This window comes from Apteryx rowi, unplaced genomic scaffold, assembly GCF_003343035.1.
Source record: "Apteryx rowi isolate R43461 unplaced genomic scaffold, aptRow1 scaffold_164, whole genome shotgun sequence".
NCBI lineage: Eukaryota > Metazoa > Chordata > Aves > Apterygiformes > Apterygidae > Apteryx > Apteryx rowi.
The window spans coordinates 689,079-933,564 of NW_020447908.1; the positions used below are offsets into that span (position 1 = coordinate 689,079).

At 39.6% G+C, this 244,486-nt stretch overlaps 2 protein-coding genes and 1 long non-coding RNA gene across 13 annotated transcripts in view; 1 reads left to right on the top strand and 2 right to left on the bottom strand.

The window, feature by feature from the left end:
* ARHGAP12 (Rho GTPase activating protein 12) overlaps positions 1 to 36,670 on the top strand; it is an 80,232-nt gene extending 43,562 nt beyond the window's left edge. For 4 of the 10 annotated variants that reach the window (XM_026060057.1, XM_026060060.1, XM_026060062.1 and 1 more), the window contains 13 exons: positions 7,028 to 7,153; positions 10,860 to 10,934; positions 13,727 to 13,788; positions 15,511 to 15,592; positions 24,396 to 24,500; positions 24,849 to 24,947; positions 26,881 to 26,983; positions 28,059 to 28,178; positions 29,877 to 29,975; positions 32,033 to 32,110; positions 33,206 to 33,340; positions 33,624 to 33,726; positions 34,158 to 36,670. In XM_026060057.1, the coding sequence (XP_025915842.1) occupies positions 7,028 to 7,153; positions 10,860 to 10,934; positions 13,727 to 13,788; positions 15,511 to 15,592; positions 24,396 to 24,500; positions 24,849 to 24,947; positions 26,881 to 26,983; positions 28,059 to 28,178; positions 29,877 to 29,975; positions 32,033 to 32,110; positions 33,206 to 33,340; positions 33,624 to 33,726; positions 34,158 to 34,332 (1,362 nt within the window). In that variant the 3' untranslated portion in view covers positions 34,333 to 36,670. The remainder of the gene's footprint in view (positions 1 to 7,027; positions 7,154 to 10,859; positions 10,935 to 13,726; positions 13,789 to 15,510; positions 15,593 to 24,395; positions 24,501 to 24,848; positions 24,948 to 26,880; positions 26,984 to 28,058; positions 28,179 to 29,876; positions 29,976 to 32,032; positions 32,111 to 33,205; positions 33,341 to 33,623; positions 33,727 to 34,157) is intronic. The other 6 variants (XM_026060059.1, XM_026060063.1, XM_026060058.1 and 3 more) reach the window with 5 other exon arrangements.
* An 8,128-nt stretch (positions 36,671 to 44,798) lies between these two features.
* On the bottom strand, positions 44,799 to 49,257 carry LOC112963215. Of its 2 annotated transcripts, none has more exons than XR_003252538.1 (2): positions 49,169 to 49,257; positions 44,799 to 47,690 (listed from the first exon to the last, which is right to left on the bottom strand). It is a non-coding gene; the product is annotated as an uncharacterized LOC112963215 (long non-coding RNA). The 2 variants fall into 2 exon arrangements; XR_003252537.1 differs by having other exon boundaries at positions 44,799 to 48,522.
* A 64,128-nt stretch (positions 49,258 to 113,385) lies between these two features.
* On the bottom strand, positions 113,386 to 243,497 carry ZEB1 (zinc finger E-box binding homeobox 1). The gene is made up of 9 exons (XM_026060038.1): positions 243,470 to 243,497; positions 140,964 to 141,164; positions 134,884 to 134,946; positions 132,967 to 133,128; positions 129,177 to 129,379; positions 123,340 to 123,445; positions 120,067 to 121,874; positions 118,410 to 118,590; positions 113,386 to 115,848 (listed from the first exon to the last, which is right to left on the bottom strand). The coding sequence occupies exons 1-9, from the start codon at positions 243,483 to 243,485 to the stop codon at positions 115,310 to 115,312; spliced, it is 3,279 nt and encodes a 1,092-aa protein (XP_025915823.1). The 5' UTR covers positions 243,486 to 243,497; the 3' UTR covers positions 113,386 to 115,309.
* Between the last annotated feature and the right edge of the window lie 989 nt (positions 243,498 to 244,486).

The window sequence follows — 244,486 nt, forward strand, 5'->3', positions numbered from 1 at the left end:
AGCTTGTCTTCCTTTTAAAAGAAAAGAAAAATGGTGAACTGTGAACTTTCCTGTCACTTTCCTTGTACTTCCTTTTCATTCTAACCTAAGTAAATTTAATTTGCATGCGATCTCTTGACTGTGTGTGCAGGCAGTGATGTCTCAAGGCCACATGCAGTGACTACCATGCTACCATTGCATTCAGTGTTTCAGCTGTGGTCTTTGCTTTGGAGTCTAAAGCACCAACATAGTAAAAGTAAAGATGATGCAAGGCAAATTAGTTGTCAGATTTTAATCAAGCCCACATAAGACTGATCAAGCTTACTGTCATGGCAAAAAATGTATTAGAGTCAGGAAGTAATTGCAGGTTTGAAAGAAAAGCAGATTTTAGCATTGATCAGAAATATTCTGTTATTTTATGTAATCATGTTTTCTCTTTTCTCAAAAGCCACTTGAAAAGGAAGTTTCAGATTGTGGACTAATTTTAAAAAAATCTGCTTGTACAGTGTGGTTCAGGGAAGTCAGAATCAAAATCGACTAGAAGATTAGTGGAAAGGTCTCAGTATTGAGTGACTGGTAAAATGGTGCATAGAATTCAGTACCTTCAAATACAGAGTAATGCACTGAATTGTACGTGTGCAATGACAGGCTCTAAAGCAGTTATTACTTTTTTTTTTTTGAAACATAGTGAGTATTTTTCTGAAAATACCGATTTAATCCAAGTAATGATCATTAGGAAATACTATGGGGGAAAAAAATAGAATAAAAAAATTCCAGGAAGAAGTATGCCATTTCTAAAGTGTATGGTGCACCCATATCTTCAATATTGCATGCGGTTCTAGTCTCTGCATTTCAATAAGTGTGTAGTTGTACTAGAAAAAAGTACAAAACAAGATATTAAGGATTATTTGAAGTGTATAACAGTTTCCATATGAGGAGAGATTAAATGGAGATGTACAGCCTGGAAAAAGAGGCAAGCTTAAGACTGTGTTGTTCACTCAGTGGTTAGTAAATCTGGAGTACTCAATATCGCAAGGTGTTGTAAATGTCCCTATGAATTGGTTCCAAAACTAATTCCCTAAATGAACGGAGGGCGCACCAAGCAGTGCCTGCTGAACAGCTCCTGGTCTGCTGACTGCTGGGAGCTATATGGAAAAAGGAGCTCTGTAGTCTTCCTCCTTTACTTAGGCAGCTGGCATGAGACTGTCTTCATTTGGAGGCATTTCAATACTGGGGTGATGCATGGAGTGGCTAGAGCAAGCCCTTGGGCCATTTCCCAGCTCCCAACAGCCTTTTTACCATAAGCCTTCTTGCTGAGGGCCTGTCAGATATTAAACTGGTAAGAAACAGTGTCGCTCTTGATCTTAGAGGCTCTCTTCCTTTTCATGGAGGTGCTGTAATACCAGGTGATAACAGGGTGCAGAAGTTCCTGGACCATCTCCCAGCTGCAAAAATTCATGTAATATCAAACCACCAACTTGAGGATGTATTTGACTTCAAAATAATAGGCATAGGTACTACACTTGATTGTAGATGTTTGTGGAGGTTGGATACTGCACTGTATGGCTCTTTGGTCTGATCCAGTGTAGTAGATCCTATGACGAGGCAAATGCTTCCATTTGAGATGAGAAGCAAGAACTCTTCTTGAGAATTCAGCGTCTATTGGCCATTTTTCATTTGCTGAGGGGGGAAAAGAGCTGTATTTACTTTATCAGCTGTTAGTTTATATTAGACAATCCAGTTTCATGTGGAAATTAATGACGTTAACTGTCGCTTGTAATTACAAAAATACTGCAGTTCTTCTAAGCATTAAGGTTAGTTGTCATTTAAATGGCAGGATTTTTTTTTTTTTAAATTGTAGAATGATCCCAGATGTTATATGGTCTGTCTACAGTGGCACTGCATGAAAGGTTTAGGATGCTTCACTGCTCGAATGAATAGCTTATGCATCTGAAATAGGCATGAAAGGTTTTAGGCTACTACTGAGTAAGTAGCAGACTGGTAATATTCAAAAAAAAATTCAAAGTAATTCAAATATTGTTCCTGAAGACTGCTTCATAGATGGTAAATCTATTGTTTTTGAAAATATCATAGCACAATATTAGCTGTTATGATTACTCCTTCCACAGGTAGGATGCAAAGCACTGAACCTGTCCTTGATTGCAGGATTTTAATGTGTGCTGCTTTACAACAGATATGAAAGGTAACCAGTACACCTAAATTTCTTCCGGTGTATATAAGAGTAATTGTTACTGCTACCCATATGTAAACTGGTCCTGTTCCGAGCAGTGCTACTTGATTTGAGATAACACACCATGTGTGTTGGCGTTAGTATCTACTGCAAGTCAATACACCAAACCTCGTCTTTAACAGTAGTGAGTAATCTTCACATTCTTGTTGTAAAAGTTGGATTGTTCAGAGAAGGTTGAGGCTGTCTCAGTCGATCGGAGGATTGAGAGTTTTTTAAGGACAAAACTGTAGTAACTGCAGCTGTGTATTATGACAAACCTGAGATAAGATTAAGAAGGTAGTGTCATCCCTCCCATATGTATTTTTCTATCCAAGAGACCTGGGCTGGTTTTCCTCATTGCTCCTGCTCCTCCCTCTCTCCCTGCCCCCCCATAAGATGAAGGGGAGAAAAGTACCCCCAATTCTTGCTTAGGTAGAAATTGAGCTAGCAAAGGAGCAATGCCTGTGGCAATCAGTACTGACTTGGAGCTGTTCTTGAGTCTTCAAAGATCAGCAATCTGAGGCAATTCTGAGGGTAGAAGGTCAAGCAGTGAACATCCAAGACTGTAGAGCAGTTGAAGTGGGTTATCCAAAAGTGTCTTTCAGTCACTTCTACGTTAGAGGTTTAGTTGCTTTTTCTGGTAGCTGTCTTCCCACTATGGACAGATTCTATTGCTTTAGTGCAGCTGATGCCTCAAACTCTGCTGCCGTACAGATATATTATAGCAAAAAATGGGGAGTCTTTCTTCTGTGAAGAAACAAGTTTTAGTTATTGATTTAGTCAATAAGAAAAGGAAAGCCTGTAACATAGGTGTTACGTCAATCACACCAATGAGAAAGTTAATTCAAAGCCAAAGATAAAATGTTCTTGTTCTGAAGCAACACTTAAAAAAAACTAAAACAAAAAAAAACCCAACCACACATACACACAATTTTTTCTTTTTTTAATCTTCAGTTTCAGGCAGTCTGGGAGAACTGCAGGTAATATGGTAGACTATCCAGAGTGGTGAAGGGTTCTAGGATATCAGAATACTTTTAAATGCTGCTGTTCTAATCTTTGACTGCAGGAAAGTAGAGTAAAATGTTTAACTTCTGGCCTTTACCAAGCTTCTTTCTCAGTCGCTTCCCACTCTTTTCTCCTTTCACCCACCCAGTTCCTTTCAATTGGCTATGGATGATGCTAATGCAAACAAAGAAAAATCTTCGTTCTTCTGTTTCTTAAAGCTGACAGATCTGTGTTATCGCCATAAGAATGGGGGGTGACTGCTACAAATAACTCAGAGGTGCTATATTTATTTCACTCACAATTAGGCTAGGACAGAGCCTTGAGCCATGCCACATTATCAGGTTAAAATTAAATGTAAATCACTTGGCCAGTTGAGAGGGTTAAAAAATTTTAAACTGAGGCAAAGAAAGCTTTTAAGTAGTTGGTGAAGGTGTTGAATTAATTCAACAATGGGAATAACCTAGCGTGACCTAAACTTACAACACCTTACCCTACACCAATACCTGTTATAAAAAGAAGTCTGTGTCGCTTGGTGTATGTGGACAGATTATGAGCACTTTAATGATGTCCTTGCTTACTGATGGAAGAAACTGGCAATGAAATGGGGAGCAAATTGAGGTTATGTGCTAGAGGGATTAATGTAAGGGTACCGAAACTGAGTTTGGAGAAGAGTTTTCAAGAAATGGTAATGTGCATATTTGGAACGCTGTGCCAGCTTATCAAAAGCTGTAGAAGTAAGAGAATAGTAGCACTTTCTGATGGTGCGAGATTAAGGCACATGGTGTCATAGTGACCATGCTACTAGGCAGTGCGTAATCTGGAACATGTCAATTTTATTAAAATGAATGACCCGTGCCAAATCTGTCTTGAAGATTATGCCAAAGTGTAGGCACAGAAAGTCTACTTAGTTATGTAAGAATACCATTCCCTACGAGGGAAGGGGAACCCTACTTGGTCACTTAGTGTTGCTAATAAAATGTGGGAAATATCACAGTAAGTGCCCCTAACAAAGAACAGCTTCTGCAGGTAGTAGTGCTATAGAGTATTAATAAATGAATCTGACCTGAAACTGTTTTGCAAGGCATTTTGAACTGGGAATACTAAAGAAAAAATGAGATCAAAGAGTAGAGGGGGTATTCATCAAAGTGTAGGCATCTGACCTGATCACCCTGATCTCTTTAGCCAGAGGGATCTAGAGCATGGCTAGTTCAGTTGGACAATGCAGAGTCTGAAATAATACCTGTATCCCATACAAATTCTTTTAAATCAGAACCTATTTATTTTAAAGATTGAGTCTTGTCTTGAGTCCAGAAATACATAAGCTTTTTCTGATTTATTTCCCCCTAATAGTACATTCTACTGTTTGTAATGAGAAAGGAAAGAAAGCATAAACACTTGAGTGAAAAATGTATACTTGACACCTATACACCTATGTTGTGAGAAAATGGAGGAAAAAATGGCAAATGTTCCCCTGAAAACTTGTCAGGTTATTAACACAGTTTATATCACCAGTGCAAAGTATTTAAGCTGCTAAGATGCAGGGCTCCGTGTTTCTGAGTTGTTAGCAGTGCTTTGTTGATGAGTTCCTTTGCTTTCTTGCTAAATAAGTTTGTAAAACTGGAATTTCATATTGCTTTGCAAGTCCTTTCTCCTTCAAGATGGGGTTGTCTGTTAGCTAAGTAAACTCCTGATGGCTTGTGATGGTATCAAAGGCACCTTTTAAATATAGATCCCCTGTAATTAGGCTCTGCCCATATTACAACCCTTAACATAGATTTAAATTCAAGATAAATTGCTTTATAATCAGTCATTGACTGTTTGAATTCAAATTTTTTAAGTTAATGAAATGCAAAGTGTATGAAGAATTTCCATAAGTAATATTCACCAGTGTCACTGAAATGCATAAACAGTTCTGAAATAAATAGATAGTTCTGTTTCACAGCAAGAAATATTTGACCTGTTCACTTAAATGATTTAGAACTGCTGCAGAGAACACTGTTTGCAGCGGTTTAAACGTAGCTTCACTGAAAATTATTTAGCTTTTAGTTGTAATATGGGCAATTTTGCTGCATAATGCTTAGCTTGCTGATACGGTTTGAGTTATCTGCAGGGTGGATTCCATAACAAGAAAGTATGCTGGTATTAGATACCCTGAGGCATGAATGATGGTTCAGCTTTTATTAAAAAGGGAAATAAACTGAGAGTTGCATACATTTCACCATTGTAATGTAGCAGCTGTTTTCTGAATGTAGATGTGCTGAACCCAAAGCAAATAAACATGTCAGTGCAATCTCAGATATGAATCTCTACAGTGATGACCAATACTGTGCAGTGTTTGTACAGGAACTACCAAATTTTATTCTTAGTACTGCAATATCCATTCAATTACTGTTACACATATTGAAATAATTTAAATGAACTGCTAAAATTATCATTTACCATTTAAGTATCTATTGACTTATTGGAGCTCTATTCATAGTAAAATACGAAGCTGCTAACACAAGCAGAATGTCTGCCATGGCAGGCAGTAGTAATGTTGACTCTTTATTTGGGTACTAAATATAACTGTGGTATGTTATTTAGCTTTAATCTTACCGTACTTTGTAAGTGTGCATTATTCTGTCTTTGAAGACCTGAGGCTCTGAGGTTACTGCAGTAAATTATTAGCAATACTGTAGAATTTAGTGTGCTTTTAAAGATCAATGTTTTGGCCTTTTTTAATAAAACCCTTGGCTTTCCTCTGTTATGTCTTACCCCGTGGATTCTAGTCCTGTATATGACTCCACAAATACTGCCTCCTGTTTCTTTCAATGTGCAGATTTTACTCTTCGAACACTGAATAGAAAGAATGAGATTTTTACCAACTTGTTGGGGTGTGTGTGTGTGGGAACTTATCAATGCTGTCTTTTCTTGTTTATTTTCATATTAAACTTTGTTTTAAATATCTTCATAATTCTTTATAATACTACATGTATGTTGGTGGTGATCATTTAAAATGGCTATGCAACTGATGATGTGTTTGCTGCAATCCTGAGGTCTAATTAAATGTGGGGTACTTCTTGTGGACTTCGCATTTTCTCAACTTGTGCATCTTTGGATGCTGTGGAGTTATTAGAAAGCTCTGTTCTGATACATCCATTATCTCTTCTGCTTTTATAGCTCCCCCGAATCTTAAAATTATTTCCTGCTAAATATTTATGTTCTGTGCTTAAGTACATTCCACACCGACAAATCCTTTTTAGTAGTTTGATGTAGTTCATTCTGAAAAAGTAAGTCCCCACTGCCTAATGTCTCTGTTCCTAGGCCTGCCAAACCTTTGGGTCAAAGAGAATTGCATCCACCACAGCCGGTCATAAGTCTCTATCTAAAGGATTTACTGTAAAATTACAGAATTTTTCTTTTCTTATACAAGAGCTCAACAGGTGATATAGTACTGTTTGTGCACTACAAAGAGTGAATGTTTAAACCCTGTAGTAATTCTGATTGTATAGTGACTGGAAAGATTGTAGTTTCTTGGTGGTTCTCAGTGTGCTGGTTGGTTGGAAAACTGGCAGTAGGCTGTTACGCCAGAAATCAAATATCTCTTTGGCAAAACAAAGCACTGTCCTAACAGGCCAGTTTTAATTACTGCCTCAGAGAAGACTACTGTAGACAAGTTAGATCTGAATGTTAAATGCAAAATAAAAGGAAGGCTTTTTTTCCTCCTCTAGGGTGAAATCAGGAATCTGAAAGTTTGCACTGTTAAGACGTATGAATGGTCCAGTTTTTGTATGAATTAGATTCTACTTATAGTTTGATTTTTCTCTTCTTTAGTATAATGCTTCACCACAGCAGCAAAGAGATATAATAAAGAGTAGGAGTCTGGACAGGAGGCTACAAGAACCAATAGTTTTAACAAAATGGAGGCACAGTACAATTGTGTTGGACACCAACGATAAGGTAGGAGTGAGTTAAACAGCATGCTGCAATACTGACTGTCTCTGCCTTTTCTATAAGAAATCAGTATGCACTAACTTCTGAAATCTCATTTTTCTTCTGTATCTTTGTGTATAAATATTCAGTAAAATCAAGGTCTATCTGATAACTTTGCTATTGTTACTTTGTAATAATAGTCTTTTTCTTGTTATCCTTGAAATATTTTAGCTAGTGTTAGTTCAGCGTTTGTGTGAAGCCATTTTATTTATAATTGGGAATTTCCTGTAATTCAGTTTATGCTATGGAGCATAATCAGGATTTGAATTTAAAAATTATGGTTGTGATCATGGTTCTCATATAAAGTATATTGATATTTACTATCTGAATACTTTAATTTTTGGAAGCATCAAGTATAAATACACTTTTCAGACTGCAAATAAATAATTGAAATAAAATGTTTTATTGGGAAAGTCAGTGCAGTGTTTAGCAAGTGGTACTGGCTAAACTAAAAATTGCATTTCAAAGATGGAAGTAGTAGTAGTATTACATAGTGGGCTTATTCCTTTAACTGATCTCCACTGTAATGCTTCTAGTAAGGAGAAGAAGTTGTGCTTGGTTACAGCAGGGGTGTGATACTGTTATTGAAGGACGGAGGACAGTACTGATGGCACTAAAACGCTCACATTTAATCCCGGTCCAGAGTTGAGTTGGGATTTTAGTCTGAAAAGAACTGAGGTCCAGAAATACAAAAGCAGTTTTCAGTGCATTCTTAGGGCGTGTTCTTGATGGTCTCTTCTGGACTATCCTGTGACAGATGTGCTGAAGCAAAGGGGGGACAGAACGTCTCCGTTGCTGCCCTGCTGCCTCTCTCCCGTTTGCTTTGTTGCAGTCCTTTCTGCTCGGGCTGCAGCACTGTGTCGCTGCATGAAGAGTGCGGATGTCGGTAGGGAGGAACTGAAACCAGCAGCGGAGGGTGATGGCTTGATGGTTTCTGTAACTTCGCAGCGGTCAATCCTGGGATTCATGGAAACTGCAAAATATTTTGCAGTACTGAAATCTTAGCACAGAATTCGATACCAGTGAACTGGACTGGAAGCTCCCTTTTTGTAAAGTTATAGGGAAAAATGAAGTGAAATGAGTGTAGGCTTGGGGGAATGGAGAAAGACCTGTAAATGGGCCTCTGTAATTACAGATGCCAAAGAGGAACTTAAATTGACAAAACCAAAGCAGCTGTAATGAAAATGGATCTGCTGCCCAGAATATTAGGTGCTCGGCCTGTTGTTTTCTTTATTTTTCAATAGCTTTTCTTATTGAAATGGAGTATTTTTTTAATGGAAAAGGAGGGTTGTGGGTGTCCAGATTTGACTTAGCTGCTCAGAAGAGGTTTTATTGGATTCTATCTTAAGCTTTTGAGCTGTCAGTTTAGAATATGTCGTACGTGGTGCCAGTACGAGGAGCCAGTGGACCAGACTTGGCTGGAGAAGGCACAGTTTGCACCTGTATGCATTAGTTTAGCTTGAGCAATTCTGAGGTCCATTTACTGCTCCTTCATCCTCTGTACTCCTCCTCAACAACATCTTTCTGTACCAAATGTGATTTGTCGCTGCATAAAAGAGGCTGGATGGAGTCCTCAAAATCACAGCTGACAGTTGTAGCCAGGTTTATACTTCACACGTATGAACGATTCTCTTGGAGCTAAACTTAATATTTTGGCCTCAGTTTTAATGAAAGACTTTATTTTACTTTTTTTGTTTTCTGGTATAAGATTTAGTTTGGTTTTTGGAATAGCCTCTAGGTGCCTCTGCTCTGAATGAGGAAGCTATGGTAAAACACTGAATAAATGGAATGGTTTATTATGCGATTCTTTTTTTATGACTCTTTTCTTCAAGACCCAGTGCTAGAGTTCCAAGACCTAGAACCCAATGAAGCGAACAAGTGTCTAGGGTGGTAACCAAATTGTAATATATATCATTTGCAGTGTTTGCAGAGCCAATAGCTTAAAGTTTCTCTAATTTTAACAGCTGCAGAGCATGCAGGCAGCATGCACTGGCTAACGGTAAGGAGACTGTATGTTTCATGTACAGCACGTGTTAATGCTTTGGGAAAATTAAAAGTATGAAGTGGAGGAATGAAATAGTATTTCATGGAGGGCATGTAGACTGTAGATTTGTTTAGTGCACTAATGTACGTGCTTTATCACCACTGGCAGACACGCTATTATGTATACTGGTTTAAACTGGGGCATGATAAAGGAAATTGCTCATGACCACATCTACTAGGTTTCTTGTTCCAAAGCTGCTTATCGTATGAAAGCTGTGTAAAGTTCAGAGTGAATTAGAAGAAAAGACAACTGGTATTTGGCTAAATACGAACATCAACCCCCCGTTATCTTTGTAGCTGACTCCTAGGAAAGTTGTTTTCATTTTATTTTTCTTGTTCCGTTTTTCCTGGAAAAACAACATAACTCAATTTTCTGAAAATGGGCCTGTCAAAAGAGTGCTTGAAACATGTTCGAGTAATGTATGGATTGCCATAGCTGACTAGAATTCGATGATATCAAATATACTTGGTAACTGTTTATGGGCGGTTGTATGCATTTGTGCATAGCCAGCAGGATTTACCCAGCTAAATAGTTTGGTAAGCAAAGAAAAAAATTGTACCTTTCTGGAAGGGACAAAATCAATACCCTTAATGTGAAAACTTTTTCTATGGAATTCTGAAAGCCTGGAACAGTTGGTCTGTTTTTAAGAATGCTAATGTTCTTTATTAGCACACCGGGAAAAGAGTTAGTGTGCAGGTAAATTTACAACTGGATTTTAAAGTGCAAATGTGCAAACTGTTATGTAATACTGGAAAAACAAACATTTTGCTCAAGTTGTAGCACAGAATTTGGGAGACGTATCAAGGGTATTAAAAAACGGGGGGGCTGGAGGAGGGGGATGTGTTAACAATAACAAAGAACAAGTGACGTTTTTCTTTTATTTGAAATTCTCTACCAGATTTTCAGCAGTTTAGTTGTGCAAAGCAATCATTATTTGAGAGGAAACACACATGCCTTTTTGATTCCAGCTGGGCAATTTCTCAAGTTTTCAGAGACTTAGTGCTTTTTTCTTTTGATCCATAATTAATGTCTAGTTTAAGACAAAAAACAATATCTAGAAAATTTCAGTTCTCAATTACAAGGGAATTACCTTTTCTGACTTACAAATATTAATAGAGCTTGTATGTACTCTCCTACATGGAAGAATATTTATTGGACTAATCTTATATTTGCTAACCACACAGATGTAATCTTTTCTTTAAAATCATGGTATTTTATCACATAGTATCCCTTAACAAGTTAGCATTATGAACATGTTTTACAATTTGATGGCAATGTCATACAAAAATTCTGTTCCTTAATAAGGATGAAAGCTTTGCTTTAGTAGATATTGTAATTATTATTAACACTTTTTTTCAAGTGGACGTGTGCTTATTAACCCAGTTTGATTGCAGTCTTTAAATCTTTTAAGAACTCTATTTAGCAACCAGTTTTATAATACAAATATTTCAGAATATCATGTATGCTTCAAGAAAAAACTTCTTTTTTTTTTTTTTTTAAACTAAAACTTGTAACCAGGAATGTAAATATATTTCTCTGTCTGCTTGTACATATTTATGCATCTCTGTTGAGGAAAAAAAAAACACTGTAAGAAAGAGAATAACTTGTATTGCCTATTGAATTTTATAGGAATCATCAACTGCTTCTAAGGCGAGTTTTCCTGAAAATGAGTCCTCTCATTCTTCACCAAAGCATCAAGCCACAGTCAGTATGCATATTGTCTTAATATATAAGTAGATGTTGTAGAAACTGGACTGTATATAATTAGATACTTTGAGGACAAACCTGCTTGTGTTGAGAAAAATAATGGGATAAAATTATGCTAAGGTTTTACATTTTAAAAGAATGTATTGCATCTAAACTGTGTTTAAAGAAAAAAAAAAGAAATAAAGGAAAAGGAGGTAGGCTTGATTTAAATACAGCTTGGCGTTGAGGGAGATTGAGTTAGAAATTAATAGCAGAATAAAGTTATATCAAGTTATGTTGGACTCAGATTTATCTCCTCTTGACAGTTATGTCTCCTTGCCTAGCAACTTGGATGGTAAAAGCAAAACCAAAATACCCCTCCCTTCAAAACCTCTTACTGTCAGTAGGCAGTAATGGTTTTTTGTATGCAATGTCTTTATTTGTATTTCAATCTCCTTGAAAAGACCTGGGAATCATGAGAACTCAGCATAAGTAACCCCTGTCTTGTCTTCTTTAGTAGATTAGCTACAGGAAGGAAAACATGAGCTTGATTAGTTCTGTGGTACTGGTGGAAGCTTAAGCTCACTCAGCTCTGTTACAAATGTTTAACAGCATTTTCAATTCAGTTTGAATTTTAAATGTGATCATTGCTTTTAAATGGTGGGAAATAATTCAGAATGTGAAGCACTTCTCTTCTGAATTTAAGAACTACAGTAGCATTGAAATGTGTCCCTTGTTCGATTTTAGCAGTTCTTTAGGAGGTAGTTCAGGGCATTAAAGGCACAATTTCTCCTGTTTCATCCTCACTGTGTGCACAGAGGAATGGTTCTCTGCCTTATATGTGCTGATCTAGTCTTATGACTTTTCATATTGTTTTCCACAATAAAATCAACATATTTTATTTACTAAGCAAAAGTTTTTGATAGCCTTACACACAAGCAATCATTGCTGCATATATTCTGATTTAAATATAGCACAGACCTTCAGTTATTAAAATTGTATTTTGTACAAGAAGTCACTGCTGGTTTTAGAGCATAGAAAAACTCCGTGTTTTCTTCGTCTTTCTCTCCTGGGATTTAAATATTGCAAATAAAGCTTCTGAACCTTTTGCATATTTTGATCCTTAATTTGCTTTCCTTCTCCTATTTTCCAATTAAATATTATTTTAATTTTCCCATTAGTACCCCCTAGTGTTGCTGCTAAGTAGGGCATTATGATATTTACTGCTTTTTTTCCCCTGAATAATTCTTCCCCTTTGGGACGTTCCCAGGGTTGCTCAGTCACTGTGAGGGTAGGAATAGACTGTTCAACTTATTAAAGGCAAAGGTTTGTTAGGAGGGTGCAACACGTAGGATCGTTAGTGGTGGTCTGTATGGATCATGAGTAAAGTAATCTAAAGAAGGTGTTAGTTTTAGAGTTTAATTTTGACTCATTTCTTCTAGGCAAATTGTGAGTTTTAGAAAATTAAGTACATCTGTCACTGGCTTGGAAAGAGTTTGCTTATAGAGATACCAGATTGAGTAGGAGTAGCAGTTAGTGTTGTACCAAAGCAGTGTCTGAAGCATTGGCTAAACATTAGTCTCCTTGAAAGCATGTCATCTTCTACTGTGCATAAAACGTGTAGATAAAATCTATAGGGTTCATGAAATACAGACCTATGTCTTTGGTAAGAGTGTTGTCAGAGTATTTCAGCAAAAATTTCTCTTCAGTATCCTCTTCTGCAGTTATAGTCCATTTAACTTTGAGATTTAGAAGAGAATGGTAGAGAGAATGTGTGTGGGGGGTGTTTCTTTTTTTTTCTTTTTTCCATTGGATCTAAAATTGAGGACATTTTGTTAGGATAAAGCTAATTTGGATTCTTTCCCCAGTTGATTGTTTCAGCTAATAGCTTAGTTCTTAAATTAGGAACTGCTAAGAACAGTTCTGCAGTTACTGAAAAGGAATTGATTTAAAAAAATAATAATTGAATGTTCCTTTAGCACCATTCACTGGTAGGACAAAGAGGGGTTGATATGAGAAAATTATAGAATTTATTAGCTTATTTTGAGAGTCACAAATGGTACAAATATATTTTCATTTTTAATATAGAATATTCTTTTCAAACGGTCTTTATATATTCTTATAAACTAGATGTCTTTACCTCTTGACACTTGCAAAGTACCCTACTTGTTCAGCGATGTTTTTTTTTTCCACCATTCATGAACTGATCTCCAAATTTATACAGAGGCAGACCAATTTAGATGATTTTCATCAACAAGACAGAACTAAGTAGTTTAAAATTCTAATCTTTTGCTTGGGGGTAGGAAAAAATAGGACATCAAAGAGATGTTTCACTCATCTGTTTTAAAAAAGAATATATTAATATTTTTATGCAGTTCAAGCATGTTTTATTTAAAATATGCAATTATGTTAGAATAACTTTGACAGAAGAATTCAGAATTAAGGCTGATTGTCAGTAATCTTATTTTTCAAGTACCAATGTACTGGCACACAAATCATTGCACCTTTATGTTTAAAATTTCCACTGGATTGTACCACAAAGAGTTTAAGTTTGGCTGGCCCAAGGAACCTAGGCCTTGCAGAAGGAAAGCTTTTTAACCTTGCGGATGGGAATGAATACTTTCCCAGAGAAACTTTGTTTTCAGTGATCTCCGCATATTTAAATACACTTATTGCAGTTTCTTGAAGTTGTAATGTAGACAAATGTGGCTCATTGCCAGGAAGTGGTTATTTGGGGGGATTCAATTCAGTGCCTTGATGACAATAGAAACACGTTTTCTTCTGTATTTATGTCTAACTTCATCTTACAGGGTCAAGAGAAGTATGGGTTATTAAACGTGACAAAAATTACAGATAATGGGAAGAAAGTTCGGTAAGTCTACCCGGAGACTTCTAGAAGTACGTGTGCATAAGAGTTTGTGTAAGATTTTTGACTTTAATACTAGTATTTACAGCATATCAATTTTTGCAATTAGTTTTTTTTGTTTTTTTTTGTCTGAATTTGCCCTAGTTATTTATGTAGGACACAACATTTCCCTGTTCCGAGTAAAGCATGTGATAGTGCCAGTGAATTAAAGATCCTGGCCTTCAGAGAGCCAGAGGCTTGTGTGTGCCGGGTCTCTGGAGAACCCATAGCTCTGGTCGGAAGCGCTCAGCTGCTGTCCGTACGGGGCCGTGGTTTCATGACGGCATACCGCTGACAGAGAGCTTTTAAAATCGGGAGCAATTGTTAGACAAAGAATCTATCGAAGCAGGTTATATACAGCCTGTCTCTTTACTTTGAAAGAATCAATGTAAAAGGGGTCTTCAGGCTTTCATTTCATGTCCCTTGATTTCCAAGGAGTGTACGTTATGCGTACGTAACTCATTCTTACAGGCCACCCGTGAAGGGATTCCAATACCACATATCACCAAACATTGGTGTGTCCCCCTCCCCCCGTGGGTAATGACTTCTTTTCCGTTACCTCCCCCCATAGTTAATGACTTCATTTCTCATTTTCTTTATCTGTCTCACAGGGAGGCGCTTACAGCATAAATCATAACAGATAAAGCTGTGTAACTTAAATTCTACTGTTTTGCAAATAGTCAGTATCAGATACTGAACAAGTATGTTTTTTTCCTTTGTCTAGCTTAGGTATGCTCCCCAGCCCCTTTTTTTGTTTACATTTAATTTTTTTGAATTTAATTTTTTAGGTCTAGTATTGTGTGTATCTAGATCTGTGTTAGCTGGCCTCCTTCTCCTGCGGGTTAAATTGTTAGCATAGCTGATAACTAAATGGTTAACGTAGCTGATCTTCCTGAGTACCTCTGACCTGGTGCAGCACCACTGGGCAGCAGCGCTCCCCTGTCTTGGTTCCCCAGAGCTGCTCTTTGCAACCAGAGCTGAAAGCCCCTGAGGACAGAGTGGACAGTGGCTCGTGCAAGCTGCCACTGGTACAGTATATAGTCACCACTTTTATGGCACCCTCCTTGGGAATCACTGACCTGGGTTACTGCGCTGCTGTACAGAAAGAGGCAACACGGCCATCCTGTCACGTAGAGCTGTTCGATAATAACTTAGGTCTGGGCAGTGGAAATAGCCTGGCAGGGCTTGACAAGCTTTTTATTTTTTTAACCTCAGCAGGACAGGTGCTCGGGCATAAAAACAATTTGTCAGACAGCTGGAACAACTCTATATTTTATAGATACGTAACATTTTATTGCCAATGTAAATTAGTCTATTATATCAAAGTGGGTCATTTGCATCCCAGTTAAGGGTGAGCAGTGACCAATCAGTTTAAGAACTGTGCAGTACTTTGATATAATCTATTTGGTTCAGTGTCCCTCTTTAAAATTATACATGTATGGTGTTTCTCCTGCTGAACTGCTTTTGCTACTAATTAGCTTTCTTTGATTTAGGCTTTGGTCAGGCTGGAACTATTAATATATGGTCCCTTCCACAAATATAATAGCAATTAACACTTACTGATGGCACTAATGACTGGATATATGGTTAAGTATATTAACACACAGGTCAGCTGGCCAACAATATTGACAGTGTAAATATCTACTCTCTAAGTCAGTCTATCTGATACTTGTTTGCAAATATTTGCAGAAAGAATTGGATGTCTTCATGGGCAGTATTACAAGGTTCATCACTGCTGTTCACTAAAACCCAAGGAAGCGGAACTGGCTGGGTAAGCTCAAGAACAACCCCTTCCCCCCTCCCACCTCATTTTAACATTAATCGCGTTAAGCACAATAAAGTTCATGTATTATTTGTAGGACTTAAATACTAAGATGCATGTATAATTTAGAGGCGGGATGTGTGTGTGTGTGTGTGCACATGCATGTAAAGAAGTTGGCAGGAAAATAGCTTAATGTAACAATTGTGATGTAGAGTGAGAAGAAAACCAGATGTGCTATCTTGTATTTCAGAAACATTTTTACATTTGCTTAAAAAACTGATAAAGGGCTATTCAGATGTCCTGTAGCTTATTTTAACTGAATGAAAAGTATATAGACTGAAATTTTTACTCCACACCAAGTATTTTTGTGTTCCTTAGGAATGTGTTTGTCTAAAGGGTTCTTTTTGTCTTACTGTTCTTGGATATATTTCACAAAATCAAGGTAATTTTGAATGTGATATATATAATAAAGAAAACAATCTGCTGCATGGCTTGTTGCATTGGAATATCTGAATAATAATGTAAGCGGAAAGGGCTCTAATAGAGGATGCGTAGGCAGGAGTGCTTTGAAGCTCAAGGGAGAAGGTGTGCTTGTAGTGTTGTTGTCTTGTGTATCACTTACTCTTTGCTGTTGTGTATTCCATATTTTGTTTTATATCTATATAATGCATTACAAACATTTGTATCTATTTTGATACTCCCCAAGTAAGAACCAGTTGTTTAATATTACGCTCAAGATGATAAATTATTCAATTTTAATATTATCTCTGGTTTAATAGCATTTATAATTGACTATTTATCCAGCTGCATTCTTGCATTAATGGGTGTAGAAATTGTTCTTTATCTGTGGGTTACTTACCCACTTTGGGAATCCTGATTTTAAACTACATGTGGATGTCCTATAATAACTAATGGAAGGTCAGATACACTATTGATCATTCCAGCAAATTGTCATGCTAATTCCAGCAAAACTACATGTGAATAATATATGCTCTTCTGCCACACTTTACTGCTTTACTGAACTTTCTACTTGGCTTACTTTCTTTTTTCCCCTTTTTCTTTTATTTATTTTTATTTTTATTTTTATTTTTTTTTTGTTTTAGGGTGGTAGTGAGTTGGTATTGACCATTCTTTTATAAAGCAGTAAGTTCATTTCAGAATTGTAGATGACGTTTTCTGCCCTCTGTTTCTGTAGAAGGGGTGGTTGCAGAAAATGGGTGAGGACAGATGAATAACAACGCTGGGATAGGAGAAAATGGAAGGAATAAGGTTGAGCAAGATGGTCAAGCAGAAGGGAGAGGAGAAGGGAAGGAAAAAGTGAAAGTGGTACAGGATAACGTGGATTACAACACAGGAGTAGGAAGTAGGAAGTGGATGTTGTGACTGAAAGAGATCTGCTCACACCTTAACTGGGGAGGGCAAAGAGAAGGAGGTGTGCAGAAAAGAGGAAGCACAGCAAAATGAATGGAAATGTGTATACATCTGAAAGTAACTGACTTTCCCACCTGGAAACGTTAGGACACTAGGTAAAAGTAAGTAGTATATTCATGAGTGAGAAAAATATGCCAATAAATAAATGTACAGAACTTGTGAATTACCTTTTTATATAAATTTCATAATAAAATATGTTGAAGAATTATTGGCAAACCTTAAGTTGAGCTTTGAAGCAAGGAATACTGGGATTAGGAAAGTGATTTAAATTCATTCCTCTGCCTCCCTTTGTGTCCTTCAACCATTGTCCATAGTTTAGTCAAGTTCAGTTTCATCAACCTACTTGATAAAACAGAAAATCCCAGGCTTGATATTTAGTCTCTGTGCATAAAGATTATTGCCACTTTTTGCAGCACACTAACATTAATGATGTAAATTGATAGCTTTGCAATTTATTCTTGTAGCTAAAGACCCAAAATGTATTTTAATTTTATATGTATATATTTTATCTGGAAAATAATTTATTTCACCTGCATAATCAGTCAAGTTCCAGAGATTTGATTACAGCTATCAATATTCTCATTCCAAATTTAACCATAGATCAAAAAGCATGATGATTTGTATCATTAAAACACACACTAAGCTAAGAGTCTATTTATGAATGTTTGATATTGTTAGGAATGTATGTGTGGTGCACTGAATTATCTGTAAAGGACACTCATGCAACTCTGCTTATTACTTAGGGAGACTAATGTAAATTGTGTTGTACCTTCCAAATAAATACAGTCATTCAGTGGAAAAAAAAGTATCAATTAGATAATATAAGTGCAGCAAAAGTATCATGGTCACTGTATAATAAGAATATTTCTGTGTGAGACTATCAGGTCTCTCTACTGTCAGATATCTAAGTACTGTCAGCAAAATAAACATTAACAATATGGATATAATAAACTGAAGTTGAAAATGTTAAGGGAGAACTTCTTTCAAGGATTTTGTGTTGCATATCTGTTTGCCTACTCACAATTGGCTTGGTAGATAAGTAAATATTCAGTGCACATGCTTTTTGCTTTGTGCTTGGGAAATATTTTTGGGGAATATTTAAAACAGATCTGCGTCAATATTTTAATATGGTGAAATCAAATCTAACAGTCTTTCATATGGTGAGAATTACATTTTATCTTCATCTTAAAAGAATAATTGTTTAGCACTTGAGTGGTTATTGATATAACCATATCTTTTTTATGTGCATTGTTTTGTGACTTCATCACTCTTCCTCCTTTTTCTTGTCAAGTCATTTTACCAACGGGGCTCAATTCCTGAGCTCTCGCTCTTGCTGCTTTCTTCTTGGAAAAATGCTCTCAGTCGTCGGCCTGCTGTCACCAATGTATACTATGACCAAGTTTCAGCTATCACTGTATGTTTTCTTGTTGCATGACTCTTGTCACTGTAAGGCTATTTGCCACTAATCTTGAAAGTAAATTTGAACTTCTCCAATGTTTGTTTTGTCATTTCATTTAACACCTCATGTGTCCTGTTTGCTATTTTGTGAAGGCTGTCTAAGAAACAAATTAACACAAGTGATTGTAATGACCTTGTAATTATTCTAATGGAACAAACTGCAAAGATTATCTGGTTCATCAGTGCCAGAACTGTAATCCCAAATTTGCCTACTGTTTGAATCATTAATGTCTTGACTAATAAAGAGCATGATACAGTCAGTTTTTAACAGATATTTTATGTCTAATTTTTTCTAACACAACTAATTTAGTATGTTTGTAAGATATGTATGATGCCTTTGTTATAATGGTGTACATGATATTGGTTCATTATAGCTATAATTAAAATACCTGAAAATATAAGTCTTATTCTGAAGAAGATGAAAGAAAAAGAGCTCAGAGATGTTCTGTTTATATATCAAATGTAGAAAGCTGATGTAAATTGTAGGATGCTTTACTTGTAATTTAAGCATCTGTAGATAGTTATATGGCATAGATACCAAGTGCAGAAATGCTGCTTATCAGAAACTGATATGGTAGTTTGTTGCTGAAGGTGGATAAGTAGGCATTTAGATAATAATGTTAGCATTGAAGGAATGAAACAGGCTGGCTGGCTGTGCAATTGGTTTTTAATCTCCCTTTTTCAGTGCTTTAATATAATCAGAATCAAACTAAAGCTTACGTGGAAAAAATCATGAAGAAAACATTAAAAACAATGTCTCAGTTTGGCTTCTTGAGGACTGAAGTTTTGGTGGCTTATAAAACCATTTTAGCATCTTGGCTGTATCCCCCTGAAAAGTAGGAAGAGAGCTATAAATTTGGAGTTTAGTTGGGATTCCTGAGACTTTTAGAATGACCACTGTGGTGATCACTGCCTTGGTTTTCTGGGGGGCCAGTAACTGCAGGCTTATTTTAATTAACCTTGTGCTAAAAATGATGCAGCTGCCTTTCCTTTCATCTTCAGATGCATTGCTGTGCGTGTGGGAGCTCAGGCCAGATAATTTGTACAAATTTTGTATTCTTTAAAATGCTGTTACCTATAAGGAAATTTGCGGACTTCTTTTTTATATATGTTCTTTCAGAGAAATTTAAATTTTCAACTATTGAAAGAAAGCCTCTCTCAAGTTCTGGTGTGAGAGAGTTGTAACATCCATTGCAGCTTCATAAAAGACAGCAAGTAGTAACTGCTTTGAAAGGTTCATCTGCCAAACTTCTGTAATAGCTGCATCTCTTCAATATCAAGTATGGTGGCAGTGGTAAATCAGAAAGTGGGTCAACTTTTCAATTAAACATTAAGGAGATAAATGCTCTTCAAGTTTGAACTGTGCAAATTCATTTTACTCTGTTATACTGCTGTGTTTATATGCAAAGATGCTATATGTACATTACTACAATTCATCATTATTGCACAGTTGAGCATACGGGAGCTCAGATGATTGTTGTGAAAAGTTTGAATTGCAAATACTTCCACCAGAGTCAAGCTGCAAAACTTTCTTCCGTCATTTTGCTGTGACAATAAAGTATATAGTATGATTCTTCAATGGCATATTTGAAAATACTAGTCACTCTGGATCCTCTTCTGTACTGATAAATGCATCAAATATCCTGGAAATATATGGAAATTACTCTAAATTGTTAGTCCAAATTACCATAGGTGACTACTGGAGATCATATTTTTGCGTGTGCTTTTCAGTTACATCAGTGAAAGAAGAGTGGAACGACAGCCTGGATTTAAAATAAGAATTAAAGTGAATTCCAGTTGCTCAGAAAAGGTGGAAATAAAGGAAGTGGTGTTCATACCCAGAAAGTATTTTAATAAGTTTCAAACCCGTTTAGTAGCTGTTCAGTGATCTTGGAGAAACTTTGTGTGTTATTTTTGGTCACCTGCCACAGCTGATCATGATATAAAAAGCACAATGCAGCTACTGGAAACTCTGTATTGGTAACACACAAACCGATGAAACAGAAATGTCTCTATGAATACTGAAGTTCCTTTTTTGCCAAAGCTGCAACTTTGGAAGCTCTGTTACCAGGCACAAGGCACGTGTCCCCTCAGTACTATTTCTGCCTTCCATCCGTAGGTGAGGAAGACTTGGAATTAAATGTTCTACCCAACTCTAATCAAGAGCAAAATTACAAGAATGGCAGGTATCGTATGTACGTGCCAAAGTCTTCCCATAAGTAATACCCAATTCTGTTTCTGAAGAATGCTGGTTAAAATGTATCACAGTACTGACTGCATGGCTTGCCCTGTGGGGGCTTCCAAGACTTATCACAAACTCCGGCAAGACTGAAGAGGCCTTTTATCTATTGGTATCAGCGCAGATTTTTCAGCATGGCCCTTAAACTGCTCATATCTACTGTGTCTGGAAGGGGGAAGAAAAAAAAAAAATCCCTTCTCTCTAAAAAGTAGAGGTTACCTCTGGCATGGAAATAGTGTAAGCAGATCTCATCGTTGCACCCTCCTACCCCCCAGCCCCCCAAAAACCCTCAGAAGTGAGCGTAGGATGGCTTCATATATAGGTCAGCTAGCAGCGCCAAGAATAGACCTCTCCCCTCTTTCTGTCTCAAAGTGCTTTCTTTTCCAAACTGTTCAGGCAGCTGAAAAGAGGAATCAGTGAGAACTGAATTTATTCTGGCTAGTGCTGACTTTGGCAGTGCACTCTGTTTTGGGAAAGCAGAATTTATGACTGAGTGGTAGCAGATGCTAAAGAAAAAGTTTTCTCCCTACTACTGCTCCCAACAAAACCTGCTTGCTTCAGGAGCATCCAGTTGCCTTTAGTTAACCCTTATACACAGAGCATCTGAGCAGCCGTATGGTGGATTCGCCCCTGGAAGGTTTCCAGGAGTGAAGTGGCTGCTGGCTTCTCATTTTCACAAAAAAAACCTCAGGACAGGATAAGACTCCTCTGGTGCATCAGGTATACTTGCTTGCCATAGACTCTACTGAATCCTCATGCAGGAGTAATTAAATGACTGTGCTGACTCTATCTTAATATAATGGGTTGAAATTGATCCTGAAATGCATGGAATTTGGGCTATTAAATAATAGTAGCCTTTTTTTATAGCCTTTTTTTATAATGGAACACTCATCAGTAGGGGATTATAGCATACAAAAAGGAGCTCTTAGTCAATCAGAAGATACCAGTTTTGTGCAGATATGAAAGAGGGAAATTCAGTTGACTTCATATTGCATTTGGCACGGTATTTTTAGAGAAAGAAGGAAGAGTTATGCAAGGCACTCATCAGACTTCATTGTGGTATTGCGTGCAGTTCTAGTTGCCAGGGAAAGTGACTTTAATTTAGTGAAAATGCAAAGGACACTTGGGATGATTAGAGAAATACAAGATTTATTTTTTAAATTGAACCTGGGTTATTTAATGAAACCAAATGAAGTTCAGAAGGAGTACAGCCACTCCTTGTGCATCTGGGTGAGATCCTAGTTAATGTTGGGGAGGAGCAGGTCAAAACTCAAGAAGAAAGGGAACCTTTTATTTTAAAGGATAGTGGTAAGTTATGAAGCAAGTACATGTGGTCATAAGTAAACTTACAACAAAAGTTTGAAGGATTTCTTTAGCTCTCAACATGAAGTTCCTGAGTGGTCTTCCCAATGTACAGGGTAGAAGAGAACTAAAAAGGGAAGCTCACAGGACAGGCTGAATGCTAAACTTTGAATTTTTTGAACAAAGAAATTAAGTTGGAGTATATGATATACTGGTGTTATCAAGGAGCTTTGTAGGGAGGCTGGATTGTTTGCACTGTGGGTTTTTCCCATTCACACGCTCCTTGAAGCCCACTGCTGAGGGTTTAGCACTGGCTGTGTGAAGGACCTGGGGAAGAAGTCCTTTCCCCCTCTGAGAAATGTGGCTTTTGATTTTTGGGGAGTTTTGTGCTTCTCTGAGATGCTGAAGGTAGTCGGGCCAAAAACATGGGCAGAGTGCATTGGTATTTCAAGGTGCGTTCTGATCTTGCTGTCCTGCTCATCATTCAAAAAAATAACATACTGGAAGTCAGGAGGGAAATTTTCCCTCTGGTCAAAAGAGTAGTGACCGTTACAGTTTCTGTTGTTGTTCTCTGACTTCCTGCACAGCAGATCATCTTCTGTGCTGCTTAGTATCCTCGGGGGGGGCTCTTTAACAACCCCCCCTGATCCTGCAGAGGTCTCTGGCACTAGTCTCCTCTCCCCAGTCACAAACACTATAAATAGGTTTTGATCTTTTGCAGCATGTTTCAAGACTGTTCTAGGCTGTCCAGCAGTGTTTTGTGGCTGGTGTACTTTGGTCATGTGTAAAGTAGCTGTGTGAATCTATCTTAAATAGAGAGCTGTTGCGTGGTTGCCCACAACTGTGAGAACATAAGGGTGCAGAAGACTCCTCCCAGTTCATGTATCCATGAATGCCATGTCTGAGCGGGGCCTCTGTCAAGAGCTGTGGTGTGGTTATTCAGAAACGCTCTTGGATGAGGAATCTGAGAATTATGTTAGAAAGCTGAAATTTTTTTTTCAGATGCTAATTTTTTTTTTTTTTTTTGCATTGGGCAAACTTGAAATATTCCACTAGCCTGATATTTTAAAGGTAAAATAAGGAAGTTAGGATGCTACTTCCCATTCAGCATCTAATTGCTGTTAGGAACCAAGGGAGGAGATTTTCGGGGGTAAACAGCCTGTCTAAAGCATAATTAGCATTAATTAACATCCTTGCTGGGAATTTAATCAGAGGCATATTAGTTCTGTTGTCTAAGGCAGTTTTTCTCACCTTAGATAAGTTCCTCTTGACTAGAATGGAAACCTTCTGCTTGCAGCCAGGAGCTTGTCCTGAAGCTTACGTCACTTAGAGCCGTCACACAAAGAGCATTCACACAGCATATACATTTTTTAAGACATAGAGGACAAGCTTTTTGATGAATCTGAAGCTACAAGCTCCCCCTAGGATTGGTACAACATGCAATTTCTGTACCAAAACCAACTGGCTTATAACTTTGCCTTTTTAGTTATTTATTTTATTCAGAGCTATATTTTGTTTGTTTGGATCACTATTTCCTTGATAAATGGCACCTTAAAGCTACTGTGTGGGGTGAAATTCTAGTAAGTATTTTAAAAATTTACTGAGGATACATGTAGAATTAGGAGGAAAAGGTAGCTCACTGATGTTCTCCTCAAATTGTTTGAAGGGTTGCTTCTGAGCTAAATGCTTTATTATTATTATTATTATTATTATTATTACTTGGTTGTTTGATGTTTGTGTAATATCTAGACAGTGAAATTGATTTTTGTTTACTTTCAAGGATGTGCTGCAGTACTGCATTGGAAGCACTGAAGGAAAATATGAAATAAATTTAATATAAAAAGCATTGTTGGATTTATTAAAATAAATCTTCTGAAAATGTAAAAACTGAAAGCTTTCTTTCAGTGCAAGAGGAATGTATTGTGTTTAAGAGCGTAGTGATTCCTATCTAGCAAAGCTACTACTTCTGATTGGATTTTTTGCTTTTGCATACAAATGTTGTTTAACTGACAGTATGATTTTTGTTAAACTGTTTGTTAGCCAGGATTTTTTTTTTCTTTTTTATGCTTTGGACTATCTTGACTAAAGTCTGTTATAGGAACAAAAAATTGCTGGAATTTGGTTGGCATTTAAAGTTATTTAATTTTAAAGACTTTAAGCTGAGTAGCTTTAATTAGGCATACTTAAAGGATTCATGGTGTTTGTTTTGTTTTGTTTCTTTCCTGCTATCGCCTCTGTTGGTTTGTGGCAAAGTACTGTTTTGGGGTTAAATTGTGTAGACTGCAAATAAAGTGTGTTACACTTACAGAATTTCAAGACTTGGTACACCTTAGGAGTTCCTTTTAAAAAATAAATTCATCATCATTGTTCCTTTTATTTCAGAAGTTTGGTGTCAATCAGTCTAAGCCAGAATTTACTGTGGATCTCAAAGGGGCATTGATTGATTGGGCTTCAAAGGACAAATCCAGCAAAAAGAATGTTATTGAGGTGAGTTATTTTATTTAAATGCAGAATTACTTAAATATACTTTCTCTAAATTTAAACTGAAAACCTTCAGTTAGCTCAGTTCTAAAATTCTGTATGTCCTCTTGTCTCTCAAATACATATGTAAGTTTACATTAATACTTGCAAGGGTTGTGCATTCTTAGTGTACCTCTATGGGATTTACTTTTGAGTTATAAATAGACTGTTACTGTTTTTATTGGTAAGTGCTCTTGAGCTGGTATTTATTATCTAAAAGTTATGCCAGGTAGAAGTTTACACTGTCTTAGATAATTTCACTCTCAAATTCTTGCGTGTTTACCAAGTCTGATGTCTCTTTTTGTTTCTTTAAAGCTAAAAACCCGCCAAGGAACTGAGCTCTTAATTCAATCTGATAATGACAGCTTTATTAATGAATGGTATAAAGTTCTTAATTATACCATCAACAATCAGGTATGTGTTTGAATCGTGAAGGCTCTGTTTTCAGGGTGCTATTATTTAGCAAAATAATTTGTGCACTATCTACATGAGTGCTTCATCTACATCTTCGTTTCCTGATTTTCTTCAGTGTGGGCAGGAGGTTGAGGATATGGCAGTTCCTGCCGATGACTAGGGAAATAGAATTAATAGTGATGAAGGAAGAAAGATGGTCCACTGGACTGAGAATCAGGAGATGTGAACTACGTCTCCAGCTCAGAAGTGAGCTTCCTTCTGCGGCCAAATGCTTGTTCTGTCCCAGTGACCTGAAAGGTGCTGATGGAGGGGCACTGGAGGGGAAGGATGACCAGGGGAGTGATTTGAAAAGTACATCTGTCAAAATTTGTTATTATTCTTCACTTAAGACTTCACTAGCGTGTAAATTGAAATCCCTGACAAAATGTATTATCTCTTCTCACCAGACTGCATAATGCCCACTTCTTATAAACAGAAAAGTGGTCAAGCGTTTGCTCTTGATGCTGACAAACAAGATTTAACATCTTTGAATTCAGAAGATGGAGAAAATATTACCCTAATTTCAAGATGATTTCATGTGTATTCTTAATTTTTGTGCTTACAAGCCTGGTGGCTGCCCATAAGCTGCATTTATGTTGACTATTTAGTCTCCAGGCTATGGATGATAATTAACATTGATGCTTTTGTCAGTCAGCAGCCTTCATTTCTCGTAGCCCTGATAGCATTTTCCACATCTGAGAACCCAAACACAGCAGGCTAATATGAATAGTTTAGGTTTTTTTGAGCACTCACAGTTTGGGACCCTAATCTTCTGCTTTGAATATTCTGTCCTGGTATGAAAATGTCATGAGCATTAATGAACAAGCAAGGCAGTCACTCAACAGTACCTTTCTCCTGTCTGATCCATGTAACACAACTGAGGCTGTTTCCTCCCTGCTTTAGTGTATATGAAGATGAAAAGGCTGAGACATAATTTGGACAGGATTCAGGTATTACATGTTAGATTGAGGAGGTAAATGGTAGAATAGGGAGAGTTTTCAGAACTCTTGATGAAGTGTGAAGTATTACTGGCAGGTGGTGGTAGCTGAAAGACGAAAGATTACAAGGAGAAAGATAAAAGGTACCTTATTAGACTACCTGATAATTTGGAGTACTGAAGCTTTCAGGCACGCAAATCCTTCAGATCTGAAGCAAATTTCCAATTGATGGTAGTGGCCATAAATACCTTTCCCAGAATGGCTAGTTCCAGTGTGGTGAAATCTTCCTCAAAAGAAGGTTATTATTTAGGTTCTAGTCTCTTTGCTCCTTCAGGATGCTATTATGGCAATACAAGCGGAATATTTGTAAACCAGTCTGTGAATATTGTAGCTGTTCTTTTACATACAGAAGCTTCCAAGTTATTAGATTATACTTGTTCCGTAATATGAATATATGGTGATTTTTCTGAAGCAAATTTAATAATCCTGAAATGCTTTGAGGCCTCCTGAAGAGAATCCTGTCCAAATGATCTCAGTGATGAAAGAATCCTTAGCTGGGACGTTAACTGGGAGGCTGATTATATTGACCTTTTGGCATGTAAAAGGGCTATCCAAAGCTTTTGAAAAGCAACTAAGAAAGAGGGCTGATTAAGCTAACATTGCCCTTCAAGTTAAAGTGCAACTTAGTTGATATGTTTATGCTTTTACTTATTCAGTGGTCTGGAGTATGCAACACTGCGGTATTTTTAAAAACATTATTATTATTAATTATTCACTTTGCCAGTGAGAATGGTATCACCTTTGAAGATATTTTTAGCATCTAGAGTTCAGGAAGGAACCAACTGACTATCATTAAAGGGAAAAAAGTATTCTGTAGAACTCTACAAGAAATGCTGTTGTTCATGCTATATTCTATGTGCTGACAAACTGACTGCTGAATCTTTTTAAATCAATAGGTAGTAGAGTCTGATGAAGCATTAGAAGATGAAGTACCAGATTCTCCCGGAGTGGAAAAACAAGACAAAGAGAAAGAGAATAAAGACTCTAAGAAACTTCGTTGTGAGTTTAAAAATTTCTAGTGATGGATTTCAGTTATGTCTAACAAATTAAGATTAGAAGTGGATGTAAATTAAAAAAAAAAAAAATCCCCAAAGAACTATTAGTACACAGAAAGAGAAGAAAAATCATCATGATATTTTTTCCTGACTTCAGTGTCATTACTAGAAAAGAAGAATTCCAAAGGCCTTTGAGAATGAAACTACTCAAGTTTGGAAAGAGGCTTTGATATAGTTCACTCTGTATAGTGGTGCCAGTTAGCAACTGTTCACTCGCGTTTACTTAATAACACTTAAAAACAAATGAACAAAAATGCCGAACATCTTTAGCACTTACTATATGGAGCACAAACAATAGGAGAAGCTGGCAGTAGTAAAATGGATTATTTTCAATGTGTTGTCAAATGCACGGAAATAGACATTTTTTCTCTAACTTTTAAAAATGGAATGGGATAAGACTTTTTAGCCATTCAGATATTCAAATCTGTTTGATTTGGATTATATTCCTTAGTTTTTGTCTCTAATGCAGCATCTGTAAATATTGTCACTATTACCTTTTTAACTTAAGCTGCAGTTTCACTGAGTTGCTAATTCATGTTATAACAGCTCATTTAGAGAAACTAATAAATTTTAATTATTACTTCAGAATTGAGAAATTAATTTCTTTGTTCCCTAGCCACAGAAATATATTAATCGAGCAGACTATTTTCCATCTTTTGCTTCCTGGCCTTATACTTAATTTGCAAGAAGAGGCAGGACTGGATTTGCAATACAGTTGTATTTTTAAAATGCTATGCTCAATTTATACACGTCAGTTACCATTTAATCAGTGTTACAAACAACACAAGTTTTATAAGATTTTTGGGAAGGTGGTGTCTCTTGACAGTTTGAAAAATGGATAGTATATACAATGAGTTCCAGAAAGTTAAGGAAAAAAATGTGGATGTAATGCAAATTTGAATGGTTTTGTCTTGATGTGTTTGAGCTTTAAATTAAAAAAAAAATTTTTTTATTGCATTTTTGGCAGATAGACGCAATGTTAATTTTGTGAGTATTCACACTAAATGCATTTTTTTCAGCAGTGAAAACACCTAGCAGTATAGATTCCACAGAACAGAAAAAGACCAAAACGAAGCTGAAGAAATTTCTTACACGGCGCCCTACGTTACAAGCCGTCCGTGAAAAAGGCTACATTAAGGGTAAATGAACATTTTAAATAAAGGAAATAGTTTGAAAAGCTGAATTTCATGATTTGGGTGTGAAATGGGGTTTAAATGGTCTAGTTTTAGAGTAAAACATGTACATAGCTGGCTGAACAAAAGTCTTGGTTGTATAGTGGAGTTGGTGATTGCCATTCCTCTGAGCAATGCTACTAGCTGCTAAACTTCATGGAGGGTATCCTTTTCTTCAGCTCGTTACTGGCAAAACTGAACTGAAAAATGAGGGCCCAGGCGCCTGTCTGGACTTGGAAAGCTTCTGAACTAGAGAGTCCATTTGGCCTGCTGTGCTGAGCAGGAAGCTTTGGCTAGCCAATAGTCATTTGTCCATACAAGGGAAGGAAAAGTTGTTTTTTCAGGATGGGGCTGAACACATGTGCATGTCTTCATCTGTTTCACAGGGGTTTTTGTCAGTCTGAATGGAACCAGACAATCATGTGCCATCTCTTAAGAAATTACATATTCAGGCAAACAGGGTGAGGCTAAAGGAATCTTCACTCGATCTCCCTCCCTCCTCTCCCTGCCTCCCAGCCACCCAAACCATTTTTTGAATGTGAAGTTTTTCACACATATGCAAGTTTTGATGTTGTATATTTGGTTTGGTGTGCTGTGTGGATTTCCAGAGCAGTTCTCAGATGCAAACGTTGTTCATTTGCTTAAACTACTAAACATGAAAAATGGGCTAGATGCTATTCATGATACAAATGCAAGAGCAATTTCTCTCCTGAGCGAGCTTTGAAATAAGGCCTACTGGATATTGCAAAGAAGTTCACTTACATACTTTATTTAAAAAACAAAACAAACTTTCTTCCCTTTATATTTGTAAACTATGAAATATTTCTCTTGAAATAGAGAGGTAGTCTCATGGATCTGAACTGAGGAGTTAGTCTGTCATTCAAGCATTTTTAAAGAAAGTGTGGAGATAGGACTGGGAAAGATTTCAGTGCTAACATAAAATCTGAACAAGAGGAATTCACAACATTACAAGAATCTGTTCTCTGCCCAACCTTATTTCACTTTTGCTTCAGTATATAGATCAGTTTATAGAAAATTCACCCCTTGGATTGTCCAGACAAATGTCAAAATAATCAGTGTGCAGAAGTGTCTATGTTTAGATTCCAACCCCACAACAGGGTTGCCTATGCATAGCTCTGAATGGATGTAAAGGTCCATTTAGAAGTTAGACTACATTAAAGCCTTCCTCTGTAAATGAATATCTAATGGTAAATTAGACAGTAGTTGCAGTGAAAGATTATCTTTTACAGTTTTTTTCCAAGTGATGCCAAGAATTTCTAAGTTTAGTAAAGTTTCTTATCTTTCTGTTCAGATTGTTAATAAAGATTACAGTAAATGTATTTTATACTCAGAACAAGAATTCAACACAGTAGAACATGTGAATCCTTTTCCTTTTCTCATTACAGTAACGACTATATAACTCTTTCAAGATGGGTTAAAATGATTTTTGTAGCTAAAGTTCCTTACTCAAGCACTCACACTTGGATAACTGCTGATACCTTTTCTTACTGGGAGCTGTTGAGAACTCATTTAAACTGTTTTCACTTTAATACTATGATGATTGTATGCAGTAGTCTTTGCCCTTTGTAGAAGACTGTTTTAACCTGAACTAGTTCTGTCACTTGAACCCTGTTCCACTGTAAATGTCTTTTTACTTGGTTCCAGATCAAGTGTTTGGTTCCAATCTCACCAGCTTGTGTCAAAGAGAAAACAGCACGGTGCCAAAGTTCGTGAAGCTGTGCATTGAGCATGTTGAGGAACATGGTAGGGTGAAATTTTTTTGTTTCCAAATCTCTTGTGCATCACACTATCTGATTTTGGATGTTTTAATCCTTAAAATTCTATAGATTCCTTTGGAAAAATAATCTGAAACCCGTATCTGTAGTTAACAATGAGTTACCAAGTGTGGGGAGGTAGGTTGGATCCCATCCTGGGAGTGGGAGGAATCTTAAAACTGAGAAATTGGTCTACTTCAGTGTCTTCCAAGGTGAGGAAAAGGCAGGACAGTCTCCTGGCAGCAAGGGTCTAAAGAAAGAGGTGTTAAAAGAAGCAATAGAAGAACTCATCTTGTCAATTTTTTTCAGATGAAAGAGAAACTGTCAAAGCACAGCCATTAATTTTTGGAAGGCTTAAGCATGCTAACAAAATCATTTACATTAAAACTTACCTGAAAGAAACTTTTATGAAAAAGTTGTGTTCTAGCTCTGCATATACTTTGACTGCCTGAAGACAAGTCTATCCAGTTACACTGATTGCTAGGTGACGCTTTATCCAAGTTTGGAGATTATCGCTGTCCACATATTGACCCAATTTTTATTTGCTTTCATGGGAAATATTTTTCTCCTACATAACTGAGAAAGTGCTATGTTTGAAAGCTGTGTGTGACATTCTGGATTGTCTGCTGTAAAGGACATCTGTGCTTTTTTGTTAAAACTCTGTTGGTTGTCACTGCTGGATTTGGCTCTGGTCTGGACTGGTTTTCTTGATGGTTTCTTGCTGTTGATGTCATTGCCGTATCTCTTTGAAAAGATGACTCAGAGTGGGTTATGGGATATCCATAATCATCATGCAGATGCATACCAGTCTGTTCATTTGACAGCATTCTCTTGAAAATCAGTGCAAGTGTTAAAGGGGAATACTACAAGTGAATTTTAAGGCATCTTCCATGGGAACTTCATTTAGGATTTTTTTGGAACCTGTAGCCTTCTTTCTAAATGTTGTTATTTTATTGTTTAGTGTGGGAAAGGAAAGAATAACTGCTTTCATTGCCTCACTCCAGTTTCACAAACTGGCAGCCCGTTTGTAACAGTGAGCCGCTTTTCTCTTTTGTGATTTGCAGTTTGAGAAAGGGTTTTTTTGCTTTGTTTTTTTGTTGTTTTTTTTTTAAAGACAGGACTGCAGTGAAGATAGTGGTGAAGTTTTCCTTTTTTAAATACCTGAGGGGAAGCTGACAGAAATGAACAGCTTTTTCCCCACTTCTCCAACTCTTCTTTCTTCTGCCAACACACTTCAAATCAGTCCTTTCTATAAAGGAATGACTAGTGGATTGTGGGGAAAAGGGATATTTCAGATGGTGCTGGTAACTGTGCTGTATTGCATCAGACAACTCCTTGAGGAGCTGCAGGGACTGAAGGTATTCTGGCAACACTCACCCTCTCAGTGGCACTGACTCACATGTTGCCTTCAAGTAGCATTTCAATTAAATTCTTTACCTCCTAATCACTTTTCATGATCTGCAGTAGCAACCACAGGGACACAGTTTTTCTTCTTTGCCTGGTTAAGTGTACAACACTGTAAACGCAAGGGCTATCCCTTGCATAGTGATGAGTGTGCATGCACATCATTCCTTCTCCATGCAAAACCAGTCACTTGTCAACTTTGAGGTGCTCTCTGTGCATGAATTAATTTGATTTTCTTAACTGTACATTAAAAAATGGAACATACACAAAATACGTGGTCCTTGCATGTTGGACTCCCCATGCCTACCTGCCAAGAGCATCTTAAGTGAGACCCCTAATCTTGTCGGGAAAACCTGGAGCTGTTGCCTCATTACCTCTGTTCTAACACATAAGAAGTTTCAGACATTACTCTGAGCTTGATGCTACCAAACTTGTGTCAGCAAACTAAACCTTCTCTGCTGATGTGCCCTGCCCACTGAAAAAACTAGTTTAGCTACAGTTTTCAGGTATTCTTTGTTATCTTCTACGTGGATTGCTTTTGTTTTTATTTTTGCTAAGCAAACCTGTAAATAAGCAGCCTAATGCAGATTTTAGAATTCGTAAGTATGTAAGGTATTAAAATGGATTTTAACTTTGTTCTAGGATTAGATGTTGATGGCTTATATCGAGTTAGTGGCAATCTTGCAGTGATACAGAAGCTAAGATTTGCAGTCAATCATGGTAAGTTTTCTTCAGCTGTACTATTCTTGTATCTATCTTCAGCTTGTTTGTTGAAGTTCATAGAAAACTCAGTAAAAATTTTTGTTAAAGTATAACTTTGGTCTTTCATGAGAAATGCTTGGCATCTTTCAAAGTAAAATCATTTCTAAATTGCGGAATTTAGTGTATAATAGGTAGACATCAGTTAAATATCTAGCATCCTGGAGTTTGGTCATAACTGAAGCACTGAGAAACTGCTAGAACATAATCCTAAAGAAAGGTAATAATGCAATTTGAGGAAGAAAATAATTTCAAATTACCTTCATATGGGGAACCCTCCCCCCAGCATATTAAGCTTCTGTTAGCTTTAAACTTGTAAATTAATGCTTTTGGCAAGATTTGCTACTGCCTCTTAGTATGGGGATCCTCAGCTCCTCTTGACCCTGCTCTCTGTATAAAAACCTCTTAATGGAGCTGTAACTTAAGTGTTTTGTTTGCTGGGAATTGGTAGGTAACTTGCAGCTAGGAAGAGGACAAGAGCTCATCTGTGATATGACAGCTCATTTCCTGATTGACAGGGACTGGCTGTGTGCCATGTCAGCAGTTCCTATTCCCCTCTGGAAAGCCCCCATGGTAGGGAAGCTGTATGTGGTGCTAGAGGCAGTTGGGCCACATCTGGGTCCATCGTGGCCCAGAAGAGACCCTGTCTGCAAGCGGAGGTGGAATTTCTATTGCGACTTCTCTCATCTGTCCCTTTCCTGAGCAGTCTGAGGCCCATTTGTCTAAATTATAGCAGTTCTTACAAGAACTGACCTGTAGACAATGTTTTATTTTAGTCCTTCTAAGAGAGCACAGATGGCTGTCATTATAATTCAGCCTCATGAGTATTTCTCACAGTGCTAATTCTGAGAAGGAGTCTCCCAGCCAGATACAGAGCCTTTGCATCACCTTTACACTGCTACATTCCTGTATCTCAGCAGAAAAGGGGCTGAAGTGGAGTAAGTTTTCACTGCTTTAAAAACAAAAAATATAGGAAAGAAGAGTAGTTAATTTAAAAAAAGGAAAAAGGCTTTTTAAACTAAATTTCTAACATTGATTATTAATTTTCTCTTGTAGATGAGAAACTAGACCTGAATGACAGTAAATGGGAAGATATACATGTCATTACAGGAGCTTTAAAGATGTTTTTCAGAGAATTGCCAGAGCCACTCTTCACCTATAATCACTTCAATGACTTCGTCAATGCAATTAGTAAGTCTGGAAAACATGCATGTGACTTTTATATAAATCCTGCTCAATATGCAGAATTCACTTAATTATTTTAGACAGTAAAATGAATGTTTTGATTATGAGTATCTGTAAGGCTTACCTAAAATTGCTTGTCAGTAATATACAATCTGGCCAGGAGGTGGCAGTATACTATCTAATATTAGTGCTGCAAAATAGTAGATTTTATTTCCAATTTGTTAAGTTTTATGCTAAAGTTTTAAACGAAAATGATGACATATTGCTTCTACACTTTTTTCTCTTGCAGAACAAGAACCAAGACAGCGTGTCCATGCTGTTAAAGATTTAATCAAACAGTTGCCAAAACCAAATCAGGACACTATGCAGGTACTCTTTAGACACCTGAAAAGGTAAGTATCAGATGGAAGGAAAAGCTTTGTATTGCTGATAATCTAAATAATCAAATTAAAACTACTAGCTGATAGTTCCCATTATGTTATTCTTGTGTATATTGGACTTGATGGAAGTAATATATCAGTCTGTATTTATACAAGCTTGCAGAGAACCAAACCAACTTTAGACAATATGTGTCATAGTTATGATGTTTGCTGCCAAGTCCTTATGTTAGAGGGATTGTGAGAGTATCAAGAATAGTATTTCAAAACAAAACTTTTCCTTAGAGAAGAGAATCACAGCAGCTGTATGTCCTAATAGCAAGAGTAGTCATTAAATAAATATTGTGAATACTTATTTGCTTTGGTCTGTTTCTTTTTCTTGCCATCCCATTACTCTAACACTGATAAGTCTTTTTTTTTTTTTTTTCCTCACTCCTCACTTCTAGAGTTGTAGAAAATGGAGAAAAGAACCGAATGACCTATCAAAGCGTAGCAATCGTTTTTGGTCCGACCTTATTAAAACCGGAGAAAGAGACTGGTAACATAGCAGTTCACACAGTATACCAGAATCAGATTGTAGAATTAATTCTACTGGAATTGAATTCTGTCTTTGGACGCTGACATTTTTCTAAGAGTGGAAACTGGAAGTGATGGGCTGGCAGCCATCCATCAGAAGTCAAATCTCTCACTGTACATGATGTACTACGTTTGTGGACCAAGCAGCAACTTGATTTTGCACTTTTGGGGAGGGGAAAGTGGGAGAAACGTTTGAACAGTTGAATGCAAATTAAAGAGAACACTTTGGATTTCTTTGAAAAATTCAATGTAAAAAGTGAGTTGAAAAGTTTATAGTTTGCCTTTTTTTTTTTTTTTAAAGTAACATCTGAAAATTGCAATATAGGTTCATACACTGGATTTCTTGGGAGAGGAAAGGTATTAATCTCAAACTGGATAGTCTGGAATTTTATTTAAAAAATTTTCTACTTGATAGGTAGAAGTCCTGTCAACTGGTTACGAAAAAAATTCCATGAAGTTGCATCCTAAGCTTATGTATTACAACCTACACAGATCCGTATGACACCTTTCCATGGGGCTTCTGCATGCAATGAATATCTTAAAGTTGTGCTAACAGTTTGGTTTAGTTATTCAGATCTCATCCCTCACTTGATACCTGCTCTCTTTTTTCCTTTTTCCCCATTTTTTCTTTTTCTTTTTCCTTTTCTTTTTTTTTCTTTTTAACTTTATTTTTCTTTTTCCTTTCTTTTCTTTTACTTTTTTCCCCACAGTCTTTCTGGAACTTCCAAGTTGCTTTATAGAGCAGCACACTATTTCAAACACTGAACTGGTAAGAATATCCAGCAGCGGATATTTCTTTTGTTGCATAATAGAAGAAATATTTAATACACATGATCCTTTTTTTTTTCCTCAGGATATTTCCTGAGTTTTGTGTTATACTGATTTACAGCTAAAATCCTAAGTAAATGCTGACTGTAACACTGTACCGAGTTCTTGGTATAATCCTGTGGTAGTGGAAGTTTCTTGATGTAAATACAGGCTGTCTTTTTGGATTTTGTATATAATTCAGTTGTTGTATAGTTTAAGAACATTCTAGTCACACATTTCTAATCATGGGTAGATTAGCTACAATAGCATAATGTTTCCCATGGATGTCTGGGTTTCAGCAGCGAAGCAGGTTATGGGGAGGGAGGGGGGACCTTACTGTGTGCACTTTTAGATGTTAATTACATTTGCGGGCAAATAACTGTAATGCAAATGGTACTGGAAAAATGCTGAGTGTGCTTGCTAAATTATTAATGCACTACAAGAGGAGCCTTTTAGGTTATTTAATATGTACAGGTTACATTAGAAAAATGTATTATGAATTCTAACATCTACAAATAGTGAAACTCATGTTTTGATAGATAATGTTTGATGGAATCCATGATACTAAATTTAAGAATTTCTTTTTACATTAATGTAGAATTTGTAAAAATTAGTTTTGAAAGATTTTGTTACAGGGAGCATGGTCTGCTGAAGATTTTTTTAAATGTATTTTTCTAGACTAACTGCTGTATCTGACATATTTGTTATGTCTAACCTGAATAAAGAAAACCATTAGTTATTTTGCAGTTTGCCATTCCCAGTTCAGGTGACATGGACCCCATTCAAACAGTGAGACTGCTGTATCTTATTGCTTAGCATGGATGCTGCTTACAGCAGAGAGTTGTCCTGCCGTATTAGAAGGCAAACACTTACTTTATAACCTGACAAATTTAGGAATCTCCCAGTCCCTTTCTTTTAACAACCTTAACTCTGTCATAAGATTCAGAGAGGGCAGAAGTAATTTATGGATATAAATTTGCAGTCTTTAAAACATATGCTGACTTATTTCATATATCCCAACTTATTTCACCTTTGATCTGTTGTATGCTTTTCACAACAAAGTTCCACAGCAAAGGGGATATGTGGTGAAATACTGAAGTGTGATCAGATGAACAATATGAGAATTTCATGACCCTAAGACTTGCATGAAGTTCTACGTAGATAAAAGAAAAGACAAGTTACCTTGTGGCTTTCTCACTGTCTTATTGTGGTAATGGTGAAGTCTTGTGGTTTGTTGCAAAGCAACCTGGGTGAGAATTGTGATAGCTACATCTCAGTGTTGTGTTTTCAGTCTCCTGTCAGGCTTTCCAACAGGAACAGTGCTGAGTTGCAGGTGTGCCCCAGTCTACTAGAAAATATAAACGCAGCTGAAATCTGTTGTTGTAGGGTATTCAAATCCCAACTTCAGTTTTAAAATAAAAAACAGAATTCCCACTGCTAAATGAGATTGCTTCATTACAGATCACTTTTTCTGTATGAGTGTTTCTGTATTCAAAAGAAGAATGCCTTTTTTAAAAACAATTTGATAATGAGGATGAACATAACATTTTTTCCTTGTATTCCCATAAAATAAAGCTTTTTGTTATTACTATATATAGTATGTTTTTGTGTAGTAAAACTTAAGTCTTACTGTTCTCATTTTAAGTTTGGCCAGGTGAAAGTGTTTTTTTTTTTTATTACTATTATTTTATTTTATTGAAAGAGGAGTAGCTAAACACTCCAGGAAGAGGAGACTGTCCAAGCTGATGGTATGCTTGTCTTGACTAACTTGAAATTTTTTATGTCAGCACATTGAGTTTCTTTACTAGGTGAAATATGTTGTCTTGCTGATCCTACAGTTAGTTTTCTTTTAAAATCAAAACCAGATTTTTGCATGAACACAAGGGAAAGCCATTTGTATTAGATGAAATATAATTAAATTTAAAGCTCAAACTGAGGAATATATAAACCAGATTTGGCTCCAGTTTAAAACCTGTTTTAAGACTGAATATAAACAATTTCAGACATAACCACTCAAGATGTACTGGAGGCCTAGTGTTACGTACTGATGCCAATTCAAATTTTGTTCCAGTAATAGAGCTGCTCAGCTTCATAGCATTACTACAGAGCAACTCTTAGACTTGCTTGATCTATACCAGTGGTGAGTTTCTTCATTTTAAAGCTTGAGAGAGAAGGAGGCACAAAGATGTGCCAAATGCATATAGCCTTTTCGTGTTGGACTAAAAGTGCTTTTAAATCAGAGGTGCGTGTAAATGGAGCCTCCTGAGTGCAAGTTTGTAGGTCGTGCTTACTAGCCGGGCCTGAACTTTCCTCACCATCTTCCCTGAAAGCCATGATAAATGCCCTGTTTATTGCATCCATTGTATTCTGGCAAGTAAATCCTTGGCTTTTACAGTCTGAGAGAGAAGGAAGTTTGTAGGTACTGTTGGAGCATCAGATAATTCATATATGAAGCACTGACTTTTTCCCCCTTAAAGGAAAGAGCTTTATTTAGAGACAAAGTAATGATATTTTCAGAATCAGTTGGTTAATTCACAAGCCATAACTTAAACTAAGCACAGTGGAGCATTCTGCTGGGGCAAAGGGGGAGGCACAGACTGTCTAATGAGGCGTTTGGCAGCCGGCAGGGAGAGGAGAGTTCCTCCGAAGAATCTTAATTAGCCTTCACAATTGCAAAGTTTTGTGGGCAAGCAGCTGGTGGGACTGGATCAGACCTTTACAAAAGTGGCCCTATGTGATTGTGGAACTTAAATGAACTTTTTTTTTTTTTTTTCATAGTATTCTTGTAAACAGAGCACTTGTAAAACAAGATCACACTGTGTAACAAAAAACCATGAAAGACGTTCAGAGGGAACTTGGCCTCTTCCCCTCCCCCCTCCTTGCGAATGAAATGGCAATTCTAATATTAGTTTCCTACAACTTCCCAAAATGGAGTTGTCACATACAAGAGAGTTTAAGGTACTTGGCTACTACTTTCTTTTGAAAGAGTAAATCTATGTTGCATTCAGCAAGCCCAGAACTACAAATAGAATCAAGTTTATTTATTTAATTATTTTTTTAATAGAAGTAAGTCTTGCAGCTTATTGCACTAAAATGTAGTTCACCAGGGAAGGGGAGAGCAGATCCTTGGTGTGGGCAAAAAGTAATACTAAATGCAGAACGCTGAAGGCCACCAGACAAAGCAGATGTGATGGACAATCGTGATAGCAAAGAAACAGTCACTTAGAAAATCTGCAGAAGGAATAGGAGCCAGAGACATGAGAAAGAGTCAGTCTGCATGGATTTTGGTGTGTGTGTGTGTACATGTGTGTGAAGGGGGTTCCCCCCCTCCCTTCAGTTCATGCAATGCTGAGGAGGGCCTGGCTATGTTTTGCATGGTACGTTTCTCTGTAAACAGATGGAGTTCAAGTGGCATTGCAAAATGGCATTGCCCACCTTTCTCCAGACTTTCCCAGAGCAGCCTCTGTGTGTGTCGGCTCTTCAGGTATTAGCTTTTGTCTAGATTCACTTGACACAAACACCTGAATGCTAATGAGAGTCAGGAGTTACATTCCTCCCATGTAATCGTGAAGGCACTCCAAAGGGTCCTTCCCAAAAGTGCACTGGTCTTGAGTGTGGCTTAAAAAAAATTTTGCTAAACTTCTGGTATTGCAACTAGGACGGACAAACTGAGCCTGGAAGAGGCTCAGGCCTAGGGTCATTTTAAGTGTTGTTTTGTCAAGCAGTTTGATGCTATTGCTCCTGAGGACTTCCTGCATGATCTTCTACACAGCACATTTAACCTTTCCTCTGATGAGGGGTCTTGTGATTCAGTTAATTTGCAAATATGGCAATTTTCTGTGTACAGTGTTAACCCCCAAAATAGAAAACTAGCCACCTCAGTTTTAGCTGAGGTGAATTTAATTCACAGTAGTCACATCAGTGTTCACTTCAGATCTACAGACCTTCGACAACCATCCCACAGGATATATTGGTTTCTAATGTAAGAGTCATTCTTTTGCTATTCCTTCCATCCTCTTATTACAGTAGCAACCAGTGCACAACTGGTATTTGTGTGGTATAAAAATAAAACTTTTAGATTTTCATGTATAGTGCAAATCTGCTTAGTCAGAATGGACTGGTAATCTGTAGTGTCCAAGACAGAGCTGTCCTCTTTAAAAAATCTATATATATACCCACAGGACAATTAAAAACTTTCATTTTTTAGATCAGACAATGGAAGAGAAATGCTAAACATTGATTCATCTAATTTGATGAGTTCATCACGTAGTGCAGCCAAATAGATGATATCAAACTGTTAAAGGTGAATTACCTGTCAGACCAATTTATCTGTACTCTGCGTTTTCTGTGCCAAGAACACGATGCTGCACTGGCCGGGGGGCAGGTCTGCGTCTTACGTGTGGGGTTCTTGAATGCTTTGCCAGGTAAAAGGAAGTATCCCACCTAGAAACAGAACTGAAAAATTCAAGGCCTTGTGTTTCCAGGTGCCCCTCTCGCACCAGCCGGGGCTGGGCGGCGCCTGGCTCTCAGGCTCTTGCGGGGCCGGGCTCAGCGAGGCCCCGCCACGGTGCTGAGGGACCCCGCTCGCCTTCGCAGCGCTCCTCTGTGAAGCAAAAGGGAGAGACGTCTGTGCAGGAGGTAGAGGGTCTCCTCCGGCCTCCCTTAAAGCCCTCTGTGTGCCTGAGGCTGTGGCCACCTTTCCCCTTGCCAGATACCTGTTTCACAGCTGAAGTGCTCTTCTCACTGATACACCAGTCCTGCGCAGCGTTTGCTCTTTGAAGCTTTACAGTTAAGGCTTCTTTTCCTATTAATCTCTCCTTTTCCTGTATCCACCCACCTGCTCTTTCAGCTGTACCGAAAGTCAGTGCGACGAGGCCCGTTTGCTTCCTTATTTGTGCACTGCCGCTGAGCCCGGGGCTGGAACGCGCCCGCGCGGCGGCAGCGCCTCTCTGCCTGTGGAGCCTCAGCTGCCTGCGAGCCAGCCCTGAGACACTTTGTCAAAAAGAAGCCATCAGTGCTAATGCTAAATGGTAATGTAGATTAAAAACAAACAAACAAAAAAGCAGGGACCAGGAGGATAGGAGAGTGGTCCCTCCCACGTAACAGAGCAGGCTGCCAGCTGCTCCCCTCTTTCCCAGAGCGCCTGTTCTTCTCCTGAATTGCAGAAATGTATATAAACTAAGCAATTAGGCATTATATTTGGCGTGATACTGAGGCAAAGCGATGTAATTCCATGTTACCGTTTAATCACTGTCTGTATCATTTGTGCGTAGGCTGATCTGTGAGCCAGCTGTCAGTGGCCTGCGCGGTCTTCAGGCTTGCATTAAAACGCTGCGGCTATAGATGGGATCCTACTTTCCCCCTTTTTCTGCCTCCTCATTCAAATGCACAAGGCTAAATAACTTTCTGTCCGCCTGTCCTATTAATTTCATGGAGTACAACAGCTCTCTGCAGTTGGCCAAGTGCTCCATGTGTCCACGGGTACAGCTTCTTTCCCTGTGTATACACAATTTTGTTAAGAGGGAATAAAAATAGTTTATAATAAACAATGAGCAGTGGGCGGTATCATTAGCTCTTAAAAATCATAACTAACTCCCCAGGCGGTTGTCCTAATGGATTCTGGGCTTTCTTTGCATCCCTAGGGTAAAAAGAGAGCTCGAGCGTGCGAGGCAAGGATGCAGCGCACACTGCAGGCTCCCTTTTGCCAGCACCAGTCTTTTGCCGTAGGAGAGGGATTATTGGTGCGCGGGCGCGAGGTGGGGACCGCCGCGTTTCCTTCCTTCCTACTTCCCTTGCAGTTTGCTAGGTGATGAGCTAAGGCTTGTGGTATGCTGCAGGCCAGACAGGATGATTGTAATGGTCCTCGCTGGTCTTAAAATCTGTGAATGAAGCTGGCATTTAGCCTTCCGTTTAGACATTGACTTCCTTGTTCCCACTTAGTCATTCATGCCCTATACCGAATGAAAGTAGTTCTCCTGGCCAAAGTTTAATTCCCATTTCCCTCTTAAAGTAATGGTGTTCAGTGGAGTAAATCCCTCCTAAAGTAGCGGTGCTTAATGGAGTAAACCTGCGTCTTCGCCGCGGCCGCGCTCGCAGCCCTGCTCCGGGGTCCCTGGGAAGGGGATGGATGCGGCGGCACCGTGTAACGTAATTTGCTCTGTGAAGCAAAGGGGAGAGACGTCTGTGCAGGAGGTAGAGGGTCTCCTCCGGCCTCCCTTAAAGCCCTCTGTGTGCCTGAGGCTGTGGCCACCTTTCCCCTTGCCAGATACCTGTTTCACAGCTGAAGTGCTCTTCTCACTGATACACCAGTCCTGCGCAGCGTTTGCTCTTTGAAGCTTTACAGTTAAGGCTTCTTTTCCTATTAATCTCTCCTTTTCCTGTATCCAGCACAGGGCGAGCGCTGTGCACATTGCCACAGCCGGCGCTGCGCGAGTTGTGCGTTCATAGCCGCGCAGGCTGCCCTCTCCGAAATGCTTCGCGCTGGCTAGCGAGGCATCCCAGCACCAGGAGCGGCTGCCGGGGCTCTGTCGCTCCGCGCCCAGTGCAGACCTGGCTCGGCACCGGCTCGCGGCGGGACGGCTCCGCGCGGCGCTGATGCCCCCGCTCCGTGCCGCCACGCGGGGAAGGACGTCTGCGGGGAAGAACCGCACAGCGGGGGCCCGGGCAGCTTGCCGGCGCCCTGGCATGCCGGCTGCTCTCCAGCCGCGTCCAAGGCAGCGTTGGGCTCGCGGACACCCGGCCTGGGAACGGCAGAGCCATGTGGCTCCCAGGCCCAGCAGCAGTTTGTCTAGTCTGCTCTTAAAAACCTCCGCTGGCAGAGACATAGGCTCTCCCAGACAGTCCAACCGAGCACGTAACTCTCTTCTGCTTAGGAAGTGTTTCTTTTTGCCCACCTAAGAAGCCCTTGCTGCAATTTACTGCAGTCCTTTTCCCCACTTTGTCCTTATCCTAGTCCCCAATGTATACGCAGAGCTATTTTTTCCTTTCCCCTTTATGCACGCAATAGCAGCCTACAAAACTGTGAAAGGTTGCCACGTCTCGGTTTTTCCCTGCTCTAGACTAAGCAAACTCAATCTCTGTAATCTTCCCTTGGATGTCATGCAGCCTGCTGATGAGGGCACGGGGCCGGGAAGCAGGAGTTCACGTTCCCCTCGAGGAGACGCCTTTGGCGCCGACCCATTAAATAAAGGCAAGTCGCGGGATATTCTTCCCTTGCCCTTCGCCCTGTGATGCCGCCGTCCACCTTGGCGCTGTCCTCTGCTCCGTGGGGTGCCCCAGCCCCGCCGGCAGGAGGAGCAGAAGTTGTGGTCTGTGAATCCTGGCAGGATTTCGATACTGATTTGCAGTCGCTCCTGGGACTACAGCCCGCAGCACCCCCGGAGCCGGGCAGCAATCAGCGCCGGTTTCGAGGCACTGAATCGCGCTTCCCAGGGCCATTAGGCAGTGCTTAGGCACCTCCGTCCTTGTCGATGCAGCAGCGTGCGGCGAGGCCAAGTGCCGCAGCTACAGCACCTACGTGCTCCCCACAGGCAGTGGGCTCAGCGCTCGCCCTGGCAGGGGTTTGGGCGAGAAGGGGGTGCAGATCGAGTGGCCTCTGCTCGCTGCCTGAGGGCACCCTCTGGGTGGAAGATCCCCCTGAAAGCAAAAGCCCTGGGTTAAGAGCCGATGTATCAAAGTGCTCCAAAATTTACATGGGGAAGGGACCGCTGGTGCGAGGTGCTGCTCCAGGGACCGGGCCTTGGGCACGGGCATCCCTGGCTGCTGCAGCGCTGGCGAGCGCCTCTCCGCTGTGCCCGTGGCACTGCAAAGGCATGGCTTGCAAAATTCCTGGAATTTCAGAACTTCTGGAAAAGCAAAGAATTGCTTTCAAATCTGCCACTGCAAACAGAAGCCCCAGCACAACCTGCTGCTTCCCCCCATAGCACACGCAAAGCCCTGCAAACATCCAGGCAGGACCAGTGCCCCAAACTGGGCAGGCTGGCCAGCAGGTCCCCTGAGCCTGCGGTGCCCCTTGCTCCTCGCTGCCTGCACAGCGTCCCTCTGCGGCAGCTGCTCCCCGGCCCCCGCCGGTTCGTCCTGCCCCAACCTGTACCTCCATGAATCCCACCGTACACTAGGAGCAGCATCGCCAGCTGCGCTCCAGCATGACAAAGGAAAGCTGGAATAACTTTTCTACTTATGGCATGAATGTCAACACTTGAGGGACGGTGCCACCAGCTAAGCTGTGGCAGCTGGGAGAGGTTTTTGGAGACAGGAAACACTGTTTGAACGCATTTAGGCATAGCTTCGTTATCATTTTCAAGATAAAGCTTGTTGTGACAATGAATTATTTAGCTTGGATAGGTTCTCAGCAGCTTAAATTTATGTACAAAAAAAATCAAGGCACTGAATATTAGGAACTGAGATTAAAGAAAAACTAAGGTATTAACTAGTCTAGCAGATTTGTTTGACAAATTAAAACAAAGTACCTGCCAGGCTCTGTACCAATGTATTATTCTACCCCGAACTGGTGGTCGGCACCACATCTGGGTACCCCTGGTATCACCAGGGAGAATGTAGCTAACCACGAATTTCCTTTCATTTCCAAGCACCCAAGAAAATGCTGCACACTACCTAAAAGCTACCACTTAAACCCTGAAAGGAAAATATTTTAAAACCAAGCAATGGTCAATTGTGACTGATTTCCACTCAGTACACTGTTGTATGGAAGATTTTTCCCAGGCACCTTCCTGATAAACAGCTCAATGCCTGCAAAGCAGCGCCTTTGGAGTCCCTTTTTGCTCAGCCAAGGTGTTCCCTAGTTGAGCCACAAAACCCTGGGAGGAGTCGCAAGAGCTGGAGATCGCAGCCACGGCACAGCAGATGGTGGAGTGGTGGAGACTGAGCTGTTGGTCCTCTGGCAGCACCATACGTCCCCCTCCCAACCGCCCTGCAAAAAGACCCCAGCAAAGTTTTTAGCTCTCCCACAAAGACTTGTTTCACCCCAGGTAGGTAGATGGCCTCTTGCACTAATGCACAGTGTCACATTTTATATCTAAAGCACTGAAAAGAGAGGGAACAGGTGATTAGGAGGACTCTGGTCCTCTTTTTGCAACCTTTCCTCTGCCCCAGCCCAACCTGGCAGAACAGTGCTGTAACCTTGCCCCAGGATAACGAACCTGGCTCTGTCACACGCTTTCCAAGGGAGGTGAAGTATCTAGTCAGTTCTGGTCCGTGTTACCCGTTAAGCACAAATTGCTTCAGAATTGCCTTGACCCTGATCGCATCACTTGTCCTTGATGCTGGCCATCATCTGCATTGCCTTGCCTCGGCAGAGCAGAGCCACGGATGCTAGCGGGCTGCAACCCCCCCCCCCCCCCCCCCCCCCCCCCCCCCCCGCTCCTTTCTTTGCAAAAGGGATGCCGTGCAGCATGGAAAGCAGCACCCCGGCTCCTCGCCGAGGAAGCCGCACGGGCTGCGACGAGGCTCCCTGGCAGCCCTGCGGGAGAGTTAGAGCCCCTTGGACCGGCGAGCGCCTGCCTGGGCAAAGGCCCCGCGGGGGGCCAGAGGAGAGGCCCGGCCGCATCCCGGCTCCGGGTGGAAAACCACGGCGCGCCGCGCCAGGCACCACAGGCCGTCCCCGGCTGAGCCCGCGCGCCCCTTCCTCTGCCTGGCTGTCCCGCAGGGCTCGGCTCCCAGCAGGATTTACACCACGACTCAGTGTATCAAAAATAAGCATCCAGTTTTCTGTTGGGCCATGTTTATCCTCCTGCCGTAAGTTTATTYTCCAGGCTGCGAGGACCCCTGGAAGCGAGCAGGCTGAGCACGTGGAGAAGGCAGCAGCTCACRGTCTCTTAGTTTCCCCAGCTTTCTCCCCAAAAGCGCTGCGAGAGGGCTCCGCTCTCCTTTTTACAGGGTTTTTGTAGCCTTTCCCTTTGAGAGCGCTGTGCGGTCTCAGGCACGAAGCAATCTGTTCACAGCATAATTATTCTCCTTTAAGGCCTCAGAAACTGAGAGGTTCCCGGCATTTTTCATTGTCTGGACAGGTGTAATTTTTCATTGCTTTCTTGAGGACTCTTGCACTCCACAACAGTAATGGAGCAGCTCAGCTCAGTCTGCAGTTTATTTTTATCTCTTGATGGACATCAGCTGAAGGTGTTCCAGCTCAGATAGGGAAAATGGGAATGGGTAAGCAAAGCTAACAGGCAAATTGTTGCAGACGCCAATAGCAAATCTAACATATAGTCTTATGGATGGATATACTGGCTATAACAGGATTTATGGTGGCTATAACGTGATTTTGAAAGTCTACAATATTGAAAAAATTGTAAAGAATTGTACAAAAAAGTGCAAATAATTGTACATAAATTTACAAAAAAAAAGTACATAAAATGTACATAAACGTACAAAAAATTGTAAATAATTGTACAATAGAAATATAGACTTTATCAAATACTAAGATATAAATAAAAGTAACAGGAGAGAAGGGATCACAAGTTACACTAAAATGCATAAACCCTCAAATCAGTAATCTCATGTATGCCTCTAACTTTATTTGCCTCCAGCTACAGATCTCGAAGCCAGATCTCCCCATAGATGGTCCGCAATGGTGTCAGCTGACCTGCTGATGGAGGAAAGGAAGAACTTCATCTCTGGGCTGCACGCTAAGAAAACAGAGCCCAGAAATGGTTGGCAGGATCTGCACATATCCAGCCGGTTACTGCTTTTTTTCATGTAGTCAGTTTAAAAGAAAAGTAATTGTAACACAAAACACTCTTGTGAGCATCTGGTAAACAAAAAGAACTGCAAAGGGCTGAAATTTTATTTCAAATTGGAAATGCATGCAAGTTAACTGAAAAAGAAATGTTTTCAAATACTTCTGAGATCTAGCATCCAATTTAAGTTATCAGAACAAATGACCAACAGTCTATAAGCCTGGAAAAATAAAAACATCTGAGTTTTGCCAACCCTCTCTGGTGATTTGACAAAGAATCAGTATTCTAGTTGCAAGCTCTTAAAGGAAAGGGAATTAGCTATGAGAATAAAAGATCCTATGTTGGAAGACAAAAATTAAATTCTCCTTTTATTTATTTTTCTGGTAGCCTTCCCAGTGGAGTTTGGGAAAGGAAGGCGGGACGCCGGCCTTCCCCCCCTTCCTGCTCACCCTTTCCCCTCCACAGCGAGAAACCGAGGGGACACACACTGGTTGCAACGGTGCAGCCATGCGGGGGAAACGGTGCTGTGCAGGGGAGCGCAAATCCCCACTCCAGAGTCACCCAAGTGCCTTCCTACTTGCAATTACTGCTCCCTTGTATTAGACAAACTGCACCTAGGTTGCAGAGTAAAAGTCAATTGATTTTCTTCAGCACAGTCTAGGGCAAAAAAATTAGTACGGTGCTGCTTTGCTCCAGACAGAGTTTTTTGTTTTTTTTTTTTAACCCAACCCTAAAATTCAAATTAGCCTCCAACTCAAAGCCTTTACCACCAGGGCATGAATGCTAAACAGCCTGCTCCCAGTCCAATCTGTTCACTGCCTGGCTAATGATTATTCTCCATAGAAACCCTACCRGAGTCAGTTATTATTCTCTCCTCATGCACTTGTATCTCTCTTGTATTTATATAAGATTAAGTAGCCCTGTTAGGTTTTCACCTCTCTGATTGGAGCTTATTTTAACCTCAATTAAGCCATCAGCCCAGCTTTCTGAAGGCAGAGCAATAGCAAAGCCATTATAATTCTCTCCACCTTTTGTATGAAAATGATGTTGAGGATTGGTTGCTTTGGGGATTGCTCGGTGGCAGGTAACCAGTGCGCGGAGTCAGGGAGGATAAATGGTGCCAGACTCCCAGAGGTGCCGTGGCACTGTGTAATTATTGTTCCAGACAGCTGAAAGCAGCAGGGTTTCTGGTTCCCCTGCTTAGTTTCAGTCTGCCATGATTGCTGGCACAGAAAGATGCTGATTATAAGTAAACATTAATTATGCCCTGCTACCCCACTGCTAGCATCGCTGTGCCTGCAACCAGCAGAACTACAGGGCTGCGCTTGGCGCGCGCTGCCGAAAAATCATCTCCACAGATTTCAAGGGCCGCATTTTCATCTCGCCTGGACAGAGGACACCACTTCTGCGTATTAGCCTCGTGCATAGCTAGAGTTATGCACTTTTTGTTCCACTGGTTATGGACAGTACTTCAATGCAGTTGCTGCAATAATGTATAAAGTACTTACTGTTCTTTGATGAGGGTAAGCTCAGGTGATGCAGCAAGCAATTCACTTACCCGTTCCTGAATAGAGGAAACATTTTAGTGTCTTTAAAGGAAAAAAAAAACATGAACAAAAAAGCAGATAGGACTTATCAACCATCCTATATATCAGGGCAGTTTTTTTAGGTGATGTGTTTTTTTTTAAAAGACAGCCTATTCCATAGTCTTTTTTTATTTGGCTTTGGGTTTTGTTTTTTTGATTCTTTGTTAAAAGACATTTAAAAATGCAGAGCCCACAGCGTCGCAGACAGTAACGGCAGCTTCTCAAGTTCTGTGGACAGTTACAAAGTGATTTCCGTGGCGCTCGCAATGCAGCCTCCGACGCTGATGGAATTTCACTACGCTGTGATTGCGCCGCACTGCAGTGAAATAGGTTCAGTTTGATTATCCGGCTATTCCATTTCGCCTATATTTACAACCTGCCTGACCTCTGGGGAAAGGGGAGGACAGCCAGCCAATCATGCTGGAGACATTTCAAAAGGTCAAAGCAATACAGCATTTACTACTATAATTCACAGACTCTACAATTCTGAGACCGTGTTCTCATGACAAAAATTGGCAGAAGAACATAGATAACATGAAATATTTGCCCATTCCTAGGGCAAACATGAAGAATAGAGAATGTTTTAAAAATTAGCCCCCTTCTCCTTTTGGTGCACGAGATGCATGTTATGAGCAAGTGCATAAAACGAGTGTGTGGACAACACCACACTTTTTTAGAAGTTGCCCTTAGCAGGTGCTGAGGGGTTTATATTGGACTGACTGCCTGGGACCTGCCCTCCCCTCCTGCACAGCCCTAGCTCTGACACAAACACGTTCATAGCCCCACAGTGATGCTTTTGCGCATGCTGCCACGGCCACGGCAAGGCGGTTTTGCCCTCCGTGTCTCATTTCACCATCCTCCGGCAGCAGAGAGGTCGCCCAGGCCCTCCCGCATGGGGCGACCTCGGGCCAAAAGCCCCCAGTGCCCCCACCACTGCAGGAAAATGTGTGCAAATCTGTGAGTGCATGTGCCTGTGTGTTTGCATGTGTGTGCACGCATGGTCCTTGGGATGGGCGCAAACAAGGCCATGCCCATGTGCTGAGGCTTCATGCCGTCTGCTGAGCGCCCGTCCAGGAGGTGCCGGAAGGGAATTTGTTGCTGAATGTTGCTGATTAGGTTGCTCTCTACCCTGAAGACACAATCTGCCCCTTTCAAAACACAAGGAAAATAAACTCCAATAAATTCTTTCCAGCACCTTTCTGAAAAGTTTTAATTAAGCTTCATATGCAGTCCTCCTGTTCTTAAGAATGAGTTCATTAATGTCGTAAGCAACCACCACACTTTTCAAGCAGTTAGCTTATAAAATCCAGTATGGTGACTCCAAAGCACTATTTTAAAAGTCTTGCACAGATTCAAGACCCCCAAAATCTGGAAGGAAATAGAGTATCTTCAGGTTCATTGCACTCAGTACAGCTACGCAATCTGTATTTTGCAGTCCCTCCAAGCTTGGATGCTGGGTCTGGAAGGCCACACAATCCAATTTTGCACCTCTTGTCCATTTGTATTTAGACACTGTTTAGTCTTAAATCTCTGCTGAAGTTAAGCTGCCAGAACTCCTGAAGCCAGAGACAGTATGAGTTATGACAGTTTCATTTTTAAAACTGGACTGGTTTTTGTTTGTTTTAAAGTGAACACTTTGTATGACATCTCATGAGAATTCCCATCTATCATCCTACACATTATTGGCTTAATACAGGAGAGAGTGGAGTTGAAAGGCAGCCATAAGATCTACTTCTCATAATCTTTTACCTTTGCAGGAAAGATCTATTTGAAAGGCAGACTAATAAAACATACCTGGTTGAAATAAGGAATTGCATCAGATCCATGAGCAAGCACCGATCAGACATACTAAGTGGTTCTTTTTCAGAATCATCTGATTTAGATGCTGCATCGAGCTCAAAAAGGATCACTTGAGGTTGAGGTTGCCTCTTCCGAGGTCATCCCAAGCTGCAGATGGTCGTGGTGGCTGGCGGAGGTGTCTCATCTCTGCTGTGCCCGTCCTATGAGCCCACCCGGGGCAGGCGAGGTCTCGGGCCAGGATAGAGGCGAGCGCTGCACTGGCTGGTGCTGGCTAGACTGTTTTGGGCAGAATATAGCTTCCTCCCCTCCAAATGTCAGAAACCCACCCCACCACTACCTTCTACCCAGTCTTTGCAGAGATATTTGCTGATACACCAAAATTATACCAGCTTGCAGGAAGGGGAAGAAGAGGAAGTAAGACCAGTGTGCCTTTGAAGATAACAAGCCAAAATAACAAAGATGAAAAAAGGAGCAGGCCAAGAGACATGACCATGCCCATCCAAGCATGTCCAAGCCTGACACACACACACGCGTATGTAAAACCACATGCAAAACACACAGCATCTTCTCTGCAGCCCAGCTCACCCTCTCAGAAGAAAATACCCAGCTCAGGCCAAGGAGCAGGTATGTGGTTAGGAGCTGCTTGAACATAACCAAGCAGCTTCTGCTCACACACAGCTTCAAATAAGCTTTGCATTAGAGGAGGTAAATACTGATTTAATAGCGCAGCACCTGGCACCAGCTGTATGGGCTGCAAGACCAGGGAGCGGGACGCTGCTAGGCAAGGGGCTGAGGGGCATTTCACACAACCTTAACGCTTGGCACAGGTTTGGCTTTTTCCTAAGCAGAAATGACTACAATTCGCTTTCACTTTTAGTTCTTTTTAATGGTTCCATTTTTGCTCCATCTCCTTCCATTTCTTTTTCCTCGCTCTTCATTTTGTGTTTCTGATCCTTCAGCAAGAAACACTCACCTCCCCCCACCCCTTTCCCGAATCATCTCTATATTTATAACTATCTACAGTTCAAGCCGTCCAAAATTCCTTAATACAAGACTCTTTTCCAGTGGATTATAAAACCATATAAAGCTGAAAAGCTTGGCAAGTTTTTCTATGCGGGATTTCTGCTCTGGTTCGTAATCTTTGAGAGGAGCCATTGCAAAATCTGCCTAGACAAGCCTCCGAAGGAGGTCAGGGGAAGGCAACTTATAGACACTTCATTAGAAAGCGTTAGCACATCTGTTGTTTGAGGCAGAAATTTAGAAACCTGCAGTGAGATCAGCTCATGTTAGTGATGGGCCTTTGCCATCTCCACAAGCCCTGACCAAATTTGGCCAATTTGAGCCTCTGAAACATCTCGGATTGTGCACAGGCACTAAACGCCAGCTAAGTTTGCTCTTGCACTGACCGTGCTGGAGCCAAGGGCCGGGGAGGCACGAGCCGAGCTGCCCACCGTTTCCTCCGCAACACCCCGGCAGCGAGAGGGGATGTCGGGAGGGCAGCCCCCCCCCACCTCCCCAGGGAGGCGTGACATGACACGGGGACACGTGGGAAGGGGCTGCAGGCTTGGAGCGCTCAGCTCTGCAGCCTTACTTAAAAGCCGTACATATATACAAGATAAAGATTTCCACCATAACTGGGCCATTGGAGAAGTCCAATATTAACTATATTTACAGTTGGAGTATGCAAAAATTATGGCTGCTATAAGAAACATGGTTCACATCAGSAAAAATGTCAGAAGTGTGTCATTCTCGTTCAAAATAATCGCTTAATTTGTAACACAGTGTTGCATTGCCAAGGTTTGCACACCTGTTCAAATAACAGAGCTGCCTGGAAGAGTGAGAAGACATCTTTATAGAGAAAGCTTGTGCGACTGGCATAACCTCATCTTGGCTGGTCTTTATCATAGATTGTCTATAATATTAAATTACCAGGATACGGAGTAAATAGGAGATTAAGCCCAGCAGGCTAATGCTGGGGGTGGGGATGTGAAGAAGGGCAAGTCAAAACATCTGCAGAGAGGGGCGAGCAGAGCAGTCTGCGTACAGGGCTCAGCAAAACCCTTTCTAAAAAGGAAGCAAAAGATAAAAATAGCAAGGCAAAAAATGAAAACAAAACAAAAATACCCACACAAGGAAACAAATGCATCTCCAAGGCAGGATGAGAGAGTAATTCAGGAAATGCTTCTGAAGATAAGACAGCTCAGTAAAAAAAACAAAAAAAACCAAACTCATGCATTGATCACGGGAGGATTTCATTTACCATGATGTCAGCTGCAGCTAACCAAGGTGAGGGAAGGGCACCATGTTGCTTTTACAGCTTACAAAGGCAGCGGCTCTTGCAGAAATCAGCCTGCAAAAAGGGGGAGATTGTGACCAGGACAAACAAAACTCCGTGAAAGCGGTTGCCTGCAATGCTGGGCACATGCACCCAGAGCCATGCTGGCGAACTTGGCCTGGGGGGCATCCAGGGGAGCGGGGGGCTGGCCGGCCACAGCCCCTCACGCTGCTCTCCTCCCCAAACCAGTGATGTCCAGAAGCAACATGAAGAAACTTTATACGGTTAACACAAGGTTATTTATAGAAAGCCTACAAAGGAAAATATCCCCTTGTGCTTCTTGCTAGCAGGGAGCCTTTCCCAATTCATTTCTATCTAATTCAAAAGGTGAGCAAAGGGAAAAGCTTAAAAAAGGAAGAGAACAAACACATCCAAACCTCTAGGCCATTTACTGCCCTCTGAGTAACTACAGCTATACAGCCTTGACATTCCTGATCTTCTACAACAAGCTGGGCATTAAAACAAGATTTTCCATGTTTGCTTTCTTCATTTTACAAAAATTAGAAAGGAACAAAAAATCGTAGATGGTACCAAAACACGCAGACATACGCACAGAGCATCATTCCTGAAGATGCGTCCCGTGTCTAACCCAGGGCTGGCACTTGCAGCCCGAGCTGGTCGCAAAACGCCCGCCACGCTGGCAGCACCACGCGGCTCCCCAGCCACAGCCCCAGTTCGGGCAGCCGGGCAGGCGAAGAGCCGTGGGAGCATTCAGGCAGCCCTGCAGTCCTGTCCTGCGAACGGTGCCACAAGTGCTTGGAGGCACCCGCGTCCGCAGCGTTAGGGCTCCCGGGGCCTTGCCCAGTCAGAAACATCTCCCGCTGGACTCTGCCGAGCCCTGAGCCCTGCACGGTCAGACCCGAAGCCCAGCATTTGGCTGCCTCCCTCCAGCCCCTGCTCCTCAGGAGAGCTCACAGGAGGCTTGCTCTGTGCGCCCTTCAGACTCTGTAGAAAACACACCAGTATTCAAGAGTCCCCTTTCCCACCAAATACATGCTTTGTGGCAGCATCGATGCCGCTGAGCAGTGTCACCTTCCTCAGCTTTGCAGCAGTCAGAGGACATACCTGGCATGGATGAGACCTTGGAACATCCTAGTCTATAGGAAGCACATGCACATTATAGGGAAAGCATATTTAAACAAGGCTGGGGTTTCCATTTTGGATGGCTGAAGACTGGGCGTTGCAGTGACTGGCGTTGCAGCATCCAAATCTTTTTGGGCACCTTAGGGTCCTGCAAAGAAGCAGCAGCACAGGGGACTAAAAACCAAACTACAAGGGCTTTCTCAGTGGCTGGCGAGGGCTGAATCTCCAGCCTCACCCCTTCCCATCACAATTTTATCAGCTACTGGAATTGTGGCTGTACCCCCTGCCAAAACAAAATGCACATTCATGCTCAAATTATTAACAGAYGTAGGGAACATCTCAGAAAATACATAAAGCCCTAAACTGGTCTTTCACTGAGAGATTAATATTACAATGTCATCCCAGCACAGTGCTGCTCACAGTAATCTGCTGAGCCAAAGAAAGTAATTAACAAAGTTAAGACTGTGCTGTAAGTCCAAACAAGGGAACAGGAAAATGGAAGTTTATCTTGAGCTATCCTTAGCTCACCTTATTTTGTCTAGACATGGCAGGTTGTCAGACAACCCTCTAAGTGCCTTGGGGGCAGGCATGCAGCAGACCAATGCCTTCAGCTCCCAGCTGAGCAAAATGCGACTGATGATTGCAGAATTTAGCTCAATATTAGCCTCAACAAAACATATATTTTAAGCCTGCATTCTTCAGTCTCTTGATGCATTAAGCCACAGGCCGAATTTGAAAACAAAACGAGCAGAACTGCAGACAGGCAGCGATCTGCTGCTGCTCTCTCACTGTCTGGCCTGGGCATTGCAGAAGGGTCTGACGAACAACCCGCTCAGGGACTGCCTCACTGCCTAGTAGCTGCTTTCTTAACGGGAAGTGTCCACTTACAGGCATTACAAAGCCCTTGAAATTTTGCCTTTACTATGATTTAGCACCACAAAAGCCTTATGCATACAAAGAAGCCAACCTCAGGAAGGAAGAGGGGAAGATGAATAATAGAGCTATGGACTCAACAGTTTCCATAGGAAAAGTGAACACAGAAGGAAAAGGGCTGCTAACACTGAACTAGCCAATGTACTACTTACCTAAGAAAGATTTTTGTCTTCTCCCATGTGCTGGTGCTCTTTGAAAGTATGTTGTTGCAGCAGAACTTGCTCAAGAAACTGGGTGCTGAAGAAAGGATTTGACATATTTTTACTTAGAAATTAGTATCTGAATTGCAGCAATAGAAGGACATCAAAGTGGGCAAGAGATGGTTACAAAGAAGAAAAAAGGCAGAAGCCAGATGGAGCTGTAAAGGGTCAATAAGTATGAGTGGAGTTTGAAGCAGACAATAGCAATTACATTGTCATTTTGCTCTTATACCAGTACTGTATTTTGAAAATACAGTGTTTTTCCTGTTCTCTGCTGCATAGTCCACAAAATATTCAGCTTGCTGTGCCAAAAGCCTTCAAGTTAACAAGCCATATACTTATATCATTAAAGAAATAAGAGGCCACTTCATTCATGGTATTTAAGCCTATATATTTTAAGGTCTAAACAGGTTTTGAGCGACAAGGCTTAGTAAGGTTATTCCATAATTACCTACTATGAAATTCCTCCAAAGCTTCTGACTGACTGCTGCTACAGACACATGCTGGCATAGCCAAACCATTCAGTACAGCAAATTGATCCTTCTGCAAGTCTCTGTATTTGCACACATCCTCACACTCACACCATCCCTATCTCAGAYCAAAGGCAACTCTGGGTCCTGGTTCACAGCACTGCACGAGCTGAAACTAGAAGTGACATGTTTAGAGAGTGGTCATTTAGAGCTAGTACAGGTTTCATGAATTTCCACTCTCCTTGATATTAAACAGGTGTTAAACAGTAGGCAATTTTCTAAGTTTCCTTTAACTGGAAACTGTCTTGAAAGCAACAAAAACCTCACAGAAGAGGTTTTGCAAAATGTCAGAAGGAAACATCTGTTATTCCAAACTTAATAGGAAGGAAAGCACTCTAGTTAAAAATTTCTTTTTTGCACATTTTTTCACYGTGCTGGGAAGTGCTCCTCTGGGACTCTATTCTCACTCTCTACTGCTTGCAGCTTTGCTAGCCAAAGGCTTGCTTTGCAAGAGCATTAGGATCTAGAGCAGCTAAATACTCAGTCAGGACTGGAGCCTCCCAGGGAGCAGCCTGGCTGACACAGCCCAGCGTTACAGAGCGCTCGCCCAGGCTTGGCAGGTCATGCAACAGCTTAGCACCCTTTTTGCCTCCTTAATTTGCCACACTTCCAGCAAAACCTGACTTTTAAAAACCACCAGTGCGTGTCAAATCGTGTTGCTTAGGAAAAAATATCTCAGGGTCTGTCCCTTAACTGAAGTTTGCTGAGGCTATCAAGAAGGTTTCTAAAATATAGGGAACTGGGGGTAGGAATGAACAATGAGCATGTCCAGTAAAGATGGGTTCACCATGTTCCTTCTCAGCACCTACTACTGGCCACCAGCCATAGGCAATCGGCAAGTCAGACAATTGGTTTAACCCAGACTGGGGCTTTCCCAAGGGATGAAATTGAGACAACTCCTGAAAAGCCATCATTTCAGGTGCAGGAGCAGCCCTAGCTGCACAAGGGCACAAGGACAGTGAGTTTTTTACATCGGAGTATAGTGATAACCTAGTAAACCACCCCGGAGCTCTCTCAGGCTGCCAGTAATGTGATAGAAGAAAGAAGGGTTCAGTACTGTCCAGAGGTAAAGTGGTACTTAGCAGAGATTCATGGCACTGGTGTTTCAACTTCCTCTAATGCCCTTTCATTTGCTCCAGCTACCCCAGACTCACATGCTCAGAAACTCTTGCAAGAGCATTTCTGTGGTGAGGCATGGTCCTAGRAAGATGCAAAGGGGTTGCTTTTCTATCTAGACACAGGGCTTGGGGTATGAGTCTGATGTATGCCTTGGTATTATTCATATGCAAAAACAGATCTGAAGTAGATCATCATGTGCAGGCAGACTCAGATCTTGTTTCTACAGTCATTTCTTTATTGTTCAACTTGACCTGAGAGCAGCAGGGGCTGGTAGGCTCTCACATAAGGGGGAAAAGGTTAGTAAGAGAAAATAAAAAGCTTTTCCTTTACATTCCATGAACAGGTCATGGCCAAAGCAGAAAACAAACTCAGTCCTGGGGGATTTTCTTGAACATCCTTTGGCTTAGGGCAAGCTCTCAGAGCCAGAGATGCTGGTTGTTCGCTGTTATGCTGTCAGCTTTAAGCCATTCAGTGTGACTATTCTGGGTAGAGTAGATGATAGCTTTTGTTTCACTTCTCTGCTGTCTTTGGCACCTGCATGTGCTAGTTTATTGGTTTAAAACATACAGATTAAGGGAATAAGCTAATCAACAGACATCAGACTCTGCGAGGCTGGACCAGATGGCTGTACAGTACTTACTGCCAGCTCAGCCACGACACCTGAGAACATATCCGTTCTCACAGACCATGGCAGCGTTGATGTAATGGCAAATTTGCCTAAGCCATCTCTGGAGCACCACACTCGCAGGCAAGCACCACTGCCCAGGCCGGGATGAGAAGTCAAAACCACGCTCCTATTCGGTTGGACCCACCTAGTTCTAGGTTCGCGCGGTTCYGTCTGGCCTCTCTCTGCACCTGCGTTGCGATGTCCTGACATACTTTTAGGCCTCAACCAAGTAGGCTTGCAATGTCTGTCCTGGCAGGAGCCTCAGGTGAATTCAGCCCAGTGTCTGTGACACAAACACCTATAAATAGGACATGCAGGCATTTGTTTTTCACACGTTTTCATGGGGCCCTATTTAGCCAACAACAGACAATTGGCAYGGGACAGAGTTTAGGTATGAAATGAACCCTTAACGGGCATCGCTGCACTGGTTTACAGGGGCATGAAGACCATTTGCTACTGTGCAGGCTGCTGACAGAGTCAGGGGCACTGGCTGATACTTACTTTTACAACCCCCCTCCCCCCCCAACCTTTAAACAAAACAAAAAATCTTGTTTGTTCACTAGTTGCTTATTGATCTGGGGTTTGTGGGTGGAGTGGCCATGGTGCCCCTCTCCCTGTTAATGGGAGCAGGTTAATATACACTATAAAAGGCTCCCCGCTGCCCCTCAGTGAGAGGCAACATTCCCGCGCAGCCGCAGCTGCAGCTGCCAAGAGCCCGGACACGGGGCGTCTTGGCTGCTCGAGCAGCGCAGCGGCACTGCCGGCTTTGGCTGCGCTGTAGGAGCTGCCCAAGGCAGAGACTGCCGTGCATCGCTAATAGCTATTGAGCCCCGTCACTTCACTTCCTCAGGCCCACGCGCGTGAGGCGCGGAGGGCCCCTTCCACGTCGGTGGCTGGCCAGGGCCCGCAGCCCCTTGCCGGGTCAGGCCCCTGGGACACGCTGGGTCGGAGCTGGTTCGCAAAGCGAGGTGGGGGCAGCCTCACCTGCAGCCGGCCCTCGGCCCCGGGCAGACGGCGGCCAGGCTCTGGACGACGGCAGGAAGGAGCATGTGTGGGAGGGAAGGGAAAGAGTGACACATACATGCATTTTCTTTTCCAGGCGTGGGCTCAAGCAGATAAGGTCTTTTTCTTTTTTTTTTTCTGAGTAATCTCTGGAGACAGCACGCTCGAATTGTTCCAGTTCTTCACCCAGACTGTTGCCGTGCAAGATCCCAACGGTATTTGCTATGAGCTAGACTCCTGAAAGGCTTTGCGTGAAGTCCCTTTTCCCTTTTAAGAAAGTTATTCGACATTCATCTGATAGTCTGTTCCAGGAAGGCTTTGCTGGATAGACTGAAAGTTATTATGTAAATAAATGTAGTTTTACATTACAGAACTAACTCAGCTCTGCCTGAGGACCCACAGCTGAGCCTGCAGGGGAAACCCAGAAAGTGCCTCTGAAATGCAGCAAGTGCCTCTGTAACCCTCTTACAAGAGCTCTTCCCTCCCATGCAGAACTGAGACCACTATTTTGGAAGACCCTGTTTCTGAGACTGTCAAACCCTGCACCTCATGCTTCACGGTTGATGCCATGCCACAGCCACTTCCTTGCTGTGAGGTTCATGGCCATGTTTCAATGTAGCAATCGCATTCGATCTCTCCTTTCCTCTGCCTGCTCCAYTGCAGCGCTGGTCTCCGCTTCCTCTCTTGAGCTGCTGTGGTTAGTGATGCTGTGCACTTCCATCCTTAAGCTGGCTGCGTTCCAATTGTAAAAGGAGTTTGCAGCCTCAGGCATCACGGATTAACTTCACAAGTTACAAAATAAGAATAACTATACCATTTTCATTCTTTTTCTAAAAATTCAGAGTGGAGCAGGAAACCTGTCCTCAGTAATTGCCTTCTCCTCTAGGGCAGAAATTATATATAAAAAAAGGAGCCAGATTCTCACCCACAGCCAAGCTTTCAGCTTCCTATGAACACAAAAAGATGTTGCAAAAAGCCCATCTGCAAAATTTAGGTTGAGCACAAATACTACAGGCTGACCTGCCTGGGCATAAGCTCTAGAAACAGATGACATGTAACCTGAAATACTATTTCAGCATGTATTCCTATTAGAAATATGGCCAAAAGAGAAATACTAGCTGGAGCAATGGACAACTGCTTCATCTCAGAGGGAGGTCAAGCTTGTGCTTTCCATTGCCACCTGCCACTGTTCCACAAGCTTAAAAGCAACAACTCGTTCCTACCTGTGTTTCGCAAACCAGTTTCTCCTGCCTTCCCCCCCCCTCCCCTAGGCTGTCTCATTTTGACTGCTTTGATTTTCTGGACCCTTTTGCAAGCGTGGCTGGCAGTAAATACTACTGAAACATGCAGTCGCTTACCTCAGGAGCATACTCCCTTACAAAACCCCAAGTCCTGAGCAGAGTCACTAGCTTTGCTGTGGATGGTCTGAAGTTCGAAGAAGTCGTCAAGCGTTAACCTTCACTAAYTGGGAGCCCTCTTTTAAAGGATATATTTTTTAGGCTATACTGACATCTGCAGGTGTACCCTAATGGATTTTGGAAATTAGACATGCTATGGTTGAAAAATCCGACTCCAGGTTTGCAAAGAAATGATTATTGTAGTGCTCTGTCCGAAGGAAGGACATGAGCAGTGCAAGTTTCCACGAGAGGGTGCTATGTATTTCAGTGGCTAAGCTTCGCTGCCAAACCTTTGCTAATACTGTAATAGCAGACTTAATTACTTCTTGCTGATGGAATTGTTCTCAGGCCAGAAAATCAGATTGAGCCAACAAAGTAAAGCATCTGCAAGCTGCAGCTCTTCAGGGTTATCAGAGTTATGTTTAGGTATATTTTTGCTAGTATGCAAACCTGTGTTGACCAATGTTTGCCTTAATTTATAGTTAAACTACAGCCAGAAAAATCTGCATTTGGAAAAATGCAAGGATTGTAGGTGAGAATGAGAATCAAATAAACTTAGATCATTAKCATTTGAACTTAGAAACACCCATCAGAAATTGTATTTAACCAGAATGTAATGTTCTTGACAAATGTTTCCAAGTTTCCACAGTTCTGTTCTTACAATAAAGGAGTGTTACGTTTCTCTTTGCTTGCAAAACTGCAGCAAGATATCATACCTTCTTCAAAACCAAAAGGGATTCACAGTCTCTTTTCTTTAATGAAGTTGCATGTAAATAACTTAAAACAGTTGAAACATGCATAGAAAGCCAAGTGCCAAGACTGACCAGGGTTTCTGAACAGACCTGATTCGTGCCTAAAAGTTCCAGAACTAAAAGAAATTGGCTGAAGCCTCACTACCCATGACAGCAGTATAGCATAATATTTTTGCAGAGGTGAATTATTCTTAGAAAATTTCTTCATAAGGTAAACACACAGCAGTATCCTCATTTTCCTCCCAGAGATTTTTCTGGCTCATAAAAGTATCCTACTACCAATATAGGACTTTCTACTTCATCTTATCCTCGAAGTACTTCAAGGTATGGGGACTAGAGAGCCATTGTGTTACTTCTAGATATTCTTAAAGTATTAAAAAATACATCCATGAGAACAAAACACACTCATAGTTTAAACACAGAAACTTACAGCATCTAAGCTGCAATTCATTCATCTCATGTCAGAGTAAAATCCAGGCTCTTTGTCCATTGCCTAAAGGGCCTCAGGAGGCACGCGAGAACACAGGAGCCCTGGGAGTCCCTGAACCCCCTGATGGGTCTGCAGTGGATTGCTCTGCACCTTCTCCTGTGCTCACTGCCCTCTTTGTGTTCTCTACCCAGGACCTGCTGTCACTAAACCCAAGCAACACCTTGCAACTCATGTCAGTGGCGACAGGAAGAGATCTTAGAAGAGGTTACTTTTTAAGATGAGATTGGCATGGTTTAGTTTTAATGCCCTGATATAAAAGGAATTACATGTCATACAAAATAACCCTGTCTGCCAACACACAGAACAGCAGGAGAAAGCAGGGAATTAAGACATCCCCCTATTACATCAAAGGCCAGATTCTGCCCACTTTGCCTTTACAGATACTCCCACTGAAGTCAATGAATCTATTGGGGCAAGTAAAAAGAAGGGCACTGGACTGCAGGTGTGCTAATGTTAGAAGCTCACCCCCCCCCCCCCAATCAGGCTGTTACATCTGAGCGTCGTCCCAGAGACAGTATTGATGCAGAGCTGCCTTTGACTGTACTGTCTCAGAGAGCTGATCAATCTGCAAGTGTCCACAGGGCACCAGAAGAGGAGGCATCTCCGTCATGAGCAGAAAGGGGAGGACTCCAGCAGCCTTCTCCTGTGCTAAGGACTAGGTGCCCCAAACATAGGTGTACAGGAGGAGGTGAGCCAGCTAATACAGATGTTGCCTGCACAGTCCTCAAAAGGAGCACATCTGAGTGACTGATGCCTTGGAACAGCTCTCAAATAATTGCAGCGGAGCTTAAAAATGATCCCAGAGCCCATTAGTACAGAGTTCTGGTTGCAACTGATCAGTAGTGTGTAAGCACGAAGAATGAACTCCTAGCAACACCATGTACTCAACAGCACATCTCTCAGGGCTAGATTCAAAAAAAGAAAAAAAAAGCATTTACGACCTCAGCTGCCACCTAGTACCCAATACCCTGAGTTAAGGCCCTAAGCTCTCTGCATAGTGTATGAATGCAGGGAGGGTCAAGCATCTACAAATAAGGAGCCATGAAAGCCAACCTGCAGGGTGGGGAGTTACCATGCACAGCAATTAGGAAACACTCAGGACAGGTCTGTCTTGTGCACCTCCCTGTATCCCAGAATAAGGTATGTATGTCCTGCAGTAAGAGCAGTGACTTATCTCCAGCTGAGATTCACAGACTTGGAGCTAAAAAGCCTATATACAGCCCAGCTCCTAGGTACAGGTCTCCCCCCTCACCCGATGGATTTGGACATGCCCCTCCCAGCCTTGGAGGGTTTTGCATTGAAGGTTCAAGGTTTGGGGCAGTGAGGCTCTTTTAGCCCCTCTAGCAAGAGCTGCCTTTTGCAGCTCAAGAACAGGACAAGGCTGGAGAGCTGGAGCCAAAGTGATCCAAAGGGACAGAACAGCTGACCCAGCAAATCAGGCACCACAGCTCTGCAGCTGGTTTTACAGAGTGCAAGCAGAGCTTCTGTCCTCAATTCATGCAACCACTATGATGAACAGCCTCAGCTGGAGAAACACTGGTCCTTCTCACTTGGTTGAGCTGAGGAGAGAGGCTTTCAAACAGGATGGAGGCTAAAACCCTTGACTATCAATAAACCTTCATGTCTTCTCTCAGTTCATCTTGGTTATCCTGACAGGCAGAGCTATTGTTTTAAGTGTGAGCTGTGGAGCAGCTCAGCAGCCTCTGGGACACGCCCCAGAAGTCCTCAGCAGCACGAGGGTTCATCACTTGGCTGTAGCTCCGCAGTGTGGATRCTCATGTCCTTGTGCTCAAGTTCAGCAATACAACAAGCATACCCTCAAAACAAGCAGAGTCCACATTTCCATCACAGCTTTATACATCTAGAGAGGAAACAAATCTTCCGATCTCTTTATTTCCAGAGAAATGAAATGATTTCTCTTTCTTCCAAGAGAAGCCCTGCGGCAGGTAAGCCCTAGAGTATGCCTGCCATACATTGCATGCAGCACAGTCAACAACCATGAATATGAGGCAGCCAGGAAGCAGATGAGGAGGAGCAGATGGGTCCAGTTCTTATGCTAAAACTCCTTCAGACCATCCCAGCAATGTTAAAGACCTTGGAAAGGGACTGTGTTGAGAGGGTTGTAGTACAAACCACCTAAGAGAGGAAGCAGGACTCCTAAGGCCATAAAAGTCAGGGAGAGCCTTCATTTTCTTCTATTATGAAGACCGGGCATTTAATGAAATGAGAAAAATTCACTACATGCAAGGTCCTCCCAAGCCACTGCAACATGAGAACAAGTAAAATCCTAATCCAAGCCCTATTTACTGAAACTGATGGGGAGAGGAGAAAGGAAAATGAATCTGAAAAACTTATGTTTTGGATTGTGTTTTCATGATGGTCTAAACCTGAAGTCTGATCTGAGGGCTTCTGAAATTCAGGGAATTCAAAACTGTGTCCAGACTTTGTATTTGGATCCATTCCAATTTAAATCATAAAGGAATAAGTCTTCTGCTGTCTGAAGATTAGACACCTTTATTTGCCAAACTGTCTGTCTGTTACCAAGTATATGTTTAGAACTATTAAAAAAAAAAAAAAGAGAGAGAGAGGACAGTGGAATGCATTTATCTGTTTTTTTAAGCAACAATTAAACACTCCAGGACTGCAAATGCTAAAATGAGGAAATAAGATACCAGGCCGGCTTTGAAACTGGGAGTTTTCCAAACTATTAAAAAAACACCTAGCACATTGTCAAAACAAGCTATAGGTAAACAGCCATACAACAGGTGAAAAATGTGACTGCAAGGGGTGTGATGACAGTCCTACTTCCAAAATACATTAATTTCAATGTACTTGAGTATCTGTTATATATTTAGCTTTTTTCTGCTAAAGACAGTAAAGCAGGTGAGCATCACTTACACCTAAAAGACCATATGTTTGCAAGGGGCTGGGAGGTGCATTCAGCAGAGAGGGAAAGCCTCTCATTTCAGGGGAGGGCAAAGCAGACTGAATTTCTTCTTTGCACAAACTACTCTTTATAACCATAAAGTTATTAATGCAAGTGATTTTAAAATCCTTTATGCAGAACACACCACCTGGGCTCACTGCCTCCTCTGTCATCTTGCTCCAAAGAAGTCAGACAAGATTCTTGCTTTGACTTTCATGGACAAACAAGGTAAAGAAAGGAAAATTAAAGCTGCAGCTTTCTTCCACCCTTTGTACTGCATCCTCTCCTAAACTGTCAGGTGGKGAAACTGGAAATCCAAAGATGGCTCCCAGGCAGGTTTCTACTACTAACAAGATGATCCCAGGTGCTCAGCTGGAAGGCTAAAGTCTCAGCTGGAAACAGGCAAAGTAGAGATAACCTCCTTTTTGAAATTCCTGTTTGTGGTGTCTCCATGCCCAGAAGCACAATGATGGCTGCTTTTACTCCCACTGTCTGAGGTACATTCTCATGCTTTGAGGAAACGACAGACTGAGAAAGATGATTACTCCCCTCTGTTCAGCACATGTGAGATCACACTGGCAGTGCTGTGTCCAGTTTTGGACTCAGACATTGACATACTGGAGTAAGTAAGTCCAGTGGAGACCACCAAGATGGTTGGAGGCTGAAACACGGGATGTACCAAGAGAGGCCAAAGAGCTGGATTTGTACAGCCTGCTGTCAGGGTTCCTCTTGCTGTCTACAGCTAMCTAGCGGGAAGGAACAGGGAAGATGGAGTCACACTTCTTGGTGCACAGCAATAGGGCAAGAGGCAACAGACACAAGCTGGCAAATGGAAAATTCCAATTAGATAGCAACCCTGCTTTGAGCAGGGTTTGGATGAGATTACCWCCAGAAGTCCCTGCCAGCCTAAATTATGATTCTAAAATTGGATACACTCACAATGAGGAACAACCCACCTGCTTCACGCACCAGGTTTTGATGGGAAAGGCAAAGAAAGTGAGAGAAAAAAGAGAAGATGCATTTTTATTTGACTACTCTGTTTCCAGGATAATTCAGCCAGAAAGGCCCAGAGCTGAGCTAGAACTCACCCACTTCTAACTGCAGCCATATGAAGTTTACCCCATTCAGAAAACAAAACAGCTGAGCGCATCCTCTCTTTGTTTATCACTGTACTGCTGAGCCAACCAGGCCTCAGCCTGGAGAGAGGTTATAAACGGAAGAGTTAAGTTCAGCTCTTGTGCATTAATCGGCCAAATGATTTGGTATTAGCATAGGTGTAAAAGCAATACTTCAAACTTGATTTTCACTACAGCTGAAGAGACTGGTTAAGTAGTAACAGAAAAATATTGCTGGTTGAGAAGGTTCCCAGACTGCTTGTTGAAAGGGTTTTGAAGTGTTTAGAAAATAAATGAGATGATGCTTTTCTTTTCCAAGTCTAAGGAATTCAGGTGCTACACTACAAATCATGGTCGTGCTGCAGACAGAAAAATTATCTCTGAAAAGCATTCAGAGGGGACTGTGTTTATATGTATGTACTGAAGCACAGAAGTGTACATTGTAACCTTGCATTGCAAATATGTGTAATGGTAACAAAGGAGAAAATCTGTAACAGAAAAGCCAATGGATTTACTGCTTGAATGGGTTTTGTTTAGAAGTAAAGCACTGCTATTCCAAATAGCACTTAAAGTGTTTTTGTGTGTATTAAATGTTTGTTTATTAAGGAACCATACACTATTCTGTCTTTGATGTTAACTGGGAACTATTGACACTTTCAATCAATACCTAATATCTGCGTAATGCTTTCTGGAAGGACAGCATTCAGGCCTGTGTCTCAGGAGGGAACTAAACGCGGATTCCCGGTGCGGGGCAGTGGGATGGCAGCCAGCAGCCAGCACCGAAGCAGCGTTACAGCAGCGGCCGAATGGAGGTGGCCATTAGCACAACTTAGCACTACCTCACTGCCTCAGTTTCCCCATTTCCAAATCAGGACTATGTGACTCAAGTTACGGATGCGCCTTTGCGGGCAGACAGGCATGGGGGTGCTGGGGGTGGGGGGCTTCTGCCCGCAGCATTGCCCACGGTGGAAGCACCCTGGTGAAGGTGCCGTGCGGACAGGACAGAAACGCCGGTCAYGGTAAATCAGCTAACGCCCGAGGAGACCCCTCTCCCTGCCCTCCCCGTCCCTTGCACTAGTCTCATGAGAGGGGCTCGCCCGAGCAGGTCTGCGGGATGAATCCTCCTGTTCCCGCACAGCGAGGGAAGCGCCCGGGTGGCGCCGTTCAGGTCTCTCCGCATCTCTCCCAGCTGCAACCGCAGGGTCCCGCCAGCAGGGAGGGCAGAGGAAACGACCACCGGGGCCCGTGGAGCGGGAGGCCTCGCCGCTAAGCCAACCTGTCCTCGGTGCCCAGGGCGATTTGGGGGTGCCCGTTAGCACCACAGCCCTGCCYCACACCGTCCGGGGTACACCACGAGACGCGGCAGGCCTGGGGGCCATCTCCCCTGGCCAAGGGCTCCTGGCGGCCGCAGCGCCTCTGGAGAGGCGACCCATGGCAGCAGGGGGCCGCCGGGGCCACCAGCTGCCGGAGGGTCACGTCTCGACGGCCTCGTCCCCGGGGCGCCCGGCACTGCCCAGGGCCCCTGTGGCCACACTGGCCAGGCCGCGGTGGGACCCGTGGCCGCAGGGGAGGTCCCTCACCTCCTGGGCCGCCATCTCCAGGGGGCCGGGCGCTGCGGGGCCTGCTCTCTGGAGCGGCGTGTCCCTGGGGGCTGAGCCGAGCTGCCCGCCTCCGGCCCGGCCATGGGGGACTCAGGGGCCCCCTGAGTAATTTGGGCTCCTCGTTCATGTCTCCGAGAGAGCGCTGGCAGCAGCCTGTGGTGGATCCTGTCCCGGCGCCTGCCCCACGGGTTTGCCCCCGCAGCTGCCGGCTGTGCCACCTGCCTCCCCGCACTCCCTTTGCCCCTCGGTTGCGCCCTGCCTCCATCCTTGCTCCCCTCGCTCACCTGGACGCTGTGCGGGGAGGTCACACCCTCTGCAGCCACCACGGGCAGGAGGCTCCCGGCCGGGGCCCCCTCGGTGGCTCCCCGGGCCGCGCGTGCTGCCGCCGGGGTGCGAGGCACRGCTTTCCCTGCTGCCAGCCGGTCAGGGCCTGCCGCCGGGTCCACCTCCCACTGGTTACTCATTTCTCCCGCAAGGAAGAGCCTGGAGTGCTCTGCTTTTAAGCCTTTCCTGCGCCCTCAAGGGAGGAGGTAATGGAAGAGCTGGCAGGAGACGGGCCGGGCTCGTTGGCTGGGGTCCCCCTGCACCGCCGCCGCAGGGCCGGCTCGGCCCCCAGTGCGGGACCACACCAGCACCAATAAATATTTATCAGTGCTGCCACCACTAATCCATACGCTTCCTAAATAMAGAACGTTAACATAAATAAAGCCAGGGAAAGCATACATATATATAAAAATAGCAGGAAACACTGGACACTTGCAGTAGCATCTCTCCTATACTGGGAGCTTTCCTTATGCTTAAACACAACAAYAAATAATAAGCGTTTCAACTAGCAGCTATAAATAGTGTCTCGTGCACTCTCTCACATGATTTACATGCTTGCCCCGGAATGAGTGGGCTGGGATGAGTTGCAGCCTGTTCCTCTTCCAACATGGCAGGAGTTCGCCCATTACCTAAGCGTCCTTGTTTTCATACTTTTTAGTCCAGGGCTTCACGCATGGCTTGTTTGCTCCTCAGTTCCTTCCTGTGTCCAGTCTGCCTCCTTGCCAGCATTTCCAGCGACAGAGATGACACCTGATGGTGAGCTGATCAATTACTGGTTTCCTTCCTCTGAACTCACCCCAACCCACACACACCACAGTGCATCAGCTTTGCAGATGTTCCTGCTTGTTTTGTTTTCATAGGATATTTGAAAACATTTCAAATCCGCAACTGCTGGATGAAAATAATTCAGGCCTCAAGCAACGGTGATTATTTTAATCATTATTTTCCCTTGAAGGGATCAAGGCCTAATGCTCCTTAGCGTGCACCCAGAGTATGCTCACTGAAGGCAAGCGGTACATGTTCATATATAACTGCTAGCGTCATATGCTCTGAATAGCACCTTTAACACTGTCAGATTCTGTTAAAGCCAAACACCACTTTTTGTCCGGTTCAGATGCCTCCTGTCAAAGAGGACACACACACACATACTGTATGCACTCTTTTGTCACACACATGCATTTCTAGGTGTTTTTCTCATGCAAATATCACGTTTCTTCYATTGGTTACTCTTGGTATAAAGCAAAACCTATTGAGACAGAGAGTATCACATAGCACCAACAAGAAATCAGTATTATTTAGATTGTTACAGCAAAGGCACTATTAGAAATTTCACCTGAGTTTTCCCCTTACATGCATGAACTTATATAAATGGGTCTTTGTTGTATGGGTGGCTAAATGAGAGGATTTAGTATAACTTTCCTTGCTGTCCTGAATTCATTGCTGTGGAGTAGCATTTGCCTTCTTTAAAGCTTTCCTGCTACCTCAACTAAATGGGAGGCCAGAAAAAGGGAACTACCTTAAGCAAATATTCCGTTATCCCAGAAAAGGGTTCACAGACTTTTTAATTTCATATGCCAACTCCCAGCCTTTTGAACTACATCTCCACAGATGAATGCCGTCTCTTCTGCAGCCCCTGTGTTGCTGGAGTTGGTTCAAAGACATATGGGGAGTGAGGGCCTGTTAGAAGGAGAGGACAGCACTGCTTCTGCTGAAGGCAGGAAACAAGCCAAATGAGCGCTTGTGATTTACAGATGGAGTCGAGACTGTGCCTGCTTAGCTCACTGCTCTGTCAGCCTTGGCAATTCCCACAGACAACTGTGGAGTCACAAACATTGGCTGAGAAATGTTGGCCTAGGAGAAGCCATCAGCTGCTTCGAGGTTTCATGTAGGGAAATATAGAAGCAGATCCCCAGTTTATCACAGCCACCCTTTGGAGCATTGAAGATTCAAGTTTCTCAAGCAGCAGTAACAATTGTAAAGAGGATATGTCTGTGCTGAGGCCTCCACACAGCTGCAGGGTGCTGCAGAGGGGCTGGAGGCACTCCCACTCACGATGATTGTTCACTTGCAGCTGGATAATGCACATGGTTGCTTCCAATGTCCACAAAAGGTTGAAGAATACAGAGAAAACATCTCAGACAACTGTTTATTTGTGTTAAAAAAGGGAAAAAAGAGGATCTCAGTGGAGTGCATCAATTCATGGCCAATCACGTGTCTTTGGGACTGGAATAAGTGGTGCCTCCACCAAAGGAGGTGAAAACGGATATCTCCTTCCAGGCTGGGTCGTGACACCACCTCATGCTGCTGTCTCATGACAAATGACAGGACAGCCTCTCCTTGTACTGAGTTTAGCAGAATTAGGGTCTCAACCTCTTTGTGCATCTGTCAGTAGAGGGCAATGTAGTTACAAATAATTGACCTGCTCCTGGTCCCCACCCAGCAGAAGGCACAGACCTTACCTAGTACTTTATATTGCCATGTGTGACCTAACAGCATATCCTGCTGTTATGTGCCGTGTTTGACATACCAGTAACACTATGTCATACAGCTGATGCTAGAATGAAGGTCTAGGATATTTGTTTATGAAAGCAGGTTCCTTTGCAATCATTACTATTTGTGGCAGGGGGAAAGGAGGGGACATTGCATTGGAATGGGTTTCCAGTGGGCGTTTGTTTACTGTACTTTCGATGCACTGGTTTGTCAGCCCAGGGAATAAGTTATAGCTTCCCAGCCTGCCTGTCTGGTTACAAATTCCAGTCTGTTCCTCCAAGCTGAATATAGAGAGCAGCTGGCTGAAGCTAAATGAATAATACTGCCTCACAAAACAATAGTGCTGGGCTCAACGTGTTGCACAGACATCTATTTTGAGTTTGGATATTTAAAGACTAAGGAGACATGACAGGCACATTTATGGGGCAGCAATTACCAGCAGCCTGCAGACTGTGCCTTGGATGTGAACAGATTAACACCTTCATCCCTCCATGTGTCAAATGCTCTAATAAAAGAGTTCACCTCTACAAAGAAAGTGGCTCTGAAGAGTTGACAAGTCCTTCCACTTCTTGTATCTCCAGCATTTGCTAGCATGTAGGATAACTTAAAGTAGAAAGTCTCTGTGCCACAGTCAACTCTGTCTAGAATACAGAGATGAAATGTAATGCYGTTATTTTACTCCATCCTGTACCTTTTAGCAGTGGAAAAAAGGCAAAAAGATCTAACAGGCCTTTATGGCTTATAATTTTCTAATTTCAGGGCAAACTCTTATCTCTGGAAGAATGAAAGCACTGCTAAGGACATCCATAGCACACAAGGTACTTCAAGAGCAATTATTGCTTTTCCAAAGCTAATGGACAAGGGAGGTTATTTTCTGTTCCTCAGGGCAATCAGAACTAGGATATGAACAGATACGCGGGTTACTTCTGGAGATACTTTATCTCTTTCTCTTTTGCCATCTGACTGCAGCTACGAATTCCTGCAAATACAAAATGGGTGGTTACAGAAGGAGATTGGATTCGTATTTCGGGGCAAAATCTGCTAGCCTCTATTGATTTCAGATGGAGCTAAACATGTGCGGTTTGTATAACTGTGCTCTGAGACTGCAAGTATGTACTGAAAAGCATGGCTGTCAGGACACTGTCATGGCAGATAAAATGCACTCATGCAAGACAGTGATAGGATGAGGCCTTAAAATGTATTTGCTGTACAACACAGTGCCATAAAACTGGATATTAGCAGTCATGGGAATATGATCTCCCAGAGTTTTTATAAGCTTATAGTAATTTGGGTACCTGAAAGCTCCAAACCCTGATTTCCTTCTTCAGCGGGAGGAAAAACCACTCTCATATAAATGGTTTTAAAAGGAAAAGTTCAAGCTTTCTTAACAGGCCCACTGACCAGTGATCCTCGGCTCAGGGAAAGGTCCTGATCATAGTCCCAAATGACACCATAGCTCAGGTTTAGGATTTGAGATATAAATGAATGTAGGGTAAGAAGGCTTCTGGTCTAGACTTCAGCTAATTAGCAATGTAGCCTCGCCCTCAGATAGCCTGTGCACTGATGCATCAGTAGTTGCATGAAAAGTAATGCAAAATATCTAGTAAAAGAAAGTGAGATAGGTTAAAAAAAGAGAGCCAAGAAATCCAAAACAATTATGCATTCCTGCATTTGCAGTCTTTTCTGAAGTTTTGAAACCAGCACATTTCTAACAACTCATCATGTAGTTGTGCATGCAGCAAACACAACTAAAACAGTGAAAACAAGCAGTGGACAGAAAAATCCCAGTGAAAAATATATTATCACACACTTCTGCCTCTTGTTTCAAGATGGCACATAATACAAATGCTTTGATTGCACCAATAATGTCCACATTAATGAAGCTGATCATTGATTAAATGCTTTCCAATATGAGCAGGACTGTTTTCAATATTTGGCTTAGGCTTTTCGAAAGCTGAAAAGTAAGTATATAATAATTTTGTGAGAAACAAAAAGATTCAGTAGAGTGTGATTTCAAGAAAAAGCAGAATTAGCATTCAGCAGAATTAAACATTCACAGCTTTATTTGCGTTGTAAGGCTTAAAGCATTTCATTCAGATAATTAAGGAGCAATCCAACAACGCACACCTAATTTAGCAGGATAACCTCCCTAAGTTCCCCATAAAGAGAGAAAGGCTTCTTTAGTGAGCAAATCAAAGAACCTAGCCTTGAACTGTGCTCCAGAGCACTCTGTTCTCTGTCTTGACAGGTAAGAGACTTGAGGAGATTAGCTGGCCAGTTTAGCCAGGATATCCAGGGAATAATTTAGGCCGGAAGGGACCTCTGGAAGTCATCTTGTCCAACCTCCACTCAAAGCAGGGTCAACTAGACCAAGCTGCTCAGGCTCTTGACCAGTTGGGTTTTGTATATCTCCAAGGATACAGACTCCACAACCTATCTGGGCAACCTGTTCCAGTGTCAGATCCGCCCTCATGATGAAAAAAGTTTTCCTACTATCTGATTGGAATTTCCCATGTTCCACCTCATGGCTTCTCCAGGCTGAAMAAACCTTGCTCTCTCAGCCTCTCCTCGTACATCATCTGCTCCAGCCCCTAACCATCTCGGTGGCCTCCACTGGACTCACTCCAGCATGTTGATGTACTGTGGAGTCCAAAAGAGGACACAGTGCTCCAGACGTGGTCTCACACATGCTGTTTAGAGGGGAGGAATCATTTCCCTCAACCTTCTAGCTACTCTCATGCTAATACAGCCCAATATGCAGCTGGCTGCCTTTACCGCAATGGCACACTGCTGATTCATGTTCGATATGTTGTCCACCAGGACTTCCAGCTCCTTTTCTGCCAAGCTGCTGTCTGTCCATTCAATCCCTGCATGGGGTTATTCCATCCCAGGTGCAGGACTCTGCATTTGTCTTTGTTGAACTTCATGAAGTTTTTCTCAGTTCATTTCTTCAGCTTAAGGTACCTCTGAACAGCAGCTCTGCCCTCCAGCATATCGATCACTCCCCCCAGTTTGGCATCATCTGCAAACTTGCCAAGGATAGCTATAGGAACTAATTAGTGAGACAAAGCGCACYCAACCCCCTCAAACAAGCCATGCTCTGGGGCTTCTCTGCACAGTGCACTGTAGGTGGGGGTCACACACAGCTCTCATGGAAATCAGCCGGTAGTTCAGACATTCAGCACTTCGTAGTGCTGGCTCTGCTGGTGCAACCTGTCCTGCAGTTTGCAGATAGTCCTTCTAGGTGCCTGTCATTTTTCAGAAATGTAGGACAGGATTGCTGTGAGTCAGTGTCTAGGGTATGTGTTCTGCTCCATCCAGAGAATTTATTGTTGCAATAATGATAACACTAGGATGGTAAGCAGGAGACAAAATGTCATCATGTCTGTTATCAATCCTTTTACCATCAGCCTGCACTGCTAAATTTTTAACAACCAAGGGCATCAGAAGTAACTGAGAATCTCTAATTGAGCTGACAGTTTTCCCTGATTTCAGTAGCTTCCTATCCTGCTTTTTATCCTGATTTTAGGGCTCTTTTGCTGTGACTAGCTGTCTTCCACTGATTGCACTGACAAGATTTCAGCTAGTCCAAATCCTACAGGCTAAAATCTCTGTCTGTTTCTGTCTCTGATAATGTTTTACTACTCTGGTAACTTTGCCAGAGCCATGTCTCCAATTTGAATTTGATCTAATAAAAGTCACAGTGTCTAGACAGTGAAGCAAACTCTGCACTGGGAAAGCAAGAGTTCTGAACTCTATACTGTGACACAGCGCGATGCAGCACAGCTCCTCGCCATGGCCTCCTACATGAGCATTTGGAARCAGCTCTTTGTGTCCAGTGGAAGATACCAAAATCTCTTCTGTACAAGGGAGAGCCATCAAGCAAGAACAAACCACTTCGCCTTACCTCATGCTAATGTTATTCAGCACAAAGGGTTATGCTGTTTCCCAGGGATGTGATTACAAAGCCAAGGAGACGCACTCACACTGCCTATTAATAAACGTTCAGTTAGTCAGACAACTTAAATCTCCTCTTTATAGGCTGATTTTTGGCWGTGCTCAACACACAGGGCTCCAAGCTTTGCCCTGCAGGGCACAGACGAAACGTGGCATTGTGCACAGCAATCACTGACTCCACACTAAATCGGCTCCCACCTGCTGCAAGACCCAAGGATTCATTTGGTGTTGCTTACTTATAAATAGCCTACACCTAATCCAAGTGCTAAATTAAATTAGACTTAAAATATTCGCACAGTCTACACCTGGTTCCCTGCTAATGGCAGCTAAGAGCTACGACATTAGTAAATGCTCTTTTTCTCCAGCAAATCTCTATCCCTTCCTAGGCAGCTCTACCCTGAGCGAGATATTCGGGGAGCTCTCATCCAGCGTGGTTTAAGAGAGGGATGCACTCTGCCTCTGCCTCTCGCTGATGCTAATTCTGCCATCCAAGGGGGCCACCCCTGAATTCTCTTGTCACTGTTTTCCCTCCAGAGATTTAAGTTTGCTATTTTTTATCACACACACAAAATGTACTGGGTACTTTAGATATTAAAAAAAGACATATCTTACATTTTCAGAGATGCTGAGAGCAATCCCCAGTAAGAGAGTGGTTACAGGGCACCTCTGAAAATGCAGGCCTGTTCTTATTCAAGGTGTATGGTAGGTCTTCCTCTTTTTGTTTTTCAGTAACGCACTGAATAAGGGCTTGATAATGTGGCCTTACAGTTTAAGCATTGCTGCATAATTGTCTCCATATAATAATATGATAAAAGGTGCTATATTTTTAGCATCTAACTTTGGCCTAAAAGGCAACTTGCCCTGCTAGCAAGAAAACTGCTGCAAGAGTAAACAGCTACTGCTGCATAAACTGTCCAAAAAGCAGCAGCTGTATCTGAGCAAGTTAAATACACCCCCAGTTCTAACTACTGTGACTGGTCTTACTGGTCTGGGAGTTCCAGAAATTCACAGAGCATCTGCTAGCAGAGTTGAACAGTGAATAGTTTTGGCCAAAATCAAATAAAAACCATTTCCCCAAACAGAAGGAAGATGTTGCAACTTCTAGAGAATTGATTTTTATATTTAAAAGAAGAAACAATTCCCATTCTTATTTTAACATTCATTTATGCTTATTGTAATGGTAAGGCCAGGTAATTCGGCAACAAAGCCTTGCACTCTGGCCTGAGCAAAATATTTGGGTTTTATTCTTTCATTACAGTTTTGGCTGCCAGACTGAAAAATAATCCATTATTCATACAGCTGTATTCAGGATCTCTCAGTCTACATGTCCCATATGGCAGGGTTTTCATGTTTAGGCTTTGAGAAGTAACGAGAATCAAATATTTTATGCAATTTTGGCATGGGGAGAGGAGAGAAAGCAAATGTTTATCATTCAGGTGCTGGTGAAACCCATGTTAAAAAAAGCCCTTGAAAGCCACTGTAGAGGTAGTGTTTAATGTGTTTAACTCAGGACTATATCTTCTAGCAAGGTGGAACTGAGTGAGAGGTGTTAAAAACAGCCTTTACAGACTCTGTAAAGTCCTGCATACAGTTTCTTTCTGCTGTTACTTATGAGCCTTGTTCTTTACAGTGTGGAAGCTGTGCCAAAAACTGTATCCCTGTAAACAGGACTTACGACTTGATCACTTTGGAAATGATAAAATACCAATAACACTTAGGGCACCCAAGTAAATGACAAGCAGAGTTATGAACAGCAAGTATAAAATATTAATGATTTTCAAGTTGCCTGTTATTTGCTGAGTATTGTACAAAAATAGAGACACTGCCTGTTCTGGCAAGCTTATAGACCTTGCTTTTTAACTAGTAGCGTGTAGCCAGACTGCTGCAGCTGAAAAGAGAATCATTGCTTTCACCTGCACTCTTCACCAGCAAACCTATGGATTAAAGATCTGCTGCCTAAACAGCAGAGCCATCCAGTAGGAAGGATGAAAGGGAAACCAGATTTCGAAGAATGTTTTTCTATTCCCTGCTTTACCTCAGAGAACATGGGCAAGCCAAAGTCTCATGTTCCCCGTTTCTAAAAGGCTTGTGACAGCATTTTGCTAACTTGCAAGGATGCTGAGGATAAATACATTAAAGATTGTGAGACTATCAGACACTAAAAAGGGAGAAATATCCTAGATAGACACAGAGTAGACAGGCTGCCCTGAAAAGCCCCGAGTGAGGAATATGTCTCACTACTTACAAATTATAGTTGACACTTTTGTTAGGAGTAAATATTTTCTAGCAATAACATTCTCAAAGGAGCAGACCCACAGTCTGTTGCAAATCATGCACTGGAGCAGGTGTCATATTTCCGATGCTTTGGTCCATCACATACATTTTTGGAACTCTTAAAACTCCCAGATTCGCCAAATCTAGATTGAACACTCTATCTATATTGCGACATAYATATATATATTTTATATATATATGTATGTATATATATATATACACACATAGCTGAAACCCTGGTTATGTCTGTCAATACTAATTAGAAAATACTAATGTGCTTAAATTTAAGCCCACTTAATTTGTAGAAAACTATTCAGGTGCTGTCACGCAAGCTGGGAATTTGAAGAATATTTAACTTGTTGATTAAGTACTTAACATTACAGATTAATGGCAAATTGTCTGTCCTACATTTCTTGCAGTCACATGATGACCCATATAAATTTTTGAGTGCTGCCTCATACCTTCCACTGTGATCAGAATCATGTTATACCAAATTAGCTAGGACTAGAAGAGGTGCAAATGTGTATTCCCATGCCAGGTTACCCACTAGCAGCTTGCTTGTGCTGCTCACTTCCTCACACCGGTGAGATGAAAATGTTCACTAGTCATGCACACRAGATCCAAATCCAGTGGGAGGAAGAAATAGGAGCTCCACAGAACTGTTCCTCTCTCCTGGTCTTCAGTGAGGTCTCTGTGTGTGGTAAGAGAGCAGGAAGGCCAGGAACGACCTACATAGGAAAAGACAGGCTCTTCCAAGAGCCTGTGTCTTGTTAGAGCTCCCAGGTACTACGAGTCAAGGTGAAATTATCAACACTAGCTCCCTCTGTGCCCAAAATGTCTTCCAGCTCAGAAAATCCTTGCCCCAGCCTCATTTTGCACATAAAAGCAGAAAGGCGAAACCCTGTCCCCTTGAGGGCCTGAGGATTTGTGTGCAGGACAGCAGGGCAGTATCACAGAGCAGAACAGAGCATTTGCACTGCCAGCACCTGAGCTTTCATGGTGAGTTTTTGATTTTTTTTTCCCTACAAGTCTTAGGATCTGGAGTCAAGTGTTTACAGATTTTCAGCATAAAACAAACAAAAATACACACAAGAACTCCCCACTGACTTTCTAACCCTTCTGAAAGAGAACTGCCAGAAAGATGATCCAAATGCAATGAAAAAAGCTTAAAATGCAGAAGCTCTCCCACCTTTGCCATGGGCTATTGTAAAATCTTAAGATTTCTAGGCCAGTGGAGATGCTGAATGTTGATGCTGTCAGTCTTGCTTTGTAGAGCACCACACAGGCCAGGGAAGGGAAGACAGGCCACCTCTCTTTCCTCAACAACTGCCTGCAATGAGGGCAGCAGGAACACCCCGAGGCTCTGCCTGTCCTTGCATGTCCCCAACTCTGTAGCAGAGCAGTTCTGTACTTCTCTAACCTAGACTTAACGGTGGAATTGGTCCAGTCTAGAAAGCAGAAGTAAAATAAGCCCCTTATGATGAATAACCCATGGAGTCTGGTACGCCATGAGGCGTATTTCTGTCCCCTAAGCCACTGTATTAACAGCACTGAGCTACAAAGCTCCTATCCAGCTGTGTTTTTTCTTGCAAACCTCGTTTAGGGAGGAGGAAACTGAAGACCTTAGATGCCCTCTGGCCTTACAGGTCTCACTTGATGTGTCTTAGGCCAGGAACAGTTCGTATTTAACCCCTGCATTGTTTCAAAAGCTGGAAAAATCCAGTGTGGTGGTTGAAACTCATTAAGTGGTTGGAGCACATCTTAACGGCAGAGATCACCCACTGGAAATGTCCTCCACCTCCATGTACGGTCACAGAACCCATCTTGTCTCCTTCAGCTGCTGACATGCCATCCCCATAGCTGCTGCAATTACTTTGCTGTGTGACACCAGGGAAGAATATCATCGATTTTTGTTTGTTTTAATGGAATTTAGCAGCTAGAAAGAAGGTAGAACAAATACTGCATCATCAGCCAGTTCTCACAGAACAGCACTAAGTAGTCCTCAGACCATAACTGGGAAAATATCTGACACAGATGACATGTTCTGACATACGTAAGGACTCAGTGTGATGGAGGACCTCGTGGTTCTATTTAAGGATTAGGATTTTGGAGGTTAGCTACACCCACCTATGCATTTACTCAGTCAGCTTGTCTGCAATTAAGGAAATCAGATTACCGCCTGCTTATTTGACTGCTGGATTTTAAAAATGCAGTGCATCATTAAAATAATGTGTTATTACAACATGATACACAGGTTTACAAATGACTAGAAATCTAAGTCTTGTGACAGTGACACATGGAGTATGTATGTGCTGTTGGATTGGTTTAGTCCTAAACACACGTGTGAACCGAGCCAGTATATTGTTTGCTGCAGTGTTAAAGAAAAATGCTCATCAGTTATTTCTAAGTGCTGATTCTAGTATGTGTTCACTTCACTGGGGGTTGTTTTTTTAACCGTATTCCCAGGGTATTCAGGATGTTGGTAAATATTCATTGGCAAAAACATCCCCACATGACTGGAATTCACTCCCAGCAGGCATTAAATTGGAACAGAGGAACAAAGGATATGCCAGACTTGATCAGACCATTGGTCTGTCAAGCCTGGTACCCTGCCTCTGGCAGTGGCCCATTCTTTAYGCTTCAGACAAAAGAAAAAAGAAAAAAAGAAAAGAAAAAAAAAAAAGCACCTGTCTGCAAATGCATCCCAAATACTTAACTCAGACTTGTTACCTCATCTTAAAGTAGTTGGGGCTGGAGTTAATGAGAACCAAATAACTATGCACAGTATTTCAGGGAATGATTGTTTTCACCTAATTTTTACTGCACTTTATTGATCATCTGATTAGGAGAGACCTTACTTTAATATCTATGCAGCTTCTGAGTTTCCCTGAAACCCTTGAAAATGACCTGTGGCTTCTCAGGGGTAATTCTGGTGGGTGAGCTTCTAAGAAATCAGTCAGATTTAACTCTGGCAGTTTGATACACAAAAGCAACCTTTCACTTACAGCTCGACAGTGTAAATCGCTGAGATAGGAGAGTGGGCAGTGCCCTGGGGTCAGTACATTGGATGGCTTTTGCAGAAATGGATTGGTAGGCTTAGTTTAATTCCAACAACTAGGCTCTGCTTTTATTATCATAGTTTATTCCAGATTAAGGCTTCTCTATGTCACCCCACTCAGGACCAACTGTGCTGGCCCATGTGGAAGCCTGCTTTGCATATGACAGTCTAGAAGAGAAACTGTGGCAAGTGACTGAAACTGGGAAGCAAGCAGGTAAGATGGAAGGTGGGCTAGTATATTCATCAGGACAAAATTAACAGGTTTCTCTCACACTGCAGCAATGAGATATATCTGCCTATTGAGTATATGGTTTTATTGGCAGTATCAGCAGAAAAGCTGAGACCTCAGTGACGTGGAAACAGAGTGATGTTCTCAGACCAGACGTACTGCCCTCTGGAGCAGGTCTGGGACATGCTGATGAGAAAGGCACTCAGCACCCAGGCTTGGTCTGTACATAAGGGCTCTAGAGAGCTCAGAGGCCTCCAAGGCTTTGTTCTTCATAGGCAATACATGAATAACACAAGTATGCAGCATCTTTGTGTGCACATGTGGAGGTCAAGCCTCTTTCATCTGTGAACAAGCAAAACACCTTTGTTTTCAGGTGAGGAAAAGGGGGCTTTAGACCTACTTACTTTCTTCAAAGTTTGAATCCCTCCTGCCTCAGGGCAGTCTCAAGCACTTCAGCTGGAAAACCTTTGATCCTAACTGCACTATATTACACAAGAAATAAGTGTGATGAAATCCTTGCTTCTGACCCTAATAAATTGTAAATGTGTATGGTGTGTGTCAGTGCTGTATGAAACTATTGAGTATGAAAAGTGATGCTCACAGAAGAGAAGAGTGCAGGGAATGTTACCGGCACTAAATGCCTGACTGCAAAGGGAGTAGGGCACTGTAAAAGGGACCAGTGCTTTGACCTTAAAAGCTGTTCTGAGCACATCCAGTTTGCATGGAAAACTCAGTCAAGAATGGACATCTGTGTTTTCGATCTGTTAACTTGTATTTGACAGATTGGATTTTGGCAGCTTTAAAAGATTTTAAAAAAAGCAGCCCAATCAGGGCAACTCCTTGATCTAAAGTAGATAGCTGTGAGAGGATTAGAGATGAAAGTGAGACTGAAACGCCAAGCAAAGTGCTGGAGGTGGATCCAAAGCTCTGCATACAGCATCAGTGCTCACTTTTCCTCAGCTGGTAGCTATTTCTTTGAAGACTTGGGCCACCTGGTGAAAATACAGTCAGCTCCATGAAGGTTGCTGTAGCCAGAATGACAGTTTGGTCTCAGAAGAGAGCGAAGGTCTAACTTCCACCATCTCTGGGTTTCCCTCTCCTCTCCAGCAGCTTAGCAATATTCAGTCTCAGCAGTATTTTCCCAGCCTCCATTTTGATCAAATGTGTGTAGCGGGGTGCCTTGCCTTCTCGCTGAGCGCTGGGAGAGACTGTCTGGCCTCTGTGAGGTTGTTTGCAACATGCTTCTGTGGAAAATATTTCCATCTGTGCTTCAGTTGCTGGATTGTGCTGTGTTCAGCTGCTTGAATGCAGGAACGTGACCTGGGAGAGATGGGGAAGTCCAGCAGCACGCTGTACCTCACCGCTCCCTGGGGCATGCCCAGGGCTGAATAGGTTCACTGGTGATTTCAAGCTCTTCCCTTTTGGCAGAGAGAGGCAGTTCTCACTTGTGCATAGCCTCCATTGACTTTAGGGAATGTTTACTTGCTGAAGGTAAGGAAAAAGAGGAGCACATATATCTGAGAATGATGTGGTGTAAAACTAGCTGAGAAGTCTGAGGAAAAAAGTGCTGCGCCTCCAACAGGTAACATAAACGTCCTAGACTGTACCTATTTCCCAGTGAAATTGGTTTGCTTCATTCTCTTAAGAAAGGACTCAAGATTTCTGCCTGACTGAGCCCGTAACAGGACAGCAGATTTAGAGAAAGGCACTTAACAACTTTTTGTTGTTAGGATGCTGAATGCCAAGAGAGAGATGTGTGCAGTACTCATGCCAAGACATTTATGAACATGGGCTACTGTTACCACCGAGCCAGGCAGAAATACTTATCATCATACTGGAACTTCTAATGGCGATATGCTGATGATAACAATATGCTAATGACAAATGCTTTTGCAGACATTCTCCCTTCCTCCCGGCAGAAGCTGAGACCTCTGTGTCGGTTGTGAAAATACAAACATCCTGGTAAGCATGTACGCCTGTGCTCTGAAATGGGAGGTCAGAGTACTGCTGAATGTGATCCTGAAATATGTCAGTTTGGTGGAAGGGGCAACTGCTGTAACACCCAGTGGTATTGTCTTCCACCCGTGCAATGAAGGCCGGAGCCAGATGGGAGGCAAGGATTTGCAGGCTGCACTGTTCCAGCAAATCGCCCTGCAGCTGAGTGGCAGCAATGCTTGGGCCTTCCAGCCCTCTGACAGTCTGTGGCCATTCCAGTTCAGGGTAATTAAGCAATAATGACCGACAGAGAGGGCATTTCTTACAGGCTAGCATGTGATGGCAGATGTTTTGAGGCTGAAAAATAATCCAGTCAGTAAATAGCAATAGGAAATGCCAACTTGGTTGGTCATTGTAAGTAAACCATTTGTTTAAAATTGTGGCTGGTAAAAGGGCAGGATTACATTCCCAACATCTGTGATGCTTATAATGAAGTAAGGAGAAAGAAAAGCACCATACCAGTCCCGTTCTAGTCTTCAGCAAGGACAGAAATGCTGAACCTTTGGAATTATTTTTGATTACTTCTCTAGAACAGCATGCAATGCACAGCCCTAATGGAGTTTCCAAGCTGCCATGTGGCTTGTTCAGGTGAGCAGTGAATGTCTGAGCAGACATATGGTGAGGTGAAGAACCAGCCTGAGCAGGTTGAAGCAGACACTGCCAATTCACTTTCTGCCACTGCTGGGCAATTAGGCACATCAGGACTTCAGTGATTTTTTTTTTTTTYCCCCCTCTCCATGTCTGTGAGTGAAAAGACATGAAATATCTGCAGGGCCCATGATAACTTGCCCTGCCATTGTCTTCATCTGCTCCCCCCCTTGCGCCCCAAACAGTCATTAAAAAATAAAACAAAAAAAATACTGTTTGAGCTGAATGTATCTCTGTACCAAGGGATCATGTAATGCCCTCTACAGTATTCAGGTCTTGCCTTGGGATTGCATATGGCTCATGGGTGAAGCAGCTACACAAAGAAGGCTGTTGTATTGACAAGTTCCTTTGGCACAATAAAAGTCTCTGCCATAGGAATAAAGCTCCTTTGTGCAGGCAACAGAGGGTTTTCAGGGGCCAGCACGACGTGGTGGAAGGAACATCCCTCGAGACTGGGCAGCATCAGGCATTCACCATCTTCCTCTCCCAGTGTAAGGCATCTTTCTCAGATGTTGCTTCCTCTAACTGAAATACATAGCTGCGTTGAGCTCAAAGAAACGAGCTACCGAAAGAGGCCTTCCTGTGCACGCCCCCCCCAGGCACGAGGTGGGACTTCGTCAAGGCCACACATGTAGCTCATGCTGCTGCGGGAGGGAATTCAGAGGGTGCAGTGACACCCCCATGTGAGAGCGAATAGCCTGCAACAGCAAAGCTGAGTACCCACGTGGCTCGGTGCGTTTCAAGGCCGTGGTCGGGCATGCTCCTGCTCCCTGCCCACTGCACAGCACTGTAGCCTGGAAGCAGTCATGCTGCCAGCCAAGGCATGGCCAGGGTGCCTGCTGTGATATCCCATGGGAGGAGAACCCTGGTGAGCCTCTCCCCAGTCGTGTGACCTGTCCTCTCCACACATGGTGGCATGTGACAGGATGCATATGGAGGCCTTGCTGTGACAGGGTTATCTCTGGAAAAAAAGGGCGAGGGGAGGCTGGGAACTGATGCCAGCTGTTGTCCTGGGACCTTCTGGCAGGGATAAAGGCAGACCAGGACACCAGGAGTTTGTAATCCCAGCCACATGAACCCAGGGCCAGGGCTGCAATTCACATGATGGCTGGAGATCCTGAAAGCCCCAAGCAAGCGCTTACAGCCTTTGCAGAGATGCCTGTGCCTAAATGCTCTTCTGATGCTGCTCCAGATCCAGCTTATGAGCTGAGGGCGCCCCTGCTGCTTCTCCTTCCCCAATGAAAAGCACTCTGTAAAGACAGGAGCACTTGTGAGGCCTGTGCTCTAAACCACATCTAAAAACAGACCATGCCAGCAGAATATCAAACCAGGCATCGGCTACCTCTAAAACCACATATAAGACCTGAGTTTAAGCTGAATCTGCCAAATGTGCATGGCCAAATGGCTCATGTGACCACATTTCCTGTTGTTCCCTGGACCCAAGCGCTGCTGTGCCCTGAAGCAGAGCATTCATCGCTGAGAGCTCTGCCGTGAGGATAGCGCAGCCTCAGCTGCCTCTGTACAGTCCTGCCATCGCTGCACGTTTCCAGCAATGTGGCTGCTCCTTGGCAGCAGAGGAGGCACGGCACGGCTTATCCAAGCACCTGCGCAGTGAATGGAGAAGCGTGGCAAGGCCTGATGCCTGGCTGCTGTTGAGAACACAGGGCATTTTGCTGGCCCGTAAGGTAAAGGACAGAGAGGAATGGTCCAAAATGAGTGTGCTCAGCAGACGAGCTGAAGCATTTTAGCAAGAACTGCCCACCCTGGCTAATGGGAGCAGGCTCTGAGGGCATCTTGGCATCTTGATGAGCAGCACAGCAAACGGTTTTGTCTGGGTCAAATTACAGCAAGGCCCATGGTAGATGGGAGAACCCTTGAGAGGGGTTTCGGGGATGTTAGGGATGCAAGCAGAAGGAACAGGGTTGGATTTCAGGCTTCTCCTTCACATCATGGAGGTTCAGGGAAGGGAAGCTGAAGCTGGGGAAGCCAAGCTGAAAAAGGTCTCTTGGCCCACTGTGGTTGCTCGTGTCAACTTAGCATGACCTACTGCCTAATCGCCTCTCCTGGCTTCAGGAAAAGACTGCCATTTCCCAGATACCTCTGGGTGGCAACTGCCAGGGTTTTGTCTTTAAATGGTGGCATCTGTGCACCTCTGGAATGCCGGGGATTTTGTGCCTTAATAAAGACAGTGGCTCAAAAGCGATCAAGTGCGCGGGGGAGAGGGACCAATTAGAGGGACCCGTGGCAAGCGAGAGAAGCTGCAACGCTATTCACTCACTGACACCTCGAAAAGGGCTTCTTTTTTGTATGTTTAATATGCAAATATTTAATGGGGTGTATTRGAGCATAACAGCCATAACTTGAGACCTTTCAGTTGAGATTAAACAGGTGCGGAGGCTTTCTTTTTGGGGCCTGGAACAGCTGTGAGCCTTGCCTCCCTGGTACATGATTACAGTATATTGCTGAGGCCTTTTCCATGAYCCTCCCTCATTATGTCGCACACTCCCTCAAAGATCCCTTTTTGTCTTTCTACAAGGTACCGTCCTAGCAATTCAAAAGGAGCAGGAAAAAAAAAAAAAGACTTGTGATTTATTAGCTCTGGCATAGAGGGCAAGGTTTCGACCTCAGGTGTGAATCTGAGAAAAATATTATTTTTCTGACAGCCAGCCCTCTCARAGTGAATTAAAACTGCTATTGTGAGGAAATGTATTAAAGCCATTTCAGCTTTTATGACAACATCAACGCAGTTACTTTATAGAGCGTCTAGGATGTAGACTCGCCCCAAGGTGCTTTATAATCATTGGTTTAAAGGGAGAGAATTTGCCTGSAGAGATGAATCAATGGGTGTATTTTATGAAACATTAATGACTGCTTTTGTAGATGTAAATTTGGGGGTATGTTCCTGCATCTCTCAGTGCTGTCCTGCAGCTGCAACTTAAGCTCTTCTGCTGTTAGTGAGGATCATAATCCAGCAGCACAGTTTTGCTGGAGGAGCTTTACATCATCTTCTAATGTAAACAATATTGTAAGAGAGTCCGACAGCCCCACAGGATTTTCATTGAGCAATGATTGATGTGAAAAGGGATGGAACTGCAGTGATTCTGCATCAGTCACAGCTCTCGCTTGGCTCTAAAACTGACCCTGTTAGCACAGTCTGACTTGGATCATTTGTCTCAGAAGTACCAAGGGATTTTAAAACAGCTGTGGATTCAACCATTTCAAATGGGAACATATTTTTGGTTTGTGGTAAGAACAACATAAACCGTATGTGTTTCAGAGCCCAGGCCTCAGCATTCCTGGCTTGTTTTGTCAGTGCATCTTTGCTTTCCTCTTCAGCTTTCACACAAGCGGCTCCATGGCTGCTTCTTTTTTTTTTGGTTTTGTTTTTCCACTTCAGGTCTTCCTCCCTTCTTCTCTCCCTCCCCCGCCTGAAAAGAAAGAAAGAAAAACAGAGAGAAAGTAAATAATCTCTACTTTTTATAGCTAGGCGAGGGTTTAAGCTCCAGCGATGCTTAAGCAAAGGAAGTATTTGCTTTTCAGTCTTTGATGCATCTCTCATCTGATGCRTTTTCTCCTAAATGTTGTTGATCATACAAGTGCCCACTGGTAAAAGCAAGTACAAGACGTCATGGCAGAATCATGTGCAGTAACTGTGCTCTGCCAGCCACCTCCGTGTGTCCAGATGGGTATCCCATTTCACTAATGCAAAATTACTCTGATTTTCTTTTCCTTTCTCCAGTCCTTTCCACCACTCCTCCCCTTTTCCTTCTGCAGGTTCTTTCCCTAGTGACATCTGTTCCAAGGAATGATAGACTGAGATCTGGAGCAATTACTGCAGTTTGCATTGCCTGAACCAGCTTGCAGTGTGTATTAAAAACACAAGCACTAAAAGTCAACAGGGTGTAAAAGGTAACACAGCCCCCCACCTCAAAGCTAATGACGTTTTGCTGTATGAACAAGAGCTGTGGATCTTAATTTGCTGGGTCCTTTCTCATTTGTACAAATTTCAGCTGTTGCTTAATGAAGCCAGCCTGGTTCCCATAATGCGGTATTATATTATCACAGTGCTCGTGTTAAAGATCTTATATTTCACCCCAAGCACCTGTGGCTGCTCAGCAAGGAGGAAAGCTCTAATGTGCCAACTTGGATTCAGATTTTGTAGCAGGAAAACCCTGATTTTGGAAATGCTCCTCTACCTTCCTTGAGGCCAATTGCAGCATGGACTGGGGAGCCAGTGGCCTGCTCAGGGTACCTGCTGTCTGAGGCAGGAATGACAGTCTCTGGGCTACAGACAGCAGCTGTGGATTAATATCAGAGAGAGAGTGAGAGCCGAGTTATTTCCGCAATCCGTTCACATAATGGATGTGAATGTCAAGATGCCGCCATCTGAAGTATGAGCACCTTGGAACAAAACAAAAAATTACTGGCGGTGTCAGCTTTCAGGAATGTACGAGCAGAGGTGGTGGAAAGCTGCACACACAGCACTGCCTTTCCTCAGCAGCTTCCTTTCTGGATAAAGCATGACCTTAGGCCCTCTCCTCTTCCTTCACAGACAATCTCACAGTGATCGGTTATAAACTAAAGCCTTGCACACACTTTCTGCAATGTAAACGGTTTTTTGGCAGGTGCTTCTCAGACAGGCACTCTGCTCAAGGTGGGTTTGTGACTCAAATGAGTGAGGATTTGGCCGGAGACCTGTGAATAAATCACAGCATCTGCAAATCCTGTTTCAGGTTTTCTGCCTCTCTTTGCTGCAGACTACTTCAGCGCTCATGTCAGACATGGCACATGGACTAATTCGGCAGTATCCCCTGTACAAACACCACCTTTGGATCTGGAGCTTCAGGACCAAACTGAAGCTGGAGCATGGTTTAGAGCTAACCCTGAGATGACTCTAATCATGCTGGTACTGAACTGAACTCCTCTGTGTCCACTGGCTTCCTGGCTGGAGGTTTAAGTACTGTTTACATCATCACCACCATCAAAGTTGGTCTGAATAACTTTCTCTGACCGTGAACTTGGATTATATTGGAGAGCCATCTGCCCTCTACCTGTTAATATACTTCTCTCTCAACCTGGGAGCACAGGTAGAGAAAGCTGCACTGCTTGCATAGCTCTTGGACGTGGCTAAACAGCAAGCATTGGTCCCCAGGGCTGTAACACTGGCTTGTGACATTAGTATGAAATTTCTATTTGTATTTCCCTAGGAAAGTGTTCCTGATTTTGCATTGGGTCGGTGTGTTGAAGAGTACTGCTCTCCATTTGGAAGGAGCCAGGCCCAGACGCTGTAAGAGTTTTGTTACAGGGCGATAGGACAGAAGCAGAGAGTTTTCCCAAGAGTTCCTATATTTGGTGCCTAGGACTGAACAGCAACTGATGTCTCAGAAACAAACCAGTCTGGCTGCAATGTCAAAAGAGCTGTGAAAATAACTGCTTCCTCCTTAGTAAGTGTTTTGTCAGTGGAGAACCCTCCAAGTTTGGATAAGTATATATCACTGCTTCCTCCCTCCCAAGTCAGCTATGAGGGATCACTGATAATGTAAACATTAGATGCAAAATAAGTATCATATCCTTGGATCAGACCCGAGGAGCTCATCCATGGCCTGTCAGGATACTTCAGGAGCTGAACACTATTTCCAGTTTCCAGCCCTGTCACCAACATTCCCATCATGTAATGAAGTTTCACTTCCAGGAGAACAGGAACTCCCTGGCATTCAGATCTGATTTGAATTTAGGTTCAAGGTAGTAACAAGGTCTGGGATCAGGATTTGCTGGAATAATTTAGTAAACCATGTGAGGTCACTATTGCTTCTTATAAATACATCTTAAAGAAAACTTACCTGGCAGTAACTTRACCTGGAAGAGGGAGGTCTATCTTCTTGGCATGCTGTGTCTGGGTAGCTCGACCGTCTCTACAAAAATTTGAGATCTTTCATTCTCCAGCTGGTWGTTATTACTTATAATCTCTTAATGCAAAAAGTATTCCTTCCAGAGGCCCCTTTCCTTGCCTTTCTTATCTTTAAAAAAAAAAAAAAAAAAAGATTTATTGCATGTTGTTTTGTCTTAGGAGCTCAGGCCCACACCCTTGCAACCATCATAATTTGGTCAGTTCACCAAAAGCCTTGTTATGTTTTAGGTGCCTCTTCACTTCTAAATGTTGTGTTATATTATACCATCAGAACTTCAAACACTTGGGAAACRTTGATTAAAGGATCAATGTTGAAAGCTTTTCCTCATGACCATGTCCTGTAGTATTGCTTTGAGTCACTTTTGCAGGGAGTTTACAAGTAGAACAGAGGAAGAAATGGGGAAAAATTGCTACGAGGATTCCTGAGCAGGGCTGGTCCCAGCCTCTCTCAGTGGTTGTTGTGTGGCTCTTTACTTTTCTGAAACCAGCCGTGGGTTGGTCTCTGCCCCCACTATAACTTTRCTGCTTTTCTCAGTGCCATACATACATTCTCCATATCCCTTGTTGCCTTCCTTAGTATCAGAAGAGACTTAATGGCTCCTCTCATCATCACCTCAAACTCTTGCCAGCTGCTTCTCTCCGACATCTGAGGTGATGTCCCTTCTCCCACACCTACTTCTTGTGTTATCTGAAGCACCAGGGGATTTCTGCTGCTCTTTGAGCTTCTCTGGCTGCTGGGGCATGAAACACCGCCTCAGCATTTCCATGTGCTAGAAAGGATGGTTTCACTTCTCTTTTAGGTTTCTGGGTATTTTAACCTCTGGAGACTAGCTGACTGTAGGCTCCACTTCCTGCTCCTTTACCATAAAGAGCAAGCTCTGAAAAGATGCCCTGTCCTTGTGACCAAGCGCTGTGGGAAACACTGTACTGCCTTTACTGTGGTTAGGGGAGCGAGGGGAAGAAGCAGCCCAGCYAGAAGAAAGCAGTACCTCTGGTGTCCAGTGTCTGACCGTTATGGGCAAGACTGTGCTTACCTGTGATGTGCCCACTGCTTTGGTCGCCTGATGGTCCAGCGCAGAGGTCCAGCATCTGCTGAGCCCACAGCAGCCACCCCCATCTGTATGCCTGGGCTTCCCTCTGGAGGGGTTCTGGAGGCATGGAGGGGAGGGAGACGTCCCAGCCCCATGCCAGGGTGCATGCAGGATGAGTCCCAAGGGACCAGGATCCTGGGAGCACTGCACCATCACCTTCCCCTGCAGCACACCCTGTCCGCAGAAACTGGAAGACAGCAGATCTTTGGTGTTCAGGCTCAGCTTTACTGCCAGAAGGGAGGGTTGTTACCATGATGTTTCCATCACCAACACTGGATTTAAAGAACAGGCACCAAACACAAGTCACCCTAGAAAGCAAGGGAAGACTCTATGGGAACAGTACCGTTCATTTATCAGAATATATGGGCCTTCGATGAAGCATTTAGTGATGTAAACCTACTTTACAGTTCAATGCAGGGATTATGGTTGTCTGGATCTATGTGGTTTCTCTGAACAGTATTTTATCTTTTCTATTACGATAATCTGGACCCCAGTCGTTATCAGTGTCTCCTTTCCATTATCATTGTGCCTCTTTTTAGCAGCATGACAAACAGCCTCAGAAATGTCAATTTTAAAGAGTGATTAAACCTTCACCCACACTTTTAAATTGGGACAGCTGAGAAAGAGCTTTTACATAAGTTGAGGTAAAGCATTACAGACATCCTATCTTTTTTTTTTTCTCCTCTCTCTCCTCAAGAAGTTGCAGTATTAGCTTCTATTTGATTTTTTTTCCAGCTCATGACTCCACTTCTGACTGGAAGCGGCAGTCTTCAAGCGTGGCTCTGCTGATGTCTGTAACATTAGCACAACGCTGTCAGGGAGCAGACGGCATGTGATCGGAGAGGCTAAACTGGGATGCTGTGATTCAGTTAACTGGCTTCCCTATTTCTGGCTCTGCTTTGAGGTCCAGGCTCTGGAGTTCTTGTTCTTGGAGGCCATGATACAATGCTGGAGCAGCCCACCCTGGCCGGGGGGGAGGGGGGGGCATCTGAAGGACTGTTCAGAAGCAAACACCTGAAGCAGGGTGGCCAGTACAGAAGGGGAATCGGGGAGGGAACACACTGAAAACACCCCAGGGAACAAACTGGATTGTTTTACTAATTCCTTTGCAGAGTTGAAGAATTTCCTGCTTCTCTCAAAGTGAGGAGCACTCTGCCCCAGGAGCTGCTCCGTACCCGCCCCCCAGCTCTTCTCCCACTGTTCTTCCTTATTCTGTGCTTTTTGCAGTAACTTTCCCAACACACTGTCATCTCTAACTCTTCCTCCCACTGCTTCGTCAAATACTTGTAAGTGGTGGGAGGTGTGGGGGTGTCCTTAGTGCTCCTGGAGACTTTATTTAGCAACCTTTGAACTGTGAATATTGTAGAACTTCAGCAAAATTTTAATCTCCCCTTGGAAATTGCAGTTTATTTTCTACAGAAAGAGAGTTTTAACTGAAAATTCAGGGCTATGTCTCCTGTTGGGCTATTACTTATGATGAGTGCAATCACTTAAGTGAATTTTACTTTTAAATTATGGGACAATATCATAAGAAAGAAGCAAAATCTCACTTCTGTAAGAGAGTTGCCCACGTATGCCTGTGAACAAGTCTTCCTGTGCAGCCTGCCAGAGGCCTGAGTCTGAAGTGCACAAGAGACAGAAAGCAGAAACAAAACTGTTGCTCCCCAACCTGCATTGTGCAAAGTGCCAAGAAAAAAAGGCCACACTGTCCAAAACATGTATTTAAGTCTATTCTGCCATTGCAAATATTACTGCTGAAGACAAAAAGGAGTGGGGTTAAAGTCACTCTTGTTTGCTGTTCAGTGGGTGGCTCAGAGCACCACCATAACCCTGAGATGGGCTTAGCAGGGAACRGGCAACTTTGCTTCAGTAGGAGGAATATGGGTGAGAAAGGAYAGAGGGACCAAGGACCAAGGAAAGAGGCATATAGAGCTGCTTAAACTGGAAAGAGTCTCTCCTACCTTCCTTTCCCACCCCATCCTTGCAGCTGGGCACCACAAGGGGATGTGGTACACACATTGCTACCTACCTGTTATGGACCACAGGGGTTGTTTCTCCATCTCACCATGAGTAGTTCAGGTAACAGCATTGCCGGAAAAAGTAGTTGCTGGGAGCACATTCCTGCAGGTACGTGGTAAAACTTTAACAGGGAAACAAAAAATGACAGCCTTGAGCCGTGATATTGGTTGCAAGCAGCCTGTCCCTGAAACACACAGCGCGTGCCCACAGAGACGGGAGGGAGGGTGGCCTGTGGTGCCAGCAGGCCGTTGCTGTGTGACATCTGCCCAAACTTCACCGCATCCTCTGCCGTAAAGCCTGTGCTGAACCACCTCCCCAGCCGCCTTTCGTGTCTCAGGCCCCTCTCCCCTCTGGTCTCTCAGTCTGCAACTGCTCTTGCCACAGGGACAGTTCCTGGGCTTTTTCCCCCCTCTCCTTAGCAATGTGTGTATTTTCTTTTCTCTGTCCTGTGGATCTCTGTGTGTCTCTCACTTGCAGTCTGTACCCTGTGAGAGGGCCCATGGCCCTCTTCCCCCATCCCCATCCCAAATGCTGTGTCCCAGGAAATGGCACTGGCTGCTGCAGAGCCTTGACCTCCCAGACTGAAGTCCAGTCCCATCATTCAGGCCTGTCTCCCTAAATCTACTTTTCCTTCAGTGAAGCCTCCTGCTTTCTGGAGGACAGCATTAGATTCATGAGAAAATGTTATGATTTGGGTATTCCTCTTCCGCTATCTGCAGACTGGAAGAAACTCCTTAACTTGACCTGCTAGGACCCCTCCATTGTCTTAAGCCATGGACAACTGCCCTGGTTGCTCCCCTTGTACACATGGCTTTCTCTCCTGAATGCTTCGTCCTCCTGCTCTCCTTCCACCTTGCTCTTTGCCCATGGTTTGTCATATTCTTCTCTATGGGCCACCGTATGGTCTGACATTAACAGCATCAACTGAATTTCAGTCATAGTCATCATCGTTGCCTTCCGGTCATGGTCATGCTGTGTCCATGAGCATCCTCTGCACCTGCCCAGAACCACTCCATATCTGACACTCACATTTGCCTCCTCCTGTCACTCTTTCATTCACACCTGCTACAATGTCCCTAATAAGCAAGGCTGAAAGATGCCCAGATCTCTCCTTCCCACAACTGCCAGCACTCCCAGCAGAAACCCAAGGCTTTCTGCTGTTTCATGACTGTCTRTGCTTCTCCCTGGGGCAGTGAGCAGGGAGGTCTGGTGAGCAGCACCACCACTCTCCCCTGGGGAACATTCACCCTCAGCACAACCTGGGGCAAGATGGACAGGAACAGCGGCAATCAAACCTGGGCAGGGCATGCGACTGAAAGGAGAGTGGGTGGTTTTATAAAGGAAGGGGCACAGGGAAGAAAACCCAGTGCAGGGGGATTGGACTAATCAAGCTTTTGGCTAAGCAGTGGGAAACCAGGTCCCCTGGGCTCCATTTCCAGGAGTGTGACTGGTTCCTGTGTAGCCCTGGGGAAGTTTCAGCATCCTGCATGTCCGGTTATTCAGCTGAAAGAAGCAGGTCATGGTGGGGATTTCTTAGGAGGATACTCTAAGCTTGACAGCTCTCTCGCTTGGATGGACAACACAGGTTTCCTGATCAAGGTGGTGGGACACTGCCAGGAAAATAGAAGGAAGTAGATTATCCTTAATCCCTTCCCGGCCTTCTGTTTACCAGGTTCTCCATTTGTTTTTCCCACCTTCCCTCCTTCCATCAAAAATTGTGTGTGTTAACATGACCCATTTTGCTTTTTCAATCAAAAAAAATCTGTTTTTCAATCACATTTTTTCAATGTGAGACACCTGGCAGGAGTTCGGTCCTCTTCTTGATCTGGACTGATTTTGTTTTCTTGGCAGCTTTCYCACCTTTTTAGAAACCTTTTCACCTCTCCCCAGCTAGTGCTTTTCAGTCCATCTCAGAGCTTGCGTTTTGAAGGACTCCCCCCGTATTCCTTTTCTCCCTGTCGCTATCCTGAGCTCACAGGCATCTTCAGATTAGAGGAAGCAGGGAGGTCTGTGTTGTTTAAATTTCAGCAATGCTCTGATCTCGGCAGATTTCAGTGAAAGCCGAAGCACTTCACCTGCACTCTGGGCCCTTCCCTCAGCTGTGACGTGCGCTCAGACTCGGTCATGCTTGGACGTAACTACTCTTTCCATATGACTGTCTGGGCTTATTGTCTACTTCATGCAAGATCCRCTCTTATCTTTTTATTCTGATACTGACCACATCTCTACCATCATGCCCTCTCCCTTGCCCCCATGTCAGCAGATCATTCCAGTTCCTTTCCTAGCAGAAGCTGGTACTTCTCCAGAAGTCTCTGCCATCGTGCTTCTCTTTTCAGTCAAAAGAAAACAGAGGTGAAATGGAACTGTGAATTACTTTGGGTGTTTTCTTTTACATATTAGTGTTCTCATCCTGAAGAGCATTTCAAAAAAGTTACAGAAAAGTTTGTAATGACAAATATAAAGCAATCATGCAATTATCACTGTGCTCATTTAATAATCTAATCTTAGGAAAGAAATTGCCATTATAATCAAGAAAATGTATCAAGATAACAAAAGTACTAAGCACCCCAACATCAAGATATCAATTAATCTTGTTTTATTTTCAGTCATTTGCTRTATAACCTAGGATATATGCAGCAAGTTCATGTGTGAGCTCTTTTTTTCTTCAAAAATAATAGCTTGCCACACTCATGCAGAATAATCCAGTCCAGGAGTGTTTCTCCAGGGGCAGCTAATGCTGGAAGTTTCAGAGGAAGTTCTAAACTTCACTTGCATGAAATAAGGCAAATTTTTCCTGCCTCTGCTGGGCAATGGAGTTGTATGCTTAAGGAAAAAGATTGTCTCTTATGTAATTTTACAGTCCCTCGTCCCTGACATTTCTGGTGCTGTGAGGCTTTCATCTAATTCCCTTTTTTTCCAGTGCAGTGTGGGCTGGGGCCTGCCCCTGCTGGGGGAGCGAGCTGGAAGCTTGCAGCAGTGCCTGGAGCAGTCAGGCAGGGAATATGGAAAAAGCATTTTTAATTCATCTTTCAACAGCTTGGTGGTGAGGAATCAATTGAAGCTGTATCAGGAATCAAAGTGATTTTTATATGCCATGACTCCAGAGGAGAAACACATGCTGCAGCAAGTAAAGGGTCTAAAATAATAGACACTAGGGGGAAATAAAAGCATGTCAGTGGGTAGACTGTTAAGCCCATACAGCCAAATCCTGAGAGGTCCTAAGCCCTTGCAAGCCACTCCTATCAACTTCAAGAGGACTTCAGGCACTCCTCTCCCCTCTGTATTTGGCCACAAGACTTTTAGTTAATGAAAAGGTCTCTGCTGACTGAGGGGAGATTAAAAGGTTTTTGAGCACAACGAAATGATTTTCTTGGATTTGTGCAGCAGGCAGCATGGATCGGGATTCATAACAGTAGTAACTGTTCCCCTGGAAATGGAGGTCATGATTCTTGGTATTGGGAATACGTTGCTGATTTTGGACTTGCTAGAGTGAAATGGTGTGCGATGTGAAGAATTAAAAGAGCCCACTGTCAGAAATGCTAGTAGGTAGCAGATGCCTGCATGGCTCTCTGGAGGGAGGCAAATCTCTTCATTCAGATGGCTTTGGACTTCTGCTTCTTGAACAAACTGCACATTGTACAAAACAAAACTTCCGTTTAAACTTGAGAGGTTTTTTTTTTTATTTCCATGTGGTGTGGAGGAGTTCCCATATGATTCTTCTCAGGGATGCAAAGTGGTCACTAATAAAAAAGCATTTCAGCGCTCGTGAATCCCGCAGAGGGCAAATCTTTACCACAAGACTGTCTTAATATTATTATTACTTAAAGACACTGAACAGAAGTGCACTAACTCAGGGTATTATTTTCAGTAGTTCCACCAATGTCTGCAGCACACCTGCTTGCTGTGGTCATTTCAAGCCAGCTCCTGCTCTGTTGTTATTGGCTACGTACCAAGAGCCAGCAAAGCAAAAATTTTTTCACTTAAGCCCAAACTTACTGTTCTCCTGTCAGCTTCCCTGTAATGTATTACTTCACCATGTCCTATAACCCCTTGCATTTCTTTGTAGAGAAGTATAATTAATTGTGAGCCATAGCTTAGCTCCAGGGGTTCAAAATAGTTTAACGTGTTTACTGAAAACATTAACTTTTTTTTCCTCTTTAACTTCCAGGCAGAAAGGATGATAAGGGTTAAGCAAAGCACCTCTGCTTCCAAAAGCCCCGAACCCTACCGGGGCTGGAAGGAGCTGGGAGGAGGGACAGACAGGCAGGTTGCCCTGCTCAGCACCGAGGCTTTGTCTGGGAGCTCAGGAGGCAGCTGAGAAAGAGGGACATCTCTCATGCACAAATAGCCTCAGCCTTAGAGCAATAAAAAAGAAAAGAAGATGACTTTCCAGAAAAAAAGAAAAGAAAAGAAAACATGAAAACATGGCCCTCTAGAATACAACTGCCTAGGCTCTTGCAGGGCTATGGATACAAGGCTGTGGCCCTGCACCAAGCTCTCTCCACATGGGATGGATGGTGCAGTCTGAATTCCTACTGGTGAGGGCCCTGGGAGGCTGCGGCACACAGAGCGGAGCTCACCGTTTGGGTGCACAGCAGCAGCAAACCTGTCATCGGCGGCTCAGGGCACAGTATTTGCACCCTGGCTCCAGAGGTCTGTGAGCAAGAGACCCRAGACCAAGCCTGCAATCCAATATCATTATATTCATACTGCACAGTTAGGCTGAAGGCATCATCCCCAATTTCTGTGCTGGCCTGGCGAGCTGAAGACTGGGGGGGTGGGAGGAGACTGAGGGACCCGAACCGCTGATTTTCCTACTCTGTGTGATGGGGGTGTATGTGACAGTAGATCTCTGCAGATCTCTGTGTTTTGGCAGTATATTAAGTTTGATGTTGCCTTTTGTTCCATCAACATCTTCGGGTGCCCTTCTTGCACGGGCTCCCTCATGGTGAGGGCTTGCTTGTGTAGTGACATGTCTCAGGGGACCAGGCAAACAGAAGCATCTCACTGAGAGATCAGGACACAGAGGAGAAGTTAAAGTGACCTGCCACTTTTCTTCTTCACACATTAATTCATGAGGATTTGTCAATTAAATGAGGACAAATCTCATTGCTGGAGGAAGGTATTACTTACTCTTCACACCAGTAGGGCTTCTGCAGGTAATTCTACCAGTGCTGCAAAATCCCCCTTCATTTGTGTATTATTTTCAGAAGATCCAAGGTGCCTCCAGAAGGCATCAGCCCTGAAGGATGCAGTTAAGTCACCTTTTCCATCCCCCTTCTGCTGCAGAATCACTTCTTACATTGCAGAACTTGCTCCCAGCCCATGTGAGGGCAGCTGCCACCCATCTGGCAGGCGGCTGCTGTTAATCCACAGGAATTCTCTTAGGAGATAGGGGAGGAGAAGGAAATTGCATATAGATGCAGAAATAAATAAAAACTCTTCAAAGCACCAGCATATTGCTACTTTTCAGGCACCCAGAGCCTTTCAGCCTTGTAAGCAACCAGTAACTGCAGAATTATGGATATATATATATACATAGAGAGAGAAACAGACAGACAGGCAGACAGACAGACACACTTAGGGTTACACTTTCAAAGGCATGTGAGGTTTTCTGTCCTTGTGAGCTTAACAGTAGTCCTATAGCTGACGTGCCACGGGAAGCCCTGCTAACCTTATACAAGTCCAGTCAGCACCTCTGAAGTCAAAGACAGCTTTGCCCCAGCAATAGCTCTGAAGAGCCACGTTGGCTCTTACGTTGCTGGAAGACAGTCCATTTCATACCGTTCAGGTTCTTTGAACTAACACCAGTCCCCAGACTTAGAGCGCCTGAAATATCTGCCATCAAGCTTCTTTATTTCTTTCTTACTTTTCCCAAGTGAACTCTTCTATAACTTCATTTTTAAATTGTTTTTAATGGAAAAATCTGGTTCCGTAATAAACTTGAAGTCTAACTTTGCTGGAATGTTATACAACCAGTCCTGCTGGGATTGAAGTAACAACAAATCGATAGAGAYTAATGGTTGCATTTCCTCATACTTAAATTCCTCTTCTGGTGCAGGCCAGAAAACATTCTCACATGCATACTAGGAGGAAAAAGGTCTAGATTAAATAGCAAGAAAGGTGCACAGCTAGTTGGAAAAAAGATTGGGGATTTTTTAAATCCATATGACATTTCATTGTCGCAGGAGGAGGATCAAGTAATGTACCTAAGAGTTTTGTCACAAATCTGGTGCAGAGCAGGCAAAGGCAGAGCCTGCAAAGACAGGCAGACCAAACGGTATTAGAAAAGGCAAAGCTGGAGTATAACAGGTTGCGTCAGCTAAGAAAACACAAAACCTCACAGCTCAGCTGTGATCTAATGACAATACAGTTGACAGCTGGATGTGAGACAGTTGGTTGCAGCTTAGGTAGCAGCATGAGGGAGTATGGAAATGGAGGAAAAAACGCCCTGCCTGGCACAGCAGCTGCGCAGGAGGGGGCCGTGGGGCCCCAGATCTTGTGCTTGATGTTTTCTATGCACACATAACGAGAACCAGTGTGCACAGCCCCGAGATTCCAGCTGCTGGATCCGACTGCACCGTTTTTTTAGCAGGACTGGAGTTTTGCTCACCGCCTATGATATTGCCCCAATAACTTGAATGCAAACCTGATGTACTGAAACGAGCTTTGTGGCCAAGCYGAGTCTGATCCTTAGCAGGGGTGAAAGGAGGAGCAGCATGAAAGGCAGTAAATGTCCCCTACAGTTTTCTTAACTGGGAATTGCCTGCTAAACATCCAAATCATTATGCCATCTAACAGGGAGGGGATAGTAAGCAATTTATCTAAAAGACCATGTTGTTTCACCTAAACTAATTCATCCTGCCTCTCAAACACAACACCCTGTAGCCAGTGTAGACTGGCAACCCTTTAGTACACAAACTAAGATAAACGATCCTCTTGTCCATTAGTCATCTACGCTGTTCCCCTTAGGAGGACAAATTTTGGAATCGAAGTGATCCTGAACAACCTAAGGAATGGTCAAAAATCAAATAGATGATAGGACAAAGCGCTTAAGAGGGAAATGTCAAGTCCCCAACAAATGAGCACAACCTGCAGCTCTCACAAACAGTGACCTGCCAGGCAGCAGCGTGCAGAGACAGACCCATGGCCTTGAGAGGACCAGCAGCTGTGGGAGTCCTTAATATTGTGTGTCCACAAAACAAGAAAAAGCAAGTGCCATCCTGGGACATACCTGCAAGTGTTTTATGTAAGACAGAAGAAATTATTGTGCTCTGCTTGGCACTGGCACAGTCTCAGCTGGAGATCGGTATCCAGTTGTGGTACCATGCTTTAAGGACAATGGAAGTGGGAGAAGGTCCAAAGGAGCTCTCCAGAATGACAAAAGTTTTAGAGGGTGCAGCCTGTGACAAAAGGCTGATGGAATAGGGATCTTAGGTGTGGATTAGGGAGGATGGGAAAAACCTGACAACAGTCTTAAATGCATCACATTTGTCATCTAGAGGACAGAGAGCTTTCTTCTTTTCCCTTCCATTAACTTTGGACATGAAGAATGAAAACCACCTAACCTAATTTCCAGGAAAAAAGAAGGAAGAATGATCTAAGATTAACACTGGAACAGGGTCCCTGGGGAGGCTGTGAAATCTGCCACTGAGGGACATAGRAGCAACTTGGAACACATGTTGGGGTGGGATACTTGGGTCTGTCTAGCCCATCCTCTGCCATGGGAGTCTATCTTGTGAAAAGCCTCCTGGCCCCGTGGTTCTATAATCTGTCATTTTCAGTAAGTCATACTAAATCCTGCTGTTCACGTGAGTTCTTTCACACATCTCCCAGACCAAAATCTCCCACAACAACACAGATTTCTTTCCGCCCATTATAAACTGGGGATGGGAGGTGTAATGTCTTCCGCTCTCTGCCTTTATTTGATGGAGTGGGTACAGCAGGACTGCTTTTTGTAGTGCTAACTTAGACCACCTGTTAGAGCATTTTCAGAGCTTTAATTTCTCCTTGGACCAGAGGACCAGATCTTCCTCATGTCAAAGTCCCTCAAGCTCCCCCTCAGGATCAGGTTTTGGGACCAAGATTCAAAACCAACTGCTTTTAAAAACAGCCAGTTATCTGGGAGATTGTACAGTTTATTCATGCAATGGTGTGATTTGGCTGAGACGAACTCTAAGACACTATGGCTCTTGCTCTGCAGCACCAGTATGGCTTATGAATACTTACTCTAGGAAATGCAAACTAGACATGCAGAGCTTGATTCACTTGCAATGTGGGCATCTCATATGGCACACCTAAGGCACCTGCCTAGGGCTGGCAGATACTATACAGGACCTACAGAAGATACACATGTTTCTGGACCGGCAGTTGGAGGTCAGGTGGGACTTTGTAGGGCAAAACAGCAACTCATCTGTGCTCAGGCAGCTAAACTGAGCCTATAGTCTAATCAGAGAGAAGTATTGGAACAGCAATGCATTTATGGGATCATTTATAGTGGGGTTCTTGGTGCATGGAAAAAAAATAACACAGTGCCATAGCAGTGACACTGCCGAGCAGAGAAGGGGGTTCCTGTCCATCCTGCAATGCAGGGGCTCCCAAACCGAAGGCTGCAGCATGCAGGCGCTACTTGTACCGAGACCAACTGCAATGCAGTGCCTGGTGGGACTCGCAGCAGGGTGCACGTGTCAAAGCTGAGGAAGGCAGCAGGCCAAGGGGATGGCTGGGATGGAGGCTAGTTCCCCAGCAYGTTACTGCATCCAGATATCCTCCTGGGCACTGCCTCCCCTTTCCTTGCTAAATCCATTGCTCCCAGACCCTCTGTTTTCCCTGGGTATGGAGCTGGCACAGCTCTGCATGGCCCCCAGATCCTGCTTCTGTACCACAATGATCGAGAGCACAATCAGGCACACTTCCTTCCACATTTATGCTAAAAGCACCCACCCCACACATATTTCCACTGTATTTGAGGCCTTGYGTAGTCTTGGCAGAAGTGGATGGATTTTGCCCAGAATACACAATTTAGTGCTAATTATCTCTTCCTGCTGGGCTTTAGAGCATAGAGCTTTCAGCTGAAGAACAACAGCTACAAGAGCTAATGGATTGCCCTGTTACCAGGAAGCAAACCCCTTACATAGCATGGAGAATCCTGCCCAAGGCAGGGAGAAAACCCAGTTCAGCAACAATAGAAGGACGGAACTCGTTAATTCTTCAGGGAAGAAGAGAGCATAATTAGACCTATAATAACCTTCCGTTAGTACTGCTCTGGGGATACCCCAACATAAAAGATCATCTCACCCCTCCCAAGGCATAACAAATTATTTTGTGAAAGTAAGAAAATAAAACTCACCTCTCAGAGTCAGTAAGGGGCTGCAGTGCAGAAAAGGAAGAAATAACTGTGGCTGAGATTCATTCCCATCCATTTCACATAGAGAAAAATTCCATACTTTCTGTTCTCATTTGAGGTGAGTATATAGTACATGAATTAAACCTTTGTTTTCTAAATGCCACTTCTCACATACATTTATCCCACATCTCAAATGGCCTCTAGGCCTCTGCAAAGGATCCATGGACAAACCACCTCTTTTTTCTGGAGATGTTCCCTGAGATGAGAAAGAGCTTTGCACCACTCTGCTGGCAATTCAGTCACAGGTAATGAATTAACAGCATATGGGAGTCACGCTTGGAGCCAATAATAATTTAATTCACCTGCACTGGTGCTCAACCATCTTGCAATAACTGTTGCAGAGCTGCTCTCTACCCAGCTGAATTAGGAAGCTTTATAGACCTACATGTGGTGATCATTTGATTCTAACACTGACATGTTACCTGAAGGAGAGTTCATAGTACCTCCTAGAATAGCAAGTATTTTGGCTGGTGGTGACCACATCTTAGCTTCTCTTTCAAATGCAGTTTTTTAGGTAAGGATGCTCACCTACTTGAAAATYCTTACAAGTGTAAGAAATAAAATACTGAAATATATAGCAGATGCTTCAGTACCTTGGATTAGGTCCATTATTGACACAGAACCAACTTTATAACCTTCTCAAAGACACTTTCTCACTTGCTCATATGGTGCACAGATGTAGGCTGCTGGCAGCAATCTGTGAGGCAGGGCGGGCAACTTCCAGATTTTCAGCTACCCTTTGTCTCCATTTCTAGTGTGAAATTTCTGGAAAGTTTATTCTCGTTTGTGGCTCTGTAGTTATCACACTAAAATAGGCTCATTATTGCTGTATTTTGGCTCCCCTTTGAAAACAGAAGAAGGCAAATGCAGCTTGATGAATGGAACAACACCGGGAGTTGGAGGCAAGGGGAGGTGTCTGGCCCCGGGAGCGTTGCTGCAGGCCAGTGAGATAATCCTGTGGCCTGATTGCCAAAGTGCAGAGGTTTTAGTGGAAGCTCTTTCAGCGAGCATGTTACTGCCAGTGGCAAAGGTCTTTACGGCTTGGAATTTCAACTACCGGCACTGAAAAGTAAAAGACTACAAGGAGTGAGATTTTTTTCTTCATGAATCACTTAAGGAAACAGCTGTACAAAGAGCTTGACACTCCTTTGCTGTGACCATCGCAAGCATGCTCCATCACTTTCAAAAGCAGTTTCCTGCCTATAGAACAAGTTGTCCAGTGGTGACTCACTGGGAAACGCTATCAGAATAAGAGAAATACCAGTTTGATTCCAGGGCAGATTTTCTTTTGTGTAACAATGGTAAATAATTCTGCTGCTTTATGACTAGTGATATTACTATGATGTATTGTGCAACAGGCTCAAATTATTCCAAAGTATAACTGCCTCCAGTTTTATCTGGCTGTAATATTTATCCTTAACTCGTTGTTTCTCGGAGAATGTTGGTTATCAGGAACAAAAAGCACTTTCAGGGCTGCAGTCTGCTTGCTTATAAACCCTTCTCACCCAAACACAGTAATAAGCATGTAAAATATATATTGAAGTCATTCTTCATAATGTTTTGTCCCATAACATCTGGAATTGAAGTCAACTTTGACATTGAAGTCAACTTTTTACTTTTACAAGCAATGCTTACTGAGCTAGTTGTATTAATAACCATACATTTGGTTTAATAAAATGGCAGAACGTACTCTTCCCATGTCACATGTGGACAGCCCCAGTTTCCAGGTGGGAGGTGGCTCCGCGGGCGATGCATGGGCAGGCACCGGGGAGCACCAGTGACCGGACACCCCGTCCCCAAGCCCCTGTTTGCCCCAGCCTTGGGGCTGCAGTGCCGGCATCACTGTCCCTCTGGCCTGGTTGGTCTACCCCTACTTCTTGCACATTTTCCACAGGATTCGCGATGCCTCTTTTTGGTGCAGTCTCTACCTTAGCACTGTCCCAAGAGCCAGGAGAGACCCAACCCGACTGCTGCCCCCTTTGCTTGGTACAGGAGGAAGGAGCCTGGCAGCAGCCACCTGTGAGAGATGAGCACCACATCTGCCTCTTGTCAGGTAATACTGAGGATGCTCCTCAAACTCCTACCCTACCCATCTCCTCCAGGGACACCACACTTTTTTCCCCTCCCTTACTCTTTTTCTGGTAAAAAAAAGTCAATTGAAAAAGTAATCCAGAGGCAACGCCCACATAGAAAATATAGCTTTTGCAAAAATGATAAGCGACTCAAAACAGATCTGGCTGGTGAAGAATCAGGCAAGGTTGCTGGGCTGTAAAGGCTGWCCAGGCCCAGAAACACAAGTATGGTTTTGTGCAGGATCATCAAGTCCAAAGCACTGGGCTTGCTGCAGGCACAGGGAGAGTTGCATAGCGCATGTGTGATTTAACTTGTTGCAGCAAACATGCAGCAAAGTCATGCCCTGTATGCTTTTCAGATGAGGTTTGGGATTTGAGCATTAAGTACAGATAGTCCATATAGCACAGGGCATCTGGCAATTCAACGGCAGATGACCTCCGTGCCGGACACGATGCTCCAGTCTCATCTGCACTGCAAGAGCTTTGCTCTTCCAGGGCTCCTACGCTTTACCGTGTAGGCATTACTGAAATTAAATCTCACAGCATGCCTTCAGGTAATGATTTGTATTTATCTTTCCTCTATAGATGGGGAAACTGGAGCAGAGAAAGAGATTTTTTTTTCTTCTGTAGAGAAATTTCAATTTTTTTTGTACTTAAATGTGATGTTCGTGGTCCAGGATTTCTGCCTCCCATTCCAATTATTCCAGCACTTGGTTAGAATACAGATAGAAAGCTATCCCCATTCTGCCACCTGGCTTTGAAAAAAAAAAGAGAAAAGGTAAGAAGGAAGACCCACTTGAAGTCCCAGTTCACAAAAATAAATGAACAGAAAAACAAAGCCCCCTGCGTGAAAACCGAAGTATATTCTCCAGTAGGGCAGCACACTGCAGAGCCAGGAAATATATAAAGATACCAAATAAAAATTGCACAGAGCAAAACACTGCAAGAGATTGAATGCTTAGGTTAAACCGTTAGAAATCTGCAATTATAGGGAGCTGAGAGGCCTATTCGCTAAGAGAACTGTGCATTTAAAAAGCAGAAATGACTGTATTTTCTGTTGGAACTTACTAAGGCTGAGACAGGCTGAGAGCTCTTTAAAGAGGGTCCCTCCTCCCTTCTTTCAGAGTTTGTCTGCAATTCAGATGAAATGGAGATACAGTGGTTTTCTTTGTGCCATAAATTAAATTTTATTTTGTTTTTCYGAATAACAAGGAAGACTCCAAGAAAATTTTTTAAGGGCAGTTTGATTACAGGATCAGATTTTACCACTTGGGTTTGCTGCGGAGCACCTACAAAGCCAGCCACTGCAAAGCTGGGACAACAAATACTGGCCGCATGTAAGGCAGGCCAGTTTCTTTGGTCCGTGGAAGAGTCGACACACCCAAGCCTCTTCCAGGCAGAACATTTTTCCTGAATGTCTAAAACTTCATCAAAGTATTGAAGAGGAGAGGGCAGCAGGGCCACCCCCACACCAGCCACATTGTTTCTCTCCTGCTGTTTCAGAAACACCTGATCCGTGCCCGACAGGACCGAGAAAGCACAGACAGCTGGCCCTAGCCTCTTGGCCCTTGAAGGGGCAGACCAGCTGCTCACTGGCAACCAGGCAGCCTGGCCATATACGAGTTTGTAAGGCCTCAGCACAGACTGCTCAACTCATGCTAAGGCAGAGACAGTGAGGCTGGGCTTTGACCTGGGATTGTTAGAAGGTGTGGTGGCAGTCAGCTGATAGCTATAAAAAACATTAACGTGGATTCAGGTCTGAAAACACTGCAGGGCCATCCTCTTTACAGAAGATATTTCATGTAGAGATTGGGTGAAGACCAGTGAGGACAATGACTATGGATACCTTTCTCTTTTGTTGTCATGGCTGATGGAAACAGTGAGTTCATGTATTCACTGGTATGATTTAGATAACAAAGGCCAGATCTAATGTAACAGTAAGTGCCTGTAATAGGTCTCAGCTGGATCTCAGATATGTAAGTCCAAAACTGAGACCTAACAGTATTCTTTAAGATTACCTTGGGTTTACCTGTGCTGAGCCCTATCTGTTGAGCTCTTATAACCCTCAGGCACTTAAGGACCCTGCTGCCATGGGGGCCAGGACCACTCCATTGCAAGTGGTCCAACGCTTCTTTCCTGCTCAAGCCAACGAGGTGAAGGACACCTGCTTTCTTGATCCCAAAACCTCCAGAGAGGCCTGACCTGCTGACGTACGCTGATGATTTCCACCTCCTTGTGGAACACAGCCACAACCACTGTTTTCCTTTAAAATTTGGGTGAAGAAGGTATCTGTCCCTCATTCAACAGGTTGTAGCTAGCATGCTCCCCAAGGAGGCTGTCTCCTATGCCCAGGGTTTCTGAAGTTGCACAGACTGGTCCTTCGGACACTGGGCAGTGCACAGGCATCTTCACTACCAAGGACTGCTCTTCCTGTAGAATTGGAGACATGTTCTCTCTAGTGCTTGAGCTTGTTCATCTTGCTCTTTTCTCCCTTCCTCATGCTCCCCTTTCGCCCAAATCCTGAATTACTTTCTACAGAGAAAAATGCCCTCAATAAAAGGAAAGAGAGTGCCCAAGCCCTGCCCTGAAAGAGCCTGGGTCAGCTGGGGTACAGTTTTAGTCACTAAGGTGATGGACAGATTTAATAGGGTGTTGGCTTCCTCCTAATGACAGGAATAGTCTTACCTTTTGGATATGGGCAGCAGTAGGCGCTGTCGTTGGAAAAAAAAAGCTGTGAGCCCTGTGGGAAAAGCAGAGTTTCTCAGGGAGAAACCTGGATTTTGGACCATGAGCGGGMAGAGGAATCCAAGTGCACCCTGACCCCAGAAAGCACTAGCTGTTTTGGGTCATGTGCCAGTGCACCTGATTTTCCCTTTGCACCGTGTAGCTTCCCAGCAGAGATCTTCAGACTTTATTCCAGGGTCAGACCCTGCAGTCTTTATTGTGTCTGGCCTTTTGGCTCAGTGTGATGACATCCTGCTGCCAACAGCTCATTTGTAAGCAGGCGAAAACCAACCTATTCTAATTCTGATTATGCTAAATGACTAATAGCACTAATTGTGGCCTCTGCTCTTGTAAGAGCTTGAAAGTGAAAGAAAGATGTTGACGCAATAGGGCAAAGGACACTTTCTAGCTCTGACAATAACTCAACAGTCTGGACCAAACCAGCCCTGTGTGCTTGTGGAGACTACTGACAGAAAGTGCAGCTCTGCCTGCAGACCACTTTGTCTATGGTCTTGCTGGCCTTTGTCATTTACTTTAGTTTTTGGCTATCAATATAATCTTAAGCATCATCCTGCATGGCTTGACTGAGCTTGTACCTCATCAGAGCGTACAGAAACCCTGTGGTGGATGAAACAAAACCAGAAAGGTTTAATGTCATTAATCGAGCCCTCCTATTTATTATTTTGACCCAAAGAAGCATCGTACAGAGTACAGACATAGGGCTGAGGAGCAGGGAAGCCCTGTTTCAAGTCAGCCAGCACAGGAGGTGATTCTCAACTCTGCTCAAAACCAGAATGACCTGTGTGCACCATAAAAGAAATAAAGAAGTTCTGAGCAAGAGCTGGAAACCTATGCAGCCACATGTACAGGAAACAAAGAAAAGTTTGTTTACTGGTTACACTGCACCTCAGAGAATCAAATGTCGACACAGAACTAAAAGCAGAGCAAACCCAACAGTTTAGGTTTTAACTGTGCACTGTTACTACTACGGTCTGCAATGAAAGAGTCTCTCTCCCTAGTTTTCCCAATGCGATTGCTGGGCTACATGCCTTGGCCAAATAAAGCCTGTACGGGTTGTCACTTCTGGCCAAGCCTGCTTTAAATTAAAGTAGCAGAACATTTCGTAGAGACAAAATCAAAGGCCAATGAATGTTATCAGTAAATATAAAACAGCTTTAAAAAGTGTTTCAGCTAGATCTACTAAATTGCTCTGTTTGAACTAATTCTTACTTTCAGCAGCTGTATAAAAAAATTGCAATCCCAAGACCACCATGCAGGCACTGCCTTCCCTGGAGGCACAGAAACCCTCAGCAGCTTGGGCTGTAGCTCAACACATGCTTGGCAGCYCTGCCGGTTTATGCCAGCTGCAAAGGAGCAGTCTCACTCCCTAAGCTCCCTTTCTCTTGCCCCAGCAAAAGCTTTAGTGTTACAAAGCGAACTGATCCAGTTGAAAAATAACCCAGGAAAGATGGCTGGTCTCTCGTTGGCTGGCTCAATCCTGACCCAGCTGTACCAGCCTGAGATATGCACAGTGTGCAGAGGGGCAGCCCAACAGCTGGGAAGGCAGGAGACCCTCCTCCAGCAGCAGCACTTGCTAAGGCTGACTACACGTGGTTGTTGTTACAGTGTGTGGTAATACAGGCCTCCGGATGTTTAAACATCTGCTTCTAGGCGTTCCCAGAAGTCCTCCAGCATCTATGTGCCAACTAATCCATCTGAGTGCACAAACCAGGTGTTTCGCCTGCATCACTTGGAGAGCACGGTGAGACTAAACCCACTCAAACCATTTGCACCAAGCTGCACGCTAGTGGGGGAATAACAGGATGATCCAGGAGTATATCCGTGTTACAGCACTCCTGAGGGATATTTGAAACTTGCACTCAGTCTTTCCATCTACATGAGAAGGTTTAAACCCTTCTGGAGGACACAAAGACTCTGTTGTTGGGTTAGTTCTACTTTGCATGAGAGAATTTCATATTTGTTGGGCTAGAGAGTGAACAAATAAACATAATTCTTAGCTTGTGATGGAGACCAAGGTGTCAGTTCTGCTGGCAAGGTCCCCTGTGTATAATGGCCCGACATTAGAACAAGGACCATATTTCAAGTTTCCCTTTTAAGGAGAGTGCACTAACCCACTACTAATTAGATATTCGTATTTGCTCTTGTGCAGTTTTTCTTTTCACTTTTTTCCTCTCAAATTAGCAAGAGAGCAACAGAACTGACAAAATCCTCAATCATCTTCCCTGCCTTTCTTGGCTGGACAAGCAGTGGCACATGTTGTGGGTGGTTCAGAACTGCACTTAGGATACTAAGGGATTGAATAATACCTGTCTTTGCCTAGCAGGGTCATTGATTTGGTCCTCTGCCCTAAGCAACCAACTTCCAAGTCATACAAGGACATGCAAAGACATGCAAGAACTTTGTCTTTGACACATTTCCTCCTCTGTCAAATTTGGTCAGGAATAGTCAGCAGGTTCAAAACGTATTGTAAAGTGAGCAAAGGGAACACATAGCACAGGCTCACAACTTGAATTTGCTTAGGAGACCAAGGCCAGAAACAAGGTAGGTTACAAGCCAGTGATAGCAAGGGAATGCTATTTTGCAAGGATATTTAATTTATTACTGCCSTTTTTTGACTGAGGAATATGCCATTACCTCAAATTCAGAGCAGCCCACAGACCATACAGAAGAATTATTTCACCCCTTGCAACAGCTTGTAATTCAGCAGAGCATCTCTGTGCACAGCTCTACCCTGCCAGCATTGTGTGCCTGCCAGGGGAGCGAAGGTCCTGCTTTCTGCAAAGAGACCTGGAGTACTGCAGGCAGGCAGAAAACTCCATGACAGGTAACAAACATCAYATGGGTAATGGAGAAAGACCTAATGAGAACTGAGGGCAAAGCACAGTTCAGAAGCTACGGAAGACAGCTAATTTAGTAGAATTCCAAGAAAAATTAGCATGTAAAATACGAAGTTATTAAGTATGAGAAATCTCATATAAGTTTAAAATTTGTATTTGGAAGGATTCTATGAATAGGCTATGGTGAATTAGATGCAATGGTTTGGTTGACTGCATAGGACAGTTCCGCTGTGACAATTAAGCTAGGCTATCTCCTGTTTTGAGGTTTAAAGTGCTTTCTTCTCAAGCAGTAGCAGTATTTATTAGAGCATAGCAGATTCACATATAGACTTTTATTTACGTAGAGCAGTGGCAAAGGGCGCACACTTGTTTGGGCGCACTGCGCCCACACCCAAAACTGAGAGGCAACTGGATAGAAACTAGGTAGGAGCAGAGGATGGACTTAAACAGTGCTTTTAAACACACAGCTTAAAATTAAGAAATGTAAATGACATTTGACCTATATGTGGTTCTGTTTTTGGCATCAGATTCTCCAGCTATTTTCAATTATTTTTAGATACAGTGAGCTGAACAGGTTCAGATTTAAATGAACCCAATACATTTTCATTATTACAGAGTAAGTAATGTAGTGCTGTCAGTCTTAAATAGAGATGGTGGGGCCACAGAAAGGAACTAGATGAAATGCTTCCATAAATTACAGTAAAGCAGCGATTAAATATTTGTTTCCCCTAATGTTAAATAGCATCAGATTATTCTTACTGCAAAGGAGAACAGGCAGATCCTACAAGGATTTTACTTACATGAGTAAGCAATTACTTACATGAATTGAGCTGTTTCTGTAAAGAAGGATTATTCATACATGGAACATACAGGATTATTCATATGTGGAACAATTTGTTGCACTGAGATTTGTTTTTTCCTTCACTCCTCCTCCCTTCCCCCCCCCCCCCGAGGATACAGCTCGAACCCTTAATGGGGAGTCACTAGGACCCAGAAAATGTCTCCCTGACTTGTGGCCTGCATGAAGAACTATGAGGAACAAGACAATGATTTGGGCAATAGGACCACGTAGAGAATCAACAAAGCTTTTATTCTTTCACCTCTGTAAGAGCCATTGGTAGAACCCAAACTCACCTTCAGCCTGGCAGGACATTTGCTATCATGCTTATGGCAGCAATCCCTGCATCAGACCATGCAGGGAGCAATAAAGCACAAAGATTACTGGTTTCTGAAAATAGTTCTGGAAGTAAATTGCTAGTGGTCACTGATGATCTGGCCAAATGTCCCACCATCTCTCTTGGCATCTGATGGACCTGAATCAAGCACTTACTTGTTTACAAAGTCTGAGTCTCTGCTGCTTGAGCTGAAGAACCAACCTCTTGACTGCAGTGTAACAGGATAAGCTTGTCAAGTGTATAGCTGCTAAGCGGTGAGCTCTGCTGTGCCAGTGAAAACTGCAGGAAGGCTCAGCTTGTCATATGCTTTCAGAACAAACTGCATGCTAAAGTAGAAGGCAGCTCACCTGGTCATGTTAGAGACCTGGGTCTGTTCCCAGCTGAACCTGCAACAACCTTGTGCAAGCTATATTATCATTCATCAATTAAATTATTACCCATTTTCACCTAAGCCAGGAAAACTGGCCTCATAATCAGGGTTGGGAAAGGTACAGAAATTTAACAGTCATTACAAATGCTAGAATTCCTTGTTGCTTGGTTTACAAAGTGCCTCTCGCTAAGCTTCAGGACATACCAAGAGCACTTTACACAATATATCATCTTGGAGACCAAAATGCCAATATGAAAATCCCTGTTAAAAAAAAAAAAAGACAATGCTATGTTCTGGGGAACTCGAGTCACTATATCAGGAAATTACAATTGGCAAAGTGGGAATTCACAGATTGAGGGGTCACTGTTCTCCTACACCAGGTGGTGCAAGCTAGGAGCTCCTACAAAACATGACTGCTGGCTCCTACCAAAGGAATCTTTGGAGCTAAGTGGGAAAGAAAGCTGACTTGAGGTCAGCTTAGTCAGCTTGTCTTGATTGAGATCCCCGTTATCTCTGCAACCTCAGCTGAGATTGCTTGACCTGGTCAGGCTGTAACCATGACCACTTCAAACAACCTACAGCCATTAGCAGCAGCAGCAGCAGCGGGCTGAGAGGTGCTGCAGGCGGCACTGCCAGTTCAAACAATCTCAAAGGTTAAACCTTCCTCCCCCTCACTCCAACACTTACTGCTCACAGGGACTCCAAATAAAGCATGGGGAAGTGAGATAGCTGTTCTGCTCCTGGTTTGGAGGAGACCAGGGACAGAATTACATTTAGCCTGAGTGAAAGGAACTGAGGGCAGCTGTCCTTAATTGGGCTAATTTGATTGAGGGGAAAAAAAGAAAACCAAACAATTCCAAGTACCCTTTTTGTGTATAGAGACATGACCTTCCAGAGCTGTTTAACTGGCAGCCATTGTTATTTTCAGAATTTTGCATGATTTTCCAGTGAACTATTTCTTGAACAATCTGGTCCAACACACAGATTTTATTCTTACACACTGAAAGAGCAAAATGCTTACTGTATACCTCTGTCATTACTTACATGTCATTAAACACAAGGGAAGTGCTTCACCAGCCACATGTAAAAAGTTTCATTGAATTCAAGTGTTTGACTGATATTCATCAACAGGCATGCAGGATTTGGCCTAAAGAAAGAGCTCCTAAAGAATAAGAGAATGAAACAGAACCCCTGTCATTTAAACTGCTGTCAAATGTGCTCTGTAGCAGCTCACGCACACATCTGTCTTGTCTTTGGGCCCAGGGCTGCTAAAAGAGAGCAGACTTCTGGGTGTAAGAGGAACAGAAACTCATGAGGAATCAAGCAAAGTTAGTGTATATGTATTTCTTTTTTTCTTTTTTTTTTTTTAAGGTTTAACTCATTTACCTCCTTAATTCCTGAATCAATATGCAATACAAAGCTCATGATCACTACACACATTCTAGTTTACACAAAGCTGAACAAAAAACAAGGACAAGCCCCATTACAGAAAGGTTAAAATCCAAAAGCAGAATCAGAGAATTCGAGACTCACTGAGAAAATCGAAAGGAAAGACCAACATGGCATTCTCATATATTTATTATATGAAGATTGCTTCCTATTGTTGTCATCATTTGTAGAGATCTTTTGGGGGATTTGCAAGGGTAGAAGTGGTGTCTTGGAGAATTTTACATAGCTGTGGGTTAATACTACAGGATGTTCAGATTCAGCATAGTATAGGACCAAATCTTGCCATGAAATGGACTCCTGAAATCAGCATATTCTGTGTTTAATCCCAACAATCAGACTACTCTCTAATTACAGTTTAAAAGAAAAATGGATTTTTTTGTGAAATAATGGAATATATCATAATATATGGTTTCCAGTAGAGATAAAATATATACAATATGTGTAAGAAGCATAGCAACACAGTTCAGAAGATTGTGTGACAGATTAGTGACCACAGATTGATAAAGAGCAGAGGTATAAAAGCAGAGATTTGTAAATATTTGCTGAAATTTGAGAGTTCCTTTGGTCATCACCCTTTTGTATTCATTTTTGTGAAAATCAAACTGTGTGAATAGTATTAGAACAAATGCCCACGAAAAATATGAAGAATAAATGATCAAATAAAGACTCAAAAGGTTCTAATTTTGAATTTCCACATGAAATTTAGAGATTATTATAGTGATAATGAAACAAGCTATTCTCCCAAGGAAAGAGGAAAAAAAGTAATTTGTATATTTAAATACCAGAATGTGAATTGCAAAACATACTCAGAAAAAAACTCTTTCTGAACAAAGAATTGTATGCAGACATATAAATTGCTAGCAAATAAATTAAGAATACCACACTTTCAGGAAGTGCTCAGGTCTGCACGTATTAAGTTCTTTTACCTTTTCTACTCTGTGCTCAGAAATCATCCTCTATCTTCACTACTGTCTCCATGAGCAAAATGGACTTTTCTCATCTTCAAATTATCTTAAACTCGAATGGTCTTCTGGACCCTAGAAAGTATTTTCATTATGGCCATTTCTGCACTATAGACTTCTATGCTGGTTTGGAGTGTGAAGCCCTGATCTTCATAGCTTTGATGATAAAAGCCCCTAATGGAGCATTTTGCAGTGGCAAAAACCGTGCTTTTAGTAGTGTCATATTTTCTCTTGTGTAAATGGCTTTGCTTTCAAATTGCAGGTATGTGTTGTAGCCACTACCATCCTAGGCACCCTTTGCTACTACGAGTATCAGCAAAGCGCGCCTTGTAGAGCTGACGACTGGGTGTCATTGTCCGCAGCCCCTGCAGGAACTGCATTAGCATAACTATACTTGAGAGTGTGCACATAACACTTTGGTTGTCAGTTTAAGCAATTTTTACTCAATCTCTCAGAAGAATACTGCTCTTTAGAATAATTATGTTGCATTCTGGACAGATATACCATGGTGCATTCTTCTTGTACTAAAATTTAAAATAGCTATTGAAACATACTGGAACTCTGAAATTAGCCAAACTAACAAAACTTCTTGATTCCCTTTTTTGGTATCCACTAATTCATCTGATTACTTGTAATCCAATACCATTTTCAAAATGCTTTCAAGCTCATGCATAAGATACTGCTGAGCATCTCTATGTCGCCAATTACACATATGACTGCTCCAGATGACTGGCAATCAGGCAGAGACATCCCTATGGAGAATTAGAGAAAAAGCCACCAGAATTACCACTGGGATGACATACAGATACTACTAGAAGAGGACAAACCAGTCCCTCTCTCCAGAGTATTTTCTACTCTTCTCTGTAGCCTTAAGATCCTTTTTCAACTCCTGTTTTCTCAGGATCTCAGAACTGTGTTCTCTATCCTAGGCCGCGAAAGTTAATACTTAGTTCTTCTGTAACATTTTTCCTATAGTTATTCTATAATATTTTTCCTATTCTCAAACTATGTGATAAAAGGGGACAAATAACCATGTCACAATTTTGCAACTGTAATTCTGAAGCATAGCAATTAATTATAACCCGGAGCCATAAAATGGGTCAGCAGCTGAACCCAAAGCAGAGCACGAGTCTCAGGTTCCTGCTCTATTCCACATCGTATCCAAAGGCCACTTCTCTTTTAGTCAGTACGGGCTGGAGACTGTCCTTTGCCTGGTGTCTGCTTAGCTGAGACAAGCCGTGAGTGGTGGGTACGAGGAAGGCAAAGGCACAGACCATAGCCTAGGCACACAGGGTGGCTGATGAGCTTTTCAATTTCTGACCACAGAAGAGGTCACAGGACAAGGGAGCTTTATTAAAAATATTGTCACTTCTCTTTTCTAACTTTTATTTATTTATTTTTTAGGACAGAATACAAAGGCCTCTCACTTTTACTTCCACATTTTCTCATGTGTGAGACCTTTTCTCCTTGGAACTGCTGTGTCATTAATTTATAGGGAAGCTCTGCGTTGCTGCCGCTAGATTGCTTCCAGTACCGCAGTGGTTGCCCCTACAGCCATCTTGGATCTCTCTGCACTACACTGTAGGCATCTCACTGATGGAGCTGGGAATAACATCTTGGGTCTCTTAGCACATCTTTGTTCCAGATGAATTTACTTGCCTAAATAAAGATGGATCAGTTTTTGTGTTTTTCAAGAGGATAATATATGATGTTTTAAGGTCACAAACATCAGAGGCATCTCTGAGTTTAACAGATGCAAAATTCAATACACCAATCCATTTTGAAGATACAAATGTTCATAATGGTTTCATAGTCTAAGTAATGAATATAAACTTTCTCCACAAAAACAATGACACTTCCTGAATCAAAACCGCTCGGACTTTGTTCTCTATCAAAGCATAGTTTTCTGTTGCTTCATTTAAGGTTTTGGCAATCGAAGGTACTGACCTCTCACATGCAGCTTGCATTTATGCGAGTGACCTTACATTTGCTCAAATCCTTTGCTCTGTTTCTAAACAGAGCACAGATTTTCCTTCCATCACATTTTCAACAAATGTTTCAGTAGGTTTATTACTATAGACAAGTAAGATGCGCCTTGGTTATGAAAAATATCTCCATCTGAAAATAGGTTTAAAAAGGGCATTTAATTACATAGAACAGAGACAGTTTTACCTGCGACAAATCCTGAACCACCTGATCAATTTGTTATAATAATAAGCAAAGGGCAGACTTACTGATGTAATCTAAATAGTTATTTTTTTCAAAACAGCTGTCTTACTTTTACCTCAGTGGTATACTACTGAGTTAGGAGCTTACTCCATTTAACTGGTACTGTACTGCAAAATACAGATAAAGTGAAATATTTAATATATCAGATAAATCTTTTATATGTATCAATGTTGAAGAGAGAATAAGATTGAGAAGTATTCAAAACTTAAGATATTTGAATATAAAACAACTTATAAGATGTTCATGAAAAAACAAAAGTTAACTGTTAACCCCTTTTAGGGATCATTAAAAGAGCAGAACTTTGTTTAAAGAACATTTTCTAAACTTTGCGTAAACTGCAAAACATTTAAAAAGCTATTTCTAATACAACCTTAAGACCTTTGTATTTACATTACTGAAATTACATATATCAGTAATATTGGTGCCATATCTTTAGAAAGTTCAACAGCAATATATACATCAACTTTTTCATTAGCTTATTGCTAAATCAAAAAAAACACTTATAGAATTAATTCCTTTAAAAGCAGTCTGACTGAAATAGAACATTATAATATATATTAGGCAGATGCAAGAGAAAAAAAAGTAATCACAAAAACACATGGTTTGTTTTGAAAGCTTAGCTGTTCTTCTAATGTTTGTAGAAGCAACAACCCAAGGTAGCAGGGATCTTCACCTGCACACAGTCAAACCTTTCTTTCACTTACATGCTCCTTACATACAACTGAAAGTGAGTATCTCTACTGAAGCAAGAACCAGGCCTGAAAACATCTCATAGAAATAATTTAAAATACATTTTTAAAATTACTAGAATAATGACAGTAAGTCAGACTTGTTGACGCATTTTATTGTGAGATGGGGAGTCTGGTAAAAAACTAGAAAATGACCATGATGTAACAAGGAACTTAAAAATGAAGTTTCAGATTTGTAACATACATACATGAATACAGGAACAAATTGGCACAAAAATGTTAAACATTGTTCCCAACACTGTTTATAAGATTATTCTAATTTGGCTTACTAAGGAAATGAGAGTTTTATGGTTAGGCTAATCTCTTAATAAAACTGCAGAGCATCATGCTATTAGTCACACAGTGAATTTTAAAATTTAAGAGCTTTATATTAAAAACTGGGTAAAGGTAAAATGAATTGATTGCAATTGTAAAATTAATACATTCCCATTTTAATTCTTCTGTTCTACAGTCCAAGGCAAGTATAAATGTTAACATAACACTGTTAAATCAAATCTCAATGCAAGAGAACCAATTGCATCTCTACTTTAAATCTTATCAACTTTCCAAATTTTCATACTAAAATATATTATTGTATTAATACAAACTACAGTATTATACACTACACTGTGTAATAAATAAAGAAATATAAAAATAAGACACATAAATATAAAAGTTTTCTAAAACTAAAAAGGTACATATGTCAGTAAGAAGGGTATTAATACTGCCAGGTTTGAAGACATACAGTACAAAATGTTGCACAGATCTATAAACTAAAAGAAATAAAATAATACTGATAGGTAAAAATCAGCTAACATTGTTAATAAATGGGGTCCATAATAACTAACATTTGAAAGTACTTATGAGCCAGATAACATTTCATGTATGTGTCTGAAATTAAAGTAAACCAATAAAGCAATAAAGCAGATTAGAAAATTTCCCTTGTAATTATTGTAGAGAAATTCTGCAAGTCAGGTATTAACCAAAAATACCACCAAATAATTAAATAATGAAATATACCAGTGTTCTTACTTCTCTGATGGCTGAGTGTTTTTTCCCCATGATTAGTTTAGAAGTTTGATACAAATCAACAAATGCTAGTTATCGTAGGCCACACATTGGATAAAGGCTGGTTAGAGCCTTTATAATACTGATAAATGGCACTTACAGCACACAGGTCTTGCATAAGGCCAAAGGAGATACAAAGCTTCATATCATATCCTTCATATTGTTACTACATACTCAAAACACAATTACAAACACTGATTTTGACAACTTTGCTGTCCTTTCCAGTATTAACACTGTTAGTCCCTGCAATCAGAACTCAACAACAATCTTTTCAACTACATTTTTAACCACATGAGTAAGAAACTTCAGTTCTTCTATCAYCTCTGCTTTCTTAAGGCTAACAATACACTTTAAATGATAATATGCTCTACTACAACATCTAATGTTATAAACCGCTACCTTCTAGGTTGAATTTACAAAGGTAGCCAAGCACTGTTTGCAACTGCATTATGGGTTTCTGCAAAAGGGAATTCTGTAGTGCAGAAGTTCTCACATTTTAAAAACATAATAAAATACTGAAGCGGATTTAAGAAATGTTTTACCATAAAAAAAAAAATCATATAAACCTCTCCCAATTGTACAGCTTAAAAATTAATCAACTTAAGAATGAAAATTAATACTGATAAAACAAACAATGCCAGATGCTTGTCTAATAAATCAGGCTTCCTACAACTTGGTAAATCTTTGCTTCCAGAGTCACTGTATTTTTCTAATCTGCTTCATGTTACAAACTTGTTCCTAACTTTGAAAGCTGTGTGAAAAATTACTAAGTTTGAGGTTCAGGCACACCTGGATTTCTTTTTTTTTTTTTTCTTTTTTATATATATATTTTTTTACACAGTAGTGAACAGAAATCACAGTATGCAGGCTACTGCGTTTCCATGAATAGCATGTATAATATAGAATGAACTTCATTACCAATTTTTTTTTCCTTATAGAAAAAACTATCATTTAAGCTTTATTTGTTTTTTCTTCTGATACCTGCCCATTATTCTGTATAACTTCTGGTTCTGCATTGCTTCCTTGATTTACAGCTTCATCATTCTTGTTACCTTCAGTTTTCCCTTCTTCTTCTTCATCCTCTACTTCTTGTAGTTTTCTACATTCTTTTTCTTCCTGAAGTCCTTCCAACTCTTTTTCTTCCTCCTCCTCTTCCTCTTTTTCACTGTCTTCCTCTTCTTCCCTGGTTAGACTCTCTCTCTCATCTGAGTCGATCTGCGATGGAGATGCCCTGGCGCCAACGTGCTCGTTATTGAGGACCTCTTGTCCCGTCTCTTCCTGTTCTGTGCTATCGCGCTCTTCTGCCTCTCGTTTGCAATAGGAGTAGCGATGATTCATGTGCTGAGAGTAAGACCCCGAGTGTGAAAAACGCTTTCCACATTTGTCACATTGGTAGGGCTTTTCCCCAGAATGCAGTCGCATGTGTTCAATCAAATGGTGTTTATGTTTAAACGCTTTTTTACAGATTCCACACTCATGAGGTCTTTTACCTAAAAAATAAACCATAGACATTTGGAGCTTTTGTATCTTAAGTTTTAAAATTTATACTGTTGTTTTCCATATAAAATGCTACTGGTAAATGTATTGCCAGTAATTAATAATTTTATTTAACCAGATGGTCTACTCCTACCATTATCAGGCTGGGATTCTCACATGAGACCAAAGGAGAACAAGGGTAACTTGTGAGCTTTTTAGGAAAGCTGTACATCAAAGGATAAGCAGATTCTCAGATGCAACTTTTAGCACAAAAAATGTGTGAATATGTATGAATTAGAAAGGGAGACATTTTTTCTTGCAGTAAAAGTCATTCAAATTCAAAATCATTTTAACTCTTTTTTTTCTACATTGACGAAAATTTTAAATCAAGTAAACTTTTATATTATTTTTTGTGCACAAAGCCCTTGCACTGTGTTAGAGGTAAAAGGAAAATCATCCTAAAATCTAGGCTGGCACAGATGAGTGCCTCATGTACAAAACCTACTGAGTACACGTATATTAAACAGAAAAATCTCTGAATTTGTTTAATTCTTTTTSTGCTTTGTTTCTCAGCTTTCTTCCTTTTGCCTTTCTGTTGCTGTTTTTAGAGTCTCTTGTAAACACAGCAGGAACCCAGTTATGTTATTTTGCTTTCAACACTCAAAATTGTTAGGCAAAACAATTTTGCATAGTCTCAGCCCAGACATAAAAGATACAGACAATGAGACAGCAGCTTTCTGGTTGCTCTATACAGAAGAGCAATACTTCCATGTCTAACTTTATCAAACAAACATTACATCTGAACATGATACTTAATCTAAAAGTAGAACGGAAAGAACAATTGTGTTATGAAAATAAGGAGTTAAGAGAGTTTCAGAACAGGAAAGATATGAAAATAGATACTCTTAACAAAAACAATGTGAGAAATTTGATCAAATGGTAAAGAAAAGGGGATTCTGTATCTTTTGAATTCTGTATTTAAATGAGATGAAACAGAACAACATTAATATGCAGAAATATTATGTAGACAACAAACCAAGAAAAAGAGAAAATTCTTTGAAGATATCTCAGAAAAGATTTTTTTAAAAAATACATAAGGCAGCAATGGCTATTCAAGAAAGACTGAAGATACCAGTCTGGAGCCAAAAGGAAAAATTAGGTGAAATTAAAAATAAATATCAAAGCTGAAATGGTGTTCTTCTGGGGCTAGATTCTAAGTCTAATGAATGTCCCTTAATTTCAGATGATTGCCAATTTGGCTCAAATTGAAAATCCTTCATGCTAGATACACTATCTTTCATGTAAAGTGTCATACGTGTAGATGTTCCTTTTCTCTTAATTATTGTTTATAGTTCAACAAAGTAAGTTACAGAATCACAGAATGGTTGAGGTTGGAAGGGACCTCTGGAGATCATCTAGTCCAACCCCCACTGCTCAAGCAGGGTCACCTAGAGCACATTGTACAGGATCGCATCCAGGTGGGTTTTGAAYATYTCCAGAGAAGGAGACTCCACAACCTCTGTTGGGCAACCTGTGCCAGTGCACAGTCACCCTCACTTCAGTAAAGAAGCTTTTCCTCATGTTCAGATGTAACTGCCTGTGTTTCAGTTTGTGCCCGTTGTCTCTCATCCTATCGCTGGGCACCACCGAGAAGAATCTGGCCCCATCCACTCTACACCCTCCCTTCAGATACTTATACACATTGATAAGATCTCCTCTCAGCCTTCTCTTCTCCAGGCTGAACAGGCCCAGCTCTCTCAGCCTTTCCTCATATGAGATGCTCCAGTCCCTTAAACATCTGAGTAGCCCTTTGCTGGACTCGCTCCTGTAGCTCCATGTCTCTCTTGTACTGGGGAGCCCAGAACTGGACACAGTACTCCAGATGTGGCCTCACCAGGGCTGAGTAGAGGGGGAGGATCACTTCCCTCGACCTGCTGGCAACGCTATTCCTAATGCACCCCAGGATACCATTGGCCTTCTTGGTCACAAGGGCACGTTGCTGGCTCATGGTGGACTTCTTGTCCACCAGGATGCCCAGGTCCTTCTCTGCAGAGCTGCCTTCCATGAGGGCAGCCCCCAGTCTGTACTGGTGCATGGGGTTATTCCTCCTTAGGTGCAGGACTCTGCGCTTCCCTTTGTTGAACTTCATGAGGTTCCTCTCTGCCCACCTCTCCAGCCTGTCCAGGTCCCTCTGAATGGCAGCACAGTCCTCTGGGTTGTGAGTAAAGTAAAGGGTACTCCCTTTACTTTAGAAAGTAAATTAGAAATAAGAAATCCCTGTTTACAGGTCATGGCTCACAGCTGACTGTCCATGAGCCAGATGGAAGAAAAATACCATATTCCAATTCAGGATTTAGTTCTTAAAAATGGAAAGAAGAAACATGGAATAGCATTGTTTGTCAAATAAATATACAAAACACACCCTTCTGAAGAACTTTGAGTCCAAATGATAATAAGGACTATTACATTTCGTTCTGCTCTCCCAACACATTCTGAGAATTGGATTCCAGTTGAGGTTATCAGTTACCCACTACCACTACACTAATGATTTGAAACTCCATTTCCTACTACCTACCTGTGTGTTCATACTTATGTCTCAATAAAGAACTGCTCTTCTGGAATATTTTGTCGCATAAGTCACACGCATACATCCCATTTTCTGTCTTTCTCATCTTTTTCTTTGGGGGTGTTGAATCAGAATCATTCTGATCTTCTACGTTCGATACTCCTTCTGAGCTAGTGTCTTGCCTTTCATCCTTAAAAAAAATTACAGAAAAGGTTGAGCTCAAAAAAAAAAAAAAAAGCACTGTTACAGTAGAAAAGTTTATAAGATGTGACCTGGAGCTGTATTGTTATTTTCAAACAATTCAGTAAATGGACAAACAAATTTTTTAGACTTACATAGCCAAGAAAAGTCTCCTGCCTGTTCTGGTCCCTGCCACCATGTGCACACAGAACTCTCAGTGGGACTGACTTTAATCATACTCAAATTTGACTGTTGGCCAGATCTAAACTATACTGATACATCATGTTTTCAGGTCCAGAAAATAAGTGTGATGTTCAGGAGGGAAGGAAGATTATAGAGTTATAAAGTACTTCAAGCAGTGTTAGGAACTTCAAAGATCARATTAAATATTTAGCTGTATTTTTAAACTAATGTTTATCACCCACATCTTGCTATTTCACATGAGTTAAGGCTTTTTTGAGGATGTTTTCACATAAAACTATTTAAATCATCAATCAGATTTGCAAAATCAACCACCTTCTTCCTCATAAATTTACCACRGATCCTACTTAAATGAAAAATCTAGAGATTTCAAATGTTTCATGACTGAAAACAGTTTTTTCAAAAATTATAACTGTAATCTGTTTCTAACCATTTCAAGGGCTGAGATTCACCTACAGGAAGCATAAAATTATTTTCTACTGATATCAGCAATATCAAAACACACAGAATTAATTCTATCACATATCAAATTTGAATATAACAAGGCTTCTCAGTCTCTAGCTATAAAGAAGTCTGTGTAACATGCTGAACAGCCCATTTCTAAGTTTCAGTTAAAAACACTACACCTTTGCATGAGTCACTTTTATATTCTGCTCTGTCCCTACCTTGATATGCATAGGGAATTCTCAGCAGAATGAACTCTGATCAGATCACATCTGAAAGTACCCAGGAAGGAACAGAACAAGACACAGGAATGGAGAAGATAAATACCTGTTCTATTTCCAATTGAAAATGCATCTGAATTTTGTTTACAGTGTCATTATTGTATGGGATGAGTTCAGTTACTCTTCAAACCCAGAAAGCAATATGAGAAAGTATCACAGCAGGGAGAACAGCAAGAAGTTCCAAATTTTCTGGATGTGGGGAAAAGGAGGAGATATGGAGCCAGCAAGAAGTGAAAGCAATGGCTTTACTTTGCTTTTGATTAGGATTGAACTGGCTTTAAAATACTGAGCAGTAATGTTCCAGAAGACACTTTGGAATGACTGAATACAGTGAAGAACTGACCTGTGTAGGCACAAAACTATAGTTTGTGTCAGTCTGAACTCAAGCTGACTAGCTTTGCAGAGGAGTTAGCAGTAACATCCATTACTCAACAACCAAGCCAAATAAACATGCTAGTTTATTGTATTTAATTAATCTTGACATTCTTCCATTAGCTTAGTAAGGATACTGAATGAACATGCCAAATACAACATCCAGGAATACACAGAAACTTAAGTACCTGATTTCCATTGGCTTGAGTCTGTTTTGGTGGTGTTTCTTGAACTGCAGGACTAACTGTAGTAGAGTATGTATAAGCCACCTGTGGAATCAAAATGGTTTGCTTATTGGCAGCGAGAGCTCTTAAGCATGGAACACTGTTCTGGTCAGTAATGGCAACAATTGTAGGTAACTGGGCAGTGACTGTAGGTATAGCAATATTTATGGGATTGGCACTTGGTGGGATTACATTTACAATAGGATCAGAGTCTGTAATACTGTTGTCCTTTTGTGGTTCTTTTTTTGCACAAGTTAAGTTCAAAGGTTCTTCTTGGACAGAATAAACACTGTTCTGGTAAACACTAGTTATGGTAGATCTTTCCAATAATTCTCCATGTTGCTTTGGTAGCGAAAGGTCAAGAGGTTCTATTTGTGGCTCTTCTTGTACACCTTCTGCCGTGTACGTATAACCCTGTGAATTTCTTGATGAAGAAAGGTTTAGTGGCGATGGGGATGGTGTGCAACTGCGTGAACCATTTTGAGTTGATCCCTCTGATAAAGTCTGAGATTTTATACTGACAGGATTTTGTGAATTACTTGTGCTGTCCTGGGGTTCGCTCACATTTGTAGGTCCTGCTTGATCATCGTTATCTGCGGGACTGCTTAATTTAACTTGTTCAGGAGAAGATGGTCCAGAAGACTGCACAGAAATTTGTCCAGCTTGCATTTTTTCAAACCACTTTTTTACCACGTCTAGTGGTAGGTTTACTGAATCAGCTATTTTTGAAAGCTCTTCTGCGCTTGGTTGTGCATTTAATGCATAATATGCTTTTAGGAGCGATAAAAGGTTCTTTAAAGGTGGCTGACCAGGAGATAAGTTGCTCTCCCCAGTGTCTGATGGGATAGGGGATTCGGACTTCTCAGCTTCTGTTCCACTGGACTGAGGAAGCTGAGGAGGATTTTTCGGTTCATAGTGCTTTAATTCTTGAAGTGCATTAAGATCTCCTGGACAGTCATCACAAAGAAGACAAGTGCTATCATTGGTCTCTCCTTCAAAGTTCTTATCTTTCTCAGACTTCACTGTAAGATCTTCTGGTAATTTTTCATTTTTGCAACTGTTTGTAGGAACGGGGTTTTCCTTTTTTAGATTTTGTGGAACAACCTGAAGTTGACTTGGCTGCTCCAAGCTGTAGTTGATGATAATTTTGGTTGTCCCATCCTGGTCAACCAAAGGAAGACTGATAGCTGAAATGAGGGAATGGCCAGCTTGTTGTATAGATGCATTGCTGATTGTTTCTTGTTCTTTGGATGCAAGATTAGCATGATTGTTTTCCAATACTTGCCTTATTACATTACCATCCACTGCCACTTTAAGTACATTTTGAATGTCACTTAAGTTGATGCTTATGGGAGACACCAGACCTACTGTTGGTAGAACAACAGCTTGCACCACACCCTGAGGAGAACTGGTTGCCTGCAATGGGCTACCACTACTAAAAACCCCATTCTGCAATGGGGTTGAACAATTAATTCCTGAAGCAACCACTATGGGCTTGAATTCATAATCCACAGGCTCAGTTTTAATTTGGTTAACAGGAAGTTGCTCTTGCAAGGGTTTATTTTCTATCTTTTGTCGTATCTGTGGTCTTGCTGGGCTACCTGGTGATGCGGAAAGGGAAGGGGAGGAGCACTGAGACGTCTTGAGCCCTGACCGAGCTCGACCATTCACGGGCATCAAACCAATACACTTCTTACTGCTTATATGTGAACTGTATGAACCAGAATGAGAAAAACGTTTCTTGCAGTTTGGGCACTCATATGGCTTCTCTCCTAAAAACAAAAAAGAGAAAAAAGAAAGAAATGGATATGCAAATAGTTTACCAGGTTACAGTGTAATTTTATCAAGTGATAGTAACTAGAAGAGAATACATCAAATTGACCCCTCAAAGAGCTCTAGAGAAAAAAAATCCTTTACAATGAATTGAACAGATCGAGTAATTATGTCCTCTATAGCTCTGATCTTAGGATTCTTTCATAAGTTTCATCATGATCCAATAGTAAATATAGGATGGGACCCAACAATCATGATAAATTCTTCTATTTCCCAGTACTGTCTACACTATCATATAAATGAGCTCTGTATTATACTTGTGGATTTCATTAAACTCCATTCAAGTAGTAACACTACAACTCCAGAAGTAGCATAAACTACTGCATTATAAGCTACTGCAGAAAGGAAAGAAATTAGGCTATGATTAACCAAAGTAAAAATATAAATGGCATAAATGCAAATGATAAAAGTATGAGAAGCTATGCATATTTTATTGCAGTAAACTCAAATACAGTATATCCAGTATAATATCTTCCTATAGTAACCACCAGCTGAATAAAAACAAGCAAAGTTTAAAGGGAAGCCAGACATGCAGAAGACAGATGTATGTTTGCCTTCAGAGATAAATCTTGGGTTAAACTATCAGGAAGCTGCATACAACTATGCAATTGTTACACCTATAGGCAGTGCTGGCTTTTCAGAGCATCTGTGTTATGGAGGAAAAGGAAAAAGGCAGAACAACTGGCTTTCTTCAGACTGAAAAGTATGTTGACTGTGGCTTCTCCACTCACAGACACAGATGCCACTGCCCTATGGAAATGAAGATGATGTTTGCTGAAGTAGAACATCCAAACGAAGTATACTTAATTGCTACTACCATGGCTGAGCAACAGATAAGAAAGGAAAAGATGGCCTAAAACCTTGTTTTTGGACTTACTGTTAATGGGTAAATTCAGGTTGAGAAAAACTGAGAACCTCTTTTAAGTGACTAAACTTAACTGTTAGATTTTCTTATAAATTGAAACATATACTGTTGTGACATCCTTAATGCGATTTAGTCTTGAATGATGAAAATCACAGCCACAGTTGGAAGTACAGTTGCTGCATACTTACTATTATCAACTAAAATTTTCTGACAAGAGTCATAACATGCTGAGTGCTCTGCAAACAATTGGGAAAGAACAGACGAGCGAAAAAGGACTGGAAAGATGCCTCCATTCCTTCTGCTACAAGGGAAGCTTTCTGTAAGTATCAGATCTTAAGCCACAGCTGTAAATCCTCTTGAGTTATCCTATGTATTTCCTGCAGTCAGCTGAAGGCTTTGTCACTAGTTACAGAGTCTCAGAGGAAGAAAAAGGAAAGCACTAGTATTTTAAACTTAGACTTACAAGTGATATCAAACCAAAGTTATAAAGAGTACAAATCACAGTATTAGCTACATAATCCAATGCTTGGTTTATTTACCACTGTGGATTCGTAGGTGCTCCTTTAGATGATGTTTATATTTAAAAGCTTTTCCACATTCAGTGCACTTGAATTTTCGATTACCACTGGACTGCGTCACATGTCTCTGTAAGAAAGAATTCATAATTATTGCGCAGAACAGCATAGCATATTAGAACAAAACCTTCTATTTTCACATTGCAACAAAGATGATACAACACAAAATTGAATATATTAATCACAATTTTATGGGTGTGAAGATGGTATGTGTTATGCATAAAAGAGCAACAAAACTGAGCCAGGTGTATCTTCTGAATAAATCTGGTACTGTAAAAAGACCCTTATCCTAACTTCAGATGAGGGTTGCACTAACATGTTATGCGAGTAAGAAGTTCCCAAATACATACTAATTCTACCTGTGAAAACAAAAAAACAAAAAAGCCCCCTAAACCACCAAATATGCCAAAGCATATGGCACTCAGGACAAAGAAACATTAAAGCATAAAATAGCCTGTTTAAAGTTTAATCAGTTCACTTCATTTTTCCATTTGCATGCTTCCAGCTCTTACTGTTGGCCTTAGATCCCATTAGGTAATGGTGGCACATGATTGCTCAAAAGATGGCTCAGTAACAACAAAGGCATTCTCAGTCACAATTAATTCTCAAAATAAATGCAAAAAACTAAATTAAAATAAATAACAATATTGAGAGATTTCTCAAGTACATAACATCAAACTATTTCACTATTTGTATTGAAGCTCTGAAATTATTTTTGCTATATTTTGCCTTGTGAGAGCTTTTATTGCTAAGTTCCAACTTATTTTTAATTTAGCTTTAGAATTATACTAGCTTTAAAAAATAGCAAAAGCTAAGAAAGACACATTTAAATTTATGCTGCTGTATTTTATTACAAATTGCATAAATCTATGAATATGTACTTTTAAAGTCAAAAATAACATACTTTTTAAAAGATGGAGCTGCTTAATTTCCAGTATGAAATGGAGGTTCAAACTCCGTTTTAAGTAGAGCTAACTTTGCAAAAGGATACACTACCATCATTTGGATGCAGCTGCAGATTTTTGGTAATTGTGGCAAATATTTTCATAAACTCATTAATAGAGCTATTCATGTACTCTGGGGAAACGGTTTGCATATAGGCAGTTACCACATATCAGCTGATGTATGTGAACTTCCTTGTATGTGGAACTGTGGCCTGGAGCTCCCACACCTACTGCTGTGGTGGGCAGCACTGAGCAGAAACCTAGTGCTGAGACTATTCTCTGAGTGAAGGCATGGCAACTTGGGACCGAGATCTGTGTTGGAGAAGTGGGGCTGAGTAAAAAGGCAGGATGATGCTCATATTCTGATTTATGACTTTTGATCTTAAGAATATTTTGCTGTACAGTTTGCTGGATCAGGAAGCTTGAGCACTCTGGTATGAGATACGCTATCCAAATCATCAACCCCCCTGCTCTATACTCTGTCCTCCTTTATACGTTACAGATGCTAGCAGATGACATAAATTGAAACAAGATGATCTAAACTGTTTCTAACTACTCTAAATATAATAGTCATTACAATGACACAGGCTGGTAGGGTTAGTAAACAGCATCATCCAAATCCCAAGTCAGTTCAACAATAGCTCACTCGGTCACCTTTAGCAAATGTCCACTTCCCACTGATCTTAAATACGGGGCAGCAAAGCACACTGCAGGAGAGAAAGTAACYTGGCAAAAGGTCCCACTGTTTTTCTGCAGCATCTTTTCTATTCCTGTTTCTGCTTCTGCCTATGTCTAACAATATTCATTTAGCAAATGGAATTTTACAAAGGACTATTAAATAGGTGATTGATCTTTGCATCTTCAAAGTTTTGCATAATTATTCAGTATTTAGCAGATATTTTTATTATTTTCATAAAAGATTTCATGATATTTCCTGCACAGACCATATTTGAAGATGTAACAAATGGCCTTTTTTGCCATTACTGGTCTGAATCTTTTTCAGCAAAGGTCAATGTACGGTGCTTTTCCATAGAAAATCCAATGCAGAACTGTTTATTTTTAAAATGGTCYATTTCTCGTTGATCTTAACTGTGGGGAACCATACGGCTTGTCTGCATTTGTTTCTTCTGTGTAACAAAGGGGCCCAGAGGATAGCTTATTTTCCACTGGGGGCTATAAGGAATAGCAGACATTTTGAAAGAAGATGCTAAGTAGCAGCAACAGTGGTATCGGTGCTCCTAAGGACAGTAATATATCTGATTCTTTGTAGAATCAAAGCCATTATACTGATCTAAATATTGACCTTAATATTGATGTTACCCCAATGAAAATGTAGTTATGGCTCCCCAAAACATTAATAACTCCCTGAGAGAAAAACAGAAGAAAAAATAAATTCTTAAAAGTAATTTTAAAACTGATGAACTGGAAATTGTATTTTAGTCAGTGTTTCTAATTAGAAACTGTATTGCAGATCATAATGACAGGACAAAGATAAGACTGTATGTCACTTAAACTACAATTTACCATGATCTGGATTACTTTTAAGTTCAATCTTAACTTTGACTTGAATTTTTTTATTCTTCTTTCTGAAATATGTACATTTCTATAACATTTTCACACATTAGTTACTGAGATGCATTGAACCGTAATTCTAATTTAACATTTTTTCACTATATAACAAATAAGGCAGGGAGATATTCTGCTACTTCATACTAGCTATTTTTCTAAGCAGAAAATTCCTTGTGTGGAGTGCAGTAGTGTCTCAAAGAACATCCCTAGCCCAGCACACTCTTCCTTGTTTCTAACACAACACCTTGTCTTCACTCCCAAATACTGCCAATACAAATACAGTAGTATTTCCTTTTCCTCTAGTCAAATGCACTAAGCCCCTAAACAGAACAGGCACATTTGCAAAACTCCTCGGTGGGTGAAAGAAATCTACATCCCTTGGGACGAGCATTTGTTCAAGTTGGTAATTTCACCTCCCAGCAGCTCCTGTCCCTGTCCGTACAGTCTTCTCCCTATCTTCCTTCAAATCTCTGCAGTGAGCTCTCCACTCTCACTTTTCCTGATTAGCGCTTGACTCTTACTGCCTGGTTTATCAGCTGTCTTTTGTTAGTCTGCATATCTTCTGAGCTTTGTTTAACTAAGTACCTTGAAGATGACGTTCTAGAAGATTGTGCCTGAGTGCATTTTCCTTTTATGAGCTAACTTCACTGAGTCTAGACCACCATGTCAGGATTTACTTAAGCCTGCAGAGAATCAGCTACTACTGTTTGACTTGAGATTATACAGTTAAGGGATCTCAGCATACAGCTACTGCAGATGATGGACTAGATAAATAGTAATACTAAATATTATTGTATGCTTTCCATCTCTCAAAAATGTTTCTATCCCAGTCTCAAAATTCCAAATTTCTGATTCCAATGCCTGGAAGCTCACACTACTCTTATCAAATTTTGAATGAATTTTTCCATTTTCCTGGTCATAGCTATAAGCTGTCTTGAGCTTTCTGCTGGATAGCATTTGCATATATTTTGCCTTATCTTATTATATTTGTAATTCTTTATTCAGCTTTCTTTAATTGTTGTCTCTCTTACAGTTTGTGGGTTGTTGTATATTTTTTTAATCAGGGACATCCTCAGAGTCACTCTTCAGGATTTTTTTTTTAAATAATTGAGAAATGACTCTTCTCTAAAGTATCATCTTTTGTATTCTTTCATTTCTTTTTCTCAGTTTCATTTTTTTTCCCCTTTTTCTTAAATCCATATTTTTTGTGCCTCTGATGTGTGACATATTTTTAATGCACCTTATATAACTGTTGTTTTCTGCTCATTAAAGAATTAACCTCAGCATTCACAGAATAATACTCTATATTACTTTTAGGACTGAAATAACAAATATCAGCATTAAGATCTGTTACTAGCCACTAACACTGCTCCGCATCAAATGTTCATTTTGTTTTCGACTGAAGTCCACTCTTTTCATACTAGAGAATGGTAACTAATGAACGGTAATCCTACAAAGTTTTTTTGAAAAACAGGAATTACAAGTACCAAGGTCTTGAAGACCCATCATTTCTCAGCTATGTCCATGGCAATGTAAAATTTTAATAGACTAGCTACAGATCATTCACTGATTGTTGATTAAAAAAACTAAAACAAATATAAGAACAGTTATTCAGTGCTTTCAAAAGTATAAAGGCCATTAATATATCTGAAACATCTCCTGCAGCAATAAAATTTAAGTATCCCTTTATAACTAATTTTTCTGAGTTTGTTTATTTGCTAGATTTTTTTCTCCTTTCATTCAAATTATTTGCAAAAATAGCAATTCTCTTCTTTCCAACCTCTTTCTTCTTCTGGTTTTAGGCTTCTAGCTGAAAAAATTGAAAATAAATTATCCATATTACTAATTAAAATATATTTTGGTAGTTTAAAATGACCAGAATATATGAAAAGCATTTATAGATTTCATAGATAGAAATACATGCTATATATAAGATGAGAATACCTTTAAAGTGGAAGCCAAATCAGTAAGAGAATGAGATAGACATGGATGGGAAATACTTTTAAATAAACAAGAACTGCCTTGTCAGATAATACCCGGCTTGAGGTTATTCCAGACCTTGTGAGACAGTAATATCCTTGAAGCAGGACGGCTGGTACTTCTTGTAATAATTTTTCCTATTTAATTTACCTGTGAGTGTGAACACTCAGGTATAAAAATGCACAACACATTTTTAACCCTGTTAAAATTGGCTTCATGATAATTTGTAGAACAGAGGTTAACATGCAAGATGTAAAAGAGTATTGCCTGTATTCTAAATTATAGCTTTTCAGTTTAATGAAAGTTCTGCTCTTCTGCAAGAAATAGTAAAGGAACTCCCCATTTACTTTCTTTTCACTATTCATTGTTTTTTATGTTCTTCAGCGTTTATCTCCTGTCTCTTCTCTGAAGAGTCTCCATCTTTTCAGTCCATCATCAGAAGGGATCACACTTCCATGTCCCTATCTCTCTAAAGCGGTGGTGGACCATATAATCTTTTTTTTTTTCTAGGATAATTCCTGGCTGTTTCAATGAGTTTCAGTTGGTTCCTGAGCCTGAGAGTGCCTCAGATAAGCTATGGAAGCATGTAATGGAGATGGATAATGGGAAATAATGGAGATAAAAGAAGAAAAGAAAAATAAGGAGAGGGGAACAGAACCTCAGGACCTTCAGTAGTAATGAGCTGGCTAACTTAGGGAAGGAAGGTATTTCAGGGGACCATACCCTCAAGTCAACAAGCTCAGAATAACTTCAAGCCTTTTTGTTGCTTTATTTAGTATCGAAACGCTGTATTTTATTCACAAATAATTATAGCCTTATAACAAGGTTCGTATTTACAAACTACATCTCACAGTTCAAGCAAATGAATTGACACAATGTTTTGTCTCTTTAAGGCAAAAATGGACACATTTAATTCTGAATTTGCCAAATAGGATTTATGAAATAAAAATTTAGCTGTTTCAGTTAAGATCTAAGACTAAATTTGCAAGATGCACAACTCATGTATTATTAGCCAATGCACAGAAAAAAAATATCTATAAGTGCAATAAAGTACTTCCAAAAATAAAAATTTATACGCAACTGTGCTACTAAGATGAATGAAAGCACAGGAATTCAGACTTTATCCTTTGTTAGCTAGGGAAAAAGTCTGACTTCAGCAATAAGTTTGTTAAGTAAGTGCTACAGGTTTGGGACGTCAGCATATAGACAATCCAATATTAACATCTTACGTGCTCGGTATTTTGCTCACATACCAAATCGCAGTGTTGTTACACAGGACGATAAATACTTAATTCAAATGCCACTTACTTGATCTCTTCCTGATTTGTGTGATGTCATGTGGCGGTCAAGCTGTGTTCGATATGCAAACGTGTAACTGCATAAGGAGCAACTAAAGTTATCTTCATTTTTTTCATGGCGATATTTAATGTGTTCCTTCAGAGAGGTAAAACGTTTGTACCCTCTATCACAATACGGGCAAGTAAGCAGTTGTGAAAATGCATCTGGTGTTCCTACACAGGAGAGACAACATACCATGTTTAAACAAACTGTAAGCTCCAAGTTTACTAACATCAACAAACATGCTTTACATAGACCTATATGACTGTAAGAAAGCTGCTGGAAGCTGCATATGTTTTAGGAAAGGAATAATGACTATTTAGATTTTTTTCACAGGTATTAAGTTACTACTTATGGTACAGTTGCCCCAGTGTACATTGGAGAATGCCAGCACAATATTATTACTCCAAACCACCACAGTTAGTCTACTGGACTGCCCTAAACAGCACTAGAGCATCTGCCTATGTATTTCTGATTAAAAAGTAGTCTGAGAATTGTAAAATATGGTTTCAGTCTTTCTAGATCTGATTAGCCCAGTCACTGGCAATCTTGGAATCATGCCTACAAAGTAATTTGTCACTGAAACATTTAATGGTCATCCTGTTTTCAACTCCTAAGGAATAAATAATATTTGCAAGCTGTAGAGAAGAATTTCTTTTCTCCCTACTCTTTTCCTAAATGGAATTATAAGAGAAAGGAAGACTTGAATAAATGAACAGAAACATGGCTTATAATTCTTATAATTATACGTAAACATGTACCAATTAGTAGGATGTACTGTCCACAGGAAAAGGGGATGAGTGACAGAAAGGACAGGTATCAAGTATGATGCTATAAATATGATTCTAATACAATCTGTGGAACTTATTCTAGTGGCTTTCATGAAGTTGCTTCTTTTTCAGTAGACAACAAAGTGAAATCATATTGAAGCTTATTATGAGTCTGACAAGAATATTTATGAAAAGCCACCGTTTATGAAATTTTGACTCATTTCTTCCCACCAACATATATTTATACTCCATATATAGTAACTCGTCCTATTCTTAGAAAAATAATTTTTAAAAGATTAAAAAAAAATCTTTCTTTACAGATTATAGGAGTATGCTATACCGATAATATTCTATACAGATAGAGAGTTCTATACAGATAACAAGAGTGTGCTTACATAAATGCAGGGTTTGCTATATTTGATCAGATTATCAGTCTATAAGGCGTGATACATTCCACTGACCCTTCTGATCTTTCACGCTTCAAGGGAAATGGAAGGCAAATTTTGCAATAATGCACCGATCCAACTGTGCTGAGTTAAGAGTAGGAGGGGAAGGTGGAATGTCTTCCCAGGTTATCACCTTATGCCCTGAAGCATAAGGTGCAAATTTGTATAGACTGTCATTTTAACTATAAGCATAAGTGTATAACTATAAGCACTACTAATACTAAAAAAATTAACCAGTACTTTAGAAAGTACTGAATTATTTATCTGGATCACCTCTTTCAGCAGTTATTACCATAGATTGACTATATGCTCCATAAAGTAGCAATTCCTTTTGTTTGTGTGGAATTTACTGACTTAATTTTTATTGAACATGCCATTGCTCTTGCAACAGTGGACAAGGCAAATGAGAAAAGTCAGATTAGTTTTCATTATTATTAAAAAATAACCCCTTCCCTTTCACATAGGTTCTTTTTCACTCTTCATAGTAACAGGTTAGGCAACGCTCCTATTTCTCTGTTTTCTGTGTTGTTCTGCCCCTTTAAGTCTCTGCTTTTCCTGGATTAGCTAGAATGCCCCAAAATTAACATGTCCCCAGATGTGTAGACAGAGTATGCTTCCCTCAATTCTTTTTTTTTTCACTTAACAATTCATTTCACATGACATAAAGAATATTTTACTTCAGCACAAATACACCTCGGTGCAAATTTCAAAAGCATGTTGGCTTGAGTTCTGTTTCCACTGAAGCAAATGAGGAAATGGCAGTTTCACGAAGCATGGTATTAAAGACCTTAATTCTCTGTTGCTGCACTTTACCAGTTCCCTGGTTTGGAAGTATATGACATTAGCAAATATCACTATTTTGTTGACATTTTCTATTCTAAATGATTAAAACACTGAACATCATTGTTCGACATCATGATTCTCAGAATTCCTCAGTGTGAACTGCCTGGCTGAGGTACAATTTAAATTATTAATATACATGTGTATTGTTAATGATTACATGGAAATCATATTGCAAGTCTGTAAAACTAATTTGACAATCTATGCCACTGCAATCATAGATTAAAATTTTAAATGATTTAAATTATAATTTTAAGAGGCCACTGTTGAGCATACATCTTACTTGAATTTTGGAAAACTTCTAATGGAAAACACAAAATATTAGGTTTTATTTCTGTATATAAATAGGCAGGTACACAGTTTAAATTTCACAATTTCAACGACTTAATTTTTTGCTAAAATCTCTAATAGCATAAAACCTCTGAAATAACAGAACAAATTTGTTAACATTACCCCATTCACTGTTCTCCCTTAGACTTCAAAACAATAATACAGTTACAATGACATTTTGTATTCCTTTATATACATTTTTTTTAACAATTAGAACACAAAGTATCCTATCCCTTTATGCAGGAAGTTATACTCTTTTGAAAAGCTTAAATCTATTCCTATATAGCAATGAACTCCAATCAAGTAACACAGTCTAGCTGAAACTCTGCAGTTTCTGTGTTTCAACACCTCAGAAAGCAGCGTAGTTTGCAAATGAACAGGTGTGTTTTCAAATTTGTGTCTCATGATGAAGAAATGAGTAAAGTATGACTCGTCTTCTCACTTTAAAAGAAGATTTTAAGCTTGAAATTTCCTTAGAGAAAAAGAGATTTCTATTTAAATCTAAAACCCTACTACTAAATTTGCTTCCTAATTGTTTAAAAATAATCAAATATAGAACAATGACTTGTAAAATACAAATACATAACACTGGAAGAATTAGCAAACTAAAAGTAAAGACAAGTCATCATAAAGTAAAAATGTTCTTATTTCATTATGAAATAATATTTTCAAAGTCTATTAGAAAGTCAGCATCTCATACCGGGCTACCATTAAGAAAAATAACAATTCATATTCTATTTCACATAAAGATTTTTGTATAAACAAAATTTATTCTTTCTCCTTTGCTGTCTTTTCAAGAAAATAACCAAGGATTGCCATAAACTAGCTAGCTAATAAAAGAACTTCTACCTGAAAGATTCACTTTGGCTTTTTGTTTAAAAATGTAAAAAAAAAATAAAATAAAATAAAATACCATATAAAAACCCCTAAGTTATTCTTACAAAAGACCACATTCTCTTCATTCAGTCCAATTATATTTACTATGATGTTGCGTTCTGTTCTTTCATGTAATGCTGCTGAACGCATTTATGACAGTTTGATTTTATATTCCCCATTACTGAAGATTATCATTTAAGCATTTATATAACTGACCCAGTTACCAAATCAAACTTTCATTCTGGTTAAATATATCAAGCAATTCTGATGACTTAAATAAAAACAAAATACCAGATTTTAAATCTAATGTCCAATTTTAGAATATAAATAATATTTTTGAATGATGATCCCACCATCTCATAGTTATTGAAGTTAGAAGTTCATTTCTTTCAAAAGCTACATGTGTATGCATTCTTGTCTTTTAAAATAAAACAGAACTTATGGATCAAGTGCTTAGTGCAATTCATTGCTTAAAAACTGAACTGGTGACATTTTTACCATTTTCATCCTGACCGCTAGCTTCTGGTGTGCCTTGTCTCTGGTCCTCCTCAGGTGCTTCAGGGTAAATAACAGCTGTATCTTCTTGCTGAAGGAATTCTTCGACATTAGGGTCATGGTTTTGTTCATTTTCTGCATCAGAATCACATTCATCTTCTTTTACTAAGAGTAGAAAACAAGATACAAGACATCAAGTGAAACCTTTAAAATGTAATATATACATAATCTACAGTGATTCACGTTTGCAGATGATCCTCTATCCAAGGATTTCAAAACCCTTTACAAATACTAGTATAGTATTCCTAAGGTCAGGCCTTTTAAGCTGCAGCAATATGCCAAGTTTTAAAACAGAGATACTGTGGCATAACAACATTAGATAAACTCACTAAAATCATAGTTTGCCTCTTCAACTTAGTGCATTTATATCATTTTGGATTTATCTGTTCCCCTCAACTTCCCTACACATCTTGAATGTAATATTAATCATGATTCAGTCCTTGTATTTTGAAGGACAGCTTACAGTTTCAGCTCCTTTGGCCCCTATGTTTTTAAGAGTGAACTTTTGGCCTTCAAGACATATTTTTTGATGTTATTTAAGTCTTGTTCATTACTGCAAGCCCGGAGGACACATTTAAATATTGTGTAATGAGTTTGTTGGCTGAAATGCATCAAGCCTGAACTTTGAGCGGCTTGCTCTCCACAGCTAGAAATAGATATCAAAGAGGTTGCTTCAGACCAGGTTAACATCCTTCAAAATTTTCTAAATCAAAACTTAAAAAAAAATAAAAAAATAAAAAAATCAATGAACAACATTCTTTTGAACTGTATTTCAATGTTAACTAAGAAGTTAAATATTTTACTTAATGTTTCACATGACAAATACTTACTAGCAAGTATTTGCTTAAATACATTTTTCATAGAGTTTACTTTTAACCATCATGAAACATTCTGAGAGCTTTGTCTGTGGCACACTAAATCATGACAGATTTCCTCCCCTATTAATAATGTGAAATATATTTTTAATATGAAGGGGAAGCTTAACCATTCATCTCTCAGTGTGAAGTCGCATACTCAATTTGCAATTTGACACAATTGGGTGTTAGATTCTTTTTATGACATGAGACAGTCCTTCTCAGACTCTATCGTAACACAGTGTAGTTCTTTGTCCTCTTTTGTGGATACCTCACTTTAGAGCAACTAGAAAGAATCCGATAGTCTACAGTTGTGAATATATCTACCTACATTTTTTTAAATAGGGCTTACTCCTATAATATCTAACTATTTAGTGTCAAGAGGATTTAAAAAATAATGTATAACAACCTTTTAAAAGAGCTGCATGTAAGCGCTTAAGCTATATGATAAAAATTTTTTGAAAGTTATTGAGAAAAATATAACAAAATAACAAAGCATCTGTTTCGGCCTGATTCTGAAGCTAAGGATGCACATTTTATTTTACTTTCTGTGTAATATCAGCACAAATAGAGGAGGTGATAATAAGACACAGTATTAATTCAAGTTTATTTTGGTATATTCTTGGAGTAGTTTAAGACACTCTCTATTGACCTGCAGTGGTTTTCTAAACAACTATGCGTGAAGTCAGTGATGTTGCTCATTTTGCTCTTGTTCCTAAGCCATTAGCAGACGAGGGGCTGCAGGGGCACCGCAGCCAGCCTCTCGAGCAAGAGGGCTGCTTTGTGCCCTTCGCCAGCTATGCCTCCGGCTCGAGCAAGCCTCAAAGGAGTCCGGCCTCTTCTTTGTCAGCTAAAACAGTGCTGACAATTTAAAGCCTCAAGCATGCAAGAGCAAAGCAGTTTATAAAGAATAGTGGGAAAACCTCAAAGATTTCACAAGGATACTTACTTAGCCAAAATTCAATAGCACTTTATGCATAAGCGATGCAGATTAACAAACAAGTACCTGTACATCCAACTTCATCTGTCTGAGCTTCAGGCCCCAGGACTTCCTTTGTTTCTTTCCCAGCTGAAATATTAAATTTCACAAAAATAAGAACGAATGTTAAAAAAAAAAAAAAAAATCTTAATACATTTGAGGAAGTGTCTCTTAAGCAATTGTTTCCTGTTCTGAACTCGAAGGACAACATTCTTTCAAAAATACAGATTCCTTATTATTACAACAGCATGTAATCAGCTGCCGTACAAAGATGTTCCATGGTCAAAGAAACAAAATTTTGAAAGGGAACAACAGTAAACACTGTTATTTGAAGACAGGCAAAAAAGACTGTCATGTTTCCAAATTTTGTAGTGTGTTTTTCCAGCAAATATGAAGTGAGCTACTTAAAAAAAAATCCTATCCACAAATGCAGCTACCTGATACACCAGAATATTATTTTCAGAAGCCAGAGTATCATAAGATTAGTACCTTTATTTTTTCAAATTAGCAGTTTTGGGAAACAATTGATAATTTGCTGGTACTGCCTGCAAACAGCTACGTAATACTTTCTCTTTCTTGAAATCTCTCTAGAAACGACCTATAGACTGTGGTGGTTTAAACAAACCTTGACTTTAAACACATGCTCCCTACTTCAGATCACCTGCGTACTAGAAAAAAGTTTCATAAAAGGGCATATAATGATTGCAATACCAAGGAAGAGTTTGCATGTTTTTATCAGACTTCCACGTAACGCTGAAGCTTTGCTAGCTCCCCACAACCRGAATGGTCAGGCATGGGACACACAAGTGTTACCTCACTACAGATTACTGGCTCACCTCAATAAATGACTAAAGCTGTCCCTAACTTGCAGTGCTGGGCAGCCTGTATCAGCAGGCTGAWAGAAATGGGTAAATTTGTACTGGAAACGCCTCTGCTGCCATTTTTGTCAGTAACTGGCTTCTGGCAGAAGTGCGTAGGAAGGCTCTGGTGGCAATTTCATACTTCACTAGAATTGTAAAGAATATTGTTTTTTGACTCCTTTATTATTAGTATACTATGTCAGGGTATGTGCTTGCATTAATGGACAACAGCTATGCGTCAATGGAAATTAAAGCATTATATCATAGTTTCATTTTGAGGACTTCAGACGCTTCAGAGCAACACTGCAAAAAAAGGCCTCAAGTGAGAAAAGAAGTTAGAATACACTACTGGTGTGATCTGAAATGGCAGTCCTTATATATTTATATACCTTACTTCACAGTATTTCAGTACATTGTCATAGCCATAAAAAAACAATTGATAGAAAAATCATTTGGTATGGCTATTCAAAACCCCAGTTGCCAACTTTTTAGTTACAGGAGAAGCCAATTTCTCCTTAGTAAGTTAGATGATAAATTTTAGGACTACTTCAAGTTCTCAGTTAAAAATGTCTTCCTCAAAGGAAAAGACTGTTAATTCATCTACCCTGATAAAATMCAACAGACCCCACAAGGCGTGGAAGCTCTATCTGCAGATGCAATCATAAACAAGAAATATGCTTAAAAGGAAACTGTAATACTTAAATCTTAGTCTATTTTAATTACTGTCAAGAAAAAAAATCAGTACATATTCTATTGGTGAATGCTGGATTGTGAAGTAGTCATATTTTGGGCTCATAATTCCACAGATTTTGTTCAGAATCTGTAAGACGGTTGATTACATACAATGCAAATTTAAATCCAAACCTTAATTTCTTAGAAACAGTTATGACACAAGACCCACTATTTTTCTTCTTAAAAGGGGTTCGTGACTTTTCTCCCTTGTAAAATTGGTTCTGTGGAAGGGGGTGGGGGGAAATATCAGYAAGTTATAAATTACAGAAATTTAATTTATAGTCTTTATAGCAAACTCCTCTGGCTGCAGAACAAATAAAAGCTATACTTCCCATGATAATGTCAAGGAATTTATGGTATTCAAGATTTCATCTCAATAAAATTAAAAACAATCTCAGRTCTAATAATCATAAATTCTTTGTTTGGTACTCTCTTGTCCTACGACCTAAAAGTGGGGTATAAGACAGGGCAGAGACCTTCTAGAGCGGGGTTATCTTCCTTAATGCTGTACRGATAATTAACAATAATAATAATAATAATTAGTTAATAATTCAATAACTGTCAAGTAAAGCTCCATCTGTACAGCAATGTATGTTCAGCTTAAGAAGTCAACTTCGCATTTATGTACTCAGAAGCCAATTACCATGCTGTAAACACAGCTCCTGTGAAGCGACCTGGTGGTAGGGGAATAGATTTTAAGACATTCTTCCATCAAACAGAAGTCAAAGCTCTGAATTCAGAAATACTTTGAGCTTTCTGCTGAATGATCACTTAAATGCAGCTCTCCACCTAGTAGCATTTGGGGCATGAATATCCATCTCCATATTTCATCTGGACATAGATCATCGTAACACATGTTCTTGGACTTGTTCTATTTGTTCTTCTTAATTCCCATAAAGTACATATGAATAGTAGTGGCAATGCTGAAAAAGCCCCTCTTGCTATTTGGAAATAAGGACAAATAGCCATATTCTTAAAAATCTCTATAGGACCTGTTATGGTCACGAAATCAGAACCATCCAGCCATTCAGAAACTCTGAAATCACATAAGGCAAGGCCTCACTTTGAGGATGAGTGCCTGGACCTTCAATAGCTAATTCTTGAACTGTAGTACTACTCAAATCTGTTCTTTTCTGTATCTAATCATGACTTATGAACAGCTGCTTAGAGATATGGTGGGACTACCTAGGGTCAAATGCTAATAATTTTCAGATGACAGTGTACTAAGAGTGAATATGAATGACACTACCACTGTGTCATAGGCTGACTGTAAAGATCTATGCATGGATAAGATACCTGACCAAATTTTAACTGCTTGCAAAATGGAAGTTTTGATTGGAGGCAGAAAAATAAACTTTATTAAAGTTTCTGCCACAATGTTATCTTCAGAGATGGGAATAAATTCCAAAGCCCATCAAGAGTTTCCAATTTTAATTCTTTCAAGCTAATTGCCTGATACAGAACTTGCATGTAGCAAATGCTGTTTACTGTTATGCCTGCTTTGTTGTTCCTGTGAGTAAAAACTTGGCCAAGAAGATGACACACTTTTTTAGCCTTTCTCCCCACCCCCTGCCTCAAGGTAATTAATATATAAAAGTGCAGCAACCTTCCTCAGCAACCCAGGACACTGAGGGAACACAATCCATCTGTACCACCTCGGCTCAATCTAAAATTTTATGAGCTAAAGGAATTCTTGAGCTCCAAAAGGAGCTTACACCAAAAATATAACTTCACTAAGTTTTTAAAGTTTACTACAGTGTTTGGASAATTTTTCTAAATATTTAATTTTTCAAAACTATCTTAGCTCAAGGTCTAAGATCTCTTGTTTTCCTAAATATTTACAATTTATAAATAGCAATATACTTGAAAAATTATTATAAGAAGTCAATAGGCATTTAGCTTTTGCTTTCTTAATTGCAGCATAGGCTTTAGTTTAAGCTAAAGAGAAAAAAGAGCATGTTATAGAATCATTACACGCACGAATGCTGGCACACCGCCAAGCACTTGTGCAGGATACACGTGGTTTACTTCTTCAAACTTGTATGACTGTTTCAGTTAAACCTCCTGAGATACACACCTTATATTTAAAACACCTGTTCTGAAGGTCTTTTAGAAATTCAGTTAGAATGACTGGAAACGGAAGGAAACTAATCTGATAAAGAAATTTTACGTATGTTGTTTCTATTTCTGTGCATTTCTGAACAGAATAAATATGTAAAAAGCCCACTCTGTCGAGTCCAGCTAAAACCAGTAACTTTCAGTACTACTTTAGTCACGAAACACAACTTATTAAAATTATTGTACTATACGTTTTCTAAAAATAATCACCCATCTTTGAGGGTAGTAATGCTGCACTAGCATCTGCCCCAGTTTCTTTCCCTTTAAGACAAAGATCATGTATACAAACACCCTTTTCTTAAGGTTTCTAATGTACAACTGAGACTGATGACACGCTTTTGAGCTAACATGTTTCCTTCTATGAAAGGCATACAAAAAATGAACAGAACTTTGMGAGCAGATAAAACAAAGCACCACGAATCCTAATTTAGCCTTTATTTTTCTCACATAGCCATTGCCAGAAAATCAAACATTCAAAAAAAAATTGTTATCAAATGAAAAATCCCCAGACTGCTACAAAGAGAAGTTTCAGAATAAACATATTTTTTACATATGAAATTACGCTATTTTTAGCAAGTATGTATAACAACTGTTTAAATTTTTTGTCTGACCAAACACTGACGAAAGCCTGTTGTAATAAACAATGACCAAGGCAGAGAAAAGCATTTGGTAAGTGCTTAACGCTATGGATTATAATAGCTATATGAAGAGAAATTACCACATAATGCCCAGTATGAAGTCAGGACTTCCCATAAGTTTATATATTTAGAAATATACACAGTCAGGTCACCTGACTTTCTGGCAAAACTTTCACAAAAAAAGGCTGACATCTTCTGGCATCGTTTTCTCAGAATAAGGTTGCCTGATGCTCTCAACAGAATTAAAGTAGAATTTAGTTGAAATGCTTCACTTTACCAAATAGATTTTAAAAGGTTAAAATCATACATTTGAAATAAGAAGTCAAAAAACATGCCATTACACGTCTGGAATTCTGAAAAACTCCAAAGAGTTGTCTCAGGCAAGATGCAGGGTTGTGACTAGCTGTGGGTATGTCTCCGAGAAATGTTTAGCCTAGACTTGCACACAAGGGTGTCCAGCACCTCCGTTACCCACCGCTGTGTCCAGATGCGTATTTCAGATTTCCCAAACCCATGGCTGTGCGGTTCAAGAAATAGCCTACGTTCAGCCAATTTTTATGTAACTGTAATTCCCAATATACACCCTGTAGTAGAACAAAGATTTTGTAGGTGAACTAAGAAAATTACCCACCTAACCAATAATTTAGTTCCAAAGGTTCATTTTACTGCACAGTATACCTTGGCAGTAGCAGCTACATAAAGAATGGCTGACTTGAAGCTATTCTTTGAACTCTCATCTGCTCTCTCTCAGCTGGACTGTAGTTATTGAACATATGAATGCTTTCAGTTTGTTTTGATGTGCAGTCATGCAATTTGTCTTAAATCACCAGTTTTAACAAGGTGGACGGTAAAGAACTGTGGTTTGAGTTCAGACACAAACAGGGACATACTTCAAAACATTCTGTTTGTTTCGTGGGATAAAGGCATTCCATAAATTTATGCTTTTACCCCAATTTAGCTCAAATGTAAGCATGCTGTGTGATATTATTAAACTCAGTATTAGAACCCATAGAAAAATGGCCAATTTCCTGATTGCTTCAAATTTGCTGCCTCTTAGGCTGCCATATAAGATGTACATTTGCCTTCCTTCCAGTGCTTTCAAAATACAGATTCATTATGAATGAGATATCCAATTCTAAAACTAATAATCTAAAAATTTAATAAATATGAATGATGCTTTCTACCTCAAACAGTATCATTATGTTCTTCAATGTCTTTTTCCATCATCTCTACTCTCCTTTTTCTTTTTCAGGTATTGTTTACTTTAATCTGGCTTTGTTTGGCAAGTGAAAAAGCAGAAACAGCCCCCAGGTAGAACATTACATCTGAGTGCTATTTTGTTTTGTGTTTTTGGCTTACTGCTTACTCCCCAAGATACACCTGAACAAATCTTGAATCTTATTGGAAGCTATGGCAGAGGCCTGCCATGTAAAGGACATGGAAAAAYCGAAAGAAAGTAACTATTATCTGATCACACTTGAGAATGCTGTATCCATAGATTTGGATCATTTGATTAACAACAAAAATGGAATGAACACATCTTGGAATCTGCCTCAAACATTAAATAAAGAACTTATAATAAATATGGTAGAAAATTTGACTCTTATTTGGTTGTGAATATTAGATGCTTATTGCTTTGATGCATTTTAGTAACAAAGTGAGCAAAAAATTCTATGGAATCTTTCCTTTTTAGGAAAAAAATATATAAATAAAATATATAGGAAATGCTATACAGCATCATCAGAGAAAATGAACACACCTTCATCTTCCCAGCAACTGTTTGTACTCCCATCTCTTTCACTGTTTTCTGGTAATACCGCATGGTCTGTTGGCAAGTCATCTTCTGGCACGCTAGCATCACAGTCTGCTGCATCAGTTACACTTTCTTCTTCCACTATATGCAATTTATCTTCATCATCTGAATCTGAGTTGGCTTCTACCACATTATTGTAATTGGTAACTGTGGAGAGACAAAAAGCAAAATGCAGATCAATATACTGTTAATTTACAGCTGGGAGGTTCAAACTTTTTAGTACTGTGACAGATGCTCTGAGGYATCTCTGGAGCCACATGATTATTTCTTCTTCCCATGTGGGCATAGCAGTGGCTTATGAGCAACTTGGACATATGGTGGCACACTGGGAGACGTGGTGGCACACCAGAAGACATCTGACAGCTGTTGGGCTTCCAGTACTGCTAGGAACCACCATTCCTCTCACATCTCCATGGCAAGCATAAGGCTGCGCAAGAAAAGACAGTGGACAACTCTTTAGTTGTCCCAGAAGACATTCTGGGCCACATTTAGGCATCTGGCTTCCATTTGGATCATTCCAATTTGGGTAACAGCATTACTATATGATTCTTTTAAGAATATTATGGTCTGCCCAAAAGTCTATGAAATACTTGATACTGATAATCAACAATTAAATACATTTTGTTACAGACTGATGTGTATAATGAGCATGGACTATAGTTGCATAGCCTGCAGTACGGTGCAGCAGGAACAGAGCTGTAGAGTGAAACAACTGGTAMTGAAGAGCAAGCGACCCCACGCTGAACACGTGGCAGAGATCGCTAGCTCTTTCGCTCTAATCTGGACCCACAGAGTGAGCACACGTTAGCAGTTAAGCGTGTTAGCTGTGCTCCTGCAGCTCGCTTCTCCTTTAGCTTTGCCCCAAAGGATCCCCACAGCTGTGCTTCGGGTATGTGAACCAAGGAGCAAGAAACAGGGACAAGAAGCAGAGCTGATTCACAAATGCTAAAATGCTCCTGATCCAAGCTAAAATGCTCACATAGATACACCCAGAGATCCCACCAAAGACTCAACAGAATTAATATGAAATGAGAAATCTCACAGTTGACTTAGAAAGGAACATTTGCRAAACATTTTCCCCATTTACCATGAAAAGGTAATAACTATATTTTTTCAGCATCAAGGACATATTTTAAGTCTGTGGATAAAGGATTACATAATGCTATATATATTTCTGTCATATGGGAGCAGATTATTATTAAAACAGTCTTAATTTGTAAGCACAAAAGATCAGTTATAACTGTTTCAATTTAAACTGTAAGCATTATGTATTAAGAAAAAATCATTATCACAATCCATTGAAATATCTTGKTACTCATACTGAAGTTACTTTAAAAAACTATTTAACATTTACGTAAGATCTATAAGTGTATTACTTATTTACGTCAAATTTGAACTTCTTATTGAAATCCTTCAAAATACAGCTTAAGATATTAAACTAAAAAGACTTGTCTTGGCTGCAGTATTCCTTCAGTGGTTATAAGTGGTTATAAGAATCATATCTGTGACGCACATAACCACATTACTTTATGATATTTTCATACTGTTACTGTTAGCACACCAGAAGATAGATTGATTCTTTCATGTAAAATCCTGCCTATTAAGGTAGATAAATAGGAAACTGTATTTCCGCTCTTCTGAAGTCAGCTTCTTCTTTTTTTCTTTTCTTAAGTAGGTATTCGAATAATTTAAAAAATGCATTTAAGCAGGGAAAGTGAGTAACATTACGAATTGGCAAGCTACTATCTCATTTCCTCCCAATTCAGGAGGAAAATGTCCCATGTAAAATATGCATAAGCATGACAAAAGAGCCTTTTGAATTTAAAACGATCACTCCATGTTTCCGTATTTTATATACACACACTGTTATTTGAAAAATGTAATATGCCCCACTATTCATGATATCAACCTTTTCTAAGGCAACAAATTTAGGAGGATTGCATAAATACTAGTATTTGGTCCATTTCAATTGAAAAAATGATATTCACTTAATATTCTGTAACAAATTTTGCAAAGTAAAATAGTTACTGTAAGCACTGCTGTAACTTTGTGCAAAAGATAGCATAAAGCCAGGACGTGTAAGCATTCCCTCCCCTGCACAGAAGCAACTTTTGAATTTATTTGCCTGAAAACTTTTTTCTTTTAACTTACATTTACAGTTTACAGACACAAAATAGGATGAAATGGAATAACTATTTTAGTCTGTTGTCTTAACCAGGTTTTACTGTGCTCAGATGTAGAGGAATACTAATATAAAACACCACTGTACCTACCTCAGTAACATGCAGAGGAGCTCACTATGAGCAGGGGTCAAGATTCAACCACAATACATAAATGCATTTTTTTTTTAAATACATAAAGTTCAGATTTCAGTTGCTCAAATAATTAACACTTTTTATATATAAATTACTCTCTGCTTAGATTGGGTAGTTAAGTGGAATCCCTGATATTAAAGTATTTCATATGGGAAATGCAAAAAAATCAGAAAGTTTGTCCTGAAGACTTAGAGTTACAGAGAAAAACCAACTCTGCTTTTTTTCGTGTTTTTTTTTTTTTTTTTTTTTTTTTTTTTTTTTTAATTTTAAATATAATCCACTCATGATAATGCTATTTACCTTGAAGCATGTTCATACATTTTCACTACACTCACGGGCTGATCCAGTGCAAACTTAAAAACTCATCCTCGAATATTTGAACAGTTTAACAAAGATCCCTAAAAAGTCAGAAAGAAACAGTCTTCGGGATTTAACTTCCTTCCACTGAAGACCAGTTGTCAACAAGGCAACAAAAGAAAAATCATAAAGAAATTTAGCTTTAACATTCTTGTTTCCTTTTTTTTTTTTTTTTTTTTTGAGACAGCGCTTTGGGTAATCTGGGGGAAATAAACTGCAAAACTTGCATCGAGAAGGGCTCAGCACATTTTGGATGATGAGGCAACAACAAACACAGGAGAAAGTCAAGCAGTTAAAACTAGAGGAACATTCATATGTCTGTATACTACTCTAACTAAATAATTATGTTGTTTTTCCTCTAAAGGATCCTTGCCTCATTTAGTGCAGTGATAGCTAATGTGCAGTGAACACAGTTTTATGGAGTGAACAAATGTGTTTGCAGRATCCTGTGCCATTTTTTTAGATTACGAAGTTATTAAGCATTCCTTTCTATCCTCATCAGCCAGCAGTGTTCTCAAAGCCTCATTTATAGGAAGTTAGCCAAAATCAGATTCCTGAATATAAGCTACTCATTTCCCTATATGGTGTTCGACTTGARTACTTCAAAACATTCAATTAATTTAACTGTAGCAAGGTGATGGTATTTCCATTTTACAGAGAACAAACTGGCTACTTAAAAAACTGAAGATTCTTTTGGCAATTTTGGCATTACCATGTCAGTGTATGGTGTTTAGGGCCTTACTTTTCAGAGGACTTTGCATTTTTATAGCATTTTATATATTCAAAGCACACTTGTGTTCATTCCAAATGCAGCTGTGTTCAGAGCTCAGGTATCTCAGATTGCATGCCATAGCAACTAGCAACATACAGAGAGAAATAAGTGACCTTCCAAAATCATATAAAAACTCTGTGGAAAAAACAATAAAATCCAGCTTTTCAGTGGTGCTTTCAACATGCCTTAGAACGTGGGCTTTTGATTCCTGCAGTCCTCTGCTTAAATTACTACACTTTCCAACAATTAAGGCAAGGGTTCTGGAGGCAACCTCCCTGATTCATTCTCTGGGCAGCATTCATTCTGGTAAAAACTATGTGATCACATAATTAAAGATCTTATCATTATGTGTACCTACAAGGGACAAATTCAATCTTAATTCTGACATCTTCCAACTTTTTCTGAGTGCCTGACTTTCCAGCTCAAGTGTTTGATTTCAAAGAGTATTTTGATATTTCTTAATGGAAATGATGGTTAAAAACATTCAAACCCTGTAATTTATTATATTTTTAGCTAAAAAAATCCCATTACATGATACCATACCGATGTCTGCAAAAGTTTGCAAAAGTTGCAAAGTTTAGATTAGCAATGCAGATCCCTTCCTGTGGCAGTCTGAGACTAAGCGACGGTAGTAGCAGATTGCCATCTTTCACTTGCTTCAGATCCATTCTGGCAACAAGTTCCCCAACTTGGTGAGACATCAAAGGCACATGGGAACTAGGGCAACCCACATTCACTTGCAGGGGTCACCGCACGCCCTCTCTCTGCTCTTGCCTCTTCTTCCATTCAATCCTATTGCCAAATTTAGGCCTTTCCTATCCGCACTCCATTTTGGGTGTTTCCTCCTTTCGTCCTCTATGTTGAATAGATACCACTAAGAGAAGAGGACAACAATCTCACTTGCCTCATGTTAATGCCTGGCACCCCAGCAGCTGCTGGCAGCTGCGGGGGGTGGGGTACATTTTACTTAAATCTTCTTTGGATGGAGACTAGAGAATGCTCAGTACAAAAGCAATATTTAGAGACTGTTTACAACCTCTGTAACAAGTTCAACTGAATATCAATGATGATTTCAAGAGACTTCTAATTGGGCCAAATGTCCCATACAAAAAATAAAATCCAGATCCCAGAAGAAACCCTTGCTCTGAACAGTAGAACAGTTGCAGCTTTTCAATGAAACAACTACAAGTACTTCTTGTAGTTGTTTCAATGAAACAAATTGTTTCATTGAAACCAATTCAGAACTTTAGCAATATGTACCAGCTAATGACACTTAGAAGCAGTAACTGCCTAAGCAAAATAATTCAGCCTGAATCATAAAAAACCCAGCACAAGYAGCAATCAATGACTCTAATATACACTGATCTGCGGAAAGCAACAACTGATGGAGAGGCTACGTCACCCTCTCCCACCACCGCTACGTGGTGGTTAGCAGCAGCAGGCAAGCAGCAGTAGGCAACTGAAGGCAATCTTCTCTTAAACTGTAAAGGCTGCGTCTGACTCAGATCATGAACCAGGGCTGTAACTTCTCAGAAAAGGTCGCAGGAGAAGCACCTACTATGTAAATGGCCATACAAGCCTATTCCATTCACCTGATAGTATGTGCACCTTAACACAAAAAATTTTCACTGCTATTTTAATTAAACATGCAGTTTCATTATTAATTTCAGCTTTGCTTTCACACATGAATAGAAAACAAGTCCCCATTTTCCACATGACATATATTACACAGGGCACTGAAGACTAAATAWGTATATAATAAAAATCAATTTTAATGTCATCACTATATATCTTCTGAAATAAAGATGAAATAATAATTAAAGAGTACATGAAAAATATATCTTATGAACTGTAATTACAATTTTTTTCTGTTTATCACTTTCTTGCTACAGTATCCCAATACTTAAACAATAGGCGAGTATCTGTAGTTGCAGCTTTCATTGCTCTTAGAGCAACTGCCAAACAGATTGCAGAAAAAGGCCTTCACTTTTTCATTTTTTACAGTCCTAATTGCAGAAAAGATGTACAATGTTGCATAATTCTAATTAAAAAGAAATATGTTCAAATGGAATATTGATTAAGGTGCTAAGTAGGGAAATGTATTATTTGGTTGGCTGAATACAGCTAGGAAACCAAAATACATTTGTTTAGTCAAACTCAAACATGATACTTAAAATGAGAGGAAATTTTAGTTCTCTGGTCGAAAAAAGAATGTTTTGGAAAAGTTTCTCAAAAAGCTGGCAGCAGGTACCTGCTCACCACTCCCCCATCCCAGCTTGCCCTCTGAATCATCAAACAGTATGTATGTTAACAGTCAGCCTACTTTACCATCCCCAACATGAGGAATGACCAGTCACACCCAAATTCTGCTAAGCACACACTCATCCCAGCAAGGAGGAGAGCAGGCAGCAGCACGTGTCTGGCAACAATTTGAGATCACGTAGCAATGGCACAGAACTGCACTAGAAAAGAGGAGGACAGATTTCAACAGAACTAAACCATAATCCTTAATTTGCTTTTTACTGGGATCTGGGAGAGTATATAGAGAAGGAGCACTCTGAACCTGACCTGTTACAATTTTTTCTTAAACACTTACCTGTGGTCACTGTCTTTTTATGTAGAATCTGATCAAACATTCTTACCATCTGCCTCTTTTCTACCGCTCCATACTTACTAATCTGAAATCCCATCTACTTTCATAGAAAAGATAAGTTTTCGGTATTTGAGAGTTAACACAAACACCCTAGAATCTTTAAAGAAGTTGGATATATGTAACCAACACATTTGAGCTGTCCGGGCTCAGTATCCCAGCACTGAAAAGAACTGAGATTATTAACAAGCTAGAAGAGGTGTGCATGATTCTGATCTTTCAGAAATACTGACTTCCAAAAGCTCTTTCAAGTTGTAATAATACATTTTCAAAACTCATACAGAGATACCACCGTATCACTGTTCAGATGGGGGATGATAACGGCCTAGAACTGCCCACAGTATGCTGGATGCACATGCATCATGGATTAATACAGCAGCATAACAATATGCCATTTTCTTCTCTATCCCTTCTAAAAATACAAATAAAATGCCAGGAAATTTCTTAACTACTATTGGTTATGAAATTGATAGTACTATAGGTTTATTTTCTGTAACCCCAAAAGCCCTGTTCCTGAATGGTAACAAATTGCTAAGAACCATCACAGGATTCTGCTCCTCCCTCCACATACATTACTCTGTTTTTATCTACCTTGAATGTTATCTGCCATACTACTGCTTGGTTACTGGGAAACATTGTCTTTATAAGCCAAACAAGTGCAAGCTTCGCTTAGTGAAAATATTCACTGTTTCCCAGGCACGCCACAGCTTCCATTAGGCAGCAGGGTGACTTGCTATACTACCAGGGCAGACAGCAGCAYTGCAGAGAGGAGTGGGGGCAGCAGACACCATTGCATTAGGCAGCTTGTTGAACTCCAYAAGAACAGATTTCAATGAGATCTAGTTATGTAGAAAGCGTGAAGAAACTKTATTATTCTGTTAATTACATCATTCAAGAAAAAAAAAAATCTACCAGAGATTAGTTTCTGATGTAATTCTTGTTAAATTTAATTTAAAAACATACTTGCAATTTTCAGAAAAATCGTTCTGCTTTTTAAAATAGTACATGCGCAATAACTTTGTGTAGAAGCAAACTATATTTGTAGAGAAATACAGAACTATAAAGAAAAGGTTGAGTCAGCTTTTATATATATATATAAATATATATATATACATATACACACACACACACATATAAACCACATACCTATAGATACATATAAACTGAATGAATGAAAAGGCTGTTTCTATTTGCAGTAAGTTTGAGGGCTGTTTTGTTTTTTGGGGCTTTTTTGGCTGTGGTGCTGCCACAACAAAAATATATTTCCAAATCCGCCATAGGTATTAGTAAAACAAGAAAATAAGCTAGATGCTTGGACAAGATCCTAAAAAGCATATAGAAGCCAAAATTTAAGAAAGAAATTCCGAAGTTGCCTTTCACCACCCTCTCCTCCTGCTGTCTTGGGAACCTGGGAAAATGTAAGAATCTGGGTTTTCCACAGAGAATGTAGTTGTGTGTCTAAAATCTGTTTCTGCAGCTATCCAGAAGCACATCTTTTCTCATCTGAGCTTGATACCTAGTTCTCTATCTACATCTGAAAAACATAAATTAAACATCCTAACACCTAACACCCCCCGAGATAAGCTCTGAACACACTTCAGAGTGCGCATGCTCGCCAACAGCACTGACTTTTAGCACAAAGTACAACAACCATGGCTGCTTTCATTTCAAACTGCTTCCAAATGAAGAGCTGCCAGCTACCTTCTGAATACTAACTCAGAGACGAGTGTGCTCACCCAGGGAAAGGGGAAGCGATTCAGCTCCTTCCTCTGCCTGAACAGATCAGACTTGCATCTCCCACATGGGTTTATATAAATATATGAATATTCCTAAAAATGTAAGTCTAAATATTGAGTCCATTCCTAGTAATTTTGTTCAACTAATAAAAATCTATTTCAAAATGAGGTTTTTACATCTGTTAATTGAATGCCAGTTTCCAGTCAAATGTAGCTTGACATACATTTTCAGTGAATATTCTGACACAACAACAAATGTAAAAGAATCTCAATATGCACTAAAGTACATATATCTTCTCAATACATGTGTGCTGGATTATTTGGTTTTCAGGTCAACTCAAAGAAACTTTGAGTTTAGAATAAACACTTTGCAACTAGACTGCATACTAAAATGTGCTCTGTTATACCAAAAATTAGACTGAATGTCTGGGCTGYGCTTATGCAACACACATTAAAATTGATGGCTAAAACAACAATTTTCTGCTTGTCAATTTTAAATTGTGGTTTTAAAAATCAATGAATACTTGACATTAAAAGCAAACCAACTCCGAGTGTGGAATTTTTCTATCAATATGGCAAAAACTGGAACAAAGCCTGATGATCTAAGTCGCAAACAGTTCCTCCGAGTTATGCTAATGGCTAGAGCTCTGGCAGTAGACTCTGTGATGACATAAGCTATACTTAGAGCAAATCTGGCAAATATTCCAGTCCCAGTGATTCAATTCCATGCTGCTTGCCTTTGTTCATCTGGTCATTAGTTCAATTTAGGGTTAACTTAGTCCCATATGCATAATTATATTGGAACAGGACAGTTTGGTACTTTACTATTTAGAAATCCAGAAGCAGAAGCAGCTCTAGGCTTCTCAGTGGGACAGAAAGAGTGGAATCTCTGCCATCAAGGTGAATAAAAGCAGCTATCCAGCAAGCCAGGTCTGCTGCTGCCACGTCCTCCCCACTACTTTGGCGAGAGCAATCAGAGAATCTCTGCTTCTTCAGCTGCTCCTGGCTSTCGGCTCCCTTAGTCAACTACCTACTTTGATAACTAGGATAACTACGATGAGTTCTGGGCAGAATATACTCCCTCTGTCCCTCCCAGATTACTCAAACTGCATACCACAGACATCAAATGTTACTTTTGTATTATTGCTGGGATGCCAAAACCAGGAGAGGGATGCTAAAACAAACTGAATCCCACTGATGGTAAAGGATTTGTAAGAATCCCTCTCTGGTCCTGATGGTAAGGACAATGAGGTTGTGTCTATATCCACAGGAGGGGTGGTGGMATAGAAGCAGAAATATGGTGAAACTGTTGACATTGAGGACCTAATGATCGCACTCTTTGTGTTTCAGAGCAGTCTCTTAATTAAAACTAGCTCTATTCTGGTCTTGTGGACCAAATTTTCATTAGTGGCTGGAACACCTGGAGGGCTCCCAGAGCATATCTTCTCATTTAGTTTAAACAAAGGACACACTCTCTGATGAATCAAAGCACAGTGAGGATGATCAACAGATTCACTTCAAAAACCCACTCCTGATCTGAACTAAGACATTAAAGGATGTGTGCCTCCAGTCAAACATTCTTGGAGGGGACATATGGCCCTTCAGAGTCTGAAGGATAAAACTTTCCACCACCTATTCCATGGTAAAATTGATTAAATGCAACTGGCACCAGAATCTCTATCTGTAGAGGGGAGGGATCTCTTGGGCCATCTACCCCAGTCCCCCACTACTGCAAGCAACCAGATCACATACAGCCATTCACAATTTATTTTTTGAAGGTATCAAGCAAATTCTTGACTGACTCCTGAGTGTAGGACATACCAGCAATTGAAAGGAAAGCTACAGACTGTATTTCCAGACAGATATGAGCTTGTGGTGAAAGATGCCAGTCTGAACTAGTAACTACTGTATGTTAGAGATGAAACTGGATACAGTTGYGTGGCAAGTTCTACAGACTGAATCCTGTTCTCCTCAAAAATAGGCTAGATTTATACTGCTAACAAACATTGTTATAGAAATGCTGCAGTAGCAGCATAGCCAAAGCTTGAAAGGAATCTTTGGAGATGGCAGAATGATGGTGCAAAAGACATGCATGCCAATGAGTATCCGAATCAGTCAGCACTACAGYGCGAGGTTAAAGATGTGTGCATGGCAATGGAACACCAAAACTGATAAGAGGTTCCATAAGTACTATGCATAGCAGAATAAAAGAAAGAATGATACTACCTCCTTCCTTTACACTGCTTTTTGAGTGAAAACCTTTTTTCTTATGCTCTCTTGAAATATTGGTCTTAAGATCATATGCATGGTTCTCATTTGCAGTATTGATTGTCATCAACTCTGAATGTTACCAAGGATCATCCAGTAACATGGTCTGATCATGGCAATCATATGTGTTAAAATAACCTCTGAGGTTGCAGATGAGAAGCTCAATTGGGGAGACTGATTTCACACTCAGTAGGAAGGATTATCAATACTGTGAAGGCAGACCTCTCAACAAGAGGCCTCTCAGAGGACTGTTCCGGTCACCCAATGGGAGTTCCTAGGGTAGCCCACATACTTTATGTGGGTTTGAACTAGCTGTCCATCATCTGAGCTATACAGACACAGCAACTGGACACTGTACACACACATATTTTCCTACATGTATTCAGGTGTGATGCCTAAACTTAGATTCTGAAATGTATACTTATACCATTATATTAAAAAAACTACTTTTCAAATATTTCCCTTATTAGGGTTACTTCAGAAGACTAAGAAATATAATTTTAAACACACTGCTTTGAGAATTCTCTCCTCATTACTCTGCAGCTCTTTCCAGCTAAAAATGGGAACTTTTTAACTTTGCAAATGGAAGACTTTCAGTTTTTCAGTGAGACAGAAAGACTTGCAATAGTAATTTCTCTACTGAATTTGTAAATGATGGTCTTTTTCCTAATGAAAAAGCTAACTATTGTCTGAATATTCTCTCCTTGTAGTCTCTGGATTCATGTAAATTCTACATGCAAATAAGAAAATTCTCAGTGGCAGCATAATTTGAAAAAATGGTATTATTACAAGGTGCTTTTAGGTTTGGAAATATTAGAAATGATCCCAATAGAAAAAAAATTAACATTCAGAAACAAGACAGCTGAAGGTGTATTAGAAAATTAAATGTATCCTTTGCCAGTTACCACCATTGTATAACCCAGGGTTATACAATGCTTTCTACAAATATGAACTTACTTTTGTATGTATAATTCCATGTCAACTCCTGCTGTCAAAAAATAAGATATTTATAAGAACTTACAGTGAACAGAAAGAATCAAATCTCGTCTCCCTCATGACATTTTTTTTTCCTTCCTTTCTTTTCTTTAATCTACTGGAAAAAAACAGTGTCCAATAATTTCACTGCTGCTTTAAATATTGAGCAGAAGAGAGGCCATACTTTGCTTTGTTTTTCTGCCTCTCAGCTTCCCCATTTTATATGCTCTCCCTCAGGTAGTCTCATAAACAGTAGAAAACTGTTTGCTCATTATAGGTGACAACAATCCTCCTGCGCAACAAGGAAGCTTTTACAAGTATTCATATTTGTGAATACATGTGCACAAAATAAATACCAAATACGAGGTGGTGGCATCCATGTGACTTACAAGGCAGGAACTTTTGACTTAAACCTTCTGTTCTCTGACCATTATGCTTCTCTTAAAGAACATGCATAATTTCCCCATAAAATTACACTAACATAAATATGAAAAAGAGAAAATCCTGTTGTTTATGATTTTTTTTTTAATCTGAATTTTCAAAGACTATCCTATGGGGAACAATTCTGTGTCGACAGCAGTGATCTAATCATTCTCTGCTCCAAATTAAAGAGCCAAAAAGTACAAATCTTTCCCTCATGCCCTATTTTATCCCAGGTTAGTTTGCCTTTCAATCACTAGTATTAGTTTTATAGTGTATCATTTTATTCAGAAGGGAGGAAATCCATTCTTCACATTTGCTTATTGTCCCTCACAGCCAAGTACAATCTGAGGTCGGCGATGGTTTACTACCTCAGAGGCAACTGAGCAYGGTGATCATTAAAATTTAGCATGAGATATATAAATATCTGACRAGACTTCATTTTTTAGTACCTCCAGTTACTGAAAAACTGGAAACAATTAACCAAACTGAGGAGAGGCTGAGAGGAAGGAATATTTCCATTGAGTTATATCCTCATGTAGTCTGTTTTACTTTTCAAAAATTATCTACCCCCTGGTAATTGTACCATTTTGTAGTATATTCAGAATCCTCTGGATGATGACCATACTCTTTCTACACAGTTCCTACTGAAGATGCTTGAATTTTTTTTCTTTATAAAACTGCTCACATATAGAAGAAAGTTTAATTTTAAAAAAGTATTTCAAAGGCAAAGATTATGAATCACTTTCTCACACACACACTCCATAGACTATTCATTCTTATTTGAACTGGCCTTTGATTGGCATTCATTCAGGTAAAATTAGTTCAGGTTAATTTTTCAGGGAAGGCATAGGTTAAAGGTTTACAGAAAACATACATTTAATATTACTGGTGATTTTATATAATATATTTCACCATTACCTAGGTTTATATACAATAAATATTTACTTCACAGATAATTAAAAAATTGCAATACAGGATCATCAGTCTGGCTCCTCAAGTTCTTGCAATTTAAGTAATTCTCTTAGATATAAAGCAGACGAATGATACTGCATGTGCCACATTTTATATATAAGAATAACCTATTATGGCAATTCTCCCTTGCTCCAAAGTTATGTGACTGCCATAAAGTGACATTAGTAAAGTCTGCTATGTATATACTTCTGTTAACATTGAAGAGATAGCACTGTAATGAATCACACTTTTTATGAAGCTCTGACCTTTTTGTTTATCCTCTCACTCATTCCTAAATTAACAGAATGCTGAATCACGTACCAACTTCAAACAGTTGTTGCATAATAAATATCTAACAATTTTTCTTAACCTCTTGAATGTAGTACTCTCCATATGGAAAGAAAGTCAGTTCGTCACATGTATAATGGTCAGTAATCTATTCAGGTCCATTTACAGGCTTAAGCACCCAAAGCAGGACACAGGAGAAGGGAAATTTTGGTGGTTCTTTTTTTTTTTTTTTTTTAAGTTGTCTTTCAAGATGACAACCCACATTTTGTCTTTCACTCTGAATCCTGACAATAACAAAAGAACATTTTTATTGGTGTTCTAGATTTCAAATTTCAATATACAGATCCTGATTGTTGAATTAACAGTAACTAATTTGTACAGATTATGTTAATATCAAGGCAAACTATTATGCCAAACATTCCTAATTCACTTTCCTGAAAATAAAGAATACAAAGAGATGTAGAATACCCAAATGTATATGAACACGGTTTTCAGAAGTATTCTGGAGTTAAATCTAGTTTTCTTAATGTAGCTTTGCATCTTAAATAACATGAGGTTATTCAGAATATTGATATATGACAYGTGCATTTAAATTCTCAGCTAATCAACCAAAACATTTGCAGCAGAAAATTACTGTCTGGGAGTGGCATGACAAGTTACAAGTCTTTCCAATTTTTAATTATCTATTGTATTTTTACAATACTGATTTTTCAATTACAGATTTTTCATATTACTGACTTTCAATTCTTTTAAAATATTAAATCACAGGTCATTAATATAACCAATTTGTGTGAAGTAGCAAATCAAACTCTACTGAAATTCTAAGTGTGACTTTTTCATTTTGCAACATAATGAACAGCTATCATTTCCAGAAACCTATTGCAGTGTAAGAGCATGAATAAAAAGACAGTCAAAAAATATGCAAAGGATTTACAGTATTTTACTGGATTTCAAGGGCAGACATTCCCTGGTGTTCTATTTAAACAGGTGGATACCTGAGATTATGAAAGGTCTCATTTATCCTGTTTAAATGGAACAGTAYGAAGCTTAAAGAAAAGCTTAATACTCCAAAGATGCATTCCTTAAGGAAAACATACATTGCTAAAAAGAATATTGGAAATTATATGTTACTGTAATTTTACATTTTTAAATTAAACTTGGTTTATTTATACAAATCAGAATGAAGCCTAATCTATAGCTCTGACATTATTCTAAGGACATAAACATATTTTTGCCATGCTTTGCTTCAAAAGGTTGCAAATCTAAGCCCAGAGCACATTTTATCAAGTTTTTATTTTTTCTTGRCAGACCAGCAGACCAAGTTCTGATAGATGCTCTGAAAGGCAAGTTCTTTTTTTCAGGCTTTTTAAAAGCTGTAATCTGAATATACACTGCCACATTCTTGTACACAGATTGTTCACACATAGCGTCTGAATCTATCCGCAAAGGCAGCCATACTCAGATTTTTGGACTGAGAGGTGAATATTTAAAACGTAGAGAACTGGAAAATCTAGCTTAGCAGACTCCATACTGAAGCACAATCACTCAACTATCTATTAAAAAATTTCATGGATACAGTTAAAATATTCTTCAGAATAAGTCATTTTTGCCAAAAAGGTATGATAAGAGGACACTGTGAACTTTCAAGATTGCACAGAGAGCTGATGCTGTGATAGTGCATCTGCTCCCCATCAGAGAGATCTGARGATCCAAAACAGCACTGATAAAGTACTGCAAGAGTAAAGAGGAAAATATTCAAGACCTTTCTGTTAGGAAGAACAGAAATGCACAAATGCACACCAACACAAAGAAATATTAAATTTAGGCACAAGCCATAAATGAAAAAATTCTCATTCACTTTTCAATAGAGTAACTATTTGGACTAACTGTGTCATAGCAAACTACTTCAGACTGTCACTTTCCTTACAGAGTGGGATAATGCCCTGAGAAACCAGCACTGCTGCCCTTGAAGAAGAATAGCCTATTTCTCAAAAAAAGTCTTCATAAATAAGACAATACCTGGCAAAGCCAGAAACTTCAGAGCAGACATAACATGATGACATTATATTACCTCTTTCTRAACTCTGAACTACTTACATAGTAGCAAATTTTATTATTAAGGAAAATAGATCTTACTTATAATTTTAAAACTATTTGCTATTGAACGTATATATGATCCCTACTAAAGCAGGCATGCAACGAGAGAGGTGTGAAAGTCTACCCAAACATTGTTAATACTTTGGGAACGACTCACTATAGGCTTTAGGCCAATGCATAGAGTTATGGCAAGGATAGCATTAATAGGTCATCTCCTTTGCCAAAGGGCTACAYATGCATATTCATCTTGGTATATCTGCCAACAGCATATGATCTGTCCAATCACAGTTTCATTATCCTGACGGGGGTGTTGCAGGGAACTCAAAATTCTATGATTTCAGTCATTTCACATAGATTCCTTCCTGGAATCAAGGCAGATAACTTCTTGGCTTCCACTAGAACCATTTTCTTCCCCAACTTGCTCAACATCTACCTGAAATCATATTGAGAGACTATGAAACAGCACAGACCAGATCTGCAACAATACACACATGACACCCATCAGACTTCCTATCTCATTGGTGTCCCRGGTCCTGGTTAAGGTCATTAGTTGCCTGAAGGTAGTACTCTTGTTCTAGAGACAACTTAAATGAAACAAAATGAAATACTCCCAAACAACAACTTCCCTCCCCTCCAATCCATTAGAAGATTTTATCTTCAAACCACAGAACTACAGAAATACTGCTTGGAAGACATCTCCACAGGTCATCTTTACCAGATCCAATTTTGTGCTAGAAGTAGAACTATTGCCAATACTAGTTGAGGAGTACTTTGCCCACAGCTGGCGTCTCAGCCAGGTCTCCTGGACACCCTGCTCTTTCATGGCTTCTTTCCAGAGGTTTCTATCTAACAATTCCATTAATTATACAAAGTATGATCTTCCAAAATACAGAATCTTAACTGCAGCTTACCTTTCCAGACTTCCTTTGAATCCTCAATCATCTCGTGGTCACTGCAATCCAAGCTGTCATTTATGACATTTGCCAACTTTTCCCTGTTTGTGAGCATCAGGTCAAGCAGAACATTAATCCTGGTCAGCTAAATGACTTACAGCATTTGTCACCAATGCAGTCTAGGAAGCTCCTGGATTGTCTGCATAATACAGTATTGCTTCCTCATGAGCTGTCTGGATGGCTGAAATCTCACATGAGGATAAAAGACTGAAAGCAAGAGACTTCTGCTAGGTGTCTGTAGAAAGCCTCATTTATGACCTCCTCTTGACTGAGAGGTCTTTTACAGACCACCACAACACCATCTCCAGTGTTCCTTCTCCCCATGATCTTGACCCAGAGTCTACCAAAAGGCATGTCTCCAGTATCACACCACAGCTCTGCAGAGCCAGGAGTTCCTTAACACAAATAAAGACATTCTAAATCTTTAGCATGTGCTTGAACTCCTCATCACTGCTTCTTGAAGCCAAAGCAAGTGTACCCCTTTCCCCTTCTCTAAAAGCTATACCCATGTATAGATAGCATAAAATACATTTTCATGTAAACTTTGATGATCTGTCTATGAAACCTGATGAGTTTAATTCTTTGAGCCTGAGTATTATATGATTGAATTTAAGAACAAATCCAGAGTTGGACCAGAATGCCATAGCCTATCTGTTCAGCAGTACACAATGCCAACAGCAAGTACCGCTGATATCGCTCCAACTTTTCCCTGGTTCCCTTTTTGAACATTAAGTCACTATCGGAATTTCAAGCCTTGTCTTTAAGCCTTATATTACACTGGTTCAAGTTCTCTCTCTCCATATTTATGAATCCCACCATCAACCAAAACCCTTATCAACTACTGAAAACTCATATATTAATCAATGATTTAGGAAAAAAATCTCTGTCTCTGTCAAGAATGCCACAGAAATTCATACAGAAAACCAGTAGAGGAACAAGGGATTATAAATGGCATAAGAGCGAGGATTCTCAACATTTTTATCTAATGAGACATAAATATCCAGCTACTGATTAAAGAAGTAACTGCCATGAAGGCATTTTTCCAATCAGAAGAGAAATAGCTTTCCTCACTGAACAAAACAACAGTAATTATTTCTGTAATTTGTGATGGAGTTTTAAAAAAATCTAATCTGTCCATCAGCCTCTGCTGTGCCTTTGGTGAGTTCCATTGGTGGCTTTGTTTTGCAGCCTCACATCTGTTTCCTTATGAGCTCCAAAGTGAAATATTCCTTGTAATATTCCAGATTTTCTTTAGTCTTACCTGTTACAAAACAACACAGACAAAAATACTTCTAAATGGTTGATTAGTTTGCTGCTTCCTTTTCTTTAAGACATAGACTGAAGATGATCTATAATTRTTATTTGAAGTGTAAAATAAAGTGTTGGTATGACATCATGGAAGTGAGAAATGAGCTTTGAATGCTTTTTTGCTTTTCTTCAGCTAGCATAACATTACTATAATATGAGCTGAATGAATACTAGTTAATAACCAAACGCTAAAACATTTATTGAATATTCTTCATTACTTTTTATGGTACGCAGCCCCATGATATACTGAATTTCCAAGAAAGCATACACTTATGTTTGTACAGGATCAACATACAACACATTAAAGACTGTAAAAGGTCAACAAACAAATATGCTAAAAAATGGTCTAGCAAATGAAAAAAGGATTTAAAATATCAGTGAATAAAAGATAACTGGGAGATTTTAACTGTGATATTGGAATTTATTGTACAGCAAATATGTCCCAAGACTTGTTAATGGTGATGAATAACTGTATTCAATTCAGTCCAACATCTCTGAATTCTCACCACCTACACAAGGATGAAGTTAAATATTTTGAGACTTTAATTTAAAGGAGCTTATCTGTTCCATTCGACACTGAAATTCATATGTAAGGTGAATGAACAGTGATAAGAAGAATCTAACAAAGGATCAACTAAGGTATATCTTAAATAAAGAGACCAGTTTCTCCCCTCCCCCAACCAAATAAAAAGAGAGAAAGAGGAAAATATCCAAACTTATATTTATTCATATAAATGAGCTCATCTGCATTACAGGCAGTCTAAAATTTAATTCTGCCACYCTTTTTGTAAATGAATGTGAAAGACAGTAGGAAGGTATCAAAGACATGTCTGATTTCAGATTAATACTGAGGAGGATGGTAAGAAACATCTGACAGTCACAGACAGACTTTCTGCTTGTTAAAAGTATGAGTGTTTGGCTTAAAAAAAACACTCAAAACTTGTTTTATTTAGAAGGCAAATCATGTTCAAGCTTACTGTATATGCTATGGCTGTGCTATCTATTTCACTGAACCATTTTCTTAGGTTGGAGCCTTATTCTAAGGAAGAATTCCATTACTTAGATCAGACAATGAAATCAAATAATTTGCCCTGAAAGGAAGTTGAACCTTCTTTCACCCATGGAAACGATGAAAAAACTTTCTATTATGTTCTTTTGGGTAGATTCCTCCATTGTACACTCCTTTGTTGGCAGTCACACTGTGAATAGGAAGCTCAGTCCAAAGACAAGGGATATTCCACAGAAACTGCATGGRTTTGGATCACGTTATGAAGAGACAGAACATTCTAAGAAGAAAGAAACTTTTCCAAATACCTTGTGAATTGTTTTTAGCACTTCACAGCAGTATTTTAGAAATTTTCCAAGAGCTGCCTGGTTAAAATTACAAGCCAGAGAGATACTGAAGACAACAAAGGCATGGTGTTACCTGTAGCTATTTGAGCATATGGAATACTTTAATTTTATAYGTGTTATTTTCTATAGGAGATTTTAATTTTTAAGTCTCATGTGCTCAATCAGATCAGTCCAACTGCATTTCACTGACATGCTACAAGAAGGAATAAAGGAAATAACAGCAATGCTAATTAATATAAAAATCTTTGACCTAATTATTCTATTTTTGAAGCTTAATAACAGATAGTTGCCCATTAGTATCTCAGATATTAAGCATATCTAGGCTTACAACCCTTTATCACCTAAGGGAAAAAAAGCAAGGAAACCTTGCACTTGAAAGATGGCTGAAGCATTGAAATGTGATCACACCTGACTTTTGGCACTTTTGAAATATAAGAAATATGTTTTCCCATCTCTGATAATTTTTCCAACAAGATACACACACTCATTTTTAAGATGTATCTCTGTTTCTCCTACAAATAGTTGAGACAACTTTATGGTTACGAGCCTGTTTAAGTAGGACCAGGCAACAGCATGTCCTAAAATGACTATGATCTCCTAAAACGATCAGGATCAGGGAAGGGGCTAAGTCATCCACTGACTACTTTTGGAGGGGAATTCAGATTTCAGAATGCCACAGTGCTATTAGAGGAAGGGAAGTGTACTGAGCATTACTACATAAGCACAGGGTATTGAAGTGAGCAGGTGAGAGGAGTCCAGTGAGCGGGCTACGGAGAAGTAGTCACTGAACAGGAAATCAATAGGTCCATGAAAGACAAACTGCCAAAACAAAGGTGAGAAGAGTGAGATGAGCAAGGTTAAAAACATGAAAAAATGGCACTGCTGGGAAAGGCAGAGGCAAATGGAAAAAGATCAGTTTGTACCACGCTAAGGATCRTATGGGAAAGACTCCATGTCTAACAGTCATCCTAGCTCTCCTTTACAGCACACAGCGTAACTCAAACATATTACAGCCCGTTTGAATTGCTGGCCAGTAAAAAGTCTCATGAAACAGTTGGAAATACTATGGCAAATATCAGCAATAACCAAACACATCCGTACTGCTTCTGGGATCCAAAGTCACATCAACAACTTCTCTCAACTCCTGGATTTTTATGAAAGAGAAATACTAGGATGAAAATTTGTGATTAAAGACACTGTTGAAAAGTTTGAGGCATCTGTTTTGGACTGGTAAGAACTGAAAGAGACTCCTATGGAAATTTCTTCCCACATTATTTTTAAAGCCTTCACATACTTTTATAAAAATATGGATTAGTAAATTTAACCTTGTCTTCAGAACACCCATCTTTTTACAAGCTGTAATAAATGACATATGATTCTTTCTGGAAACTAGGAAACTAGGGAGATTGAGCAAAAAATTAAGAACAGACTCACAAGGCAATGCCTAACACATATTACAGTTTAAATATTGCATGACTTCGAAAACTCTTCAGTGTAAAAGCAAAAACCAACTTTGTTTTACCAGCTAAATTTAGATCAATTAGGTAACCACTGTACTCTAATAGGAAGCAACCAGTTTTGGCCACTGCAGGTAATCACTGTTCTCCGGAAACCAGCAGCTGTAAAAAGGTACTGTAACAATACATCATCTGGCTCACTTATGAGGTCTGTTGATTAACAAACTCAAGGCCACACAAGTATTCAGTAAGGAAAGAAAAAAAAATAAGAGAGAGTAGAGCGAGTAATTAAACTTTTCCAACCTCAACATCACTACACAGTGCAGAGAAACACATGTGAACATTCCTCTCGTTGGCTTTAGTCCAAAATTCTTTGACTTATTGAAATGTTGTATTACCATTCATATTAACTTAAAACTTGTTAAAATTGGAAAAGGATCTGAGCATTCTTAATACAAAATTGATTTTAAATTATCTGTGATTAGGAGTTTTGAACAATCATAAACTATAAATATAGAAAAATCAGACTGACTTTCAATGGCAGGTGACTTTYGAGATACAAAATTCTCAGGCTGCCTAGGATCATGAAGAATTTGAGGTAAATTTGCTCACTAGTTAGTCAAATTACAATATGTCTGCTGAACATCATTAAATGGCGTAGTGAAAGGACAGCAGTAGCACATTCAGAAGTAACACAGAAGCAAGTGAGGTCAAACACACAAGAGGAGGTCAGGAAAGAAGGGACCTTGAAGAAGTGAAAAAAAGACGTAAGAGTATATTACCAAAACCTTACACAGTTCCAGAATTTTGTTATTCCAAAGATTATTTTTTAATTGAAATGTTGTGTATTTTGCAGAGCTAGATACATTTTCCTTTAAGCCACATTATATTCAGATTCCTTTCTCCAAAAGAATTCCCAGGCATTTTGACTGACTACTTAAACCAGAAACACTCAACGCTACAAAATAATCAACTCAAGAGTGGAATGTGACTTTCATTTTGGGCCAGCTACAGTAGAGCAGCATTTTGAGGAAGTTGAGTGAAGAGTGTCATAATCAGCTAGAACAGCTGAAAGAATATATTGCTGTAATCTGAATACACCTAGAAAACAGCATCTCTACTCTGTAAAAGTACAATTAACTTCTTAAGAACAGAAGTAATGTAGGTTAATTTTACAGTAATTCAATTTAATAACTAGATCCTATAGCAGTCCATTAACTCAGGGCACTCAGAATACAAATTCTGTAGTCTCTCATTTTAGTGCTACCTGGGGTAAATCCTGTGAAATTATGAGCTAACACTTAAGGAGAGATACCTCGTATGATAGACAGCATTTTGTTAGTAGCTGCTTATTCTATTACAAATGTTTTAAGGATCTAGTGAAAGTTATAAATTCTTTCTATAATGCCACTGCGATTTGTACCATTAAATATGATAGTTCAGTAGTATTAGTAACATATTTTTAGTAATAGATCAGTATTAAAATATGAAACAAGATAAATTTCTGCACCACACATTAAACATCTTGAATAAACYGTTCTGATGTACATAGCAAGATTTTAAATTTTGTTCAGGTTACTGATAAAGAAAAGTATAGAAAGTGAATAAAAACGACCCATTTGGGGTTGCAAGAAACTCGGGATCCACATGAAAGTCCTCGCAAAGTTCTAACATGTCCTCTCCAAAATCACTTAAATGTCATAGGTTTTATACTGTCACCATGGTGGCTACAGACCTACAAGGAACTACTTATCCCACAAACCAAGACACAAGACTGAGTAGGGGGCTTTAACTACTGTTCATCCTTATAATGGGTTCACTAGGTCAAATGAGATACTAGTAATAGTTAGAGTACAAGGTTTAAGAAGCTATCTGTGCTTATCAGCTGTATGGATATACACAAAGTATTATCTGATTATTAATCTTATCTATGAGCTTACTGATATCTGTGTATATTGTTATAAAAACTGAATTACTTAAACAAGATTTTTGACTAAAATAAATCATTGCCATCCTAGAGTTATTTAAAATCCTACTCTAAGATCAAAAATATCAGAGACCACTCTGAAAAGTATTACTTTTATCAGAAAAACAGATTTCTGACTGCTGGACTGAATTTGTTTGGAGCAACTATTTCTATTTGGAAAGAACAATGTCTGTTTTTACTTGGCAAAAACAGATTTGTTCACTCTTATTTTAATAATACACTAGAGAGAGATCATTAGACACAAAGTAAGCATTTAATTAACCTTATGCAGTTAAAGAAATAAAAATCAAATGCTTTCTTTTTTGCTTTTTAATAAAAATGTCAGCCACATATACCTGTTCTATGCACTTGTCAAAATACAGCTTTCCCTTAGAAAAATGAGGTACAACTGAGCAGCATAAATGTTCTAACAGTGGTTTAGCAAACAAGGAGCTGTCAACTTCCAATAAGCTATTATTCACACCTCTTTAATCACTGCCACAGAGTCGATTATAAATAGCCTCATACATTTTTAAATAAGGTCATTCTGAAATGAAACAACAAAGAGGGTAGTAAATATTCCAGTACATAAGCAATTTAAATTCTACAGCATAACAGCACTGTGCATTCTCAAACATTCAGTTTAAAGAAAGCCAACAAAACCTTTTATTAACTGGTGCAAAGTGTCAGATGTGTAATCTCTGTGAGATCAATAAACCAGYCCAATTATGTGATAGTTTGCAAACAGAGATCTGAAAGAAGTCAAACTATTAAAACTCACTCATAAAATCCGGTTCCAAAAGCATTATTTACAAATACATAGTAATACAAATAAAGTTAATGCAATACATGCATTACCTGAGCAAATCTAATAGCAAAGATTTTATGCAAGTATGAAACAGCTCCTCTGTGCTTGCCCAAAAGCAGAGCTCTGACTCATGTAAGACCTTTATGTATACAGAAAGCAAAATCAGAAGAAATTACACAGGTAGGAATTAGTTCTTATTTTTCCCCCTTTTCCCAATTTTTCTTGAGTTCAAGAACACTTGATAAAAGGATATGCCAAAATAATGATAATACCTAATCTTTACAAATTTGATTAGGAAAAAAGAGATAAAGATTATAAATATATGTTGGATTTTTGTCATAATCAAATTATAGTAAATGCAGATGAAAAGTTCACAGCAATTTAAAGAGGTGAATTTAGCACTAAAGGAAAATGAGACAATGAAAGAATTAGAAAAAAAAATAACCARATAGTTTCCATTTTAATGACACCATCCCAAGTTGTTACTGTGATAGGTATTGGAAAGCTCATCTCCATTAATTTTTGTTTTTGTAAAGTGATATTCATCTTTGTAGATATTTTCCAAATAATCACGAAACAAACTAGTACTGAAATATTGTGCAGTATCCTCCCAATTATCAATAGTACTTATTGCTCTATTATGGACAGTTCATTCCAGAAGAGAGGTTTGTGATTGGGGGAAGGGGAACCCCAACTCCATCCCCCCATCAAACTTTTACTAGGTATTTAATCCTGTTACAATCTATGCTTCACTAATTTCTTAGACTTAGCTCAAAGGCATTTTGAGGATGAAGCTTACCCCACTCTTTTGCATTTCCTATTAGCAAAGTTGGCAGCTTTCCTATTTAGTTTTCAGGCTTTTGTGCATCTGATTCTTAGAAAACTAACRCTTCACATGAGCAGCATACACCCTTAAATCTTCCTGGCCAGCAACATACCTAAATAATACACATAACAATGTCAAGCTTAACCATTCATATATTTGGATGGATACAGGCAGGCACGAGTCCATTCCAACTACACTCTGAGTTGGCCACATCCAGGAGCTGTGTCTGCCAGGCTCAGTGCTTAATCTAATAGCTGTGCTGAGTTTTCTAGCCCGTCCACGTTGCCACCATGAAGCAAGACTGACCTCCCAGATAAACAGCATTCACATCAGTAAGAACTTCATAATTATCAAAACCTTCAGCTACACCCAGAAACATACTAAAAATAAGTATAAAGGATGAATTTGCATTGTGTTCTTAGTCCCACAATAAGACAGTTTTTGCATTCTACACAGCTATAGCTTCTAGATGGATTTCCATGTCTTAAATAAAGGATATTACAGCAGCTTACCTAGCAAAGGGATAAAATTGCGGCTGTACACAGCAAGATCTACATAAAAGCAAGGCATGAACTTAGGTAGAAAACTTTACTATTTCAGTTCCCCATAACCCAGAAGTAGCAAAGGTTTAGATGTCAGCAGGCATCTCAGGAACACGCCCATTTCCACATTAGGCATGCTACTTTTTCATCTAGTTCAGTGTCACCTCCCTCACAATAGCTCCTCCTGAATGCTTTAAAAAAGGACACACACCAACAAGTAGTTACAGCATACCCAAAGAAATGCTCCTTCTTAACCTTAACAGTACTGAAGTTTTGTTCATACCCTAAAGCTTGAACAAATCCCTTTTCTGAAGTGTATGCCCTTTGTCTATCTTGAGTTCCACAGTGTTTTTCCAATATGTTGGTTAGTATTTCTGATACCTTCCAGTTCAATTAATTGCCCTCTTTTTTAACCTGTGTCAGGAAAATTGATGAATGTTTGAATTAGAAATTCAAATTTTTTCTCCAAAAATATTCACTATCTTATATGCTTTAAGTACATCATCTTCTGTTGTTCTGCTTTCCTTGGTAAACCACTCCATTTTCCATTCTTTCGGCAGAAGAAACTTTTCTGTACTCCTATCCCAACAACTTATGCTGGTAACACCCAAACCTCTCGTATGTTGTTTAAAATATGTTCACAACCAGAGTTTTCTGGAAGAAACACAGAGCTAAAAAATAATGAGTTTTCAACACACACTTTTTTACTTGTGGGAACATTTTTGGAAAGTTTTTTTCAAGCTCTTCTCAATATTGAAAGGATATCTTCACTGAACTATTTGCAGTAAAGCAGAAATCTTTCTTCTCATTCCATATAAAACGAGATTTATAACCTGTTAATTGTTAGAAACCAAAATTATTGCCTCTAGCATATAGTAATTTCAGCGGTTACTCCGAGTCTCACACTGGTGTGCTTTCAGATGCTTCACAACTTCAGAGAAGCAATAAAAGAAAACAAAGTTCTGATAAGCAAAATAAAGAATCATGACATATTTCCTGACAAACTGAAAGAGCATGGCTCAAATCCACAAAGCACAATGACCTGCGGAAGGGACGAGTTTGAACTGTCAAGATCTTGCAGGACACAGTTACTCAGCACCACCTTCGCAGATCAAGAATGTTGCAATCCCTTCACTGGCACTTCACTGGGAAGTATGAGAGGATCATGCCAATAAAGTTGGTCATATCATATGGTCTTTTAGTACCATTAAAATTGATATGTAATCCCAATACTGAAAAAGCAAGTTCAGCCTGGAAGTACAAAGGGGCCTAAAGCAGGATGAGCCTCAAAACCAACAAAAAATGGTAAGGGGAAAGGCACAAAACACTATAAATCTATACCTATTATTGGTATTCATTAGTATCAGAGGTGACCTTTATGAAGAGTAAAAAGAAAAATACAGTTCAGGTTTTATAAAACATATATATATATATATATATATATTCTAGAAAAAAATATGTATATAGCAATAAAAGAATAGTATTTATGAAGCACATAACAGCCTTGGAAAAAGTGTTGTGACCTATCTGACAGTCAGGTTAGCGTAGAGGGAACACAGCATTATTGTGAAGCCTGCAAGGCAGAAGACCCCTCCTTGCTATGTTGGCATTCTGAACCATCAAGCTGCGACCGAATGGAAGCAGGAGAGGAAAAGGAAACAGAAACAGAAAAAAGCAATTCARCTAAGAACCAAAAGAATTAAAAGAACCCACCCCACAGAAACCCAGCTCTCGCATGATAAAAGAACATTACTCAGCATGAACACCACACAGTAAGTAGAGAAGAATGCGATACACATGCACAGATGAAAGCAGCACAATGGCTACGCCTGTATGAACTGTAAATGAGAAAGAAAACCAATACTTTCTCATTAAAAACTTTAAAAACTAACAGGTGGGCAGCCCACAAGAGATGAAATCTCATCTAACTCAGCTTAAGTTCAGAGGTAACATTCCAAGAAAGATCTTGGGGCCCAAGAAAATAGGAATCTGTGCATGAACAAGAGTTCAATGAAAGAGAAGCATTGCCCCAAAGCAGAGCTCTCTTTTTATCATACTAAAATAAAATTATTTTTTATGTGTATAAAGCAGTGGTACTAAATTACCCTAACCTATTCAGGATAAAATATGCGAGCTGCTCTGCTGACTTGCCTAGGAAAAGCCCTGGTTCATTTCTCACTTCGGACTCTTCTTGCTTCAAACTTTTCCTAGTCATCCTTTTTGCTGATAGCTTAGGTAAAGCCAAGCTGGGTCTATATCATCAGCAACACTTACCTATGCTTTGCTAAACACCTAACTATTATTATAACTCATTTGGTACATTTACTGTACTACTGTAAATTACATGGAATATATTAAATAGACTAGGCAACTCTTAAAACTTGGGGACAGATCTGCATCTCCCAGGCAAGCTACAATCCCCAGACTGAGGCAGACCATGTTATCAGCTACAGCTGAGCATGCTCCCGCTCCACTGGTTATGACATCTGAGGAATCAGTGTTAAATATCTTGTAAAACAGCATTTTGTTGTTTTACTTTCCTCTTCAGTACCTATACCAACAAAGAATTTCACACTGTTATGATAGAATAAACTTGTTCTCTTCTTTAAGATTTTAGTCCTGAGGCAAATCTGAGGCATATTTTTTCTCCAGAAATAAGAACCCCCCCAAAGAGTAACAAATCACTGGATTTCAGAAAACTGGGATAAGTTTAGGAATCTTAGAAATAGATACTACAATTCTGGGGACAAACATCAAGAGCCATGATATAGAAAAAATCTTCCCTCACACATCCTTGCCCACATGGATCTCTGTGTTTAATCAGTAACTCTTGGGCAAGGAGGAAAGTAATGAGAACAAGTCCTCTGATCTCACCATCTATATTTTTAAAATAAATAAATAGATACTTACTGAATGTTCTGATAATATGGCCCCTATACATGGACATTTAATCCACATTTTTTCATTCTGAGATATAAACGGAACAAAACATTCAAGAACCATGTGAAATCAGAAGGATACTAAGACCAGTTTATCATTTTTAATATACTTCTGAAGAGACAAGCTAATTAACAAGTTTTTACTTTTTAAAAATATTTTCCTCTAAGGCATTTGATATTTACCATTCTTGTTAAAAATAAGTTCAATGCCTTTCTGTAGTAAAAGGTTTTTAATCTATAGTACAGATAAGAACAATCTTTCAGGAAAAGCTTTGGTGAGCAAACATAGCTGAGAAGCACCCAGTAAGACTGTTTTTGCCACCCATTTCTAATTTGAGATCACAAAAGTGATTAAATTGTCCCTACTTTTGAAACAAAAGCTTTTTAAAATAATGAAGAAACAAGCCCCATTTGGACATAAGTTGTAATTCTTGCTCAACTCTAAGGAGGATAATATACTATATTGTTTCCAGTACAACCATATGTCTAACGGAATATGAGAAAAAATCTAAGGAGTATATCTATGCATCAGAGGAAGATGCATATTTCTACAGGATAAAGAAATATACAGGATACAAGGAATAAAAAGGTTGTGTGAGACAGGAAAATAATGGAAGGAAAACAAGGGGAGAAAGGAAGTTCCACCACGGTGATAACTAGTAGTAGGAAGAAGGTAACAGAGACAGAAATGTAAGCAAATTATTTATGAGGACAAGAGGAAGAAAGAAGGGGAAAACTCCTCACCCCCAAAACTAGGTGTTCAGAGAGACCACCAGAACACATAATAAAGCAAAAGACACAGCCCAAAGGTGAAGAGAAAGATCATACCAGGATAGCTGTGGGAACACAACAGGAAGATTGGGGTTTAGCAGAAATTTGTACAGGACATACAGAATGATACAGAAGTGATGGTGCATATGAAGACCTAGAATTCACAGAAAATATGGTTATCAGGAAATAAGTAGGAGGATAAGGAAATAGTAATAAAAATAATAAAAAAGATTCAAGTCCAGAGTGACTATGCAAAGAATTAAGTTAGGATGAAGAGATAACAGCAGAATGTAATAGTAAGAAATACTGTAGAAAGTAGAAGTAGATGAAGAAAAAACAAGTTTTGTGGGATAAGACTGATCATAAGAATGCAGATTGGAGGGAAGGGGAGYGAGAAAAGGTTTTATTAGCAAATTCCTCCACACATTTTTTTCAGCCTTTTTTCAGTCCACAGTAAGAAAGTCACTATCACAAGAATGCAATTTTTTTTCCACCTAACTTTAGATGTCTGAATCTGAGACAGTCACCACAGGTACCCTTGATAGCCTTTAGAGCAAAGCAGGGGCCTTGCATGGATGACTTGTGCTCTCGCAGGTGCCCACTTCAGGCGAGACGAGCTGCCCTCGAAAGCGCTTGTTTCCTTCTGGGACTGCAAGGGGAAGGGAGGTAGCAGGACTAGCTCAGACTTCAGCATCTAGAAGACGGACAACCAATTAGCACAGATGACTCTTGTCTAGTAGCTAAGGAAGAACATACACCGTAATCACTTGGAAGGAAACAGACACATTTTAGAGTAAAGCTGCACTTGAACTTTTGCCCAGAAGTCAGYAAGTAAACAACGTGAATTAGCAAGCTGAGGTAACTCCCCTTGCACAAAATCCACATGGCTTCAATTTTACCCTTGATTTTCTGGCTGGCTGGAGTTTATCATCATTATGGTACTTCCAATAGGTAGCTATTTATTAAACATAGCTACCTATCTTCTAAAGAGGTGATTCTACCCATATGTACTCTCCAAACGAATTGYAACATTCTAATTTAAATATATCTGGGAAGAGATGTCTGAACTTCCCTTAATTGTGCAGAGATTCTGCATGTAGTCTGCAGAAAGTGTGAGGGTGGACAACATTGCAGGAGTGCAATCCTGCATCATTTAAGGTATTAAGAACTACAGAAAGCTCACAATATTACTATCATTTAACTAGCTCATGGAAAACTAACAACGTTCAAGCTGGGTGTCCTGTATACCGCACAACAGGACCTCAGTTTGCATACAGACTATTCTGCAAGCAGATGCAAGCTCTATCTGCCTGCGTTCCAACTTGGCCTGATAAAGCCAACTTCAAATCAGACACTGCCTAGGTGTTGCAGTATTGTGYCAAGTCCAAGCAAACCTATCCTGCTATTTAGCCTGGCTTACTAGTTCAGGTGTGCTGCCATAGACACACAGAGCATCTATTTCAAACTAACTCAGAGCAGCAGTCCAGGCAAATTGAAATCCAYAAAATAATTTGTAACTATCTAAGAGTAAGCTTTAAAAAAACAGAAAGCCAGAAAGGTCAGCTAGGAACCCCTAAAGCTACCAAACTCCTCTGCAGCAGGTGCTGCACTCTGAGCTCTTTTGGTAAAACAAGATTTGTCACTCCAAATCCTCTTCAGATAAACTTACAGCCTGAAAGAGATGAAACCAGCATCAAAGGAGTGCTCAATCTCCACCCCCCACCCTGAAAAAAGGATCGCTATTGTAGGAAGAACCTTAGTTTTGTCCACTGTTTTGTCCTCCATCATTCTTCATGAATATATTAACCAGTATGCTAGGGTTCCTAAACCGCCAAAGGACTGTTAACAAAAAAAGAAAGTGGGAGAAGCAATAAAAAGCCTAGAACATGTTTAAATTTGAAGGTTTGAGCATGCTAATGTGAACATAATACAGAAAAAACATTTGTCTCATTTTTCTTTGCTGCTGTTGTGGAACTATGAATGAAGATTTTAAAAGAAAATTTTTATTTAGAAATTACATCACTAAACAGAAACAATGTTCCTTGTAAAGCCAGTTTTCCTCATTTTGACAAGATCTCATAAACGTTAGTTTTACCATCCTATTACATATGACCAAACCGCAAAAGTGCTTTTCAGAAACACAGGCCTTGTTTTTAATATCTAGCTAGAATAAAAACAGAAGATAGATGTTTGGAACTTTTAATTTAGGTGAGTCATTGGTCCAAGTGTGACCTGTGAGATCACAGTCAGATCTATTACACAGACTTGCATGGCACAATCCTGGTAACTATAATTTCAGTTTTCCCACGCATGGAAAAAAGTTTCCTACGTYATCTGTCATTACCACTCAACATTTCTTATCAGGAAGTCTGTAGTGCTTCCTTATTGCAGTTTGCATCAATGATTCCAGGAATACTTGTGTATAGTGACATCTACCAAAGAGCCACAAGCAGAAAAACGTGGTGCAGGACAGCTGAAGAACTAGTTAGCAAAGGTGTCAAAGGAAAGTGATTCTTCTTAAGTCAGGAATACTGCCTTAATCACATTTTCTTGCTTCCTAAAATTTGTTTGGCTTGCTTTCAATGTTCCCTGCTGCAACTAACTAAAAACTGCTCTAATTCATTCTGGATTTACAGAGTACTGTGTTTCTTTCCCTGTTTTCTACACTGTTGAAGTCAGACACGCATACCAGGCACAACGCATGCTCTATCAAATCCCTGGGGAACCAAATCAGGTTACAATCAAATGATAACTTTCAGGCATGTATTTAATCTTACAATAACTTTTACTTGCCACTAGGTACAAAGAAACAAAAAGGCAGGACCTAATCTTCAATTCTGAATTTTGTTTCTCTACAATAGATACAAGCTAACCTGAGGTACTCAAAAGCCATCCTGTAAAACGGAAAGTCCCGTGTGCCCGTTTGGCCGTGTTCAGCTGTCCTGTCATATGGAGCAAAGGTTCTATCAATTTACCAGTGGGGTATTTCCACAAGAATTTGCAGTTTACCCTGCTGAGCAAAGGAATTAAAATGATGAAAAAAGGCTCAGTGACAGAATGGTTTAATGTGGTTCTTGCCAATCTGAAAAGATGAGCCAGTTGTCAGAAAGTATCTATGGAAAGGTCCATTTGGCTTTCTAAAGTCATTCTGAATTAGCTACACACTGGTGCAGTTGGTAGGTCTGTTGAGAGGGAATATTACAAAACAGTTTTTTCCTAATCTTTATCTTAGAATTTATGTATGCTCAGATTTGTATTTCAATCATCTTCAATGCACAATACCAAAACATATCAAAGGGTGATTTCTGCATGCATTTTATTTTATTTTTTAAACCATTACGATCTCCTACGCTGAAGACAGCTTATCATTAGTAACAAAATGTCAGTGAACTAATACAATACTCCTGAATTTAATGTATAGCTTACCAGAGAGAAACTGAGCAATGTAAGCAAGTCTGTTAGGATTCATACATTGTGAACGCACCAGAAACACGAAACTTTCCCAACATGCTACACATTGCTATGAATAGCAAACTGCAAAATAAAAGTAGTTTCTTTAGGCAAAGATTTCCCCCACACACACCTGTGCCAGGGCCTCAACTAACCAATCCAAAAAAAAAAAAAAAACAAAAAAAAAACAACCCACAAACAAAAAACCCAAATCTGTTCATTAAACCTAATTAAATATTTCAAACAGTAAACCTGGAGTGCCATCTTTTAAACAACCAACTACATTTGAAACTACTTCATACCAGTAGAACTTCACAGGCTCCCTCYGTGTTATTTTTACACCGTGTCCGGGGCTTGCAAGCCATAATGATAACCTGCATTTATTTTCAGAACATAGGAAAAAATGTGTTTCAGAGGAAGACAACTTTTCCCATTCTCATTTTTGAAAAGCGATTTTAACATATGCAAGTTATCTCCTTTGAATAACGAGAAAGGGAGTGGGCAATGAGTCCACGACCTCTCTTTGCTGCTGGCACGTGCCCAGCGCAAGGGCAGGCAGCGAGGGCGGGAGGCAGAACGTGGGGTGGCAGCCCCTCCAAGGCGGGGGCTGCCGAAAGCCGTGGCATCTCCGCTTTTGTTGGGTGTATGCGAGCCAGAAGTGGGAGTGGGAAGTGGGCGGCTTTCCCAATTAAATGAAGAGCCTGGGAAATCCCAGGGCAGCATAGAGCTGGCAGTGTCAGATAGACTCAGGTTAAAAAAAACAGTCTGGAAGCCACTTCTGTAGAGGTATATTTATGTTTACTTTATTAATTAGCAGCTTACAGTTTGTTTTGTACACATTTGGTAGCCTTGTATACTTCACCTCTCAATCTTTTACGTGTTCTGATGTAATTTTTCATGAAGTGTCCCCCCTTGCCCCAAGTTAAATACAGATTTCGGTTAAGTAAGTCAAATACAGAAAAACCTCACTTGAAATGTTCTTTAAAAGCAACTTTGAAATATTCATATTTAAGTAAATGACAAATACACTGGTGTGATGGTAAGAAAAAAATCCCCGTAACACAAAGTCAACTTTAAACAATGAACTACAAACTAATCTTAAGAGATTGAAAAAGAGCCAGTGGAAAGGTAAAGGAGAAGTAATTTTTGTACCGGACTATCTGAAATTAAAGGTGTTATTTAAGAAACACTTACAAATTAACTTCCGCTCTTAAAAATGAATATTTTCCAACTTCAGAAAATTTCTACAAATAGATTAATAAGCAATGCCAAAAAATAATTTCTTCCTCCAGAATCGAAGTGACAAGCAGGTAACAGATCAGTAGTCAGAAATGTGCCTGCTGTACGCTGTGCCAAGTAGATTATTTCAGGTAAAGTATTATCCACTATACTCCAACCTTTAGCTCTTTTGTTACTTCATCTAACTTTGCATAGTATCTAAATAACACATTATAATCACACAGCAACGTTGACTCCATGATAGGGAGCTTCTTTCGAGTTGTGGCTGATAGATCCCACATTCTCTCCTCACATGAGAGGCTACTGCAAGAGCAGTGCGAGCCACCTACCAACTCCGCAATACAGGTGTGCACGGGTGTGCCTGCAAATTTAGAAAACAAACCATGCTGGTAGCTACAATTCTCTAATCACAGTTAATAGAAACACACAAGAAATTTTTAAACTTTTAACAGTAAGGAAAACAAATCCCTTCACACTACAGCTCTTAAGATGTGATAGCAATTTTAAATCAGCAGAAGACAGTTATAACAGTAGCTTCAACTGATAAAGACACAGTCTTTGCCCTACTTGCTAAGAGCAACATTGTACATTTAGTATCAGAGAAGTTATTTCAACACTGAAAAAAGTGATCTGGCAAGAGTAAAGGAGCAAAAAAAAAAAAAAAAAAAAAAAAAANAAAAAAAAAAAAAAAAAAAAGTAAAGCATGAGCATGACTAAAATCCAGACTAAAAATCCAGAAATCCTACATTTTGCCAAGGACATCTTTATGCTTCAAGCAGACCAGGAGACTGAGTCTCAAAAACAAAATGACACAGAAGCGACTGCGCCCTTCTCTGCTAGCTGCACTTGGCAAAATGATGCATCTCAGACATGTGAATAAAGTACAGCAGTTGAAAGGTAGGCATTTACATTGCCAAGATTTATGGTATAAAGAAAAATGACCAGGTATTTATACTTGTGCAGTACTTTCAAAAATGCTGTATTTATATGAAAGTCTTATAATACTCACCATATTTAGTTATATTAAAAACACATTCATGGACTTCAAAAAAATTAATTTAATTTCTTATGGAATCTTACACCTTTAATCTTACACCTTCTGCTCTAATGTTAAATTGTGAGCAACATTTTGTTAATGTTAATAGAACAATTTTGGTTGCAGTGAGATGTAACTACTCGCTATGCTGAAGCCATTAGGTGAACAAGCTATACCTCAAAAGGACATGAAAAGATCTGAAATTTCAAAAGTTAAAACAGTTTGTAATTTAAAACAAAAATTAAAAATTAATTGTATTAAACATTTTTTAGTTTGTGAAGAAGAAACCTTTCATATCTCAAAAACTGTATTTTTATTTTGATAGTGTACTAAACTACCAATTTTAAAAGAAGTGTGATAAGGCGTAATTGCTAGTTTTGGAGATAAAAAGCACAAAACCATGTGCAAGAAATGAAAAAGTTAAAGGAAATTAAGTTTTTGTTTAAAAAAGGATTTGAATTCTACTTTATTTAAAATAGGTTCTCTTTTGGTCAGTGCTTCATTTCTTGTCTKAAGAACTCTTTAGAAACTGATTTTTTGAGCTTTTTTGCAGGACAGATTAAATTAATGCTTTCAACGAAAGAAAACTGTTTCTACGAGTGCAGAATTTACAAGGTGTATAACAAAGCTCGTAGCATGGAAACAAGGCAATTATGAGTAAAGTCATTCATTTTTATTTTACAGATCAATAACATTTTCAAGAATTCTGCTAACAGAACCTCAGAAAATATTTCAATGAGCTTAAATCCATAGTTCAGTGGTCTGCATTGTCCCTGGAAAAGTTTTAGGATCTGCAAATTGAACATAGAAAGCCACCAGCAGATACAGACTCAACAGCATACTATACAAGAGCATTCTGAGTAATATGTCACCATAAATGTTATCTAAAAATATTGAGACTTGCAGAAGAGACAATAGTGGACCCAAAATATAAAAACTACAGCATTGTACAGATTACATCCAGAAAAAAACAGAAATAAAGCAAGAAGATTGCACAGTCAAGTCAGCTGATGGGAAAATAAAGGCTACCTATGCAATTTCAGTGCGAGTCCCTAATACATGTTACTACTGGGAGATTTCACTTACACGATCACCTCATACTTACATGATCACCTGGTATTTTTCCACCTGACTTGTGCCTCATTCAGTGCACAGGAGAGGCCATGCTCACTCACTAGGCAGTTATTTAATTTTCTTTTCACATGCATCACTCAGCGTGCTCACTCACTTCATCTACTGCAAAATTTCTCACCCTCCCTTCCTGTATCTGTTTACTTAAACAATAATCTTCAAAACACCCCTCTGACAATAGGAAGAATGGTCTCCCATTTTACAAAGAAACTGAGACCAGATCCAAAAAACTAAGCGCCCACTAATTTGGAAGATCAATCCGAGATACCCAGGTCCAAGATCTTGAGAGCATTTGTCATTTTTTTACAGCCAGGTATATGCTCAAATAAAAAATTCAACAAAGTTTAGTTACTCCTATAAACAGTAGGGCTTCTGCTCATGGACCTAAGCAGCAGCTACACAACTCTCATTCATTACCAGAACAACTGCTGTTTGCTGGGCACTGACTGAGGCACAGATTCCATGGAAATTACATGACTGTAATTAAAGATCATCATAACATTATTGTCCACAGTGTGGAGTGGCCATACTTCACATATCGTTACGTAGGCTCTACTCTTTTGGCTGGTGACCAGACTGATTTCTTGGATCTTGGCTGCTTTGGATAATAACTAGAATAACTTAGACTGGATCTCCAAGTTGCACCTTTCCTTTCTTCTCAACAATGTTGGTAACACTGGCAATTTTATTTTGGYAGTCAATAGTTTCCAATCAGAAACCTGAAATAATCTTGCACTGACATCTTCAAAAGACACTATTAATTAATTTCTCAAGAGGTATGTGAACCAAAGCAAAAGTTTACAAGACAAGGCTTTACGCGTACAAGATTTTCTTATACCTTAAAAGCTTCTTTTGCCAATGTTTATGATTCTCCTGTCCACCCAAGCTCACCTGATACCAGCCGAGGCAAGGAGAAGCAGCCTAATTGCTTGTTTCCTTAGAGCCTTATCTTTGCCATTGCTTAGTTTGCAGTAGGTTTCCTCTTTACAGCTGCTTTTAATTTAACCCATGGAATTCAAACAAGTTAATGTAGTCTTAAAATCACAGAAGTAACCTAGTGGCATACAAAATTTAATATTAAATTTAAAAAAAGTACTATGCAAAGCCTTCTCTCTTCTTGAGTATATGCATCATTGGACTGAATTAAGCCCAATTAAGGTTTTGCAAGCAGGTTTTGACAACTTTTGAAACCATTACTAATTATTTTTCTTCTTAAGATTATAAAGAAGTTAAGGAAATCATGTTAAATAGTACCACACTCGTGTCTAAGTGTCAGCAGCAGGATTTTGCCAAGCGTTTTTTCACCCATGAATTAGATGTGAGAGATAAAGACACCTGAAAATGTTCATTCTGGGGGACACCTTCAATTACAAGAGCTATTCTGCTTAGTACCAAAAATCTCTTCCATTTAACTACGCAGCATGGAACATATCCTAGTTCACAACTCACTGATGACAACTGAATCTTAACAACAGTATACATTTTTAGATTGTAATTGAGGACCCCAAGTTTCAAAGATAGCTTCATCAGGGCAGTGCATCTTCCTAGCCAGTTTAGTACCTTCTTTCCTGATCTTATCTTTTCCTTCTTTTTATAACATATCCTTCCTTTTGCTCTTTAGACTTCTACACTCAAGTCAGGATGCCCCAGAGTCTTTTGGGAGTCAGAAGGGAGAAAGGGTTCAATGAAAATACCAGTGAAACAGTTTCTAAGCTCGCAATTCTGGCGTCAGGCATTACAGCAACTTCAGGAGCTATGATCAACTACAACTGATGAGAAAGTCTTCTTCAGTGCAGGCAGATTCTTTAGAGACTTCTAGTTAAAAAACAAATGAAAATCCTTAATCAAACGTTACAGATCATTATTTTCAGAACTTAAGACAAATGAGTTGCCCAAATTTCATTTAATTTCCATCAAACTCTGCCAAGTTGTTCCACAACAGTAAGCCTTAAGAATTTTCAAAGGTGATGTTACATCTATTTTGACTGAAAACAGTTCCAGGAATTTTTAATACTGAAACATTCATAATAAGATGGATATGTGGCATAAACTCCAGTGTGAAAAAACAAAGTTTTTGGCAAAGTATTAAGTAACAACAACAACAACAAAATCTATCTTTAACAAGGTAAGGTATTATACAGGTGCTGCATATATTTAACACATTTTAAAATATTATTCAGAAGTTGGTTCTAAGAGTCAGCTACGGCTAGAAATCTCGGAGTTTGGAATTGAGCTGTTATGAAGACAAGCCAGTTAAGTGGATATTTCAGAATTGAAAGCAAAAGAACAGATGAGGGCAGTATAGATTTTTGTCAATTAATACTTGAGAAGATAAGGAAATATTTACAGCTATTTTTAGGAACTGCTTCCTGCTGTTTTCCATACTTGTAATGTTTAAATCAAAGTGCCACTTGCAGGGTAAGGCTGCAACTTTCGCAAGTTAAAACTGTTCCAAAATCAAGACCAAACAGGATCCCTGTAACCCCTTTTGCCCAAGTGGTCTATGTCATACAAGCTCATACTAGCCAGGAAGGATCTAAAAGGGTCATGTATTGTAAAATTAAACATCGAAAAAATAGAGGAAAAGGAATATCAGTTTCTACGGGTTAAATGATGAGCAAAAAAGGAAAAAATAAGCAGTGTGAAGAAAAATATAAATTAGCAAAGTTTCCAAACAACTAAATGGATTAAGCTGGCTAGTCACCACAACAGTCAGTTAAAAATGCTCTATATTTTCTCTAAGTGCACCAAAATATATTGCATTTCAGCTTTACAGGTATGTCTAATTTAAAACAGCATGAAACTGGTAAATGGCAAACTCAAGTAATCAGTTTCCTTAAGACTTTTTGTTACATCAGTTGTCACATCCAATCCCAGCCAGAAAGCGTATCACATTATAAAATCCTAAATTACTACCATCAAGACATTTCTTTTCAGAGCCGAAAAGAGATAATGCATTTTTTGTTGTACAGTTTTAAGAAGAATGCAGAGCAGTCCAGAAGGGGAACAATTCTTATATATCTAATCAAAGCTGGAATATACAAAGTTTTGACAAGGTATTTTCTGTGTACAGGTTGTTTACTTCAATCATAGGATGACTGTCTTACTTATGGAAATTAGGTATTTGAAGTGTCACAATTATAAAAAAAACACTGTACATACACATACACGTGTGTGTGTGCGTAAGGAAATAACCTAAAAATCAGCATACTGAAATGCTAAACTACTTCTATGCATAGTGAAACCTGGGCAAAGTAAGTGTAATTCCAATAAAGGTTTACAGAAAAAACCACATCAAATACCTTTCAAGTATTGATTTGGTCTTTTGGTAAAAAGCAAAACTACGCTAAAGAAGTTTCTAAAACAAAATGTTAGACATGGAAATCAACTTTCACACACCCACATTAATATAGAAAATGAAAATCTTTGCAAGCATCCAAATACTCAGTGCTTAATTCTTTGGGAATGTTTTTAGTGCRTTTCATAATGGCTGTTTCACATTCACAGAACTGTAAGTGAAAACAGATGTAAAAATCACTGTATTATTTTTTCATACTAAACAAAACAATTACGAAGTGTGTGACAGTTCAGGTGGACTATCAGCTGGTATCTGTTATAAACAAAGCAGCTTTCCAGATAATTTACTACTATACAAAATAGCTGTTATTACTGCTGTTTTGCTAATACAAAAGCTCCCTCTCTCCTGGCAAAATCCAACAATTCAGAAAAAGCAAAGTGAAATACAGAGAAAAGACTGGAAGATGCAAATAAAATGACAACATCTTTACACAGGCATGATGAGAAAGCATCACAGAGTGACCTAATACAGCATACAGGATCATGCAGGCGACATACCGTAGAGTTGAAATACATAAAATTAGACTAGAAGGATTTATATATGTAGATGTTTTGATTCAGGAAACTACTGGAGCCATGCACTGCTGAATTTGAACAGTTTGTCGTTTAAATCATTAGACGTTTCTCCTTTTTTTCATGCTGTTCCTTCAGCATCTGCTAGTAGCTACTATCTTTCTTGGTTTTCATCCTTTTATGGCTGACTATTAGCCCCAAACCTAACAAAACCTAACAGCTCACCCTGGGAAGGGAGAGCAAAAGGAAGACACACACAGATGCACACAGAGAAAGGTCGAGGAAAAGGTGCGGAGAGCCAGAAAAAAGTCAACTGATACTGGGGAACAACAAACAGATCAGAACTGGAAAGAGACGCCAAGCAGAGTGGCCCTGACAACACCTACTCCTTGAAGGTGTCCAAGGAGATGGTGACGATGCTCAGTGGTGCTCAGCTCAGAGATGTGAGAGAATGGCAACAGGCCCAACGGTTGCCAAGACTAGCATATAAGGCTTCTTCCCCCTGATGGATATGAATGGCCAGCTTAGCCAGGGCCAGAAGGAGATCTTGGGACTTTGGGGGCTTTTGATGGAAAGGACATTTGGATAGGGGACCTTTGTGCTTGCACATAGAAGCAGGGACAGTGCAGCAAGGACTCAGATAGGACATTCCCCCCACCCTCTTGATGATTAAGGGGGACCCAGTTGCTCTGTAAAGTTTCCAGGTTCTGAAAAGGTTTTGGTAGAAAAACAACAGTCCAGAGAAATCTGGAGAAGATCTTTTGCTTTGGTGGTACAGAGCTGCCAGTCATATTGGAGCTCTCAGAAATGATGGAGGAAGGCCCGTGCCAGAATGCTCCAGGCTGAAAAAACCTGCACCATACAGGAATATCTGCAGAGCCTGAAGACAGAAGGTATGAATGTGCATTCAGACCAGGTCCTGTTCCCATCCTCTGTTCAGGAGTCGTCCCTGCAAAGAACCAGGGGAGAAGACTCACTAGCTGGAGTCTTAGTCTGACTCAGTACAGCCCTTATAATCAGATTTGATGATTGAGTTGCAGGGGGAAAAAAAGAAAAAGAGGAGGAAGTTTTGAAGAATAATTTTTGTCTTAGGAAACTTTTTCCATGACTGAAAATCTGAGTTCTAGAGCAGGATTTACTAGTTTGACTGGTTGAATTGTACTCTCTCACCATTAAGAGTGCAAGAAGAAAAGAAGAGTTGAGGTCAAGATGCAGAATAGAGGCTTTAATTATCCTATCATCACGGTTGTGGGATAGCTCCCTCTCCTAACAGACCAGGGGGAACTAAGGCATTTTTTGGTACTTCAAGATTACCTTGCAGGATAGAAGGAAATTTAAAGATTGCTCAGTACTCAAAGTTGCTATTGAAATACCCTATTTTTAGTTGTTTATAACAGTAATATCAGCCAACTCTGTTAAGAGTTCTGACATAATTCAATTTGAGGCAAGCACTCAACATGGAGGTTATCTGACATAAAACAGCTTCAACCATTTCAAGAAGTGTGTCTATGGACACCCTCCCCACCCCCACCAAAAAATCTCATCTTTGAGCATGGTGGCATATCTACATTTAGCATAGAGAACCTGATATGTTTAACAGTGTGCAATTTATATGGTAGGAATTTGCTTTTTGCTGTCTCTGCCCCAAAATTTGTCCCAATAGTACACCTTTGAGGGAGTGTGGGAAGAGGAACTTTGTACTTACCAATGGCATAAAAATAGCTGTACTGGGTCAGACCAAAGATCCATCCTACCCAGTAGGACTGCCAACTGCAGGTAAGAAAAGGCAGCAAGTAKAGTGCTGTCTGTCCTGGATACCAGCTGAGCTTTCAGCTACCTGTAGTTTATGGATGTTATGAGTCAGAGTTGTCACCTGCATTTAACAGTCCTAAATACTTTTTTTTCAAGGAATTTGCCTCATTTCATTTTGAGCCCATGTAAACTTCTGAGATCCACAATATCCTGTAAGAAGTCTCAGCAGGTTTCTTGGATTTTACCACCTGAAATTACAAAAAACTGTGAAGCCTCAGCACACTCCAGTAATGACAGTGCTCCATTTTCCCCAAAGTTTCCAAGCTACAGTATCCAAACAGTTATACAGTATGCAGACACTGCTCCAATGACTGAGTATCTTTTTTGTAATCACATGATCTGGAAGACCAATGCCATGGTGGTATTTAACTAAAAAAAGTTTTAGAATCCTATCTTTAAAAAACTTGACTGTAAGGATAAAGCTGGTCTTTTTAAAAATGTATTTTCCTCACTGTTTTAGWCCTTTGGTCAGGTTAGCACTGAAAATACAACCCAGAAACCAGCTTCTCCTGTGCTTTCAACTACCATGTGCTGACATCTAGGCAACATAGAAAGGAGAATGTGACTAGAATGTAAAGGGCATGAATGAAGTAAGGAAAAGGAAAGAAGTAGATTGTAACAGATCTGGTGAGTGGGAAGCTGCAGGAAGTTGGCAGGGGAGGAATTTGAACCTACTTGGCAAGAGGAGTGGGAACTGCAAAAAGGGTCAGTAGAAAGCCAAATTATCTGGGCAAAGAGGATGGAAGACAGAAGAGAAGGAGACTGACTAGGAGTCAGTAAGAAAACAGCAAATAAAGGACTAGCAAGCAGCTGGCTTAAGAGTGAGAAAGGGGACATTGAGAAGGTGGGAAACTGGGAATAGAAGGAAAGGAATAAGGAGGCACTACCACTGGAGCTGAAAAGGTAGCAGGAAGGAGACAGATTTTATGTAGTTTTTGTCCAGTTTTAGTAGAGACATGTGAGGAGAGGGAGAATGAGAAGGAAAAGATCCAAAAAGGAWAAAAGAAAAAAAGAAAAAARGGGGGGGGGAGTCAGTTTCCAGGGAAGAAAGTAAAGAACGGTAGTCAGAAAAAGGAGGGAAAGAAGGGAATCAGGTAAGTTTCCATTAAGCAGATACTGGGCAAGAAACGCATGATTGATACATGAAGTCTGAATAATACAATTGGGTAATCACGAACAAGACCAAGAGAAGCATCCAATGATGGGCGGGGGAGGGGGAAATCAAAGCAAGATATAAAGAAAAGTTTCATGCTCAGAGATGCAGGAAAACAAGCATCTGCGTTTGCTAGAAAGACTTACTCCCAAGGCCTGCCTGACTCCTAAGCCTTACCTTTCTTCTCTCTCAGCAAACATACACACAGCTTGCTAGAAAAACACTTCTACTCCTGTTCTGGGGTGAGCAAAGTAACTAGTACCAATAGCTCAAGCCATAACATTTTGGGGGGGATTTAATGGTTCCAAACCTGCTAACAAACTGCACACAGGCTGACAGAATGAAAATGAAAGTGAAAAGATATCAGCTAGGGTTGTCAAACACCACTTCTCCCAAACCCCATGAAAGTAAAGTAACATGAAACTAATTTATTTGGCCCTTCCAGCTAAAACTATATTTATTATTCAGTAGAGAGGATGACCACCATTGTGAAAGAACAAGGATCTGCATGTGACTTGAGCACCTCCAGCTCATTTGTAAAACTTCTAAGTTGCGAATGACACAAAGGTTGCAGTAAGATAGTCTCTTTGCTGATGCAACTGCATGCTATTCCTGTCTGCCACAGAGTCTCTGTTAATGCCAAGCAGGCCATACAAATCAAATTTCGTAGACCTTGTTATTTATCCTACTTTCTCCGTTTTCCAGACATCCAACTTAATTTTATAGAGCTCCTAAAGCAAACAGATACTAAATAATCAGCTGCAGTTACAGGGAGCTGTTCTTGGTAATACATGGCATTTTGTGCTTAAGTAATAAGTTAAGCTGGTTAAAGTATCCAAAAGTTTAAGTATGTAAAAAGGTCATCCAAAATTGATGGAAAACCTCTTTACAATCTCATATCCAAGAAGCATCATGAAAACAGACAAGACCTGTGAAGTCTGATGAATATCCACGAAGAAATAAATAACTTTTATTTCAAAATAAGGCTAAACAGCATACTGTGAGACACAAGACAACACACTGAACAATATGGTGGAAAACAGATGCGACTAGCTGCCTATTAATTACGCATCACACATCTGCAYGGAGACAGCAGTCCTGTGGAAAAATACAAGTAACCATGAAGTTGACTGTAATTACACAGATGCATACAAACACACGCAAGCAGGAGAATAGGGGCGCCTGTGGAGGAGAAAGACAGAATGGAGGGGAAAAGAAGTGGGATAAAAATTGAATGTGGACTTTGCCACTTCTTAAGTGTTGAATACTCACTTAAAAAAAACCCTAAAGATGTTCAAGACATAGATGTTCAAGGCATGTATATCAAAAAGGACAGGAATTTAGATGAGTCTTGTTTAAGGAGTTTTCTTTTTAATAGAACATGGCTTCCAAGTCCTAGAATACAATCTCCAGGTACTCCATTTGCTGCAATGTTTCTTTCAAAGCAAATTATATTTGACAAGATTTGGATATCAACAATTAGTTAAACCCAAAGTAGTAAGTTTGCTCACAGCCCACTCAAAACATTAAAAGCTTCTTTTGCTGTTGAAGTTTAGTAAGTAAAATTTCACAGGAAAAAAGCCATAGATTTGAAGAGCAATCCTTTTCTGGTCGGATGCAAGTGTTTGTTCCTTGATTAGAATATACACAGATCTGCCAGAGACCGAGAAGAGATAATACCACATGGGGAATAGGTCATGTCCTCTACCTCTACACTGTGAATAAAGAACTGGTGATAGTGACTCACTTTATATGCATATCTAAGGCATGACTAAGTTTGAATCTCCCAGCAAAATGTAGTAACCCTTTGTTCAAAATAAACTTCAACAACTGTCAATCATTTGGGGGGACTAAATATAAATTAAGAGAATTGCTGACAGGTTCTCTCCTTTGCTACTTGCATTCTTTTGAACTGTATTACAAAGACTTGGTCTTAGAGGTTTGAACTAGCATAAAAAAGAAATCCAGACTGGAATACAACTTGCAGTACATATTTAGAGTAGAGCAGGCATGCTTCGTTTAAAACAAAAAATTCTCATTCCTGTAGTTGTCTACAGGAGATGAAAAAAAAAAAGTCTTCTCATGTAAGATGTAATAAAAATGGGAAATTTGAAGAAGAGAATAGGCGTACCTCTTACTGGTCTTGAAAAAGAAAACTTTTTGTGGAAACTAGATGGACTCGGGAGTCAGCAGTACTCTGGTTCAGATGAAGAGCTGCTAAAAATCCATTGTTCCCATTTTTAACGTTATGTGTAATCGCAAGGGGAAAATTTGATTCAACAGTGAATTAATCTCTTTTTTTGCCTCTTCTTGCAAGTCAAATAATTCTGTGGTAGCAGCAACTCTGTAAAGCAACTATCTCCCAGGTTTTTTCTTGCTTCTCACATTCCACTTGCCTCCTAGATTGCATTTTTTTTCCTTTTATTGTTCCTTCTTGTTCTGCCTTTTTTTTTTTTTTTTTNTTTTTTTTTTTTTTAATATCATGCTTATTTTAAATTAGATTATGCTGGCTACAGTCTTCATCAATAGAATGAAATACTGTTGATATTTTCCCTTTAGGTAATTTGGTAAATACGATCATTTGTTATACATTAAACTAGAAAACCCTTTTCTGGATGCCTTATTACAGTCTTGGCTTAGTTTCATGGTATCTGTGCTGTTGGAGATGGAGAATAATCACAACCATAGTAATCAAGAATTATTTGCCCCAAGTAGACGCTTAAAACACACATTAAGACATTATGAGAAGTGTTTACCTATCAGAATTTCTTCCCTATTTCGCTCCAGTTCCCTCCGATTCTACAGTTCGAACTTTCTGTGCTTATGGAACTTTTCTTAAAAGCAGCTTGCAGACTGCCAGCAAATGTGCTGGTAACTGCTATACAACTTACATGAGCCGATTTCATATTTTTGAAAATAGATTTTGCACACTTGATCTCACAATAACTGTTAGAATGCAGTAATTATTAGTTTCAAGTCGAGAGAGAAAAAACAAAAACAAAACAACTTTGCTGAAAGCTCAATCTTGCTTGGGCCTAAGGCCAACTGTTTTCAAATTCTGCTTTCTACTTTCGTCTATATCTGTAGTCTATTTGCCATTTCCAATTTTCAGATTGTCATTCTACCTCTTTCAAACTATAATTCCTCTTCTCAGATAGGTCTTGCTTAAAATAGTACCTAATTTGTAAGGAAATAAAACATGTTTTAATATAACTACCACATTCAATATTTATTTTCTTGATTAATTGCTACAGCAGTTGGCTCACCCTTCTTTATTACATGAAGGTCTGTTGGTAAATGTGGTATTTACCATGTTAGATTTTAGTCTCCCTGAAAGAGGAGACAACTACCTTTTCTTTTGATGCTCATATCTGGATTCACAGATCAGCTGCTCCCCTGTATAACAGGGCAAGTACTCTGCTTTGGTATCATAATTTTTAAATACACTGAATTTCAGCTGTCATTTTTGTCTTTCTAGCACGAAATCTCTCTGCAACTCTTAGTCACCCTTGTTTYTACGACCCTGAATAACTTTGTATCATTATTTGAAGTTAATCACTTTGCTATTCACTCCCTTCTCCAGATCATTTATTACATTAACTATACATTGAATAGCATAGATTCCATAAGGGGCACTCACCCAAATGCAGAAAACTATTTATCAACACCCCCTTTCTTCTGGTCCCCTCAACTTTCAACCAGTTTATCTACCCAAAGACCTTCCTTTCTTTTATTACTGAGGATTAGGTTTTAAGAGCCTTTAACAAGAGTCTTTGTTTAAACTGTATTAACTGCAACACCCTTGTCCACCTGCTCCTTGGCTCTTTCATAGAAAACAGGAGTTCTCTATCAACCTTCCAGTCTGAAGCTCCCTGGACTTCCCCTGGAACTGTACACCACTCAGCAGTTGTCTCATACTGAAGCAGTTCTAGGCAATACATCATATGCTGCAGCCAGTAGTTCAGACATTTCATTCTCATGTCATTCAAGAAGACGACAACATTAATCTGACAGCATGCTATTGTTTATTTTCGCTCATTCCCCCCACCCCCACAAAACTGTTTTAACATTTTATTTTAGGACAATTTCTTTTTTGCAAGGGAGAAAAGACACACTGAAATGGACTGTTCCAACCTCYTTCACAGTGCACATACCAAAAAGCACTGTTTTTTCTTCTATGAACCTTATTTTCTTCAAGTGCTGCTTCTGTCCATTAATCAGTTTCTGCATACTACAGTAAACTTCTTGTTTCTGATGTTTAGAAGATGATATATTAAAAAAAAAAGTTTCACTAGTTTTCATTCTTTTTGCAAGTTGTTCCCAAAGTTTTGCAGGGCTCATTTCCTGTGTTTTTAGATTTGGCCTACCAGAATTTAAGATACTTTCTATTCCCTATATTAGGCACCATTTCAACGTTGTGAAAGAAGGGTATCTTCCTATTTCTGTAGTTCCACTTACTGCACCATATAATCATGCAGGCTTTTGTATTTTGATCTTTCACAAAGGTCAAGCACTTGCAAGTAATATGGACAGGTCAGGGTTCAGTGAAAATGCACACCACTAATGGCTGCCCTTTTTAATTTCTTTTTAGAAATAAGGTATTATTTCTTACAGATTTCCCATTTAGAGGGCCTCAACACTACTAGAGAGAACTTGTTTTGCAGGGTTTCAACATCCCTGCAGGAACAGAGTAGAGCATGATCACTGTCYGAATGATTATAGCAGCGTTTTGAGTATCTTATCTCAGGTGCAGCATGTTGCTGCTCAGCAACAAGTCAAGAACTGGCTTCCTTGCAAGAAGCCCCAACTATCTGGTCCACAATACCTTAGCAGTTTGATGAGAAAAAGAAGTGTCAAATTATATACTGGGATACTGAAGACTTCTTGTACAAACTTGTCACTCTAGAAAGAAGGACAAGTGTGTCCATGGTTTTTATGGAATCTGAGTCAGATTGCAATCTAAGTAAGGCAGCTCCAGATCCTCCAAATTATATTATTTATGAGTAAAAAGGATAAAAAAATCACCACGGGCAATAATTTTATTGTGACCTTGTGGGCACAAGAAAGTTTGACTGAGGAAAATGTTATTGTGTGCATGTGTATATATTTACATATTAATGTCAGTGTATGACAGCCACCTGAACTGAAAGCTCTATCACCCCCCCCTTCAGCAATCACAGCTTTTATTTTTGTACTTCTGCAACTCACTTATGTGCTAAATTCTACACTGTAAGTACCTAATTAAATACAAAATATTTTTCCCCACACACACACTATATACTGTGCTAAAACAAGATTGCCAAAAGATTGCTAGGTCCTCATGTACTGAAAAATGTTTGCAATCAAATGAAATATTACTTCTGAAAACAAATTCTGATTTGGGTCAAGTTTGGGCATTAACAACTTATTCTTTTTATTTAATAACAGCCTGGAAAATGTATGAATAAGATGACTCTGCTGTCTTAATACAGCTTTTTTGTTTTGTTTTGTTAAGTCTCCTACRAGATATGCAACTATAGTTAACCTTCAGATTAGATATATCCATGAAAAGGTCCATCTCCTTTCAATATCATCCAAGACAGCATTGACTGTTGCAAAGACACAATGATTGAAATTTAATTTTTTTAAGCAATAGGCCTACAACAGTTGCATTATCATATACACAACTTTATGCCTGATTTCAAGATCAACACATTGCAAATATGTGCTTAACATGAATCCTACAAGGATCAGGCTGTACTGTTAAAAAAAGTATAAGGTCACATCAGCTAGTAGGGACAATACATAAGTTTCCACGTATACATGAAAAAAAATTCTTTAGGGACAACTATATTAAAGAAAAATGCTTAGCAGTTGCTGTAGTCTTAAAACAAGAATCACTTGTATATGTCTCAGTAGCACTCACTGAGACATTGAATTGTAACTAAAATAGCCTGCTAGCTTTCCTTCTATTTATTTAAACTTTTAAAAATAATAATTAAAAAAAAAATCAGCATTACTGCTATTTTTACAGGTTTTTTTTTCCAGGTTTTCTTAGCCTGAAACATTTGATTTGTTTCCTTATTTCCTTTGGTTTCTTCAAGCCAGGAGGTTAAAGATGGACACTCCCCCCACCCCTAAATGGGGTGTGTGGGGGGGAAATCACATCTTAATGCAATTTTAAGGCAATCATCACTAAAATTATTCAGATCTGAATCTTGACATTTGTTATACACCAAAGGTATATTAATAAATGAATATTTTACAGCCATTTTGACAGGATATAGTGAAGCTGAAGAACCTCTGAATTTGAGATTTTCAAATATCTGGTCTGAATCATGAAGATTTAAATACTGTACTGAATTCTCAAAGACAAGGAAATATTGTCGGGAGCCATATGAATGTATAAATATGAAGAAATTGATTGTGTTCATTAAGCCCCATATTCTCCATCAGAACTACTAGCATTCAACAGTCCCATATTAGCAGCAGGAAACGCTTATCATACAGGGAACATTAACATGACTTCCAAGCCAAGAAAAGAATTTAACTAGTAAACATTTTAGGAGAATATTTTTCTATTAGCTTTTTCAGGTTGACTTGATTATAACGAGTTGCACTACTTTTTTCCTCCCACCTCTGAAATGTGCATTTTAATTTAGGGTGTTTATAAATGTGAGTGGTTAAAAGAACAGTCCATTGAACTTATAGCTAAGGCACTAAATAAGAAAGCTGATTCTGCTTGACAACAAACACTGGTAGTTACATCAATCTAAATGGAAATTACAAGCATTCTCCATCCATGAAAACTGGAGCGTAGCTTTGGAGCACGCACGCACACACACACACACGCACGCAAGCTTGAAAGTTGATCAAAGTTTATTAATCGTGTTGTATGTCTCCATTTGCTTTGCTTTAGAAGGATCCTGCCACTCATGTTATCTTTTATTCTCTTTCCCTGTCAGCATAAAGATAGAATTTCTTCATTTTAGACCAATATTTTAATCTAAGTTTACTGTGTATCCTTCAAATGTGACATTCAAGAGTTCAGTAACTATTGCCATGATAGAATATAAAGGCTGCCAAAGATGGTTAATTGGAAATTACTAAGCATCAGGTCTGTTTTGGGGCATTAGAGGGACGGGAAGGGACAAGGATAAGAGATCCATCTGTGATTGAAGTAAAAAAAAAAGTCGGAGTGACTAATTAGTAGCAGATCAATGAATACCTCATTCTGACACAGTTGCATTTCAGAACAGCAAGTCAATACCAAAACGAGAAGACAACAGAGAACTTTTGGATAGGTCCAAGATTTTGCCTCAAATGCCTATACAAAACTATTTCGTGGCCTTTCTGCACAAGTAATCAAAAGGTCCCAGCTCTAAGGTTTTGAATTTAGGCCAAAGGACATTTGAAATAGCACTAACAGGCAAAAGTATTTATAACCCCTCCCCCAAACCCTAAACAAACAACCCCCCCCTCCCCCCAAGTAGACTGCACCAGATTCATGCACTCAAGAGAGTTAGCTAGACCTTGTATTTCTGGACAGAAGAGTGAAAGATTGTTGTAGACCTGCCACTTAATCTTGATAGCCCTAAGTGTAGTATTTAGCACTATCAAAAAAATAGAATTATACAAGAACACAAACTGGAATTTAGGATACAGGAGTAAATGTTAATTTTGTTAACATTTGTTAACTTTGCTGTACTGCAGGGGTTAAATAACCATGGAACAGCGGAGATACAGGACAAAGTCAGAAGAACTCCTCTTGCTCACAAATAGGCAATAAATGTGCATTTTGCCTTATAATCATACATTACATGACCATCTTATTAAGACAGTAAGATCATATTCTATGGCCTTAATTCTTTATATAAAATATCCTGAAGAGTTTGGCACTGAACCTTTGCTCTTTCCCAGATGTTCCAAACCCTCCTTTAAAATTTTGTCTTCAAGTTCAGAGGAACAGGCCAGCTCCTCTTTAATAATAATAATAATAATAAAACCCACAACACACCCTTACTTTTGACTTCAGTATCTCTTCTTCCTCACCATTTATATTTTGTTTTCATTTAGCAGCTACACAGCTGCATACAGTCATATCATTGGAAAAAGTCATGCAATGCGTGTCCCATTTGTATTGTTCATGATCACTCATTATAGTGCATGTATAGTGCACATGTGTATATATGTATTTAGTTTACTCTTCCTACCTACTGTCAAGAACACCTAGTCTCTTTGATAATGGCTTCCTTTAACTCTGTTAATTCCTATCTAAACACCTGGAAGCTCTGCAGAGTTACTTTTCATCTTTAACCTGAAAACAAGAAGGAAATAAAAACATTGTGGTTAAAATCAAAGTTGTTAGTTCTCAGGATCTGTTCTGGATGAAATTGAGGGAAGAGGAAAAAGAATGATCAGGCCAGTTCTACTTTGGGTCCCCCTGCAGCCTTTCAAACTGCATGAAGGTAATGAAGAGATCTTTTTCAAGTATCTGTAGTAGTAACTGAACATTTTATAAAAGTGTTCTTATTAAGATCTAAAAACAAGTCAATAATAGTTAAGTATTTTACATCCACAGAGTTGGAACAATTTCAGAAAGGGCATAGGAGAGAGGGAAAAGGGTAGGAAATAAAATCAGAAATGCTTTAAGAAGAAATGCATTTGGCTAAGAGGACTAAAAAACATGTAGCTGCTACAGTGAACTCTGCATTTACATAAGCGTATGAAAGGACCTTTGACATTCTAGCATTCTTTGCCTATAGAGTATGGTAAGTCCCATCCTCTAGCTGACCTTTCTAATTTCCTCCAAATTGCTTATTTTAAGTTTCTATAGTCTCTACAAAAATTTGTGTGGGGGGCAGTATGTAGGTCATAGAAACACACTGAAGTGTAACACCGATATTCAAATTTTTAGTTTACCTTTAATAATAAAATGTAGGACAATACTTAATTACAGTAAGAACTGTTCTTACTCCACATGTAAGTGACAGTTAAAATATAGGTACAATGTGTGTACAAGCTCTTCCTGTAAAGGCCTATATATTTGGCATCTGGAACACCAAGTGTGCAAGAATTTATAGGAAAAACAGAATACACAAAGTATTTTTTAAAAAACAGTGCATACAGTGATCTATTTGCAGAATTCAAGACTACAATATTTATTAAAAGATTTCATAGAAGTTCAAAGAAACCATACAGACAACATCTGTGACTTCCCAATTGTAACACAGCAATTGCTAATTCATGATAGTAAAACTGCATCCCATATAAGGTAAACATATTAGATATTGGTCTTAATAGCTTAGCTCTTGAAACTGCACTATTGTACAAACAGTATCAAGTGTATTTCCAAGAGGTTGAAGTCTTAGGAAAAAAATTTTTTTTTTTTTTAGTTTTTAGTTTTTTAATATTAGAGCTCAGCCAGGGCCTGATCAGTTTAAATGCTTTTCTGATGTGAGTATGAGAAATTGCTGAATTACCTAACATAAACATCATCAGCTAAAAAAATTGCCTTACTTAAATGATACCACAGACAAGAAGCATCCTAACATTTGTTGCTACATTTGTTCATTTAATGCAGATGCTTCACAAGGCTGCACAAAGAGGGACAAGATGGGCCTGTTCTTTAGTTCTAGTCTGTAGGCTTCACTTACAATGACAAGAAAAATAAGTCTTCCATGATTCGAAACAAGACAGCCACGGGTTACACAAAACGGCAAGACATGTGCTGTTTAGGTGTACTATTCCTAGCTGTTAAGCATTTCACACTGCTCATGTAATCAAAACTGAAAGAGTCTCATCACCAAATTTTTCTCAAAGATAAAAGAATTATTTGGTGTAAAAAAATCCAGACTATTAGTGACAGATGAGACTAAAATATTTCTTTTTAAACCACATACTGAATTTGGAAAAAAGTTAAATATTAAAAAAATAAATTAAAGGAGGAAATAATTTGTTCAGCATGCAATGAAAAGGGCCAACACAAGAAAGAGAAGTTCCCAAGAGSAACATGCCACAAAACGTCTCACCGCCAATACAAACCTGTACAAGGGCACCGCTGGCTGCACCTTTACGTAGGCTGAGGAAAGAATCGCACATACATATTTCCGTACAATTCTCTAAGTAGGTCAAAGACAGACAGATTTCTGATCAATTAGTGTACAATTATGGTTGGAAACAGCTTAAAACTTAAGAATCAGATTTTTTTTTGAAGAAGAATTTTAAACAGTGAACACAACTTGCAACCAAACCAAATTAAGGGAACAAAACAAAACAAAACTGAAAATAGGCCACAAAACGTTTAAGATAATTACATTCAAGCAAGCTGTTGACCAGTGAGGCCCCATCTGGAGTACTGCGTCCAGTTCTGGGCTCCCCAGTACAAGAGGGATGTGGCACTACTGGAGCAAGTTCAGTGAAGGGCTACAAAGATGATTAAGGGACTGGAGCATCTCTCTTATGAGGAAAGACTGAGAGAGCTKGGCCTGTTTAGCTTGGAGAAGAGAAGGCTGAGAGGAGATCTTATCAATGTATACAAATATCTAAAGGGAGGGTATCAAGAGGATGGGACCAGACTCTTCTCAGTGGTGCCGAGCGATAGGATGAGAGACAACGGGCACAAACTGAAACACAGGCAGTTCCATCTGAACATGAGGAAAAGCTTCTTTACTGAAGTGAGGGTGACTGTGCACTGGCACAGGTTGCCCAACAGAGGTTGTGGAGTCTCCTTCTCTGGAGATGTTCAAAACCCGCCTGGATGCGATCCTGTACAATGTGCTCTAGCTGACCCTGCTTGAGCAGGGGGGTTGGACTAGATGATCTCCAGAGGTCCCTTCCAACSTTAACCATTCTGTGATTCTGTGACTAACAAAAAACAACCCAAAGCCCGCACAAACATCACAACTTTTCCTTCACCGTATAAGCAGCATGGAAACACTTCTGCAATTTTGCATCTCTGAATCTGGATCAAAATAGGTAAGTCATCTTCCTCTTCTCCCACCAAATTGTTTGTATTGCACAGCCTAAACTTTGTTCATGATTTAGTGTAAAGATAAAGACTATAGCATTTGAAAGTTTAAAATACTGTTTACCAAAAAACTACTTGACAAGTGATGTAGGAGATATTTTAGTTTTAATCTAATGTGTCTAGAACAGCTCACTGAAGATAAGGTGAGCAGCATAAAAATACCTTAACAATACATTGTCAACTTATTCCTGTGGCTAAGAAATGGCTTTGAACTTGGTAATGCAAGAGCATAAGCATCTCAGATAACATGCTTAGAAAATTATATTGCACTACCAGAGTTCTTTTTGACTACAGAGAAATTTTATGAACATATCCCATTGGCAGGTCTTCTTGAAAAACAGTATTTTTGAAAAAAAACCTTCAAATTTATCTTTCTTTTGAAGGAATAGAAAGTAAATAGGACTTTGCAGTTTGGAGAGTCCTAATAATTTAATATAATTTATTCTTGCCATACTCTTTGCTATATAGGAGTTCCATACTTTCTGTTAGGTTGCCAGAAAACAGACATCCAAAAAGGGGGTCAGCAAAGACTATTCTGCATAGCAAGTTCCTACAGTGGTTTCACAGATGAAGCCTTCACCACAGAGAAGGCTCAGGCACAGAGCTGTAGAAGTTTTGAATTCATCTTTAAAAATAGGTGTTTTTTTTTTTTTTTTTTTTAAACATGTCATCCATGCAGACAAATTAATGTGCAAAATGAAGACACAGGGAAAGCTACAGAGTTTTTTTTATGTAAGTGGGGGGGAGGAGGGGAGAAGGAGCAGAGCACAAAAGATGTTATTTTGATGTAAATCTGGAGAATGTTATGTCAGACTCTGATCAGACAAAAAAGGTATAAACATCACTAACACTAACAAGATTCTTCCATTTAAATGGACGAAGCAAAGACACAGCATTATACTTGAGAAGTTCTTAGACTGGAAAACAAGTTGTTTGGTGTCTATTCCAGTTCCAGTCACTATTTCCAAGACCTGTTTAAGGAGTGTATTGTTTGGATCAGACTTACTGTAGTCAATTCATACCTGTAAGAATATGGGTAAAAGAGGTGTAGATAAAGAATTTTATCTACGGATTAAAATAAAAGTCAACCTAGGATTTTCTCACAAGCAGAAAGATTTTAAGCAACGGATATTGCAACAAGTAACAGGAGAAAAAGAAAAAGGAAGTAAAAAAAAAGCCAAGCAATAGTGAACTTACTTTGAATAAAGGGATAAATGGTATGCATTCTTGTTACAGAATCTTTCCGTCTTTTGAAAATGAAGATGCTCATAGTACTAAGTTAAAAGACTGAGGAAGTACTAAATCTCTAATCCTCATTTAAATTACATCCCAAAATGTTATTCCTTGATGCAAGTTTATCCCTCAGTAACTTTCCCATCACAAGAAGTACAAAGAGCATCAAGAGCTATGCTCTTTATACAACTCCAGAAGAAACTCCAGCTCATAGTCACTAATAGCTTAGTTGTGCACTGAATGCAGATGCCAGTTTCTTACGATACTTACTGCTGAAACTTAGAAAGTAGATACTCCAGGATACCCTAAAATGACATTTTTGAGGTTTATTTTATTTGACTCAAGATTAGACAAGCTTGAACTCTGATGTTCTTTATTAATAAAGAAAAAGTGAATAGCAAGAAAACTTTTTTGGTGAAGAGTGTGTGTGTGCATGTGTGCACACGTAAATCAATTCATGTAAACATGCACCTGCACAAACAGCAAAYCACAGGATCTGTATCTTCTAATCTACCTCCCAAGAAACGTATTTTCAGCAGTCTGTCTTCTGCCCTGTCCTCAGCTGTCTTTCAGCCTTCCAAGGAAAATRATTTTTCTCTACCTGTCTATCCAAATACAGCTGAAATAGTCTCACTGAATGTTTCGTCTATAAAATGCCAAGTAAGATTGTATTTATGATACTTAAGTCTAGACAGTTGTGAGAATATTAACACTGAGGCTAATTAGTGTACCACTGATGATTTTGGTAATGCTGGTAAGATTTCTCAATATAAATCTGTTTCCAGTTTGTGATGTCTCAAATGTTGAGCATAAAAATTCAAGATTTGTACTTCATTGTTTGTTTTTAGTATGCATTTTTGTAACAAGCATAGTTTACTTTTGTTCTTAAAGGCATAAAAGTAGACAGCAGTTGCGGGTAAAAGTTCGAGTGGCATAGCTTAAAAGAATGGTATGCTAACAAGATGCACACAGACCCACAGAATACAGACAAACTTCATTCACAAGGAAATTACGGCCAGAAAAAGATAACAGAAAGCTGACGCTTTACAGCTACATTTTGGAAAGCTGCATATTATGAAATGGTCTTAAGGAAAAGTGATATTCCCTTACAAGACCTTACAGATGAAATGACCAAAAGGGAGAAACAAAAAGTAAAAAAATATATAAATATACATATATGTTGACAGTTTGTAGCAGAAAGGCCTCCATCGATTCTCTGACAAGTTTAAGACCTCTCAGAAACCATTCCAGACAAGAATGGAGCCTTTTTAATCAGAAAAGAAACTGGTTACAGAGGTTGCTCACGGTMTTTTTCCTTCACAGTCTTCTGGCTTAATAGGCACACGCAACCTTCTGGCAAATCTGTTTATTACATTTGTACATGAGCTTTATAAATTTCAAATCTTCTCATGTTCAGTAATATGGCTCTATCCATGTGTTCTCCTACTTTGCTCTCTAGAAGAGAAAACAAACCCAAAAATCTCTTGAACCTTTATTCCAGCAAAGAACAGTAAAGTATTTTAGAAGTTTCTTTAAGCAACAGCTTCATTGGAAATTTTCTTAGAAATACAGTAGCCTTCCTAAGGGCCTATATATGTATTTTATTATATGACTGACAACACAGTATGGAGGTCTGATTTAGAGTGCAAGTTGTTTTGTGACAAAAGGTAGAATGATTTCTTGCACTAGCTTCGCAGTATGACTCAAGACTACAGACTTCATACAGGGTTTTTTAACCTCTTCAGAGTGACAGTAGAAAACTGGAAGACCAGAGTGAGAAGATCACAGCTCATCATTCAGATAGATCACAGGCCTTCTCCAAAAGAGACAATATTTCACTGCGATGAAACAACAAGGACACTGCTCCTTGCCACATATTTATGAAACAAATAATTTTTGCTATGCAGTCAGTCAGAATCTATTATTCCCAAGGAAAGATGGATTGCTTATAATTTGAACGGCAGTAACATGGGAGAAGGTCCAGCCTCCCTGACTAGTGCACTGCTGCCTGCCACTGACATGCTGTCCCCATCCCAGAGGTATTTGTCTGGGGTTGGAAGATGTAGATAGAAGAGCATTAAATAGGAGGAAGAACAGGGGAGACTTCAGGACAGGCACAGGGGAACTGTGACCCGTTCATTTTTCTGATTGTTCTCCCTACCCAATAACYGAGAGTTTTAATCTGAAATGATCCTGGTTCCAAGCCTTTTATAAACCCATAAAAATTACCAATTAAGGCTGATATTTGGGCAAGAAAGGAGAAGCCATCAAAACAATGTTAATATGAAAAATGATGGAGGAATTACGGTTTTTAAATGCAGCCTTTTCAGTTTATCGTCTGGCTTAAAATGTTCAATATGCAACCTAAAGAGTCCTTGGGATCACAAAATATTCACTGGGTAAACTACACTGAGCAGGTATATCAAAGATTATAGGCATGTCTACAGGAATTGGAGTAGACGCTTCATGTTGTCAAGGTGAGCATTATCCCAAACATGCATAAACATACTCTCAGAACAAGAACGGGTTAGGAACTGTTGGACTCCAAACAAAAAGAAATGAAGTTATAATCTGAAACATCATCAACAACACTACTAAGAAAGCAGATGTCCTCTCAAAGTCCGTGTATTTTTAAGACAAGAATGACACGGACTCATGCTTGTAACACAAAAGCACTATAGTGAGTAAGACCAGCAGAAATGCATTTTGCCAAGCTATACAATTCGCTCTCAACCTCTTCTGCTTTTCTCTCACCAACCCGCTAGCCTTTTGAGTCCATCCAGCTGAAGTCAGCCATCAACATCTGAACGTACCCATTCTTTTTTCCCTTATGAAAACTGAAAATTTTCATGGTAGGCTTTATTTCTGAATTAGAACAAAACAGATTTTCCAGGTTACCAAACAGAACAGCGTTGTTGATCATACCTACTAATATTAAATCATAAAAGTGCTAGCCAAAGAGCTGTGTACATTTTAGCAGTGAGCTATATATGAAAAATTGATGCTTCTTCTCTCTCTCTTCACATGGTGCCTATTTTCATGTTATTCCCAYGGGATAGTGTCAAAAGAGAAATTATTCCTACACAGCGAGACATAGACTACAAGAATGTTGGTTCTTTTTTCATTAAAATAAGACAAAAATAATTGAAAAATAAGGTTTCTATTTAACATAATTAGATATCTACAAAATAGGCTCACATAATGTATAATTTTAGAAGTGGATGTTAGATTATGCTGTCAAACAATTGAAAACATTAAAGGTAAGTCGTGGCATCAAGTCATATTAACATAGCATTTAAAGAAGATAAGACCTTGCTCAGACTCTTCTATTTTTTGATTGTAGAACTGTATAACCCTATCATCAAAAGTCTTCCACGATTTTTAGTACAGGTATTTTGTTCTTTATAGGACAAAAAGTTCTGTCARGATGACGACAACCACCAAGAACAGATGGAAATGGACATAACATACACTAACAAAAATTTAAGATAAAAAACTCTTCTCAAGTTTTCACTTGTTTTTTAATACAAGATATTGCACTAAACTATTATCATAACCAGCACTATATAAAAGTCTGCTTTCTGACCCTCTTCTGTGTAACCTAACATTACATAACGGCACTAGAGTAACAAAAGGAATCAATCCCTCTCTTTTATAGGAACACTGGCCAATTTTATAACTGTTAGCTCAATAAATATCTGAAACAGAGCTGGAAAGATACGCTAACAGCCTTACATTCTTCCCCATCCTTTTGTCCCTCCCAAATAGGGCAGATTGGCAGGGTTTATTGTTGTCCTGCATAGTAGAGCAATGGGAATTAATGCCATCACTGAGCTGGACTTGAAACAACTTTATTTCAACACACTTTAACCTCAGTATGGCAAGAGCATTACAGAGTGTCTCTAGCTAACGTATAAAAATTCAATCAAATATTCTCATTTATTACCCTCAGCTATTTAAAACTGTGAACCACTTAAGCCACAGATAACCAACACAAACTTCTGCCTCACTATAGACATTGAATTTAGAACTTTACTTCTAAAAATTAATGTATTTAAATAATCCTGTGTGCCAAACATGGGTGCAAGCCTGTTCCATGGAAGAATAAATAGTTTGTTACAAGTGTTCACAAGTTTAATGAAAAATAAGTAGGTTTTAATAACTCACTATACATAGGTGGCACTTTGAGATTAAGTTCTTCTAAGATAATGTGTTCAAAGAGGATATTTGATCTACTCCCAGGAACACCCAACTGCACAAAAAAAAATCCACAAGCAGAAATTCAGCAACCTGCTCCTGCAGAAGTCCCACAGCAAGGGACCATTTACAAAGTCAAGCCTAAGAACCACCCTGCCCGGTTATGCATGGAAGAAAGCATGATGCAGCAGTTTCCATCAGCGCCAATGCTTGCACACAGCTTGCACAGCAGAGCCTCTTTAAATAGTTTACAAGGACATTCCGTAACTTGTGAAGCAACCGAGACACATCCAACTTCCTTTCCTCCTCCTTCCTCCTGTTGTTCAATACACTGAAGAGGAAGAAGCAAACATGGGCTAGTACAAGGGATGGTAGTTTACACTGAGAAATATATTTCAGAGGCTGAAAGGATTTTTAAATCCCTCATTGTACCAAACTGGTAGTGAACATACCTAATACAGACTTATGTCACTGATTTAGAGCAAAATGCAGTTGTAGTCTTCAACTGTTACATAAAGGAGTAAGTTTACTGAAATCCAAGAGAACTCAGTGTTTTAATCTTGCTCACTAGCTTTACACACTTTGTACTAATAATATTGACACAAACTGAAAAGCACTGAACAGTTAAATCTGTATTAGACCTCCAATTAACTTTTTGTGCCCCTTAAAATGAAGAAWGTGAAGTTACATACAAGCAAAAGAACATGTGCCATTTTTCTTAAAATTTGCTCCTCATTCTTAACKCAAATCTCATTATTCCTTTTTAGTTATTTAATTGTAACTTTTAATAGTAACTTTAACTGTAACTCTGTAATTTTAATTGTAACTTTTTAACTTTTGCTTCTTTAAACTCATCTTTTACCAGTTCTTCTAAAAAAATCTGTTTTGTTTAGTGCAGCTGCTCATTAGTAACTAGACAGTATCTGCAAAGGTTTCAGGCGTGCAGTAGCTTATGTCGGAAAAGGCACAAGCATGAGGATGAGGAAAGATTATAACACAAGCAGCTAAAGAGTAGAAAAAGACACTGACTTTCAAAAAAAGCTGTTAAAAAAAGAATCTAACCATACAAGTATGTTTACAAGGTGTGGGGCAACATATTGCACCAATATAAAGTGTTCAAAGTTTAAATAGCCACTTCATGTTATGCTTTATCACCCATCTACACTTCATTGAAAATAAAGCGATCCTTGTAAAATTTAGTCGACTGCACTTGTTCTACGTTTTTCYGTTATGGTGGGAACTAGTCATGCTTTTCTCAAATAACAGTTTTGAGTAATTTCAACTTGTTTTCCATTCAAGTGATAGAAGGGCAACAGCATTTGTTTGTGTACTGTGGGTTCAACTGCTCAGAAGGCATACCAAAGTTTGTGTTCTGCACTGGTTTTAAAATTTTTGACTAGAGTATAAACACTTTTTGTAGTTTGTAACATATTCTTCAGGAAGCTGATTCACAACTATTATCTGTCATAAACATGCAGCTCTACACTCCTCTCTGCAAGAGCAACTGCCTTTTAAGAGGTTAAATTCTTGCATCAGGCTACAGGAGACACACTGTTCTCATCATGATGCTCTTAGCTTTAAATGGCTGTAAAAAGACACTCAAAAGTACCACTTTGCAAGAACACATACAGAAAAGGCTGAGTGGTTAGAGGGTGTGGGTATCCTAAACCAAGAAGATGCCTAGAGGGATGGTGAAAGGCAATATGCATTACATATATAATCCTGCAATAAAACAACCTTCCCTTTGAACAACTTCCCCAAATACACCACGTAATTTAGCTTTGCTGACCAAAATTTGACACCAGTTGCCAACAAGTACCATCACATGAAGATCAAAACCCCATTCTGAACTGATTAAATGTTGGAATTATCTTTTATCCTGTTAATTCTTAATTTCCCTGTGGGCAATACAACTTACTTAATATCTGGACAGATATTTCTAAATGTACAAATGGGCATATCAAGTTAAACACTAACTCCATTTATATCAAGAGAAATATCACAGACAGCGTTTGACAAGTATTAACTGAGATGAGGGAAGATTTGTAGAGAATCCAGTACCATTTTTACAGAAACTCTCACCCTTCCCCCCTGCAAAAAAGAGAGGTCAGATATCAGTCTGAATTTCAGTATCTAAATTTAAGTATCAACCTTCATTCTACCCTCTCATTCCTGCATGTCATCTAAATTAGGAGATACTGGTCATCACTATTTAAATGGAGCTACCAAGTCCAAAACATTTAATTATTTCAGACTGCAAAACACATGCTCTTCTGCACTAGCTAAATAGCATGAAGGACTCCCTTACTGGCATTTACACGTAACCTTATCAGTTACCAGACTCCTTGGTACAACATCCAGGACAATCCAGTTGGAGATGTGATGTCATTTCCACGTGTAACCAGAACGGCAGTCCAACACTACGCTTTCATGAGTCAAACTGCAAATTTCTCACATTTTCAGTATGATGCAAAATAGTCACCATTTGGCCAACAGGGATCCAGCATCATCATAAACAAAACATTTTCAGTCAGAGTGGCTGTTATTAGGGTCCTTGAACCAACGAAAGAGGATAAGCAAGGACAAGGAGGGACAGAGCTAGTACTGATGCTGGGAGGCTTCTTCCCTAATGGAACCCTCCCCTCRGAAAGATAGCTTTCTCACTAGTTCTTAAAGTCAGACCCTCTCTTCCTTCAAACTTACCTCATGCAACATCATCACAAGATCTACAGAATGCTATTTTAATTTTATTGGTGGATCTATCTTCCCAGAACACACAAAGTAAAGAGCCTTTACATAGTAGGACACAGATTAGTGTAGTAGAGTTCAACAGCCCCCATACCCCCTCAGCATAGGGAACGTGGCCTATCATGTCCTGCATCCCAGCTCCACTCCCATCCTAGATGGGCACTGCACTCCATATGCCTTCTGCCTCTCGTGTCARTAAAAAGCCCCTTACCCTGTGGAAACTATTACTTAGCCTACTGTTCACCCAGAATTTGAAAAGCAGATTCCCAAACACAACTGCAACTTCTGTGAGGAGAAGGCCAACAGGCAGAAAATTCATGAACTTCTAGTTTGGATCTTCCTTGACAACTGCCACCATTCATTAACTTCATAAGCTGGAGCCTTAAGGACAAACAAGAGGTGCGGGACACGAAGGCCCAGGGAACCCATGCAGATACCTGTGCTAGCAGCACATCAGACGAACATGATTGTCGTGAGACTACGCAGCCTACTGTGGAAGCCTTTTTCTTTCCTGCAGTGAAGCGCCTAGCACGGTGGCACTTGAAAACTTCACAAACACAGACTATTACAGCTTGAGAAACTTGGATAAGCTGATTATTCTGTGTAACTTTCCTAACTACACTGCTCAGCTTTTAATGACTTTTGCATGTACTAAAAGCTGCTTTATAGATGCCAGACTGGATAGCACAAGTATCTAAAGTTCTGTTCACCATTATTTCAAGAATTTGTCTATTTGGGTAGGCTGTCATTATCTGACACCCTGCACAGTGTGAGATGACGTTATTAACACACAACATTCTTGCATACCCTTCCTGAAGTAGATCAGAGTTACAACAAGTCCTATGAATTTGCTCAGAACCTCAAACTAGGATACTTGTACACTGAGGAGGAATCAGGGTAGCCTAGAAAAAGCAGTTCACCAAAAACAAGTTTCAGCTTCTGATTCTGTGTTTTCCTAAAAGCATTCTCCTAAAAGGAGCCTGAATGGAAATTACAAATAAATAAATAAAAAGGTATCAGGAACTAAGTGCTGTTAAGAAGTTACCAACTATTTCTGACACTCTTGACAGAAGGATATTTGGGCCATACTACCTCTAACATTGCAGTCACAACATTTGTTATTGTCATAGCCCATGAAACAGAAAAGCAGCAGAGTCAAAGTGAGCTACTTAGGAGGCTACTAACCCAAATGCAAGTTAATGCAGAGAATGTTTAGTGCTAAATGAAACACCTTTGGATCAAGCCATAGAAGAGCGCTCTGTGTATATCTACGGGAAGTTCCTAAACTCGACCTTAAATAGATCACATGCTACATCCTTAATCATTTATACTAAGGCAAGAAACTGGTGACCATCAACAACAGAACAAACAACAGAAGAAACAAGTGAGTCCATATCAATCTACTTTATACTTCTAAAGATTACAGAAATAGCAGTCAAAAGCAGTAAGAAAGATCCTAAACACTACCCAGACTGTACATTCTTGATAAATACAGACAGCAGAGAATCACTAGCGTATAGAATTTGCCATAGTAACTTAGTGCCCAATACCAACCTGCTGGAAGGGGGGGGTTGAAGTTGCTGACAATACGCAGGGGCAGCAAAGTACCTAAATGACTCTTTAGTTACAATGTTATAACTTCAGAAACAGTAAATGGGAAATACTTTACATAAAGGTGAAGCCAAAACAGAAATATGCTTTTCATTTACCATCACGCAACCGTAAGGCCAGTGTCTACCATTTTCCTGGTAAGTCATTCAGAGGAAGAAGAGACGAGACTGCAATAACAGATTATGAAAGCTCAAGGGCACCACAAAACAAACAAAAACCCCCACACCACATACCTTAACAAAATTACTCTATTTGAATCTGGTGGCACCATACAAGCCAAAGAAATGAAGAAAAATTAAGCAGAAAATAAGATTTATTTTTTGATCCACAAGACAGATGCTTCCTATTTCCTCACTGCTGTTCTTAAAGGAGAGTAAGAGAGCAAGTATCTGTAATTTGTGAGGAAACAATGCTTATAATAAAAAGGACTCATACAAAACCTTAACTCCTTCAAACTAGACAGYTCCAGCAAGGTTAAAAACAGTCACCTGTTTCACTTTGTCACCAAATTCTTTACCTGCACTCACGTTAGCAGAGAAAGAAAAGAAAAAATGTGGAAAAATGACTATAAGAAACAGCAGTGAGATTTGGTGTGGAAATACTGAAGCAGTTAGTAGAAAAAGCTAGACTTCTTTACAGCTATTTGAGCTCAGCTTGCACACCTTGCAAAATTTCTTGATAAAAACATATCAGACCGGCATTCATGTCTTCCACCAGGTAGATCAAAGTTACTCAAAGCCAGGTTTGGTTAAGGCTAATTTAAAAGAACACTCGTCCTTCAGCTCCCTGAGGCGGGGCTGCACAAAAAACCCAAACCCACCAAGTTTTCTTCATGATTTAACCATGCATTACATTTGATGCTTTCACAAAACTGTAGCTTTAAAAGGCCAATTTAATCTATAGATTTGATTTGGCCATGGCATGCTTCATTCTTAAAACTATAGCAGTTTTTGTTGTTCAATGATAGGGTTTGTTTTCAATATTAGAAAGGGCAATTCATGGATAACTAGCTTATTTCTTTCAACTTGAGAACAAAGGTGACTTAACCGAGGATTTTCTGAAAGGTGGCCACTTCTTTCACATATGCTTGCTCATGATGCAAAGGCTTCTCTGCTTGGCGTATTTGAATGAGTGCTGTATGCCACTGGGAATCTAAACTCCCATGTATGCGGCTGTCCAACTCAACTCAGGGACTGGCTTCTGAACAAAGCAGAGGCTAACGAATGATAAAAGCGTTTTTCTCCATCCTCAGGAGCATACTGAGGAGCAGCAACAGCCTGGCCAGCTGAAAGAATTATGAGTAGCACAGAGGAGCAGACACTCAGATGAGAGCCATACCATCCCTTCCCAAACAAGCGCACACAGAGCCCCACCTCTAGGCCCATACATAAGGGGAGATTCATATACAACATCCTCAGGCTACAGGTAGCCCTCAAAAATYGATGCTCGCAATTATTCAGTCCCAGAAAAACCTGTTGGACTGTAGGAACATGTGAGAAAAAAAAACAAGAACTCCAAGAAAAAGTTAAGTCTAGTTTTAGCCTGACATAGAAGACCAAGTTCTTAAGTGCAATTGAAATCAGTTTTTCTAAACAGGATTAAACTACTTTAACTACTATTGGAGGGCTCTACATTGTATGCTTTTTACATCTCATGTGGTAGAAGTAATAAATAGAACACATGTGCATACTTCAATTATTTACTGAAAGAAAAATGCTGGTTTAGTCCAAAAACTCAGTCAAGCTGTACTGCAAGAACAGTTCACCTGATTAATTAAAATATCTTCATCACTGYAGAAAGTGTTGGATATCCGGACTGGTAGGAACAATGCACCTGTACCCCTTTTAATTCACAATCAAAACCTATTTAAAACACAAATACACTGTACGCGAAATTCCCCTTCTCAACAGCTTAGTATATTTGCACAGTTTGAATGCACTTTTTACCACAAGTTGTTCAGAAAACATAAGAGTTGCTCCATAATATTTTCCCAAATTCAGCCCTAAAACTTAAAGGTCCAGAACGCAAGTTTGAAATCTACCTGAAAGGTAAAATTACTATCAGGTTCACTTTTGCAGCTGGTGTGTGAAGAGGTGTCTAGATAAAGGACTGTATCTTATATTTAAGTACAGATCTTATGCTTAAGTATAAATGAGTTTTTAGATATCAGTTTTCTTCTGATGAGAAATTCAGAACTAAATGGGAAGGAAAAACAAACAAGAAAACCCAACTCTGGTTGTCTGAAGATGCCARTCTTTGCCTGCCAGATGTGGGTTCCTAAACTAAATTTCTTCCCTCACTGCATTTGTTTAGATAGGTTTGAGGAGACAAAGATGTAGTTAACACACAAAAAGACAAACGTTTGTTTCTGGATTTCTTATTCATGACCTCCTGTGAAACTTTAAACCAAGCCACTTCTTCAGGAAATGTTGTAACAACTCAGCACATGAAAAAGTGGTTCTGGACGCATCCCATGCCTTTCACGGAAATCACTGCTCTAAAGCGACAAGCTTTCAGCAAGGTGTGAGTAGTCAATGGCCCCGCTAAAGGCTTCTAACACAACATGGATCCAACACTGGCAGCCAAAAGAGCTTAACTTGCCTAACAAATAGCCTTCCAATCTCAGTTTTATGTAGTCARTAGTGCTCTGGAACTGCATTGCCTCTCTCAGCTTTTTCCTATAGCAATCAGAGAACACTGACCCACTTCTTGTAAATCTATGGCACAGYTTCTAGATCTTAAATGATAAGCAAATATACAAAAGACTGTAAGTTAAAGAGAAAAGTCCCAGCTTCCTCAAGGTGCGCTGCTATCTTAAATTTACCTTGTCAGCCTGAAGATACTAGGCTTGAGAGTTTAAAATACAGCAGAAGCCAGAGAACCCCCCCCCCACACACACCTTTACAAAGTTTCTAACTATTTTCTTGGGTTAACCCAAATAGGGGACTGATATCTAACAGAAATGATCTCCCTTTTATTATATATGTGTAGTCTCATAAGTAATTTTCTCCACTGCCCTTGCTTCCAAATTCTTGGACACTTTGCATGGTTTTGTTCATAGATATTAAAAAGTACATTAATCCCCAGCATTCATGAGGAAGAAGTGTGCTCTTCTAGACCTCTAGGCTTCCAGATCTTATGTTTTGTTATAAGATGCAAGATGAGGCCTTGCAATATTCCCTGGGAGAGAACAAAAGATTCAACATGAAATCTATCACAAGCTGAACAGAAGGATTACATTAGTGAGGAGTCACAAGGGGTACAAATGCCCCATATACTTAATTTTCCTGTCATGATTTGTTTTGCTATACAAGGATCCTCAGCGCAATGGAAAATACAAAAGTCCTTTGTGCAGAGGGCAAGTGTAGCTGAATTAGTGCCAAAAAGACTGACATGCTTTTTGCTCCATCTGCCTGCTAAAGAACACACGAGCAATAAGCCAGCTGTCTGTACTGTCGATCTCTAATATAGAGAAGTTCCTGAAAGACACAAAAGTCCCCAGCCCCCTGCTTAAACCAAAGCAAAGAGAACGTAACACTATTCCCAAGATGACGACTGGAAGATAAAAGAACAACAAGAAAATTGCCAGGAACTTCAAGCAACTAAAGTTTTCCTATTGTTCAGAATTCTTAAAAAGAGGAGTGGGAGCCTTACATCATGTTACAATGGCAAAGTAATGATCCCAGCAATAACCCCCTTCAACTAGCAACAGCAGTACTCTCACATAAGAGATACATCATGACTCTAGTGTGACATTAAGGAAACAATACATGCAAGCCACTATTTTAAGAGCCAATAAACTCACTGGCTTTTGGTAAATGCTACCATTCTATTGGTAAACCCCAGAATCAAAAAAACATACTGGGGACGTGGGGAGAGCTGCCTGCTGCAAAAAACACTACTGCCACCTTTTTCTTTTGCAATACAACAGAGCATTAAATAGGATAAGGTCTAAACAGAGATGAACTTCAGGAAAATGTTAATTTATTTAGTCCCACACCTATAAATCAGTAATCCACAGTGTTTTTATCTGCATAAAGGAGAGATATACTTAGCCACTGGAGGGCTCTTAAATCTTTAGAGATGTAGATATTTGTACTTTACTTCAAGTATCTTTTACTTACCATTTCAGATTTGACAAGCGCAATCAAACTGTGACCCTTCATCACATCCTCAAAATAAATGCTTTAAAATGATTTTTATCCAAAACAGAATTCACACAGTTATATGCCATGACATCACGATTTGTGTGCTTTACTTGAAACAGGAGTAGAAGCATGATCTAAGGTGCTGCATATTAAGTTAGAATTAAGTCTCAACACTAGGAAAAAATAGCTTTACTTTTTCCAAAGTTCTGTTCATTTCTTGGCAGAACAAGATTTAAAAGGAAACACCAAGATATAACCGAGCCCGTTTTCTTCATCCCCTCAGATTTGCCAATTTGCAGCTGGAGTGGCTTGAGACTCACTTTCTTCACTTAGCCACCCAGTTATGGGAAATAAGACTTCTTGGCAGTATGTGCCACAACTACATGTTCCAGAACATAAAGCAGACTGGGCTTGCCTACTAATACTAGCAATTAGAATTGACTCTTCAATATTTAGTATAGAAAGATAGCTTAGGAAAGCCCTAAAACCCTCACAAAAAGCTCTATTCTTAATTGCATGTCCCTAACAGGCCTTGACACAGGGGAAAGAAGAGTTAAGACATCCTTTATGTTGATACTACAATATTCAGGCTTTCAGCAGGCAAAGGATTGCTCAAAAGGAAAGAATGACATTTTTAAATAACGAAACTGAAGGTATATATTTTAAATGCTGCTCCTAAAATGTAATGCACGACTTGTAAAACTGATCAATACAACAAATAAGAAGTCAACATAGAAGTTGAAACTACAGCTGATGTAGTCCAGTTTTAAATTTGGTAAGAATATTTCCCTTACTTTTTGCTCCAAATTAAGTCTCCTTACGCCACCAGATGTTATGAAAATCCTTACTTGACTACAGAACGGTGTGTCCAAACTAGCAGCATAACTTGAAGTAATTTTTTTTTTTTTTTTAATACTTTCCTTTCTCTTCCTCTCTTCCAAGCTCTTTGCTTAAAGGTAGGTATTTTGGGGCAACTTGGTTATGATTCACCTATCAAATAATTTAGAAGTTTTCAAAAGATTTTTACAAATTTAACTGTTCCATAGAAGAATTATTCAGCACAAAGGGATCATTCCTAATCATATGTTTAAAACAACTGAGTGCAACCTTCTCAGATATATGGCTTTGGAACAAATGTGGGTAGTTAATACCATTTTCTTTTTAATTCCTTTTTATAGAAATCACATCTAAGTCATTTACACAGAAGTATGGAGGGTTTATATAAAATCCCGCTGTTTACAGTTTAAGCCTTTTGACCTTAGGTAGGAATGAGAATTTTATTCTGGACATGAATTAGGAGACAGCACTGTATATGCTTCTGCCCCTCCACACGTGCTGCTGTACCCATTCCTCCCATGGTAGAATGTAATAGTGTATTTTATTGTGGCTGGCTGCCACCGAGAAAAAAGGATGAATGAAATAGCAGAGGAAAGTACAGGGTGTTGGTTTTACACTTCTGATTCAGAGGTAAATTTTTCTGAAGTGGACTAAAGTTTAGTACAGGTCAATTTAGTTCCTGCTGAAGTTTTTTTTGTTGTTGTTGTTCAAAGTCAAAACTCATAACTTGCTTCCAACAAGCATGTCACGTTAATTAAACAGGTCATAAAAAGCCATAGTTCACATATAAAGCAATCTAACCATTCACTAAAATCCTATTCAATAGGCAATGAAGCTTAACAAATGGCTTCTTCAGAAGGTCCAGCAAAGACAAGTTCCAGACTCTCTTCAAGTGAAAATGTATCCACTGACCTTTGCTATCAAACAGATTCAGCGTGCAACTTCCAGCCAAACTGATCTCCCTCCCCCCCCTCCACCCTGCAACTGGAGCATTAAAATCACTTTTGGGAAACTTAAGTGATTTTTTCCACAAATTGCCCAGGCTTAAATTGTATTTGCAGGAGGAGGAAGACATTGTTAAGAGTTAACATTTATACTCAGATTTGCAGTAATTTTTTATATTAAGCCAACCTCAAATACATGTTACATATTAAAAAAAAAATGTTTAAAGATGAAAAGATTTAAGTACAGACATACAGGAAGAGCTTCCCTTGAACATAATAGCCAGTTTTTAGATTTTGAATCATACAAATCCAGCTACTTTAATAAACCTGACTATGCTAAGTGTTAGTTGTGCTAAAATTTAAGTTTGTAGATGCTCGCTGAAAACGTTATTTTAATAAATTTTATTCTGTTATATAATGCCTCATTTSCACAGAGCTAAGTTCCAGAATTTTATAACTTTATGTAAAACAGTGCTTAGAATCCCCCTCCACAACCTGCCCCCACACTTCACATTAGATTAAGATAAAAGCAGCGCACCTCATCTCTCCTCTCACGGGACACAAAGTCTGACATGTCTCCTTTCGTACTTACTTCCTGGGCACCGATCCCATTACAACCCACCTTCCCAGAAGAAGTGCAGAAGCTCTGAAACCTACTTAAGGCCGCTCCTGGCTGAATCTACCCCTAAATACTGGGAAATCTTCATGCTGTTCTTCTTCACCCATAAAAGAAGATACAGGATACAGAAGGACATAAGGAGTTGAGGAGAAAGTCCACTTTGGATGGTAGGGGATGAGCTTGCCACGAGTCAGGAGTTATAATAAATAAATAATAATAACTTCAGCCCAGGTAAGTGTAAAAGAAACAGTTGTAAAATGCACCTAATGAATGTTTTTGAGACCATGGCTCCTTCTTCCAGTGCTGCTCTTCTCACAGTGCTTTTTGTGGTCACACCCTAATAAAAGTCAGCCAGTTCACTGCTCTTTGACTAGAACGATGGCAAACAAGGTTGCCAGAGGAAAAACTAAGACTTTAATAAAGCCTTCAGCCTCTCAAAATAGTGTTCGATGATAACTATATACATATTTTCCTTTAGGTTTTTATGTTGCCATAATGCCTGGAATCATTTCTTTAATGCATCACAGAGGCAGGAGATCTTACATGAGACATTACCTGCATTAACCTTCTTGGCTTGAATTTATTTTGCTACTAGTCGAAAACAAATGACGCAATACTCAAATATTAAACTATGAGGTTTATTGGGGAAAAGAATACAAAAAAACAAATCAGGCCAAGAATCAGGGGAACGAACATCTTATTTCAACACTTTTACCTACTTCTCATTCAGAGCTGTTTTTCCACATTCAAGCTTTAAAGTGTATGTTCAAATATCAGTTAGAGTTCCTCAACTTCTGTGAGTGTTTTAATTTTACTTTTATGACCTGTTACTCCCTCAGAAAAAACACCATGCCAACAACCTGTACTTAGCAAAGTACAATTTCTGATCATTTTTCTTGTTTTAAAAACTCAGAATTGRTTTTTCTCCCTTTGAATCAAAGCAAAGCCTTAAGTCCTATCAGCTCTCTAGTGACTAGGCAGGTTTCCAGAAGCCTGAAGCTTCAGACCTGGAACACTTTTATTACTCAACTCCACAAACCACCTTATATTAGTTATGTATGCCAGCTGCTCTTCTCTTTTCATACATAAAATAATCTTTAAGCAGCATATGGCCCTGACTATGCGTGTATGTTCTGGCAGGTTCAGCCTAAAAGGGTTACAGTCCATTTGTCAAGCTATATCACATTTCCTCCACACCCTTCCTCTCATGAGTAACCAAACGCTGCTAACAGCTAACTAGAGCTAGATACAGAAGTACAACCATGACGGATTCAAGACGATTATTTTAATTTAGCAAAATATGCTGGTGTGTATATACTGAAACACAGCTACCAAGATTACAGGCATGACATAGCAAAAGTTAAATTGACAGAAATTAGCATTTAATTAAATCAAGAAGAGAAAACCTGTTTTTCCAAAACAAAAGTTTTAATCAAACTGCAGCCTTTAATTATTATTTTCAGGGAGCCTGTTAGATAACCACTAGAACCTGAGATTGGTTTGGGTCCCCCGCCTTCCCCCCCCCCATATCAGCACAGAAAGTGAGGTCAAACTACGCCATCCTTCAAATGCACGGACAAGGAATCATGTACTTTATGCTCCCAAGAATCCTGTTCCACTTTTTGTAAGGCAAGATTTATAACCAAAAGGCTTTGTCAGTATAATATAATCAGCAAAGTGATGAGCTGTAGAGTCCACTTAAGTATTAGTAGAATTGTCCTTTCCTTATTAGTTTATCTTAGCACCTCCAAATTTACAGTAAAGTCAAAGTTTTGTCCATATAAACTCAGAGTTCATTTAAGGAACTTTTACTGCCCTAGCTGTATCAGTCACAAGTCACACTGCCACACATCTTACCAGCATAGCTGAAGTCACTGTAACCAGAAAGTTTTTAGCCCACTAGTATCTTGGTTTTGGTGTCCTGCTTTCTCTCAAATACAGTAGAGCTTTGGGACGAGAAATCAGAGGATGGCTGGAACGTTGACTTCACTTCTGCCCCGCAGAGCTTCAGAGACAAGCTTTCTGTACTTCACAACTCAGCGCCCCAAACTCTTCCCTTCTAAATGGTGCATTTAAAGCGAGTTAATTGCATATAACAGCAGAAATATCTTATTCAAAAACATTCAACATACAAAATAACTCTGTATTAACAAAATAGATGCCAATCATGAGATGAAAGAGAACTGTTCGCACCAAAAGCGTAACTGAAAGAACCATTTTGTTTCACACAGGTCAGTGAGTATGTGCTTCACAATAACTACTTTGGTAACAGGATATGAACTTTTTCATCTCAAGCCCAGACACCTTTAGAGAAGAAAAATAAATGACCAGACTTCTTGGCATTACAGGATTTCTTAGTAATTATGATTCAGGAAAGTTTACAGGGGTGTCTATATTGGAAAAAGGCCATAAGTTTCAGAACTTAAGTCTACAGGTATTGCAGCAGTACAGGAATACAGAAATTCACCTAGAGATGACCAAATTCAGAGACAAGAAGTAAATGAAATGAGGTACAGAAACACTGACTGAATGCCAAGCTCATCATAATAATTAAGTAAACACATTATAAGAATAGGCTGTACATAGATCTGCTTAAATGACTACATGTATAAATATGAAATATTGGTTTCATAAAGCAACCTGTGAACAGGTGGCAGGGTTTCAAAGCTTTTGTCCAAACACAGCGGTGGTCTAAAGCTTGAAAGACAGAGTTAAGTGTAATACGTTAACAGCTTCAGAATACAAATCTACTTGAGATCATAATGCATATGGTAATATAAATGCTAAAAAATGAGCTATTTCAGTATGCAGCAGTAGATTCTGGATTTACAACCTATTTCGCCAACTCCTTTTTTTATCTCTTATTCCAAGCAACTGTATAACACTACTTGGACACTGAGACTATATTATAGTGTCTCCGCTTTGTTGATCTTGCTGAAAGTTAGTTCTGCGATGAGGAGATCACAGAACAGATGGTTCCTCGCTAGACACAAGAGTGAGCAGTTATCTGTAGAAAAGGACTCTCAGCTTGGGATATAGGCTAAGCAATCCCAAGAGTAGCTGTGTCTAGGGGAAAGCTTTGAGCTGAACTAACAAAAATAATGAAACTAAGCTTCTGAAGAGATTTCTGCATAGTAGTTTGTCACCAGTTGCTAAGTATTCCATTAAAAACATTTAGAGAAAAATAAAAGGACTGCAGAAGTGGCCATCCAGCAACTAGCACTATCAAAGATAAGGCTAAGTAGCATCTCTATATGCCAAGAAGTTAAAAGATTAACAGTTAAAGAAGAAATAGTTCAGCTTTGCTGCCACCCATTCCCCCTCCCTGCCCTTAACATTCTTAAAAGTGGAAGAAGGTGGGGGAAGAGCAGAAAAAGTCTAAGACAATCCCCATGTCCAGATTAGTATCATCTTGAAAATATAGTCCTTCAATATCTTCTGTGCAAGCAGGAAAGGTATCCATACAAACTCTGCAGAAGTGCCAAAATATAACCATAGCAGCTTTCTCAGTATTGTAACTACCATTGCAGTAGCCCCCTGTGCTGAAACTAATCAGTGGCACAGTACCATAGAACACAAGTACTGGTTTTGCCTGCTGTCAGTACAGGGGGAGAGTGGAAGGAGGGGAAGGAGACAGCACAACGTGTTCACATAGTAAAGCGATTTAGGAGCATCACAGCATTTCAAGAATTTTGGCCATTTTACATGCAACTTACTAGCATGCTGCATTGCAGTTCCAACAAACTTGCTAACTCAACAAGGTAACACTTTTCAGGTTTGGATTACTGAAAGTACAGAGGCAAAGACCAAAACACAAATTGATCTCTTATGACTCATCTCCATGGATAATAAAGGAAATACATTAAGTATAAGAGGCACTATTAAAGAAAGTTGGCTGAGATATTTAGTAAAACAACAATACCATGTAGTAACCTAGAATCAGAAATAGCAAAACTAATATCAGCAATGTTTACTTCTAAATGTAAATACCTAGATTCAGAAACCTATAAACTGAGCCTGAACAGTGGGGTTTTTTTTTGTTGTTGTTTTTTAAAAACACCAGCTAAATACCACACATTTTCAATGGAAATGAGCTGCAAAACAGATTTCAAACATCTTTGCATTAGATTTCTTAGTGGTTAGTTTCATCTATCCCAACCACATTTTAAGGTGGGGTTTTATTTTTTGTTTTGTTTTTTGAAGGTCAAAACTATAGAAATACTCTTTATGGGACTTTTTCCAAAGTCCTATATATTGTAAGCTCAGGGCAAAACTTATGTATTTGTTTCATGCTTCTTATACTAGTTATAAAGRGGTTTGGATCTATGGTGGTGCCAAAAGTTTTAGGATGAGAGATTCTTATCCGAAGAGAATTTTTTGCCCCTTTTTCCTCTCTCCTTAACATCCATTAACTTTCTGAACAGTGTCTGGCACTTTGATTGCACTCTACACTGCAAAGCTGTTCTGGCTCAGGATCTGAAAAACGTTGCCAAGAATAAGAATAAATAAATAAAATACAGGTGATCAACATCTCAATGCTACAAAGTATTACCAACAGAGATTGCTAGTATATATTCAGTTTAACTACTATTATAAGCTACTGCAATGAAAACACAGTGGAACAACCACACCCCGAACAAAGGCGGCAAGTCTAATCAATATGCAAATAATTTTTTTTCCTGTCATCTATGTCCCTAAACTGGGGACAGAACATAAAGATATAGATACCTTATGGGATCCAGAATTTGAAGATATTTTTGGTTTATACTGTTGAAAGTGCTTATTTTTATCAGAAAAGCTAAAAGAACACTCTTCAGAAGTATACAAATTCAAGTTAGATACTTCTAAAGAGATGCACACCAATTTAAACAAGACATAGTTGTGGCAAGCCTATAGCATATATTGTGTAAATCAGACTAGATCTCAAGAAATCCCTCATTTTCAATAGTTTATGAAGTTGAGAAAGAAGAACTAGATCTCCTGAACCAAATGAAATATAACTCTGTTTTCTTGTGGCAAAGTAAAATTCCTGGAGGTGCAACCAGCAATTGAGACTGCAGAATTTGATGAAGAGTTACAAAAAGCTAACATTCCTACATTAAATGGAATCATACTACATGTGGATATCCCTCATGAGGTAACACTCCCTCCTAAAAACTCTGCTCTATTTCATTTATAAAAGGATATTATTAAGTAGAAGTAATGAAATGTTACTACTTCATATCCAGTAAAGCAGACATTCGTTGATCTGTGGGGAGCAATCTCACATAGCATTACTGTTAGCAAGTCTGTCACAAAGTCAAGTCCCCCAGACAACTCCTGCACGATACATAAAGCAGACAGCTTCTTGGGGCTGGCAGCATTTCAAGGCTGATCCTGGCCAATACCAGTGCCACTTGCCAGATGTGCAGTTATAGGGTCAGGATGAGCTGTGCCTCCAGAAGGCTAGGGATGTTAGACAAGCTGATGCACATGGTACATAATTGAAGAGCACACATGTTCAGCAGAAGACCAGCTCAAAGAAAACATATTTGGTCTACTGCATTGCAGAAGTTGACACCATTGGTTACCTCCATTATACTGGCAGCTGACTGTACTAGCGGCAGACCACAGATAGGGCACTGAAGAGGGGAATTRGAAGAGATTATGATTTCACTTCATAATCATTTTGCAATATAGTTGGCAATTACAGAAGTGCAAGGATGCTGGCTACCAACATACTCCCTTCTTTCCTTATTGATATGTTTGAAGCACAGCAGCTGCTACTCTTCCCTTCTGGAAGATGCAGTATCTAACCAATACATCGYGTTGCTGTTGTTTTTAAAACACAAGTACCGGATCTGCACAATGCTATAAAAAGTAAAATTGCAGCCTATCTCAATAGCTGCAGAGGTTTAAAAGGTGCACATTGGCAAAAATGAAACAACCACCCGCATCAGTTATTCCAGCAGCAGAAATAAGCAGCAGAAAAAAAAAACCAGCTGCAGCATTATCAATGCATTCCCCTTCTCCCCATCAACAGCATGCCATGTATAAGCCTGGCTTTAGAAAAATACTCAGAAACATCTTCCCAAAAAACTCACGAGATGACTGAGGAACATTAACACTACACTCGCTCCTTTCTGAGTTTTTACGCAACCATTAGTCAGTAAAACATTGCCTTAAGAAGCACACAGTGATCATTTTCATCCCAATACTACAACTTGGTTGTAAGAAAATTGAGATACCATGTGTAGACCAAAAGCATCTCCAAGTGACTGAGGGCAGTCTGCTGGACACTGTGACAGAGAAAATGAATCTGGCAGCTCTCTAGCCTACAGAGGACAGTTTGACCAGAATTCTTATTCAAAACTCTGAGATCTAATACTTGAAAAGATAAGGAACGCAATTATTTTACATATACAGTTCTACGTGAGTAAAAGTTTTATTTGCTGCCCTCCTGACATTACCCAAAGAAAACAGGTAGCCCCCTACAAACATGTTAGACAACACACAACTTGAGCACACACAGTTTAAGAATCAGCCAGCAATTCACTTCCCAATCTGCCTGTCAAGAAACTTGGAGTGGGTGTAGAAAAGAAAGGAAGAAAAATGAAGTTAGGGACCCTCTTCTTAACAGATGATGGTTTTCTGAAAATGAAGACATTGACACCCACTCAGACTTCCCCAGTACTATCTACTTAAAGCTATCAGAGACACCAAGCTATCGGAGTAGACTCAGGCATTCTTTCATGGCAAAGTACTTTTATCATGGGAGAAGGATACAGGCATTCTCATTTTAAGGAAAGACAAAGCATAGAAGAGCTACACTCAAGTTATCTAAAGGAATATTTAGGAACAAGGCTGCATGTATTCTCCAAACTTAGAGATGTATTATGCATGTGCTACCTTTAAAAAAATGTATTACTCAGATACAGATTTTTTTTTTTTTAATCTTAAGAAATCAGTATTTGGAAAAGTTTCTCAGAACGCAAATACTGGAAATTCTGAATCTCAAATGTAATTTATTCACACATGTAGAAAGACTGGTGTGCTCCTCCCTCCCYCCCCAAAAATCAGATGTCATGATGATTATCTAGTCTGATCTCCAGAGTAGCACAGACCATAGAAGTTTCACCCACTAACTCCAGAAGGCCACAGTTTCTGGTTAATCTGGAACCTACTGTTTAGAAAGGCATTATAAGCTGATTTAAGACATTCAATCATGAATATTGCAAGACAGCTTTTGAAAAACTATCCAACTGTAACCGTCTTTCAAGATCTGGCACATAGGTTCAGCACAGCTTCTGCTTCCAGCTACTGAGCTGCAGAGCATGTCTGTGTGTACATAGTGTTGCCTGCTAGAACCACCACACTCGAACTTTCAGATTGTTCTTCCTTTGTGCTATTGAGACTTCCCACATCATTTCCTAGCCTTCTTTTAGATAAACTCAATAAACTAATCTCAGCACTTATAGTTTTACTGAACCTTTTACACAACTTTTTTTTAAAATGCACAGCCTCTCCTGAATGTTCCCCTATGCTGGCAGCCATTCTGAAGGGCTGGCACAAGCAGCAGATGTGCTATTCTAGCTGTGGTCTTAACTAGTGACAGCGACAATTGCAGCACCATTTTCTTAGCATTTTCATGTGAACAAGCAGTCATTTCTGAGAGTCCTGGAAGCTCATGCTCAGTAGGCTACCACAAACCTTAATATTTTTCAGAACCACTCCTTTCTAAGGTATGCACATATTAACCCGAGTGAGCAACTGTAGTCCAAAGGACTACGTAGAGTTTTCTGTATTTATAAACTCTAGCAATTGAAGCCAGCAAGTCAATACCTAAATTCTATAAAAGTCAAAACGAAAAGCAACTTTTAGCGAGTGAAGATTCCTTCTGAGCAGATAATCTCATATAGTTATGCTACATACTGGATAAATTATTTTCAAGACACCGGTTTCTCTTACAGACAGCATCTTACATTTAGTAAGTTTAGCTATCAAGGATGTTGATTTATGCTTCCAAAGGATATTAATACATTTGGAACAGCTAAAATGAGTTTGTGAAAGAAAAAAGAAAACATTTCTTAAAGGCTTCTTAAAATTTACATTAACATAAAAAGATCAGAAGAGAACACTGCATAAGCCATTTTCATTCAAACATATTTTCAGATTACTGAAGAAATGCAGTGACTTTAACTGATCTTTTCATATAATCTTAAGAGATCCGATTTCAACAGAAATAGTTTAGACTAACAGAAGATAATGTTTAAGTCCATGAAATTAAACTGCAGTTCTTTACATTTGTATCTCCAAATTGCCACTGAAAACTCAGAAGTTCTGATGTAGTTCTGCAAAGTAAGCAAATACCTTTAGCTTCTCAATGATTTTAATCACCAGAGAATTCTCAAATAAAAGCCACAAAGTAAAAACCAGATACAAACTGCTTTTTGAAGGTCAGAAGACACTACTCTGATACAGCTATAGGATGGAAGAGAAGGAAGCACACAGATATACATTCATGCAACATGATGAGTATCTACTGCACAAAACACTGCAAAAAAGCATAAAGTTTGAGAGAAGAGGGAGTTAGAGTCCCCTTTTAGTCTCCTCACTGGTGAGTCTACCTCTGAAGGAATGGTTCAAACAATCCAATCACTTCACTTCAGAATCTAAATTTTACAAGAGACTTACAAACTGAATTCCTACTACATACCTAGTGTGTATTTCACTGGTCCACTAATTTATTGTAATGGTACAAACCTATTCCTGTTCTGTCATAAGTCTCTTCATCTCCATAAATAAAATCACAAAGGCTATAAAAACACTTTTACGATCTGAACATTAATGTGGAGGAATTTTGACTGAAGCTTTGCATAGTGAGAGCCTTAACTAAAGCCATCTAATTGTGTAAACGCCATTCTTCAGGGTTTTGTTTGCAATTTTTTCTCCCCCAACTTAACTTATTCAGTACAGAATGTATCCTGTGGTTAGCAAACACTCTCAGTATTGAGGTCATAGTAAAATCCAAGCTGTCTGCATATCCAGAGAGATCTCTTCGGCTATGAAGAAACCTTTAAAAGGGAAGTATTAATATAATATAAAGAAAAGAAGAGAGAGTAAGAAAAGACATTTTTGTGTCCAAGTTACTCATTTATACAATTAACTCTTCCTTGATCTGAAACAACCATCAATTATTGTAACCACATTGAACTCAAGGCCACTGCACTGAAAAATTCACTGCTATTTAACAAACTCCTACTTCATAGTGACACCTCACACTTCAAAGCAGCTCTTATTACCTCTCCCCCATAAAAACCCCAGCCCCCAAAAGCCCCACACACCAATTTCAGCTGTGATCATCAGTTCAGTAGGAGACCAGTGCATCATCTAATCCTTAAACAAATAAATGGAAAAGAACCCAAGTTTTCCTCACCAAAGCTCTTCTGAAAAAGTCCTCTTCACCTCAGAATCTTAAATGCAGCCAGACTATATCTCTTGCATGCAAGATTACATACTGTTGGACCAACTGTGCTTTCAGGCAGCTCTTTCATCCAACACTTTCCATCCATTGACACACACTGTTTATGGAAGCAAACTAATCAACAGAAATTAACATTTTAAGTTAAAAACTAGTTACAGCCAACTCTGATAGCACATTCAAATGAAATAGAGAGAACAGTTTCAATACCATTTTCTAACAAGACTTCAAGACAGCATACCGATTGCAAGAAGCCCATTCATTTTTATTTCCCATTAAGAGATAGCATAAACATCACTTCAGTCAGATGCATCTCCATATGCAGATCAACACCTAAATGTTTTGAAGGCAGGTACATGGGTTAAGAGAAGAGGAAGATGCCTACTTTCCAGCTGATATCAGTCTATGAGGCCCAGAGAATTGAAAGAGGCTTGATTTGGACCATTAGATGGACATGATCTCTGTCTCTCAACTCTTTCTCCAAGGTGTAGTTTGTAACATTCAGTAATTTCAACCATCATCTTTTTAAAGAGAAAGTAACACAGGCGAAAAGTCATAAAGGAGTTTTAATAGCAGAAACATCATCAAATAAATATTCAAAACCTGGCATTTGTCTGCGATAGAAGATAAAGAGAGCATTAGGGTGGAATATAGCACATACATTACAACAACCAGATTTATGAATTTACAAATAAGCTAGCTGCCTAAGTTCCTATTATAATCAATGGTGTCTAAAGAACTATTCTGCTTATCCTAAAGTAGATACCTAAGTTTAGTCAGCTGAACAGCTCTTCAGGTCCACTAGGCCTGACTAGGTCCCCACTGACTATAATGGGAGCACAAGCAATGAGCTCACACATTGGCATCTAAATTTAGGTGCTTCAGGCTGTGAGCCAACCCTACAGTTTATAAAGCCAAAGTACATAGGTATGTTGATAGGCCAAACATACACATGCTGTAAGCACCTGTTTTCCAAACAAGTATTCTCATGTGAAAATAACAAATCAGTATGAGGAAATCTGCTAACAGGGAACTAGCTGAATTCCTAAACTATGTTTCATACAAGTTTCACTTAGCATGAAAAGCAAATGGTTTCTAGATATACTTAAGGAAGAAGAGATTCTACCCTATAAAAGCTCTCTTTAAAAATAGCAAAACATCCTAATAATTTCCAGCACACAACTGGTCAGGAAAAAATATCCCTCATTCATGAGCTGTGTGAGCAGGGAAGGGCTGACAAGGATTCCTCTTTTTAATAAGTTAGCATTAGAAGTGTGCCACATTTCTCACCAGCTTCCGCACATACATATGTGGCCCTGTACTTAAGCTAAAAAATAAAACAGAGTTTGGGAGAAAGAAAATAGTCCATTTTTAAAAAAGAAAAAACTGCACCACAGAATCCAGGAGAATTTGAGTTAGGGCATGCTCAGACACTACAGTATTTGACATCTGAAGAAAGGTATCACTTCCCTGAATTGCTCTAAGTTGACCACATGTTCTTAATCTGTCCCAATTGAGAGATAATATAAAAATAGAGTATAACCTCCATATTCTGCACCTTCCAGAGACCCACTAGTTTACAGAGCCAAGGATTGCAGCATTGTTTGGCTACAGAATAATGCTGGGACATACTCAACAACTATACAGCTTAACATCCATCTCTCTCTGTCCCTTGGGATCACACCTTTTCAGAATAGGACAGAAGACCATAAGCACAGGCTACAGTCTTGTTCCTTCAGGTGTCAACAGCTGGCCTGTTTAGCTGTTCATCTATGTCCCACTTTCTCAGTGATCAGGATTCTCCAGTGTAACTGATGCAACCCTCTTTACAATTCATTAGTTCTTCCATCTTTGGGTTGTCCGCAAACTTGACCAAGAGTTATTTTTAATCAAAGACCAGGATGTAAAAGCATAAACTTCAAAAAGCAGTTATAGGGGGATCTGAAAAAAGTGTTATAAGGTAAGCAACATTGATTCTGCAATATTCTGTCTTCTTGAAGCCTCCCAAAAGTTATCATTTCCCCACTTCTGCTAAGATTTCATCAAGACGACCAGAGTTAATCTGTTTTCCATAAGCCTACATTTAATGGAATTGTATTTCCTTCATCTAATTCTTTATTAAGTCATTCCCAGTAGCAACCTTTCCATTATTTTGCCAGAGCAGATAAATTTGTGATTATCTTGATTGCCATGTATCCCCCTCTTAACTATTGGGACAATACTGGTTCTAAGGAAAAACAAATAACCCAAAAAACAATTCCACAATAGCAGTGCAGAGCTCATCAGTCAGCTCTTAATAGTCTTTAGTAGTTATTGTTTAAATAGGATCAAATTCCATCTTAAATCAACATGTTATCTAACCTCCTAGTTCTACTTTTGGAGTGGAAGAGTGTTTTACAATATGAACACACGATAATATTTAGCTTAAACTCAAAGTCAGAACAAAAAACTTGGTCTGTCACTAGCCAGACATGGCAGCGTGGTCAACTCCATTCCCCAGACAAAGGGAAACCTGAGGTCACAACCACACCATTGCATTTTAAGATTAGGCCGTTAACATGTTCAACACAGTTACATTCTTTAAGAACTTAAAGCCATAGCAGGTACATAGTGACTTACTACAAATACAGTTTTCACTACAGATTAAACAAATGCTCTACATCTGTAGATTGCAGGTCTTGGTAGGTGGGCTTTCTAAATTAGTAAAGAAGTTCCTGTAATGTGGCAAGTCACCAGGCAGGTGAGCTGAAAGACCCTGACATAGCAGGCTTCTGGTCAGCTATTCCGCAACGAATTGTGGCTTTGAATTCACTTCTGTCCATGCCTTTATGGTCTGAACTATTCTGAATCAGACAGCCTTCAAGGCACATTACAGTTCATTTATTGCATCCCCAGGCACTTGTGCTTAGGACAGCAAAAGAAATGTAAGATCAGACATGTTACATTAACATTCCTGAATCATCAGCTGTTGGTATTACTAAAGTATATAGCTGCCCCTTTAAATGGCACTTGTGATCAACTGTTAAATTACATCAGTAGCACACAGCTAGATTGTTTTGTTGTTTCTGTGACGGATTTTTAGCATTGCGTAGGTTCCAAAAATGAGAGCTCTTACTCCCTTAGTATTCACAGCACTTAGAGGAAATGTTGCTTAATAGCTATTTTACAGACTATTCCCTGCTCTCCCACTAGTTTACTTCCTAGCTTCTTCTCTCTATTGCATGTTTTCCCACCTGAATCTGACAGAGGGGGAACAGTTATTTTGACCAACTAGTTAAGTACTATTTATCAACTAGATATGTAACAGCAGGTTTGTTCCCATCAGCGTTCCTCCTCCTCCAGTTCAGCCTTTTCTCTTCACAGCTAGTAGAATTGCTTCTCCAAATCCTGCCTTCACATCACTGGAAGCTGAAGACAAGAGAGCACACCAGATTTGGCTGCCATGAGGACTAGCCATGGGAGCATTAGCTACTGGAAATCCTTCCTTGGCATCTCAAAATTGGAACAGTCTGGACAAAGGAAACAAAGAGAGAAACTCTTATACAGAGTGTAGCTTTATAGCTTGACAGAAGAGGCAGAAGAGAAAATCTGCCACTAAATAACAGTATATGTGGCATTTTAAGAAAGGGAGATTTATTTAGCAATTTAAAATGCACTCGATATTGCAAAAGAGAACATTTGACCATTGACTTTTAGTTCTGMGTAATACAAGCAAAGGATTTTCTGGTATTATTTAGAAGTAATAAGTACCCAAGATTAAGAGAGGAGAGCTCAAACAGCTCTGAAAAGTATGTATCAGTTGCATGCAACCGTGGTGGAATTTTTCCGAGTTTAGCTATAGCGTGAAACAGAAAAAATTATGGCAAATCTCAAGAACATCCAGATGAAAATACTGTAACTTGCTAGTTTACATCCTGTAAGAGTAATGAGTTTTAATACGCAAGTTCTTGCTGTAAACATTACAATCATTAACACTATACAACTCAATCATGCCTGGAACAAAGACACTACATTCCAGTAAGCAGGAGGAAGCAGGTTTGTGAAGCTGAGGTATATAAATGTCGGATCCAAAAAAGAGAAAGAGAATGGCAGGTTGCAATTGGAAGGGGAAGAGTGAACAACCAGGGTGGGGGGGATGGGGACGGGGGGTTCCACAGTGCTAGACCTGTCTTGAGATACTGACTAAAATTGGTTTGACAGTGTTTAAAAGAGGCTCTAAACTTATTCCTTAAGCTATCAAGAGGAGATCGTTAAGAGCAGGTTCCCCAGAATTACTCCCTTAGAGTAGGTATTGGTACTACCAAGCAGATTTGAGGCTGAAAATTTCTCCAGCACACACAAAACTCAAAAGGATGCAGCTAACAAGGAATGAAGGCCATTTCCGAAATCCTATCAGACTGCTTACTAACCCCAGATGCCTGTTCTGCCCTTCYGCCAGAGGCTACTGCCTTCACAGCACAGACAGCTAATGAGGGCCCAGCTCCAGTGCTCAGTTTCTTCAGTTCAAAATTCCTGTGTCGGGCCGTGGCCTGCTGATTTCAGTTTATACGCCAGGCTGTATCCTGAAAGGCTGCAGGCCCAGTCCATTGCTCGTGGGATGGAGGCAGTAGCCTGCTGTGGGTAATAACGTCCACCAGAGGAGCAGAGCAGACAAATAAAGTCCCTCATCTCTTTAGCTACCAAGGCTAGACCTGGACATGGTTAGAGAGTCAGAATCTCCCCAGAGTCCTCATCTTTCCCCCTTCCTAGGTGGACTTGAACAACGCCTCCCCACCTCAAACAAAACAAAACACACTCCACTCAGCTGCAAATATTGGTGCAAAAGTGTTTTAAAACTGAAAATTGGGTGTTTCAAGTGAAGCATGTTTGTTTTCAAACACAATGAACAGGTTTTTAAGTACTTGCCTGATAAAAGGAAACAGCTTTTTTTTTTTCTTTTTTTCCCTGAAGCACATTTAAGTACCCTGATATCATACTGAAATACATGAAAGAAACTGAAGGGAACTGCAGATTTAGCACAAAAACATCAAGTTTCAAAGTCTAGTTCAAAAAAATAAAATGCACATTATTGCTTTCAGAATCAACCTTATTAGATTCTTTAGTTAAAGAAAAGAACAACAACAAAATCTGGTGGCTTACTGTTGCTTTAAAACTCTAGAATTAATGAAGGCAAGTTATTTCCTAATTTGGAAGCCCTTAAAAATAAAAAAAAAACACCAAAAATCACCCCTTCACTAAAATAAACTTTGCAAAGTTTTATTAAAAAGTAAACAGGAAAAAAACCAAAACAAGCGCACATGTAAAGTGCAAAATACTGGTCAAAGTGTCAGGTTCAGAAATGCTCACCCTAAGAGGTTTTTTTTTTTTTTTTTTTTTTTTTTTTTTAAATGTAGAAGTGCTAAACTGTTCCAGGCAAAGCCTCAGAACATGCCCGGTAAATCTACACAAGCTGAAAATCTACAAGCTGGAGAGAAATTTCCCACAAGCCTTCTGTGAAAGCCTGCCTCCTTCCACTCAAGCCTTTGAATAGTGTTTTTCTTCTGAAACAAAGTGTATGAGGTACAGCGAACAAACTGTAAAGGTAACTAGGCCTTTTGTCATATAGTTCCTCCACCCACTTGTACTTTACCACACAATAGTTCGTTTACAGGATTCAGACCACTCTAGCTCCACACAGAAACAATCCTTTATTGTGAAGTGAATCTAGCACAGGAGTAAAATCTAAAAATACTSCAAAAACTATATAATAATTTAGTAGAACTCTACTATTCTTTCCTTAGAGACAAAGGTTTTCCCAATTTGAATGTGTAATAAAAGACTTAGTCACTCCTTGGTTGAGTATGACTAACAGCCTGCAAAAGCAAGCAACACAGCTATCATGCAGTAAATACATATAAAGTCGTTCATCTCTTAAAAAAAAAATAAAATCATTTGCATTGAAACAAAAGTAGTTGTAGTATAAAAATACTAGTATTTCCCCTCCCACTTCCAGTGCTCGGAACCAGTGATACCTACCAGAGATCCATTTCTGCATGTTATCCAAGACAAGCTCTACACGTTTGTTTACATCGGCCAAAAGGTGCAGCAGCTACAAAACAGTGATGTGTAGAACAAACAGCAAATCACATGGATCAACCAGCAATCTGCCTAGTCAGCCGTGCGTTAATGCAAGTAAATCATGAGAAACCAGCTAGGCTGTTGGGAAAGTCTAGAAGAAAAGACGGATAGCCTACCTACACTCTACTTGCACTTTCACCTCAGGAAGAATAGTTACTCCATCCCCCACAAGCCACTATAATAGAATAAAGATAAATGCATGGATTATGCCAAGTTGACCCCAGGCTTTGTTCTCCCCCTCCAAGCACATTCAGTGAAAAGGTCTAAACACACATCTGATTTGACAAGCATTCAGATTCACAAAGAACGTGCTGAAAGTGAAATCATACTTGGGGCATTCATGGGTCCTATGTCAAAGGTCATTTAGCAGCATTTCAGTTGCTGCTTGCTAAGATTTAAAATGAACTAGTTTAACCCCCCCCCCCCCAAACACGCACACACAGTACAGACACTGACATGTACTTTGTGCCAGCCAAGAATACTCCATAGCACGTGGAGCAACATTTAGCTCAGAAAATATCATTTCTGGACAAACATTTAATTCTCACAACTGGCACAATCTCTAAACTACTCTTCAGAAAAGCCAAATAATTTTGCTTTTTAGCAGGAGTCTTGATGTCAGCTAACAATTTATCTGCAGAATATTAAGTTATTATTTGATAGAAAGAAACTCTGTATAAAGCATTTATACAGCTTCCTCCTTTTAAAAGTACATATTTTTCTGCCTAATTAAAGGTTGGTCAGTTGATTCAAGTATTAAAAACAACAAAAAACCCAACACATTTAAATCACTTTGCTACACCAAAGAGCTCAAAAAGCCTTATTTAATAACTTTTCATTGATTTGCTCTGTTTATCAAATATTGTTTGAGTCTTCAAACATTCATTAAGGATGTCTGAAGCAAGCGTGTTAGAAACCAGCATGAATCAGTAGCAGGCTGGACAGCTTCAGAGCTAGAGAAAGTGGGGGAGTAGCAACTGAAAACCTGCTGAGAAATAACAGCAGTGCAGGAAAACAAATGTATTCTTCTAAAGCCTTTGTGAAGGGCGCTCACAACTACAAGCAGCACAGTGGCAAGCCCAGCTGTCGATTCAGCAAGCTGCAAGACCGTCCCTCCGAAACAGGTCACGGCACAGCAAATAAGTTATTTGTTTTTATTCCAGATGAAGAGTTCTATTTACTAAAAAAAGTAGCATTTCTAAGGCAATGTATTCCTAAGAACAAATATATGCCTGTAGGTATTATACATAATATAGCATATTGCTACCAGCAGACTATCAGTAAGTGGTATTCTTTACCACGAATAAGTCTCAGACCTCACTTTACTACAGAAGGTGATTTTACATAAGGATGGTGGTTTTCTGTACCTGGCAAATACACAGGTTGCTGTAGCTTTGCTAGCAACACCTGGGTTTGCTTCTCAACCCAGACTTCTGTAAACCTGAATGATATGGCATCACCCTCTCTTACTACCACCCTCAACTCCTATGCTGAGGCATTTTAAGTGCATCTGCCAAAAAGCAGCTTTTATTCCTTGAGGTTTCCAACTCGGTGTACAATTTGGTAACAACACGCACAGAACCCACAGTCGGCTGCTCCTCAAGGAAGCAGCAAGACTGCACGTGTTTAGTGGGATGTGCTCCATTAGCTGACACAAATTAGTTGCATTGAGTTCTCTCATCTAACATACTCAGACATCAATTTAAATAATCTTTGGGCAGAAAACACAGCCTTTATCCATTTCACAAATAGGGAAAAAATGTCTCAAGGAAGCACAAAACCTGCTTGTTCTTTTTGGCTAGAGAAACAGGTCCTCATGAACATCCAGATGTTTAATAGAGTTTATCTACACCCTTCCCCCATGGATAAAGAAGAGTCCAATTTAAATAGGAGACTGATGTCATCTGAAGACTGAATATTTTGTTCCAGAGCCCTCATGCCTAAATAGAAACCCATATGTAACAGGCTTTCCATGAGCGTCCAACTTGCAGAAAAGGAAAAAAAACAAACATTAAACGCAAGGACACAATGCTAAAAGGTTTGGGACAGGAGGTGATGGGGGCGGGGGGGAGACAAAAAACACCACAAACCCTGTTCTTCCTCATGATATTATTAGGATGAGGACACAGAAATCAAAAGGCAAGACAGGCCTCACTTCTCTCCAAATCCCTTCCCTCTCCACTGGGAACAAAGCTCGCTACTAAACTACCTGGCAGCCAGAGACAGCTACAAAACTCAAAATATTCCAAAACTAGTAGACAACTGCATCAACATGATGAATCTTTTCACTTACATACCTTGATAGAATAGGTGGGACTTTTATAATATCCTGAACATGATCTCACACTCATTAAGAAAATAGTCCATAAAGTATGGAGGAATAAGATACGATACAAAGTAACATCACAGGTATTGACTAAAAGTTATCAATAGCATCAAAGGCAGTAATATCAAGATGCTTTTGGCTGTGCTATCCAGTTTTCCAGCACACCCTTATGAATGAAAAGGAAATCTAATGGCAAACACATATTAGTTCAGAGAACATATGAATGGATCTGAAAGATTGCGTACACAAGCTTCCTCTGAAAGAGAGCTTGATACTCCTTGTTCTCATTCATTACAGACCAGCATGCTGACAGATTACCTTACAGTCTTTGCAAGTTACCCAAATTAGAGAGTTCCTGACTACAGAATATGGACAGGATGTCCACTGATGTGCTCTGCAAAATTCACATAGGTTTTCCAGACTTGCACAAACTGCTCCAAGAAACCTAACCCCCCTATTATTACAGCAGAGATAATCATATGCCTTATTTAAACTTTTTTTTTTCCTAAAAGTCTTGCTTGAGAGAGGAGGAGAAGGGAAGGAAGGGGATGAAAATACATTATAACTCTGCATATCTTAATTCCTTCCTTCAGCCCAGCATGAGGGGCGGGGGGGGACTTAAAATCCACATCAGCATGGGGTAAGTTAGTCTGCACACAGATTAGCTTACACCACATTATTTTACAATACTAGACATTTTTCATAGCTGTAACCATCTGATAAGTATTTTACTTCTACAGATGACAGAGAGAAGCATAGTAAGTTGCTAGACAGAGTCCAATGCCACCTGAGATGCCCCTGGATATCAGACAAGGATCTCCACGACACAGGTACTTCATGACAGATATGAAAAAGGAAGCCACATCCTTTTAAAGCAGCAGCTAGAGGTGATGTGGATCTGGATTCCCTCCACTGCTTAAAGGGACAGTAAACACGAATGCTTAGGCAACTGAATCACATCTAAAGTCTCAAGTTTTTGGCTGAGTCTGGCAGCAGCCACCTCAGCTTCAGAGAAGGCAGTCTCTTGGCAAACCTGGTATGGCTTTATTAACAGGAAGAAGCATCTTCCTGGCAATAGAGCACAAAATATGATTTAAACTAAGTTACCACTGTAGGATAAGGAGATCTGGACACTTAATTCCTTGAAGTTCTCAGTCAGCTGGATTAGCCAGCATGACAGAGATAGCTACTGCATCCAAGAGAGACAGCAATGTGGCACTGGTGCCTTTTAGCTTCTCATAAGAACTACTCAGTTCAAAGATAATGAAGAAACATATAAGGCTTTGCAATGTTTGCCTCTGAAGCACATCTAAGAGAACCTTCTTTCTRTATACAGAAAAGAAATCCCACAAGATTGGGGTCCCCAGGATGCATATAGGCCCAGCAGCACATTGAGGAAAAAAAAAAAAAAAGGAAAAAAAAAAGAAGAAACACAGAATGTGCAACTCAGATGACAAAAATCAAATTGATACCTCAACCAAAGCAGAAGAGACCTTTCAGGAATAAAGAGGGATCCAGATTCATTCTGGATCTGAAGAGTCTGAAGAGAACTTGGAGCATTCCAACTTGGGAGGGAAAAAAAAAAAAGTTACAGACTAGGTGCTTGGATGTAACGTAAGCCCAAAAGYGCTGAAGGCTGTAGACACTTTCACCTGAACCTCTAGCTTAGCTGAAACTAAAGAGGACCTGATTTCCCTCAAATTATGAATGACATCTGTCAGTACAGTCTGTTATCCACAAAGAATACAAGTGATAGCTTGACCGGAACAATTATGTGTCCTGACAAGAGTGCCATTAGGCCACAATGACATTTGATCATCTCCTTGACTAAAGTTCTTAAGCATCAGTCTGTCTTTCATAAAAGATTTCACATAGGAATAAACCTATTTCTTCTAGTGTAGGCACAAACTTGCAACCACCCTGTTTGTAAAGTAGGTCTGGAACTAACGTATGGTTGGCAGGTGCCTGTGGGGAAAGTACCCAACCTTCCCCCACCGCAGTCACACAGGCTAACTACAGTGCACCGTAATTCTTCTACGGTACAAACACGTGCAAGTGTTTTACCCATGGAAAATAGTAGACAAATAAAACAAAGATAATTACATGATTCTGGACTGAACCAGGGGCCACTGGCAGATCACCATAAAACCCAAGACTTTCCACACATTAACAAGACCACATTTGCAAAAGCTCAGGGTAAGGTTTGCCCAACAGGATTTCACATATAATCTTGGTATAGAGAATAGCAAGTTATGAGTGCATGTAATAGGAAAAAAACTGTTTTTGCTTTTTCTTTAAAAAAAGAAAACTGAGTAGTAGAAAGATGTAGCATACAGAAGAAAGAACAGGGTGGGGAGAGGGGAACACGACACAGGAAAGGATACCAAACATCTCATTTTGTGTCAAGTGTTGCACCTTCTCTTGTACAAGGCCTTCTGTATTTTGATAATCTATACGTTACATACTTTACACAAGAGATACTAAGATCTTGCCTCCTTTTTCTAAGTACAGTGAGCAAAGGACACACAATTTGTTCATGTAAAGTTTTAAAATGCATTGTACTTCAAATTAAATCCAATGATAAATATCTCGGTTAGATATCTTTTAAACTCATAAATATGATCTCTAAATCTGAGATTTCTGCCCCATGTTATCTCAGACATACCAGAGCTCTATATCTAGTAGCCATAACTATGTTGTCCTAAACTTGGGATCCTCTGTCTGCTCTATCAATATCAAAACTCTGCTCTATCAATACTTAACTGATGAAAATTGAGAGAGTGATTTTAAGTATCAGTCCAAAAGCTGTTCAGATTGAAAGGTAATCCTATCTATTCGGACCAGGAAGATATTTTACTAGTGTTCTTTAGTAAAAGAACTTCAACGGGATTTGTTTGAAAATAACCATTTAGTTAAGCAGTGTGGACAAAGACTCAGTTAAAACTCTCAATCTTTTCCGATTGCAGTGAATTTGTCCGAAAGGGACATTTGTAAGTAGACTACAGTTTGGTCAAATGACACAGACTGACACACTGTATCACTTGCATCAGATAACAGCAATCATGCAACTTTAAGAAGCAAGAACAATAAAAGTTTTCTCTTCCATAGGATATAACCCATCATAAGACTTCTTTATGAATATTTGGAATGATGCAACAGATACAGGTTTATTCAACAGATCCTCTCAAACCTGCAAACTTTTCTAGACACTGTATTTTAACCAGCTACTCCACTGTTGATATTAGCTGTTTAAGCAAGAGTTCTTTCTAGCCTAAATACCATTTTTTTAGACTTAAAAGAAGGTAGCAAGTAAAACTATCTGCCAAAGGAATAACTTCTTCTTCTACTATCTAAATATTTTTAAGATAATGAAAACCATGTTTCCTACTTTTCACCTGGAAAAGTGAACTGAGCTTTCAATTGCTTTACCATTCTTTGTGTTTGGAATTCTGTAACTTCCCCATATCTGTTCAAAAACCACCTACCCTCGTGGCACAACAAAAGTTGCCCTGCAAGCAGGCTTTAGCCATCTTCTAACCCTAACTCTAATCTCAGGCGGCACCTGACCCAGAATCGACCAGCCCTGTTCCAGGCCCCTAACCCAAAGTTGCCCTGCAAGGAGACTTGGTGCAGCCCCACATGGCCTTTGGCAAGCCCTTTGCAGCCCCACTCCACGTGGGGCTCTAGGCTTTATCCATCTCCTAACCCTAAACCTAACCCTAAACCTAATCTCAGGCAGGGTCTGAACCTGAAACCACGAGCCCTCTTCGAAGCCCTGAAGCAAAAGTTACCCTGCGAGGAGACTTGGTGCAGCCCCGCATGGCCTTTGGCAAGCCCTTTGCAGCCCCACTCCACGTGCAGCTCTAGGCTTTAGCTACCTCCTAACCCTAATCTCAGGCTGGGAAAGAACGAGTACCCACGAGCCACATTCCAGGCCCCCAAGCAAAAGTTGCCCTGCRAGCAGACTTGGTGCAGCCCCACATGGCCTTTGGCAAGCCCTTTGCAGCACCACTCCACGTGCAGCTCTAGGCTTTAGCCACCTCCTAACACTAACCCTAATCTCAGGCGGGGCCTGAACTCGATCCCACAAGCCCCATTCGAAGCCCCGAAGCAAAAGTTACCCTGCGAGCAGACTTGGTGCAGCCCTGTATGTTCTTTGGCAAGCCCTTTGCAGCCCCACTCCACATGGGGCTCTAGGCTTTAGCCATCTCCTAACCCTAACCTTAATCTTAGGCGGGGCACAACATCATAGCAAAAGGCCATGCGGGGCTGCACCAAGTCTGCTCGCATGGCAACATTTGATTTCGGGCAGGGAATGGGGTTGATAGACTTAACTTGCCTGTCCAGGGCAGCAACATCTTTCTCTACAAGATGTGAGATTATAAAGATCATATGGAAAACAAGAATAGTTCAAGAATTTCTATTCACATTCATTAATGCATCTTAGGGAAGCTGCACTTATGTGCAATATGCTCTTTTTGATAGTGCCAATTAAATCACAGATGTTGGAGATTTTGTAAAATATGTAATTACGCCCTTCCCCCATAACCAAGTTGACTTTCATATTTTTACTCAAATGTCTTTTCAGTACCTATATTCAAAGCTTTATGACCTATCAGAGACTACTTCCACTTGTGACTGCAAAAACTAGTCACTTCCCAGTGTAAACCACAGCAACTGCACAGTGCAGGGGAAGTGGAGAGGGGAAGAGGAAAAAGACCTCACAGATCCTTGCTATTAATAAACTAGCCTTAGAATGGATTTTAGTTGTTTCCATCTACAGACTATCCATTATTAGAGATGGTAACCAAGCTTTTGTTTTATTACCAGCTTCGTTCAAAAGCAGCCATGGTTTTCAGTGCCATAAAAAGTGCAAGTGATCATAGAAGTAATTCTAAACTGCAAAATAAAAATGCATACAAAATGAATTAATACTGCTGTCAAGGGACCAGCACCTCCCAAACTGTAATAATAATCTCAGTTAATTCCTTGTTGGGTTTGTGGGTTCTTTTTGGGGGGTGGGAGGTATTTCATCTGGAAAGGGGAAGAAAGCAGCACACAACATTTTGAGGAAGGCTCCCCCTTAAACAAGGATCCAAAAGATCAGGGAAGAGTTGTTGTGGAAATACAAGTGCAGCTAAAAAGGAGATCTTCAAGGGACACAGTCCATAGGCACATGCAAGTACACCTCCAGAACAGCCACAGTTAGCTCAGGCAGAAGCAGACAGAATGAGAAAAAACAAAGATTATTCAATTGGTACTTCCATTTTTATCTATTGTAGTTGTGGACTGTACGTTAAGTTGCTCAAGTAAAGTGTAGATGACCAGAGTTAGTTTAGGCAAATTATTCTATCCACAGGGATATACTGAAAAGATGAATCCAACAGGCAAGACAAAGACTAAAACAAGTGTCAGGTAAAGGGTTTCTGTAAAATTAAACATTTTAGGACAAATTTTTTATAAGTTTTAACAATTCCTCCATCTTCTACATACTGATATGTTTTTATGCTGACTTCCTAGTTAGTTTGGAAGCCCAGGGTGGTTTCAGAAACTGTCCTCATTTCCTGAGCAGATGCAATCCCGGAAGACCCTCTGTTTAGAGCAAATAGAGCACTTTTTTTGTGGCAGCATGCTTGCCACAGAATAAAGAAAATCCCCTTCCCGAGACCTGTAACTGGAAGCAAAGAGGGCAACAGTGGCTCCTGCTACTTGTGGACAGAGGAAACTGCGGAAAACAGAGTCCTTTTAAACAGCAGATTTTTATAGTGGGGTAAAGTAAAGCTGTCAAAACCTTGATAGGAATCCTAGCTATTTTTCCTGCTACTGTGCTTCTGCACATAGTCTTGTGCCTCTGCTCTACTCAGCTACTACAACTTTGTATTTTCTATCCTCCTCCAATATCTGGATTCTCTCTATCTCATTTAGCCATGTTTCTGGCCCAGTTTCCTTCAAATTGGTATTAGCACATCTTCCAAAAGACTTAATAAACCCAACACATTTCTGCAGAGTAGATTATATAACCCTGTAACTAATCAAAACACTAGAAATAAAAATTGAAGAGAGACACTTGCATGGTGCAAATGAAATTGAACTGTCATGCTACACCCTTCCTTCCCCCACATGCACATACAAATAAGGAATAACAAGAAGTACATCATCCACTCAGCTCACAGGTATTATCCTGTTAGAAGGATCTTCAGCACTAGTCTGTAAAGCATACCGGAATACTTGTGACAGTTGGGAGGAAAAAAAAGAAAAAAAGTTTATTCTACAGCTATTAACATGATCACAAACCAAAGACTATTCTCTCCATCTCCCCAATATAGATATACTACATGGCAGGCTTGTCATTTTTTGCTTTGTAATGGAGTCATTTTATTGCATGCAAGAAGCCTCAGGCATTTTGCTCTGCCCATTACTCTTTGCTGCCCACATTCAGATGGCTAATCTGCTATCAGCCAGAAGCTTGACAGACAAAAGGAAAAGGCAGGAAAACAGCACACATGGTTGCGCATGCGTGCACACACACACTTTCCCCACACACGCTTCAGCTACTAAATATTTTGACAGTAGGCCCAAGAACCAACAAGACTTACACACAGACATTTGACTGCAGTCCTACTTAAGGCTTCTGTGGTTGAAGGAAGACATAACCGGGCTTTAAAGGTGACTGGGCTGGGCAGACTTTAAAAATAATAATAATAATAAAATAAAGTGCTTTAGTGCTTYCAGGCTTTAGTGAAATGCCTGTTAAGTTTACATTAAGGTACAAACTTGGAAGGCTTTACTCTACAAGTTATCAGCTTACTTACAAAGATAATGTTTGTGACTTTTTATTTTGAGAATTTACTACACATGACCTTCAAAATGCTTAAAAAAATATTGGCTGCAATTAGAAAGATGAAATATGAGAGCTAAATATAAGTAATAGTAACCTACTAGAACAAGATATTTGGCAAGTTTTCAGTTTCATCACTTTCTTTTCTTACCTACTTAGGGAAGAACTCAAATTTTTTAAAAAAATTTGTAAGTTTTTTCCTATATCCCAAAGTGATGCGAGAACACACAGGCAAACCATTAATTCCATTTGTTTTTGCATATCATACTGCACAAATGGGGACACTCATTTTCTGGAAGGGGTTGGGGGAAATGGAGAAGGCTTGCCATTTCATACCAGAATGAAGAAAATGCCCATACTTGCTGGAGTTCAGAAGTATTTTGCTCTCTTCTTTTGAAAGGAAAGCTTCAGAGTCAAAGGTAGTACTGGCAAAAGGAGTATTTTTTGGAACAGCAGACCTGCAAGTGACAGTTTGCACCAAACACCTTGTAAGAATTCCCCACCAGGATCACAAGCTTCTGTTGATCATCATGATTTTTATTCAAATAAGTCTATTTGTATCCTTTGCAATTGGAAAGCTAAAATTGTCACTCTTGTGTGGACTGGCTTAGCTCACAGAAAATATGCCACTAGTTTTATGTGCCACTAGACTCACATGCTTAAGTGTTAACCTGGTTCATTTTTCAAGAAGTCCCTCTTCATCATGCAACTGCCATATCAGCTATGCAGACCGACCATTTAAGGATTAAACACACATGGTGAACTACAGAAAACTATATCATGTCATACTGCATTATGTGTCACTGGAACTATTTCCTTCTTTCTATGCTACAACTACCAATTCAATTCTGCTTCTTATTTCTGTTCAAGTAATTTTTCCACTTTTGTGCAGAAACAGTTTCCCATTATTTTGATTGCAATATATACCTGATTCTGTCTTATTTGCACTGTTTTTTTTGTACGACATATTAGAGTGCTGGGAATATGATGTGTTATTCAATTTAAAAACCTGGAAAAATGGCAAGGTAAGTCTTACTATGAAGAACTGAAGTTGTTAGAATAGTCTTTTACATGGAATATAGTCTCCATGTATTTAGTATCATTATTGTTACGAATCACAGAAGTTTACCTTATGTTACTACAGGGAGTATTTAAGCCAACCTAATAGATTAAGATACAGAATATAATTTAAAAAAATATATAAATATATATACATATCTCTACAAAAGGAATTCCTAAGGTAAACACAAATTCACTTTCAACATTTAAAATAGCTAACGTCTCAAAAACACATTATTATAACAAGTAATCCAAAAATCTGCTCAATTCAAGAGTTTAAAGTAGGCAAGAACTGTGTTTTCTAGGTATCTTTGAGGCAAAGAAGTTCTGAAATCCCCCTTCAGGACAAAAGTCACAGAAGAAGAGTACTCCTCTACTTTTACAGCCATCTGTAGCACCTCCTCAACAGCAGCACCATCCCTGGTGGTACTCTGCCACCTTATCTTTCCCACATGTACAAGGTAAGAGAAAAAAAAAAATACTGTATTTGCATACGCAATTATGGCATAKCTCAGCAGTTAGCAAAAAAAATTACTGGAAGTCCAGAACAGATACGCCTGATGACCACACCTTAGTTTTTCAAATGAAATGCTGTGGAAGGAAAGGGAAGGGACAAGAGCAGGGAAAGAAAGTGGTCATTAAAACGTCAAACCTGCCTTAAAGTCCTTATTCACCACCTCACTCTTTGCAGGGCCAACCATATCTAGGTCTGTGAACAGTAATATAAGAATGAATCTAGCAGCATGTCACTAGTTCTGTTTTGCTTTAATTCCCAATATGGCTCTTTGGTAAATACTAATAACAGAGGAAAGTCTATGGAAAGACATCAGCAGAACTGGATGGAAGATTAAACAGCTTACAGATTCTGAATAGTATCTTCCTTTCAAGGCTGAAACTTTACATCGCTTACTGTAAATACCATGCAGGAGCTTGAAAGAAAGAATAAAATGGAACAGGAGGTAGGAAGAAGGAAAATCTGAAATATACCTGAAAAAACAGAAATTCTTAAAGACATTGAGAAAAAGTGTTCAAGTACAAGTGTATTTAGGAATAGGTAAAGAGGGACAACTCATCTCCCTAATGTCTTTGGACATTAAATAAAAACATATTAGATTAAGTGGGAGGAGGAGGGGGAAGGGGTATTTGTTTTTTGATTTTTCTTTTAAACTGCTCCTTTACGTCAACTCCACCAGTTTAGTGGAAAGCAATCTAAGCTGTGTAATTAAGCTGTGAGTTTTGTTCTTTAGTTTGCACTTTTTTCAGATGAAATGGATTTCCCCAGGCCTTTTTCAATCATGCCACATTTGCAATGTTTTGTAATTTCATTTTGCTCTCTCCCGTATATATTCTGTGGACAGATGTCTCTACAAAACGGAACAGACAAAACTGCCCTCAGTGCCTGTCAGCTGTCAGGATGAAAAGGGATGTTTGCTGAAATAATAAAATCATTTCCTATCACAATAACTGAGAGTGCTATCTAGCATCACTGGCCCAAGTAGCGTTTGATCCTAACAAGGAGAGTACTTATACCTATCTCCACTACATCAGAGTCTTTTAACCGCTTCATTCCAGGAAAGTCACTCTCAGGAGCACAGTGAAAGGCCAGGTTTGAGCCATTTCTCTCCAGCGCTCTTGCCAGCTCCTCCAGTGCTCCTGCTCTAACACTTGACTTGTGACAAGCTAAAAAACAGAAGAACTTTCACAAAGACACAGGATACCTGCATCAAGTCCAAAAACATACTTAAACAAAGCACATAAGAGACAGTTAAGGAAGAAGAGTTGTTTCTCTTCCTTCTGATACACTTCATACAAGTTTGTTCCATGAAGATATATGGGTTACTCAGTGTTTAGAGAACTAGTTTTACATGTCCTTCTACTCAAGGACTGCTAATCATACTCAGAAATCCTAATTTGAGAAAATGGAGTGATACCTAAGCACAAGATAGAATACTCCTCGTCATAATTGAAGCCCCTAAACTTCAGGGAGAATATATTCATCATTAGACATGTCCATTTGCCCTACATAGGTCTCTAAAAGTAGAGCAGGTGGAATACATTGAAGGCAGAGGAACGAGGGAGATGATACCAAACAGAAAGCAAACATTCATAGGGAAAGCAACAAAGGATACCAGTTTTCAGGTTTTAAACTTTGGGTGACAGCAGTTGTTAACCAAACTGCTTTGCAACAACAGGGGTAAAGTCCTTTCATGATGGAGATTGTGACAGCTGGGAATGACAGCTGAAAAGSAGAGAACTGAAGAAGGCTGCTTTCAAACAGTATTAACATCTCAAAGATGAGAATGTATATTCTGTTGAACTGAAAAAAGCGTGTTAAAATAAAAGATATAGTTACAATACAGTAATGGCATCAGAAAAACACAAAAAGAGGAAAAATTAAAAAGCATTCTTCCCTCTCTGTTCAGGGTTCCTTTTGGGACAGACCTACAATTCCAACAACTTTGGTTCATATGTTTAGCATTAAACATCTAAAACATTGGAATCACTGCCCAGCTGGTCCATATGTAAAGATTCAAATTTAACAAGTTTCCTCTTTCAGCTCTATCATCTATTTCCATAACATGTGAAAGTAAGCTGTCGTGCAAGACATTTACACAAAGAATCAGATGTACAGACACAGTTACAAGAAGATAAGACTCAGTACATATATTTTTACTAACTGAAAGGTGCTTAGATACTGTGGTGATGGGGGTAGCATTTTCCTCAGGAGTACTGAAATAGATTTATAAAGCTGTGCTGCATTTCACTGCAGTCAGTATTTTATCAGTCAAGTCTCACTCTTCTTGACTGGGCTTTCTGTCTTCCTGGGCTGTCATGCAAGAATTCTACTAATCTAGACAAGAAGGGCCAAACAGATTATTAAATAAGCAAACTGAAGCTCAATACGAAAGGAAAACTTAAAATAATTGTAGTCTTTCTTTAAGAGAGGACAGCAAGCAAGGATAAAGAGCTACAATATACAACAGTGAACAGTTTTATAAATAATCAAACTTCTGTTACTCTTTCCAATAACTTAAAAATAAGACACTAGAAATACAACAGCCAAAAAAAGCAAATAAAGGCCGATGAGAAATTTCTATGCATCTGACAACGAGCTCCAGAAACTGGCTAACTCAGAAAAGCCCCAATCCACCAATTCTGGAGTTTCAAGGCATAAATTGGTCAACTGAAATCAAAGCTACTTTCCACCATGATCTTCTCATTCAGCCAACCAGGGACCAGATCCATCTTTCCTTGAAAGATCAACAAGATGTGTCAGAAACAAGGTATCAGGCCTTCAGTGAGAACTAGGCTACTTCCTTCCCTATCCCATTCTCCCTTCCTCCCACGCATGTTCTCTGGGTAACCATTTATACAGACATTCCTTTCCTCTCTGTCTGTTTTTCTTAATTTCAAACAGCAATTCTCTAAACAAGAAACAGTCTCTATCATAACTACAACTACACATTACCTAGACTGCTGTAATCTCTCTACACACACACTTTGCCTCTCACTCCCCAGACTCCTTCAGGTAGGAGTCACCACCTGCACTAGAAGCCCCTACCGAGTCTTAACAGCAGCAGCCCCAACGACAAACAGTAACAGAGGTAAAAACTTAGATGTGTCACGTTTGTTCTACGCAAGCAGCTCTTCTAACCTGACATTTGTTTACATGTTTTTAGGAAATTTCTGTTTTAAGGAGGAGTTCTGCTTTTTTATTTACCTAGCAATCAGCTTCAAGTGTTAGAAATACCAGCCATACATCGAGGCTCTCCTTTAGCCGTTATTGTCCCAACAAAACCAATGGCTGGTCAAATTGTCTCTGCCCACTCTAAAACAGTCTCTTCTAAACACCTCGTACATCAGAATAGGGATCTTCATGTTAACAATGTAGGTCTTGATGAGTAAGTTCTCTCCTATTTTATTTTACCTGTGTCCACGTCCACATTATTCCACTTAAGTTTTGGGAATACAAAAAATACCAAAAGACAAAATTCTACTTCTCTGGCTCATCATTACTTCCACGCTAACTAAACATAGGAAACATCACTACCAAAGATACTATTTTCAATTTCTCTTTAGTCATTTTTCGATGGTATTGAGTTTTGATACTGCTGCTTGATTGCTGAAAGTACAAGTATTTCAAGAGGATAAATATGAACAAGTTAAAAACATTTAAACTGAAAGGAACAATAACTGCTTAAGTAACAAACCTGTTCCTTAAGGCTGTAGATCAAGCCAAATAAAAGGGTAGTCCTGATGATTAAAAACGGACTGAGATTCAGTTCTTGCTGTAAACTTCCTGCRTGACCTTGGGTAAGTCACTTGGGAATTTAGTTCTTGAAAATTCCAGGCCTATTATAGCTGCCAGGATGAAGTACCAAAGTTTTGAGATCATAGCTGTGAACCAGGTCCTGCTTATCTGTCCATAACTGGGAAGATCCTCGCTGGTGAGCACTTTTGAAAACGTAGGTAAGCAGGACCAGAACTTCAAGAATTTGGCTTCCCTCGTTAATATTAAGCACTTGGAAGTTCATATGGAGTTGTATTTSAAAATCAGTACGAAAGTCTGTGTAAATCAAGAATTCATCTGTTTTCCAAGCTCTCGTTTTATGCATTTGTGTGAAACTTATCACAGATAGAATCTCTGCAACCTCCAGAGATGCAGTATGTACTGTCAAATAGTGGATTTACAGTCAACAAAACACACTCTACACTAATCAGCTTGTTAAAAAAAAAATCAATTAATTGGTTTCAGTTTTTGAAGTGACTCAAAACAGCTAATTAGTTGAAAGCAATGAGCTTGTATTTTTGATAAATAAGAATAATGACTGAATTTAGAAGTAGAAATTCTTAAGAGCCATGTGGCTAGATACTGTAGTTCTAGCAGTTTCTCCTGCAACAGAGAGCAGTTGCTCAAAATCAGTAAAAAACAGTTTCTATCAGGTTTCAGTTTACCATAGCAATATAGTCCTATGCACGTTAAAAACCTCTACCTTCCCTTGCTGGCATTTTATACCCTATTAAAACAAATGTTTCCACGTGAAGAAAGGCAGTGCATAGATATTTTTACTTTAAATTACTCTAAGCCTCCCCTCCACACACTGTACGACTTCCACAAGAATAAACTGTTAATACCACCACTCCACTCACGACTGGGAAGAGGACAGATAACTGAAATGTAGGCCGCAGAACTCATTTCTCCTTGCATTATGAAGGAAAAGATCTCAGTTACAGAAAGTCAAAGGCCTAGCAAGACCTGTTATAAAGCCCAGAAGAGTCAGAAAGATTTAATAGAAATGCCCAATAAACTTTCTGCTGCAAGTTTCCTGTTCTGAGCCAAGTTCACTGAAGTACAATCCTCAGACTTCCCTCCAATATCATGCTAAGAAAATTCTTCTGAATGACTTCTGTGATACAGAAGTCCATATTCCAAGCAGAAGTTTCATCTACTCACTATTTTTCATCAACTGTCTCAGTAGCACATTTATCGGAAGTCCTGTAAGTAAGGAAGACTGTTTCAGGTAGCTAATTATCTTAAAGCACCCTGCTTCAGAACCATTAAAATAACAAGCACTGATTACTGAGAGAAAAATGAAAAGAAGATGACATTTTTAAATGTACTCCCATTATATTTCACTGGTTAAAATTAAAAAACAAGTATTACTGGCTTCTATGAGAGACAAGATTTCCTTGGATTCAAACAGTTAATTCAGTTGTCCATGTAGACCTGTTCACTGTGCCTGGAATTTTAACTTGAGCTACATTCTTCAATTCCCAAATTGCAAGTTTAAATTAATGCTGGAGTGAAAAACACGATACCTAGTGAAAAGAAAGGGAGGGGGACAAGAGAAGAAAGGCATGACATGGAATGTTATATCCCTGGTGCCACTAACACCTGACATCCTGCCAGTAGTTAACACCTTGGAGCTAACAGAAATACGCCATACTTTTGGTTTATTCAAAGGCACTTACGATCTTCTTACAGCCATTAGCTTTGTAGCAGAAGTATACATTAAATGATTATATAGTAAAAATTTAAAGAGAGAAAATCCAACTGTAAAGTAACTAAACAGCACTCTACCTTGAACAAGTYAACCTAAATAACCTTTCAGTAATGAACTTCTTATTACCGGGGTGGGGGGGATACACCCTACCCCAAACCCTCTCCTCACACATATCCGTGAGTGTGCAGCATTCACTCCTTTTCATACATTCTTCTTTTTACCATTAAAATGCATCTGAAGAACTGAAGACATATTTAAGATATTTTCAAAATGTCAATATATCAAGTTGATAGTCTCTCTTTGAATATGGGAAGTTTTAAACATTTTGCTTGTTTTATACTGTGAGTATTGCTCACAGTATTGCTCAATAGCAAGATGTGTTTAGTTTTGCTGTGTTTAATAAGAGCTAAGACAATCAAATAATACATATGGAAAATACTAAGAAAGCAACGATYTTCCTGATCCTGAAAGCCAATCCATAAYTAGGAAGACAAAAAAAGTTTGCTGATATAGAATCTATTAGGTTCACAAGGAATTTGCAGTGTGACAACGCATATGACTAGCAAGCCCGTCCCTCTTTTCTCCTCCCCATTTCTCCATCAAAAAAAGTGGGGAGAATGGTAGAGGGGAAGAGACAGACTCCCTAAAAGTGCTATTTTTCTGCTTTATCAGAATGCTGCTGTCTTAACACTTYACTAACTCCATCAGCGTACTGGACATTTTCATATATTGGCCAAAATTTAGAACGATGACCTAGAATAGTTTTCTTTAGATATGAATTGAAGTGCCAGATTTTCTTGTAAGTGAAGGCTTGAATGGTAGCACCAATCAGCTCTTTTGCTGGTCTCCTATAGTGGCCAATAAAGAAGGTAGAAAAGGAACCAGCTCTGGACTTAAGACTGTCTTTCCACCTACAATTAATGTATTAGGATGGCAGCCGTAAGTTCTGGCTCCCAAACATGCGGGGGGGGGGGCACAGGGGAGAGAGGGAAGGAGGGAAGAAATACAAGTTTGCACTACAAGAATAGCTGTGTTAAGTTGGTTATCAACACATAAACAGCAGTATTAGAGTTTACTTGATGCCATAGCCCAGTACTATTAAACTGGTTTATTGGAAGCCGAGTACAGTGTCTCTTTAATAATCTCCCACTCTGTATAAAGGGAGGGAAAAAAAGGCAATTTGAACAGAATAAAATTAGTGTAGACTATGAGCAAGACAGTTGCTGAAGCATCTACTGTACGCTGATCTTTGATTAACAGAAAATATTCATCTGTAAGAGCAAAGTGAATTTCGAGATTTAGAAGCAAAATAAGTCTCTTACCTATTTATTTTAAAGGTGAAAGGGTTAACATTTTTCTAGCAATTTTCTTCAGTAAACATTTGCAAGTCAAACATAAACCCACTGCTGAGAAATCTCTATTATCCAGAATCTATTATCTAACCGATCCTGATGCTTCAATGCACAATGACTTAAGTTGGTTTTAATTCCTGAAGAAAAGAACCAAAACCAGCCTAAAACAAGACACGCATTCTGTGTAGCAGAACTAGTTGATAAACTCAAAGGCTTTTTATAATAAAAAGGGTGCAATGACRAAGTCCAAAAGTGATGAAGATGAAAGATACCTGGAACGATACCATGTCTTATACACCTTTTGTTTTCTGTGAGTGATACATGCCGCAGACAAAATGTTTTGTGCTAAACGGTCTCAAATCCATTTTTCTAATATTAAGCACATAGGAAAAACACTGACAGCAAGCATGGTAAATAAATCCCTCCCTTGAGAACGAAAGCAGCAGACAGGAGGGGGCTGACATGCATGCAGGAGAAAACTAAACACCATCTTTTTTTTTCTACCTGCATAAGTTGCCATTTGCTGCAGCGATCAAGAATCTCTTTTTCCCGTTGATTTCAAAAGCTAGATTTTCAGAAAATTTCTCTCTCAAGTCATCTGTTGATATGTTTTAAGAGTATGATATTCATATCACTGGATCTTTAAAGAGAAAAATCCATTTTCTTTCCTGTTCAGGTAAACATGTTTACAGCTCCTGCACAGACACTGGGTGGTTCAGACTCACATGTCACACACATGTCGTCAGCAACAAGAAAAGCCCCTTTCTCTGATCATCAACATTTTAAATAAGGTAAAGAGAAAAGCACTTTCCAAACTTACCTTTAACAGAGTCAAATCACCAGCAAAATATAAATATTTACACTAGAACAAGAAATTAATAATGCGATCGCATAAACAAAAATAATTGCTACAAAATGCACACAGCGAAAAAAAAAATAATAAGGAAACCCTCCCAAGTTCCAAGCAATCAAATAAAGTCGTTAGTCCCTGGAAAGGCCGCTATTTATAAACATTTTACGCCCCAACAGTTAGAATTAGCAAGCAGAAACATTAATCGCGACTCGAAYATATTTCGGAGACCGTGCACTACGTAGAAAACATCTCGGATCGCAGGCGAAAGCCTTCCTATCTGTGACCCTGCACAGGAAATGCCACATAAAACCTAAAATTGCCAAGGAAGGTTACAAAATCTCCTGCTCTACATCCTATTACGAAGAGTTGCTACGAGAACCGAACTACTTCTCTATTTTCCAGAAAACAAGTACGGAGTAGGTGTTGTGAGCGTGTATTCCCCCCGCCATGTACCTTCAAAACGCATCTTAAAGTAACGCACGTACCCCAAACCCAGCCCTTAAGTCTGAAATGTAAATGTAATTCCTTATATAGACTGCAGCAGTTGGTCTCACGCACACACAGGGAGCGGCGAGGGGCCCCCGGCCAAGCCGCTACCGCCCGTTATTATACAAACAGGTACCTCCGCAGCCAAAGGGAAGGGAAGAAACTTCGCCGCTCGCGCTCCC

What these genes read in the sequence shown, in the direction of transcription:
- ZEB1 (XM_026060038.1), bottom strand. An exon ending in CAGTTGCTGGGAAGATGAAG is followed by an intron (nt 134,947 to 140,963) that starts GTGTGTTCATTT and finishes TTAATATTTCAG; the next exon opens with CTGGGAAAGAAACAAAGGAA. An exon ending in CTCAAGCCAATGGAAATCAG is followed by an intron (nt 118,591 to 120,066) that starts GTACTTAAGTTT and finishes ATTTTTTTTAAG; the next exon opens with GATGAAAGGCAAGACACTAG.